Source organism: Ostrinia furnacalis, unplaced genomic scaffold (assembly GCF_004193835.3).
Source record: "Ostrinia furnacalis isolate ACB-3 unplaced genomic scaffold, ASM419383v2 OfSCF0635, whole genome shotgun sequence".
Classification (NCBI taxonomy): domain Eukaryota; kingdom Metazoa; phylum Arthropoda; class Insecta; order Lepidoptera; family Crambidae; genus Ostrinia; species Ostrinia furnacalis.
This window is the reverse complement of record NW_021130874.1, coordinates 241,953-452,240: the sequence shown is the minus strand read 5'-3', so window position 1 is coordinate 452,240 and position 210,288 is coordinate 241,953. Positions and strand designations below refer to the sequence as shown.

Below are 210,288 nucleotides of genomic sequence, written 5' to 3'. Positions count from 1 at the left end.
TGTCTCAAAGAAGAGGTGTTTGCTATGTAAGTTTCAACAGCCAACGCGGGACAAATACTGGGATTTTCACGGATATATGGCAATCTGATGAGTGGTTGGCAAGAACCGGGCCTCGATGTTTTTATCAAGTCGGTGATCTTAATAACAATGGCATTGTCTTGTTTTGATATATTATTCAGTTTGATTAAACTAATAGTTTGCATTCTTTGAGCGGAAGCAATAGCCAAAAGTGTGCAAGTTTTATGTGACAAATCAGCTAATGGGATATTATCGTAAGGATACATATTAGATAGATGATTCAACACTATGTTTGTGTCCCATGTTGAATTATATTTCGGATTTGGGGGAGCAAGTCTATAAACACCTTTAAGGAAACGGTTAATGTAATCATTAACAGTTACTTCTGTACCTAAAATTAGTGACAAAGCTGATCTATGAGTGTTTAAACTGCTGTAACTAGTATATTGCTCTTCAAATTTTGTGGTAAGGAATGATAATACTGTTGAACTATTAGCCTCGTAAACGTCTAAGTTATTCTCTTTGCAAAAATGCCACCAGGATTTTATGGAACTATTGTATTGATTCAATGTGTTTTTTGCAAGAGAAGCCATCATTATATTTAAGGATTCTTGAGGTACACCGCGTTTAATCATTGATTCCCTGATAATTTGGCTGCCACCAGGATAAGACTCGCGTGAAGAGGATGGTNGTACTATACGATAAACATGTCAGTCAATTTGACAACCTTTGTCGGAAACATTATTCAATGAAAATATTGTCCAAACCTTAGTATTTCTCTTCGACAAATACTTTAACACATTGTGAACCACTTTTCTTTCACCACTATAAAAAGATTTTAGCAATTTAATTCACAAAATCAATTGCGCATATATAAAATAAAGTTTGTTTACACTTTGACAGCAATAGACTGACATGCAAGGTGACATGTCAATGAAGTTTTCAGTTACTGTTGCCATTAAAATAAATTAGTACCATTAGTTTTCCGCAACATGGCGAGGGTTTTTATGTTCCTGGTCGGGCTATACAATTTATTATCTCAGACAAATGATTTTTATTTTTTCTCAGACTTACAGTTAACTCGATTGTATTGCACATACCACAGATATGGATAGATGCAGCATGTGTCAAAAATTGTATGAAGCCGAGCGTGCCACTTTTTAAACGTCATTAGTGTCATTTTAGCGAATTTTAGTGATTGCCGCAACGTAAAAGTAATCGTATCATCGTACTGCATTCGCAAAGTCATCGAATGATATCGTGTGACTCGATTCGAAAATTAATTAATTCCGATAAAACTGATAATTTGTTAAATACAAAACTAAAAGCATCTTTATTTACCTTTTTAAAATAAAGTAATTCTTACAATTCGTCAAATCTCGTTATTTTTTTTACCCTACCAGCGTTTCAAGACATAAAGTCAAGTGCATCAATACATGGATCAGTGTGTGTCTTATTGTTATGAGTAAGTACGGTTCCTTGGGATCGGTATGAGTGCACCACATACAGGGACCATGGTTTTAACTCTTAAGAGTACATCGCAGGATATGTATTAAAAACAATGCTACTTTATACTTCTTCTACTGCTACTTTATTCTAATTAATTATTTGCTACTTGTGCTGTTAATTACAATTCTCAATCCGTAAATAATATCTTCTTTCTACTGTGTTCGTACTACTGTTCTCGTAAAATCATCGTAACCGATTGTTGTAATCGGATTACATGAACATCACTCGACCATGTATGTCCATTTGGACATATCGGAATGGCACGCTTTGACGATCAACTTGCTGTATCTACTCTAATCCATATCTGTGGCACATACCTAGTAATGAACGAATGATGACATTTTCGTTGAACGAATGGTGTACTTCATTCTTTGGTACTTCCTGTTGACTGCTGACTCTGTCCCGCCAAAATAACAGGTGAGGATCAAAAGTATTTCAACTTGCTCGGCAGGATACCTATAAATGCCTATAAACTTGCATTTATTAACTACGGTTCCTCCTTCCCATGTATGTATGCCAATTTATTATAGTCCAATGATACGAATTTATATTATTATGCACTTGATTCAATATTCGTTTTCCAATGTCTTTTTTCAGATTTACTTAGCCCGTAAAGAATAATGGCCAAACGTAGTCAGGTGAATCGAGCTTGTAGCCAGGCTGGAAGGGCCAGTAGTGCTTGATACTGATCCTGTACTCTTGAGGAGAATTGCAGTCCACACAGTCCCTGTACAAGCTCAGGGCTTCGAGACAGCTCATCGAGTAGAACAGAAGGAATATTATTAATAGTCGCTGCATCTGAAAGGTAATTCATTAGTTATATTAAACAGATGGCGCTAGTGTACCTAATTAATGGTAGCTTTTTTTACTTTATCCTTTTTTATCGTTTTATTCTATTTCCTTGGTCTATTTCTAATATTTACCTAGTAATACACATATAAACATTTAATTCAGTGCATGAAATGTGAAATGCAAAATTGAAGATAAAACCTAAAATATCATGAGGTTTATGAATTTGGGTATTTTTTACTTTATAAGTTTAGGTATCAAAAGTCCTCAAACTAAGTTGTTTTCGTTATTTTATTTTTATTTAATGACTAATTTTTACTTACTATGCTAAGCAATGCTCCAAACTTTGACTATTAGTAGACCAACTATGGCAAATATGGCTATAAGACTGTTACAATCAGCGTTTATTCCTACGTTAACTTATATAACTTATGAGCCATTGTTTGTAATTATTCTACCACATTACTTAGGTAATACATCATGAGGCCAATGAGGCGCTCTGAAAAGAATGCCTAAGCAATCCTTTAAAAGGATCACCAATCCAATCTGTAACCATGTTCTTGCAAATAAATGATTTTATTATTATTTATTATTATTATAAAATAATACTGGACAACGTTACATCTACTATTTTTATTATTAAATATAAAAACCAAAATTATAAAATCAGTGATTATGATGACGTCGCTTCCTCTTAGAGAGCTTCTCCTTCCACAAATCTTGCTCTGTGAGGTCTTCGTCTCTAATTTCTTCAGCACCTCCGTTCGTTCGCAGCCAGTCTTTCGCTTTTTCGTTCTTTATCTTCTTCTGGTAAACCACGTAGCCGTTTTTCGTCATGTATGACACCACAGGAGTCAGCACCTGTCGACTCCTCCTCTGGGACGCTCTGAAGTCGATGTCTGAAGATGACGAGACATCCGTGTCAGAACTTTCGCAAGAAGAGCTCACATACTTCCTTCTGGGTCTTCTTTTTCTATAGCGTTTGGCAGGTCTTCTTTTCTTTGCTTTAGAGTAGTAGGGCATGACTACAACTGGCAGTCTCGGCTGGGGAATTGGCAGTGGCAGTGGCATTGGCATGGGCATGGGCATAGGTGCTGGCATTGGTCCCGCTGGCATGCCTAAAGGCATGGGTAGGGGCATAGGTGCTGGCACTGGCCCTGCTGGCATGCCCATAGGCATTGGGTACGGCATAGGAGGCATAAATTGTAACCGCGCTTGATGAAAAACTTGTACGCTTATAATAACATGGATAACGGATAGATGCATCTGAAACAAAAAAGAATTCGAATAAATTGAACCTGTAGACGACTTTTGATTTCGAATCGATGAAGATGCATAGCATAGCCTAGGTATCTAATAAGAGACGTTGTATGTAAGTAGGTCACGAAAATGAATTAAAAACGAATAATCCAACATTTTGTATGTACAGACAAGGTCTCTATAACAATTACTACGAGTACACCCTTTATTTTTCATGCCCTATTCTCGGAAATATTCTAGAGTAATTTTTCTCGGCAACTTTTCCTCAATTCCTAAGTCTCTTCCCAACCCACACGCCAGGAAATTACAAAATTAAGTTCCTTACCACAAAATCTTGACTTCTTCACTTCTAACATGGAGAAGGTAAATCAATAAGGCGCAGTAGCAACGTTTGTAAAAGGTTACGGGCGATTGATTGGAAAACAAGTTTCGTGGTCAATAAATAGGCCAGCGGGAGTGGTTACTCAATGCATCTCAAAGTATATTACATAAGTTTATTGTGCTGTAATTTCAGTTGTTTATTTTTAGGAAATACTGGATTAAGTATGGAAAAACATAAACTCATTCATTCATGTTAACTAAATGGATGTAATGGGCTACTATTGTTTATCAGTGTGTTCGTAAATTACTTATGTAGGTACATATCCAGGCTAAAATTGATTACATAAGGTATCAAATGTACTTACTCATGTAAGGCTCCACATGGCTCCCAACAATCGAGCCTATTGTAAGCTAATTATGTAAAGATTAGCATTGTGATTACATAAACCTATTGTTTCCTCCTGATTTCGGCCTGGAAAGTTTACAAAAAGGACAACAATAATGGCCAGTGCAGTATTAATTACCAAGAAACCGCTGATGGAGGACCTGCTGAGAATTAAACGGTAAGTTTATCTTTGAAACAATTTTACTTCCAAAATTATTTAAAGACATGAATTAAACCTATAATTTCTTTTGTTGCAGGTCAAGATGAACAGACGTTCGCTTTCTCTGTTTCTCCTCATAACTGTCGTTAAAATAAAAGCAAAGGAACCAGAACTACCACTATGTCCGACCAATATGCAGTTCTTCCCTCAACACCTACCGATGCACTGTCGCTTGCCGATCGGTGGAATCCCCACCATTCCACCAGATTACTTTCATAGTCCTCCTCCGGGTAAACTCCCGGCTCCTGTTCCGTTTCCCGTTCCTGCACTTCCTCCAGGTGTGCAAGGCCTTCCACCAGGTATGCCAGGATTTCCTCCAGGTTTGCCAGGCCTTCCTCCCGGCATCCCAGGTCTTCCACCCGGCATGCCACCTCTTCCTCCCGGTATGCCTGGTTTTCCTCCAGGTATTCCAGGACCCATGCCAATGCCCATGCCAGGCGGAGGTTCACCTCACAAACTCCCGGTCATCGTCATGCCGTTCTACTCACCCGACCCATCCTACAAAAAATTACGAGAAAAAAACAAAAGAATACTTGAATTCCATACTAGAAGACCACCAAGATATGACAATGACAGAAGCAGTGATACTGACACCTCATTTGACGAAGATTGCGACTTTTGTTCTGAAGAGCGCGGCGTGTGGAGAGGAAGTCGAGGGTTTCGAAGGAGAATGAACAGAATGGGTAGTCGAATGAACAGAAAACACAAGTCCAAAAGGCACAGACACAACAGAAGGGACCTCCTCACGCCTGTATTACAGTATGTGACCAAAGATGGGTATGTGATTTACGAGAAGAAGATTTCAAAAGATGAAGCAAAGGACTGGTTGAGTTTGAAAAAGGAGGCTGCTGAGCTTGAACCGGAAACTGCAGAATTACAAAATTTTAATAACAATATGAACAATGGTTTAGTTGAACGTCACGGAATGAATACAGATGTTGAAATTCTGAATGAGGGTAAAGTTAAAAGCCAAGAGCAAACAGAAGTTCAAAGTCACAGAGCGCCAAAAAGACATTTTCCTCATAAATTAAGAAGTCGGAACACAGATGATGAAAAAGACGAAACTCCAACAGATAATTTATAAAATACATCATTTTTTATTTTTATATAGTAGCTAATAAAGAGTAGGTATAATACTGATATTAAATGTTTTGAAAATTGTGAAACAAATAATTTTTATTTTTACGCAAATATATGTACGTTAATGCTTAAAACTTCTTGTTAATCTTTTATTAAATCCATTGTCAGCAGCAGGATATGACTTTTGACCTATTCTTTTTTATGTACATTGATTTTCTCAATATTTTATAGGAGTACCAAACTACTGTATTTCACGGTTCCTACAAAATACGAATCATTTTCATAAGAAGTAATTTAGGCATTTAAGTAAGTATCTTGTAAAAGTGATAGCTGGAAGCTCACATATCATTTGTTATTATCATGCATTACTGGCATTGTAATTCTCAAATCCGAAACATAAGTACTTTACAAAGAAGTTTTGGGACCAATTTTGGTGAAAACGAAAACTGTATCATCCCCCTGACCTGTAGTATCCTAACGAACAACATTTTTTTTTTGTGTAAAGTCGTTAGCCCGTCGCACTAAGCTAAATAAATATGCTTTTATCACGAGTTTGAATTTGAATTTGAATTTGAGTGAGCTCATTACAATAGTCGAGCAAAACGGCGGGGACCGAACCAGCGTTCCCCGGATCACGAGTCAGCCAGTTCGACCCCTTCAAATTACTAAATTATCATTAAATATGGTTGTAGGTTAGAATCTCAAGGTGGCTCAGTGTCACAAGGGATACAGGACAGAGATGAAGTTACAAAAAATACGTGCTTCAAGTGTAGGTACTCGTAATAATCTATACTTTATCTATACTAATATTATAAAGCTGAAGAGTTTGTTTGTTTACTTGAACGCGCTAATCTCAGGAACTACCGGCCCGATTTGAAAAATTATTTCAGTGTTAGATAGCCCATTTATCGAGGAAGGCTATAGGCTATATACCATCACGCTACGAGTAATAGGTGCAGAGCAAAAATGAAAAATGTTGCGAAAACGGGTTTTCACGCCTACGAAGTCGCGGGCACAGTAGTTTATAATAATATATAAATAAAAAAATAGGTAGGAAAAATTCGTTTTTAAAACAAGCTTTAAATGTATGAGCCCAGCCAGAATCATGGTTGCTGTAGTGTAGATCATTGAGGACTTGGGTGGTCTGCAGGTGGCTTTGGTGGCAGCATCAGGTCTATCTCAACATAATATGCATTGTCATCTGGTTTGTGGTAAATACATAGTATTTTATTAATACCACAGCGCAGTAAGATTTTCTATGTTGATATCCTTTTAAATAGTACTAAATCTCGTTATGTTAAAGAATAAATTAAATGGGACGAATCCGAAAAATATAGATTTTTTTGAATTCAGTGTTTCGTCCCAGTGCCAGTGGGACGAACCTGTTGTGGGACGAATCACTGAACTAGCCAGAGCACTCGCCACATTTTAGTACATTGGAGCTGCAGAAACTGGTAAAAGACCTAAACATCCTCACATACTGCAAGTATGATATTCAGTGCCGGATTAAGACAAGTACTTGATATCCTAAGCAATCCACACCTATGTGCCTCCCCCAATATAAATACTGGGTCTGGAACATTATATCGTGAACTGGGCTATTTACCGAAAGAGTTTAGTACTAGACGTAGAAGTAGAAGGCGTAGTGTGGACGCCCCACTAGGTTGACCGACGATCTGATGAAGGTCGCGGGAGGTAAGTACCTGGATGCGGGCTGTGCAGGACAGGTCGTTATAGGAAAGAGTTCAATCGAAAAAAACAATATAAAGTCCTACTTAAGTGATAGACTTGCTTCCTAGAGAATCAATGCAACACCCATCGCATCGCATCACATTGAAATAGGGGATGGAAGTTTGTATGAGTCCTGCAAATGTTGATACTGATATTAAAAAATTATATAGGGACTCCTTGTTAATAATAAAATATTTAAATTTAGGCATGAAAATTGGTAAGGGTTTTCCCAGCAACTTACAAAAAGAAGTGAAATCCCACCAAAAATATTTTCATGTAGAAGCTTGGCTCTCATCATCATCATTTTCAGCCATTGGACGTCCACTGCTGAACATAGGCCTCACCTAATGATTTCCACAATGGCCGGTTGGTGGCGGCCTGCATCCAGCGCCTTCCCGCTACCTTTAGCTTGATTCTACATGAAATCTAATAACCATTTCACAGTGCGAGCCACATGGCTCGTCTTGCCAACATTTTACACGGAATAAGTCTTAAAATTGTTATGCTATGCAAATGCTGGTAGGGCCCAAAAGATAAGGAGACATGTAAAGTGCCCCATAAGGGCTACCTTTTCTTTTTTTATTATTTTCTATTGACGTTCATAAGTGCCACTTGTGGTCTAAACTGAATAAATATTTTTGATTTTGATTTTTGATTTTGAAAGCTATGAAAACCAGATACTTAATGGTCTAAAAGTACTATTAACAGTAGGTACGTTTTTGCAGCTACCTACCTACTACATAGAGGTGGGCGCCGATATAAAATTGGTCGGCGGCGGCGCGCCGACTTTTTGACTTCGGCGGCGGCGGCGTCGGCGGCGTGACCTTGTTTGACCTTTATTTATTAGGTATTTTTAAAAAAATTGGCTTTTTTAGTATCTTTCGCCAAGACTTAATCAGGTGGATTGCAGTTAGTTGGGGTTTGACACGATAGAGCCACTGCCGCAAAGGTTTACTCTTGTAAATTAGCTCTTTTGATCATAGATACCTTGATATTTGATTAGCGGGCTTGGCTGAGATCAGGTTTTCGTGTATTTCCTAAAGGCCAGCGTATCAATGTGCCGATAAAAGTAACCTTAACATGTATTTTTGAACTCTTTGGAGGCACATAGTTAATGTTGGATTAGCTGACTGTGGGTCGAATATTATGTTCAGATCTGTTTTATTTATATTAATATGGTCTTTCCGTGTCATCCTACGGTCCAGGTTTTTAATGCAGGTTGATTGCAGTAATGTGTCGAGGTCTAGATTGGCCAGGGGATAAGTTTCACGTCTTAAATGATAACATGGTGAGACTTCGGGGCTTGATTACATACGCCACTTGCGTCAGTCAAGCATTAGTGGCATTTAGCTGACTTTGCAATAGTCTAGTCGCTTTAAGATCACAGTTACATTTGAGGAAGGCCGCAGCTTTCTGGTGTCTGGGCTACTTTACTAGTAAATGTTATCGAATACCGGACCAAGTATAGAGTCCTAGGGTGCTCCAGCTCTGCAGCTAAAAGAGAAAATTTTGTCNCAAATCCATAAAGTACAGTATAGGAGAGGAATAAATAAATTGCAAATAGTTGGTACAGTATCAGTATCGGCGCGCCGACAGCTGGTCGTCGGCGGCGGCGGCGTGAAAAAATTCGCGGCGGCGGCGGCGCGCCGGCGTGGCGCCCACCTCTACTACTACATAGTTAACTTACATAAACTTTTTGTGCGAGGCAATCCTAAGTTATTGCCCCGGCCCTTCTCAAACTAACCAATTCATTACTCGTATATTTGCAAAAAAAAAATGATAAAAATTAGTCTTAGACTGTATTTCTATTGAAAATTTTCAAGGAAACCATGAAGGCTTTACCAATGTTTTTATTTTACGTTGAATTTATATTCTAAAGTAATGTACCTGTGAATTATTTACTTGCAATCATATCAGCAGCATGGTTTTAGCTTGGTGGTTTTACGAGGGCAGTAAGTTACGAAATAGTCGACTCTGAAATAGTTTTCGTTTTGCTCACTACACAATAGTCGAGTTATGTAACAAATACGTCGGTATAAAACTCATTTTCCGCCATGAGAAGTACGATTTTTACGTACAAAATTTATTGAACGGCACAGTTATGGTTTATGTAAGAACTTTCTATACATAAAATTTACAAAAAATAATGCTTAATATTTCGAAACTTTATTTGTTATATTATTATTGCAGGACTCTCTCAGGTCACAGCAGATATGGGTGAAAATAGTCATCATTCAACTTCTGATTACGAGTACCTTTATGCAAATTCATGTACCAGTATATCCGCCCCCGGTAATGATACCACCACCTCCAATTCAGGTGGCAGTCGCAATGCCTATACCCATAGTAATCAAGACAACCACAACTACAACAACAGAGAGCCCTGTCGCTTTCGCCTACCCCGTTCCGGTTCCCATGCCGGTACAAATGGCAATACCAGCACATCCACCCCCACAGTTTTGTCAAGCTAAACCCAGGCCCAAAAACTGCCCTCCCTGCCCACCTTGTGTTTGTATGCCATCCTGCACTCCATCATTCTTTTCATACTGTTCACCATGTCACCAAAAATGTAGGTGCCGCAACGGTATGGATGCACCTATGCCCCAGCCCCTAGTCCCACCACAGCCAGTCCCAGGGCCCGCGTTTGCCATGCCCGCCCCAATGCTGCCGCCACCGCCTCCGCCGATTATGATGGTCCCCGTGCCACCGCTGATACGCCGGCGGCCGAGACCACGACCAGTAACATCAAGTGACTCAAGTGAGGGCTGTGGTAGTGATACTGACTCCGACAGCTCTGCAGGTTGGTATGTTCGCGCAAAGAGACGCCGCCGGCTAAGGAGGTGGAGGGGAAAGAAATGGATGAATAGACGCATGGGGCGCAATAGACAGCTAAGTGATTTTAGTGATGGCGAAGTCATTAAGCCAGTACTAACGTATCTTGCTAACAATGGAGACATAAAAATAAGAAAAAGGCTCAGTAATAATGAGGCGGAGCGACTGGTGGACGATAACGAGATAGACGATGGAAGAAGGAGACAAAAATACGACATCGTAACAGGTCGCGGAAGAAATCCAAAGTCAAACGTTTTATTGGTGTCTGCCGGTGAAGACGAGGAATTTAGTGGTGATAGAAAAAGACACGTTGTACTACGGAGTGGCATTATAAATCGGAAATTAAAGGCAGGCAGGAAAGAACTTATTTTTAAGCCTCCAGTGGATAAGAAAATCACAAATCTGTCAGTGTCCTTCCAAGTAGCCGATAGACGATAGCAGTTAATGTTCAGTAATATTGTGATACTTTTTTATGTGAACATAGATTAAACTATAAACCATTAAGCATTCTTCAATATTTCTTCGTTCGCTAAAACTTACATAATAAATGACTGTATGTTAACAATAGCTATTCATTAGCTGCTTACGTGGGCACAACGAGTACTGGTCATACAATCTCTATTGGCATTGAATTTGCGAATGCATTATTAGTTCTGAATTTGAGCAGCATGAACCCGTGGTCTGTTTGTTTCATGATACTTTTTTGGGAGGGCATCACCATGATAGATGGTGATGATGAATCGAAAAATGGCATAGAACCAGTGCCGATAAACTCGGTAGTGCCTGTAGCACCTCCGTATGCAATGCCGATGCCGTTCATGCCAGCTCAGCCGCCTGTGATAGTTCCTGTGCGGACTGTGTACGAGCCGGTGGTCCACGACCACCCGCCGCTACGAGAGTTCCGCGAGTTTCTCAAGAGGGACAGGCGGCGAAGGAAGAGGCCCTCATCCAGCAGTTGTGACGACGATAACACGAGCGTTAGCTCGGATTCCTCGGACGAAGACGCGTCGCTAGACTACTATGCAGATTTCTTCCGAGTCTAGGGTCCCATAAAATTGGGGAGGTATGAATGTGTTAAAATTTATTTATATTGTATTTTTTTATGATAATAATACATTTTTGTATCTTAAAATAAAGACATTTCAATACTTACTACCGTTTATTCATTTTTACAGAAGATACTAAGTAAGCGTAAAGGCAATTAATTCTTGTGCTAACTAACTATACCATCACAATTAATTTTATCAAGTAGATCTATCTAAACTTATTCCAAATTAATCTATTTTAACTAATGTTGTTTAACAACATAAATCACAGGAGACTTAGTTATATCCTAATTCGGGTCACTTATCTACACACAATAATCTTAATAAAATGTCTAATACTTATGTACCTACCAATCGTATACTAAACCAACTTATCAACAATATTTACAACTAGCGGCCGCCCACGACTTCGTAAGCGTGGATCCCGTTTTACCCCCTTATGGGTCGAATTTTGCAAAATCCCGTTTTAGTGCGCACCTACGTTTTAAAAGGAACCCCCATGCAAAATTTGAAACTCCTAGCGATTTCGTAATGAGTGAGTCAGTGACCTTTCGCTTTTATAGATATAGTTAGATATATTTGAACCATGAATGTACACCACTCCCTAAACAATTAAAAAACCTAATTAAAGACTAGTATTCCCAACCTAGGCTTTTTCTATCGTGACCCTAGCAGAGGTAGCTTAGTTGCTGGTGATTTATTATCTTTGGACGTCTGGAAGATGATGCCTTGGCCTGAACTCCTGACGAAGTGTGGCAATAATAGATAGACGCAATAGGCCAGGATCAGCAAGCCTAGGAGAACCAGGAATATTTGGAGACTTAACACTATGGCAGGGCCGATGACGTACATAAGATTTAGGTTGTACTTGTTAGCTTCCAGAAGCTCAGGTTGCACCTGAAACCAATAAAAATAGCCAAATATAAGGTCTTACAGAATTAATAGACAGCTGCGAAACAGCCAGGAAAAATAGTCAATTCTCACCATTTTGAAGTAGCAGATCGGTACGACGAATTCGGAGAAGCGTTCGACTTCTTTGTTGAAGTCAACTTTGTTCACCACCACATTAACTTGGACACTAAACTCGGACTTCAGTGCTATGCCGATTCTCTGAAATCAGAAAATCATTTTTATTACAATAACAAAACAATTCTTAAATTAATAGAATGTTAATGTTTTCTTACCGGTTCAATAAGAAAATTACTGCCATGTTGTTCTTCATTGGGACTCAAGCCTTCAACTCGTTCAAATAGTTTGGAATCACCGTATAAGAAGTGGGCGTTAGATAAAGCCAGGGGTAGACCTGTGAATAGAAAGATTTATCTTTGGGAAAACTTATTTTACACAAATAATGTATGCCGATCGATTTGTAAGTTGAGTAAGGCCCAGAACACACGGTGAAAAGCAACTACAACGAAACCCTTTTAAAATTATTGATTTGAAACCAGTTTCAACCATTTTCCACACACGCTGCAACCACAATCATTTCGGTTTTCTTTGAGAACAGACGTCTGCAAAATGAGTTCTTTGAGAGCGAGAGTAGCTTGATAGTGTGTTATTATACAAGCAAGGATACTTTTCCACTTCTAACACAAATGTAATGTTTTTTTGTTCGTCGTCAGCCAAAAGAAGCCAAATCCGATGAATGAAACGCAACGCGAGTTTCCTGCACGACGGTTTCAATTCGACTGATTTGCAACGTGTTTCAAACCGGTTTCAAACTGGTCGCGTCATGTGAGGTCTCTCAACAGACGCTATGGCAGAAACTTAGATGCAACTCAAAAGTAACTAGAAGTTGCAGTTTTGTTGCAGTTGCGTTTCACTGTGTGTTCTGGGCCTTAGAAGCTAGAGTTTGTTCCATCGTAATAATAATAATCATTTATTTGCAAGTAAACATGTTCGTAGGTAGGTCAGTGTTATAAATATTTTCAGTATTAAAGACTAAATTAAATACTTACTGTAATAACAAGGGGACAAGTCAGAGACTCCACTGATGCACATGCCTCTCCCGCAGAGGCACTCGGTTTCATTGTTGATGTCGTAAGTCGTCTTGCTGACCTTGTACTGCAAAGCGTCCACCCCAGTTTCCAGGGTCAGCTTCCCCTGGTAGTCTAGTGGGAGGAACCGGCATAATACATTCCTGAAGATCTTCAGTGAGGTTCCTGGCTTCATCTCGTTGGGATACATGATGCCTTCATAAGCGTCGGCAAAGGAGTTACATTTGGAGCTGGAAGAACAACAGTAATAAGTAACTGGCTTATCTTATTAGACACCCAGCTGCTTGAATTTCGAAATAATTAGGTGTCCTTTTCGGAGGTATAAGCTATACCCTTTTTTATGCATACCAAGACAGGTATTTGACCGCAATCGCACGTGGTGTCTTTGGGTCAAAAACCTTTTGCGTATTGAAATACTAGCATTCCGCCCGCGGCTTCGCCCGCGTGGTATTTTGTCTGTCACAGAAAAGCTTTATCGCGCTCGTCCCTGTTTCAAAAACCGGGATAAACACTATCCTATGTCCTTTCCCGGGACTCAAACTATCTGTATGCCAAATTTCATCAATTTCATAAGCGTGAAAGCAAGACAGACAGACAGACAGAGTTACTTTCGCATTTATGCTATTAGTATAGTATGCATAGATTATATGGTTAAACAGAGTCTGTTTATCGCTTGTGTTATCAAGAATTTCAGTTCTTTCTTCTATAGAAGATTGCTTTAACCATAGTGTTTATTTCAAAGTTGGTTTGTGCAGGGCGCAAATTATTTGTTTTTCAAAATATTGAATTACCGCTTCGTGGGGTCTTCAAAGTCCCATACCTTGAGCCCTTGGACCCCATTCATCTTCAAGATGTGGAATTTTTCGAACTGATCCATGGCAACTTCTAGACGGTACTCCGTTTTTGTATCGTACAACTGCAACAAACAGATTTGTAAAGTTTTCAGTCCTAACTAGACGCTGGGTGTAAGCAGTAGTCCATAACTTATTTTTTTGTTCAGTCTGACACAGAAAGTGTTATCAAGTTGTTGTTGATAGAAAAATTCTCACAACATTGTTTGTTGTATCGTAGAAAGCTGATTTTCAAATACCAAGGTTTGTCAACCCTGCTCTACATAAAATTTCTCAAAAAACTACTGAAAAAAAATGCATACTACTCATAAAAAAATCTATACTCATTATTGCAAATAGGCTTTTAAAAAGTACTTTTACACGTGCCTCTTGTTTGTTTGTATGAACCCTAGTGGAATAGGCCAGGTACTTACTCTATCCATAAGGCCAAGCTTCTCAAAGCTGATCCACCCCGGCAGGATGGTGTTCCCAAGCTTGATGAGAGGTTCGTCGTACCCCCAGAGGAACTCCTCGGCAGTCTGGTTCACTAAGGATTTTGTTTTCAGGTGGTTGAGGAGTAGCTTGAACGCCAATTGAGTGAAGTACGGCTCCTTACTGGTCATAGATGACATGGCCTGGAAAGTACGGAAGATTCAAAGCTTAGTTATTCACTGAAATAGTGTGGTAAAATAAAATGTGGTCATAATTTAAAAAGAATTGCAGCTTATCTCACCAGCGCAGCTGGCATGTGTGAAAAAATGTGTTTACATAGAGCTTCGTTATTAATATTAGCGATCACTCTTGCACGACGTAGTGCCTAAGTTTTTTAGTCTAATGTTTAGAACGTTAAAAATAGACTAAGAGTCTGACCAATAACAGGTATATCCCTAATTACTTATGGTACAATAATAAACAACACGTTTGAAAAAATGGGCCAAGTGCGAATCGCACACCGTGTTCCCTTCAAAATTGTAGGTAAATATGTAGTTGGTTCCATTCAATTAAGAAAGTTTTTTTTCACGGCGTCAAGGGATTAGCTTAGACATAAGTATTTTAAATTCAACTCGATACCTCCACGATTATGATCCTGATAAGATTTCCAATTTGCAGTTGTTCCCTGTAAGGAACCCTAAAAACAAGCTAAAATTAGAATAAGAATATTAAGACCATCAAGAATAACAAGCCCAAAAAACACTCCAAAGACTTCGTAAGTCATAAGTGATATTAGTTCATCCAAATTACCGCACGAATTGTTTACATAGTTTCGCCATATTTCGTCTCTATTACTTATTTTTTTAGTTAGTGAAGAATTTACTATAGCAAGCAATTAAGCTAGTAGAAGCAAATTTCACTTTTTTGATAGGTTATGGTTATCGGCTGCCAAGATAATAACAAAATAAGATACTAAGTACGCGTTGCTCAAGGCACCTCTTAACAGGGAGTAGATCCTAGTTAATTTAACATTAATTAGGAGTACGTCCACACAGGCCGCTACCAATCGATCAACATGGAAAGCATTGGGGGAGGCCTATGTTCAGCAGTGGACGTCCTATGGCTGAAATGATGATGATGATGATGAAGATAACGTCCACACAGCTTATGACCGCAGTCTGTGGAGGAACACTAATGTGGTCGCAATCCTCATCACTGAGGGACCGAGGAAGTAGAAGAAGATCCTAATTGAAAAACCAACTCACCAGCATAGCAATGTTCGGCATGGTGACCACCACGTCCCGAGGGTGCGCTATGGACTCGTCGGGCATGAACACCGGCTTGGCTAGAGGAGAGTACCGCACCACCCTCGCCTCCTCGTCGAACTCGATGTCCAAATTACTGCGGAGCTCCCTAAAGGATGGAAAAAAACTATTATATGTTGACCTTTCTTATTCCATGGAGCTAACTTTTAGTCTCGTCACGGCTGGGCAGCGTTCGGGAAACTACGCAACATCTTTTCGTCCAAAATAGCTCAGTGCCTGAAGACGAAAGTCTACAACCAATTTGTGTTACCAGTGATAACTTATGGCTCGGAAACGTGGCCTCTCACTATAGGCCTTATACAGAAGCTCAAAGTTTGACAGCGTGCTATGGAGAGGGCTATGCTTGTTGTTTCTTTGCGAGGATCGAATCAGAAATGAGGAAATCCGTAAACGAACTAAAGTCGCTGACATAGTCCGCTGAATAGCAAGCTGAAGTGGCAATTGGCAGGGCACATAGTACGCAGAACTGACGGCCGATGGGGCAGCAAGGTTCTGGAATGGAGGCCGCGTACCGGAAAACGCAGCGTGAGACGTCCACATACAAGGAGGACCGACGACATCGTAAAGGTAGCAGGGAAGCGCTGGACGCAGGCCGCTACTAATCGATCAACGTGGAAAGCAGTGGGGGAGGAGGCCTATGTTCAGCAGTGGACGTCCTATGGCTGAAATGATGATGATGATGATGATTCCATGGAGGTCGAATTCTGGCTTCCCTACAGATTGCTGTAGGGAAGCCAGAATTCGATAGGGAATTGTCCCTATTGAACAAGTAGTAAGTAATAGTGTCAAAAGGGAAATCTCCCTCCTTAGCCAAATCTTCCCCTCTCTCTAATAGCATAGTACGAGTATAATAATGAGTACTACCACTACGTACTAATAGCCTCATGGCCGAAATACATATAATGTATAATAGGAACAATGTGTAGGGTTTTATAGGTCTTGTAAACTTTCAGTATCGCTACGGTTATTTATTATTTATTTTATTAATTATTTTACAATTCTTCCGTGAACATGACAATGGTGCATGCAACTGTATCGCAATATCGAAAATTTTACGAGCATAATAAAAACAGGTATACGACTTTATTTTATTTTTTAATAAATAGGACACCTACAGCTATTTTATGAGCAAGGACGACCACATAAACAGAGGTTTATTTCGTATTTTTAAAAGTGTTGCACCAGGTGGAATTATTACTCTAATTAATATGTCTACTGCAAATTAACTAATATTTATGCAAAACAGAGCTATGAATATACATAGACCTTTGCAAGTGCAAGCGCCTCGAGATAATACTTGGTCATAAATAATAAATGACACATCTTAATATGACATAACAAGCACTTTGAGATATTTTCTCGATTTTATTAAAAGCCACGTAATGTTTGAGTAATCAATTGCTATAAAGTAGGACAAGAGACTGTAGTGAATAAATGAACTTCTAACCTGATCATAGAGTCGTGATTATTTTGGACCAAGTAGTAATTATGTGATAGAAGGTTAACCGCAAATCTCATAAATATGAGTTTACAGTTTATGGGGCAGTTAGTGCAAATAATAAAGGGTTAATGTGTGCCTTGGAAATAAGAATTATGTGAAAAGTTGTCCTGTAAGAGGTAAAATAGCTGTTTTTCTTCTTTATGATTGCGACTTTATGTGGTAGCCTAGTTCGGAATACCATTGAACATTTTATAGAACGTGTATTTAACTTATTGATGGAGTGGGTCCATAAATTACTGCTTCCTGCATTGGACTATGAAGGGAAGTTTCCTTAACTTAAAATGAATGTCTCCCCATCTGTAGCCTCAGCTTGCTGTATTTGCATTCAGACACTCGTCACGCCGTTGTCTTTGGAAAGGTTCTGGATCTCAGTCTTCAGAATCTGATCCTCAAAAGCTGGACCCACTCACCAGAAGTAAAATAAATCTTCGTTACAACTTAGATGTACTCGTATGCGAAAAAAAGCGATTTTCTTCATTTGCAGTTTTTTTTCGTCTGGCTCGCGGCATCGCCTATTCGGCGGTTGGATTAATTCTTTGGCTACCCTCCAGAATATACCTAAAATATGTATATGTAGAGTACCTACAAATCCCACATCCAGGCTAAACGTACCTACTAGAAGTCCAACTTACTTGTAAGTAAAGGGGCCGATTTCTTCCACCTTCATCTTGTCATCTTCTCCGCTCAGGAAGGCGTCTCCATTGGTCACGTTGAACAGGTAGGCCGACACGTGGATGCCGTGTGCTTCCAGGCTCAGCAGCTCGTGGATCTCGGAGCCGTACGTCAGGTGGGTCCGCTGGACACAACAAAACGTACAGTTGCATCAATGTGGACAATTAACGCGACATTTTTTATATGAGTTACATATTATGTTACACACGGCTTGACGTTTCGGCTGCTATGCTGCAGCCGTGGGGACAAGCAGACTGACTTGAGTCTGCTCTATAAAAAATGTAGCGTTGTCAACCCGTGTTTCTCTATTTGAAAAGGAACGCGAATGTTTAAAATCTTAAATTATGATCATCAGCCTATAGTAATCCACTGCTGGATAAGAGTCTTTCTTCCTTCTATTCGGCTCGTCGCAATCAGCTTCCAGCTTATTAAATAAAATAGAATAGAAATAATTTTATTTCACGCAAAGAAAAAACATTAACTACCTAAATACTTACTAAATCGAACATGACATGTGTTATCATATCATCATACTACACTCGCGAGCAAAACTATGGAATCACTTACATGAAGTTGTTTCCACGCGAACTTGTGTACTAACGAATTTGTCAGTAACAAAAAAAGTGGCACCATTTTAAAGATTAAACTTTTATCTTTAAATTGATACCAAATTCATTTAAATCACACTAGTATTTAAAAAGATATCCCGGCGGACATCTTTTTAAATACTAGTGTGATTTAGAAACCCAGGACTGGCTTATGTGGCGCTGACGTGCGACAGCCCGATGGCTGAGCCCTTCTTGCAATAGTGCAACGATTTGTGCTGATTCTGAAGGTGTAGAATCCCAGGTAAAATGTCAAAAGAAGCGGAGATGTGTATGAATCAACGTGTGAAAGCAAAAATCCGAAAACGCGTGCTTTTATAGGGGGTAAATAGGCCGCAACTCGCGACGTATCAAACAGTTCATACATGTCTTTTTCGTTACTTCTTCACATCAGCCGGGATATCTTTTTAAATACTGGTGTGATTTAAATGAATTTGGTATCAATTTAAAGATAAAAGTTTAATCTTTAAAATGGTGCCACTTTTTTTGTTCCTAACAAATTCGTTAGTACACAAGATCGCGTGGAAACAACTTCATGTAAGTGATTCCATACTTTTGCTCGCGAGTGTATTGCAAAAAAAATATGAATACGTCTTGGGCACAGACTTGGATGTACAATGTCTTGTTCATGGTCCACATTCCTTAATATCTTTCCAATACGAATCTGACCTTACACTTTAAAAATAAATTTATGTATTAGAATATATTTGTAAACATAACTTACATAATTAGCGATAATTTGAATTGCGTCGACGTATATGAGCAATATGGCAACAGCAACGCAGACCGCACTCAGTGGGAGAAATGTCATCAGTTTTCCTGAAAGTAAAAGTGTAGTCAATTGAGACATAAACAGACTGACGACATAATATGAATACATACGTTGTATGTATTAAGTACTAACGGCCGCCCGCGACTTCGTACGCGTGGATCCCGTTTTACCCTCTTAGGGATTGAATTTTGCAAAATCCCGTCTTAGTGAACACCTACGTTCTAAAGGAACCCCATGCAAAATTTGATACTCCTAGCACTTGCAGTTTCTGATATTTCTGTCAGTTGATGAGTGAGTCAGTTAGTGACCTTTCGTTTTTTGTATAAATATACTTTTCAAGCCTTTTCGAACGGTTAGCGCATATTATCTAAAAATATTATGATGATTGCAATTTTCACGTAACCACTTAAGTAGCATGTTTTTTTATCCACAACGAGGAACGAGAAAGCTCTTGGCCTGTATCTGTGCTCAAAAAATTCTGCGACAGAGGTCAATCAACTCATAATAATAATATCTAGCTGCCCGTTTGAAAAAAAACCAAGATATTAATTCGAAAAGCGACGTTGAATTCTATTCATCTATACCTACTTAGTAGGTTGCAAAATATTTTAGCAAGGTTGGAACTATGCCTACTCGTATTTAGCCTTCTCGTTAAAAATATTTTACCTATTACTTAACTTTATAAAAATTTTACATGTTACATTAACAACTTATTTATTTATCTATTTGTAATAAGTATACAAACAGTTTACAGTCTAGGCTTGATCGTAAAGATAAAGTGACAATGATTAGCGATCAATTGAAGTGGTGGACATAATTTCTAATAATTATCCGCGTGATTAAACGTAAGGTTTAATGGGCATCATTTCTTACTCGTTCTAATGTTTTCTCTTGAATCTTCCGATAATCTTCTGTTTGTTTCCTTAATAAAAAGAAAAAAAAGTCTAGCACTTCTAAAAATAGTGGTCTACTTATACATCGAAAAACACGTATCGCTGTACCTTTTAAATATTTCAACGTTCGTCGTAGACAGGTCTCTGCGTCCTAGCAAGATCTTTGATAAGCGAGAGCTATGTCGTAAGTTAAAAGTCTGTCTATTTGTAGTTAATTATTTGCCTCTCAACTAAACCCGACTTAGGATTAGGTCTATGAAGCATGACTTAAACCTTTTGACTAAAATCCATGGTGAAATGGGAACTAAACTCTTGGAATAATCTAGCGTTAAAAGATTTTTAAAATATTGATGTACCTACTACAAGTAGGTTCTTCTATTCTATGTATATTTACCTTCAACATAAACGTTATTTTTTAAGGCGTTTGCGTTCCATAATGTAGCGGATGTTGACTTACAAAATAATAGATTTAACGCAATAGATGTGTCAATTAATACTAATGTCAGTGGGTAATAATTAAATTAACACTTACTTTTGACGTGTTTTGTTGGAATTCGTACCCCATCTTTCCGTTTTGTTTTGCTATACTCCATTTTATGGACCTGCGAATTAAAAAGATTAACAAAATTCCATTAAGAATTTTCCAATATTGTTATTTTGGCTCTATGAATCGATGTCAATTAATATCTTTACCAAAGTGGACACTACAATGTATATAATATCTCTCTTGGCTCGATCTGGGAATCGTACTTCGGATCGCGAACTCTCAGACTCTCTGTGCTCTACATTTTACGAGATGTTGCAACTAACAACATCAAATTAATTTATATTTTGTCTTTTTGCATCAGAATTGAGGTCACAACCTTGTTGACATTAAGTTTGACAGCTTCACGTGCTGTTTGAAGGCTTATCTCCTGGTAATCAAACCCAGAACCTCCTGATAATTACTACTCTCTAACCACTTGGCCACATCGTGTTCGTGTGAGATCGCGGTCAAATAAGCGGGCATATACTCAGCCCAATTACGCCCGGCCCTGTCCGAATACCGGCTTTAACCGAATATAGAGAACCTAAACAGTATTAGCATAACCAGAATCGGCCTAAACTTTTCAAGGATAAATGCATAAACGACATTTTAGGGCTATGGAAAGTTTAAGGACCCCGTCCTTTAAAAAATATGATACTCATTTAATTTCAAGCATGGAGATTAAAAGGCTCGTAGGAGAGTAGACAATTGACGATTCACCTGTCTGATTTTGACGACAAATTTTTCGTGTAAATAACTATGTTCAAAATCAAAATCAAAAATATTTATTCAGTTTAAACCACAAGTGGCACTTATGAACGTCAAATATAAAAAAAGAAAATGTAGCCCTTATGGGGCACTTTACATGTCTCCTTATCTTTTGGGCCCTACCAGCGCTTCGAGACAAACATAATGGCAAGTGCTGAGAAGAAACGCCGGAACAAACTCAGTCACCACTTATTGTTAGTTAAGTTCGCAAATTAAAACAAATTCCCACCACGATATCATTAAAAAAAATAAGTCGTTAGTTCAATAAGTACTTACCTAAGTAGACCTATCAACCGCGGGTACTGCTTTCTTAACTTAAATTTTTGATAAAATATACATTTACATGCACATTAATGTTACAAATAAATTAATGTATCCAAAATAAAATATATTATAACGTGTTCCAAAAGTACTTTAGGTATTAATAAATTCATTTATAACAATCAAAATGGCATTTATAGTCCATTCAAATTATCATTAAAAAGGAGTCAACCTCGGAATGTCAGGTTTTAAGCTGAATTTTCGAATAAAATAAAATAAAAACAAACATTGACTAAAGTAAAGCCATTCACTTGGCAATGCCCGTAAATGATTTAAAACATACACGACAACTTTCAGAACATCAAAATAGAGGGTATACGGAAATTCAGGTTATTTTCTCACATTGCGATTCCCTAATTTGACTGGACTAATTAGGTATTTTCATTCTTATACCATACAAAATAATTCGCCATAAACAATAAAAAAACATCTGTATGTAAAAAATATTAGTTAACATCGCATTTTAGGGTTCCGTAAAATAGGGTAAAAACGGGACTCTATTACTACTAAGAGTCATGTTGTATCTCATGAACCGTGATAGTTAGAAGTTGAAATTTTCATAGATGATATTGTGTTTCTGTTGCCGTTATAACAACAAATAAAATATAATAAAGTAAATATTTAAAGGGGCCTCCCTATATTTTTAACTAATACTTATTATTAAGATTACATGATGACATCTTCGAAAATATGCATTTTTTAACATGTTCGACATTTTAACTTATTTTTAATAATCGCCAGGAACATGTTTTTATAGAGCTTTTTTGCATTTCAAATTAAATTATTTTATTCAATACTTTACTTTTAAATAGTCACAAAATCTTGTGTTTTAATGTTGTGAAATAAATACAATTCGTTTTTTAATGATATTTGGCTCAGAAAACTTTTGACAGCTACACATAAAAAAGAGAACTACCTACATAAAAATCAAGTTATTTAAAAATCTACTCCTATTTATCACCTACTCTCACAAAATTGGAAAATACACCTTAAAATTAACGTTAAAGAAAAATTAAAAAACACTAAACCATAAAAAAACTACATAAATATTATTAAAGCTTACCCCTCTTTGTGTCCAATAAATTGAAAAACTTCACCCCACACACTCACTTTATTTACTATTACTTCGGCGACTATTTACTTCGGCAAAGTTGACCTGCCCTAGCTAAGTGGCAAGGTTGATAAGCAGGCGTCGGCCGCGTTTAGGCACGAGTTGACAAATGAACCGCTTGCTGAATGTCCATCGAATACATCTCGTTTAACAATCACTGATAGCAGTGATTAATCTGCTGCAGCTTTGACCACAGCTTTGGTCGCGTGATGATAATAAACGATATTATTAATATTATTTGTATCTCCTGTGGATAAGCACGGCGCGGAGGCCGGTTCTTTTGGAAGGCGTTTATTATTATAATAATAAACATTATACTATCTCGAAGGGGCCTCTTTGTGTTGGATATGTATTCCACGTACGCCTTCCTTAAAGACCGGCCTCCGCGCTGAGATTATCGACAGGAGAGATGCAAATGTATATACTAATATTATAAATGCAAAAGTAACTCGTCTGTCTTGCTTTCACGCCTAAACCACTGAAGCTATTTTGATGAAATTTGGCATAGAGATAGTTTGAGTCCCGGGTTTTTATCCCGGTTTAAAAAGAGGAACGCGCGCGATAAAGTTTTTCTGTGACAGACAAAATTCCACGCGGGCGAAGCCGCGGGCGGAAAGCTGGTAATAAAAATAATAATTGTTTATTTAACAGACACACTTTTTGGGCACATTAAAGTAATAAAAATAGCAATTTTGCTCCGAGTGTGCGATCTAGATTCTGGAGCTTAAACTAGGGCCACCCTGAATTTCAGGCCTCCTCCTTCCTCCCCACAATAAACAGAACCAAAATGTTACGAGTAGAACTTCCAAACAATACAAATATTATCGAAATAAATTCACACTGAAAAGTAAGTACGTCGATTCCTTCAGGAAGAACTAAACTTGCAATTTCACCAGATATTATCAACAAGTAGGGTTTCTGATTTCTCGACTTATTTTTTTTCTCGAGTTTCGGGAATTCTCGAGGCCAAAGTCTCGAGTTTTCTCGGGTCTCGAGTCTTTTAATTAAAACTGTTGAAATCGGTTGAAATTTAATAAAAACACGGGTTTTTATTAATGTTATAATGTGTCTGGGTTATAATTAATGATACTGTAAAGTTTCAACAAAATCCGTTCACTAGTTTTTGCGTAAAAGAGTAACAAACATCCAGACATCCACACAAACTTTCGCATTTATAATATTAGTAGGATAATTATAACTTAGTAATTAACTAAAGGAACAAAAATCAAAAAGTCGCGTGTACTTTAAGGATTAATAACCATAAATATCTGGAGCTCCAATTGAATCACTTGTTTTCCAAAGAACACAAGTCCAAATTAATTGAAAAATTACGATAATAAACCTGCATTTACAAACAAAAAAAAAACCTTTAAATACATTTTTAAACTTAAACATAATGACTTGAATAAACGTATTTACGAGTACCTAAACTAACAGATATTAATAAAAAAAAACAGTCTTTAAATCAGTCAGTTATACAAACATAATAAAATATAGCATACTCGTAGGTGATCATTATTAGTTTCGGTTAAGATCATTAATTGCAAATCAAATTAGTTAAAAAAAGGAAAGACTAGGCAAGTATAAACGCAACGTTAACCAATTAAATAATTAAACACTTACTTTTGTCTAAGAAAATAGGTTTTCAAGAATATTAAAGCTTCAAAATCGAAACTCGAGAATTCTCGAGCTCCGGTAATTTTTTTCTCGTCTCGAATGAAGCCAAATTTCTCGAGTTTTCTCGAGTTCGAGAAAGCTCGAGCAGAAACCCTATCAACAAGTAGCTTTTGCCCGTGGCTTCGCCCGCGTGAAATTTTGTCTGTCATAGAAAAACTTTATTGCGCGCGTCCCTGTTTCAAAAACCGGGATAAATCTTAATGTTAAATATCTAACTATCCTAATCCTTTCCCCGGTCTCAAACTATCTCTATGCTTTTCATCAAAATCGGTTCAGTGGTTTATTAAGCGTGAAAGCGTACGTCAGCCAGATTTGATGAATATAAAAGAAATTAGAAAAATATCTAAGTAAAATAATTCACTTGGCAATGACCGTAAGATTCTAGCTCTCCATTCCATTCAAAATTTTTCAATGTCAACTGCCAGTAGCTAGTAGCGGGGGTTTACCCTGCACTCGTATTGCAATATCTGGCCTTGGTAAGTTGGTATTGGTGACAGTGGGGGATAGCATCAGTCCCCGCGGCCCTCATATAGTTCCAAAATACTGAACTGTCCTATCCATGACATTGACAGTGGGGCGCCACCGTCAATACCGGATCGCTGGTTCCGATTTTTGCCATGTTGGAAACCATATAGTTGAACCNACATTTCCAGTATGGGATGATGCATCTGTACTAGTATTATATTATCTGTGGTTGAACGATGGTAGCGCCCCCCTGTCATTGAGTTTGGTGGGACAGTTCAGCGTGGGTCATCTATAGCATCAGTCCCCGCGGCCCTCATATAGGACATGTACCTATGACGTCTTTAAAAAGGAGGTCACAAGCAAAAAAGAATTTAATTTCCTCGGTACAATAACCGCACAGATTACTTTTAAATATGTGCAGGTATGTTGTATGTGTTACCGGAAAAGTAAAAAATTACTATACAATTCCTAGTGAAAAATGTGTTCAATTGCTAAATAGCACAGTAGATATATGAGCTAAAGCAGTACGGAAACTTAGCCCTTTCGGCGAGTTAAATACCTACACTTCAACTGAGTGTTAGGGTTGGCACTCTTAATCTTTATAAAATTAATAAGGTTCTGACTTACTTATTTATTAAAACGTTTATTTAGGTTTTTTAATTATCAAATACCTAATGGAATAAATTAATTGACTAAGTAGTTAACAAAAAAATAAAACGTTAATTTGGTTCTATAATGATCGAATACATAATCGAATAAATTGATTAAGTACTATTAGAGGCCGGTAGAAGATATTCTATTCTCATAAATAAAATACCGGATACTTACTTTCACATAGCTATTGCCTCATTTTAAATACAGTTCATCACTTAGTACAAAAGCGCGCGGAGCAAATTACTTTATCAAATAGAACACATAAATTGTTAAAAAGCGTAATTACGTAATTTAAAAAGAACTATTACAAAATCAGATGTAAGCACTTTATTTAAAAAGTAATATTTAATCATTTTTACAATTCAGAATTATTACGAAGTTTAAAAAATGAAAGTTCTGGTTTTGAAGATGCCGAGTTCAAGCCGTATACTACGCAATACACTCGTGGCATGTTTTTTTAAAAATACAGCGGACAGTGCATGCAATAAAATTATTATTAAAAACACAACGCGCGCGACACTCGCGACGGATGGACTGCGAGGTTCGCTTAGAGCTCGTGTAAAGCGTGCGTCTGTGTGCGTGAGTCTGATTTCGAGCGTTTGTATGAAGCTTCCGTACTGTTTGATTTATCTACTGTGTAAATAGCGAACAGAAATTAGGAATGAATGTCAAATGGAGCGGGGAGAGCGTGAGGTTTTCTAGACTAGATGAAAGGCCTCACATGCAGTCGATCTGATTCTGATGTGACTTTGCTTCTTTGCATCGAATCGCCGTGATAAATTCTTCAAACGCAGCCTCATCCGAAACTTAAATCATACTCTATAGTGTAGAACGTAGAGTTTTTGCCTGTAGAGTCGACATGCAATAAAGAAACGAAGAAAATGAACCTGAACTGAGTGGTGACAAACAAAAGTATTTTTAAACTTGCGAAAAAGCCACAATAGTAAGGTAACTGACGTCAATAAGCTAAGAATTACTATACTACTTAGCTAGACGTTAAAATTAGAAGTATTTTTGTTTACTTAACACCTACTTTGATAGTAGGATGTGAACTTCCACATTATTACCTATGATTATTGGAATCTATAAAAGTTTCATATATTTTTCAGGATATTACTTTGCATAGGTACTTATTAGTTGTTTTAGCTGGGGATAAAAAAACTGGCCCTTAGTTATGACGTAGCTAGACTTAGTAAGGTGTTATAGGTAAAGCTTATTTAAGTGAATATTAAACTTCCTACTCCTGATATGATATAATTAACTGAACTTTATTGTAACTTTGCATTGTTATTGTTATCTTTTTATCGTTTAATTGCCCCTGTGTTGCTGTTTCAATTGATGAATTAGTTACTAATTAATTCTAAATTGTTTCTAATTAATACTTAGCGAAAGATCACGCTTGGGTTAAGATAATTCTCTTTTATATGTTACGGCTAAAGATAGGTGTGAACATAAACTCAAGTTTAACCGGCTAAACTTAAGTTCATCTTCAATGAGGTGTTAATGTTAGTTTCTTCTATCTTTAGCCGGCTGAACATAAGTGTAACCGCAGGCCCTTGGCTAAAAATGTAGAAGGAAATGGAATAGGAAACAATGTAATAATGTTTACTATTTTGACATGAAAACTTTATTAAAAAATAATCACTTTCATTACACATACTTTTATGTACCTATGTAGGTATTCAAAATTACAATAACAAAATATTAATTACTTCAAACAATATCTACCTAATCATTAAAATAAAATAATAAGGAACCATTTGGTCATTACAGAATCTTCTGTAGCTATTTAAAATTACAAAATAAAACAAAATAAATATGCGCGCGCGTTGTTCCCCACCGCCCCCTCAAGCCCTCCGCCGGCCTGGCGCGCCCATCGAATACATTTTTAGCCGTTTCGTTTTGGCTAATGTGCACATTAGCCGGCTAAAGAAGGAATATCACGACGCAAACTAACATGTTATCGAACTTTAGCTGCTTCTAGAAGATAAACTTAAGTTTAGCCGGCTAGTCTTAAGTTTATGTTCACAACTATCTTTAGCCGTAACATATACATTCAAAATGGCCTAGTCGGGGTGTTGTAATCTGTTTATTCAATCTTGAATAAGGACATGTCATTTAGCAAAGGACATATTATGTACTTGATAACTTCTCAATGTCTTTTAACTTGGTTTTGGAGAAAATGAATGAAACTCTTTTATTATGTACTAGCTGACCCGGCGAACTTCGTACCGCCTTAGTGTAGAGATTTTCTTAATATTTTTTTCCGTAAGAACCATCCTTGGACTTCCACAAACATTAAAAAAAAAGAATTATCGAAATCGGTTCAGCCGTTCACACGTGATGCCGTGACAACGCGAAACGGGTTTCATTTTTATATATATAGATTAAAGTTTTAATTATAAGTAAGTAAAGTATAAATAATTCAGGTAGTTGTTGATCAGTTCGTGTGTAAGTCCCCGGTGGGAAGGATCGCCGCCGCTAACGCGCCACCTTAAACAAACATTCTGTAATTAACATAGCAATAAAATAAATCAGACGTCTACAATCTACATCAAGTAAAAAACACCGTGGCATAAGCGACGATAGCCGAATTCTGTGTATTTACATCTATCTATACTTATAATAAATCTGTAGAGAGGTCAATTCTGTACATGAAATATATTTTCAAAATAACTATCAGGGGGTGATTAGTGATCGATACTGATGCCAAAAATGCAATCAGTAAAATTTTTGTCTGTCTGTCTGTCTGTATGTTCCTTATAGAAACAAAAACTACTCGACGGATTTTAACGAAACTTGGTACAATTATTCTTCATACTCCTGGGCAGGTTATAGGATACTTAGGAATTCCCACGGGAACGGGCATTAGCGGGAAAATCCTTTTGTATGAAAAATCTAAACCGCTTAAGTTAGACGCTTGAAATTTGGCAAGCAGATACCTTAGTAAACTTAAAGCTTAGTTACAACAGGATATTGCAAAATTCCCACGGGAACTGGAATTAGCGGGAAATCCCTTTTGTATGACTGACTCACTGACATACCCACGCACAGCCTAAACGGTTAAACGTAGGAACTTGAAATTTATAAGGGACGTAGCTTAGGTACCGTAGAGGTGCACTGAGAAAGAAATTCCCGAAATTCCCACAGGAACAGGAATTACCGGGAAAATCCTTTTGTATGAAAAATCTAAACCGCTTAAGTTAGACGCTTGAAATTTGGCATGCAGGTCCCTTAGTAAACTTAAAGCTTAGTTACAACAGGATATTGCGAAATTCCAACGGGAACGGGAGTTAGCGGGAAAAAACATTTGTATGAAAAAATCTAAACCGCGTAAGATAGATGAAGGGGGTAAAACGGGATCCACGCGTACGAAGTCGCGGGCGGCCGCTAGTTGCTAATATTTTTTTAAAAATAAAAATACTTGCAATAGGTATTATTTTGCGTCATTTATTGATGTAAACAGTACTAATCAAAATACCAAATGTCTACCAGCAGACAGGATGTGGATCATGATGTTAAATTAGATCTATAAAATAAAATTAATTACCTACTTAGTTATTTTCAAGCAATAATATTTAGGTAGATAGGTAGGTTAGACTTTTCGATCTTATCAATATTTCTTGTAAACAGTAACATTTAGGTAGGTACTACTACATAATTTACGCCTTAATTTTCATAAACTTATCATGTGTAGAGCAAAACATTTTATAGCTAAATTGGTAGCAGTATAGCAGCAGTTGATATGTATGTTAAAGATAATTATTAAAATACATTTTAAAGGACTAATGTCACACTTTACAACACGTGTAAAAAATTAACAAAGTCATAAATTAATTATCTCTAAACGATTTTTAATCGCAACTGCACTTCATTAAAGATAATGTCACAGATTACTAATAAGTTATACGTCACATATCCATAACTTCCGTTTCATTTAAATGCACATTTCAACATCAAGGGTACATTGGACTTACAAAGTTTGTATGAAAAAATCATGAGTTACTTGTGATTTTCACTGGTTTTTAGATTTAGGTATAACCCTGGCAACATGGACGGGATTTAGTTTGGGACGCTACATGTGTGAAGCTACAGTCATACTTTAGCCTCTTTCCACCTTAGAGAGTCAATTATTAAAGCTGGGACTGCAGCGGATGTGAAGCACTTGTTAATGATTAAGTACATTATTTGCGCCTTAAAGTGTCGAAACCTTCGGACCCTGGGGACTGAATGCGAAATTACTGTTTTGGACCATTTTGGAAAAATTCGGAAATTTTGAATGCTGGCTCTTTCCTTGCACAAAGGCTTAGTATTGCTATCCAGCGAGGAAATGCAGCCAGCATCCTCGCCTCTTTGTTGCGCGGACACGCTTTTATTTTTGAGTAAACAATAAGTTTTTTGTTTGTTTAGTTAAGTTGAGCTTGGTATACTTACTGACGAGCAGTCCCGCTGCGCCGTACAGTGCGCTAGAGCAGTGGTCTGTCATGGCGCGGCTCACCACATTGGTGCCCGCGAACGCGCTCAGTCGCGCCACCATCATGCCCACGCACGCCACCATGCCTCTGCAGCAAATATCTCAGTAAACATATAGAAAGAAATAAACATTTATTGCAATGGACATCACAAAAGACAAAAGAGGTGAATAAAAAACCCAAAAAAGACAGATATAACACATAAAACATATAATGGAAGAGAATGCAAACTGAGCAGTGCCACCTTGTCGCACAGCGATGCCCACCGCAATGGGACCCTACTCAATATGCTCACGATGAGGACGGCCACGTCGCTGGTTTCCCGTGTGCCCCATGCCGAGTGGAAGTCTCGGAAACCAACCTATTCTGCATCATATCTTAAAATTTCATGGACCCGGTGGAAAAAGAAGAACAGAGTTGTGAACCGTTGTTGGGAATAAGCCCCACCCTAACGCGTTTGGTCAGCGTTGATAGTGTGAGCTAAATCAACCATTTGCTTGGAAAAGTAAAGGGTCGAGCTCCAGCACTGATGATGATGATAGAAGTAACAATGTGACTGATTGTTCCCTAAAATAAACAAAAAAATGTATATGGAGTGGCTGCATCTGCGGATTCAATTGATACTGGTTGAATCTGTAATGGACTTTTAATTAATGCACATATTAATGACCCCATTCGAATTAAAATGTTAGTGATAAAGAGAGGACTCAAAACAGCGGAATTTTGTTTTTATGGTCTAGATTTGATATCGCCACAAGACCAGTTTGCTGGATGACGCACTTTTTACGTTTCATGTAAATTCTGGCTTATAAATAGTGGGTAAAAAAGGTGATGACCCCGCTCTCAAGCAGGTAACATTTTGAATAAAAACTGCTTCGGAGGAAATCCTACACACGACCTGGATTTAAAAAAACTACCATAGCTTTATGTCAAGCTTATGTACTTAATCAAAAATAATTAGCTAGTATCTACGAGCGATCTTTTTTCTAGTGTAATGATTTCTACAAATATTACATCGAGCAAGGATTTGAAAATGACAGTAATCAAGAAAATAACACAATAAGCCCAATTATTCCGTTGATGCAATAAACCGTAATTGCGAAGTGTTTTCACATCGTTTGTAGTAAAAAGTTGAAGACTAATTTCCCCCGGTCACGATCAATCTTTCTTGTAAATAGGTAGTATTAAATAGGTAGTAGGTACTTATTTAAACAATCGCTTATATCAAGACAATGCATTATTAATATTTTTTCCATCATCGTTGGTTTAAAAATAACCGAAATAACACACAAGCACAAGCATGCTAAACTATGGTTTTAACAGAATCTGCCATAAAAAAAACATTTGCAGGTCATATTATTTAGCAACCTTTAACCTTGAATTTCATCAAATTATTTATTTTTGTTTGTAGTGATGTCATCATGATCTATTGATATCAAACCAATAGACACCACAAGTACAAACAATGACATCAGGTAAAGTTAAACATACTTACCTGTTGAAATGCATCATGAAGTCTGAAACTAAGACCAAGTTGCACCATCACATCTTATACTTTAACTTTGTCAGACGTTAAAAATCTGACAAACTCCATACAAAAAGCACCGGTTTGTGATTGTTACTATAGCCTTAAAGGAGAAGAAGAAGAAGTGATTGTTACGGTTATAAGGTGGTGCAACTCAGCCTAAGCATTCTGCATAATATAATCCATTATACCCTGTAAAAAAGCTTATCGTAGAATATTAATAACAAACCTGTAAGAAGTGGGATACAAGTCGACGAAGTACGAGGACACGACTCCAAAGGCTATGGTGGTGGTCAGGAAGACGTAGAAGAGCACCAGCCCCGACATGGCCTCGCCGGTGTAGTTGATACTGACAAATTTCTAAATAAAACTGGTTTTTGTAGAGGCATGCCTTAGAATATTAATAACAAACCTGTACGAAGTGGGATACAGGTCGACGAAGTATGAGGACACGACTCCGAAGACCATGGCGGTGGTGAGGAAGACGTAGAACAGCACCAGCCCCGACAATGCCTCGCCGGTGTTGTCAATGCCGACCGCTGCGCACGCGGCTATCAGCATGATCACTATGGACAGCACCTATGTAAAAAAAACAATGATATCATCCTTAATTTTATTAAATTCTTTATGCGTCTTCTGTAATTAATTACCTACAAGTTTTTGGCTTATAAAAAGTTAATAAACGCATAAATTCTAATGCGTCAAAAAGCCACATAGACTAGTAATAATATTTATTTAATAGCTAGGTGTTTTGGTAGTGTCATTGCCACTCATTTTAATAATCTAGACACGCAGTAGCGTGTCAACATAGCTGGGCATTAACTCGTTAATCCGTTAATCGTTAATTAACGAAGTTAACATTTCTATTAACGGATTAACTTTTAAGTTAACTTTAAAAAATGTTAACGGACTCGTTAACTTCCGTTAAATTATCCTAAGTCCGTTAATTCGTTAATCCAGTACCTACTATTTACCAAAAGCACGCTGAAAAACGCGTTCTGACAAGTACGTTCGGGCTTCCAGAACTTCCAGAACCCAAAACAACAGTTTTTGTTACCAGATCACTAACGACACTTGTAAGTATGTGTGGGACAACTCTTGCAACTGAATTTAAGACCAGTTTTCCTCAACCGATTGAGCTGAAATTTGGTATACTTATGTAAGTACGATGACAATGCAATGTTATGGCACCATTGAGCTGGTCTGATGATGGAGTCATGAGGTGGCCATAGGAACTCCTAAATGAAACGGCGGCATCGCATCGAATTTGGGTTCGTTGGATTTGTCTTTTCGAGCACTTTAGTACTAGATGATGTTCAGGGTCCTGATGATGGAGTCAGGAGGTGGCCATAGGAATTCCTAAACGAAACGGTGGAAACTTATCGAGTTTGGGTTTGCTGGATTTGCCTTTTCGAGCACTTTGGTGCTAAATTGTATTGTAATTGAACCAAGGCTCTGAGATTGAGATACTACTAATAAGTGTAAAATAAAATTATAATAATTAAAAAACTTTTTTAAAAACAAGCTTTTATTCTGAAATGCAGTTGTACTAAAACGCAAAAAAATAATTGTACTTATGCAAGGTTCAAATAATTTCGAAAGCTTGTAGCGCAAACAAAAAAGCCGGCCAAGTGAGTGTCGGATTTTTTTTTATTTAAGTTATTTGTATGAAAGATTACGCGGTAATAAGCGGTTTACGATTTACAAGGTATTAAAAAAAACAACTTACTAGATCTCGTTCAAAACAATTTTCGTTGGTAGTTTTTATAGTATAGCCCGACCAGGAACATAAAAACCCTCGCCATGTTGCGGAAAACTAATGGTACTAATTTCTTTTAATTCTAAGTGAAAACTTCATTGACATGTCACCTTGCATGTCAGTCTATTGCTGTCAAAGTGTAAACAAACTGTATTTTAAATGTGCGCAATTGATTTTGTGAATTAAATTGCTAAAATCTTTTTATAGTCGTGAAAGAAAAGTGGTTCACAATGTGTTAAATGTTTGTCGAAGAGAAATACTAAGAGTTCGGACAATATTTTCATTGAATAATGTTTCCGAAAAAGGTTGTCAAATTGACTGACATGTTTATCGTACAGTACAGTCGACTATGAAAATTAGCTGTGGTTTGTTTCAACTACCTATTTTAAAAAATTTCCAGGAACATAAAAACCCTGGCATAGAGGCGCGTCAATTGCATTTGATAGTGCTACACTGAGTACGGTCGTACCTGTGTTAAATTAATAGGCTAACTTTATGTATCAGGATTCAGGATTACGGGCTAATTTGATATTTTCATAAATTAAAGAAAAAATATTATTATAGGTAACCTGGTTTAAATAAATTAAATGAAAACATCAATCGAGCTGGTAGGATTTATTATATTATTCATCAATAATCTAATTCAGATCTTGAATATTCAACTGCAATGTCTGCTCATGAACGCTTGAAACTCGGTACTTCTTTCCCAATTCCATAAAATTTAACACGAAAGTGACAAAATTTTTTAAAATAGGTAGTTGAAACAAACCACAGCTAATTTTCATAGTCGACTGTACTGTACGATAAACATGTCAGTCAATTTGACAACCTTTGTCGGAAACATTATTCAATGAAAATATTGTCCGAACCCTTAGTATTTCTCTTCGACAAATACTTTAACACATTGTGAACCACTTTTCTTTCACGACTATAAAAAGATTTTAGCAATTTAATTCACAAAATCAGTTGCGCACATTTAAAATAAAGTTTGTTTACACTTTGACAGCAATAGACTGACATGCAAGATGACATGTCTATGAAGTTTTCAGTTACTGTTGCCATTAAAAGAAATTAGTACCATTAGTTTTCCGCAACATGGCGAGGGTTTTTATGTTCCTGGTCAGGCTATAGAAACCTCGATATCATTTTTGAAGACCTATCCATAGATACCCCACACGTATGTTTGATGAAAAAAAAATTTTTGAGTTTCAGTTCTAAGTATGGGGAGCCCCCAATATTTATTATATTATGTTTTTTATTTTTGCATCAAAATCTTAATGCGGTTTACAGAATACATCTACCTACCAAGTTTCAACAGTATAACTCTTATAGTTTCGGAAAACAATGGCTGTGACATACGGACGGACAGACAGACATGACGAATCTATAACGGTTCCGTTTTTTGCCATTTGGCTACGGAACCCTAAAAAAGAGGAATAAATTCCATGCGCGATACAAGTTTTCGAAATTATTTGAACCTTGCATACAATGATTTTTTTCGTTTTATTATCATGTGTTAACGGATTAACGATTAACGTTAACTTGCGTTAAATCTTGTGAAATGTAACGTTTTAACGTTTAACGAAGTTAATTTTTTTATTAACGGTTTAACGATTAACGAAGTTAACTATTTGATTAACGGTGCCCAGCTATGCGTGTCAAGCCAAGTTCAAGCAAAGGAACTGGCTAGCCAGCGCCGAATGTAATATTACACGAAACACTTGGTGCCACTTTTGATGATTAAATAAATTATTATAACTAGATTACCTTTCTCTTGCCAGCGCACTGCGAGATGAGCGCGTTGAGCACGAAGAAAGAGAAGCCGTGTGCGCACCCCGCCCATATTGTATTATCGTTTATGGTGTTCACGCACTCCTTTGAGATTTCAGCATCCTGAAATTTTAAACTTGTTGTACCTAATTTTACAATAGTATTCTAACTTTATTTGATTTCAGATTTTAATTTTGCATATCTTTAAAAGACACAGCCTGAAATAAAATTCAAGATTGCCTCAGGTTTAGGTAACAATGTCTCCGTAACTTAGAGTTTACAGCAGTTGTCCAGTAAACAAAAGCTCGTAAGTTTAATTCCCATATTTTCGTTTACATGAATACTTTGAAGGATTTGCCTTCCTTCTTGACTAACAGCAAAAACAGTCTTTGGTAGTTAACTTAGGCTGAGTTGCACCATCTTATTTTAACTTTGACAAACGTCAAAAATCAGTCAAGTTCCATACAATAAGCATAGGTTATTGTTATTGTTACGGGTAAAATAAGGTGGTGCAACTCAGCTTTAGTCTTTCTCTATTATAGCTCTCCGAAATTTCAATGAGAGAGTCTTCCAAAAAGTACGGGTAGACGAACGAACTGAACGCCCTGCACTTTCTGGTGAAGATCGACTTTTGTTTACCTCAGCGGTCGCGTTGGCGCTGTTTCCAGCAGCGAAGAGATCGCAGAAGCCTGCGCCGGCGTCGCTCGATGCGTACGACGTGAAGAACACGTTGAATATCGTGGGCAGGATGATCGCGAAGCTGTTGTTGCTGTGCCAATGAGATTGAATTTAACTTTCATTTCTCATGTTAGACATATGAAAAAAGAAAATATCAACGGATTTTTTTCTTTTTCTTTTATCCACAACGAGGAAGCTCTTGGCCTGTATCTCACCTGATGGTAAGTGACGATTAGGCCGAAGTTGGAAGCGACCTTCACCCGGAATCCTAACCACGGAGGAACTGGCTATCTTACCTCTAACTGCCGGAACACAATAATGCAGTTAACATTGTTGTATGTTGTTGTTATGGCGACAGACTTAGGTAAGATGGTGGTAGCTAGCCTGGCGGACTTAGAACAAGCCCTACCACCGACCAATCCGAACAGAAAAATCTGCCCCACTGGGAATCGAACCCTGGACCTCTGCGTCTGAAGCAGGTGGTCTTACCACTAGACCACAGAGGCGGTTAAAAACTTCCTCCTTTTTAAAATCGATTAAAATAGTGTATTAACATAATCTGTTAAAAACCTTTTAGGGTGTTTTAATGTCGTACGGATTTCATCACGCACGACGCGGGATTGTCTCGCATGCGTGCATGCATCCCACGACCGTGATGAAATGTTCTATATTAAAAACACCCTCAATGTCAGAAATGATTCTTTATAAAAAATACGAAAGATTAATAATTAATTACAATTAACTTGGATAACAATCAGCAATAAAAATAAACTACCTAGTTGCATGAAGCAATTCAGTCTGGATTTTTATTACATAGCACTTAGCAGTGATTTGCGATTGTGAAACAATCTTTAAATAAAATTAATATGTAATTATTCAATATTAGGTAGGATCAGTGGTTTACTTGATAGCTATGTCAATCAAGAACATCATTTTACAAAGTAGGCATAATTAGAAAACAAAAGCTATACACAGGAAAGATAACATAAAATACTTATAAAAAATGTAAACCGTACTAAACCTACTATTAAAAAAATTACTTCTACAGACACACGTTCATACAATTAGCCCACTGCAACATTGTGGCGCTAATTGCAATGATTAATGCAAGCATTAGAGCATTCTTAAAAAACTTCATGGGTACCAAAGTATCTACTTTTGTAATAGCTACAAACTCAGTTACTTTTTATTGAAGGTGAACGTTTTATAATATATTTATAATATCGGAAAAAATGTGGCGACTTAGAAGTCCAGACTGGAATTACCAATCAGGTTTTTCAGGTTCACTACTTAGTTTGCCAAAAAAAACCGGCCAAGTTGGAGTAGGACTCGCGCACCGAATCCGAGAGTTCCGTACAAAGTACAAACCTGTAGGTGTAGGTAAGTGAGCATTCATGAGGGAAAGGGTAATAAGTTTATAATTATTGAAAATAATAAGTATGTGATGTTTGAAGGTTTTCGGAACTTTTCCTTTACCTAAGTAAGTATGTGTGCTATAAAACATTGCTTCGTCGTGTCAAATTTTAAGATTCTAGGTCGACTGGAAGTATCCAAGGTTCGATTCCCTTGCGAGTAGTTGCGAGTGTCAAAATATGCAGCTTAAATTGCCGTTTCTTTTGATTGCGTTGACACAGAAGTTTGATTTTGTTACACCGGACCTGTTTTGCTTTGCAAATAATTGTCCAGTGTTAATTTATTTATTACTTAATTAAGAATGACGATAAAATCTATCTACAAGGATACACTCTTTCTTAGCGTACCTACTAATTTTATTGTATCTTGCTTGCGTATGCCACGTGGCAATAGGTATATGAGATTGTGAATACACCTATTAATAGCTCTATTAAAAAATGAATTGAATGCATGAAGACTACTTTACATTAATAGCCTAGAAACTGGATAATTCATCGATTATCTAGTTTCTAAGCGATTAATCCAATGCAAAAAAAAAATACACTCGTCATCAAATAAATCGCACCTCCCGCAACAAGCACTTTTCAAAAGTATGCATCCTCACTTCCCACCAACATTGATACTATTTGAAAGCCTAGTTCTAAGCTTAATTTTAACATTAAAGGAAAGGCTTTTACCCCAAAAATGTGTCTTTAGAAGGATCCAGAGTCACTTCTTCAAAAAATAGGTAGTTACGCTTGAGCCAACTTTTATGGCTTAAAACTGTTAAGTTGGGATTAATTGCTATCCATCTGTTAAAGAGGACACGTGAGGTCATTATTTGGTTTTATAACCATAAAAATTGGTCTAATTGATCCCACAGGTGAGCCCAAAGTGAGGTCATTTTTCAAGTCACATTTTTATGGTATATGTTAATCGTTTATTAAGAAATTAAATGTGTTTTTCTTTAAGGATATTTATTGGGCTTTCAAATAACACCAATTCGATGGCTCCTACGTATACTGGCGTAAGTGAAAAAAGTAAATTTTACAGGAGAGCCATTTTAGTGGCCAGAACCATATTTTTGGGTCATATCTTCTGACCTACTAAAACGAATTTAATGAAATTTCACATTTAGCCTTAACATGTAATGCTTTTGCTACTGCTGTTATCAATTTTTATATTTTTCTTATATATTTTGAGATTTTACGCATTGCCCTTTTACGTCGTCACATTTCTATAATTTCATGTATATTGTTCAACGTAAAGAGACTTAAATGACAACGTAAATATAATATTTTAAGCGATTACTCTCTTTATTTATGCATGTAATTATTTTAATTGTTATCATGTGCTATATCAATAATAAATCAGTTAGAAAAAGTCGTTTAATGTACCGTTTTACGTTTTAACGCAAATACGCCCATATACTGTGCTCGAGATTTAGTTAGGTCTTTTAACATAATGTGTCATATTTTTAAAAAATATAAATAACTTGAAAAAATCGAATTGCCTAAGGCGGGAATTGAACCCACGATGCCTTAGGCAGTTCGATTTTTTCAAGTTATTTATAATTTTCAAATTAGTTTGAGAAGCGACTCTTAACGCTAAAAATTAAATAACTATATAATGTGTCATAATTTATAAATAAAACAATTTGCTAAATATTTTCATGGCTTTATTTAAGATTTGGATTATAAAAAATATATATTTATGTAAGCAACTACTCGTATAGATTGACGAATCGTATGATTGGGCTTTATACGTGGCGTAGTTTTGTACATACGCCTATTTGCCTAAAATTTTATTTTGTATCTAATGGAAAAAAAATATTTTTTCTTACTGACGTTATAGATTAGAGCAAAATGAAATCATTTCTTAAATAATTGGAAAAAGGCGTAAGCGGCAGTTTCGCCTTTATACGTAGGAGCCATCGCAATATTGTTGGTTACCATGATTATGTCAATTCCGCGACGCGAACTTTAAAGAAAATCTTTAAAGTTCGCGTCGCGGAAGGTGCGATTTAATTGACGTTGAGTATATTTTCGCTCTATAATTACATTTGTGTGTCTGTAATATTGTTGCTAAGAAGGTATTGCGTTTTTACGCCAAAATTGTTCAACTAACTTTGATATAGATTTTGGTGAGCTTTAAAGAAAGCTAAAAGCCTTATGTTGTAAAAGATGTCGAAAGTGTTAAGTTCGGGGAAGTATTTACCTTAGTTTTTAGGGCTTCTCTTATGTAAGAAATAATGAAATTACATTTATTATTTAACTATAACTAGCGGCCGCCCGCGACTTCGTACGCGTGGATCCCGTTTTACCCCCTTCCCGCTTTTCTGTTGAAATTTTTCCTGAATTTTCTTTGCTATAAACCTCACGGAGCCCGAGACCTTTCCAACGAATGCAAAACCGTGGAAATCGGTTCGTGCGTTCTGGAGTTATAGCGTCAGGGAGGAAAACCCGACTTATTTTTATATAGTAGAATATGTACTTTGCCTAAACAGTTTTTTTATTTACAGGTCTCGCAATAAAATCATCTGTCTCCGTCCAACAACGCGGGCGAAGCCGCGTGCATTAGTAGATGTCATAATTACGAGCCTGATGATAATAGGCTAAATCATCGACAGAAGACTATTAGAGCTATTGAGAAGTCATTAGCACATAAACATGACTTCTGATTAGTGTTAACATCAACACGGGAAAATGCAAAAAATGCTTTGTGGATAGAGCAGTTCAAGTTCAAACACACAGCTTGAAGCTATCTTTGCTCTACCGATCTGTTTTTACACAACCCACAGGATAAGTTAATGAAGATCAGCTATAAAAACCTGTACTTACTTACATGTAAAAATATCTACGAGCTTTTACGATGATGGTTCCATAAAAAATAAATTCCACTCTAAACAATTCCCTTTTCCTCGTTCTTTTTACATGTGGTGGTAATTAACTCTCTTAAATTGCCACATAAATGGATTACGCCTATAAAATAATGATCAATTATTCTATTGTGATTTTCTTTTTTGCTCGTACTTTTGTACCTGTGGTGGTACTTTAGTTGTCTCTTGAATTCCCACTTAAATGGATTACTTACGCCTTTACTCGTATAATGAACATGCGGCCGCCCGCTACTTCGTAGGTAGGCGTGGATACCGTTTTACCCACTTGGGGTGAAGTTTCATAAAATCCTTTCTTAGCGGATGCCTACGTAATAACATCTACCTGCATGCCAAATTTTAGCCCGATCCGTCCAGTGGTTGGGGCTGTGCGTTGATAAATCACTATGTCAGTCAGTCAGTCACTTTTGAGTTATATAATATATAATTTAGATTTAGATAGTTATATTCTGTTATTGTGATTTTACTCACGCAATATAAATGACGAAAGTCAAGTAATACAGCAGCAGAGTTCTCCAGAGGAGAGGCGGCTGGAACAGCGGCGCAATCTGAGTCCACAGCGATTTCAGCGAGAAAACCCCCACTTCCTCTTTGTTGCCATCTTCCAAGTAGATTTCTTTTACCTACAACAAATTATTTATTTTATGTTTGGCCTCAATATAAAAAATCCTCTAATAAATAATTAATATATTAATAGTGTTATGAGAAAACATCAGCAAAACGAATAACAATAAAAAATGTTATCGCTAACGCCATCTGGTGGGAAAGTGGATAGATAAGTATTGCCACTTATTTTATAATCGGCGTATTTTTCCTTGAAAGCCTTGCCTTGAATATATTATTGATGTAAATTGTGTGCGATAGATGGCGCTATGATAGTAAAAAAACATCTACCATTATAATAATACTTGATGATTCTCATGCTATTTTTTAAAATATTTAATTAAAAACCGTTTATGGTTTGTAGGTCCAATAATAAAAAAGTTTTTTTTATATTGCTCGCTTTGTACGATTATAGTTATCTTTCTTTCTATAAACTACGTTAAAATACTCGTTTCTAAAACATTTATTTTTCAGTATTTCCATTACATGCATTTCGCATACTGTTTCCTTCCTTCGTGCATTCGTTCGTTTCAGCCAAAGACGTCCACTGCTGGACAAAGGCCTCCTTATCCTAAGTTAATTAAATAACAAAAATATACCAAAAACAGTAGATAGACTTACAGGATACTCCCCAACTCCACCATTCTTCGTATACATCTCTCGCAGCACGTCCACAGCTTCGCTGGTGCGTCCCACATTGGCCAGGAACTTGGGGCTCTCGGCGTAGAAGTGTAGGCAGAGAGCACCCAGACCCAACGGGAGAGCCATGACGAGAGTCAGCAGCCGCCAGGGACGGTACACGATGAGCCAGAGGGGGGTGGAGAAGTTCAGCTTGGTGATAAGATAGCCTAGGACTGGAGAGAACATGATGGTTAGGTGGATTTTTCCTTTGTGCTGGACGCAAGTAGGCCTGCCTGAATACTTTTCGTTTTGGTAGAGTACAAAAAAATCATGAGACATTGAAAGAAAAGAAGATCTTGAGGTCTTAAAATTACCTAGTCTAGAAAATTGTTACATGACAGAATGAAGGAACATCGTTTGAGAAGGGTTTGATCGATTCAGTTTTGATTATGTTTGGGTCGATCCGCAGAAAAATCACACTTCGCTCGCGCAGACTACATTGGCACTTGGCAGGAGTTTGAGACAAGCAGAGAGCACCCAGACCCAACGGGAGAGCCATGACGAGGGTCAGCAACCGCCAGGGACGGTACACGATGAGCCAGAGGGGGGTGGAGAAGTTTAGCTTGGTGATAAGATAACCTAGGACTGGAGAGAACAGACTGAGTTGGTTTTTGTTTTGCACTGAACGGTTTTCGGTTCGTAAAGTTCCTAATATTTCGACTCGCGGAGTATTTAAGTAAAAGATCATGACAATAAAGTAAGATGCTTTGAGTCTGTGTCTTAAAATCACTGTGGTCTAGAAAAATTCTACATAAAGGAATAAGGGAACATGGTATGAGAACGGTTTTCTCGATTTATTGTTGGTTGTGTTCTCTCTGCTTAACTAAAAACTCAGTAGAAAACCTTCTTGGCTTCTCATGGCCCTTGTTGGTCGGGAACTTGGGGCTCTCCTTGTAGAAGATTAGACCCAGTGGGAGAGCCATCACCAGGGTCAGCAGCCGCCAGGGACGGTACACGATGAGCCAGAGGGGGTGGAGAAGTTCAGCTTGGTGATGAGATAGCCTAGGACTGGAGAGAACATGATGGTTAGGTGGATTTTTCCTTTGTGCTGGACGCAAGTAGGCCTGCCTGAATACTTTTCGTTTTGGTAGAGTACAAAAAAATCATGAGACATTGAAAGAAAAGAAGATCTTGAGGTCTTAAAATTACCTAGTCTAGAAAATTGTTACATGACAGAATGAAGGAACATCGTTTGAGAAGGGTTTGATCGATTCAGTTTTGGTTATGTTTGGGTCGATCCGCAGAAAAATCACACTTCGCTCGCGCAGACTACATTGGCACTTGGCAGGAGTTTGAGACAAGCAGAGAGCACCCAGACCCAACGGGAGAGCCATCACCAGGGTCAGCAGCCGCCAGGGACGGTACACGATGAGCCAGAGGGGGGTCGAGAAGTTCAGATTAGTGATGAGGTAGCCTAGGACTGGAGAGAACAGCCTGAGTTGGGTTTTGTTTTGCACTGAACGGTTTTCGGCTTCTCGCTGAGTAAAAAAAGGTCATGAGTTCATGACCAATAGAAGACATATTGATTCTATACTGTTTTAAAATCATTGCAGTCTAGAAAAACTTGCTACATTTACCTAACTTATGATAGAATTCGATTAATCTACGAAAAAGTCAGAAGTTTTGGTTATAAACTTGGGGCTCTCCTTGCGCTACTGTAGTATATAGTGGGCGTGAGCATGAGCGCGCTGGTCATGAGCAGCATGTACTTCGCGCGCACCCGCGCTGTGCACCACTCGCCAAGTAGCGCGCACGGGATGATGGATGATGGCTACCACAACGTAAAGGTAACGTACTGTAGTATATGGTGGGCGTGAGCATGAGCGCGCTGGTCATGAGCAGCATGTACTTCGCGCGCACCTGCGCCGTACAGCATTCGCCAAGTAGCGCATACGTCGCCGACTCCGCTGCGCTCGACCTGGTGACAAAGGCTCATACTTTAATATCTTTCACACTACCAGCTCGATAATAATAACATTATGCCATGTAAAGCATCTTTTCACATACTCTAAGCTCTTTCCCACAGAGACATCATGTTTTTTGTAGTATTCTATCCCGTTTAGTTGTAGATATTACGTGTTTTAATATTAACATTCACACGATTGCAAGTGTCCCGCAAAAAAACAATCCGTTCGAATTAGTAATTTAAACTTCAAACACACTTTTGTCTGTTCACACGATAGTACACTTTTGCGGAATCCTGCATTACTGGATCAAAATTGGGTTGTCGTGGGAAAGGGCCCTAATCTGTGCTCATAAAATCCTGGATAGTTGTTGCAAGTATTTCAAGCGCCAAGGACAACTTTGCGATTTGAATTTGGAATGCCAAAATTCGAATAAACAGTGAAAATAGTTGTTACCTTTTTTTTTAATCGACCGTCATCTTTTTTTTTACTTGAATTAAAGCAAAAAATAAATGTATTCTTATTCTTATTCTTATTCTTATTCTTAAAGGCGCGACAGCCAGTATCAGTGACCACAGACATTTTATCAAATCCTTTATTTTGTAGGATTTGAATTTGGAACCTATACGAAAAATAAATTATGCCTTTACAACCCACAGATAATAAAGAATTTACCATCTGGACTGGCGATATCACTGTGATCTTATTAAATCAGTGAAATCTCTATCAAAGTAGGTTATCAAATTGTTTCAGTTTAAGATTATCTTAAGAACAAAACAAATCTTACACAAACAAACCTCACACTTTATAACTAATCTGATTTAGATGTCGCATCATGATTGATTGAAGAGATGCTGAACTAATCGAAGATAATAAATATCATCATTGGTCAGTCAGTTATCAGTGTTTTATACAATCGTAAAAGTTTCGCCGAATATTAAAATATATTCGGGGATACAATAAATAACAACATTCTGTACCGGAGAAGCATACCTCTGTTAACTCCTGCATTTCATGTAGGATGTAGGATGATTCTCAGGTACAACATTAGGTACAGCTACGAGTACCTAAGTACTTCCAGAATATGCTAGGATAACAGTTCCATAGGTACTTTATTTATTTAGTATAGAACAATGATCATGGTATGAGAGCGTGGATTTCGTCCTTTCTCAAAAAATCTTTCTAGCTCGTCGCGCCATCAAAAATACGGTCATAAAATACAAACCTAGCGCCTTTATGCTGTAGTTGGTGACATTGTATACTATCGAGAGTGCCATTCTGTTGTGTACTCACAGAGCAGAGCCGATGAACCTCAGCGCCGCCAAGGTCTGCCAGTTGGGCGCGAAGCTGCTGAGCACGGCGCTGACGAAGCTGCCGCCCATGGCCCACATCAGCACCAGCTTGCGGCCCCGCGTGTCCGACAGGTAGCCCCAGGGGTACGACATCACGATTATACCTGGAATGTAGAAGATAAAATTGTATCAGGACATTGGATTTTCACCTTCAATTTGATGCTCTTTTCAGTAGGGCCTTCTCCTTCTATTTTATAAAAATATATAAATATGTATTATAATATATAAATTTTTAAAACTGTGCCAAAATGGGCTATCGTTTTTATATTTAGGTACACAGTTGGCAACACTGACGAATATCAGATACTTCAGTAGCGCCAGCTGGTGAGGGTGAATACGATAGCTAGCAAATCATTAGATCGTTCAATCAGGAAATAATGAGATAAAGTGAAATAACCAATTATTTGTCAAGTAGGTAGGTAACATAACTAAAAAGTCTGCAGTAAAAAGGTACAGGAATTCTTTCGAAATTGTCTGAGATCTATTAAATGTGTTGGAGAATCATCGATGTGGTGGACTTTGAAAATTCAGTAGAATCCAACGAGTCACTTTCATTCAGAATCCATGAGTTAACCTTGTGATTTTTCTTTCATAGCCTGTGTTTTAAACACGTACCTATGTGTTAAATCTTTCAACCTTTCTTTACTTAAACTCTGAACTCACCTGCAAACGGCATAGAGGACAGCACGCCGATCTGCTGCAGGTCCATGCCCAGGTCGCAGGTGGCGGCGGTGACGATGATGCCCAGCCCGAAGATGTCGATGCCCATGGCCGTGATCACCATGAAGCACGCCAGCAGCAGCCCCTTGTTGTACCAGCCGTGGCCTGGAATATTTAAGTCAAAGATCAAGAAAAATGGTGGGGGACTTCTTAATTATTAAAGTTCCTTTTCCTCTTCCTTAATATACTCGTACTTACAAAAGTTTGAATAATGATTTTAAAAATCTAACTTGTATACTTAAATCATTATTTTTTAGTGTTTATTTTGTTGTCGTACGAATTTAAACAAACTGGCAAGTCTTAATCAGATTCCATTTTTAATTTCTACATGGCATGGGTGGGACATAATTCTAGAAGAAAAGTAATAGGTATGTGTATTGTGTACAGTACCAACAGTACGGCCAATTCACGCCATTCCAAGCCAGAATTGTTACATAAAAAAAGTCAAGTTATTCAGAAAATTTATTTTAACAATGAGGGTGATTGAAAAATCTTCGACGTGGTCGTTTCGATCCGTTCGGGAAATGGAGGTAGTTCGGATATTTGCACATTCCATCTGTGTAGCTCAGCCATTTCTTTACGGTTAAGTACATGTCATGGTTAGGCGGTTTTATATTTATCAGTGTTAATATTGTTCTACAACTAGCATCTAAGTACGTAGTAAAATAATATTGTTTTTGTGCATAAAATTGAAAAAGTGTTGTGTTGGACCTCAAATCTATTTTGTGGCCAGTGAACTTGGTGAACATAGACTGGATCTTTTCGGACCTTTTGTGCTTCGGTGACCTGGAGTGGTGTGATGGAGTCTGCGAACCTATAAGATGAGGCCTTTGGATTTACTGAGGTGAGTTATTGTTTTTTTTATTTCAATAATGCAGGTAGGTAGGCAAGTAGTATTGTAATAATAATTACATGCTTTTGTAGCTGGAAGCTGGCTTTTCTGAGCTACCCTAAAACTGGCTTTCAGTGAGACTATGAACTCGGATTGGCGTATCTAGTGCTGTGTTTACACTGCGCGGAAATTAGCCAAGTCAAGTCAAAAAAACAGTGGAGTGGGGATGAAGAATGAATTTCATTCCCACTCCTCTGTTTTTTTAACTTGACTCGGCTAATTTCCGCATAGTGTAAAAGCAGCATAGGGTTATTTTTCGCCCTGAAATGCCATGGCCGATGGATAGGGGGGGTGCGATTAAATCATAGCTTTCGAGTATCGTAGCTCTTGAGTGAGTACTATCTTTCGAATCGTAGCCCAACATCCTGGGGTAATTTCATAATTTGTGCTCCTAGACTTGGGCAATTTTGAATATCATTGTAATTTGATTGCAAAGTAAAATAATGTTCAAATGTGTTGTGCTGAACCTCAAATCTTTTTGGCCAGCAGATTTGGAGTGGATTGGCGCGGGCGTTTTCGGACCTGTTGTGGCTGACGTGCTTGGTGGAGCCTTCGGATTTAGGTAAGTGATTTTTAATTGAACTGAATTGTGATTTATACATTAATGTCTTTTTATAAACGTCTGCAATAACTCTGATATATTATGGCTCGTGCTTAGCTTATTGATATTTGCTCTTATACTTATGTATACCTATTAGATAGTAAGACGAAACTAAAGGTCATAAAACCATGGAACTGGTTTTAAGTAGGACTACTCATATAAAATATGCGAGATAACTTCAATATAATTCGATAGTAATTTGCCGCAAAAAACGTGAGTCATTGCCGATCTAAGTTGTAAGTAGTACGTAGGAATATTAAGTATTTTTTGACTGTAGTAAGATCAGCTAACTGTAACCCAATAAGAACTATAATAAGTTGGTACCTACATTATCTATTACTTATCTTTATTTCCTTTATTCTTCAATCAAAATTCAATAATTTCACTTCGGTAGAAAGAGATGAAGCAGTATTACGACGGGGTATTATAGAGCTCTTTACGTTTTTATAAATTGACAAGGTGACTAGAGATTTTAAACCAGTCCGTGGCATTCTGGGCGTGTGGTGGCCCTACCTGTTGTTTGTCAACAAACCGCTTCACTTAGAAACTTACCTGTCAGGTCCAGAGCCTCCTCATAGCCGTAGGATCTGGTCTGCGCCTTATTGTTGACAGCTACATAACTAAGTTCTATGTCTCCAGCTCCTTTGGTGTACCCTTCGTTAATTGCCGCCATTTTTGTCTAATTATGAAGTTCGCAATTTACATCAACACAACTTAAATTAACTTTACTTAAACTTAACTTTTCACGACACTTAAAACTAACAAATGTAACTTAAAATACGTAAATGCAAATGTTTTCGGATATCACAGAAATTACTTTTCTAATAACAATTTTATCACATGACCAAGTATTTGACTAAGTGGTGTGTCCGCCGCGAGAAGCGAACCGCGACTGCGAAGGTCGTCCGCCGTCTTATCACTGAAGATGTCAATGGATCAGCGGATGAGTCCGTTTCTCGTTTTTGTATCGGTACGAGGATAAATTATATCGTATTGTTGATTTTTTGTTGTTGGTGTTTTGTAGAGTTATACGCAACTCGACCGTGTTTTATTTAGTTCCTAAAAACTTATTAAAATATTTCTTAACTTGGAAGAAGTTAATAGGTTTTTAGATTCCGTACCCGGACAGAGGTGCTAATGGGAAGCTTTTAATGCCTATGCTGTCTGTCCCATGAAGCACATAAATATTTTTTTACAAAATGTCGCTATAATAAAAACATTAAAAATAAATGGGACCCCACAAGAAACTTCTGACTCGCACTTTGCCAGTTTAGTTTAAACTGTATAATTAAGTACGCAATTGATTATCTTTTTAAACCTTCGTTTGACCATGAGTAGAGGCGAAAGAGTTTCGAATAAATAGGTCTACTTACCGTACGTACTATCCGTAAAAATAAATTTAAAATAAATCTTTGGACAATTTCACACAGCTTACATTAAATTTAGAAAGAGGTCCATTATTCAAAGCATGCCAAAACACCCGCCACTATCGCCTCCTAAAATTCTTACCGCAATAACTAGTGGCTGAAAATGTATTGTAAGATAACCAACCATTAGTATTCTGCAGTTTAACGTTCAAATGGCAAAACCATTAATTAACAGTAAACCGTACTACGATTCACAATAACAAATTTTCTGCCCCTTTAACATAGTGACTATAGGCTCTATATTATGAAATAGGTACTTTATTAGTTTAGCTTCTTGTATAGACTAGACTTTTTATAAAGTTTTTATGACAAATATACTTGTACCTACAGAAAATTTAAAACAGTACAGAAAATTAGGAAATTGGCCACAACAGTAGTCTAATTCAAATTCCACTTTATTAGACAACCAAGTTTTTAATCTCTACCTCTACATTGACTAGAAAAGTATAGAGTCAGCGATAAATATTCTAGTCTGTAATGTGTAATCTATTTGTCGATAAAATGAAGAAATATTATTTTTTATCTCAAGACCTCTTTGACCTTAACTATCTATTAATTTTTGACGTCAGCAAGTTACGCCCGTATTTACAAACATTATTATGAGGTCTCACATTGCCCGTCGACGCACAGGGTGACACACGAATCAATCACAGAGCTGTATTCAACGCTGTGCGTTCGATTTATTGCTTCACTTAAGCAAGCATCTTTTGTGAATACGGGCGATACTTAGTGTAAGTAGGTACCCAAAGTAGATACATTATTGTAAATTGTTCACTAACGATTACATTGGAACATGAGATCACAATAAATAAAGTTTCCTTTCATGTAAGTAGATCAGATCATTATCTGATCCCGATCAGTCAAAACTGCTGATAACTTACATGTGACTGTTTTAAACTAAAGCAAAGTGATATTCGATTTGTGATAATGTCATGTTAAAGTAGACGTTTGTTTGTTTATGTTTATCTAGACTAGGGTCACTGACCAGAACGTCCTAACAAGATCATGAATAAAACAATATTAATAGATAATACTTACCTACTTTCTGCCTAACTAATGCTAATATCGTAGCTAAGCATGAAACGTAAGTTTTTATTCAAGCCATCAAATTGATTTAAATGTCCAACAAACGCGGGTAACACAGGTAACTTTAACGGTAACTATGACGATAACCGGTGCTTTTTGTATGGAGTTTGACAGATTTTTGACGTTCGTTAAAGTTAATTAGGATGGTGCAACCCTGCCTAAGGCCGGTTAATTTTAACAAACGTCAAAAGTCTTTCAAACTCCATACAAAACACCGGTTAAGGTTATAGTCACTGTTAAAATAAGGTGGTGAAACTCATCCTAAGTCTATAAGATAGTGAGGCTTCCATTTCATTTCCTTTTATTCTATTGTATTTTTAGTAATAAATAAAAAGTCAGTAATAATACAATATAATTAGTTTAATAATATAAAAATAAACGGTCCGCGATCACAGCACCGGCCGCTCCGGCCGCGTGCTCTTCGGGAGTATTATACACAGCAGCCCGCTCGCTGAAACACGGAAACAATATGTTAGCAACTCTAAATTACTATAATTTAAGTACAATTTTGCTTAATCGACGGGACATAAGCCACTGCCAAGATTTTAAATAGCTTTGAAACCAAATAAATAGCCAGAATCTAATAAGAAAATGGCCTTGCAAAATGGTCATTTCAGCCTTTTACTCGTACAATGTGTAATTAGACATGCGTATTTCTTTCAAATCTAACTTGTTTGTGACACATTACTATACATTGTATAGGTTTGGGAATGAAAACATTGCGAAAGAAGGCAGGAATCTGACCAAATACCTACATTTAAATCTGAGGAAGAAAAGCAGGAAAATTTTCCAACTTGACCTTGGCATGGCATTATCAAACAAGAAAACATAAAAATGTCATTGCAATTTACTATTAAGGTCATCTTTATGGAAAAATAGGAAAATTGTTCAGGAAAACTGCGGAAATCTAATTCATTAGGCATCTATTTATTGATATTACGTTAAGCAGTCGGTAAACATTGTGCAGCTATGGCACTAGCTTTGATCCGGTCATAACATATTCCCACCTCTCGTTCCCACCGCTACAACTCCTGTGTAGCCAGGATGTACAGCTTGACCGCCAATAAAAACCTAACCAGTGAAGGGCAAGTTTGTCCCGGGGGGAAGTTAAATTGTCATTGGACCCGCAACGAAATCAATCAGAAGAACATAGGAGAATTTCGAATTGTAAACCGGATGACAGCAAACAAAGGTTTAGTAACCTTGGTGGTCGTAAGGAATCATTAAGACCTTTCTTTTTTTTATCCACAACGAGGAAGCTCTTGGCCTGTATCTCACCTGATGGTAAGTGACGATCAGGCCGAAGGTGGAAGCGAGCTTCACCCGGAATCCTCAACCACAGAGGAACTGGCTATCTTACCTCTAACTGCCGGAACACAACAATGCTGTTAACATTGTTGTTGTGGCGACAGACTTAGGTAAGATGGTGGTAACTAGCCAGGCAGACTTAGACCAAGCCCTACCACCAACCAAACCGAACAGAAAATTCTGCCCCCACTGGGAATCGAACCCGGGACCTCTTCGTCTGAAGCAGGTGGTCTTACCGAGATTACCTTAGGCCGTTTAATTTTCTACATTGTAGAGAATAATAATACCCCCCAGCATGAAAAAAATTTTTGCGGCCCCCCTGCTTCGGAGCTTCGCTTTTTTTCATGCCTTTTACAAAGATGTTGTAGGAAACAAATTCTTCAATCTATACAACATTTATGCATTTGCATCTCTGGTTTTATAACTGAGGTAGTTTTTACGACCTCTCGCGTCCCCTCTATAGAGGCTTCGCGACCCCCGGGGTCGCGACCCACAGGTTGAAAAACAGTGCTCTACAATAGTAAAGGAACACTTACTGATGAGGAAGGTGCCGAACATGTAGATGGGCACGACGCAGTGCTGGTCGACGAGCGCGCCGAACACCACGTTGCCCACGATGGCGCCGATGCGGCCGCACATCACCGTCACCGCCATGGCCGTCGCGCTGGGGACACATCAATCAAAATCAAAAATATTTATTCAGTTTAGATCACAAGTGGCACTTATGAACGTCAAAATATAGTAAACTAGCTTTCCGCCCGCGGCTTCGCCCGCGTGGAATTTTGTCTGTCACAGAAAAACTTTATCGCGCGCGTCCTTGTTTCAAAAACCGGGATAAAAACTATCCTATGTTCTTTCCCGGGACTCAAACTGTCTCTATGCCAAATTTCATCAAAATCGGTTCCGAGGTTTAAGCGGGAAAGCGTAACAGACAGACAGACAGACAGACAGAGTTACTTTCGCATTAATAATATTATATAGTTGGGATAATAAAAAAAAGAAAAGGTAGCCCTTATGGGCACTTTACATGTCTCCTTATCTTTTGGGCCCTACCAGCGCTTCGAGACAAACATATGGCAAGTGCTTAGAAAAAACGCCGGAACAAACTCAGTCACCACTAATTGCCAAGAATTATCTAACGGTAAGAATAACCAAATTCAAGTACATCAAATATGTGCAGACTAAACTGACCAAGCATCCTTGTCATCAATATGGTCTCGAACCTATGTATCAAGTTCTTATTATTTATGAGTATGAATATTTAACAGGACTACTAAGATATTTGACATAGCTTCATACATTTATGTCCTGCCTTATTTATGAAGCAATTCGTGGATAGAGTAGGGTTATAATTTAGGGCCGGAGGACACATTATGCTCAAAAATAGAACAAGCTTGGGTGCAAAAACTAATTCTATCAGATTCACACCCCCTTTTAACGTAATTAATCGTTCAGGAGACTAAGTGTTTTGGACATAAGCGGATCCTGGTGGTGTTCTTGGTCAACACGGCTAACTTTGTCGTCCTTAACGTAAAATCGGAAATCGTCATCAACATTTTAGTTACAGGGCAGCCACTGCTGTAAATAGGCGGTAGGTAGGTCTTCGCTACCTGCTACCTTTATGAAATTGTCTGTCCATCTTGTAAGTGGACGTCTCACGCTGCGTTTTCGGGTGCGTGGCCTCCACTCCAGAATCTGGCTGCCCCAAATCGACTTACCAAACGAACTCTGACATGTATGAGGTTCACTTATTTTGGTACTTTAGCTGTACTGCACAGTACAGTAGTGTATACGATAGCTGACTCAGAAGTGATACTCACGCGACTTTAGTAGGGAAGATCTCGCATATGACGCAGAAGAGAACAGCCTCCGTGCAGCTGACAATGGCTTCAAACACGCACGACAGGATCAGGTTCTCAGCTAACCTCGCACTTTAGTTACTAGTGTATGTCAAAAGATACTCACGCGACTTTAGTGGGGAAGATCTCGCATATGACGCAGAAGAGGACCGCATCCGTGCAGCTTACGATGGCTTCAAACACACATGAGAGGATCAGGTTCTCAGCTAACCTCGATCTTTAGTTACTAAAGCCTGGTCCGTGAGCAATATAATTACGCGCGAGCGATAAGGATGGGTAGCTTGGGGTCATTGGACGGGATTCTACGTGCTCATGGACCAGGCTTTAGTGTATGTCAACAGATACTCACGCCACTTTAGTAGGGAAGATCTCGCAAATGACGCAGAAGAGGACCGCCTCCGTGCAGCTTACGATGGCTTCAAACACGCACGACAGGATCAGGTTCTCCAGCGACGACCGCACCAGGTTCAGACCCAGTGCCGCCAGCCCGGAGCTTATTAACATAAATACTGGGAACAAATAACAATGACATTTTAAATATACTCATAAGGTGGATACATCCATAACATCAATAACAGTTGTTTACAGTCCACTGCTGGACGATGGATGTGCCTCCTTATATGAGCGGGTATTGTAAGAGGCGACTTAGGGGCTACCCAACAGAACGGGCAGCAGCGCTCTCTGATAAACACAAACCCCCTTACTAATAAAAAGTTGTTGATCACTGTTTTAAAATGTCATTTCCATACTAAACTTCACTTTAAAACACTGATCAACGAGCGTGTAAGTTTTATTAGTAAGGGGGTAATATTTTATCTGCGATCTCCGTGGAGCGTGGAGATTATGGCAAACCCCTCCACATCCATAACGACCACAAAGAAATTAACTATAACTCAAAGCCACGACAGCCGAACGGTGAAGTTGTCGGACTAGCCGACTCGACATCCAAGGAACGCGGATTCGATCCTCGTCACTACTAGACTCGTGAGCCCACTCGTAACACAAGCATTTTAGCTTAGTCCGAGGGGCTAACGGGAATACTCGAGTTAGTAATTAAATAAAACGTTGAAACGTGCCTTCAAAAAATAGATAAGTACTCTTTATTGTACCTACCGGACACAGAATATAGGAAGTATTATCGCCAGGAAGCGACCTCTCCAGGCAATATTATTATGTGGAAGTCGGTTGTTTAATAAGATGAATGATGTAAAAGATGTCTAAAAATAGTATTAGGTCACAAGCGCGAAGATCAAAATATGACTTGAATCTTTGATGAATATCTTCCGCGTTTTTTCACACACAAGGTGAAACCAAGCCAAGGTGTAGGGCATCTTTACGATAGGTATAATACATGCATATTATACTCGTATTCGAAAGATTTTTCTTATACACCAAAAGGCAGGTTCGTTCGTTCGTTCGTTTCAGCCAAATGACGTCCACTGCTGGACAAAGGCCTCCCCCAAGGTTTTCCACAATGAACGGTCCTACGCTGCCCGCATCCAGGCTCTTCCCGCGACCTTTACCAGATCGTCGGTCCACCTAGTAGGAGGCCTGCCCACGCTACGTCTTCCAGCCCGTGGTCGCCACTCGACAAAAGGCAGGTATTTGACTGCAATCACACTTATACTTAAGTGAGATGATTCACAACATCATTGTAGACGTGTCTGTCTGTCGCTCACCTAGCATAGGCTTCTTGCCGACGTAGTTGATGGTGATGCCGACGGTGAGCGCGGTGGGCAGGCAGCTCAGCGCGACCACCAGCGTGTGGATGTACACGTTGTCGTCCATCACCTCTTGTCTGGTTGCCGTCTGCGAATAAATAATTAAAATTAATTACACTAGTTACTGGATGGGAATGTTTTTCCTAACGAGTATCAGTGTTAAGTCTTATCGGTGTTGTGACTCGTTGGGAACAAGCGCTTTTAATTTGTAATTAACAAATTGTCATTTTTGTATTTGGTGAAAAAAATTGATGTGCGCTTACCTTTAGGCAAAACTTTACGTCACGATGCTATAGATTTATGAAAAATGCATATACAGGATGGAGTTTTGTAATGCCACCTAAAGGGAAAGTATTCATATAACTAACTGTAGAAAGAGGGTGCGCCAAAGTTCACCTAAATTTTCAACTCCGAAAATTGGAAGTCCGAAAATGTTCTTCCTAAAATTTTTCATCCTAACAATCACAATTCCTAACTACTCTGTCTCTAATGTTCATAATTCCGAATCATTCAACTTCATAATGTCATTAGCAATAAACATCTATTATACTTTTATTTGTTCTCCTAGATTTTCTAAACATAACCATATTTTACACTATTATTCAAAGTCATATCTTTTTTGTTTAGATTTCTTTCTTTGACGATATATTAAAGTTCAAGTTTGTTGTTGCACGTATACTTGAGTCCCGCTCCAATCATTCAGTCAAGTTCCAGAAACGAATCGGTCCTATTCATAATTATTGGTTTAGGTTAGGTTAGAACTGTGACCACAACGCACCAGCCGAGCGAGCGAAGCCAGAGTCCCGCTCCAGTCATTGGCGACGCGCAGCGAGACCTCGCACGAGCAAATCCCACCACCACCCATGGTTCTTCCTGCCTCACGGCGTACGAACCGAATCTCGGGAGAGCGCGCAGGTACTTGCTCTGGGCTCTTTCCCCGGGCGCTTTGCTTGACTCCCTACAAATTTCTCTTATCCTTGTCCCTTCTCATTGTCAATTCTCCCCCTTCTGGGGCTTGACACCACAAATACGGTACTTCGCGTCGGGCTGCTAACGTTGATGAATGTCATCACTTCTCGTAACTTCGCCTGATTGTGTGCCAGGAGTGCGCGAACTCGCGCAGCGCGATCCAATTACTACGACTACTCGTGAGGTCCTGGTGATAAACAGGTCCTTGCTCGGCTCTCCGTATCGCATCCAGCATCTTCTGTCGAGCTTCTTCATAAAGGTTATGCACGAGCAGTCCGGGACACATGGCGTGTGACGTCACACTCACCGCGATGACGTGCTCGACAACGGCGGCGGGGCTGGGCTCGTTGGCGACGCGCAGCGAGACCTCGCTCGAGCAGTCCGGGACACATGGCGTGTGACGTCACACTCACCGCGATGACGTGCTCGACGACGGCGGCGGGGCTGGTCTCGTTGGCGACGCGCAGCGAGACCTCGCACGAGCAGTCCGGGACACATGACACATGGCGTGTGACGTCACACTCACCGCGATGACGTGCTCGACGATGGTGGCGGGGCTGGTCTCGTTGGCGACGCGCAGCGAGACCTCGCACGAACAATACGGCTAGCACGAAAAACTTTAGAGTTCAAATCGTTTGCGTACTCGAATCGCCATCAAAAGATTTAGTACGAAAACTACAACAGCGCCCTTGTGAACGTGTCGTAAAGTGAACTTAGTGTATGAAATGGTTGCACAAAACTTATTTTGAGAATCAAAATTGTGACGTTATCGTTTAATTCGAAGGTTGAGTATCGAATTTTATCGAATACGCAAACGATTCGAAGACGAAAGTTGTTCATACTAGAAGTACAGTCCGGGACACATGGCGTGTGACGTCACACTCACCTCGATGACGTGCTCGACGAAATAAAATTTCCAATATTACAGACCTTCTAGAGCAGATGCCGCGAAAACTATACAATTTATAGAAAAACTTGTCTATCTCACCTGTAGCAAATTGAATATGCTTTTTTTGGTTCAAAATAGTCATGTCACTAGGACGCATAGTTTCCGAGGATTAAGCGAAAAACCGAAAAGTGACACCTTTAAACCCCCCTCACCCCGCCGGCTCAAGGGCTAAGGGCGGGGACTTTTGCTATGTTCACCTCCTAACTAGTCTAAATAAAGTCCTGAAGTCAGAAATTGTGTTCTACAGTTTTCCATCTATAATGCTTTATTGACTGGACTAAATGGATATCAATATGAACACACCTTTACTCAACACATTATCCTAGCTAAGCCTAAAGATGATTACTGACTGACAACTTAAATGGTCATTTTATATCTTAACTTGCTTTCCGCCCGCGGCTTCGCCCGCGTGGAATTTTGTCTGTCACAGAAAAACAATATCGCGCGCGTATTTGCTCACCGTTTAGACCTACCCTGGACTACGACAAACATTTTAAAACCAAAATCAGCTCAATCGGCCCAGCCGTTCTCAAGTTTTAATCAGACTAACGAACATCAATTCATTTTTATTTATATAGATAGATAGATAGATTACGGAGGCAGATTTATACAACGTTCAATGTAAATAGTGCAATAAATAGTAAATAGGCGTACGCAATTTATTTTAAATAAAACTTTAAACCAGGATGCAAATGCCTATCAGTAATTGAGATTCTAGAAATCTTACGAAATAGTTGCGATTAAGAATAATTAAAGTTAGTTTAAATAAATTAGTGTAAATGTTAATATGCGTCATCATCATCATCATCATATGAACAAAGGGATCCCCAATAATTTCTTTAATGATCGGTTGGTAGCAGCCTGCATCCAGCGCCTTTCTGCTACCTTTATGAGGTCGTCGATCCACCTTGTGGACGTCCTACGCTGTACTTTCCTGTACGTGGCCTCCCCTCCAGAACCTTGCTGCCCCATCGGCCGTCAGTTCTGCGTACTTTGTGCCCTGCCCATTGCCACTTCAGCTTGCTTATTGCAATATGTACCGTTAATTATGAAAAATCTAAAACGTTAAAATAACGGTATCGTTGTGGCCAATGAGATGCTGTCATTCATAGTGATATTGACGTAATGTTAATGTCACGCTAGAATCAAACGTTAGAATAGAGGGACGCGCGGTGACGACTCCGCGCGCTTTTGTGCTAAGTGAGTATCCAGTGTTTTATTTATGAGAATAGGTCGACCGACCTCTAAAAGTACTTATGTATAAATATGTACTAGATAAGCGGCTCAGAATAAAAATAACTCAAAATCACGCAAAAATACGCAAGTCAATAATGACAAAGTTTTATCAGTCTCATTCGTGATATGAGTGTTATCGACTACCACCTTTCTGGGCCTCGCGGCAACTGCACTTTTTAGGTAATCTACAGGGTGGAAACGATAAGTGATCTCACTCGATTATTTCTAAACTATACAAGATATCGAAAAACTGGTTATCCTGTAAGTGTTTCACAAGCTCTTTCAAACGGTACCAATAATAAGTTACAGAATAAACTGGAACTATCCTAAAATTCAATGTTTCCAGCTTCCATACTAAATGTATGCCGACAACACATTATTAGAAGTGTAATTTATTTCTTGTTAATTAATAAACTTAAAAAGTCGGTTAAATTAACTCGTAACTTGCATCTTATTTAAAATTATTTGTGAAAAACATTAGTTTTAGGTTTTACTTGCTATAAAATTATCAAGAGATGAGTGCCATGACTGTGATAGTACTAAATGTATGGAAGACGGAAACATTGAATTTTATGATAGATCCAGTTTATTCTGTAACTTGATATTGATACCGTTGGATAGAGCTCGTGAAGCACTTTTAGGATCAGTAACCAGTTTTACGATATCTTGTGTAGTTTTTAAAATTATGTAACTTTACCAAATGTATGGAAGCTGGAAACATTGAATTTTCGGATAGTTCCAGTTTAATCTGAAACTTGTTATTAGCACCGTTTGAAAAAGCTCGTGAAGCACTTTCAGGATCAGTAACCAGTTTTTCGATATCTTGTATAGTTTAGAAATAATCGGGTGAGATCACTTATCGTTTCCACCCTGTATATTTGCTTGCAATCGACTGAAAGTTTGTCGGTAGGCTATCTAGAACTTCATAGAAGTAAGAAAATTGAACTTAAGAACAGCTCTGTACGAAACATACGTAAATGGAAAATTATTTGAAGTCTATGCTATCAGCAGAATCTAACTATGTATAATGATGCAAGTATAGTTTTAATTTAAAACACATACTGTACAAAACTGCCTAATGATGGTCTATACTAAGTACGATGAAACTCCTTGTACGAAAAACTTGTTTCTAATTTTATCTTCTTTTTCCGTTGTCGCTTTTTTCTTTTTTTTACATTTATACCTATTTTTAAGACAATTTAAAAAGCGTTTCAATTAATATCTCTCGTAGTGTCGGTAACGTATTATTACTACTAGCTAGCTCGCTACATTTAGTTTGTCACAGGTCGTCATAAATTATAGCCTATTATGTTATTCTGGGTAATAAACAATAATATTGTAAAGTTTCTTCAAAATCCGTTCAGTAGTTTTTGCGTGAAAGAGTAACAAACATGTTAACATCCAGACATCCCGACATCCAGACATATACAAACTTTCGCGTTTATAATATTAGTAGAATAAGTTCATGCAACCCATTTCACTTCTAAGAATATTTTCAGTATCGTGAGAAAAACATATGTTTACGTCAAATGTCCTTATCGCTGGTGACATGCCTGCCCTTATATGGTATCCGCATTCTCAATAACTACAAAAAGGATGTGCGCACTTGAACACTATTATCACTGATATAATCTTGGAACAAGTGTTTTATTTAGAAATGCGATATCAAGGATTACCGTGAAAAACCGTGTTACACTAGACCGTCTGTTTATATACAGTCATAATAACGTGTATTAGGTATTTATTTACTTAAGTACACCAAGAATATTTAAGTGTCTACATGGATATATTTAAAACTGTGACTCTACATAAAATATGATGTACCTACCTATTATGATTTTGCAATGTTTGTTCCTTCGTTCGTTTCAGCCAAATGACGTCCAACTGCTGGACAAAGGCCTCCCCCAAGGTTTTTCACAATGCACGGTCCTGCGTTGCCCTAGAAACTATTTTTTGCTAAAATGGGGGCTTCTCAAGACTGTTCCAGAAAAAGCTCACTTTATGCAAAAATGGTTGGTCAGTTCATGAAAATTATTCATCGATGAAGAAATGATTCTTTGATGATGCGTTAAAAAATGGCTTGGATTAATAGCTTTTGAGGCTCAGTTCTAGAACTTAAAGAGGCACTAATTTAATATTTCTTATACCATTAAAAGCCATAAATTCATTGCATTGTTGAGTGACAGAACCCAGACTTGACTTTATTTGCTATACTATCTTATCGGGAAGGTCGCCCGCATGCCGATTTGTTAGTCAACTCCACGATAACGCGAGCAGACAATATGGCGGCATGATAAGTGACATTCTAAGGAATAACACGGTTCATTTGATAGAGGATTAGCTGATGTATTGCATGTCAAATGAAAGAAATGAAATAACCGTGTTTTGTTTTGTCACCAAAATAAAATTATCATATTTACTAAACTTTAATTTTATTTTTAGTGATAATATTTTATGCGATAGTAACTCTATCTGTTTGTGCTTTCACGCCTAAACCACTGAACAGATTTTGATGAAATTTGGCATAGAGATAGTGTGAGTCCCGGGAAAGGACATAGGATAGTTTTTATCCCGGTTTTTGAAACCTGTTTGTGTTTTTCTGTGACAAAAAAAAATCTATCAAAAAAAAAAAAAAAGCAGAAGAAGACTGTAATGGTTCCCAGTTTTGTAGACATATAAGAAATTTGAATTAATCTAATGGTCATAAGATTGACCCATTAATGACACATCTAGTGATACAACTGTAAGTCGAAACAACCCACGCAAAAAAGAAGAAAAGAAATGTAGAGTCAGATTAACAAGTTAAAATAATCCAAAATAGTCCCTTGTTTGTAATTTCAAAAATCACTAGTTAGCTCACCCTTTCAAATTTCATTAGATAGCAGTAATCTAAAGTCCCATCATCATTTCACTGCTGAACATAGGCCTCCCCCAATGACTTCCACATCGCACGGTTGGTAGCGGCCTGCATCCAGCGCCTTTCTGCTACCTTTATCAGGTCGTCGGTCCACCTTGTAGGTGGACATCCCACGCTGTCAATCCCATTATTTCTGTCAAAAGTGCAATTAAATAACTATTTATTGTGTTAATAAGTTATTTTAAAGTTTAATGCGGGCTTTAAAAATTTCCAGCGATTACTACCCAAAGGTTAACCATGTTTTTATAATCCTTCATCGAAGATAACACCGGTCAACAAAAAAAAATTTTTTTTTTGCGCATGGATTTTACTTATTATATTCTGATTATATAAGCAAATTTATATAAAAAAGTGCGATTACAAATCGGAAATATTTGCTTTTTAAAGAGTTATAGCGATTTGAATTTTCCATCTTCATAGTAAAATGTCTCTAAAGATGCACGTCTCATTCTCATTGGGATATATTTATAGATAATTATGGGGGCTTATTCGCAAGAACAAGGGGCACACTTTCATCAAAATATAGTGGGATTTGAGAGACGACGTCACCAAGGCCAGTAAACTGAAAGCATGACAGGGTTAGATTTTTATGAGAAAAATCTTGTATGAAACATGACATTAAATTAGAACTTTACATTTTTAATAAATATTTGGACTCTATTTTAAATTTTCACTTGTGAGAATGAATCTTAAATGAATGCTTGGTATGTTTTAATAATTAGAAAGAATGAAAGAAAGAAAGAAAAAAAAATATTTGGCAACAAATTAAATCATCTCCATGTTCATGTTTCATACATTCATTGATATGAATTTTTCTATTTTTTACAAATAAAAGCAAATTCAGAACAGTTTTTTGTTGTTATTCTTATTTCTAGGTATTAAAGCAATAAAAATAAGCTATGCATAACCCGTGCGCAAAAATGCTGTAGACAGTTGTAATCATTTACTCATCTTCAAAAAAAACGGTAACAAAACTAATAACAACGTCCAAAATTGGCGCGGGTTTCGTCGAATCCTCGCATGCGGTAACGGTAAACCGGTAAACGGCTGATTTCGTTTGAAAATCATCTTTATTTGAATGCAGTAAAGATGTAATACGAGTAACACGACACATTTTATCGGTTTCTGAGGATTTAATTAATTCTTACTCATTGGTAACGGGCATCGATGAGTCAGTACTGAACAGCAGCGTTGGAGCGGATATGGTGAAGTAACGCTTTGATTTTTTATATTAATTAAATATTGTTTATTGCATCATTTTAAACAGCAATTTTAGGATGTAAATCTACTACAGTGTATTACGAAACATTGTTGGAAAATTGTAAGCTTTAGTTTTAATTTGTTAATTGAGTTCGTGAACTGGTCGTGACTTGTCATACAAAACAATGGGAGAGTCGCGTTTTGACAGTTTATAAAAGGTATGTCAATTGAATACTCAGTAATAATGAGGAGATCCGCAGGAGAACCAAAGTAACCAACNCATCCGTATACAAGGACGTCACGTCCAGCAGCTTATGTAAATAATGTGAAAATGACAGAGAGGGTTTAAAAATAAAAATATTACATAAATTTAGTTTTTTAGGAAAAGTAAAAACAGAAACTAGCCTTTTCTTTTTGGTTTTAATGCTAGTAGTCCAGTCAAATTAGACATGAACCCTGCAATAATTCGCATACAGCTGAAAATTGGTACGAATGTTCGGAGCACCATTATAAATTAACTGTGAAAAGTCCCCATCGATCCGACATGTGCTAAAAAAAAATTCAAGGTCAAACTTAAAAAATACGGGTTTTTGAGATTTTCAGCCAAACGGTAAGTTTTATCACAAAAATATGTATGACAAGGTTTAAGACCATACAATTATCTATCAAAATTGTCTATACACTTTCTCCTAAGAGTCAGCGTTTCTGAGATTCGATGATCCGAAGAGTCAAAAAAGTGTTATCTTCATAACGGTCTTACACATAAATCCAATGTGATATCGCCTCGTGCGTCGACTCAGCATTGTATCATGATGTGTTGTCGACGTCGAATATAAAATGATCAACCTCAATGTCGTCTGTCATCTTTAATTATCGAAAAATGGGTGCAACTTTGACGAAGGACTGCACCGTGAGTTTCTACGATTCGTAGTTTTCGTGTCGATTATGTTTAAGAGCTCTTATATGCACACGTCATTATTCCACTTATAACTCTATGGTCACTCTTTTAGCCCGACCAAGTTAGACAGTCCAAGTTATAATAATTTACATAGAGCTGAAAATTTGTGTGAATCCCCGACACGGATCGTCGGTCCGGACAAAAAATGCAAAAAACTTGGACTTCGTAAAAATTTTTTTCAAATGACGGATCGTTGGGGCCTTTTGACATTTCATTAAGGATGGTGTTCTCAACATTCACACAAATTTTTAGCTCTATGCGAATTATTATAACCTGGATTTTCTGACTTGACCGGGCTAAAAGAGTGACCATAGAGTTACAAGTAGAGTATTGACGTGTGCATATAAGAGCTCTTAAACATAATAGACACGAAAACTTCGTATCTTAGAAACTCACGGTGCAGTCCTTCGTCTAAGTTGCAAACATTTTTCGACAATTAAAGATGACAAACGACTTAGATTTATGTGTAAGACCGTTATGAAGAAAACACTTTTTTGACTCTTCGGATCATCGAATCTCAGAAACGCTGACTCTTAGGAGAAAGTGTATAGACAATTTTGATAGATAATTGTATGGTCTTAAACCTTGTCATGCATATTTTTGTGATAAAACTTACCGTTTGGCTGAAAATCTCAAAAACCCGTATTTTTTCAAGTTTGACCTTGAATTTTTTTTAGCACATGTCGGATCGATGGGGACTTTTCACAGTTAATTCATAATGGTGCTCCGAACATTCGTACCAATTTTCAGCTGTATGCGAATTATTGCAGGGTTCATGTCTAATTTGACTGGACTATAGGGTCCAATTTTTCTAATGTACCTAATTAGATACCCTATTAAAATTTTGTCTGTCTTTTGGAGGTGACCTTATATATGAGCGAATTCCGCTTGCAGCTCAAGCTCATGCGCCACGGCTTCGGCAGTTTCTACCGCTTCCGCGCGCGGTCGTTAGATTACGAAGTGCTCTTTACGAATTTCAATTTCGCGACCTCGTATGGTTGCCGCTCGCGCCGCCCATATTGGAAAAATGCTGCCTAGTTGCAGTTTTTTTAAATTTTTCCTTTCGGATTAATTTTATGATAAAAAATTGTAAGAGAAACTAAACCTAGAAAAAATATTCTATTTTTGATGTCTATACAGGGTGGAAACGATAAGTGATCTCACTCGATTATTTCTAAACTACACAAGATATCGAAAAACTGGTTACTGATCCTGAAAGAGCTTCACGAGCTCTTTCTAACTGTATCAGTAACAGGTTACAGAATTAACTGGATCTATCCGAAAATTAAATGTTTTTAGCCTCCATACTAAATGTATGCCAGCCACACAATATGAAAAGTGTAATATTTTTTTATTAAATAATAAACACTTAAAATGAACTCGTAAATTGCATTCTTATTTAAAATTATTCATGGAAAACATTGGTTCTAGGCTTTACTTGATATAATATTAACAAGACATGAGTGCCATGACTGTGGCAGTACTGGATGTATGGAAGTTGGAAACATTGAATTTTCGGACAGATCCAGTTTATTTTGTAACGTATTGTTAGTACCGTTGGATAGAGCTCATGAAGCAGTTTCAGGATCAGTAACCAGTTTTTGGATAGCTTGTATAGTTTTTAATATTAAGTGGTTTTACTAAATGTATGGAAGCTGGAAACATTGAATTTTCGGATAGATCCAGTTCATTTTGTAACCTATTATTGGTACTGTTGGATAGAGCTCATGAAACACTTTCAGGATCAGTAACCAGATTTTCGATATCTTGCATAGTTTAGAAATAATCGAGTGAGATCACTTATCGTTTCCACCCTGTATACATAACTTTTTTGTGAAATCAATTTTCATTACTCCCGGAAAACTTTCCAGGTAAAGCCATTATTTTGTACCAAATGACTGGACTAAATAATCAAAAAACGATCCCCGATTTTATCGAATCTTGCAAAAATGAAATAACCATTAAAATAAAAAGATTTTTTTTCTAGTTTCAGGATTTAGGAAATTGTTAAAGAAAAATGATTTTTATGGATAAGATATATTAATAAAATATGGATAAGCGTAAAGAATCTATCTATATAAATAAAAATGAATTGATGTTCGTTAGTCTGATTAAAACTCGAGAACGGCTGGGCCGATTGAGCTGATTTTGGTGTTAAAATGTTTGTCGTAGTCCAGGGTAGGTCTAAACGGTGAGCAAATAAGGAAAAATTTGCTTATTTATTGCCTTTAAGGCGGAACAGAGTTCGCCGGGTCAGCTAGTAATAAATAAATTATTGAAAGGAAATAGAAGGACTTTTTGGCGGAAAAGTTAAGCGTGCCTAATGTTCAGCAAGTTTGTTTGTTGTTCGTACATGATGCGGCCTGCGTTCACTCTGACATTTTGTGCTTTGAGTGTGGAAAATCCTTTACTGTGCGAATGCAACGCGTTAGCAAATTAAGGATAGGTTTGCTAGTGTCGGCATATCCGGCACCACAAGACTAGGTCCCTCTCACCTCATCTCACCTAGGCACATATTCACATAGTAGAAGAATTTACAACCAACCGGCCTTTGTGGAAATCATTGGCGGAGGCCCATGTTCAGTGCAGCAGTCCTATGGCTGAAATGATGATGATGAGATATTTTTGTGGGTTTCAGTCATTTTTGTGGGTGGTAGGCAATGTAAAGCAAAAGGGGAGCATAAAAGATCCCAATGGGCCAATGTGCATGTATACATAAGCGACAGCGCACACTGTGCAACAATCGCAGTGACTAGACGCCGACTTGTCAATTTCATATTATTATAATAGCTTGTCGTCGCGTATATGAAATTGACAAGTCGCGGCGGCGTCTAGTCGTCGCGAAGTCGCGATTGTCGCCCAATGTGCGCTGTTGACAGGATAATATGATTAAGAAAAGGATGTTTTATTTTTAACCAACTTCAACAAAAGGAGGAGGTTCTCAATTCCGTTGGTATTTTTTTTATATATGTACACAGATTACGCCGAGTTTTCTGATCTGATTTACAAATTCTTTTTTTGATCAATGCGAAATAGTTGACGAAATATTGTTGCAAAAACGGGAAATATTATTCAAACTATTTTCACGCCACGCTACCAACCGGGCAGCATGGAAAGCATTGGGGCAGACCTATGTTCTGCAGTGGACATCTGATGGCTATGATGATGATGATATTTTCATGCGTAGGAAGTAGCGGACACAGCTAGTCACTAATAATTATAAGTACTCGGATGCATCACGAATTGCAATTTTATCAAAAAGTTATAATTTTTAATTAATTTTATGACGCTAACTGAAACAACTGAAGGTTTTAAAAGAAATAAATGAAAACAGACTTATTTTAAACAATTTTGTTATATTTCTTCAACTATAACCGTTTGTTAGCCGTTTAAATTTGATTAGCCGCCAACCAAGCTTGCAAGTAACCCTCCTGGGGCTGATCCAGGCCCTTGCTCTGCTGTATAATCTGTACGATTGTCCTTCGAAAGATCTGTCAGAGTATATGTGACGAGATACGTGTAGCCATCAGAGCCGTCGAGGTAGAATTCGCCGGTATATTCAACTGGATTTTGTAGCGATAACCTGCTGTTCTGTTTGGTAATTTCGGACAGTATGTAGCTGAAAACGATGCAGTATTAGTTTAATGTGAGTATAACAGCAACTTAAAAGAAAAAATCAAAGCCTAATAAAGACTACGATGGGAATCTAGGCTACAGACTGCCTTAGCCACATCTTCATTCCAGACTTCTTGGACATCTTTTTAAACTTTTCGAACTTATCAAACAATTTTGTTTGTACTTCTGAATAGCGAAAAGACCATGATACTGTAGATCCTGGTCCTGACAAAGAAAGTAAATCAACAAAAAACTGGAAAAAAACGATTCTTGATTTTATTGAGTTAAAAAAAATATAAAAATTTAAAAAAATATATCTCAGTTTTATTTTCATTTTTTCCGTCGATAAAAATAGGTCTAGTTTCACCTATTTCATATGTGCACTTTATCAAGACTCACACTGTATGTTTGGCATACTATTCTATGGCTTAGTCTTGTCAGCGGTGGTAAACTGAATGCACCACATCCACCTAGTAAGTAATGTACAAACCTCGAGACGTCGAGTTCTACTTTTGAAGCCTCGGGGCTTCAAATAAGCGCAAACCTATCAAAAGAGCTCACGCCTTCAAAAGAGCTCGAGTTTTAAAATAAACCTTCAATAAAATCTTAAAGTGTAACTCAACAATATAAATGCCTTAAGTGATAAAGAGCACCGTCTATGAGTATTCTATTGCTAAAAAGCTTTACTTCTACTGATTCATTAGCAGCTAGCAGCCCATCATAACTAGAGCAAAGAAAATGACTCCCGAGAGCTCCCGAGTCGTTGAGCTTCATACAAACGAAGTGAGCCCTGTAGACGTCACCGAGATCTAGACAACGAGACTCGGAGGCCTCGAACCTTGTATTACATCCACATTCTCCAACCAAAATCATTAATTATACCTACAGGGTGTCCCATCAGTCATATAAGGCCTTAACAATTCGCGCCAGTGACCAAAAGTGCCTATAAGCACAGAAATTTAAAGCAATCATAATCGAAAACTATCAAAAATCGTGGAACATAATATGATGAAATATTTATTCAGCGACACAAATAAAAGACAATATGGGGGTGATTCGGGTAGCCCTAGTGCGGTATGCTCTACCTCTGGGCTTCGGCTTGACATTATTTTTGGGACACCCTGTATAATAAGTACTCGGATGTATCACTAAATGCAATAAATATAACAAAAAGTTATAAATTATACATTTTTCCTCATTTTTATAACGCTAACTAGGCCAGTAGATTACAACACAAAAATAAATCAAATCGGAAATAATTCCTACAAAAGGTTTTATTGCAACACTATTTGAGCAACTTGAGCTGGAGTAATGGGCATTATTGCAATGGCAATTATGGAAACGAGAATAACCCTAAGATTAATTTAAAAACAAAAATCAAAACGCCAAACCCTTACAACATTTAGTAATATAGACTTTTAATTTACCCGTACTCTTTAGGTACGCTCCAACAACGAAATGCGTTTCTAGAGTCAAAAAAGTTAAACAGACGCATTTTTTATGATTATAGCCTCATAAGTTAACAAAAACAAATATTCTGTTAACATGTCACATGAAACTTAGGTATACAACACCTATTTGACTTCATATCTGCGTGTTTAAGCTTGGGCCAAATTCCGTGCCGCTGAGTAATATAAATGATTCCCTTAGGTACAATATAGGAGAAGTCCAACCTATTGAATGAGACTGGACTACTCCAATTGGAATATAGTGTTAGAGTGCATCGATTCGGAGTTTGGAAGCAGTTTTTGGGCTTAAGATTTTATAGATCTTTTCTGTATGTAATTAGCATTTCATGACAAATTAATCGGAGATTTGAATATGACAAGTTACTTTAATAAGCATGATATAGGTTGCGTTTTTAGCTTCCGAAGACCTTTTATTGGACAAGAAATGATCCTATTCCTAATCTGCCTACTCCAAAATAGAATGCGGATTCTAATTATTGTCTCAATTTTTGTTTACTTTCTCTCAAATGTAGTTCAGTCAATGAAAAGATTCGTTGTATGGAAACTTCCAAATATTTCTTCTGACTATGAAACTTGGCACACGATAAAAATAGGTAAGACAGATTAGAGATACAATAATCTAACAACTTTTATTACGAGAAGTTTGGTATTTTTACGTTCGTATTGCTACCCCAAAATCAAAAAATCAAAATCAAAAATATTTATTCAGTTTAGACCACAAGTGGCACTTATGAAAGGTTGTAAGGTTAACATTGTCATTAACATTTTGCACTATCTTCTACTGAAAAATTGCTCTGCAAATTTTACCCGACTGCGCCAGAAGGAGCGTCATACGGGGGTAGTATTAAGATCTTATCATGTTTTAAAAATATAAAAATAACAAACTCGTAATAAAAGTTGTTGGTAGAATATCTGTTACGGTAAATGTGATAAATGTGAAAATTATTCGGATTACTAATGTTTGGGCAAAAAACGTTTCCCAAATTAACACATCGCAAACAACGTTTCGCAAATTTTCATTTGGCAAATTCTCATTTGGCAAAACAACTTATTGCAAACTTTTAATTCGCAAATGTCGTTTTTGGCATATTATTGTTTAGCAAATTATTGTTTGGCAAAGTATGTTTTGCCAAATGTTTCATTTGGCAAAAATATTTCACGATAAACTATTTACAAAACAATTTGATTGGTACATAGAATGGAATACAAATTAGCTTGTGGTTATTATTTTGTTTAGTGGGTAGTTAATATAATTTTTTTTCTAAATAAATTTTCATATTTCATTCTTTTTATCGAAATTTCCAAATGATTCATTAACAATAGAGATGATTCTAGCGCTCGGCGGCCGCTGCCGCGGCACGCTTCGCTCGCCTTCGCGCATTAAGGGTCACTGTTCTAACCTAACCTAACCTAGTATTTTCTACAATACCTACTTTTTGCAACCATCCTATTTTCTGCAATCTCTCTGTTTTACATAAAATTATTGTGAAAACCATGACCATGTGCCTTATGCTTTGATTTGTGGGTAACGGTGGGTACTCGTAAGTATGTGAAGTGTAATTTGACCAAGAAAATTATTTGGGATATAATATTTGGCAAAATAAAACATTTGCTATATAAACATTTAACCGTGTGGAGTTGCTGGTCCTCCCATCGGTCGCGTCCCCAGGTGGTGGATAGGGGAATGCCTCCCAGATATGGGTGGTACTAGGGAAATGAAATACCTAGCGCGAACCAAAACCAGTAGGCATGGGCGTGCCTTGAGTCCAGGAAGATACGGCCTAAGGGATCTTACCCGATACAAAAGACGAAGCTGTGGATCAGTTAACCTTCAATGAAATGGCGGAAAGACAAAACAGAATACCCCAGGAGGGTACCGTAACATGCGGAGAATCCCTCCCTGAACAGTGTCGTGCCCAAAAGACAGGACAGTGTTCGGGCAGCCCCTCGGATTCTGGGGGGGGGCGATTTTCGCTTGACGACATCGACGGTAGAATCAGGTACTAAGGTAAAGGAAATCCCCAAGGCTTACATTCAACAAGTACTTAACAAGAGCGTATTTACGAACAGACAAAGATCAAGCTCTATCGGCAACTTACCCCAAACTAAAGATAAAATCGATCTATCATTAGAACAAGATCAACATGACATCACCCATATAGATGACAACTGTGAGAACACTCAGCATGAGAATTGGACGGTAATTACCAATAAAAAGCGTCTTAGATCAAGTCCTGAAACATCAAACAGATGCAAACAAACTAAATTGAACTCTTATTGGCTAAGTCAGACAATAGAAACTTCAAATCGCTATACCGAACTGGAAGTCGACCAGGAAACACCAGTAAAGGAGAGCCCTAGAGAGCCCAGACCTCCGCCTATATTTGTAGACAAAGTGGCTAACATACAGCCCCTAATAAACCTACTCAATGCGCACGTATGTGACAATTATACATTAAAGGTGCTACAAAATGATAAAATTAAGATCCAACCACATACATCACTAATTTATCCTAAAATAGTAAAACTGTTAGAAGACAAAGACACAGAATTCTATACTTACAAACCCAAAAACGAAAGAAATTTCAAGGTAGTCCTAAAAAATATGCACCCTACAATGGATATAGACGAGATAAAAATACAGTTACATGGACAAGGACACGTAGTTGCAAATATTTGGAACATAAAACAGAGATCCACTAAAAAACCCTTACCAATATTTATCGTGGAACTTGAGCCAAAAGCCAATAACAAACAAATCTATGACATTAAAAGGCTTATGAATTGTAATATCCACTTTGAACCACCACGACCAAAGCGTGAAATACCGCAATGTTCTAACTGCCAGCAATATGGCCACACCAGAAAATATTGTCGCAGAAAACCTAAATGCATCAAATGTGCTGGGGACCACTCTTCGTCTGCTTGTGCAATGAAAGGGAGGCTGTCTAATGTCAAGTGTGTTCTTTGCGAAGGAAACCATCCAGCCAATTATAAGGGCTGTAACGTATACAGAGAACTACAAAAAATAAAGTATCCACCTCCACGCGAAAGAAAGCCTCCAAAGGCTCCTCAAAAAGATACAGAGACAGCACCCAATCCAAGTAGTATACCAAACATGCCAAAAAAGACTTACGCCCGGGTAGTAGCCAGTAACGAAAATGCAAATTATAATAAGACAGAGACAAACTATGCTCAGGATCAGAATTTCGTCAAGGATATGATGGAGATGCTAAAACAAATGATGAACCAACTTACAACTATGAACAATCTGCTCCTAGCACTAACAAATCAAATTACACAAAAACGGAACTAAAATTAGTGATTTGGAATGCCAATGGGCTGTTACAANTCCGCCTATATGTATTTGTAGACAAAGTGGCTAACATACAGCCCCTAATAAACCTACTCAATGCGCACGTATGTGACAATTATACATTAAAGGTGCTACAAAATGATAAAATTAAGATCCAACCACATAAATAGTAAAACTGTTAGAAGAAAAAGACACAGAATTCTATACTTACAAACCCAAAAACGAAAGAAATTTCAAGGTAGTCCTAAAAAATATGCACCCTACAATGGATATAGACGAGATAAAAATACAGTTACATGGACAAGGACACGTAGTTGCAAATATTTGGAACATAAAACAGAGATCCACTAAAAAACCCTTACCAATATTTATCGTGGAACTTGAGCCAAAAGCCAATAACAAACAAATCTATGACATTAAAAGGCTTATGAATTGTAATATCCACTTTGAACCACCACGACCAAACCGTGAAATACCGCAATGTTCTAACTGCCAGCAATATGGCCACACCAGAAAATATTGTCGCAGAAAACCTAAATGCATCAAATGTGCTGGGGACCACTCTTCGTCTGCTTGTGCAATGAAAGGGAGGCTGTCTAATGTCAAGTGTGTTCTTTGTGAAGGAAACCATCCAGCCAATTATAAGGGCTGTAACGTATACAGAGAACTACAAAAAATAAAGTATCCACCTCCACGCGAAAGAAAGCCTCCAAAGGCTCCTCAAAAAGATACAGAGACAGCACCCAATCCAAGTAGTATACCAAACATGCCAAAAAAGACTTACGCCCGGGTAGTAGCCAGTAACGAAAATGCAAATTATAATAAGACAGAGACAAACTATGCTCAGGATCAGAATTTCGTCAAGGATATGATGGAGATGCTAAAACAAATGATGAACCAACTTACAACTATGAACAATCTGCTCCTAGCACTAACAAATCAAATTACACAAAAACGGAACTANAACAAAGGGTAATATTTTGGTGTTATACATAGATTTCGAATATAAAAAATATATAATTTAACTAATTAAGACATGACAAAAAAACTGAGGTATGTCTTGTTTCTGTCGGGTCTGGGTTTTTTTTGTATGGGGCGTGACCGTTCTTCTTTGGCGAAAAGTAATTTGGCCAAACGGAAGGATACCAAATTAATCACCTTAACCTATTTGACACTTTAAATCAAAACATTATGTTATGGGCATCATGGCAAAGTAATATTATGCAAGAAACATTCCAGACTCATTATGCCAAATTATATTAATATAATTATGATATTAAAACGTACAAAATGTGCGGTCGTACACGAGCACGTACACGAGCCGGTGTTCTCTTTTATGATGTTAATGTTAGTACTAAGGTTACATTATTAAATAATCATTTATTAATGTGATTAATTTATTACTTTTACCTCGACTGTCGGTAATTATTCATAATAACAGGTAATTATTAATATATTTCAATTTCTCACATTTACCGTAACATATCTATAAACCTATTTTCATCATTCGCCAAGATTAATAGGCAGAGAGAGAAACGAGGAGTTCCGTAAACGAACTAAAGTCAGCGACATAGCCCGATGGATTAGCAAGCTGAAGTGGCAATGGGCAGGGTACATAGTACGCAGAATTGACGGCCAACTGATGAGATGAACTGATGGAGCACCAAGGTTCTGGAGTGGAGGCCACGTACAAGAAAACGCAGCGTGTGACGTCCACCCACAAGGTGGACCGACAACCTGATAAAGGTAGCAGGAAGGCGCTGGATGCAGGCCGCTACCAACCGTGCGATGTGGAAGTCATTGGGGGAGGCCTATGTTCAGCAGTGGACGTCCTGTGGCTGAAATGATGATGATGAATAGGCAGAGGAATTATTTGTGATACAAAAGATTCGTTGATCGAACTAATGAGGCAGCGATGTTTAACTTACATGGAAGTCGGTTAAAAATAATTCAACTTACAAATTATTTAAACTATTTATCCCAGGTGATTTGATGCTTTCATCCCGTGGACCGCCGGCAGGCGCTGCCGCTCTCAGCGCCACTAAACTCAGTACGATTATCTGAAATTAAATAAGAATTTAGTTAAAATTTTATGGTATTTTCTATCGTCATTTAGGCTGGGTTGCACCATTTAACTTTAACTTTGACAAACGTCAAAAGTCTGTCAAACTCCATACAAAATGCACCGGTTATCGTCATAGTTACCGTTAAAGTTAGGTGGTGCAACTCAACCTTAGACTAACTTCTGTGTTAACAGAAATCACACCAAAAATATGTTCATGTAAAATGTTGCTAAGACGAACCGTAAGGCCTTCACACTTATTTATTTATTTATTTAAACTTTAATGCCAAAATAAATTTGTACATAAGGCGAACTTAATGCACTAACTAAAGCATTCTCGACCAGTTTACCTTTGGGTTGAGCAAAAAAGAAATTTGTAACACTTCACTGTGATAAAGTTATAAAATCATCTCATGTAGAGCTAAGCTTCTAACTCTACATCTTGGTCAAAATATGGCACGACCATTTGTAAGGGTGTTTGTTACTCTTTCTCGCAAAAACTACCGAACGGATTTTGGTGTAACTTTACAGTACATACGAATAACATAATACAATTTATAACAATCGAGAACAAACTGAATTTCACGCGGGCGTAGCCGCGCGCATAAGCTATTAAATATTTATTTATAAAAAATTAAGTTGTATTAGGTAATAAATAAATCCGTGACATTGACAGAGGGGCGCCACCGTCAATCCCGGATTGCTGGTTCCGATTTTTGCCACTTTGGAAACTATACATATAGTTGGACGATGGTGGCGCCCCCCTATCAATGTTTTGGTGGGACAGTTCAGTGTAGTTCATCTATATGTAGTTCATCTTAGCAATAAAACACTGACTAGACTTTGACGCTTGACGTTGAATATTTCTTACTTTTACTTTCTAAATAGTGTTAATCAGCAAATAATTAAGTACTACAACTTTACTTGGACATAGTGAAAGAGGCCCTATCTGTTAATACTATTTCACAATTTCAATATTTTTAAGTAATGTACTTAAATTGTGTTATTATTACTGTTTATTACATTATAAGAAACATAGTAACTAAGTATTAACTATGTAATAATGATACATAATGATTAGGTAATAAATGTGTATATTATTTTCTTTTCATTTTTAAGCTAGGGGGTGCCTTAAACACCCAACTATCTTTGTTTGCAATTTTCATGATAACCTTTAAATAACTTTGGGCGCACCAACTCTTGTATGACACCCATCCTGGAACCTTTAGCCTGGCTTGTTCCCACGGAGAGATCCCGTTTTTTGCAGGATCCCTGTGTTTTAATTTTAAATTACACACAAACAGCCCGTTTGCAATGTCCCGCAAAAAACCGATACGTTCGAATTTGTAATTCTAATTTCAAACACACATATTATGTGTTCACTTTTCACGCGACAGTCCATACTGCATTACTGGATCCCGCAAAACTAAATAGCCGTGGGAAAGAGCCCTAAGGTGTATGATCTTGTTGGTGGTCCAGATTTATAATACTCGTATATCAAATTCTTGTGTCACAGTGTTTGTAACAAAACTCCTCCGAAACGGCTTGACCGATTCTTTTGAAGTTTTGTGTGTACCTGTAATCAGTAGGTCTAACAACAGAACGATAAGTATTTTTCACACCCCTAGATGTAAAATTTTAATAACATTTACTGGGTCAGCTAATAAATAAACAAATACTTAAGATTCTGATTACTTACCAGCTTCATTTATATTTTTGAGGTTGTCTTTCGCTTAAATGTACAGTTTGAAATGATGGCTCAGTTTATAAGGCCACGTATTATAACCACCTGAGAATTCATTATAAAATATTCATAAAGCTATGAGCACACGATGGGGCCGCTTGAAGGCTGCATTTTGCAGCTCGGGCGCAGCCATCGCGTATATAAATAATATGCCTATCACTAACATCAGGTCTAAAAAAACTTCATACATTTTTTTTTCTTAGACCAGTTCTGAGGCTATCTCGATTCGTGACCTCGTGATCGCTTCGCTACATCACCAAGTGACTTACAAAACAGTCGATGTGAACAATTTTATCGAATCGAAATCATAGGCTAGTAGAGTCATGTTTTTAAATAACGGGGTTATACAGTGTGAGTCACGTTAAAGTGTACATATGAAAATAGATGAAACTAGACCTGTTTTTATCGACAAAAAAGAGGTCAAAAATTTTTTGAGTTTTTTTTTTAATTTTTTATAGAATTTTTTTTCTTCCAATTACTTATTGTAAAGAAAACGTAATAACTTTTAAACTAAGCGGTAGATCCTGATAAAATAAAAACAGTAATAATGCTAAATAACAGGCGATACTAAAAAAATACACAAAAAAGTACAACAAATAATAAAAAATGATACTTTTTGAAAAAAATCTGCTTTAAAATTCGTGTTTTTTTGGTTATTTGATAAATTTCTCCAAAAAATGTCCCTATAACCGGTGGTTTTTATTATTTTTTATTGTTCTCAACCGTATTATCTTTGTAGAACCAAAAATCGCATGTCTCTATCCCTATCACAACATTTGCTATGATCGTTTGAACAAAGGCCTGCCACAACATTATTCTCCGCTACAGGTAGAGACAATTTTAATTTTAACTAAAATGCTTATTTTACTTCGAAATCTTTTGTTTTTATTTGAAATCTAACTTGTCTTTATCAAAATTACAAATCTAGAGCCATTTTCAGTTTTGTTGTTAACGAAGCGTTGAATTTTTGGTGCTTGAAAGACCAAAAACTAATTAATTTTATGATTCATATAGGGCCCTGACCATATGAATCACGCACAGATAAATCAGTTTTTTGCCTAAAATCGAGCAAAACTTGTCATACATACAGACTTCAGTGTTGTCATTTTTCTACATGATTATATAACCCAAAAGCATCACAAGAAAGACAGATTAGATTTTTAATGCAATAATGTAATTTTATAAAGTAGGCATTGTAATCAGCATGCCACCTGAACCAAGCACAGATGAATCAAGTATTTGCCTTCGTCACACCGGGTTCTAAGCCAACCAGCTCCACGTCTGCCTTCTAGCTCATCCGTTGCAAGATGGGCTTGCCTCCACGCCAGAAACCAGACTCTCATGATTAAAACCTGACCAGTTATGGTCAAGAACAGCTCACGCCATATGAATCAGTATTTTATGCCGGACACTGCTTATTTATTTTTTTGCGAACAAACTAACTTAATTAAAATTATGACACATTTTTTTTGTAGAAGGACAACTCATTAGCTTTCGAAATAATTTTAATTTATATTGATATATCAAAAGGAAAATGCTACATCAACTATTTTGTTCCGGAAAATGGCTAACGGACACACCATATGAATCAGAGAATCACACTTCAAGTATTTTTATTTTGTATAAAGACAGCAATTTTGTCAAAAATGTTATTTGCGCCAGATAGGGCTATAGCTAAGCTATACGAAAAAAAATATTGCATACCATTTTGTTAGTTGGTTACAGAACTATACCCAAAGACATCGAAAATTTTGCCTCCGAAGAAATACCCATGTACACTTTAACGTGACTCACACTATATAGGTAGACGTAACATTTTGAACATCTTGTTGTTGGAACTTCTGTAACATTGAGAAGTGATTAAATGAATATCAATTAATAAACTTAAAAAGGTAAGCTAAGCTGTAGATAAATATAATATACTACTAGCTGTGCCCACGACTTTGTACGCGTGGAAATAAAATCGTAATTTTCCCATGTTTTCTCACCGCATAAACCTTCCCTGGACTACAACAATAATTTCAAAACCAAAATCAACCAAATCGGTCCAGCCATTCTCGAGTTTCAGCGAGACTAACGAACAGCAATTAATTTTTATTATACATATACATACATATAGATTGCTAAATAAAAATGTACTTAAATAAAATGCGACCATTTTACTATCAACACCGCAATGTACATTTTCTTTTTTTCTCTGTCGTTTTGCTCTTAGCAGAGGGCGTAGTGTGGGTTTATGTCAAACGAATTAGATATCGACTGCGTAAAAAATATAAAATAAGAAGGTTTTAGTTCTTGAAATTTTCCGCTAGGGCTGCTGTACAATCCGTCATACATTTAAATTGTCATTTTTTTACGCAGTCTCACACTAGTTCACACTACGCCCGCAGTTAAGGCAACAACGCGCTTATGTTCACAGCCTAATTCTAGTCTCATTCAAAAGTGTAAGGTTAAGGTCAACGACTCTAAATATACATTCATTAAATAAAATAAAAAAACAGTTGCATCATCATCATTCAGAAGGAGAAGGTTCTCAATTCGAGTGTATGTTTTTTTGTATGTATGTTACCGCAGAACTCCGTCAATTATGAACTGATTTCCAAAATTTTTAGTTCGATAGGGTATACTCCCCAGGTGGTCCCATTGTCACCAAGTCAGGGTCTGATGATGGGATCCTAGGGAAATCGAGGGCAACCCTCAAATCTTGTAGGCAAGTATATCATTTTTCATATTTTTTCTTAAGGTATTCAAGTATCTGCGCCTGGAAATCATCATCTTATATTGAGGAGCTAATGATAGAAGGTAAAACTCCTTATTGCTTAGGAGTTAGAGGTTAATTCTTTTATTTTTTTAGATACGTATAGTTTCTAAAGTTATTCAAGTGTTTGCATCAGGTAGTTATCAGCTCGTCATGATGTGATGATGGAAGGTACAACTCCTCAACGCTTAGGAGTTGGAGTATAATTCTTTAAACATTATAGGTACAAATAGACTGACAATTGTATACTTTCATGTTTTTAAAGTGAACTGACGGTTTAAGGTATTTTTAGGTTGCCGATATAGTAACCTGTATACAGTACCCGGCAATAAATATTGCACATCGACCTTTGGAAAGAGAATCGGTTAATTTCGGCTCGTAGAGCGTTATCTCTGTCGCACACTACCTATACGATTGACAAAACGTCATTGACAAAACATTATTCAATGAAAATATTGTCCGAACTCTTAGTATTTCTCTTCGACAAATATTTTGACACATTGTAAACCACTTTTCTTTCACGACTATCAAAAGTTTTTAGCAATTTAATTANCAGTTTAGATCTAGGTGTGCGATATGTTTGATATTTCGTCACCGCGCCCGCGCCCGCGCCCGCGAGTCAACGTGTGCAAGCACATACACTTCACCACCGGATACCCGGCGCCGGTTAGCCGGCAACCGGGACGTGTGAAAAGGGCCTAAAGGTCGATGTGCAATATTTATCGTCGGGTATTGTACATATAGGGTGTTAGATAAATGGGTATATGAGCCGACACTAGCCCATGTTAACATTTATGCATATAAATGGTATCATTTTATTTTTTGAAATGTTCATACATAATAAAGTCTTATAAAATCAGATTTTATTTTATTTAGGACTAGCGGCCGCCCGCGACTTCGTACGCGTGGATCTCGTTTTACCCCCCCTTCATCTATCTTACGCGGTTCAGATTTTTTCATACAATTTTTTTTCCCGCTAACTCCCGTTCCCGTGGGAATTTTGTAATATCCTGTTGTAACTAAGCTTTAAGTTTACTAAGGTACCTGCATGCCAAATTTCAAGCGTCTATCTTACGCGGTTTAGATTTTTTCATACAAATGTTTTTTCCCGCTAACTCCCGTTCCCATGAGAATTTTGCAATATCCTGTTGTAACTAAGCCTTAAGTTTACTAAGGTACCTGCATGCCAAATTTCAAGGGTCTATCTTACGCGGTTTAGATTTTTTCATACAAATGTTTTTTCCCGCTAACTCCCGTTCCCGTGGGAATTTTGCAATATCCTGTTGTAACTAAGCTTTAAGTTTACTAAGGTACCTGCAATCCCAATTTCCAGGCTTCTACTTTCGCCGGTTTAGATTTTTCATACAAATGTTTTTTCCCGCTAACTCCCGTTCCCGTGGGAATTTTGCAATATCCTGTTGTAACTAAGCTTTAAGTTTACTAAGGTANTTTAATTATTAAAATCAATTGCACACATTTAAAATAAAGTTTGTTTACACTTTGACAAAACGTCATTGTCAGTAATTGTAGTGCGACAGTGATATCGCTCTACGACACCGAAATTAGCCGATTGTCTCTTTCTAAGGCCCTTTTCACATGTTCCGGTTGCCGGCTAACCGGCACCGGGTACCCGGTGAAGTGTATGGGCATGCCGGATTAATTACGCCGGAACATGTGAAAGCTACGTACTCGTACCATGCCCATACACTTCACCACCGGATACCCGGCGCCGGTTAGCCGGCAACCGGGACGTGTGAAATGGACCTAAAGGTCGATGTGCAATATTTATCGCCGGGTATTGTACATATAGGGTGTTAGATAAATGGGTATATGAGCCGACACTAGCCCATGTTAACATTTATGCATATAAATGGTATCATTTTATTTTTTTAAATGTTCATACAAAATAAAGTTTTATAAAATCAGATTTTATTTTATTTAGGATAACAAACAATTGTACAATTCAGATATGCAGTAAAGTTATACATCGAGATTTAGTTATTGTACCGCTATCCCTACGTTTAATGTAATTTCATACGTTTCATAATCTTGGCACCGACTCCAAAAGTATCAATCATGGTATATAATATTAATTCGTCCCAAAAAATAAGTAATTAGTAATTATTTTCTACTTTTTAGTGCATGATTTTTGGAGTCGGTTTTATTTTTTTGTTAAAATTCATTTTTAGGTTGCCGATATAGTAACCTGTATTTTGTAGGGAATATTATTTTACACTTATCATGAAAAATATAGTCTCAATGTACAGCCCACCTTCAATGGTAACATCAAGGTAATAATTAGTAGGTACCTCATCATCATCATCATCATCTCAGCAATAGGACATCCACTGCTGAACATAGGCCTCCCCCAATGCTTTCCATGTTACCCGGTTGGTAGCGGCCTGCGTCCAGCGCTTTCCTGCTACCTTTATGATGTCGTCGGTCCACCTTGTGGGTGGACGTCCCACTCCAGAACCTTGCTGCCACATCGGCCGTCAGTTCTGCGTAGGTACTAGTAGTAGGTACCTACCTAACTAAAAAGCAAGAAGTATGATGCTCGATGTTAAGAATCATCGATCGGTGAAAGAATTTTTGAAATTGGTCCAGTAGCTTCGGTTAGAGCCTTTTCAATACAAACAAACATTCAAATCTTTCTTCTTTATAATATTAGTATAGAAGTAAAAGTTACTCGCTCCTGCTGTCTTACTGTTACTTGAAATAGGTACGTTTAAATATTTGAAACTGTGTAAATAATAAGTAATTGGCAATAGAGAGAGTGATTCAAAAATGAATCATGGTATTTGTCCCAATAAAAAAATATTTTTCTACTTTTTAGTGAACTTTGTTTGTGGCGTCGGTTTTAATTTTTTTGTTAAAATTAATTTTGTTCATGCTTTTTAGTAGGCTAGTCCTTGTTGCTGCCACTAGGGGTGTGGGTACAGTACCTACATTAGGACTATTGTTTTTCATGTTAAGTGTAAATATGGCTTACTTGAAATATCGACAACTAAAAAGCAAGTTCACCTAACCTAAGAAGTTTAACCTTCCATCATCAGCTCACCTTAATATCCTGAAAGAATACAACTTATGTCCATACGTACCTAAAATATTTTAAGAATTATTCTCCAACTCCTTAGTGTTAAGGAGTTCTACCTTCAAGAACCATCTCATCACCATGCGATAACGACTATCTGATGCAAACACTTAAATAACTTTAGAAACTATACGTATTTATTTATTACAGTCAAATCAAAACTAATAATCGGTCAAAACCTCTTTTGACTGCAAAATTCAGTCAAAAGTTATTAATTGACTGATGCCCTTGGTCAATATCACTTTTGACTGATTTTTCCAGTCAAAAAACCACTTTTGAGTGCCAAAATCAGTTAACGAATAAACTGTCGCAGAAAGAAGCTATCGCACTATGGAATAGTATATTAGTTAAGCCATAACACAATCATAATTGCTTACTTTGTGGCTAGATAGCGCTGTGTGAAATTGTCCAAAGATATTTATTTATTACTAGCTTTCCGCCCGCGGCTTCGCCCGCGTGGAATTTTGTCTGTCACAGAAAAACTTTATCGCGCGCGTCCCTGTTTCAAAAACCGGGATAAAAACTATCCTATGTTCTTTCCTGGGACTCAAACTATCTCTATGCCAAATTTCATCAAAATCGGTTGCGAGGTTTAAGCGGGAAAGCGTAACAGACAGACAGACAGACAGACAGACAGACAGAGTTACTTTCGCATTTATAATATTAGTTGGGATTGGGATTTATGGAGGATTCGGTGTAAAGTAGTCGATGCATCAATTTAGATACATGAAAACAGGCCAAGTGTGAGTTGTAAATGTAAAGTTGCTGTACCATCGCACACAAATGATGTCACACAAGAAACGAAGTATCCCAATAGGTAGGTACAAACCACCAGATTGTTTGTCAACAGTTTTCAAGATTTTGTAACTAATCATTTTTTTCCAGAATTGCCAATTGGAGGTTTTTTTTTCCATTTTGGATTTATTTATGACCATATGGAATCCTGTAGGGAATAAATGTAAGGCATAATAATTATCCTCCTTCAAATCTTTCCTTCTAAGGAAATAAAATACCTATAATGAAGTTTACGATTTATTCTCACATTCCCCTTCAACAATCTCTGTATTTAAAAATCTCTTGAAGAAAACAGTAACATCTTTTAATGAATACATCATGAATTGGTTTAGTTTGTTACCATCCTCGTCGCGTTCTTCATAGAGAAGACTTTCAATGTCCTTCTTCTTTTTAGGTTTTGAACGAAGTACTGTATCCCCATTTATTATTAGAACTGCTCGACGCTTTGATGTCAAAATATAATGTTTCGTGACATTTTCGAAAGAATTATTCGTAGTATTTAAAATTCTGTAAAATAAATATGGAGGTTTACTAATAGGAAGCACTACACACTACACGCATAATTTTCTTTGTTGTTCATCGTGACCAAAATTGCGTGAAATTATGCATTGTCTTCCATCACCCACTCGTCCTTATCTCGAACTGTTTTCGTGAAATTAATCGGTGCTATTTGCAAACTGTGTGCTTATCATGAGTTTACGTTAGGTGTGCTCGCTAGAGAGTTACGTCAAAAATCTATGAAGATTTTATTTCTTGAAAGTAGCCGCTAGGCGCGCTGCACAATATGTCANTTAAGGTTTAGGTACATTTTTTTACGCAGTCGCTAACGAGCACACCTAACGTAAACTCATGGTTAGCACACTGGTTCACCCTATAACTACTTTCTATGACTTTTGACAATATGTCAAAAGTCGACGACTCATGGCGGGTCGGCGGGTTTGGTGTGTAGTTTACATTACTTACCCATTCAAGTTCATTTCGTCCAATGAGGACGATAACACAGCTAAACACAGGCCATGTAGTATCTGGAAATAACTCAATCGTGGAAATAAAATTAAAAAATAAACATCAATTTTTAAAATGTAATCGTTTAATACTTACAATTAAAAGCCCAATATATTGCTTTGATAAAAACATTTTCCAAATAAAAACCAGCTTATGAAATTAGTACTCACTAAGTACCTTTTTCGGGAAATAAAACTTTTATAGGCAACAGAAATCATTTGCTTCAGTGAACCAAAACATCCTATTAAGATTATTAGCACTCACGTATAATGCAAATGGGTTCTAGTACAGTCAGCGTCAAATGCCCAAAATATGCAAAACGATAACAACACGTGAAGGTTGTGTTGTCAACTTTTTAGCCAACTTTGATGCTGACTGTACCAATACTCTGGCACCACATTTTAATTCCATCTGAAATTACCAATTAATAATACCAATTCCCATTATTGGTTTTTTGTTAGAATTTTAAGATTTTCATCTTAAAATTCTAACAAAAAATATTTTATACAGATAGAATGTAACTTTAGACGAATATTTTTGAAAGTTTAATAATGTAGGTAACATTATTAAACTTTCAAAAATATTCGTCTAAAGTTACATTCATAAATCCATAAATAAATATGATATTTTTTACTGATGCCAATATTTAGAACTTTTATGTATTTTAANTATTTTCATTTTGTTGTTATTAATTTTAAGACAAAAAAATACATTCGTTATCCTTGAAAAAACTTTATTTGGGACGTATTCCACTTAGAGCACCTATCGATATTTTGGGCAGGTGCTCTAAGTGAAGTTAAATTTATTTTTACGATGTATTCCACTTAGAGCACCTTTAACACAGCAGCCTAATAGAAACCTATCTTAAAAACTTTCTTACTTAGTTGACTAACTGCTGTGTCATACGTCTACATTTAGAGCTTCATATCAAAATTGAAGACTGGAATGGGAAGCAGCTAAAATTTAAAAATCCTTTAGTTTCTTCTAAGTAAGTAGTTTCCCACGGACATTTTATCTAGGCATAGCAATAAATCGACTTAAATAACGTTAATAAGTCATTTATTAACTACTTTAACTTAACATTTAATCTTCAAAATGACGACCGTTGGCTTCAATGAAAACAAGACATCTTCGAAAAAAAAATTAACAGTGCGACACGATTCCCCCTGATTCTCCAATGTTTACTTAATTTTATTCTGCTGATGAGTGGTAGGTATTACCATCAATATTAATTAATGGCAAACTCGACATCAAATCGATCCCTCATTAATATAGCAACATCTCGCAAGTTATACAGCCACTTGGAATAAATCACCTTACCTTTTTTGTTCACCTCACTATAATACAAGCTCTCAATATGTCGTGGTATTCTGTACCTTAAGGGCTCTAGCTTGGTGAATTTTATTTCGTGGTGATTTGGTGAATCTTGGTTCAGATATCGGTTGTTCAGATTTTTTTTTCACTAAAAATAGGTTAGGAATTTTCCATTCTTTTAAAATTGTAGAGTCAATTCTTAAAATGTCTGTATACTCGTCAGCAAACGTATAAGTTTTCATTGTGATTATTGCCAGTACTAAAAACTGTTTCACCTGTGAATAAAACCGTACGAGTAAACAATTTTCATTCTTGAGAATAAACAATAAAATATTGAAAAAATCTATTTTACATACCCAATTAAAAGTACAGTCAGCGTCAAATAGTTACGTAACACTTAAAGTAGCCAAAAGTTCGCAACAGGTCTTTGTTACAACTGGAATAAGGTTGTGTTGTAAACTTTTTGGCCACTTTGGGTGTTACGAACTATTTGACGCTGACTGTACCACGAGAATTAGAAACCCAAGACTATTAAAAAATCACTGATATTACATGCATTAATTATTTGTAAAGGAAAAGAGAAACATTTTGCTCATAAACGCTACACTTAAAACAACGTAGTAGGATCATAAGTTTTCTCTAATAAAAACACTATTAAAACAATACATTCTTACCATTTTTATTAACAGTCAAATCTACCACAAAAACCGTCCAAGTGATTTATAGGTAATTTTGTTTTATCCCATTAAACTCGATTAGACATAGTGCTACGCTTCGATGAATTTAAAATGACAATCAACTACTGCGTTAAGAATCAGAGGTAGTTCAGGCTACGTGTCCGTCAGACATTTTAATTTTTTTAGCGCATAAGAACTAATGTTGTTGATAAGCTATCTAGGTCCTGTGAGGTTGATCTCAGGTGACATTTGATCGAGGATGAATTGACTCCCTTTTAAATATGTAGGTGTCGAATCATCTCAATCATCATAAATCTTCGGATGAAACTTCGCCGTGAAACTGCGTCTTGGAAGTGTCAGTGTGCCTACCATGAGTTTACGTTTGGTGTGCTCGCTAGCGACTGCGTAAAAAAATGACATTAAATGTATGACATATTGTGCAGCGCCTCTAGCGGCTACTTTCAAGAAATAAAATGTTCATAGATTTTGTTGACGTATTCGCTAGCGAGCACACCTAACGTAAACTCATGGTAAGCACACTGATCATCCGAAATGCTATTTTGCTTTTGCTATGGTGCACCAGTTTGGGCTGACAGAGCTACTATAGGAGCCGCTCGACGGAAACTACTCCAAAGTCAACGCCTTGCATTGATTTTTCTTTGCAAAGCTTACAGAACTGTGAGCACGGAGGCTCTGCCAGTCCTGGCTGGTGTACTGCCGGTCGACTTAGAGGTACAAAAGCGTGCGGCTATGTACTTCGCATCNGCTGATTTCTGTCCTATTTTTTATGTGATTATTTGTCTGTATATGAAAATTGTTTGTTTCCCTAATATAAATAAATAAATAAAATAAATAAATAAATATACAATGTGGTAGTACAAAAACGAGTCACAGTAGTTGTTGTGCACAGATGTTTGCCTTATGATGAGAGCGTGAATTATTGAACTCTGCCCTTGTTTTGTTCTTAATTCTTCTACATCTCGGACTTGTCCTGCCAATATCAACAACTTTCCTTTAAATATGGTTTGTGGTTGGAATTTGATATTGTAACACACACAAACCCGGTCTTCAAAACAATACTCATTTCGATCTGAAAACGACATTTAATTTATTACTAGCGATACAGGAACATTTAAATATATTTACTGTTGTATAATGAAACCGTTAAAGTAGCTTTTTCTTTTTGTTTTACTGTAAAACTACAACTATAAATGAAGTAAACAAACCCTGACACAATCAAAATTAAACACACTTTTCGGACTTGCCTCATTTGATTTGAATGACCTAAATGATTTCAAAACCTTTTTTCCACCCAAATCGTGGTATCACAACAATTTATTAGTCGAAAATATTTGTTATTTTTTCATTTCGATATTTTTTCACAAATAAACGACCTAAATGTCAATGTGACAGAGCCCACAAAGTTGTGGACGCTAGTTGGCGCTGTAATCGTGCACGGAGCCAATACTCGTCAGCAAACGTATAAGTTTTCATTGTGATTATTGCCAGTACTAAAAACTGTTTCACCTGTGAATAAAACCGTACGAGTAAACAATTTTCATTCTTGAGAATAAACAATAAACTATTGAAAAAATCTATTTTACATACCCAATTAAAAGTACAGTCAGCGTCAAATAGTTACGTAACACTTAAGTAGCCAAAAGTTCGCAACAGGTCTTTGTTACAACTGGAATAAGGTTGTGTTGTAAACTTTTTGGCCACTTTGGGTGTTACGAACTACACTGGTCAGCACAAAAATCGACCCTCCCGCGACAAGCACTTTCAAACGTAATGCATTCCCACTTCCCACCAATATTGGCACCATTTAAAAGCCTAGTTCTAAACTTCATTTCATTAAAGGAAAGGTTTTTACCCCGAAAATGAGTCTGTAGAAGAATCCAGAGTGACTTCTTCAAAAAATAGGTAGTTACGCTTGAGCCAACTTTTATAGCTATAAACTGTTAAGTTGGGATTAATCGCTATCCATCTGTTAAAGAGGACACGTGAGATCATTATTTGGTTTTATAACCATAAAAATTGTTCTAATTGATCGCAGGGGTGCGCCCAAAGTGAGGTCTTTTTTCAAGTCACATTTATTGTATAGGTTAATTGTGTATAATCGTTTATTAAGTAATTAAATGTGTTTTTCTTTAAGGATATTTATTGGGCTTTCAAATAACACCAATATTATTGGGGCACCATTATTGTGTCAGTAGAAACAAGTTTTCCTGTAAAGCGTAGGTGGGCCGATTTTTGCGATGACCAGTATATTTGACGCTGACTGTACCACGAGAATTAGAAACCCAAGAATATTAAAAAATCACTGATATTACATGCATTAATTATTTGTAAAGGAAAAGAGAAACATTTTGCTCATAAACGCTACACTTAAAACAACGTAGTAGGATCATAAGTTTTCTCTAATAAAAACACTATTAAAACAATACATTCTTACCATTTTTATTAACAGTCAAATCTACCACAAAAACTTCGTCCAAGTGATTTATAATTTTGTTTTATCCCATGAAACTCGATTAGACATAGTGCTACGCTTCGATGAATTTAAAATGACAATCAACTACTGCGTTAAGAATCAGAGGTAGTTCAGGCTACGTGTCCGTCAGACATTTTTACCGATAAATTACATAAGAACTAATGTTGTTGATTAGCTATCTAGTCCTGTGAGGTTAAACTCAGGTGAATTGTGAATTTGTTGAATTGTCTCCCTTATAAATATGTAGGTGTCGAATCATCTCAATCATCATAAATCTTCGGATGAAACTTCGCCGTGAAACCGCGGCTTGGATGTGTCAGATCATCCGAAATACATATAATTAATTAAATTAAATTCTAATAATGAAAAGGACAACGGTAAGAATCAATTATTTTAAGAATTTTTCATGTCATATTTTGCGGATGATTCGACTCCTATTTTGAAAGAGAGACAATAAAGTTCATCCTATGAAATTTCCTCGGAGGAAACGTCACCTAAATCTGAGGTTGCTGGTGTTTTCAAATAACCCTATACAATGATTTAAGATATAAACCTACAGTTTTGCACAATGCATATTTAAAACTCTTTCATTGTGTAAAAAATATCACTAGCTTTGATATAATATTCCAATATAACTAAAAAAGTATTGAACAAACATCGATATTACAATTGTTATTTACGTTTTGTTTCCTGAATTTGTAAATAAATGACATTGTGACCTAATGCCTTATCCAGTAAACAAACGAGGTTGTGGTAAGATAAACGTTACCCGACTGTAAAGTACCTCTGTGATTACATATACGAGTATTTTCGATTACTCACACACACACCAACCTACTATTTTTGTAGTACGGTCAACGGCACTTGAAGCTTAACACTGCAGCATCTTATGTATTTTGTGATAGGTGTTATTTTGCAACATTTTTATGTAACTCTGACTTAGTAGAGACTGCATTTGCTTCCGTGAGACATTATTTCTGAAACGTTAGAATTTTAATTCGTAATAAGAATTTGCACAATTGGGTATTTGACTTGGTAACTAATATTATAAAGGCGAAAGTGGGTATGGTTTTTTATAACTATTTCACTCAAAAACGGCTGAACATATTGTGATGAAACTTTACAATATTATTTTTTATACATCAGCTTAACATAAATAGGCTATAATTTATAACGATTTGTGACAAACTGATTTAATGCAGGCGAAGTCACAACTTCAATCTAGCCCTGAAACTTTAGTTGGTTTTTGGATCAAAAAGTAAATTAATAGGCAATCTATTGAGTTGGCAGAAATCTCATACTTCATAAGTTCATAACACAGAATAGCCTACCCGAAAGTAACATACTTAATATTTCCATTAGGTGAGATATAAGTATTCCACGTTGTTGTAAAAAATACACGTAATATTTCGTGCCCGAATTCAAGATTCAATTCGATTGTTTCCAAAATAAGTCTTCATTATGTCTCAACCGCCAGCCATCCCATTTATGCACAATGATCGGTTAAACACAAACTCCGCATCTGAACGATCGCTCAAACGTGATAATCATGAGATAATTTGTATACTTAGTAATGTTTTCTTGAAATTTGGTCATTCCAAATGATTTCACTCAGTAGGTAACTGTTCAGTTTACAAAACCCATTAACGTCTCCATTGTTTCATTATAGGATGTCGCTTATTTGAGCTGTGATCTGTGACGTCACTTCTCGGTAATTCCATTCATGTGTCGATCTCTTAATGGGCAGGTGGAATTGGCTCAGTTTCAGATAAGACAGTGCACGCGCTCGCTCGTACGCGTACGGACCTTATATATAAAGAAGATCTTACGAAACCGTTAGCACATTCGGCCTACAAGTTGTCCAGGAAGTCGCCTGTTCCTTTGTCACCAAGAAAACAAAATGCTGCTGCCACTGGTAATTATTTTACAATTTTTAATTAACACCCGATAGAAAATTGGTGTCAGTATTTACATAATAACAACTTTGTGTTTTGATGCACATGAATGTTTCCAACGATGCATCTGTCGACCTTCTCTTTATTGCGATGTCGTCAATATGTGGTATTGCAAAAACTAAGCATCTCATGTACATGCATGTTTAGTTAGCCGGCTAATATCGTTGGAGTTAACCTTTACCTCAAGCATTTAGCAATACTAATGATTAAGTACAATCAGTACAATGTTAAAATCGAAAACTTACATGCATATTTTTGCTTTAAAATACGAGTGGCGTAGTATTATAGTTCAGGGTTTCTAAAAGTGGGATACGCGAACCCCTAAGAGTTCGCCATTCGAGGGCAGGGGGTTCGCGATAAGATTTACGTAATGGGGGCAGAAATAAAATTTTCCAAAATTAGGTACTCTATAATTAACTTTAAAAAAAAAAATAAAACCGACTTCAAATGCGTGAAAACAAAAAAAAAAACAAAAATTATTGCGTATAAAAAAGTTCATCCCCAATTTTCCACCCTTGGGGGTTGTTTTTTCTATTATTAAATTTAAATGGGACTAGCTAATTTAGGGGTTTGCTGTCACCTGGAAACTTTAACAGGGGTTCGTAGAACCGAAAGTTTGAGAAACCCTGCCATAGTTGATAGCACAAATAATTGATATTCTTATTTGTCAAAACGCAAACCTCTCATTGGTTATGTATGGCAAAGGGAACATGTGACATCACAAGTTCGTAAACGTAATGATTTACTTATTGATATCAAAATTAAAGGTTAATTTTGTTATGCACCACTCATAAAATACAAACAATGTGAATAGCGGAACATAGTGGTGCATAGCGGAACTAAACGAAAACTGAAAATGTAATTTTCAGTTGACTGAAAACTTACTCGGCTTTCAAGGCTAGGATGAGGTGCGATTATAGAAATTGTGTTATGGAATTGCTCAATTATTACTACACAATATATATACAATGTACTTATACTAGGTATACATATTATAAAAAAAACGTTTTGTATGCTTTTTTCAAAACTACGCAACGGTTTTTAAGTACTACCTGTGCAAAGCAGGGCGGGTTGTTACTTAGTTATAAATTGCAATTATTATGTATGCACTTAACATAAATTACGTATAGACTATTTTGTTCCACATAAACGTAATAATTATGAGATCATGGCTAAAGTAAAATATTAGTCTTATTAAGACAGTAACTTTTTCTTTTATTTGTACAAGAGCTGTTGTTTATGTAATAAGATTATTTTATATGAGTATTATTACCTAAAGACACCATAACAACATCAATATGGTGTTTAGATTTTTTTATTCATTTATTTCTTGTCTGTGCGATCATTTTGTTTCATATTATTTATATAATAACTTAAAATAGGTTATTCTATTCCACACATTGACATGGTATTTCTTATGTATGTAATACTTTCATCACCTGGGTGATCTAATTTAGATGATCAAAGTGGAATAGACCGACGTATCGTATGTATGTAACAGAATTCAAATCCTAAAATAATGTAAACATATGCGAACCAAAACAAAAAACTAGCTTCTATGTTAACCTTCTTCCCTAATATGTATAGGTGGAATGACATTTGACCAAGAATTTGGGAAATAAAGACTGCATAAATATTCATTCATTGAGACTGAACTAGGTATTCAGACCGAGATTTATTTCCTATTGAAACCAAATAGCCTTCGCCTCCAGCCAATCATTTGATACTGATGACTATTTTAAATTGAGACGTTTTTTAAACTTATAATTATCTAGCTGTGCCCGCGACTTCGTACGCTTGAATATCATTTCCCGTTATTGCAACATTTTTCTTTACTAAAATCTTTGAATGCAGTTCTCTTTCTTTTCAAAAATAAAGGATTGTTTTCTTTGAGTAAAATTTTCTTGCTTCATAATTATGTAGGTTTACCTACTTACATATTATTATAAGCAGGATAATACGAGAAGCACCACGACTGTACCTAATCATCAAATAGTTGTAGAAGTGCATCATTGTTATTTTTCCACACATTTAGATCCGCAATCTTTAAAAATAAAATCGATATTTAATGTTATTTAAACGATACATCCTTGTCTACATTACGTAAAAACAACCATGTCGTTTTTTTCTGCAACTCTCTTACATCAATATGGAAGTTAAAATAAACAACCGTGAAAGCTTTCGAAAGAAACAAAACAAAAGTACCTAAATGTTTTTAATGTTAAGAGCCACGATATCTTTCTTTCGATAATGTAATTTAAGTTATTTAAATGAACGCTGAAACACGAGATTAAGAGATGGACTTAATGAGGATTTACGGCCACGATACTCATTTGTTTTTGGTGTGTACATTTCCAGATCGTTGGTGTATTGTTGGTGCAAACATTGGCGGCCAGCCCGTACATTGACAGCCATCCTCAACCTCAAGTATTAAACTACCACATGGACACAAATAATATGCCTAATTCATATAATTTCCAGTAAGTGCTTTTAAGTTATAGTTGTTGCAACTCACGAAGGCGAGTGAGCTTTACATGTATGTCGCTACTGTTCGTTTTCCAAAAGTTTTGATAGACATTACACTAGTGCATGTACTTGTACGTACACGTACACACATAAGTAAAGCTCACTCGCCTTCGTGAGTTGCAAGAACCTATACTGTTTTATCTTTCTACTAGCGAACCCGACGAATTTCTTATAAAAATATATTTATAAGGAATTTTACAAATCGTTCCAGTAGTTTTGGAGTCTATTCAATTCAAAGAAACAATCAAATTAATATATTATAAATATTATAATATTAGTATCTTTCTATGTCATATTTCTATTATTTATTATTCAATAAACAATAATTTTATAATATATTTACATAAACTTAAAAATTACTTAAAAACTAAAATTTAAAAATTACTAATGATATATAAAAACTATTTACAAAATATAAAACATATTTCTTATTTAATGTTATTTTAGACGTTGTAATATATCCCAAATAAAGTCTTATACTTATCTACTTTTCTGTCGGTAACTTCGGAACGTATTGAAGACACCATAATTTCGAAATCGAATGTTACATTGACTAAAATAAAGGCAATAATTTTAATTTTATTGCTAACAGTGAATAGATATCACGTGCCATTCAAAACAAATCCTGCTTACATTAAATTCAATGTCGTACTTTACACACTGAGCACACATAATCGGAATCCTAAATGAAAAGGAAAGCAAACTTGTGTGAGTCATTTAATGCAAGTAGAGTCAACATTAAGTCTAGACATTTTTTGCAAAATAGCAGCTATTGCATTGACATAAGTGCCATACTACAGGTGCTGTGTCTGAACCTAAATTGCGGTTCAAAATATTTTCGGAACAAACAAGTGGGTTGTCATATTTATAATGGCTTTAATGCTTGGAGATCCATTTTCATACTAGATAACCTATTTTTACACTTGGGCTGGGTTGCACCATCTTACTTTAAAAACGTCAAGTCTGTCAAATTCCATACAAAAAACATCTCATATCGTCATATGTAGTTTCGGTTAAAGTTAGGTGGTGCAACTTAGCCTTACGTTGAGTATAATCAATAATTATAGTTAAAGTAATTTAATGCAAACCGATGACAGTATATCTGAAAGTAACTTTTTAAACTAAACACCTTTTATATAGTAAACTAGCAGCCGCCCGCGACTTCGTACGCGTGGATCCCGTTTTACCCGTCTTCATCTATCTTACGCGGTTTAGATTTTTTCATACAAATGTTTTTTCCCGCTAACTCCCGTAGGAATTTTGCAATATCCTGTTGTAACTAAGCTTTAAGTTTACTAAGGTACATGCATGCCCAAGCGTCTAACTTAAGCGGTTTAGATTTTTCATACAAAAGGATTTTTCCGCTAATTCCCGTTCCCGTGGAAATTTCGGGAATTCCTTTCTTAGTGCACCTCTACGGTACCTAAGCTATGTCCCTTCCAAATTTCAAGTGCCTACGTTTAGCCGTTTAGGCTGTGCGCTAATATATTAGTCAGTCAGTCAGTTTCTCCTTTTATATATTTAGATATAATAAACATATTATAAATTGTTAATTTTATTGTTAATGTTATAGACAAATTTATTTTAGTAAAAACCCAAATAATATCTCTCTTTACGTTCACGGAACTCTTTCACCTATTGCCTTTACATACACGTTCTAATTGATCGATGTGTGCTGTATGACATTGTTTTAAAAAGCAAATATTTTTAAGCTTCGACAGACAAAAGGTATTTCCCGGAGTACCTATTTTCGATAATGCTGTTAATTAATCATGTATGGAGGCCAGACTTGAATATTATGTGAACTAACTGAAATAGGTACTCCTCTAAAGAACATTNAAAGAACAAAAATAAAGCCAAAACATCTGAGTATGACTAAGACGATTACAGATTTAATATAAATATATATGCAATTCATTGCTGCCAAAATGGTCAGGAAAAGATGATTGGCTTTTTCGACTGATTTAATCACGGTTCTTTTATCATTCCCGTCTGCCAAACAAATTCAACGTCGATTGAACGAGATATCGATCTTTTCAAATCCTTTTTCATATTGAATATGTGTCCAGTTTATTTTGAAAAATATGTATTATTGTTACACGTGGAAAGTACATGGATCTAAAATTATAAAATATATCGAATCGGTGTAATGTGCGCTCTTCCATACATGCTCGACTAAACTATCGGCCGACGAAAAATCGATGGTCTGAGCCTAGGCTTAATGTCTGATATGTGTCAATGCGGAAAATGACAGAGTTATATAAAAACATTTATTCTACTTTTCATACGGATTTTTTTTTATTTTTTTTTTATTTACTCACCTCCTCCAATAAGTTTCGGAAAACTATAACAATAAAATCCTCTTTATGATATTACATTATATTTATTTTATGTTAACGTTTATCTATTGCTGAATCATATTTGGGTATCAAAGTATGATTCAGCAATAGATTCTAATTTTTTAGAAATCAGCAGAAATGTCATCAAANGAAGTTATATAAAATTTAAAATATTATTTTTGCTTACATGACATAAAATATTTTTTTAATAATTATAAACTTACTACCTACCCTTTTTCACATGAACGCGTAGAGATATTAAAGTTGAAATTCATATCAAACACTTCTTAAATCTAATTGCCTCTAAACTGTGAGAAATTCTAAATCAACGCAAAAATTCAAAACGCTGAGGTAGGTACCTACCTACCTACGAGTATAATGCAAATATAGGAAAAATAAATAAATAAAAAATAATCATACCGCATATTTTGAAATTCGCCACTACTCGCAACGGAATCAAGTAAGTAATTTGATTTAATACGTCATAAATTGTAAACCGCTACGTTTGTACGGCGGAACCCTCGGTGTGCGAGCCCGACTCGCACTTGGCCGGTTTTTTCATATTGAATATGTGTCCAGTTTATTTTGAAAAATACGTATTATTGTTACACGTGGAAAGTACCTACATGGATCTAAAATTATAAATATCGAATCGGTGTAATGTGCGCACTTCCATACATGCCCGTACTGATAAACTGCCCGACTAAACTATCGGCCGACGAAAAATCGATGGTCTGCGCCTAGGCTTAATGTCTGATATGTGTCAATGCGGAAAATGCGGAAATTCTACTTTTCATACGGATTTTTTTTATTTACTACTCACCTATGTTGATCTAGGATTAGGATTCTAATGATGAAAATATTTTGTAATAAGTCCAATAACTTTCGGAAAACTATAACAATAAAATCCTCTTTATGATATTACATTATATTTATTTTATGTTAACGTTTATCTATTGCTGAATCATATTTGGGTATCAAAGCATGATTCAGCAATAGATAAACTGTAACATAAAATATAATGTAAAGTTTTTTCACCAATCAATGAAACACATCATAAGACGACATGGACTTGGACAAGTACAATGGATACAATGATTAAAATACTTGTAAGTTGACCGTGTCACAAAAACTTGGCATGCCTGCCCTCCGCAGGTTGAACGTCCTACAAACATTTCTAAAGCCGTTATACGAACGTGCCCCCAAAACCGTGAAATATTAATAAATAGCTTGTCATTTTTTAATACTATCGCAAAATAGATATCTTTGTATTTCCCAAAATTTTTAAAAGATGGCAAAAGTGCGACGACCTTTGCTGAACACACTAATATCTTTTTAAAAAATCTGTCAAAAATCTGTCTTATTCCATACAAAACGCACCGGTTATTGTCATAGTTACCGTTAACGTTAGGTGGTGCAACTTAGGCTGAGTTGTACCATCTTACTTTAACTTAGACAAACGTCAAAAATCTTTCAAACTCCATACAAAAAGCACCGGTTATTATTGTTAATGCTACGGTTAAAATAAGGTGGTGTAACTCAGCCTTAATGTAAAATAGGTTAAAATTAAAAAAATAAGCCCGCTTCTTTTTATGCAGCTATGTGCCTGAGTCGTAATTTTTATTCCATAACTAGCCAATGCGCGACTTCGTACGCGTTAAAGACCTTTGTCACCTAGTGGTATGAAATTACTTCTTATTCTCAGACCTACTGAATACACACACAGCATAAGAATCGGTCAAGCCGTTTTGGAGGAGTGTTACAAACACTGTGACACGAGTATTTTAAATATTAGATTTATCCGAGATGTTAGTGTGTGTCAGGCACGGGTTTTATCACGTTAGGGCCATAAATCTTTTAAAAGAAGGACAGGGACATAGCTTTATGTAACGGTGTTTGAAATGCGAAACTTTCGATATTTATACCATCTGCGACGTGTTTAGCCTCCAAATTAAGTAACGTATGTTAATAATGTAAGCAGATGTTTGTTTTGGTTGGCATAAACTGGTATAGATCGTTCCATCCACGAAGATGCGCCCCACCAAAGGTCGAGGGAAGCGCGGGGTGCGGGGAGTTTGATCCTGGATAATTTAGCGTGTACCGATAACACTCAAATATTCTTCTAACGGAAATAACTTCACGTGGAGAATTTAAACATTTATTTATACCAATTTAGTTTGGACATTGGAAGCGCTTTTTTACGTCAGGAAATGCTTCACGCATACATAACCACTGGCCGATGGGGGCGACAAGTGGGTTATGTAGGATTCTCCCCGCAAGACTCTACCCACTAAACCCCAAACTGACGGTTTCCACCGAAATAGAGCCGCGAGTTATTGTCCTAGCTTGGACATTCGTCCGCAGCTCCGTCTCAAGCTATGGTGGTTTTAGAGGTTTTCTCTCAAATCGGCACTCAGAATTGTNAGAATTGTTAACGTAGTCCTATCCTTGCGCATTGAGCTAGGTATTATAAATGTAATTTTTAAGTTGTTTTTAATTTTTTTCAGTTACGATGCAAGCGATGGCTCTTCCCGCACCGAACAAGGCGCCATTTTGAATCAAGGGACAAACGATGCCGCACTCGACGTCCACGGAGCCGCCCGTTGGTACGACGACAAAGGTGATCTGTACGAGATGACGTACAAGGCTGGCAAGAGAGGTTACAGAACTGTTATAAAAAAGATCTCCTAACCGACCTAATTATACCGGACTACTACTTATTCCAGAGGTTTCGGCTTCAATCCCCGCAATATTTTTTTTAAAGATCATTATTAATTTTTATTGCACAAATTACTAATAATTATGTAGTACCGTTAGCCCCTCGTACTAAGTTAAATATGCTTGTGTCACGAGTGGGCTCACAACAATAATCGAGCAGCGGGATTCGAACCCACGTTCCTCGGATCACGAGCCGGTCAGTCCGACCCCTTCACCGTTCGGCTATTGTGGTTTCTAAATTATTATAATTATTAAAATTAATTCCATTAATCAGCTTGATTGTTGTACAGTCAACAGCATTATTATACTTTTTTCAACTGGATTTTGAGCCCCAGGATAAAATTTAAAATAAATTAAGCATTTTTTTGTTTCATAACAAGACGTGCATGATGCCTGTGCATGCGATTTGGTTGAAAGACTGCAACAGACTGAATGACTAATTAATTGTTTGAGATTTAAAGTATTCGAAATTACAGATGGTTATACAGAATGTCCCAAAAACAATGGATAACCTTGTAACTGTCGATAAGCCTCATGGTCTCTCTAACTAATATAAAATTTTGACCAGGTAAAAATATCACGGGTTTCGAGATTTTTAAGTTTTTTTGGATTTTAAAGTTTTTTTTTTTTTTTTTTTTTAAAGACTTTATTGCACACACAACAATGTTCTGTACAAAAAGGCGAGCTTAATGCCATACGTCATTCTCTCATATATCATTTTTTGGATTTTTAGAAAATTGACATGCGATGCGAGATTACGAATTAAACCTTTTCTTCTTTTATTTTTCTTTAATACTTTGGAACTACATAGATTGTTGAATTTTATGAGAAAAAATAATCACAGGTGGCAATTTCCTAAAAATAAAAATGAAAATCTTAAAAATATTCGATATTTTTACTACGGTCAAAATCAATCGATAGTTGAAAAGTTATCCATTGTTTATAGTTGTAAAATTGTCCATTGTTTATGGGACAACCTGTATGTAATAAATAAATTATAATTAGATATTAGATTACACTTTTACGTAATAAGACTTGATTAACTATTTATTTGTATTTATTAAAATGTTTATTTGTTAAGTATTCAAATTAAATTTTCATGAAATGCTCGAAAACTTAGAATTATAGAACATGTAGGTAAAAGCGCAAGAAATATTGGAATTGCATATACCTAAGTAATTTTATAAATTGTTGAACAGATCAGGGAGAATAATTGTTTAAAATTCTACTGAAATTAGTTTTAAGTTGTAATAAAATCATGTTCATTGATTGATTTGATTTTAGTACTAATTACTACTATTAAGTATTGATTTTTTAATAACTTTATGTATGAAAAGGAGGGTTGAAACTTTTATAAATGTATCATCTACATACAATCTGATTGTTTTTATTATAATTCATAACCCTTCTTCTTCTTCCTCGCTACACTCTTGCCAGAGTGGTCGTGGTCGTCACACCAGGTCCGGTGGCAAGCCTCACAATCCGTCGTCATTCCTCCCGCATTGCACACTTTTTTGTGCACTCAAGTGGACCATTGAGTGCGGTTTTGACCTGGTCAGTCCAGCGCATGGGCGACCTGCCCTGCGCTCTTGTGCCCTCAACCTTCCTCTGCACGACAAGTCGTTCAACAGAAGCGACGTCTCCACGTGTAATATGGCCAAAGAAAGTGAGAATACGACTTTGGACGATGGAAGAAACACGCTGTTTGACATCAAGCTCTTGGATGATCGAGGCGTTGGTCGGAACTGTGTCCAGGTTATGCCAAGAATCCTTCTCCAAGTGCCTTGACAAGTCGCATTTTAGTAGCCTTTGTGATGTTTCTGTTTCTTCATAACCCTTGGTTAATTTTAATATTTGTAAGGTTTTCGACAGTCAATAGTTGAGTTCATCTGCAGACTGTAAAATAAGTACCAAAATTACTATTATTTGAAATACATTACTCATGTTTATTACAATAAAAATCGTACCCATAATTATCCTATTTCAATGCAATTTATGCAATGTGCAGTGGTCGACAGAGTTTCCATTAAAAGCTGCTGTTTATTAAGATAAAAATTGTGGGATCTTATGTTAGTTATAATAGGAGCTAGTTTACAACAATAACTTGTACTATGATCTGCCTTTGACTGTCATTCGGTAACGTATGAGTAACACACGATCTTTGAAGGTCATGTGTAAGCAATATTTGACAATACAAATTTTTCGTATGTAGAGTCAATATTACTAGGTACCTATGATTTCCAGTTTCGTCAGTTGATAATGTATTATCACCTCAGTTACAAAGTATGTATGCATTTTACTAGTTGTTGCAACTTCAACAAACAAATGTGCCTATAAGAAGTTGTTTTGTAAATTGTAGAGTCACTATCAAAAGTGATACCAATCCACGATGCTCTCTTTGGTAAGTCCTTTATATTGGTTGCTACTATAGTATAGCGCCTGAGGTATGAGCGGCACGGGAGGGGTGACACAGATATTATGACGTGACAGAGCATACAAATCTAAAGTCTCGCTAACGTTTGACGTCACAAAAACACCCTCCCGTGCCGCTCCTATAACTCAGGCGCTTAGTTCAGCGCTAGACCTATACTTAATATTAACAAAATGCAATATTTGATAAATTCGCGATGTTCATAATAATAAAATGAAGTACTAAGTAAGTTATTTCTCCCCAGAAAGTGCTTGGTCTTGTTTTATTCGTCTCAGCCGCATTCGCCCAGTCTACAGATGCGCCTGCAGTTGAAATACTAACTGAAACATCATTAGTCAACGAAGATGGATATAATTTTGAGTAAGTTACTTGAATCGTGTTTTAAGTTTTAACCTCTATCGAATGTATGATGTAGGGAGACCGATGTTAGTTGTAACACTTATTTTATGGTAGCTCGAGACTTGGAACTAAAAAACGTGCACTGTTACGAGCTCGCTAGTAGTGAATAAGTTCCAAAATATCGACAATGTCACAACTTTCCTCTGTTACAACTCACCTTGGTCTCCCGTACAGATCTAAATGTCAAGAAACAATAATAAAGTATTATGTTGCAAAGCAAAAAACAATGCTATTAAAAATAATAAACGCGACTTAGGATGCTCTTTCAACATCATTCAAATAATAAGACCAAATCTTATGTAAGATCGGATTCGTGGAAATAGGTTTCGACCTCAGAGCTCTTCAGAGAGATGATCTTCATCACAAATCTATTTTAATAAATAGATCTTTATAGTAAAATCGATTATTTTATTGAGGATTTAATGAGGAAAAAACTGTCGGTTTTGAGATATAAGTACATTATTATCTCTAACTACATATTAACCATGCCCTGTACAGTTAGCGTCAAATAGTTCATGACACCCAAAGTGGCCAAAAAGTTGACAACACAAACTTAGGCTGGGTTGCACCATCTTACTTTGACTTTAACAAACGTCAAATTTCTATCAAACTCCATACAAAATACACCGGTTATCGTTATAGTTACGGTCAAAGTTAGGTGGTGCAACTCAGCCTTATTCTATTTGTTCCATTTGACAAAGAAATGTTGCGAAATTGTTTACTTTGGGTTTGACTAAACTACGAGTATTTGAAGCTGACTGTGCATAACCAATACATTTTTACGTCAGGTACAAAACGAGCGACGGTGTGTCCCGCCAAGAGGAAGCGCACTTGATCACGGTGGGAGAGACCCAAGGCATCGGCGTCAAGGGTTCGTACTCATACACCGCGCCCGATGGAGTGACCTACGAAGTGACCTTCACCGCTGACGATAAGGGCTACAAGCCCACGATACGTGTGCTGGGCAAAGAATAAATAGATACAATTATGGAATTATTTATTTGTTTTTTCCTAAACAACCTAAGGCATGCAACGCACCTGTAACTCTCCCAGCAGGGCTGCATGTCGACGGACGGTAATCACTTACCATGAGTGTGTTTACCATGAGTTTACGATAAGTGTGTTCGCTAGCGTCAAAAATCAATGAAAATTTTAGTTCTTCAAAGTAACCTCTAGGGGTGCTGTACAATCTGTCATACATTTAGGCTGGGTTGCACCATTTTAGTTTAACTTTGAGAAACGTCAAAAATCTGTCAAACTCCATACAAAATACACCGGATATCGTTGAAGTTACAGTTATAGTTAAGTGGTGCAACTCAACCTAAAATGTCATTTTTTACGAAGTCGCTAGCGAGCACATGTAACGTAAACTCATGGTAAGCACACAGGTGATATGCTCGTTTACCTCCTGTCCCATAAAAAAATCACCTTAACAAGATTCACTTAGCAAACAATTTAAANAATTAAAACTATCGCCTACCACCATCCTACGAGTAAAAAGTTGAATGCATGCTGAAACTGGTGGCATACGTCTTACATGAAAAAATACACACACACATAATTTAAATTAAATTAAGAAACTTTATAAAGCATGCCAAAAATTCAAGTTTGCCCAATTTTTGGTTTTAAATTAATATTAATTTAAACAAAAACTGACTTTACTAGTCCTTGAATTAATAAATAGACTTTTTATAGGTACATACTAATACCCTACCTACTCTGTCAAGAATATTAATTAATGTTACTTTGAGCAGTTTTGATACGTCTTCGACTATTTCTTAGTACATACCGCTTTGTGTAATTAAACTTGAAATAAACTTTTTTGCATGACACGTAATTACTTATGAATACAATTAATTTTTACTAAGATCATCGATCATAATTCTTTGATGTAATGGCAATGTCGTATTACGAGTAGATACATAGGTAGGTACCTATCCATCTGAGTTTCTAGGTATAGGTAGGGGAGACTGAGGTCAGTTGTAACATAGGAAAGATGTGACATTACAGCTTTTTTGGAACTTATTAACTACTAACGAGCTCGTAATGGTGCGCGTTTTTAGTTCAAGTCTCGAGCTGTTAGCGCTGTTGTGAGCTCGCTGTTAGTTATTAGGTTTATAAAAATCGACAATGTCACTATTATTCTCTGTTACAACTCACCTCGGTCTCCCCCCTACTTACTACACAAATACTTATTCAAACACACGCACAACACGATAAGAATGAAATGCTTTATTATTATTTAGGTACTGCTTTACATTTAGAATTAACTATCTAGATCTCAATAAAAAAAATCCATCAAATCAATATTGGGTATTTTTAAATATTTTTAATTTACTTNGCACGGGAGGGTGACACTGAGATATTATGACGTGACAGAGCATACAAATCTAAAGTCTCGCTAACGTTTGACGTCACAAAAACACCCTCCCGTGCCGCTCCTATAACTCAGGCGCTTAGTTCAGCCACGGTAATACTATCATACAGTATTGTAACTTCATATAAACGGACGAAACGCGAGCTTACCTTCGAAATTCAAATCTCGGTATGCGCTCGACATGCAAAAGTCGGGGGTGTCGCAATGTACCACGGTAATAAATTTTCATACAAAATAAAATTTATAAAATCGGATTTGTGTAAAAATTGAAATGATTAAAATTATGATATCAATTTTATGACTTATCATACCATTTATATGCATAATAACGCTTATAAACCCATTTACCTAACACCTAATATAATAATCAAGCATATTGTTCGCCTCAGTCGAGGGCTAATACATTTTATGGTTGCAAATTTACAAGATTTGTTACTAAATCTTAACACAAATATTTTTTTTATTAAATCACAAAACAACATGCATTTTTATCCTATTTCATTCACAAAGTATTTTGTTTGTCAAAATAAAATAAAAAATTACAATCACCAAATACATTCACAAAACTAGATAGTCTAAGTAGGCAGATGTAATGAAAATAGGGTCTGCAAGTGGGCAGCCCTATCGCATGTTGTCATACTGTGACGTACCGCGTGGCTGTTGACATTTATTTGAAAAATATGGCCGAGTTGGAATACTGTATAGATAGTATTACCGTGGTTCAGCGTAGACCTATACTTAATATTAACAAAATGCAATATTTGATAAATTCGCGATGTTCATAATAATGAAATGAAGTACTAAGTAAGTTATTACTCCCCAGAAAGTGNATTTACTTGTCCACTAAATATAGAAAGTCGGCGGGCTTGCTGTGTAGAGTCGAAGAATTCCAAATATCCCACGTCCATCAAAGTCGTGCACTCTTATTTATCATTTCTAGTTGGTCACGTCAGCACAAGCCTTTTAGGTAAACTATCGCCGCATACGTTCTCGTGATACATCTCTCTGGTTCAATTATCACTAGCAAGAAACATGACATCGACATTAAAATGTAGACTATTTAAAGTGTACAACTCCTATGAAACAGTCAGTGCGGCACTTTCTTTGTAGTGGAAACCTTAGATTTGGAGATGAAGTTATTCAGAAACATGGATTCAGTTAGTACTTTGCTAAACAATTCATTGAAAGTGACAAGACCTGAAAGATAAACTGTAAGTATCGAAGTAAAGAACTAATGTATTTTAAAATTGTATAAGCATTTATTACGAGTATCTTGCAGTGTACCTATGTGTTTGGGTCAAATCTAGCGAGCTGAATTAGACCAACTTCCTGGCAACATTGGGCTGAAATTTCGCAAACACAAGTAATTCAGATGACAATGCAATCTATTGATGTCGTGGAACTGGTCTCATGATGAAGCTGGAAGGTTGCCATAGGAAAAGCTTGTTTTTAATTGTTTTAATTACTTATCAAAGTGTTACCTCTAATATTTGCCGAGGCAACATTGCTCTGTCGTTTGCAACAGGTCATGCCAACCTGTGGCTTTTTGATTGGTGGTTTTTGAGTTTAGTGGATTTTTGCAAGCATAAAAGTTAGAATAAAAAATAAAAAACAAAAGGTAATAGGCTGAAGAATAAAAGTTTTTCCCTAGTGTGTGCCTACATTTGTTTCGAATATTGTTTACCATTTCCTGATAATATTACAGTAATAATAATAAGGCATTAATAGTTTCAGGCTTACAAATGCAAGCCAAAAAGAAGCGAATGAATTTGTTTACGATTTTCAAACTGATTTGAAATGATTGAATTTAAAAGTCCCTTATATTTGTCGTATTTCGAAATACATATTCGTTCGNTTTCGAAATACATATAATGTGCCTTTAAACTTAAGTGTATTTTTCATACTCTACTTATTAATTATAATTTAATGAGATTAGTAATATATAAAAACGTTTGTTGTGGACATCCTTTTATTATCATAATATTATACGGACAGTGACTTGAGACTTAAAATTAAATTTGGTTGAAGCACATTTCATTGGATTGTTTTAGGCACTCGCAGGCTCGCCAGTGGTCTCGGTGGGCTGGTAGCCATTCTTGTCCGCCACGTACGTGACCTGGATGTGCTGGCCGTCAGGAGCCACGTACTTGTAGCTGCCCTTGACTAACAGGCCCTGCTGGTCAGTGTCGTTCTTGTATTCGCCTTGCTCTTGCCTTGAAGTACCGTCACTTGTTTCAAACCTGGAAAGATTTTTTTTATATTTTATTGTTTTTTTTTCTAAAGTAAAAAGCTGCATGGTACAATCGAGTTCATAAATATATTGGCAGTGCCAATTTTTCAAAATATTGTAGCGCAGTAGCGCAATCAATACTACGCTACCGGTACTACGGTACTACGGTTGCTACGGTAGCAAAATACCAGTTAAAAAAACGCTACCGCCACAACATGTTAATGAACAGTTTATATTATGTTTACATTTTACTAATGTTTGAGTTTGTATTGAAATAATATGATCTGATACGCTAACAATATTTTGAAACATTGGAACTGCCAATATAATTTATGAACTAGCTGTTACAGCTCCATATTAGCACATTAGCTTCTTCTTATTATTAAAACTTTTAATGCAATTTTTAGGTAGGTACCTACGTAGCGTACATATTAATTTTATTTAGTCGCTACACTACTTTATAAGAGTCTTTGATATATTATTAGGTGTACAGCGACATAGTACTATACATTGGTTGTAAAATAGCACCTATTAGAACTCATGAGATGCCATAATACCTCCTTAGTTTGATGTGCAGTCGTCCGTAAAGCCATTACAATGAGAAGGATGTGCATTCCTGTGAGGATTATCACTTGATATTCTGATTAACTTGATCATCAGTTAATACCTCATGTTTTGACGTAAACAATGCACAAACGATGTAAATTATTGCAATAGCGTTTAATTGTGCACGACACATCTTCATAGATTTGCTTTACCTTTAACACACAGTCAGTAATGTGCTATACTGACAAGGACATCATGGTTATGTAATTTGATAACCTGCCTTGACGAAAATGAAGCTTACATAAATTATTTTATAATTATTAGGTTTGCAAATGAGATGATTATTGAAAAGACCTTTAGGTAGTTCTCAATAAAAACGTTGGGCAATTTCGTATTTGAAGATGAATTAAAAGTGATTGTGAAGAAGCCATCATTGCGCATTCTAAAGAAGGATGCTATTAGCGATTTATAAGTCAAAATAACAACAGATTATTTACGCTGAACAAAACTAATTGCTTAATTACTTGCTACGTTATTCACTGTGAATATGTAACTTTTTCTTTATGTAGGTAGGTATTTATGGCATAAGATTAATAAATATTTACGGATGAAATATTTAGAAGCCCACATAGTATAGTTGTAGGTATTCTGATAAGTATATGCTGTCGACTGTACTTTAAAAACCAACTATCAAATTAGTACTTAGGTATGTGCCGTTAATTTTATGAGGCATTGTAATTACTAGAGTAGAGAGATATTATAATGCACATTGTATGTATTCTTATATGGAGTCTAGAAGAAATCAATCCCAGCGCCCACTTTAATAGTGCCATTCCAGCATCTAAGAATTTTATTAACTTCTTTCTAGCCGTATAATTTGTACTAATGATTAAACAATCCAACGCTGATATTCATTGGCTGAAGAATTTAAAACTGATATGATGATTTTTAAAATGTATAAAATATAGAATAGAAGTTGCATTCTTTTTAGTGATTTCTGCGTTTGTTTTTGCAGTTGGATTAGAAACATGGGACAAATGGAAGGCAGACATGCTCGGGGCAGAGCACCGACGAGATGGTAGACGCGGTTGGGAAGGCAGTGGGCGGAAGTTTTCATTGTACGGTCCACACAGCTTATGACCGCAGTCTAATGGAGGAACACTATATGTGGTCGCGATCCTCATCAGTGAGGGACCGAGGAAGAAGAAGTAGAAACATCGATAAGATTGGACTCACTCAAAGTTGTAGCCGTTAACGTCCACTTCAGAGTCTTGCTTCACGATCTCTACAGGGGGCTGCGCTGGCTGCTGAGCTTGGGGACTGTCCTGGGGGAAAGCGCACACCAGGGCTAAGGCGGCTAGGGCGAAGATGGTCTGAAAGAAGAAACAATTTGTCTGATAATAAAATTCAAACAATAAAACAGTTTCCTTTGCTACTGCTACGACTTGCGATGCAGTGGTAGACTGAAATTCTGAGTAGAAAATGCTTTCGATAGTCTGCGTCAATAAAATTATGTCAATTTTTTAAATATAGCACAGGTATGATAAAGATTGACTTGTAGAGCGCTAACTGTCTTATTATCACACTTTGCAATCAAAAATAAGTTTAATCAAACTCGGTGTCAATGTAGTACAGTTTCTGTAACGAACTATAAAGTTTAATTTTAAAAAGGCACGTATAAAACCACTCACAAGTTTCATCATTTTGAAAAATTTTTTTTTTTTAAAAAGGAGGAATGTCTTGATTGCAGGACGAGTCCCGAACGTCTATGCACTGATGTGACAACTTCAGCTATAAATATCATTTGAAGGTATTGACAATACGCAGTTTCGAAGTTCCATTGGGGGGCAAGGTGTTAATCACAATAATGCAAACAGTTTATTTAAGGTGATTCAAGAACCTTACGGGGCTCTGTGAATTGTGTAAATTGTTTGCGCGCGCCTGACCTGTGTGCATCAGCTACATTGTGTAAAAATGTTCAAAACCTTCAAAATAGTTTTTAAAGAATATTTAAATAGATTTAACTTGATAGTCAAGGATAAGGAATTAAATACGAGGAATAAATCATCTTACGTATTCAAAGGTGAAATTGCCCCTTCACATTTAATTCTTTAAAGACATAACTACAGGACGAAATATCAGGAGACCTCTTACCTTATAATTCTTGCCATAATTATCATCATAAATGGTAAACATGGTATCGGTAACTCTTGCCCGAACTAAGCTTACCTAATAGCACAAAATTTATAATTCGCACTGCCAAGTGGAATTCTCTGCCAGCCTCTGATTTCGAAGTTTTACAACCCTAAATCTTCAAGTCATGAATGGGCATCTTCTTGGCAACGGGATTATTCCCACCTCTCGTTCCCACCGCTGCAGCTCCTGTGTAGCCAGGATCTACAGCTTGACCGCCAATAAAAAGTGAAGGTCAAGTTTGTCCCGGGGAAAGTTAAACTGTCATTGGACCCGCAACGAAATTAATCAGAAGACATAGGAGGAGTTCCAAGTCAAGGTTGACTTCCCTCCATTGCAGAGCTTCTGAGCAAGCTCGCACTATCATAGTTCGAATCTGGACCCCCTGCTGGTCTAGGATGCCGAGGTATTCCTAGAAGCGCACCCATTCTGAGGCGCACCTAATGAAGTGCACCTAAACTATTCCTCGAAGTGCACCTATGTTATGTTGCCCTGGTAAGAAGGTACTTTTTATTCATCTTAGTAAACATAAAGGTCATTATTACCACTATCTTATAGTCATTGAAGAAAATAATGACTAGGCTTCTAAAGCTACTTGTTCACATGGCTGACATTCATATCGCAGATACAGAATTATTGATTCATCATCATCATCCTTCATCATCATTTCAGCCACAGGACGTCCACTGCTGAACATAGGCCTCCCCTTCGAAATCATTGATTTAAACATCGCCCGGTTGGTAGCAGCCTGCATCCAGCGCCTTCCTGCTACCTTCATGAGATCGTCGGTCGACCTTATGGGTGGACGTCCCAAGCTGAGTTTTCCGGTATGTGGCCCTCCATAATTATAGATTAAAGAGTTTTTTTTATTTGTATGATAAATTGATACATATTAATTTAAAAGCTAAGAATACCTATAATATTTGTTATTTAGTCAAATCCTAATGTTATAAAGTTTTGTAACCTTACCGCTCGCACATAAAAAAATTATTCATTAACCATTTATATTTATGTGCAAATCGGTGCTTATTTTTATTGCCCAGTTATTTTTATCCTTGGATAAATGTGTAATTTGAAGCATGCCCTTTTGTTGTTTTCTTAATGATCTAAAAGTACTTGTGCCTCGTAAACGTCGTATGTATCAGTCGGTAACCGTAAGTAGCAAAGAGTTCAAACGGTAAAGTTCACCGTGCTAGACCAACAAATGTTATGTAACAGTAGTCGGCGGTATCAGAGTGCGTTTTGGGTGAATTGGTTACCTACATAGTTCGCATCTGTTCGCATGCGCCAATGAGGGCTATCGTTTTTATATTTAACAGTTGGCACTCCTGGTGATTGACAGGACCTTACTCTACAGTGGCGCCATCTTGATGAGTGCAAATGCGATAGTCCTCCTACCACTTTAGCGCTCACCAGTTGGTGCCACTGTCTTCGCTACTAGCAAGTGACAGGTCCTTACTCTACAGTGGCGCTAACTGGTGAGCGCTAAAACGATAGCCCTCATTGAAACTGGCTAAATACGAGTAGCAACAAAAGTGTGAATAATTTCAAGGAATTGTACTGTCCAATCAAAGACAAATCACATCTATATACCTACTGGGTGACTTTGCAAGATGTGAACTCCTAAAAATTTGGTTATTAATAAAAATAGCACGCGAGGATAATTTACTTTATCATAGAAAAATTTCACATTGTGTAGACAGCTCGGAGTCATAGTTTTTAGGATATACAATATAGGTACATACCTACGGCCTTTTTGGTGATTGAACCAAAGAGAAATTCGATTATGACAAAATACACAATAATTTTAATCATCAAACTCGATTAGATTCAGGTATGTGGTTGTTTAAAACTTTAGTAATCAACTATGTATTTAGGATTTATTCTTTAATATCTGATTGGATCTGGCTTTGATTGTTTCATAAATCGGAGGTAGAGTGTACTTCCTTGAAATTAAGAATTAACTCTGAAGTATTACTAGCTGTTATTCTTCAATTTAATGCCTCGAGTTCATGTCGCTTGACCCCAGTCCCTCAACACACCAGCGCAATTTACTTAAAGTAGTTTCTAATACAAGCACGCTAAGAAACATAATTGAATGAGACCCCAAAACAGCCAATTACATTCACAAAGTTCAATCATCTAAAGCTTAATTAAAATTGAATAAATGTTAACATTTTTATAGCTAAGTACCTATGCTTTAAACGACACCTGTGTAGCAATTATTGTCAACCGCCTTCCTCAAGCTTGCGACTGACCGGTCAAAATATTTCAATTCAATGTTAGCCTAGGCGCAGACTTTTAGTTGGCCGATAGTTGGCTGTTGAACAGTATGGAGATGTATGAAAGTGCGCACATTACACTGATTTGGTATCGCCCGATTCTTCATACAAATTCGAATCGGGCTCAACTATCGTCCAACTAAAAGTTGGTGGTCTGCGCCTAGTAGTCCAGCCAATAAAGCATTATAGATGGAAAACTGTAGAACACAATTTCTGACTTCAGGACTTTATTTAGACTAGTTAGGAGGTGAACATAGCGAAAGTCCCCCCCCTTAGCCCTTGAGCCGGCGGGGAGAGGGGGGTTTAAAGGTGCCACTTTTCGGTTTTTCGCTTAACCCTCGAAAACTATGCGAAATTGAATAAGCTTTTTTTGGTTCATAGTAGTCATGTCACTAGGACGCATAGTTTCCGAGGATTAAGCGAAAAACCGAAAAGTGGTACCTTTAAACCCCCCTCTCCCCGCCGGCTCAAGGGCTAAGGGCGGGGACTTTTGCTATGTTCACCACCTAACTAGGCTAAATAAAGTCCCGAGGTCAGAAATTGTGTTCCACGGATTTCTCTCTACACCGTCGTTAAGGCATTCATTGACTGGACTATAGGCTTACATAACATAAAGTAGTTAAGCATTTGCGTGCCAGCCCTGAAAAGTAGGGAATTTGAATAGCATAGCCATAGAACAACTGTATAGTAGTAGCGTAGGTACTAGTACGCCTGCTTATAACAAACGAATCAAAATACAAAGTGTGAGAAAAAAGTCTGAAAGAGAGTCTCAAATACAACTTCTTTTCGTATTTTTTATTTCAAAAAGCATAGTTAGAGGTATTTTTTCAGAACTGGACAAACCTGCAGAATAATAAACATTTGATGCAAATTGAAGACCCAGTCATTACGATTATTTGTATGGATACACAGGTAGAGGCATAGGTCAAGGCATGTTTACTTTTAATACATAATGTCAATGCTTTACGGCTTGATTCAATATTCCCATATACCTAGTAGCTGTAATTGTAGCTATAGCTACATACCTAATTGTAGGTAGGTTTGAAATAAATTAAAATGGTCATGGCTTATTGTTATTTAAACTTCCACCACCCACTTGGTGTCGTCGTGAGCTGGGCGTATACCTGGACGTAACAACACCATTGTCCATTTGTAAGGCAATTTGATTCAATTTGCTTTCAAACGATACATATTCATGCAATTTATAAAGCACATAATTATTAAAAGTCACACAGGCACCTAAAATCAAGTGGCAGTGGGCGGGGCACATAGCTCGTAGAGACGATGGCTGTTGGGGCAAAAAAGTTCTCGAGTAGCGACCACGGGCTGGAAGACGTAGCGTGGGCAGGCCTCCTACTAGGTGACCGACGATCTGGTAAAGGTCGCGGGAAGAGCCTGGATGCGGGCAGCGCAGGACCGTGCATTGTGGAAAACCTTGGAGGAGGCCTTTGTCCAGCAGTGGACGTCATTTAGCTGAAACGAACGAACGAACGAACGAAAATTATTAAAAGTACCTTTATGAAAAAGGGCTACTATGTATAAAGTTGAAGATTATAATATCATAGTTTTACCCACTCATAAGGGGGTAAAACGGGATCCACGCGTACGAAGTCGCGGGCGGCCGCTAGTACTACTGTAAACCCTTGAAAGAGAGGCTGACAATGGTGACTGAGTTTCTTGCGCTACATTCCCTCTAATATGGTCGAGTGAAGCGATGGCTGGTTCACTCGTCATGTTTGTGAACTTTCGGGGACTGGTATTGACCAGTATACATAAATTTGAATAACTTGGATTGCCAAGTTTCAATTCCAATTCATTTCTACTAGTATTTAAGTATCTTAATCAGTAAGTCTAGATCACGTCACTACCTTGTTTAATATACCACGCAATTTTGTATATCCATTCTTATAAGATACACCATACAAGAATGCGTGATAAATTCAGTGAATTGCTCCTGAATCAAATGTACCTACTACCTGTGCTACTGCTATTTCTATTTATTTATNTTATTTAAATTAACCGGCAGACAGTGGTGACTGAGTTTGTTGCGGCGCTTCTTCTCAGCACTTGCCAAATGTTGGTCTCGAAGCGCTGGTAGGGTAAAAAGATTATGAGACATATAGAGGCTCTTTAAGAGCAAAATATTTGACGATTTGTAAGTACTATTTATTAGTCTAAACAAATAAAGAAATTTTGACTTTGACTTTGTGCTGCTTCTTTTCAGCATTATCTCGAAGCAATGGCAGGTTAAAGTAATACTGGTACCTGCAAAAACACTTATTAAAACCTAGTTGCAGAAAATAAATGACTTCTATGACTTTTAGTGTCTCACCAAGACACTAGAAAATACGAGTATTTAGTAACATCCACAGTGAATGTCAAGTAAAATACAAGATCATTTAAAGGTTATCGCATGCCTTCTCATAATAAGTACCTATAAAAAGTAACTAAATTCGAGATCATTAATTGTGATGAACTTTAAATTTAAATCTTAACTACATCGGATCCGTCAAGAATAATAATGAAAACAAAACCTCCAATTAAAATAACCTACTCTAAGCTAAAGCTAAACATTATAAAAACTAGAAACGATTGTCTGTGAAGGACGTTTTTTTACCGATTCACCAATATTGGATACATGCTATTATTTACTTACAACGCGATCTTTATTCGTTACTCGTGTGATGCGCCATTACTATGTACAGTCGACAGCACATCAGAATGCACAGTTTTGTTGCAATAGCATACCTATTACAACTGCATTAAGATGCCATGGTGTTTAGCTGAACCTGCCGCCGCGTTGTCTGTATCTCGAACATAATTTCTCTTGTTATTGTTATTNTTGTTATTAAAGAAGTGTAATATCGAACGTGAACGTTTCCTTTTTTAAACATTGTAATAATGTTGGATGTTTTTGATTCTTTACTTTTACAAAGCATAAAAAATTTCTTCGCAGTGTAGGACTGTAGTAGGACGCCCACCTGGCTCGATAGGCAAGGGCTGGATGAAAAAGAAAGGCTTTGTGGTGTTCCTTAGCTAGCATTCGGCAATTGACGTACTACCTTTTTACCATTGACGACTCAGCCCAGCACTCAAGGTCCGTGCCGATATAGCCATTCGAAGATACCTAATTGCTATTAAGGATAGGTGCAGTGACGTATTCACGAATCTTAGACTTAGCAGTGGGCTGAGGCAACGCGATGATGATGTTGATGACGATAGACCCATCAAGTTATATGGGCTTATTCCCAAAGTTTCACGACTCTGTTCTTCTTTTCCCACTGGGTTCATTAAATTTTAAAATATAAGTATTAGGAAAATGCTTTTTTATTTTTAACTAGCTGACCTGGCGAACTTCGTACCGCCTTAGCGTAGAGATTTTCTTAATATTTTTTTCCGTAAGAACCATCCTTGGACTTCCACAAACATTTAAAAAAAAGAATTATCGAAATCGGTTCAGCCGTTCACACGTGATGCCGTGACAACGCGAAACGGGTTTCATTTTTATATATATAGATGTCGTGGAACTCGTTAGAGCCGTTGGGAATCAAAGTATGAACAATTTATTGAAAATAATATAGTTGTGGGCCTTTGAGATTAAGCCGTTATATCCTGTATTTGTCCAATACTAAACAATGTCAAGTTTACATGACATAAAGCAAACCTAACATTGCATTGTTTGTTATTGCGTAATTATTTTTACTGTCTGCTTTAAACATCTTTATTACCGACTGTTATGCTAACTTTAGATTTATTTCTATAAATACTTGGATATTATGGAAATCCTATCGTTAAATCTCAATCCGTCAATATTTTCGGTATCTTTGATGCCAGTAATAAAAATCCACTCATCAATTTGTGATGAGGCTATAATTGTCCATGAAATTTAATAGCATTGTTTATGATTTTTAGGATACGATAATAAATGCACATAAGCTATATAAGTTTAAATATAAACTAAGAAATACTTAATGAAGACTTTTTTAATAACATGAAATAACTACATAATGTTGTCACCACTTTGTTTAAGTTTACCAACGCACCTAACCTATGCAACCTACTGTTGATTGACGTATTGCGTAATGGACGAATAGGAGAAGTTATTTCAGATTTATCTAGGAAAAAATCCCAGTAAGAAACCCACGAAACATTGACAAAGCTTTTGCAAACGCATGTCAACATGATTACAATGATATGAAGCTTTCAAATGAGCTATTGTGTTTTCACTCACGTACTATTACTTAATATTGTCGCGAACTGTGTATGAAGTTGATATTATGCACTGCCAGTGCCTTATTTATTTTTAAAATAAGATGGGTTTTATTAGGTATAAACCTGTTTAGATGTTATCAGTGATATTTATTTTAGGATAGACACCTGAAGTTCATGATATCGTGATTATCGTTCACGATTATCGTTGTAAACATAATGTGACCACAAAATAAATACTTTACTTAATAACTTACTTCAACGCGATTACGCATAATGGCAAACATGGATCTATAGCGTAAAGAGATGAAAGGATGAACTACCTAGTTAGGAAATAGTAATTAACACATATATGGTAGCTTATTAGTCCTAATTGCATACCAGCCCTATAAATCGCGAACTGAACCAGCTACCATTTTACAAAATACTTGAACCTTCAATTGATTCACAAACACTTAATCTATCGCAACTTAAACTAACATCAGATAAGTATCTTTTAAACATCAAATCAACACTGCATTTATCAAAAGATGTCGTGATGGCTTATGTAATAATTACCTCTGATTCTTCAACCCAATAAGAATTTGAAAAGTGGACATGCCCAAAGTTGACAAAAAATCTTGAGGTCTTTAAAACTGTGAGTGGTGTGGAGCGCGTCGCGGCATCCCATCCTAACATGATGTCAGCATGCAAGAGCTGAATCTTGGGAATATATAAAATGAACGACCTACACTAGTTACTCATTCGTTAGTTTGTGCTCACCACGAATACTAAGCACCATGCTCAAATACGTGAGTTTCAAATAATTTTTGTTAAATAATAATTACAATAAGCATCGAAGGTCGCAGTTTGTGTGTTAATGTTTAAATTCATAATCACTGCTTACAACCTGTTGCGAAAGTGTGTCGTTACTCTTGTGATGTATTCTCCGAACTGTGAAATGACGAGGTTCCGATGGACAAGAACAATGGAAACCTGACCCATAACATCGGATTCGCTTTCATTTGGGACAAACTGCAATGGGTCAATGAAGCTTTAGAACTAATCGTACACTATTATTGATCGTTTTCGGCAATTAAATGACAAATATTATAGGTTTATTTATTTGTTACATTATATTTGCGTTTGTGGTAACTCTTTAATACTTAAAAATGTTTATTTTAAATATTTCTAAATTCGTCCATGGCAAAAACGGTTATTTACTACCTCCATGAACACATGGATTAAAGGGGTGAAAAATTTAAATTTGTTTAAAAATAACTTTCAAAAAATTAATAGCGCTGTTAAAACTACGTTCACATAAAAACATGTTTATTGCCCATTTAAAACGGAAAAGATAGAGAGAGAAGAGAGAAGGATTATCTTCCCCTTTCTCGCTGCTGCAAACTCGAATATTAACAACCCTATAAAGAAGAGCTTTTTACGTTTTTTCAATAGAAATATCCTTACAGGTGACAGTCCTGTGCCTGGTGGCAGCGCTGTGCGCTGGCGCACCCCAACAAAACCCCCAGGACGTTCAAATCCTGCGTTATGACAGCGACGTCCTTCCTGACGGTTACAGCTTTGCGTAAGTACCTAATTAAATAGATTATTAAAAATAGGTTGTCGAAAACACATAGCTGAAATTTTTTTTGGAGGAAAATCACTCTTATTGCAACGATGCAGAAAAGTTTTGCAGCAACTGCAAACATTTTCATAGAAATTTGAAAAAAAGATCATAGTTAATTTCTACTGCATCGTAAATCTTGCCACTGCGTTGGTGTTACAATCAAATCATGATAAACATAATGTTTTTTTCTTTAATAAAATTAGTTTGGATTATGCGAAGTTTAAACCTGCGGTTCTATAGTAACTACATAATGTTGTCACATAACCATAGCCAAAATTTAAAGCACTGCACCAAAATTTATTTTCTAACTTACCTAAAGTGTTAGCTTATTTTATTATATTCATTGTTTGATGACCGATGACCTGGTTAAGTTGCGGTAAGCCGCTGAATGCAAACGGCCCAGAGCCACTTACTGTGCTGCCTATTTAATAGTATTTACAAGCTGACGATGATGATAATGATAATGATGATGCTGTTTCTATTTAGGTACGAAACTAGCGACGGCACATCCCGCCAGGAAGAAGGCAAGCTTGACAACCCTCAGTCTGAGAACGCAGCCCTGACAGTTACTGGCCAGTATTCGTACGTCGCTCCCGATGGCAAGCACTACACCGTCACCTTCACCGCCGGTCCCAACGGCTTCCAACCCAAGACTTCCCTCGGCCAGAAGTAAACAATATATCCTCTGATCGCTGTAAATACTCCTTGTATAGTACACTATGGCCCTTTCCAGCCACTAGATAGAAAAGTTCATGTTCTTCAACGTTTAGCAGTGAACACGATCTCAGTTGTATTACCCATTGTGCTAGCAACGAGCGCAAAGAATGCGAGATCATAGCATCTAAATTCTTGTGCCATAAGAATAATCATTTGTACTTTTGTATTTTTTGTATTAAAACACTTGTGATGATGATAATAAATATTTTACTTTAATTTGTCTTTTATTACGATCTTGGAGACCGTTAACGTTTTTAAAACTTTTACTACACCTAAAGTTCCAGTTATTTTAGGTGTACTACACAAAACCGTCATTGTTTGTTTCCTCTGCTTGTTAAAATGTTTACTAATTCATATTAATTTTATATATGATTCAAAATTAATAAAAGGGTTTCAAAGGGGTCTTTGATAGCATAAGGTAATAAAGAAAACTAATAATAACTATAATGTTGCCCTAAAACAAAACAACCGACTGACAATTAAAGAAGAATTATCTACCCACTGCTGATCATCCAAGGACGACTGGTCCACACCAGGAACAAAATCTAATGGGGCTGAATCTCACAGCACCCACAATTATCACAGTCATTAGATAACAATTATCTTAACGATACCTGACAAAAAAGTCTTGCGTAACCAAACAACACCGTGCGATTTACTGTACTGCCATGAACCGATAACATTATGATTTTGTTTTCTTGGTGTGGCAAGAAGACGAACCTTAATGAATTATTGTGCGTGCCTCATAGAGACATGTCACTTTTGAACTAATACGAGTATTAATGCGGGTCTCTCCGCGAAGAAAGAACTGAAGATTCCATGCAACGGCTCGCGAATTACTAAATTAGCGATAAGTTAATATGTACACTTTTATTGTATCTGCTGAAAGCAAGTAGATGTGGTATGTATAAGTATAGGTACTAAAACACCCGGTAGTTTCGTCACTTGTAGTGAATGTATAGAGTACACATAAAATCAAAACGTCAAACAAGGTTTTTATGACGGTTCATGATTAATTTATAATGTGATCTTACTTAAATCCGTATACAGAATTTTAATGTGCAATATAATGTTAAATTACTTAACTGTTATTTCTTCTAAATCTAATAAGTATTTACGAAATTTAATATTACGAGAATGTTTAGGTACGATTTTGTTAAATTTCTTTTAATTAACCTTAAACAAATAGATGTACTCGTAATAATCGTTTTACTATAAAAGACAACCGACTGAAATGCAACAATAGAGATGCTTATGTAACTTGGTAGTAAACTGTGTTTTGCATATCCACACCTTCTGCAAGCCATTAAAACCATTTGCACTTAGGTGTAATACATTAAAGGCTTAGAAAATTTGCATTGCATGTGTTCGCAGATATTTCGTAAACCTAGCTAAATGCCACAGCACGTATGTCGTAGGTCATATAAAACTACACTTTTTGTAGACAGGACAGGATGAATGCGTTAAAAGTGAATTCAGTATCTTTCCATCCAAGATTATATTTAGAGTACATATTCATAATTTCTATGATTATAAGTAGAGTCCACGTTTGAACTTTGACCTCATCTTATCTGACGGTAAGTGATGATTACATCTCAGGTATAGCAAAATATCCACCCGAGTCTTAAAGCGAGCCAGTCGCAACAGCATTCTGAGGAACCTAGCGGACAGATACACATCGCCGCTATGGAAGTGTCTTGTGCAGAGACTGATCACGGGGCCTTATCCACCCCCATGATGGTCCGTCATGCACAGGGTACAATTTTTCGAATTTATTATTGGTTGTGTTTATGTTTATGTTTATTTCGAACCCACTTAATATGGACTTTTTAAATTGTCTGAAATAAAGAATTTTTATTTTTATTATTTATTATTTAAAGGCAGCCTGTGGAGAAGAGCAGAAAGACAGACACAGGAAGAGTAAAAAGTAGATGTAGTGAACTTTCTGAACTCATCAGAATCACATGACCATGAAAAATCTACATTTAATAATATTACAAAAGGACAGCAAACTGTAAATAAAAGAGACAAGAATTTAACCAATGAAACATTAATGATGAAGAGTGTCCTCCCCGTTTGATACGTGTATCTACTAAAAAAATTAATTGGAAGTTTTTTTATTTATACAACTACATTAAAGTAAGGTACCCAGGGTTAAATAGAGAAGAGCAGAAAGACAGGAACAGTCAAATGTAAGTGTAGAATAACATGACCATGAAAAATCTACTTTTAATAAGGTTACGATCAAACTGTATAATCCATCATTGAACACGCGAATTACCCAATAGACAAGAGGTATTGTAAAATTTTTAGATACCTACAACTGAGTAGGTAGAGTTTTGAGAGCGTCATGACAAATATATTTAAAATGGTTTCGAAACGCGTTGTTGTGGCGAAACATGTAACCTTTTGTGCATCAAACGTCAAGCGCCATCGTCACCAGCCTAACTAAATAATTTTAATTTACGGCCTTTTGTTACGAAAAATTACCTGCAAGCAATGGAAAGCGATTCATGTAAGCCGTTAGGTAAGTACATACATTTACTAAATGAAAATTTAATTTCATTTATTACGTTGCTATTCATCATCATCAACAGCCCTTTATAGTTCACTGCTGGACTATGCGCCTCCTCCACTATTAGCGGAGGGTTTTGCCATAATCCCCACGCTTGGCAGGCGGGTTAGAGATCGCAGTTTAATTTAGTCCAGCTTAACAGATTAAATACCGTCTCCGTTTCGTCGTAAGATAATAGCGATGTTTAGACCACTTGGGACCTTGCGCAGTCGGTAAACTTCCTCAGAATAATTGGAATACAGGTTAGAAAAAAAAGTTACTTTGTTTTTTTATTAATTTGATTTATTTTTTAAGTTACGCTATTACTGGAACCTCGGGTACAGGTTCAGGCTCCACTGGTTTGGGCAGATGGTCGCCTTCAGGTTGGTAGGCGCCAGCGATATCTGTCTTGTACTTGGTGACGTAGGTCTTGCCGTCGTCTCCGATGTAGCTGAACGAACCCTCGTGAATCAGGACTTGGTCTTTGCCGTCGGCTGTCGGCACCAGTCGGCCGCGCTCGGAAACGATCGTGCCATCGGGAGTCCTGTACTTCAGGGTGTACTGGCCGAGGTCGTCTTGCTCGTGGATGTGCTCCATGGCAGGCTGCGAGTGGTTCGACTCCTCAACTGGCGCTGCGAGGGCCACCGCCGCACACAGGCAAAGGACAGCGAACTGTAAATCAAACATGAAGAATTAACTTGTTCGTTTTTCCCCAAGTATGATATCGTCTCCGTTTGACACACATATCTATCTCCTATTAAAAAATAATGGAAAGATTGTTTATACAACTACATTCAAGTACGTAGTACATTAACATAATATTACTTCAATTTATGAATTAGGAATAACTTAGACATGTAAGTACTTGTATAAAGGTGATACTCGTAGATATTACACTTTCCATTCATCATTTATTTTAACTAATTAACAAAATCGAGTACTTTTTCTATGTTTAGTGACATGTGAAATGTATTAACTTTAAATAAATAAATAAGTACATAAATCCACATGTCACTCGCATTTATTAACTGTTAAATACTTTTTTAGTTGTATACAAATTAATTGAAATGGTATAGCTACTTACAGATTTCATTTTGATGAATTTGGTATCTATCTCTTCACTTGGAGGCGATGAGAACTTGTCTGTGATAACATAAGAAATTTTCTTTTTTATATAAGATACATAATTGTTTTATTAATTTTAAAGTACTTATATCGACTAGTTCCATAATCATTTTAGTTTATCTCAATAATTAGTCATTATTTTTAATTAGCTACTAATAATAGACATAATTAGCTCAATGTCATTATGATGAGTTACATGCCGTCTGTACCAATATCCCTGTTTCAAATCTACTCGTATATGTCTCAGATAGAGATATCTGACAGATAGAGCAAGGTTATGCAACAGCTTTGGCCTAATCAGTAACCTTACTTGTTAGATATCGTTATTACAGATAACTTTAAACTTTATCATAAGCCGGTGTAAGTGCCCCATATCATTTCAAGTAATTTTACAGGATTCATCCTGTTCATTAGAATTTCTTAGCGATTAGAGTCGCTTCTCAAACTAGTCATCCATTCATCCAGTGTAAGTAGCTCAGATAGATGAGCAGTCGCTCAGCAAGCGAAAGGTCGTGGGTTCGATTCCCGCCTTAGGCAGTTCGGTTTTACAAGTTGTTTATTTAAAGTAATTCATCCTGGTCAGTTCAGTGCTTTAATTATTACCTATTTCAGTTCAGTGCTTTAATCTGCATGTGTGTCCAAATCTATAATAAACTTCCTCAAGATATTAAAGAACTGTCCTTTAAACAGTTTAAGACCACATTGCAAAAGTGGCTTGTCGCGCGATTATTCTACTCTCTCCAAGAATTTTTAAGCTATAGGAAATAATCAGCAAAAAGTAATACCGTAATAATTATATGTAATATCAATATTTCTTCGATATATTTGCATGCTATTGTTGATGGCTGGATAGGTGATCATATTTTGTTATTTTCGACCTTCTGTACACCCTATTTAAAGACAAATAAATATTTCTATTTCTATTAACCACAAATAATGAAGGAATGAGTGAGAAGAGAAAAAAATTAAAACTACNGTAACTAAATAAGACGCAATATAAAAATTTCATCCGTTAAAAGCCCTCAAGTTGTTTCTAAACTTTAGTTTAGTAAAAGATTCAGAATCTCAAATCGTTTAGTTTAAAAATAAAACCATTATTAGAAAACGAATAGAGGTAACTTTGGGAATTTATTCTATCGAGTCAACTTCATCAAATCGTGTTTCCATCCGTTAATAGCCCTAGAAAATATCCTCAACTATGCCCAAAAAAAATCTTAGCCTTTTATTTTACTGTTTAGTACCTCAAAAATGAAAAATGAAAACCTCATTTTCGCCATTTTCTCTGTTACCCGGCCTTAAAATTACATTCGTGCGAAGGAAAATCGTGCGAAACTACTACTAACCCACCAAAAGACATAAACGCGTTAGAGAAAAATAATTTCAAAATCAAATATATCCGTAATCTGTTAGGATTAACTTTTTAGAGTAGTAGTAGTTTTTTTAGGTAGATTAAAAAATGATCAGAAAGGGGAAACAAAATCAAAGCATATTTGATTGCGTTATTATACTAATTCGTATTAGTATATAAAAAACATGGCATTTCTAAAATATGCATCTCTGGAAAATGCTTGTGCCTAGCTCTATTTTCAAAGCAATTTCTCATCTAAGAAACTATAGACATTGAATCGCCTAAGAGTTTTTCGTTTCCATAAAACATTTTTTTGTCGTGGAGGAAATGCTTTGCGCACCGTCACCTCCACTGCCGGGGGACAGGGTGGTGTGTCGGACTCCCGGTGCCCTGAAAAGGGCGCTGCTCCGTCCTGAAAAGGACGGGGTATACCTACTAAAACCTCCGCGGCGTTCCGTCATCGCCCGAGTGGGTGTCGCGAGTATCCGGCCGTAGCCTTAGACTTCCGCGACATGTTTGTTAAAGTTAATGTAAGTTACCATTCTCAAAACTATGTAATTGCTAAGAGAAATTCATGGACTAATAATAATTTTGCTTGTCGTTTTTATATAAAAGAAGCAAGCAGTAGTAGGTTGCACTAGTTAGGTAAGAAAGTAATTATTTCCAAACCTTTGTAAAATAAAAGCCCTACTTGCTTCGATAAATTATTATCTTTTTAATAAAATATTAATATATCTTTTATTTAAAAACGACAGGCGAAATTGTTACGAGTCCATGAATTTCTATTAGCAATTACATAGTTTTGAGAATGGTAAGTTACAAATAAATGCAGGTGTTGAGAGCTGTTTCACGTTCGTGTGTTCCAAACTTTGATTTGGTTTGAATGATGATTTTAGTGTTTCGTACTCAAAGGTAAAAACGGGACTCTACTAAGATTCCACTGTCGCTATTTTTGTGAAATCTTAATTTCAGGAACACATTACCTACAAGTTTGGACGGAAACCTCGCGCGTGTCCAATGGGTTAGTAGTAGTTTCGCACGATTTTCCTTCGCACGAATGTGCGAAACGTCCCCTTTCCTTAATATTTTTTTTTTAGTAGGATTTATCAAAAGTATTAAAAACGGGTGCGAATCGACCCCTTTGAGAACTAGTAATCGCATACTACTAGTTCAAAAAAGAGTCGATTCGCACGAGATTTTAATACTTTTAATACAACCGGGCGAAACGCCTACTAAAAAAATTTATTATTGAACATTCGTGCGAAGGAAAATCGTGCGAAACTACTACTAACCCTGTCCAACTCGCACATGGCCGACTTTTTTAATTCTATAGCAGCTTTTATTGTCAAGCATACAATGTGTAATCTAAATATACATATATAACTCAAAGGTGACTGACTGACTGACTGACATAGTGAACTCCACCCCTAAGGGGGTAAAACGGGATCTACGCGTACAAAGTCGTGGGCGGCCGCTAGTACCTACCTGTATAAAATATAATAAAGCTTCCCATTTACACAGTATACCGTAAGTTAGTGTCTAAGAAAACAAGCAATCTATTTATTCACAAATAATGTTCTACATACTCCTACTCCTGTCTCATTTTATAATAAATTCTGTACCTTACATGATAGGACTTGCTGAATAAAGAAGGTCTAAAGCATTAGCAACGAACGTCTTATTAAAAAAAAATATCTTAACAATTGATTTTAACATCAAAATCAGAATAAATTAAACATTATTTAAAGATATGACTGCTGTTAAAAGCTCCGTTCAATTTATAAGTATACTGCCATCCATAACTAACAAATTATGGATGATAAAGAATTTTCATGAATATCAATGTAATTAATTCCACGACATTTAAACACAATAGGTGTTTATTTGCTATAAGTTTGTCTCCCGTTGAATTTATTCGCGCTCGGGTGTCATCAATCGTGACCATTAAGTTCCTGAACTGCATCGATACGGTAGGTCATGCTATAATAAATCTACATTTGACAAAATAGACTCACATTATACAACTTTGTGATAATTCATAAGCATGGTTTACCCTTTTAAGGCGCATATATACATCTACTCAATAATTAGTATCGTTTAATATACAGGCTGCTTCAGAAAATAGCACCAAGCCACCAANAGCACCAAGCCAAACTTTTGAACCTCCAGTTTTTGAGTGTTGTTTTACCAGTATACTCCAAAATACATTCTGTAATTAATGCAAATTTAATTCAATTAGAGGCTTGATCTATGCGCTTTTGATTGAGTTTTTCACTGTATCATCTCCTACGGACCTTAGAGTTAATTATGAACTTTTTTTCGTCACTCTGAGCTTGTTATTATGACATTTGCGGCTACAACTTTTAGAGCAAGCATTATGTAAAGAAAAACAATCTCATTTATTTATAAGTACATTGTAAATTAAACTGCGAATCTGAAAAACATCACGATTAAATTAATATGTTTTAATAAAGGAGCCTTAACAATTTTATTTATGTTTCTCAGTATAAATAGATAGGTAGGTAATTCTTGCAAGAATAACACGGAAGAAGAATAATTTATCGAGTCTGCAAATCTCTAGCACTACCGCCTGCCCGCGGCTCCGCATAGTTATGGTATATGGGCTTGTCACTTAGTCTTTGTTTTTATTTTTTTATCAGCAGCAGGCATAATAATTTTATTACAAAATGTATGGGCCATCTAGCTCAATATCTACAAATGCTTGCGCTTTGGATATCAGATAAGATATAGGTATGCAGAATTGGTATCTCTAGGCAAAAGCATACCTATGTATATAAAACACCTAAAACCCATATTGAATTTCCTCACAAATATTTTGTAGTATTCGGGATCAAATCCACGACGTCTGTGTAGTAACCGTACATCAACTACTACATACTAACAAGAATAATGTTCAAAACATGATTGAATGTGTTTTTTGTGAAGCGCATTCTTGGTGTATAGTCCAGTCAATAAAGCATTATAGATGGAAATCCATGGAACACAATTTTTGACTTCCGGTCCCGAACTCCCGAGGTCAGAAATTGTGTTCCAGGGATTTCTCTCTACACCGTTGTTAAAGCATTCATTGACTGGACTAGTAGGCACATACGTTTGGCTTACTACCCTTTACTCGGAAAAAAGCGCAATCGAATTATGGAATAGGCCTGAATTTCCATCAATTCAAAATTCACTGTAAATATTTAGATTAAAATATTAATTATTTAATATTAATAATACAAGAAGGACACAATAATCTATTTGGCTGTGGAAAGAAAAAAATGATGTTCAGTCATCCATTCATCACGTTACCTTGATTGCTCTGTACGGTAATTGTAAGATAAACATTCAACACTCGTGTATGACCTTTGTCAATTAGTTAGACTGTACATTTGATTCAAATGTTAACCTTAACATTGAATTAGGGCGCCACAAATGGGCGGATCTTGGGTGGTTGGTAACATTAAAATAACTAATGATGATGATGATGAGTATATGATTAGTGATTTTACTGCTGGCAACTTTGAATTTTTGTCTGATATCGACACCTGACTGAATAAATAAGTGGCAATCCAATTTTAAGGCAGGTTGTTATGCCGTCCACTGAACATCATCATCATCTCAGCCATAGAACGTCCACTGCTGTACCTCTAGTACGAAAAACTTTCGAGTTCGTTTCGTTGCGTATTCAAAGTGTCATCGAAAAATTTTGTATGAAAAATTAAACAGCGCCCCCTAGGGCGGCTATAATATAGGGGGCGCTGTTTAATTTTTCATACAAAATTTTTCGATGACACTTTGAATACGCAACGAAACGAACTCGAAAGTTTTTCCTACTAGAGGTACTGAACATAGGCCACCCCCAATGCCATATGTTACCCGGTTGGTAGCGGCCTGCGTCCAGCGCCTTCCTGCTACCTTTACGATATATAGTACTCAGGTATATTTCATCTGATCACCATTATTGTACCTGTTTCATTAGTTTAATAGATAAGTCAAATTCAAATTCAAACGTTTATTGCATTAATTATATTATTAAGTCCTTAATTCCTTTCAAAATTATTGAATACACTTAAAAACAGACTGTGCAAATTATTAATGTAGGCTCAATTTTTAACTCAAACAATATAGATAAGATAGTTTTGTTAATCTCTATAATAAACTTAACATACCTAACACATACACGCGCTGTGCTGTCATAGCAATAAAAGTCAACTTCGCATAAATTGATATTTTTTTATTAAGTAAACGTGTTACTGAAGATACTCTTACGCCCGTATTCACAAACATTACTATGAGGTCTCACAGTGCGCGTGGACACACAGGGTCACACACGAACCAATCACAGAGCTCTATTCAACGTGTACGTTCGATTTACTACATTTCATAAGCAAGCATCGTTTGTGAATACGGTTGTTATATTCTCGTGTTTGGATATTTCGTAATCTACAGCGGCAAAATAGGAAATCCAAATTTTATGTATTTCTTGATCAAAATAAAAATACATTAGAAGATAATTTTATATCTTAAATAAACTGTAAAAAACAATTAACATGTCAAAGCGCAGATATTATTTTATGTGTTGATAGTCGTAAAACTGACTACTAATGCATAATCATTTATTCAAATTCAGTGTTATGTGATTGTTTAAAGTAAATACCGATGAACAACTTACTTTAGATGTTTACCCGAAAAAAATATACAGGGTGATCTCACTCGATTATTTCTAAACTATACATGGCATCGAAAAACTGGTTACCGACTCTAAAAGTGCTTCAAGAGCTCTTTTGAACGATACCAAGAATATGTTACAGAATAAACTAGAACTATCCGAAAATTCAATGTTTCCAGCTTCCATAGTCCATACTAAATATAATGTCAACAACACAATATTAGAAATTTCAAATTATTTATGGAAAACATTAAGTTTAGGCTTTACTTGCTTTAGTAATTATCAAGAGATGAGTGCCATGACTGTGGTAGTAGGTACTAAATAGGAATAGGAATAATAGGTTTAGGAGATGGAATCATAAAATTTTTGGATATATCCGGTTTATTCTGTAAGGCCCTTTTCACACGTCCTGGTTGCCACTTTTGCCGGCGCCGGTTAGCCGGCAACCGGGACGTGTAAAAAGGGCCTAACCCATTATTGATATAGTTGCAAAGAGCTTTTAGTAGCCAGTTTTACGAAATCTTGTGTAGTCTTTAATATTATGTTGCTGTACTAAATGTATGAAAGATGGAAACATTGAATTTTCGGATATATCAAGTTTATTCTGTAACCTTTTATGGATACCGTTTGATAGAGCTCATGAAGCACTTTCGGAATCAGTAACTAGTTTTTTGATATCTTGTATAGTTTAGAAATAATCGAGTGAGATCACTTATCGTTTCCACCCTGTATAATAACGAAAATCTTAGAATAATTACGATTCGTAGATTTTTTACTCGTAATTTTAGAGTATTAACTATAAAAGTAAATTGAGAACATAACATGTTCTTTACACACCATCATTACTATTCGTGGTAACTTGATAATAAAGTGGATTGAACTACTCGTATATTATGACTCACAGATACCTCTAAACTACAGGGTTAGGTGACCCTCTAGATTTTTAAACCAATTTACTACCCCTTTTAATGAAACAGCTAGTTCTCCTTTTTCACTGTACTGTAAATAGCTTAAGTTTCAAATGTTGTTAAATACTTAATTTATATTTGATTTGTATTTAGTAAAGGCCTAGTAAATTACATTTATAAGAGACCTTTACAAAATGTTAGTTACCATTGCTTAAACCAATAATTGTGGTAGGTATTTACAAAATTAGCAAGAATTCTCCAAAAGGATAAAACGGATTAGAATTTCTTAATCCATGACCCATGTCCACCGCCTTGACTAGAGAGAACGAGAACCTATTAGTGATTATAACATCTTAAATTAGTACCTGGAACAAGTTTTACCAAAAAAAGGACATAAATCTGTTAAATTATATTCTATCTAACGGTAATCAGTCATTAAAACAGGTTAACAAGTCGTGTTAATTTGATTTATGTGTTTTATAGACCCTCATTATACAATTTGATTGTCATTCAAGTGGATGTAAGATACTTGCGATCTATCAATTTCAATTCTTTCACCAGAATTGATATAAAATTAAAGATTATGATTAATAGGTAGACAGATAAAGAAAAAAAGAGAGACATGAATTTTTAGAAATGTAATTTTTGTAAGTGTTTTTTTATGTGACAGGAGGCAAACGAACAGACGGTTTACCTGATGATAAGTGATCTGTCTCAAAGTTATCAGGTTTTTTTATTGGTATTCTATGTTTGAACCTTAGAAGAATGGGTTGTAATATAGAACTAGAATGAATGCAAGCATGGGTTGGTCAGGATTTTTACTAACTTTAAGCTAACTGTGTAGTACCTACATATTTTGGGCAATTTAGAACAGTTCATGTTATAGGTACTGTCTGTTTCCTATGTTGAACAAACGTGAGCATCAATTATGCAGACATTATGATATTCCTTGACTTAGAGGCAGCACATCAAGTTTAAAACAAAGTGATATCTGATCTAGTTTAACTTAGTAATGCAGTTTTGCAACAAAAAGTAGTTTAAAATACGAGTATACTGGCGACTGTAGTCACTACCAAGAAACATTTTTTTAGAAATTGGTGTAGGTATACCTAACCTCTTTCCAACTATACCTACATAAATATTCTGCAAAGATATAGCTATCGATTACGATTATTTTCACAAGGATTTAAGTGAAGATAGAGCAAACATTTTAGCATACAAATACAGAGAGGTCACCCTATACATAATATGATTTCTTCAACATAGAACAAAACGGATTTATGGACGATTCATATTTACTGTATGTATTTATTTATGTATGCATCTTATATTTGTTTAACTAATGTTGCTTATTTTTACACCTAGGTAGTCAAGTGCTCTGTCTCTAAACCAAAGTCATTGGATAAGATAAAATAAACTTGAAAAAATACACTAAAACTTTTTCCATAATGATTCGTTTATTACGTAACATTTTATTAATTCCAAGGTAGTAAAAAGTACCTATAGTTTATAACCTACTCGAAAATCCCAGAGTCCGCACTCCAAGCACTTTTAATTCATCGCACGTTCGTTAGTACCTGATCCACTCGAGCACCAATGTGATAAACTTATTCTATGCTTACCAATAGGCAAAATGTGCGTCGTGAAGATGAGCTATTCTACGTACACATTTGTTCTGTGGATGTGCTTTAATAAATTACGTGAGTAGACCAAAGTGATGGCACAGTCTCGTGCGAACTCTTGCGAAACAGGCCGCACAGGCCACCGGAGTCCACGCCCTCGTGTCATCTGGATTTTTCAAAACATAAGGTACATTTTACATTTAATTGCAGGTGATATGTGATATTATTGATGATAGAGCGATAACTATTAAAAATGGACTAGGTATTCTGTTATTGTTTTTTCGTAATTTAATGTTTTTTTTAATATTCCCTAATATTTGGATTAGAATTAATACCAACATAAATAAACTAGCTCAATATATAAAATTAACGTGATTGGTAATCCATCTAAACTAATTAACGTGACATAAAATTAACAAGTAAAGCAGAGTGATAATTTAATAATCAAGTGAAAGAAAATTACTGACCTAATCAAAAATTTACCAAATAAAATATTTTATAAACACAAATTACTCGTATAATATATCAAAATACTTATTACACATACAACACTACTTGTTAATTAGTATGAATACGTTAATAGGTCACTTACCTAATAATAAAAATAAACTAACATTCAGCAATAATACCATTGGTATTAGATGTTGGTATTACTTCGGAATAGATCAATTAAAGCACAAATCGCAAAAAAAGTCTTTTCATTCTTTCGATAAGTCAAACTTTAACAGAAAGTCTGTAGGTATGTGAATAGTCTTTATTTATTTATATTTAAATTATAAAGTTTAATTAAACTGAAGACACATGTGCCTATGCCTATAGGAAAAATCACAAACAATAGAAAAATATTTTCTAAAGCTTTCATGGAAGTCAGCTAAGAAGAGCAGTTATACTCAAAATATTTATGTTGTGAAGGAAACCTTACCTTTAATGATAGGATATTAATCGTCTAGACACAGCATCATGCATGTAATTTATATAAAAATAAGCTTGTAAGCTTGAAAGTGGAGGTCAAGCTTCTTTCAATTTACCACCAATTCTTTTTTAAATTCAACATTTCCTAGGTGTTCATTAACAAAAACTTTACCTAACAAATGTAAGTACTTTGATAAATGTATAATAATTAAGTTTTAATAATTAAGGTCAAGGGTAATTTCAAATGGTCAATCTTTACATATTCATATCTTTAACTTGTACGTACTGTCTACTAAATAGTAATGGGGACGTTTCATATACCTGCCCCTGTTTATAATTACCTTATTTAACCCTACTTACTTTTGATTATACAAGTTTAGAAATTATCGATTTCTCTACCGAGCTCAAACTAGGCATCTGGAAGAGCATTAAGACCAGCGTTGCCAGACGTCCCGATTTTGGCGGGACGTCCCGATTTTTAAATCAAATTTATATGTCCCGCGCGGGACAGGCTCGGTCCCGCTTTTCGGAGAGAGACACGCACTTCACCAGACTATTGTTTGAAACGCCATATTATTCTAAATAATAAAATTTTTCTTTTTTTTTCTTTTTTTATTCTACAGACGAATTTAACGGTAGAGTAAATCTGATTTAAAATATTATTTTTTTGTTAAAATACATTTTCTATGGCTACTTTTGCTATCTATTGTCACGTAAACGTAATTTAAAGTCAAATAAAAAGATAAATATTTGAAAAACTTTGATTGTATAACTACGTTTTTTTACTATGTCCCGCTTCTGACGGAAGAATCCCGCTATTTTCACTCAAAAAGTACCTAAGTCCCGACTTGGCGGAAAAAAAAACTGGTAACGCTGATTAAGACCCAAAATTAATAAGATAAGATTTTTTAACAACAAGACCGCCTTTTGTGTTTCTTACACGAGAACTTAATTAACAGTTATTTAGTGTTCAATCAAATCAGATCGCTTCCACCTTCGGCCTGATCATTACTTACCATCTGGTGAGATGCAGGCCAAGAACTTCGTCGTGTAAAAACCAACATCTTAGCTATCTATCCCAGATTTTTGTAAATGTCACATTTCAAACAGTGAAGAGTATCTTTAGAGGTTCAATACCCAAAAGGCTTTCACGTTGAGATATTTTAAGAAAACCGGCTTCACAGGTGCTATGCTAAATTAACGGTGAGCAAACACCTAATTCATTCATAAATAAATCATTTTTCGCCACAATCCAAGCCCCATTATATACTTTTATTAAATTGTTTTAATGTCAATGCATCCAGACGCCATAAATCACCGCAATAAAAATTAATGAGAATTTAAAAGTTTTCACATTTATCTCTTAGATATTTTTCCGTCTAATACCGTTTACTACCGTGCCATCAATCAACCAAGCGTTTGTGTATTTAACAACCTTAGAATAATCAGATAAATGTAATAAGGCACTACTCACTAGTTAAATTTATAACAAAGTAAACGAATAGTTAAAGTTTGCCCAGTTTAAGATAGTTTTGAACTAACTGTAACATCAAATAATAATCAGTTTGAATAGGCCAGTCATTGAGCCATTGTCATTAAAATGATGTTTAATTTAACTCTACATTTTGTTAAATTTCGTGGCCTACCTTATTAAATTGGACTCATGTTAATTAATAAGGTTATTGCATATTTCAATTAATACTCATAGTAAAATCATAATAAAGTAACATAGACAATTCCACCACATTATATTCTTTTTCATATTTGCATGCTAACATAGTAATTAATTTAACTCAATTATTTTGATTAAATATTTGTTGATTTGTTAATTAGTTGCCCAAATGATGAACTTCGTGCACTTTTTTAGTTAGTTTGTTAGTCCTATAGACATTGACTATAGTCGTACTATAGTCGTAATTTACACTTCGCTAATTTAATTTACAATTATCTTTATGATATTACTTATTAATTAAAAAATTAACTATTCACACTTTATTTATCACCAAATAATAATTGCTTGTGTGGTAAAGCTCATAGTTGCTTAATTAACATTCTTAATTTTGGACATTCTTAATATTCATTCAAACATAATGTTTTATAAATAATAATCGCATCTAATTAATTATTTTTTATATCCGCCTTTGATACTCATCAATACAATTTGATTACATTATTTACTGTAATCGTAAAATCATTTACTACTCTATATTTCATCTTAACATCAACGCCATCAAGAAAATAAAATTTTAAGCTTGAATTAAATTAATTTTTACATAAAATTCATAGCCATAAAATACTGTTGAAACGTTATAAATAAATTTGAATGTTCAAAAAGTTATAAATATTTTTGAATCTTCCTTACCAGTTGATTTAATTACAAGTGCCGATGTTTCTCAAGACATCAAAATCAAATCAAGTAGTGCAATATCGATTTACCTTATGATAATATGTAGGGTTGTAGGCATGAGAATTAATTCTGAACGAAGTTGTACATTTTCGATTGTAGTTATTTACGAAGTTTTACAAGGTTATGGTTACATTGTACTTGCAGAACAATGCACACTCCAGCGAAAGTAACATAATTATTATAGAGCATGATGCTTTTCTTTCGTAATAATGTATAATGAATAAGTACATAAAAGTATAAAAGATAGACATCAAATTGAAAATATCCAAAATATTATCTACAAAAATCATTATGCTCATTTGTGTGTTTTGGATACAAAAAATATTTCTTTACTTTCAAATAGTTCTCACAAGTGTTTAATCATACGTAAGCTGCATTTATCTCAAAAGGTATGCAATGAGCCGATTTATAAGCAAATGTGCTATAACAAATAAATCTATTGTTTTTAATTTTCGCGAAGCAACCAATATTGTGTTATTATATGTTAATAGGTAGACAAGCAGCAAATATCATAAAATATTTTATTCATATTTAAAATTCCAGTTAGTAACTGTCTACTGGACTTAGTTACAATCGGATCATGTTAATAAAACGTGACTAAAACTTTTTAGTGACTAAGCTAGGCTAGGCCGCATGCCATTACTAAGGCAAACATCCAGTTACCAACGCGGCGACAGAATAAATAATAAATTATTACCTTTTAATGCTAAATACGTTTAGAAATCTCTAATTTGAGCTTGGGTTTTTCACTTTAAATAAAAATCAAATAAAATGAAATACGTTTATTTCGAACCAGGGTCCATATTATAGTGTTAGTAACAATGTAAGCTTAAACTCTATTAGTATTAAATGTTATGATATTACTTTTTGGGCGAGATATATTTATATTAGCTAAAATCTAAACTTTATAACACGTTATTGTTTAACAGGTTTATTGTTCGAACCATAGTTTTATTTGCCTATAAATAATAAAGAACAAGATTTTTTGAATTAGCACCAAAAAGTTTTAAAATACCTCAATACTTATTGCAACTTAAGAACAGAACTATTAAATATAAAAATTAGATTTTTGACGCAATAGTTACTTGCATATTAAGGACTATAAATATATATTTGTAGAATAGTGCTAAATTACGAGATTCTGCCTCAAGAAAGTTCAAAACACTTACTTACCTACCTTGAGTTTTACTTGCGAGCCCATATTAGTCATCTTTAAAATTCCGTAAAGTTTTTTTGTCCAGTGGCATAAATTACCATAAAAAATAAGTTAAGGTCTGATTCATTGTAATGTTGTATAGAATTGATGGTAATTATGGAATATTCTTATCAATTCAATCTATAGAAGAATATAGGTACCTACCTACTATTAGGAATAAAAATTAATCATATATTTTCTTTATGAGTTTCTTAGTTTCAAACCAATTCAGCCTTTTCTTTTCAAATAAATATAATACTTGGGCTGGGTTGCCCCATCTTACTTTAAATTTGACAAACGTCAAAAATCTGTCAAACTCCATACTAAAAACACCGGGTGTCGTTATAGTTACGGTCAAAGTTAGGTGGTGCAAATATTCTGCGGAAATTTTTATGAAGAGAAAAACTTTAAATGATTCCCAGAACAAATTGAAATTCAAGAAAACCTGAAATTTCTTATATCTGTGTAAATTTTTGATGAAAAAATTTTCTGGTGTTAAAAACAATACTATCAAAACAAGATATAACTATCGTATTAAAATTTGTCATTACAACATGAGTAAAGAAAAACCGTATAAGTACATTAAATATTTTATGTAACCTTTGTTATAAACCAATTGAAAAACACAGTACACAACATTTTTTATAAATAGTTTTCTACAGAACCCCAACTTAATATCGCAGAAGGTGTTCAAGCAATGTTTGCCTCCTCAACACGGTTCTGTAGATTTTACTAATTGGTCGTTAGTCGTTATTTGCTCGTTTCTTGATATTCATATCAATAAATAATATTGTCTAACTGATTTGAATCGAAATTATCAGACAAAATAGGTGTGGGTGAAAACTTAATATTTATAAGTTGATGAAAATTATTATCGATGACTTAGAATGAGTTGCACTAACTGTAACATTACTCTGTGTTTTTTGTATGGAGTTTGACAGATTTTTGACATTTTGTTAAAGTTACAGTGAGATGGTACAACTCAGCCTTGGAAAACTACTTACTTCGTTTCTATCGGATGTAAATTAAAAATAGCTTAAAATAAATGGTTTTGAAACAGTTTTCAGGCAGAACCAACTAAGTTGGGACCCATAATAAAAACTGAATATCTTGGATTTTCAGATGCTTCAACAAAGATGGCTGCTCGTGGCCGTTGCCATGGTAACGTGCGTCCTGCAGGCACAAGGAGCTGATAAATACACTGACGAGAATAGACCGTACGAATTCGGTTTCACTATCGACGGAGAACAACACAGACACGAGAAAAAAGGTGCTAACATGATTATTATCATTCTATCTATCAATATTTTATGAAGAATTCTACGATTACTTTAATATAAAATCATTTATCTCTGTTTTACAAATCAGACTAAGGCTGAGTTGCACCATCTTACTTAAACTTTGACAAACGTCAAAAATATGTCCAACTCCATACAAGAAGCACCGGTTAATGTTATTGTTACGGTTAAAATAAGGTGGTGCAACTCAACCTAAGTATTTATTTAGAACTTATATGTTCTTAAAAAAATACTAGGTTACTTACTAGGTACAATAGGTTAGTAGTATTGAAATTATAATATAAGACGACAAATCGAGGCTTCCGGCGACTGGGACCGCAATTAAATGGGACCGCGGTCCCAGTCGCCGGATCCGTAAAAAATAAATAATTTTCTTCCGGCAACTGAGACCACTCATAGATAACTTAGAAATATATATTATTTAGGCCAATACCAAATCAAATTAACAATCATTTTTCTAAGATTCAGTACCTCTAGTACGAAAAACTTTCGAGTTCGTTTCGTTTGCGTATTCAAAGTGTCATCGAAAATTTTTCGATGACACTTTGAATACGTAAAGTGTCATCGAAAATTTTTCGATGACACTTTGAATACGCAAACGAAACGAACTCGAAAGTTTTTCGTACTAGAGGTACAGGTTCTAGTAGCTTTTTAATAGATAACTTGTAATTTAATTTTGTATAATAATCCGGAGTACATTATCATTCAACAAAATCATTACATTATTATCAGTCGCGAAACATTTTTTCGCGACTGTACATAATGTACTCCGGATTATTATACAATTTGATTGTCATACACGGATGTGGACGGATGTCCAAGATGACACCGTAGTATAATTGAATATTCTTCCATCATCCATCATAGCAGTAGCGATGTACTCGCACGAGTATTTGCGTTGAGTGACATGTTAAACGTGTACTTGACTCTACATGAGAGTCGAATGACGTAATTACTTCATATTTTAATGATAAAAAACATTAAGTGATTTAATAATAAAGACTTTTTAGCGATACAACTAGATAATATTATTTATTCAGGAAGTAATAAGGTTACTTAAATTATTCTAATATAATATTTGCATTAATACACTAATCAATTTTGCGGCCAAATGTAAAGACTCATCATTAATTCTTTCGTAAATGTTCAATTCAAAATAGTATACGATATACGATTAAGTATATAATGTATTCAATAAAGTAAAATTAATTAATAATATAAATAAGTTCCAACTCATTAGGCACGTTCATCGCTTGGCGTCTACATGTCTCCTACCAGTAAATATATTCACAAGTGAATGTATTTCTATAGTAGAAATGCTGATATTGATCTAATTAATGATCGCAGTAATGTTTTATTTGATACTTTATTGGTAGGTACATCAATAAACCGACAGGATATGCTTAATTTAATTCGTGAAATGAGCATATCAAATGGCATTAACATAGAACAAGAAATATTATTAAAATATATAAAAACTAGTTTTTTGGCAATGGGTAATAAAAATATTTATATTCATAATACAAGTTCTACCATTGGAGTGTATAGGGAATTTTCTAGTTGACAAAATGAACAGCAGGTTACAGGTATTCTTTAATGAAAATGTGAAGATGTAGTTAAGCATCTTTCAATATCCAAATTGGTGATATAAGTTCTGGTTAAAAAGCAATCTTATGGTGTAAAAATTGAATTTGTAATTTGATAGTAGGTCGTAAAAATTACGTGGAATCAAAAAATAGCATGGGTACGTGAACAAATATGACACGCAAAGATGTGATGAAAATGTCAGCCTTTTATTGTCGAAGTTTCAAATTAACTCTTCGAAAATATTGTTCTTAGAGTCTACTCGTAACCTTTATGATAATGGCATTGCAGATTTAATTTTGGCCTTTAGAAGGATTTAGGAAGCTAATGTACAAACATTGAGTGCGTTACGTCATACCATGTTGTCATTTAATTCGCTTCATCAAACAAATTCATTCCCACTTAATAAAATTTATTCATAAAACACATAACTTGAATACATTATTTTTTTATTATTTGAATTGCTAAGGTTTTTAAACCACACCATTTTGTGTTTCAGACGAGAACGGGCTTATTATGGGAGAGTTCGGCTTCATCACAGCCGATGGTGTCTACCACGTTACGGTGTATGCTACAGATGAAAATGGAAATTTCAAAATTTTGTCAATGAAAAATATTAGAATGAGGCCATGTAAGTATAATTGTACTATTTGTTTTGACTGCATTGACAATGTACATATAAATGTAGCGTGTCTACTAATATACATCTATTTTTAAATTTTCAGTGACTGCGACTCCTGAAAAGAAAGGTCATTCATTGCCTTTCCCGCCATCTCAAAACCCACCAAAAATCGAAGGACCGTCCCCACAAAATCCAATAGCTGTATCAGGACCGTCCCCGCAGAATCCAATAGCCGTATCAGGTCCATCAGAAGCAGCACCGACTAGGACTTGTTCTAGTTGTAGCATACCAACTACTACTACCCGAAAACCCGAACTCACAGACTTCGCTGTAGTATCAAAAGATCGGGAAAATAATCAATTTGGAAATAATGGAGCTCCACAATATCCTCAAGGTGGTTCACAGAACTATCCAAACGGACAAGAAAATTACCCAAGCCAAAATAATTACCCACAGCAAGGTGCAAATTATCCTCAACAAGGGACAAATAACCCACAACAAGGGGCCAATTACCCTCAACGGGGATCAAATAATCCTCAACAAGGGGCAAACTACCCTCAACAAGGATTCAATAATCCACAAGGCGCCAATTACCCTCAACAAGAAGCAAATTACCCTCAACAAGGGACAAATAACCCACAAGGGGCCAATTACCCTCAACAAGGCGCAAATTATCCTCAACAGAACGAAAACTATCCTCAACAAGGTTCCAATGGGCCCCAACAATATCCTCAAGGCCCCGGTGATATCCAATCTCCTGGGCAAACTTTACAAGGCCCTCTAGGCAGCACATCAGGTGATAGAAGCCCTAAACAATTTACCGACTATCCACAAAGCTTTAACCCACAAAATAATCCTCAAGATAGTGGTAATCAATATGGACTACAAAATAATGATAGACCCAGTAAACCTACTCTTATTACAGCTCAAATGCAAATAGTCGATAAAAATACCGATATATACCACAAGAACCCCGGAGAAAAGGACGGTTTGCCAGATGGACTAAATAAAGATGATATGCTGCGTCTTTTATATACATTTAACTATACCGTGGGTTTCCATGGTCACTTTGAAGAAGGTTATACTAATGGAGCAAAACAGGGATATTATTATGTAACAGGCAGAAACGGAATACGCACTAGAGTCGACTATGTGGCAGATGAAAAAGGTTTCCGTCCCAAAATCACCCAAGAAGTGCTTGATTTGCTGTCCGACGACGTACCTAAGCCTGAAACAGAAAAAGATGAAAAGTATGGTCTCAAAGGCTATGAATTCAAGTGGCTATACTATCCAGTAGAATCGAAAAATCAACGATAAGATAACTACGTTTTTAATATACTCGTACATACCCAGTGTATAAAACCTTAGCCGTCTCACCTAATCATTAGATTTAAGATGTAGATCGTAGTAATCTAAAAGTATTAAATTTTAGAATAAACATAAGATGACCCAAAACTGCCTAACTACTGCCATGCACAATGTAAATACGTAGAAATTAATATTAGTATTTTAATGTAATAATTTAATATACAATTTATTATATTAAGCACTTTATCTACGATGAAAAATTAAACGATTTTTTTATTTCATAATGTTGATATTATTTGCGTGTAGACACAAATACTAATAAAGTTCAGAATGTTTAACCTGGAAAATAAAGGTTTTAAAGGAGTAGGCTACACTTACTTATGTATTTAATTGGGTAGAGATTAATTAATAGCAATTTTTCATCAAACATCATGTAATTTACGGGGATATGAAGGTGCTAGGAAAATCTAGGGATGAATGGAAATTGCTCAAACGACAAGAGTGAGGCTTTTCGTTATGAATGAATTAAAGGAAATACTATTTAATTACTTTTTAAAAGTTATTTTTATACAACACTAGAATAAAAACACAATTATTTTGCAATCGTTGAGCTTAAAGCGAAAAACATAGAAAGACATGGCCCATAAAAAATTACTACGTTGCTACTACGTTAACAAACGCAATTACTTATGGAACTTCTATTAGATTTTTTAGAAAAAGTCCAGGAGTAGATGTACGTATGAATGTAAAATGACATTCTAAGCATTTCAGCTCCTTTTCAGGGATTTCCTTTTTACTGAAAATGACTTTGGTTCTTTAAACTGTTTAAATAGTACTGGTAGTAGAACCACAGAATAATAATAAGTACTACGTAGTAGAACTAACAAAAACTTTTTACTTACGAGTATTTGACTTTTTCATAAACATCATATTCATATACCTATTCAATATTCCTCAACGACATCTATAATTTGTTAGTAAAACTACATAATAGTGTTACGGCATTATAACGAATCATCTCGTCTCGATCGATCTATACCAACGAATCAACAACCAAGTTTCTTTTTATGTTGTTTACTGACGGAGGTAGATGGCGCTACGTTTATCGAACATATAGTAGGGTGACCCCTATAAATAATGAGTCCGGGATTTGTTTGTTAAATAAATTTTATAAATATAACATGGAATCCACATTTTTTTATTTGTTATCTGATTATGCAGTGTAACAAAGGAACCTGAGGTGTCTGGAAAAAACTCTAGTCCATGGCTCTTCTTCGGTATGTTGTATTTATTTACACGATAATTTATCTTGCAACTAAAAATCATAATTACCTACAGTAACACAAAAAAATATTCACAGTCACTTCAGTTTAATCATGGTCTAACCTAGCTTTTGGGGGAGGTCTTTGTCCAGCAGTGAACGTCATTCGACTGAAACAAACGAACTTAGCGTTTGATTCAAGTAGGCCTAGGAATCAGTAAAGAACACCAATTAACAAATAACAGCGCGTCGTTTTTGCATCGGGGGTTAAAATCAAAATTAGTTAAAAACAGCGAAAGTAACATTGGTATTTAAACTTTACGCCTTTTCACTTAACACAATATAACTTACATTTTCAGGCGTTCTTGTTACAAAACAGATGGTCAGTTGACACCCATACTGACCATGCAAAATTACGGTTTTGTGTTAAATGGTCACGCCATTGAACACCTACAACCGAGGTCGTTTCAAAAAGGTTTGGTTTAAAGAGAGACAATATGCCATTCGAATTTAGAATGAAAACTTTCAGTGACTGAAAGTTTTCATTCTAAACTTTATGACTGAAATTCAGTCATAAAGTTAAGTGTCTTTTTGAATTTCCACCAACAAAAGAATTTCAGGATCATCGTTTAATCATTAACGATGGAAATAGATAAAATACAATTCATTGGCTCCATAGCATAGCTTCGTAGCATTATTAGAGCTATTTTTATCAAACTTAAGTATTAAATCAATTACTTACTTACTTACTCCATTGCATAAAAATAATAATACCCATCCATCAACGAGAGCATGACTCAATTAAAGCTGAAAGTGCTTCTTTGCTTTCCATCGTGATGAAGAGCAGTTATCGTGACCCGGGCGAAATAATAGAAATACTTGTCTGCAGTCAAGTGAATTGCATAATAATCGCATTTATGAATGAATAGCGAGCAAGAAGCAAAGATACTATCTCCGCGTGGTTCTGGCGGGAAACCCCTACCAGTTGAAACAGAGCCGGCGCGTGCGCAACACGCGTCCGTTATTCAAATCCCCAGTCCGATGCGATCGCGAACGCGACGTTTTGTCCCCTAGTCTTTTTTGTTTCTACATTTTGTTTAGATGGAAGTATTGAGGACACACCTCATTGTAACAATTCTCTCTAACATGGTGTGAATATGCATTGTTGTTATACAAAACGAGTGTTAGTTCTACTTTCTTAAATTCTACACGTAATCCCTTGTGAATGTTAAATTAAAAAGCAACTGTATATTTAATGACGGACTGAAAACTACACGAATTCGAAGTAAGTAGGATACCTAAGGGATCCTAATGATAACCCATCGACTAACAACAGGTTTTGTTTACAGTAAAAAAAGGAAAAAACGGGTGTTGAAAATGGCACATTAACCTTTAACATTGCATAAAGTCACTAATGCTGATGATAACAAACTAAAAGTCAACCCATAAATAAGAATGATGCACAAAATAATTTTATTAACATAACTAATAACACTGACTTTCAATCACAGATTATTCCTATTGAATACTTAGCTACTTACAAAATGTTACATTCTTCGATAATCCTTGGGGAACAAAACATCTAGGGCAATGTCAAAATTCAGAATCGTAAATGGAAAAAAGTCACGCCTAATCCTCATTTATTGTCACAATTAACATCAAAATCAGATGTTATGAAAATGATTACAATAATACACACTAGGTCTTACTGTGAATCAGATCTACAATAACATATTAATGACTAGATTAGTAAGACTTAATTCATTTTATCAAGAATAGGTCTCTCTCAATTGCCAATACCTATCGCGAATCACGGAACAGTCCGCGCTATATCAAACAGATATGCATCCAAAATCCGAAACACGAGCTCTACATTACAACAATGATTGCCAATCAGATGACAGACTGCAATATATTTCAAATCTTGTTTACAAGTTATACGATTAACAATCTAAACTTTTACACTCGCTAATAAGGTTGAGTTTCACAAAACGCTTCTATTTTAGGATTTTGACCGGGTTTCTAAACAATTTGATAAATAAAAAAGTTTTCTACACGAAGGTATCAGGATTTGTTGTTTTGTATTGCTCTTGCGGAATTTTAAAATATTCTTAGTTGGATTTTTAATTCATTTTGAGTATATTCATTTTTTAATTTTAAAAAATCGTATCGATAAATGTACGATAGCATTTGATTGCACTTTTATTCTTTAAACTGACGTATGTAAATTGAATAGAAACAAAATCAGCTAAAAACAATTGAAATCTATGTATTAAATACGAGTAAAGTTTAACCTAAAAAAAAGTTTCCTTTTATGAGACCACATGCATTTAATTTTATTGTGTGATATGTATTTAGTATTTCTACAATTTATGAAATGCAACCTGTTGACATAACAGAGAGATAAAAAGATAGCGGAAGCATATGATAGGACAGGTCAGCAAATTAACTGAAACTGTTACCTATTTACATAAAATTAGTTACAGTCCAACTGTCGACACTGTCACCATACAACCCAATGACATCATTTACATGTAGGCAGTTTCTGTTCCTATTTTCCTGAGTTTAGGCCACTTATTCATGACTACTCAGTCTGAAATTCTATGTCGGTGCGGTTAGCTGGCTTCAAAATTCAGTTCCTAAGGCCCGATTTAACCAAACTTTTAACTCCTGGTAATAACTGTCGATTTATTCCGAGATTAATATTTTACTCTTGTTTGGTCAAATCCACCCTAAATTGTTTAGTGAAAATACTCCTACATTTGTACCAAATATCCTGTACATATTGATACTTATATTCGTGTTTAATAAATGTGCGTTATTTGCACTTGAGTGAATCCGAGCCACGGGCGACCGCGTTACTCGACTCCCGCGCCTCGGAAGTATTGTTTTTCTTGGTTAATTATCTAACACTTGATTACCACGGTGAGTGATTAAGATTTATTGTTTGCTCTATATTAGTGCTTCACTCTTCCTTTCTTTGAAAAAGAACTTACTTAGCCACTTAAAAGATCTTTTAAAGTTTTATTGAAATTGAATTTCAAGTATTTAAATTATAGCATATAAGGATTGCATATTAAGCCTATTAACATACGTCGCGAGTTCATCGATCGAATCAAAATATAGTTTATGGTAAAACCGCTTCGGTCTAACAGCTACTTATTGCCAAATTCAAACTTATGTTTATAACCTGGGTCATCAACCCGTAACATGCATTAAAGTTGAAGAAATTCCACTGAATCTAAAATTCAATTTAATGAAGTGTATTTCGTAGGTAGTCCTATTTCGTATACATAAGTTTAGAAATTAACTAGGCTGGGTTGCACGGTGCACTATCTTACTTTAACTTTGACAAACGTCAAAAATCTGTCAAACTCCATACAAAAGACACCGGTTATCGTCATAGTTACGGTCAAAGTTAGGTGGTGCAACTCAGCCTAAGGTTCTTCTCGTGACAACAAACTAAGAAATGTCCATAATAACTTCACTCACGTCAAACTTCGAATTCTTTGTAAGTAGAGAATTTTGGAAACTCTTTTTTAGCAAGTCACCAAGGTAGGTCTACTTCATCACCAATTAATAGTTAACTACGAGTACAACCAAACTGACCAATTAAAACCAAACAGGATCCAAGAATCATTATGATTAACAAGAACTCCGAATGAGTTCGTTAGTCGGGACCATTTTCGGACAGTAAAAAATAACTTTTTTATCTTTTAAAATTTATGGCCCATTTTTTGAACCAATAAATTGTAATCTATTGAGAAAACACAATCAGAGCAGGTTTAGCTATGAGGAAATCCGCAATTTGCAAGCAAACGATTGACATCCCGACAATTGTTAATAACTTTGTTTGCAATAAAATTAATTCACTATCACGATTTTGAATAATCAGTCTGTCTGGATTTTTATCCTTTTTTGAGCAAGGTGTAATTTTTGCCTGCAACTTCGTCCGCGTGAAAATAGTTTTCAAAACAGTGTAGCATGCGCCAATTAAGGCGCCGATTTCATAACAATTTATTTCAAAAACAATTCACAAAATTGGTAAGTACAACCTTGCTAATTCGAGTCATCGATGTTCACCTGCCTACACGTATTGTCTACAAAACAGAGGAGACCTCTCAAGGGTAGTGTGTCCTTGGTCATTTCGTTTTATTTTTCATTTTCACTCTATTTGGCAAATAACTATTCTAAAAGTTAAGATCTTTGTTGATATATTTATTGAATTCTAAGACATACGAGTATTACCTACCTGGAAATATTTGGTTTCAAATGTGACTATGCCATTATTTTTTAAGTTATCTTTCTTCGTTCTTTTTTCTATTTTACATTTCACTATTATAGGTACTCATAGAAGCTGTATTTTGTTATAATTTGTTATAATTTATATCATCGAGGGGATGGATCCCCTCGATGATATAAATTATAAATACTTGAAAATTGGATTATAATACCCATGTAAATGATGTCTCCACGCCATAACATAATCTACCCATAAACTATATTGTATAATATGAATAATATTACATTGTTCCGATAAGGATTATGAATTACGACAGCCGACAATACGTTTATAGTTCCGAATTGGCTGCTTGAATTTTTAAGCTGTCATGATGTCAGTTTGTCATACTTGTATGCACGTCAACAAGGATCGATTGATATGCAAGGGGCAGCCGCATTTTCACTATCGTTCAATGTCCCATTGTATCCACACTTTCTATAAGAAGCCATCGCTTAATTTGCTGAATTCATAAGTGACGACATAAACGTTGTTTGGGAAGGACGTTTGACGATGTTTTTAATGCTATACCTACTTGTGTATATTTTGCTCCAAAACATAGTGTTGTAGCATAATATACAAAACATAGCACGATTTGATATTTCATAATATTATAAATAATTTCATTTATGGTTTACATCCAAAATTTTCCGATTTCGTAGATGTCATTTGTTTTGAGGAACCGTTCTATGCTATTTGACAACCATTAGTACCTTAAGAGGTTCTGACATCAACGAGATGAATAGTTGCCAATAAATTGATTTGAAATAGCAAAAACTCTATCTTAGCCACAATATTAGACATACGTATTTTTTTCTTAGTCGCAGCAACGGACACTGACCTTTGTATAATGTCCATAGTTAAGGCCATATTGAGTGTAATTTTCACTTAACTGCCCACGAGAGCAGGGTGGGTAGATTTCAAAGGTTACATATAACATTATGAAACCATTTACAGTTTTCACAAATATAGAGACACTACGCTTAGGCTGGGTTAATCCCTCTTACTTTAACGTGCTTTAACTATAACAAACGTCAGAAGTCTATCAAACTCATAAAAATAACGCCGGTCATGTATTAAAAAAAAAGTAAGACGGTGCAACTGCAACTATGCCTTAAAATTTTAAAAGATAACAATGTGGGTAAAACATAGGTACATTAGTAATAATAATAAGATAAAAATAGTGTGGTGCAAAACTTTTCAATGTCAACAGTATACATGTTTACGCATGCATTTAAAAACAGATGTGATCGCCCACTCTATATTCACAAAACAAAAATCATAACTAACAAAGAGACTGATTGCTCATTTGTTTTCGATAAACAAGTTTCGTAAAACATATGGGACGCCTACGTCACGAGCAGGTAATTAATTATTTTGCACAAGCCATAGACCGCATTCGAAGGTACCTGCGTTTCAATGTGTACCTGCGATTCAATGTGTACCTGCGTTTCAATGTCAGTGTTGAGCGCATGGGTTTGCGCCTGTGGCAGCACTTTTGACGCCCACCCGCAACCTTGTCAAAACTAGAGCATGAAATCTTCGCTACCACTTCGAAGTACGTACGACAGTTAACTTTTGCAATTTTAAGTCAAGATAATGCACTTGTGTTTTGGATAAAAAAGACCTTATTAGTCGATTATTTACCCAGTCGAAAATTATCTTTAAAGAAATCCCAAGTAAATTTGTTGATATGCTTCCGGACTAAATATTTCAGGGAATTGAAATGTAGAGTTAATTAATTAACAGGGTTTTGACATGATTTTCAACTTCTTTCAAATTTAAACTACTATAAATACTTGGTGACTAACTGGTACAATTAAATATACAAACCTTGAGTGCAGCATATACTATACTGTTACATACTTAATCGCTGCACTGGAATGCGCTACCAGCCGAGCTCTTCTATACGGAACCTTAGATTATAATCTACATCGGAACACAGTCAACTTTCAGCTTGGGAATGGTGGTGTATCGAGATACCATGGGTTTTTAAACATGGAATAATATTATAGTCTAGAATATTAATGAATAGGAGAATGAAAGAAAATAGAAATAAAAAATACGTTTATATTTATTTTACTTTAGACTTGCGTTTATGCCTATAATTCAGTGTTTTGTTGTCTCATTTTACTTGTTACTGAAAATATTTTTCTTTTTTTTTCAGTGACACTTCAACTGTGATGAAAAATGTATAAACAGAAGTTACTATTGTTGGTAAGTACTCTTGACTTTATTATCTCTAAGGATAATCCATTATGTATATCCACAGCCTATTTTATGGAGACAAATTGACCTTATCCCCCAATGTCATACTATAGTCATGTTTCATAGTCATACGCTGAAATCTTTGACAGATCAAGGCAAAAGTTAAGGTAGATCAAAATAATCTAGTGGTCATAATATTAGTCAAGTTTAAGATCAAGGCAGGTATGTATGATTAATTGATAAATGAACAAACATTATAATATTTAAACTGTACCTTTATATAAAATGCTACTGGGTAATAAGGTAGAATACTATTACTTAAATTAAATTTATTTTGAGATTACCATACATTTGACATTTTAAAACGTGGGAAAACCGATAATTTTTCCAAAGTCGATTATATTTGACAGGGTCACACCACAAATATCATCTACCTACTTCTAAACAAATTATAGGTACATATTCAGAAGTAGGTAAATATTATCAGACAAAAATGAGAATAGTTGTAGGCCATAATAGTCTGACCTCTTAATATCAAGAATAATGTAGACTCCACAATATTTCTGTGCAGACTTTCAGAATTTTCAATCAAATTCTCCATTAACTTTCAATGAAGCGATCACATGAAATTTACATTTTATTGCATTCAAGCACTTCCTTTTTCTTTTTAGCATTTTCAACACGTCCAGTGATGTAATTTCGTAGTCATGAATTTCACTTTTTTATGTTTAGTCATCACTCTATACCTTTTATTAGAAATACATGCGGTAAGTGAGTTATACTTACTTTGTTAAATGAAACGTTATTCAACGCAATTTGCACCTTTGAAAGTACTCAAGCGAAATGCCTATTGTTATGATGCCAAAAAGTTAGATAAAGTCATTATTAAATACCTAACATTTTCAGCAATTCAACAAAGACGTTGTATGTGTAAAGGACCAGGTAATTATTAAATTATTTATATTATAACATTTTCATCAGGGTTATCACAACTGAATTGTTTAACTGGATGTATCATTATCTGTACGTACATTAACAGCGCGGAAATGTACTTGTGCGTGTTAGGCTTAGGTACTGCAGATGTGATTAAACTCATAATGTCTTCACTTATTTACCATGGATCATTACGACCCTGGAAAATCATCGTCAAGACGTCCAAATTAATACAACATTACGTCACGGCTAATCACGATTCGCATTAAGGTCCGTGCAAAAACCTTTTGGTTCCTAGATGTGATAAAAACCCCATATTTGGATTTGAACGACAGCTCTACAAACCAAAGAACTCATTAAATCCGAACGTGACTGCCAAATTAAACCTACTCGACACCAAGCTGTCAATTCCAAGCCTTTAATAATGATAAAAAATATTTCAGGGCAAGGCTCCAGTATGCGATACAGTTCCGAAAACACGTCGAAGTAGTAATTTAGACGATAAGGTTCCACACTACGACCCGTACATACCTAGGGCGAGCTCAATTCTATACAATTGCTCGTCAACGGAGTGCGTACCTCTGAAACTATACTCCATTACGCAAGTAACTCCCCCCGAACTCCAACTCAAGTCATGCTACTCACAGTCAGAAGCATATCAATGCGAGACAATAAGGTACAACTATTTCAAAAACATTGACAAGTTATTGTTTTTAAGTAACAATGTAAGAAACAAGACGTTTTATTTGGTGGATTGTTTAGTATATTCAGACCGTGGGCGAGTGTGTCATAAGAAGGACGACGTTGATTCACACGCCAAATTGGTCGACACTGGAACCATAGTAAGGCCGAACGAGCCCAACGTTCTGTCACAAGACGAATTCTTGTGCGAGCAGGGCCAAGACGGCGAAGTGATTTGCGATCTCAACTCTTTCATACCATACAATGATGGACTAAAATTAAAAACCGCTATTGAATACAAAGACGATATCCTACTTAAGACTGGCGATTATGTCGTAACTTTGGGTAAAGGCTGCATCGGTTTATGGTGTGGCTATAGCGGATTCATAAAAAAGAATACGCGTCGTCAGAGATATGAGCCACCAGGTGGAAAAGTCTTTCGGTGTTATTACGCCAAAAAGCAACAGATTTGTAAGGAATTATATGCCAGTAGTAGGCCAGTTTATAACGAACGAGATTGGCTTAGTACGTAATTAGTTTAATATTATTTTCGCATATCATTACCGATAACATTTAACGAGGATGTCAATAATTTAGTATAATATTAATTATGTGAAATCGGTTATTGCTCATTTAATAAGGAATCAATAAGCTTACAATTGGCTTGTTTCGGTCAATAAAAAGTAATACACGTGCGTGTCGTAAGACGCAACAATAAAAAGCGCACGGAGCTGGTTTAGATGCGATGACACGGTAAGATCGAACACAGAACTACATAGTACAATGGAAAGGCTAAAAGCACGTGACGCGAACTTGTATAGTTCGTGATACATCAAATGGGCTGCAAAACGATGTGTTTAACCCACTTAATAAAACCACGTAGAAGAAATAACTGCGACACATCCAGTTAGCTTTACTTTCGTGACAGCACCCTGAGAGTGAAAGTGGGCAGTGTTCCAATGGCTACAATACTTGCAATTACGTACAGGACCTGATTTTTATGTTACAATGTTTATTTTGTCATCGTTATATCGATTTTACGTAATTCACTGACTACCCGCAACATGTATAGTTAACGAACTAATTTCATAATATGTATCACAAAAACTTCACAGTTTTAATTTAACCGTAAACATTTAATTGTAAATACATTTTTATGACTCCAATTAGTTGATTAAATAAAAAATGCTTAACGAACTCTATCTTGTGTTTTATCTGTGTAATTTCACTGTTTTATTCAAAAATATAGTCTAGTTCAACTTGCCCCTTAGTGAGTTGAACTGTCATTACAGAAACGCACTCGATGTACAAACATAGGTACTACATCAATACGCATCAACGTCAGAACAAGCTATGCAATACTCGGAATGTTACATAACACTCCGTCAGATGTATTTAAGATAAACCATGTACTAAGCGTAGGTAGGTACCTAATCTCGAAATTAGATCTGTTCTCTTCAAATTAGGTGCAGTTAGTTACTTGATCAGTTCAATAAATAATGTAACATTAGACACTTTATACGTAACGAAAGAAAGATTATTTATAATAAAAAGTTTCACTAAAGAATCATTTAATTAATCTGTCGTGACACAAAATAAAGTCAAACAAGGGAATTATGTCAAATCAAATTACCCATGACATAATTTAAAATTAATGACGCGTAGTGAAAACTAAACAACCTTCCGAATCATTAAGAATAAATCGGCAAATTGAATTTAGATTCATTACGGCCTCGGCCTCCAACCTCAATTAATCTTGGATTTATTCGAACAATCGTAAATATTTGCTGTAATTGGATCCAATTAATCGCACTTGTTTTGCAGCTTTACCAAACAATAGACGGTTAAAAACCTCGATCACATGGTGTACGACGACACATCAAGCTAGACACTGTGCATCCTATGTAGTTGTAATAGGTATTATTTTTCAATAAAATGTATAGTCTGGTGTGCTGTTCACTGTACACATTCTTGAATCGCTTTAATGCATTGTTGTCCAACTTCCTACCAAATAAGATCAGTTTAATTGAAGTTTATCAACCCTACTTATCATGTAATTTGAAAAATCATAGGAAAACAGTGCATACCTACATTTGAAAGCAAAACAACCCTTTATAAAAACATGGAAGCCAAAAGAGCTGCAATAGTCTAGTTTCCTAAAAAAAACTTTTAGTCCGTCAATTATATTATCAAAAAATATTGGAGACGTATTTTGTCAATCAAACAAGTAAGATTATGGAGAATGATATGTGGAAGTTCCGCGTGACGTCACTAAGTGCTACACTTTTATGCACTCCTTGACGTCACTATTGTCGCGTAAGTCAAGAATATGTCTTAATAGTGTTGGAAGTCCGAAAGGCCTAACACCTTGCAAAAACAATGCGCATTCTTGTACAAATTGTTAACAATGGGAGCGAGTTGCTTTCTGTGTAGAGTGCCTCTGTCGTTCCACACACGAGGATTTCCTTTATAGCCTTTCCACCATGGCATGGGTTAATACCCATGGAAATCCGTTAATTTCAAGAATAAATTGTGATTTGTTAAAGGTTGGATATATACGACATTTATTTTTCCCTCGCCGTAGATGACACTCGAAATCATCGACAAAATACTGAAAGACAACTTAGCCCTGCACTACTTAGTATAAGGTCTCTACTCTCTTCCTGTTCATTTCATGTGTATTTCGAAACAAATACTAATTAATGACTACCTTAAACTGTCCATTAAATCTAGCATTGAGCCATTTACCCAATATCCTTTAAAAGGAGCTTATTAGGTAATAAGAAAACTTGTCAAGAGATTCTACTTTCAATATTATGTGCGTGTGTCGTATTTCTCATTTATTTGGCCATTAATTGCGTAACTGTTTTATGATGGTTAAAAAAAATACATGATGACCAAGGAAAAAAGGTGGGCGAGCTTGCTAATCCATATATTAAAGACATGCAATTTAAAGTTAAATTGACAATATAGGTAAAACGTATGCTTGTAACAAGATTAAAAACTGTTAAAAACCTCTTATAAAAGTCCAAAAATCATTTTGTACCATATTTCGTAACCTGTTACTAAAATTGTTTTGTACCTATATTTCATAATGTTATGTAGCAAATTAATGTAGATAGTAGCTTATCATTTTGATAAGGGAAAGTGACTTCTTCAGTAGCATACTAATAACATTATGTTTCATTGATGCAACATTACTTACTATGTACCTACTATTTGTATCACTTTGTCACAACAGGTACTTACTCTCTACATTTTTAAAGCTCAGCTGAAAACCTGTCAAAAGCACAGTAAAGTTCGATGTACACGTTGTTACGTGACACAATCACGAGCCCAAACGATCGAGTCAGGTTTAATCGATTTCACTTGTGCCTATATCCGCAAGATTACACGATTGCGACAAATACCTATTAGGTAACCCGTAGGACTGTCTCCTAATCACATTCGACATGGCTATCGATTACTAAGGACAAGCGATGCTATTACTTTTCGTTTCGAATAGGTACAACTCTAACATCTAACTAACGTAGAAATAAAATAATACACTCAAATCGATAAATTATAACATAGTAGACATACACACATGTAGACATACACACATGTAGAGGTAGCGTAAACGTAAAATCTCATTATTGATGCAATGAAAGAATTAATTAGAATAAAAAGCTTTCACCCTAATTAACTTGATGTTATAGTAACAAAACTCACCTAGATCTTAATTTAACATTAAGAAATAATTACCAGTCATTGCTTTATATCCGTTTAAAAATCAATTAACGTCCAGCTATCATTTCCATTGTTTGTTAATCTAACCAAACTTAAAGACTTTTTCTTATTTTATTTCAGCTTTATAATATCGATCGTGTGCTGTAGCCTAACCCTACCTATCTACTAGAAACATTAACATATGAATTAAAGGTCTTGACTTGATAGACTAGGAAACTATTTCAACGCGTACGAAGTTAGAGGCCAGCTAGTTAAAATAAATAGGTAAGGAATACTGCGCTCAGAATTGAACTGGCAGCTCGTTGAGACAAAGGCGAATGTAGAGCAAGTTACTAGACTACCAGCTAAGGCTTGCATAACACTCGGCCGTTTCCTTAAGGGCTGTGAGTTTAAACTCAACGAAGTTCTAGAATAATTGCACTTTTCGTATCCTAACACTTTTTTTTTATTAATATCTGAGCATTTACCTACCAGTGGACTTTTCTTTGCATACTTTCCTGTATTTTACTTAAAATATTATGAAGAGAATTGCAAAGGACTTCCTAAAATAATACTTACTTTAAATCATTTTACATAACATTGTGTAATTTACTAACGTACTATATTTATTTATACATAACGTTTCTACCCACGGCTTTTCTTACGTAGTTTTCTAATTAGGTTTCTTCGAGTAGTTTTTCCCAATTTTCTCTTCATAAACCGCTTCTTATTTTCTTCTCGATAGCCTATTTAGTCCAGCTCACTTAGTATTGCACTATTTACACATAACACGATTTGTTTTTATTTAAAAATACAAATTTATTTATTTAGTATATTAAATTAAATGGTTTTTCAAGTCGCAGCCCTAGCAGTGCGGCGCGGGCGCACTGCCGACTCCGCTCTCACGTTGACCATTAGGATACACCTACTAATTTCACGTAAACTTGTATCCATGGGCGTCTATTGCACTGACCTAGTTGCAAAACACCATTTTATTAGAGTTCCGTAACTCAAAATTTTCAACGAAATAGTCCAGGAGCTAATGACACTTTTTTCTTAGTATTGTTTTGTTTTTCATGGTTTAGTGGACGTAACTAGTTGTCGCGTCGCTGCTTACTTTGAAACCTAAGGTCAATAAGTTCAAGGCTCTAACAGCAAACGAATTTTGACACAATGTAGAAGTTGCCTCTGTCATCTGTTAACGATATCGATTTTTCTCTTGAAAAATACAAACACAATCATCATCTTATTTATAATAATATCCTCAATGATTAATATTAATGTCCTTTCTCCTCCCAATGCAAAACGTCATCATTATTTTTGATAAATGTCATCTCAGTTACCTCATCTCTAAACCAGTTATCAATAGTTGATAACTGCATTTTAGTAATATCCTCGAAAAAAATACGTTCTTATGTTACTTCTAATAGGTGCGATATTACATCAAACTTTTTAAGTCTGATAAACATGAACTAAATGGACATTTAGCGATATTATAGGTAGCGAAATACGTCTGTACAAATCCAGTTAATGCAGTAGTTAATAATAAAGTTCTTTACATTTTTTTTTCGATTTTCCCTTGTTGTGTATGCCATTTTAAATAAATAATAGACAAATAAAGTGTGCGTAATGCCTAATTAAGCAAATACTTATGATATAAATGTAATAATATGTATAAACGTGTGAACACATGAACTCTCGCGCTTTCATTTCCTCTATGTTGAATGGCTGTCAGCGTTCATTTTGTTCATGGTATGAAATCTCACAAAAAGCAGCGACTTGAGTGAAACGTCTTGCAATGCAACAGGCAAATTTTCTCATGGCCACGACTTTTTTTAAATGAAATTCGTTAGAATGGGTACGCAGATTGTGAACGCATTGCGAAACTTTATTCACTTGTTGTTCCGTTACAAATTTTAAAGAAAATTGTAACTGGAATTAATATTTAAAAATATAGGTTATTTCTGGAAGGGTTTGAACGTTATTTATAAGTTAATTATTTTTAATTATTTGTTATCATAATAAATAAAACCAGTCGATTTCGTTTTAATTTCTGCTAAATAAACTTCATCGGCAAACTTCATTGGAACATAAAATCTATACTAATATTATAAATGCGAAAGTAACTCTCTCTGTCTGTCTGTCTCGCTTTCACGCCTAAACCACTGAACCGATTTTGATGAAATTTGGCATAGAGATAGTTCGAGTCCCGGGAAAGGACATAGGATAGTTTTATCCCGGTTTTTGAAACAGAGACGTGCGCGATAAAGTTTTTCTGTGACAGACAAAATTCCACGCGGGGGAAGCCGCGGGCGGAAAGCTAGTAAGAAATAAAGCCTTTCAAGTTTTTTCCGACCAAGACTTAGACCGAAAATACCAAGTATTTTCCCGGCCCATTACAATGGTGTGTACGTAATAATTATGTCGAATCGTTACCAGTCTTCCTTGTCCTCGTTTTATTTTTCACATAGAAGCATTAAAAACAAATGATCACCTGTAAAGCACATTTTGTTCACAGCAGCAATTACTTACTAGATATACTTGTAAACAATAGCCAATGGCTATTCATTAAGAATCAGCCGTGGGAAACAATCAGATATGTTGTCCGGCATGGAGCTTGCAATTAGTCGACAAATCCGATTTCCATGGCCTGATACTGATACCTAAAGACTCTACAGTAAAATAAAGCTTACACAGCGTGTACAGACATCTTTGAATTTTATTAATCAACATTGATTAATGTGTTCAAATTAAACGTTTAATTACTCACAGTTTTAACAAGATTGCACAATAAATCTTTAAAACAATTTTCCCCCGTTATTACTTACTGTAAAGAGGTTTATCAGTTGTTAATATTGTAGAAAGCATTGAGGGAGGCCTATGTTCAGCAGTGGACGTCCTATGGCTGAGATGATGATGATGATGAATATTGTAAGTTTAAAGGACTAAGTACTTACTGCGGTACTTTGCATTATTTGACGTTGCATATTATTTTTCTGTGTGATTTTCCCTATAACGATACTTAGTCCGCCAATATTCCGATGACACAAAACTCACCACACTAAATGTTGACTTGGTATTTCCATTCATAGTGTATTTAGGAAAACATATACAACTTCCTAAACACATTTGAAATCACAACCCTGCTAATAATTTACAAATTATGACATCGACAAAAGCACTTTTTCATTCATTCAAACTTAAGATTTACTTTATAGAGTTCAATTCCCATGCCTTTGATTGCATTTTGTTCTGTTTAAGTCATGGCTTAGATCGAAATCAACATTAAGGAGTGTTCTATCGCACCTTATCAATATAGTTAGTGACTCATTTTAATCTGGGTTGACTTCATAAATAATATTAAAAGCAGGGTCAAATCAGATCCGGCTGTCCAGAATGTTAAAACCAGACTTTTTGACATACAACCTTGTCAACAGACAAGTTGCATATGAATATATTATGGGTGCTAGCGTGTTACGGGAGTTGTAGGGGAGACCGAGAAGAGTTGTGACAATGTCGATTTTTGTTAACCTATTAACTTATCAGCGAGCTCGCAACAGCGCGTATTTGTTAACTAAAAAACGCGCACTGTTCGCTAGTTTATGTATTTCAGTATCATCGCGAAAGCTTTGAATGAAACGTGTTTTAATGAACTTACGTAAAAAAATACGAATGCATAAGTATAGATACTGATATTATATTAACAGATCTAGTTTATCATCAAATGGTAATTTAAAAACCTGTCGCATAAATTTATAACTTTATGTATTTTAAGTGTATCAGTTATATCAATTTACATTTAAGTGCATTGATCATGAATCACTCAGAAAATCAATAATAACAACACGTGTTGGAGTTGAACTACTACACAATATTATATGTCTTAGGTATCTTTATTACTTTCTTTCTTTGAACTCCTGTCTCAATTATATTATAAGGTCAGAATATTGCAAAGTAGACTTGGAATTTAACTGTCTACAGGTAGTGAATAAAATAAATAAATCTTATCTATTAAATGTCTTTGAATCAAAAACTTGGTTACTTAAAAGTGTGTCTGAATTCTCGAAAATAAACCAATGACATTGGCCTTGCCTATCTTTTAATCTTTGCACTATCTGCGTTTGCTACTCGTAGAAGCGCGACCTCTCATATGCATACGTAATCTTTGCCCGTAGGCATGTAGGTATAGCCTGACCAGGAACATAAAAACCCTGGCATAGAGGCGCTTCAATTGCATTTGATAGTGCAACACTGAGTACAGTCGTACATGTGTTACATTAATAGGCTAAATTTATGTATCAGGATTCAGGATTACGGGCTAATTTGATATTTTCATAAATGAACGAAAAATATTATTAAAGGTAACCAGGTTTAAATAAATTAAATGAAACCATCAATCGAGCTAGNAGTATTAACCCTTAACCACCTACCTGCGGTCTCGGAGACCGCAACGATTTTTCAAATTCAAATATTTTCGCGTGTGAGTAGTGTGCGACAAAGCGCGTTCATGTACCTTTTCTACACACCACTCGGTGTCGCGCTAGCGCTCGGCGAGTGTGTACGTGCGCGCGTTTGACCAGGGTAAGTAAAATAAATTCGCCAGCGGTCTCCGTGACCGCACGTAGGTGGTTGTGTGACTTTTTATTATTACTGTTTTAGAATCAAAATGAGTAAAAATTACGAAAATATTGTAAGATGGCTTCAGCAAAAAATCTCGGACGACGATGACCTTTCTGGCGGCGATTGCAGCGACGTCGAACCTGATGAAACCGATCAAGAGCAGGCTGAAGAGAGTGGATCTAAATCTGAAATTGAGGGTGACGACGACGAAAATGATGATGATGATGACTTGTACTTCGTAAAATATGCTTTACGTGTCATCCAAAAAAGAAACGCAAAACGGCTTACCCATGTGTCGTGTGTAAAGTACTTATTTGTTTGGAGTGTTCGCAAAAAATGTGTTGTTACTGCCGCGAAAAAATGCAAAAGTTGAGGCTTTGCAATTTTGTTATATTTTTTATTTTTTGTTTAGTTTTTTTATTTGATTTTATTTTTAGTTTATTTAAATTATTAGAAATAAGAAAAATAAGTGAAAAATTTAAGTATTTTAGAATAATGATCTCATTTTCTTAGTATAGTTATTTTTGGTGCCTTCTTCGGTAATTCATAGATATTATTCCATTTTTATAAAACTTTTGCTAATTTTTGACGCTTAAATCAAGCAAATAGGTATAGACATGCATTTTATTTAACCGAACTTTAATTTCTTATCATAGATCCCAAAATAATCGCAATAATTTATTAGCGGTCTCTGTGACCGCACGTAGGTGGTTAAAGGACAGAAATAGGTGCTAGGTGGTTAAGGGTTAAAGTTACATTCACTACTTTTAGTCTTGAACAGAGTAAAATTTGTCTTGACAAACACACAAATCTCGTAAATGTATATACACGGGATAGTTAACAAGTTCGATGCCTTGAAAATGGGTCTACATGACGTTAGACTGTCCACGTTGTAGATTGCCCTGATACATTGTTTTTGGGATTTGAAAACTTGATTTATATGACTCGATGTCTTAGGTATCTTTATTACTTGGAACTCCTGTATTAATATTATTATGAGGTCCGAATATTGCAAAGTAGACTTGGAATTTAACTGTCTACAGGTAGTGAATAAAATAAATAAATCTTATCTATTAAATGTCTTTGAATCAAAAACTTGGTTACTTAAAAGTGTGTCTGAATTCTCGAAAATAAACCAATGACATTGGCCTTGCCTATCTTTTAATCTTTGCACTATCTGCGTTTGCTACTCGTAGAAGCGCGACCTCTCATATGCATACGTAATGTTTGCCCGTAGGCATGTAGGTAATTTACACAAACGTTGCTCTTGAAAGCAAATTGTCATCCCTATATAAATTACATAAATTGAAAGCTATGACCGTCACACAGGTCTACATTAAGTCATGAGTAAGTACAATTTAAGTACAAAATTGCACAATTATTATTTAAATATTGGTGAATTTAAAACTATGCTAGGACTGAACAAATTACATCACCTCGAGGTTTATACCATTTTGTCATTTGTTTATTACTGATTTCCGATGTTTTAACCAGATCTAATTAAAACATGTTTAATTAAAAATATAGCTTCTATTTTAATTTATAGGTAGAAAAGCTAATTTTCACCGCTTATTTAATGTCTAATATCATTAAGCTGTGCTAATAGTCTGTCAGTCACTTATTAGGCAAAGTCTCTTAGATTGACCTCGTGTAAATGGACCATAAGACCCCAAGAGCACAAGAAACCATCTTAAACTGGTACTCTGACAACTTAGAGAGTAAAAGAATGTTCTGCAAGGTCGCCCACTTGCATTGCGATCATTGTTATACTAGATTAATGGTTTAGATAATCATTACAATACAATACATGACTCCCTTGAAATAATTATGCAGTGTGTAGCCCATTTTTATAGATTCATCAAACTATTAATTTAGTTGAATTTATTAAAAATAACGTTTCACAATAATTGCTAATGTTTATTACTTCAAATTAAAGTCTGTTTAAATGAATGATACAACTTTGTACATTGGCGATTAAAGATGGATGTCGCGAACATAACACATTTACGGATACTAGAGTAATTTAAAAACGTCGGTACATCAAATACAATTTCTTATGTAGTTATTTGTAATAGGTGCGATATTGTAACAAAAATGTTCAGTCTGATGTACAGTCGCGGAATGAAAAGGTTCGTCACCTTAGTGTCGGTTTTCGCTTGCACTAGGTACTGTAAGAGTCAAAGCTGCCAACATAACCGTGCATGAAACAGTGCTGCTAACATTTAAATAAATATGACGTTTGCTAACGAATAAGGTTTTGCTTGTTTATTTTTCTATCCCATCAGTGCAATGTCACAAAATGTAGTTTTTTTTTATTTAATAGATAATGGCAGGTTGAACCAACAAGAAGGTTTTAGTTTATCAATCATAATAATCTTCTTGACAAGTTAAATCGTCCAAACAACTTTGATCTGAATAATTTTGAACTTTACTGACGAACTGTTAAAGATTATTTTCTCTAACTCGAGATTATTCTGTAACATAGTTTCAAAAGGCAATATGTGCTCGCGATTCGTTGAAGGAATCAATTTGAAAACTGACGAACCTTTTCATTCTGTGACTGTACTATCGACTGTATTAAAAACATTCTTGTATATTTTCTAATAACAACGACGAACATCGAAATGACTGTATCCAAGGGTTACCTTATTACTCACGAAACCATAAAACAATAGGTTCTCCTTCAATTTATCTTTGCATGAAACCTCTATAATTATTAGGACAGCAACTTTTTTAATGGCGGCTGCCATGCCTGCCATAGACAAGCTGTCAAGGCCCGACTCCGGCGCATGATGACCACCGTGACGCGATGACGAATGGACGCTTAAGTGGTGGTAATAGACTGGTAGTTAAAATTGTCTTGCGCTATTAAAATAATGTCACCGGCAATTAAGGTTTGTTATAAATAGTTCGTGTTAAATAGGGCATGGTAAGACCTTGCCACAAGGTGCTCTGAAAAGAAGAAACTGCTTTTTAACTGCATTGGGATTCGGTCTTGCATTGCATGCAATGCTTGGTTTAATGTTATTTAATTATTTTTTGTTACATATGCTTCACTAACCTGTCTGACCAGGCAGCGTACCAATTCCTATTGTCGCTGCAAATTTTCGTCCATTTGCTACTAAATGACCTGTGAATAACTTTTGAAAATATACCTGAATAGTGTATTTTCGTGGCTTTTTGCACAAATAGATTATTTTCTACAATTTTCAGTCCGTCCTGCAGTTCTTGCGTAAAAAAGTAGCAAACTCTATCAATCTAAGCTTCGCGATAATAATAGATTTATTTTATTCCTATTAGGTAAATAAGTAGGTTTAAAGTTTCACCTCGATAGGTATTAATAAAAGCAAGCTAAGTTCAGCCAAGGATCGCACACAATGCATTATTTACTCAAGGTCTACGCCAAAATACCCACGTTCAATCAGAACGGCATGACAGATGCAATTTACTTGCGCCCACAAATGCGTTTGCTATACATGTACAGTCACGGAATGAAAAGGTTCGTCAGTTTTCAAATTGATTCCTTCAACGAATCGCGAGCTCATATTACCTTTTGAAACTATGTTACAGAATAATCTCGAGTAAGAGAAAATAATCTTTAACTGTTCGTCAGTAAAGTTCAAAATTATTCAGATCAAAGTTGTTTGACGATTTATCTTCTCAAGAAGATAAAACTAAAACCTTCTTGTTGGTTCAACCTGCCATTATTATTTCTATTAAATAAAAAAAACTATTGTCAATTGGTCAATGTCATCATTGCATTTCACTGATGGGATAGAAAAATAAACAAGCAAAACCTTATTCGTTAGCAAACGTCATATTTATTTAAATGTTAGCAGCACTGTTTCTTGCACTGGTATGTTGGCAGGTTTGACTCTTACAGTACCTAGTGCAAGCGAAAACCGACACTAAGGTGACGAACCTTTTCATTCCGCGACTGTACATGCCCATAGAACGTTGTTTATACCTACCTATATAAAATCGTACACACTACACACTTTCCCATTACAACTCTATGTATAAGTACTGTCCAGTTATTCCTTTTGCTTTACCATGAGTTTGCTCGTGAATTTTCTACATTTCATTTTAAAAATCTAATACGGACTGTAATTTATTCACAGGCAATTATTAATAGGTACTAAATAATCATAATTATCATTACATAAGCTATGAAAATTAAACTCATGGTATAAAAAGAGGATAATAAGCACCTACAAATACGTAAATGATGGTTCGATTGTTTGCAAATGTCTATAGCGTCTTCATTAGAGTATTGATTAATTAACGATTTGCATTCACAATCGTAGTTACGCGTTGCTAGCATTAACTTTTACTATGATATGATTTAGGTAACACATTAGGATATTAATCTACCAAATATCTAACAAACAAAACAATGTAGCATTTTTTACTATGTAAGTTGCTGGCGATAAAATCCAAAAGTATTTATTTCCGACGCTAAACAATGTCAGATGATAATGGTCGCGTAACGAATTCGCACATGTTTTGTTAGCACGCCCACTGCAACACATGGCGCTACGATAACAAACAATAAAGGTACATATACACAGTATACAGCACATCTGATCAAGCTAACTATGCCATTATATAGTTGTAGTAAGTGGGATTTTACAATAAAAACGTAAGTATCCTGCTGTTCACTGTACAATAATTTACAAATGGGACAATGTGTTGGTATCAATGCAACGATATTATCATGGTTATTTTAGGGTTTCGATATAATCTGAAACTAGTGTTTACAAAGAGCTTAAAGCTGTACCATTTATAATAAATTATAATAATAATATTGTATAGTTAGTGTCTGATAACTTTCCGTTTTAGTAAATTAGTAGGTACGAAAATATGCGCTTCCTAAATTACATGTTTTCAGCGTTTGATTTAAATGGGTTCGTGAGAAAACTAATTCATGAAGCATAAAAAGTTACACCTAGAATATTTAAGCAAGTTTTTTTTGTTTATGAGACTGATTTATTTATTAAAAACACCGTTGAAGATGACAATGTTATCACAGATTTACGAGTTAGAGGCCTTAAAACAGTCAACAATAGGTACAATAATTTAATAAGCACCTTACAGCTTCTCAACTCCAGCCATCTGCACTCAAGGCTCACGAGTGAGAAGTTCTCAGTGAGGCCGGTAACTGGCCTCAATGTCAATGCACAAAACTAATCGGTACATCACACATCACGATCAAGTCTTTAGCGAGACAAATAACACTAATTGTCAGTTAGCCTTGAATTTTATCAGGCACTTACTTTATTCATGATTCAGTGCTTTCACATTAACTTAAAGCTTTCATGTCATCATAATAATATGATAATGTAGAGTTGTAGAGTCAGAAATTCTTACTTAAAAGTTTTATGACATTACCATAAGCTTTTAGGCGTCCTAGGAGTAGAATAATGATGGTATTTTATGAGCATTTTTTTGTCTATATATATAAAAATGAAACCCGTTTCGCGTTGTCACGGCATCACGTGTGAACGGCTGAACCGATTTCGATAATTCTTTTTTTTAAATGTTTGTGGAAGTCCAAGGATGGTTCTTACGGAAAAAAATATTAAGAAAATCTCTACGCTAAGGCGGTACGAAGTTCGCCGGGTCAGCTAGTACTAAATAAGAAAACTTTTTATGTCAAATAAATTGATAAATAACCGACAATAATACAATAAAAATATCGGTCTATAAATACATCTAATTTTACGCCGTTGGTTCTATATTTTGATCATAACGATCTGTCATTTATCTCGAGTTATTTACAGCTCTAGTTTTATAACTATACTACGAGTATTTCTTCATTTTGTGATTTATTAACCAATAGTAAGTACCGCGGTTGCACACACTACGTCGCGGTGTTTCTAAATTGTAATGGCAGTAATATAATATCGTGGTCTAATTGGAGCAGGCAGTAATTTCGCCTTGCAATATTCGTATACTACTAAGTCGTGACTATCACTATTTAATACGACTAGATACTATCTGCAATATTTTATGTTATTGTTACAATCATTTCATTTGCTAACCCACTCTAGCGTAGAGAGTTATTCCGGTATAGATTTTGAAGCATGCGTGTAATTGGTTACACGCTTCCCCAATCATTAAGCGATAAATTATAATTTAATAGAATAGGTTACCCAAGAAACTCAAATGTACGCTTCATTTATCGATGTTTTGCAGTAGATTTAAATCTATCACAGGCCAGAGCATAAACATTAAGATACATGTTGTAGATACCTTTTGGTCGGCCGTTTGGTGTAGTGGTTCGAAACGGACTACTATTCCGGAGGTTGTGGGTTCGATTCCCGCACAGTACAAACATTTGTGTGCATGAACATATTTGTTTGTATTGGACTGGGTGTTTTCTATGTATAATATGTATGTATTTACAAAAAAAAAAAAGTATTTAAGTATGTTTATATCCGTTGTCTAGTACCCATAGTACAAGCTTTGCTTAGTTTGGGACTAGAAGCGCAGTGTAAAATGTCCAAGGATATTTATTATTATTATTATACCGATGTGTCATTCCACCTAATCCAGCAGACGTACAATGGTATTGCATGACGAATTTAGTTGCTATGATGGATTTTTAACGAGCGTCTAATTGAATTAGTAAACCGGTAACGTTCCGGCTCGTCTAGTAAAAGGTGGCGTGCAAAATGTCAGGTGTGGATCACCGTACAAGAAAGTACGGTCAGCACATCAAGATGAACTCTTAGGCATACTTATGTGCTTGTAATACGTGCGATTTTGCAATGAAAATATAGTCTGATACGTTGTGAATTGTACCATCGCGCATCGAGCAAGTTACCGAAACAGGCTGCGCAACCGGGATGTGAGGAAGGACCACTTTCACTCGAGTTCGGGATTCCTCAACAACCTCTTTTTATATCACTATTAATACTTTCGATTTCTACAAATCACTTATAAGGCTCTCGATTTCACTGGCTTAATCACTCTAAGTTTCCTAATCCCTTTTTTCATCAGCACTAGCTTATGTTTTAGTTAAATGTGGACCACAGAATCTTCTCGTATAACCTTGACAATTTTAAAGTAAAAAAATACACAGGAATAATCAGAAAACGAACAGCGTCCAAAAATAATAAATAATTAGCACATGATTTTAAAAATATAACCATTTTTCCAGTACATCTGTAAAAAATCGCCGGTTACACGATTATCCAACTTAAGTATTATCTTGTGACTGCGCTTGCGTGAATCCATCAGCAAGTAATTTGTTACATTTAATAAAGATGTAATGTAGAGACGAAATTATTTTGACCTCAATCAAACGTAATCGATCTACTTGAGGAACCGAAATCGATAAGAGGACGAGATAATTGCATTAGATAACGATTTATCGTTGTTTTGGCTACTTGTTTTTAGAGAAAGCGCATGGATTTTTCGGCACATGCCGATGTGTCGCAGTTCAGTTGTGTAACATGTTGTGTAACAGTTCACATGTATGGACTTCCGATAGGACATGTCGGCTTAACTAATGCTTTGTTTTGGTGCGGCTCGACCGCTCTGTGGCAGATTTGAATTGCCGCTAACCAGACCATAGAGAATTACGTGTGCTAGATGCATCTGATGGAAATACACGGTCATTTGAACAAAGTCCTGGATCCTACTTCCTAAGCTACGGGGCGAACATCGAAACAAAAAGCACTACTCCTTATAAAAAAAGTCGGTTTAATCTGTCTGGGGTATTGTCTACATAAATCACCCAGGAAATATTATTTAATAAGTATAGCATAATTATTAACCCTTTCATTTTAGTACTGTGCGTGGTGCAGGTGTGTTTATTTGGGATACCAGTTCAATTCTGCTGTATTAAAATATGCGGTGAGAAATCAATAAGAGCGTTACGAGTCTAATAGGCAAACTTATTACTTATAGCAGAGATATAACAACTCCAAATCGAGTTTGCAATCACACCGACCATAATACGATGATGAATAATCCCAATTATTTCCTCATCGCACTTTTAAGGCTTAATACTCTCGTTTAAAAACCTGTTACTGTTACCATTTTATTACGAAACGCAATTATTGTCCAAATAACTTAAGCGATCATGAGTCTTATACACAGGCACGTTCACATTTGTTACATAAAATAAGGCGAACCAGAAATTAGCAAATTGGAACGAACTGCAACAAAAACTATAGCTGGCAGGTGCACCAGGCCGGATATCAGTTTCTGTAGAATTAGGTTCAGGCATGTAACATGCTCTATAATTACAGTTTTCCTTGTGTATTTGAAAGTAAATTCTTTATTCTGGGTCTTATTTGAAAGTTCCCTAGGAGCTCTGACCATGAAGCAGGATTGTTTTGACTTTTAATAAACTATGATTAAATAGATAAACACTTATCTATATCTATACTAATATTATAAAGAGGAAAGATTTGTACCTATTTTTGTATGTTTGTAATGAAAAGGCTCAAAAACCACTGAACGGATTTTGATGAAACTTTACAGTATTATTGTTAATAATCCAGAATAACATATAGGCTATAATTTATGACGATCTGTGACAAACGAAATTTCACGCGTGCGAAGCCGCGGGCTAATAAAAATAAATTCCACCGATATTATGGAACTAGTTTACTAACTGTGCTAGAAATAAATCAAATAAAATGCAAGGAATTATTGCTGGAATATTTATTCACTTTCTAGTAATAACTATAACAAACGTTAGTACCTACACAGTGCACTTACATAGGTTAAATAATCAACAAACCGATTAATCAGCTACAGTATACAAGATGCACATTTTTCCAGTATACTTATAAATATTTATTTTGATATTAACGACTTAGTATTCACTTATTGACCTTATTGTAGCTTTAAGGCTTGGTATTTCTGCTAAAGTAGGTATTTCACGCTGTCAAAATCTGCGCGCGCAATTCTTCGCCGAAGACAGCGCGCCAAAGAGCTCTCGCGGCTACACAGTATAGAAATACGCAGTTTAGAAATACGCAGTTGGTTAGGTTAGGTTGACTTCNGCCTTAAACACAAAATCACTTTAAACTTTTAAATCCACAAAATAAAACTAATAATCACCTTCAAAAACATCTTGTTTACTTGTACAGATTCTATTGATTTACTATACTCGACCAACAATTTTAATAATAATTTACTTCAATATTAAGGACTTAAGTACTGCATATTATTCTATAAGCTCTGATTCTTCAGATTTAAAGTGTATCTTATTCATTAGCAGGTAATATTATTATTCTGTGGTAATACAGACGATTTTCCAAGACAAAGTTGTCCAATGGACTGTTGACTTTACCTTTATTTACATCAATATTGATGCGCTAATCTTAATATTTCATTAACGATTTTAATTTTAGCATACCTTCCGGAGAAATCTAATTTAAGTAGGTTTTGTATATTAACGTGTGACATGGCATAACGTAGTCTGGTAGTATCATCCGCCTATTGCGAATATCGCCATAAATATTAGCTTAACATTTCATTATATTAATTTCTAATTCATTAAAACTAGATTTTTATAAGTAACTTTACGACAGCCTAAGTAACTTTTTTTTTGCAAAAGCCCTGAAAATAAATTAACAACAGAGTTTTTCATAACTAAATAAGCAATCAATTATGAAATAGGGAAGTCGGCATTATATTTTTATAACTCTACAGACGAAATATAATTTTATGGTACAGTACAAAAAGTAAATAGAAATTATTATTATTTATTATGTGGGTACGGTCTTAATGATTGTTGAGACCACTTTTTTTAATTCTGCGATACGGTCAAAGTCCTTAGCCGGTAATAAATACGAACTTAATTACCAATTAAAATGTCCTCTCTGAGGCTTGCGGCGCCATTACGTCATGGCTTTCGTCGCGTGAGAACCTTCCCGCAGAACGCGCGCATCACTTTCATTGTTAACGGGGAATTTTAATGCTGCGAACACAATGCCATTATCAACACGCGCGAACTTTGATGCGAACATTCGTGCGAATGTTTATTTTTATTGCGAATTTCAGAAAAGCGTCGATTAAATCATAGGTCAAAATTATAATCATATTTTTACTGATTTTTACAATGTTATAGTTCTATAAAACTTTGTTCAAGGGTTTTTGTCAAAATTCTACATCATCTTTATTGCAATAGATTAACTTCATTTGTAGATCCATCTATCTGTACCATAAATCAAACAAGTTATTTAAACTTGATATTTAAACGATTAGAATTGATATATTAAGTTATAAAATTTAACTGTCAATAACTCTTCGTTTACTACAAGATACTCGTCTATTATATTATAGTCCGATTTTTAATTCGACGGAATTCTGACAGCTGTCATTTTTTGACAATTCAGATGTAATAAGCCTTTTTTGCTTTGAATTATTAATAAATAATATGAAATGAAATTTCATCAAGTACAACTTACAAGAATGAACTATTGTTTGTTGTGTCAATTCAATGTACATTAATTATTATTTACATTTTAGAGTTTAAATAGAAAAAAACGTGTTAACACAGTAAAACAACATATTATCATTTACGAAAATATGTATTGATCATCAATCATCATTATTGTCGTCATAATCAACTTGGATTATAAAATTGGCATCTTGTTAAATTGGTTATTTTATGAACCTAAGATTTTATTAACAAAAGGATTTTCATAAAAAAGGTTTGTAACCAGGGAGTCCAGTAATAGAAAAATAATTTCCCAATTTTTTTTGTAACTTCAAAAATATGATAATAAAAATTCAAATAACCATTTTGAAATGATCAGTACATTTTTAAGCCTTAGTTTTTCAAGTGAAACCTTAAATTCAAGAAAGGGTTATTTTTTAATTTGTGAAAATGCTCTCCATTCATAATGGGAATGTTTTAATGTTGACAACACTTCTGAAATGTCAAAATTCCGTCGAATTAAAAATCAGAGCTTTAATTAATTTATTATAGGCACGTAATGTGTCATGTAAAAAAGAATTAGTTGGAAGTATGATACAACCTACATCATGACATGTGGAATAATTACTGCGATTGTGGTAATATAACAATATAACGTGGATGGTTCATAAAAAGATCTGATCAATAAATTTAATCACGGCAAATGTAATAAAAATATTTATAGGCTACGTAACAACTTGATAAGAACATTTATTTAATTGAGTAAAATTAAAACGTTACAGATTTATTGGCAAAAATAATAGTAACACTAACTTTTATACGATAAGCACTCGGTTTAAAATTGCTATGCAATGCGAGCTCTATCTTGCGACTTGCTATGTCAGAAATGCATTTAAAATAAAGATAAACTCTAACAATACATTCAAAGTACTCCCGTGAACTGCATTCAAGTACAGTTATAATAAAGACATTAGTGCGGTACACATGGCAAGGAATGTCACCGGCGAACGCAAGCGTCTACACACCAATGCATCTAATGACCTCTCTTAAAGAATAACGCGAACTTATTGTTACACCAAAACAGCTTTTATACTTAGACAAAATGGACGGAATGTATAAAGCAGCTTTTAAGAAAAAAGCTTCCTAACAATGCCTAATAGTTTCGAAATTATCACTTTAGAAAATGCATCCAAAGTAAGTATCGGTAATATTTTTCAAAGATGACGGTATTTTCCAGATCTTGTTATTTAGATCATAAATATTATTTTGATAACAATATGACGCATAAATAAAATTTGTTTACATGAATGTTTTTAAAATAAAATAAAAATCTGGGCTTATTTACTTGAACAACTGGTTCTTAAAGGAATGTTGCATTAATACATATTGAATAATACGAAGAACACTTAATGTTGGAAGTGTTGGAACCTACTAACCTAGATCATTACGAAATTAATGTAAGATTCGTCGTTGCTTGCTCGTTCAGACTTATAGTTTTGTAAGCACACCAATAAGAATTAGGAATAGAGGCTAAACTAAAAATAGATCTAATTGAGTTCGTTCACTAGATTTAACTTACATGTCTTCGTTATTTAAAAGAAAAAAGTAATGAACTGGTCATGATCTACATCTGTAGGCGCCGAGTTTGGTTCTTATTAGGAACGTAAATTACTCTGATAAAGCTTGACATACAAGGACAGCATTAAACGCGCAATGCGGATTTGTCCCCTAGCCCACACACCTTGCCCACGCCCAGCTCAGGCTAACCAACTACTGTAGAACCCTACGTACAGCCACGATACCTTCAGTGCGAATATCCACCCAATTATCCATGGATAGAGTCATCGCCCACTCACATAAACCACTGCTGATCTCATATCTCGCTCGACAATCCTGTCACAATAACAATTATTCAATAGATTGATATTTTAATTGTACCTTGATATCCATGAGTTTTAATCAACCTTAAAAAATGGTGGCAAAAAATTTAGACATCATGCGGAAGTTTCATTTCCCATCTATAGCGCAAATCCTTTATGTGTGGGATTATTTCTTGTATGACTGATTGCCATTTTCGTGTTGGCAATTACAGCTAATTGCATATTTTTTCTGAAACCGTTTTTATTGATGCTGTTGCGTATATATCACACAATAATACAATATTTGTCTAGAAATGTGTTACGTACGCGATGTAGGGTCGTTGATGACAGTTTTGACCCTAATGCGTATTTCGCCAGGCGAGTCGGGTGTGGGCGTTGCTTGCACAAACGTGATACCATCGGTTCCAGGACTAATATGCGTCCATTTACGGTCAACGTCGCGCCACCATAGTCGCGAATGTGAATCACATAGCTGATAGCGTCACAGTTCGTGACTAAATCGGACTAAGGAAAATAAACATTGTTTTTGGGTTGGTCCACTCATGCTTTATCTTAGAAAAGTTAGAAGCCCATTAAGCCGCTTAGTTTTTTATGTAAAGTGATTCAGGGCCAATTAAGACGATTATTTAAGATCTACTACTTACCTAAATATGAATGAAAAAGGCACCCTTTTTCATACTTGAATACCTGGTAATGGTAATGGGAAGTAGGTACATTAGTAATAAATAAATAGAGATGTTACCAATGATGTTACAAATTTTTTACCACAGAATGAACTGACTTTGTGATCTTCAAATTAGATACATAGGACTTCACTTTGCAAGGCGATAAAAGATAGAGTCGCAAATCACTCATATCACACAAAATTCTATGTTAATGTCAGTTTACTTCATATTATTTTAAAAATTACAATTTCCACTGGCGTAGACTTGAAAACGTTTACAACATTCTATGAAAATAATGAAACATGTGTGTACAGTAACATGAATAAATAATTTATTTTTACAAAACGTTTCTCCTTGGCTGTTCGCGTTCACAACTTTTGCAGTAGTATATTGAGTTTGACATGATGCAATCAAGTTATATCTTATGCAGCTGTGTCCACTGGGAGGTGAGCGCCTTCTACGCGCATTCCATCAAGTCCTGCGCTGTACTTGGTGACGTATGTCTTGCCGTCATCGCCTATGAACGAGGTTTCTCCCTCGACCACAAGTACGTGCGCCCCATTCGAGGTTGGGACTAGGCGACCTCTCTCGGAGACGATGGTCCCCTCAGCGGTGACGTATCTCAGCGCATACTGGCCGAACTCGTCGTGCACTTCTTCGTGCTGGACCGCTGGTAAAGCTCGCCTCGCCGCAGTGGCTGTGGAGGTGCTGGGCGCGGCTGAGGCAGCTGCGATGAGGCATACGGCTACTATGAACTGGGAATAAAAAAGATCATTAGTATTTTGTCAGATTTACTTACATTCTTTTAATAAATTATTGAAAGTGAACCACCAGGCAGTTCTTCCCTAAATGACGCCGGTTGGATACCTTTATAACACTATTTCAATCTCTATAATCATTAATAACAGTAACTTCTTTGATGTGATCGGCTATGTAGGTATTTTGAACTTTATTTAAATTTTACTAAATAATTTAATTAAGAAAATTACACGATGTTAAAATTTAAAATACTTACCAGCTTCATTTTTATTTTTATAGCTACTAACGTTTTGTTCTCAATAATATAATAAATTGACTGAATTATTAGATCAAAAATCCAACGTTATATAGAACAATTCCCGGACGTTTATATTTAATGACAAAATAGTATAAGGTTACGTAGGTTCACTAATACTTACTCTGTAATGAAAAATTGCAACATTTATGAGTAAGTTACACCTAAGTGCTAATTAGATGCCTTGGATGCAATTGCACGTCATGACAATTACGATTAAATCCTCCAACCAGAGTGCAGCTGATGTACATAATTATAGGTATGCTTATGTCATGATTATCTAAACGTATGTATAGCACCTGAACAGATACTGCACAGATTTAACAATTTAAGTAAGTACATAATGTCTATTACCTAGGCACAGTAGTGGAAGCTCTACTAATCGTGGAGCTCCATAACTGATATGATAACATCATCATCATCATCAACAGCCCTTTACAGTCCACTGCTAGACTATGAGCCTCCTCCACTATAGTGGAGGGTTTTGCCATAATCCCCACGCTTGGCAGGCGAGTTGGAGATCGCAGTTTAAAAGATTGATGTTTTTCAGAAAGCGCTGCTGCCGGTTCTCTGTTTGATGTGAACTTAGTCCCTAGTTTTGCCTCTTACGACCCGTGGGAAGAATAGGGGTTGGTGACAAATGTTTTCTTTTTTGTTTATGCATAACAAGGCAGGTATTTGACCACATTGTNTTGGTGACAAATGTATTCTACTCTGCCGTCACCACACGGCTATATGATAACATAAACTTATTCTATTCTAATACATAGGTAGTAAAAGTTTATGTAACAGGATTGCTGATGATTAGTTGAAGTATAAAAGTAAATATTTACAGAAATCCAGTCACTTTTAAAGATAGTTGTACGTTTTCTTACCTTTCACTACTGATTACTCATAGAGTTTAGACAGACAGGAAAACAACATGTTACAGGAGAAAGTTACAGATACATTATTCAGAATCGTTTACATTAATATAATCGTTACGATTCTTTTCCTATATTATCTTATCTAACGCACAAACTATGAAGGAAATAGTGTTTGTATTGAGTATTAGATATCCTAATACCTAACCCAGAAAATTATGCAGAACCGGAATAATTAATATTAATTGCTCTCGGCGGGAGTCGACCCCGCAAGCAGCTGGCCCAGACAAGGTGGCCATAATTTCGTGTAAAATTAACAGATTTCTTAACGAGCTCCTGTTATACTTCTGGTGCATTTAGTCATTTCATAAGTTATAATGACATTTATGTAGGTACTTACGGCATTCCTAAGAACTAATCGCCTAATCGTTTAATTGAAAACAATAAGGTTAAATTGCATCACCTAACTTTGACCGTAACTATAACGATAACCGGTGTATTTTGTATGGAGTTTGATAGATTTTAGTAGTCACGGCTACAAAATGGTACTGATAAATCTAAATTACAAATGATGGTTAAATTTTAAACAAAGGACACTGAAAACATGGCAGACATTTTTACAGGTCACAATTTTATATTCTTTTGAAAATAATTCAGTTTAATTACAAATACGAGTGCATCGTTTGAGCCGTCGTCACGTCTTATTACATAACACAAGTTAATCAGGAATGACAAGGGTTGTTCAATGTATTCTAATTTCTAACATAGCAGTCATCAATCGCATGTCAACTTTCGCTGTAGGCACAACAATAATTAGAATACATTTAGCATGTAAAACGACAGCATATCAGACTACACATTGTTGTTGAAATATAGCACCTATTACAAGTATATAAAAGACCACAGTGTTAAACTTATTATGCCATCAACCAAGTAGTACCTACGTATCCTTTTAAGGATATATTATGCCACCGATACTCATGAATACCAAGGACGTTTACCATACTTTGGGGTATTACGTGCGTACTTTGTACTTGTAGATGTACCTATGTTTTTCTTTTTCAGTATACATTACCATATAATTTAAAAAACATTTTTTTAAGTAACATAAAGATTTATACGTATAAAATTTTATGGTTTAAGATCTTTATTCTCATTAAGAATTACAAAAATTCGCTTACTATGGGAACATAATACAAACATAATGGTATTCATAGAAAGTCTTCAAAAATACGTTCTGGATTTAGATAAAAATAGCAATTCGTTACTTGCATCCAGAAATATCAGTAGGTATTAGACACAATTTCAGCCCTCCCCAAAGTATTATCTTGAACACTTATTACAACAGAACGACTTAATTACGAGTGATTGTATAGAAGCGATACAGATTGTATGTAATTACAAGAAAAATTAAATGATGGCCCAACGTATTGTGAACCTCTCTCCGCGCTTTACTTCACTTCCTACAATTCCCTGGCATCTTGTGTCGTAATCCGTTAAATACTGAGGCTGGATTGCACCATATTACTTTACCTTTGACAAACGTCAAAAATCTGTCAAACTCCATGCAAAAAGCACCGGTTATTGTTAAAGTTACCGTTAACGTTAGGAGGTGCAACTCAGCCTGAGTCTTCTAAAATACGGAAAATGTGAAATAAATAAAGATATTTGGAGAGATTGAGAAAGCTTTCATAATTCCGACGTATCCATCTCGGTTTACAATAATTATGATGATGATAACAGAAAAGTAGGCTAGCAAACACCACTTACCTATTCCTTGCTGATTGTATAAATGTAGGTAACCGCTAACTAAGACTGCTTAGTTGTACGCTAGATTATTTTAATACCTATTTATAAAATCGTTTTGATTATAATCTACAAGATATTATTTATTACAACATGAAGCACTTGTCTTTTCATAAAAGGAAGGGTACTTTATTTGGATTTTATGCAATGGTAATGTTGACCTTAAATCCTAGAAAGATTGAAATGAAGTTATGCGGATCACTCAAGAACAAGTAGTTTTACAATTATGTGATAAGATATGGGCCACCTGGTACTGGACCGACCGCTGGTGGTAAATTACTGAACATTGATCTTTGAATCTTGATCAAAAAATTATAGTTGAGTCGGAGATAGGTACCACACTGTTGAACATAAATGGATATGAGCGAAACAAAGTACGATACTCAATCAGTCATATTTTATTTGTTACTATGAGTTTTTCAGGAAAACCAGTCACCTCCATAAAAAAACGGAAAAACCGAATCAGCAGTTGAAGGGTATTTGTATGCAAATATGTGTGTGCTCTACAGCTATTTCAATGTGATGGAAATCACATACTATTGTCTATCAGTTACTCATCAGCTGAGGACAATGAATATTTAAATACGTTTGCAAAACGGTATGAAAACATTATTTTCAGTGTCAGTATTAAATGTTTCCTTTTCAAATAAGTGAAGCTGAAAGATATGGAAAGTTTCCGTTATTCTCGAAAATGGTTCTTAAAATGATACAAATAAACCTAAAAACTAGTCTAAGGACAGTGAACACGCATACGCACTCGGTGCTTATGGTCACCTATGATGATGGTGATTGTTCATGTTTGTTCTTACACTAAAAGCATTTCAAGTAAGCACAACTAGTACACAAGCGCACTCTGAAGTATCAACAGAACATAATAGTTCACCTTACAAACGTTCTGCAGGCTTCATTTTGGCATTCGAACACGTCTACGCGTTTCTTTATTGTTACTGAATTACAATACCTAGCTACATACCTATTTAATTATGCTTATACTTACTTATCCGAATTAATATTTGTTTACTCATACATCCGATCTTTTTCATGATTGTCAGTCCGTATTACACACTGTAATTACGCCTAGTGTTTTTCTAAGCCCGTATTTTGTTTGACATTTCCGCGTAGTTCCTTTGCTGTCTGCCCACGTCCCGCTCCCGAGGTTGTGAAGCACCAACATGTAATGCTAATACGCCTATAATAATTGTTATTCCATGAGAACGCAATGACAGAATTCATTAAACAACTAAGGTTACCGCTGTCTGTCACTACATTTCCTCTTCGATTAGGTGATATCGTTTAACGAAGAAAACAGCTTGTAATCGTCTGTGAAATGAGTTACCTAAATAATGATCCAGTTCCAGTGTCTATACAAAACTTTATTCGCCAAGTTTTACGAACTCAAAATTATGTATCACTGGATATTTACATTATAAATAACAGCAATTTTTACATTACTCGTATAATCAATAAGGATTTCAGAAAATTAAAAGATCTTTAACCACTGCGAGGAAGCTGAAAAATCCTAAGGCTGAGTTGCACCATTTTAATTTAATTTTAACAAAAGTCAAGTCTGTCAAGCCCACAAAAAGTTAATTTTGAAGTTGGGGTAGTTACGGTGCGAAAACGGAGTAAGCTGTTTGTGAAAATTTTGTAAAGTCTAACACTGAAAAAATACCGTAATTTTAGGATCAGATGATGGCAGTCAACTTTTTTAAAAACTCTGCCAGAGTAATGTAACATATCGTAGGCCTACGCGCTTTGTTGCTAAATCACGGCCTTCGGGGCTCAGTTAACATCTATTGTTCAGCAAATTGGCGATTCTGCCTCTAATTCGTGGCAAATCTATTGTTTCACACACCAACCCCGTTTACGGTAATGCACATCGCGAGGCTGACATCTCGGTAAAAACAACACGTTCCGAGTTCATAAAACCACCAATGACATTTCTGACAAATCATGACAACATGCAAACACGCACACAAATCAATAGTTTTTACAGACATGCAAAGGACGTGGAACTTGCAATTGTTTACAAAATAACATGCTTCAATCCACACGAATGATGTCACTAATTTATTTTATTAACTTCGAGTGCCTACTTAAAATGAAATAAAATAAAAATATTATGTAGGTATTTTATATTCAATGTACCATTTAATTCGCAGTGACGTTTTGATTCGATTAACGTTTATTACGAGGATTCGGCTGCAGATCAGTGTATCTTTGTTTAAATTATTACTAAAGAGTATAATAGAGACATCAGCAATTAGGCTAACTGAAAAGCGACCTATAGTGATTCTAGAAACTTAATTTTAATTTGTCTGAATAAGTACCTACTTGTATTTTGTCCTGAAAAGCCGATCAATAACACTAACTACATAATGTAAAGATCTGTTCATATGATGGATTGTATAAAGCATTATCTCGAATAATCTTCGAATTAAGAAAATTAATTACGTAAGTACTTAAATAACTTAAGATCTAGTCACATTGAGTATTATATTATTACTACAATAAAGTCACTAATGCTTCTCATTTATTAGCGCCTTCGCGTATGTAATCCTTGAATCTACTACCAAAGGTACAGTCAAGAACAAAAATAAATAATTGAGATATTAGAAAAAGACACCTAGCTAGGTATAACAAACTACAAAACATTCAGCTGTCTAAAAGCTTTCGTTAGGGATCTCTATCCACCTGAAGATGTAAAATGACCTGATGATGATGAATTTTCATAAAGAAATGCAGAAAAATTGTACACTCTTTAACATCCACCTATTTTTGTCAGTATCTTCAAAGTTAAGTAACCAATAGTAAAAATACATAATGCAACTTGCAGCTTCCAATCGGTTAACCTGGAAATTATCGGGTCTATATTCAGCAGGGGACGTCCTGCTGACGATGAAAAATACATGTGATTCGGCGTCCTACGTTTTCCTACTCGTATTTTGAACAAAAGACTGTACTCATACTACCTAAATAGCTCTTTCAAACAATCCTGACTCCCACACATGAGTGTCATGCAATTCATGAATCTAACACACTAATCAACTACAGCAGACCTTGCATTAGGTGTACTTGTAAGTTTAATGATATAAGCCTAAGTTATGATAGCTTATTATTACTGTAATAATAGCTTGTCAATAGAAGAACCAGTCGCAATAGTTTATAATACATAAGTAAATAAATCAGTTCAAATTTCGGAAAATTAAGGCTTTAACACTGACAAAAATGTTGATAAGATCTAGATTTTTGACAGTGTTAAAGCGTTTATGTTTAATTCTAGATAGGAAGTTAGATTAGTTATTGTAGGTTTTGTTAATTATGTTGTTGTGTAAAATAAACATGGCCGGAAACATATGAGACTATAATTTTTGTTGCAATATCGTACTGGGTACAACTTAATTAGTTGCCACAGTGAAGCTCGATACGCCATCAAAATGAAGTAAATACCTAGGACTAGTTCTGTTTTGTTACCTCGATTCAAAACCAAATCTGTAAAGTCANTAATGATATAGTTTCGCTCACGTGAAACTATGTATCATTAAGTAGGTTTATTTATGTAAATCTAATAATTAAACAATACCTAATACTGTAAAAGTTCAGTAGTTTCCTCTTCAAAGAAAGCTCCATCCAACCTCGCAAACTTTCTCATTAATAAATATTAGTAGGATGCATTGTTTGCAACTTTACTTGACGAACTTCTTCGCAATTTTTACAGGTATGCGCGTGCGGCGCGTTGGCAGCACTCGACGGCTACAGTCCGCAGCAGGACCCCGACCAGTTCCACATTCAGACTGATGAAGACGATGAGCGGTACTTCCTCTACCAGACCCACAACGGACAGTACCGAAAGGAGAGGCGGCTGAAAGACGGCTCTGTAGTCGGTCAGTATAGTATACACTCTTCTCATTAATACAGTGAGAAGAAATTATATTATTTATAAATTAATTCGTTAGTATAAATAGTTTTCTTCTTTAAATGTGTAAGTATTTTTTATGACTGTAGGTAACGTAATGCACCGATATATAAATAGCACACTTATTTTCAAGAATTAGATTGATCAAAACCTACTCTCGTATCAAACCTCTCATGTTTGGTGCATGATTATAGACTGGTTACAGATAAAATTTGTAAAGCAGATACTTTTTCTGTTTTCAGGTACGACAGGCTGGGTCGGTGCCGATGGATACCTCCGCCTTCAAGATTACATAGCAGATAATCAGGGCTACAGGATATACAAATCTAAGACTGTTTTTGTTGGACAAAATCGACCAATTGGCGTAAGTTGTAGTAAATTGTTTATTGTAGAGATTAAGCTAATGTAATTTCGTCCACTTTAAGTTCAAAATTGCCTCTAACTTGATATAGGTACGAATCAATGATAAATTTTGTATTATAAATTAGATTCTAAGTTAATTTATGTTACTTTTCAGGAGTCACTAAAAATTGCAAAAACAGCACCAACGGACTCTGGTTTCGGCGTCACTCCTGCGCCTCCGCCCGCCGTGCAGCGCAACCGCGGACCTCCAATGGGAGTGACCCGAGCGCCCTACTCTCCCTCCCCCACCCTTGCGCCTCCTTCACCTTCGTTCCCTGCTGAAGTCTCTGTCACACCCCCACCGCCCTCATATCCCAGTTCCACTCCGTATCCAAGCTCCACTCCATACTCCACAGCCTACAACCCAACGTCGACGCCCAACGTCTACGTATCCCCCAACTCCATAGACTCATCTACTCCTAAATACGACTTCAGGCCCACAGTTCCACCGATCACGGCCAGTGAAGCTGCACCTTCATCAAGCCCTTACGACTACGATTCATCAAATACCAACACCCTTGACGATGGCTACTACGCTAGCGACAGCACCCCCTATAGACGCTATGACGTTTTCAATCCTAATTCGTACAGACATGCTGACGCCTGGCTTCAAAGACAGAGACAAAACGTCAGAATAGGAGATGGATACACGCCTCAATTCCCCGGTTACGACGGCGTAGCCTTTAGACGAAACGGGTTCCGGTACTACCTACCCAAACAATACCATGAAGAAGAAACAAATGAAGGAAATGAAAAAACTGGTAGCTTTGGCTACGTTGATCCCTTCGGAATACGCCGAGTTATATATTACAATACGGCACCAGGCGAAGGGTTCCAAATTCGCAAAAACAACAGATATGTTGGCCACGATGCAACCCCTTATGACCCTCGACCTGTGAACTGACAAGGTCACCCATACTTATTGTAGGAAACATTGAGTTACCTAATTAATTTATTTATTGATCAGTATTTCTAGTTCATTCAATTTGTGTAAGCATAGGAGACAAAACGACTTATTCTAATCGAACGAAGCGAACTTCTTAGCCATTATTTTGATCTAAGTATAGCGAATACGAGATATTGAATCCTTATTTAATATCAAATATTATTATTAAGTTAACTTAACATTGCATCAATCCCAGTGCCATTGCGCAGTTACATATGATTTAGTTAAAATAAAGATTAAAATTTAAGCCATAGACTTATTGTACATAAGCTCATGTATATGAATGATTATCCTGAAGTTTCTTTGGTGAATTGACAATAGTTCTAAAACTTTACCGTTAATTCATTCAACTATTATAAATCTTATTTTATGAGACTCAAATAAGGAAACTGGTTTTTACAAAGTTTTAAAACAAGGGGGAAGTCATTGAACTTTTCAATATCACTAAATGATCTCCTTAAAATGGTGCGCGTAGGTGCTAAGAACCACTAAAGCCTTTTCAGGTAGGAAACAAAATTGGATAAAATAACGAGTTACGGTTAAACATGAATAGTAATGATGACGTTTGTACATTTATGTAAAATGAATCAATAAGTATAGAGTGTTTTAAAATTTTAAAAATGTTTAACTTCTTAAATTATATTAACAGTTCGCCTTAAAAGAGTGCCTGGAAAACTGTCTACTTTATCTTCAGGTGCATTTTTCCTAACGTCACTGCGAATAACTTGCCATTTGAAATCGTCGTGATGACGATTGTGACTGTAATGTCAACTTGTTGCAGTGACTATTTCAATGAGTGCCCAAAACAGGCAACAGTGTCATTTAATATTACTTTTTAATTTATTTCACTATGTAACTTTATTACCAACTTAACTTTATTTGCACAGTGTATATTTTGATACTAATTGTTATTTAATTACCATATTCCTGTCCACATAAAGTAATTGTTAACCACTTAGCGTTTTATTTGCAAATCCACATTCTGACTAAAATAGTTATAGGTTTTGCTTTCTAGTGAGAAACTTACGCAAAATATTACCTATTCTAATTATTATACAGCAATTATCATTAGATTATTACAAATTACTAAACATGTTGTATTTCTTGTTTTATTTTGTTAAAATGTCGTTATATAAAACGAATGGTCCCCACAAACGATCTCAGTACACATCGACTTTTATAAAGGTAAAGACGACTTTCAATCATTTACAAATGCTTTTTTTCTTTATGTTTTTCAATTAATAAAATATATTTTTACCTAATTGCAGATGCTTCGCCTAACAGCGTGCTTGTTGTTGACGTCAGCAGCCCTCGCTCAACACTATGGCCCCTCCGGTGCATCAAGCAGCGTCCCGATGGACTTCAACGATGACATTTACAACAGAGATCTTCGGATCCAGCCATCTTCCAATTTCTTCTACAACTTCCAGCAAGCACGCATTGATCAACCCCCACAAGTAGAAGTACGAGAAGAAAACCTTGGCAAGTACATGGGACGGCCACGACCATCGACCACGGCCATGCCCATCCCGAAACTCGACCAAGAATATGTCCCAGACATGAACACCGTGCATCTTCATCGGCTTGCAGACAAAAACAGTGTTAGCACCATGACTCCTTATGTGCCCCTGGGCCCGTACAACGCTCATTTACCAGCGACGATGCCGCCTCCACCTACCACACCGAGATGGATGGATTTATCTGACGATAGTTTTAGAAACCATGCTCACCACAAACCTAGCAGGTATGCTGCTAAGCCCGTAAACACGTACCAGCCTGCCTCAACCCCGGCGCCTGTGCAGCCTACCTACCAGCCTGCGAGTATGCCTCTCTCGTACAACGATGGCATGTATAGCCAACAACAGCCAATGCCAATGGAGATGAGTTACCAGAACCAAATGCCTCAATACTACGACTCCACTACTGAGAACGTAATGCACGGTGATCGTTACGTTCGAGAGCCCGCAGCAGGGCGAGGTAGAGGAAGCCACAAGTTCAGCATGAATGACCTTCAGCTGGTGCCAACCGAGCCACCCCAAGTGATGAACACCATGCGGCCAGCCGGCCCTGCCTCTGTCCAGAAACGCCCTCCACCATCAATTCCTACGCTGACGCCTTGGTCTGGTGACTCTTTCGGAAAATGAACGGCAACATAATTACGGACAGTAGTAATAAATTAAGTAACAAGACTATTTTATAATTTTATTTATATTATTAGGTCCCTCTAAATTATACTACAAACATGTGAATAAACATATAATTAGTACAAATCGTATGTGGATACAATTGCTACGGAGATTATCGTAGTAGGTGGGTATTTCTTCGGAGGCAAAATTTTCGATGTCTTTGGGTATAGTTCTGTAACCAACTAACAAAATGGCATGCAATATTTTTTTTCGTATAGCTTAACTATAGCCCTATCTGGCGCAAATTACATTTTTTACATATTTGCTGTCTTTATACAAAATAAAAATATTTGAAGTGTGATTCTCTGATTCATATGGTGTGTCCGTTAGCCATTTTCCGGAACAAAATGGTTGATGTAGCATTTTCCTTTTGATATATCAATATAAATTAAAATTATCTCGAAAGGTAATGAGTTGTCTTTCTCCAAAAAAAATGCGTAATAATTTTAATTAAGTTAGTTTGTTTGCAAAAAAATAAATAAGCAGTGTCCGGCATAAAATACTGATTCATATGGCGTGAGCTGTTCTTGACCATAACTGGTCAGGTTTTAATCATGAGAGTCTGGTTTCTGGCGTGGAGGCAAGCCCATCTTGCAACGGATGAGCTAGAAGGCACACGTGGAGCTAGTTGGCTTAGAACCCGGTCTAACGAAGGCAAATACTTGATTCATCTGTGCTTGGTTCAGGTGGCATGCTGATTACAATGCCTACTTTATAAAATTATATTATTGCATTAAAAATCTAATCTGTCTCTCATGTGATGCTTTTCGGTTATAGATTCATGTAGAAAAATGACAACACTGTAGTCTGTATGTATGACGAGTTTTGCTCGATTTTAGGCAAAAAACTGATTCATCTGTGCGTGATTCATATGGTCAGGGCCCTATATGAATCATAAAATAAATTAGTTTTTGATCTATCAAGCACCTAAAAAGTGTTTGTTAGCTAAAAATGATATCCCAGACTGCATCTCACTTAAGATCAGGTGCGATTGCGGTCTTGTTATGAATAAAAAAATCATTATCATTTTTATACTATGATTAATGTATGTGTTTAAACAGTAAATAAGTAGTATATCCGTTAAGCAAGCAACCATAACACAAGCATATTTGTTGCTTATTTTGTGGCTAAATGGCGCTGTATGAAATTGCCCAACGATTATTTATTTTTATTATAATTTCAGCTACACTTATGGCGTCCATAGCACATAATAATATACTGCTGAGCATAGGCCTCCAATGATTTCGAGATTAACTGATTGCCATTGCCACAACCTCTATAAGCTCATCTCACCTTCTTCACCTTGTGGGTGGACGTCTTAACAACGATGGCTTGGATAAGTGATACATCATCCTATGATGATGTATCACTGATGTTGTTTTACTGACTCTATAGTCATCTAAAATACCTTAGTGCCATAAGATGAAAGTCTACATCCAGTGTGTGTTATCAGGGATGACATATTATACTGAAAAGTGGCCTCTCACTACTATGCAGTGGACTATGCTTGGTTTTTTTTATGCAATCGAATCTGAAATGAGGAGATCCATAAACGATCTAAAGTCGCATGGTGGCATAGTCCGATGTTTTAGCAAGCTGAAGTGTTAATGGGCAGGACACAGTATGCAGAACTGATGGCCGATGGGATAGCATGTTTCTGGAGTGGAAGCCACGTGCCGGAAAGCTCAGTGTAGAACGTTCATCCACAGGAAGGCGCTGGATGCAGGCCGCTACCAACCGGTGATTATGGAAATTATTGCTGGAGGCTTATGTTCAGTAGTGGATCCTATGGTTGAAATGATTATGATGATGACAAAATATTATGGATGTATACTAAAGTTTCAAAAAATGTTTTTCACGAATTTTGTGGAATTCGTTGCATTTTTTTCTCGTAATATTTTGATAACTGATATTTTTTTCATAACAACAGATCATTGTTTTTGTTATAATATGATTATTTTCTTAATTTAGAGCCAATTGTACATAAAGATTTTAAATTTTATTTCTATTTTTGATTAATATGTAACAAATTCTGATTTATATGGGCACAAAATATTTGAACGTCGATATCTTGAAAACTACTTTATAAAAACGAGTCCCTCATCCAAATATATGTTATTGGGTGTACCTATTTTCATATGAGTCTATGTTACAGACCCAAAATTGAATTTGAAATTTGTCCATATGAATCAGCCGAAGAATGCAATTTCGAAGAAGTGCGTAGGTACACAAAATAAGTTCTAGTCATTACGTTAAAGATTACTTAGTACCTATCTGTCTAAATACTCGTATAACTGGAACTATATCAATAAATTCTATTCTGATAATTCCTCAACACCGATACTGAAATGCAACTGACTATAGTTACCTACTTTAAAATGACACTGGTAAGTTTGGCCCATGCTATACAATGATTAGTAAGAAGTTTAAAACACCACCAAGATTCTTACTTTTATCCTAGGTAGTCTAGGATAAAAGTAACAAACTTATGTAGTTCCTGAGGGATATTCAATGAAATAAAAAGCTGGGTTGATTTTATTGTTTGAGGTTCCTAAACATTAAAAAAAAACAAATGCAATATGTGAAAATGTCTTTTATTGTTATCGATACATGATATCATAATTATTATAATAAATACATATTATTATATCATACCGACTTGTTATTTAGGTATGTATTCTGTTTCCCGAAGTGAAATATAACATTCATTTCATCTGCATTTATCAAAGACCACGGTTTTCAGTAATAATATTTATAAGAAATCGTAGTAATTCGGTGCTAGCCTAATCAGCTTAAGAGGCGGAGGAACCAATTTCACCAAAACTTTTTTATCTTCTTCAGATTCCTCTTTCTTTGGAGCCTCCTCTTTAAGCACTTCCTCCCTAAGTTCTTCAATACTTTCATGTTCAATCTCTTCTCTATCTTTCTTTTCCTCGGATTCTTCTTTAATGTCCTCTTTTTCTAGTACAACTGAATCGAGCATTGGAAGTGGATCCAGTACAGGACCCTCGGGGATCACTTCCGTGTCCTTCACGAGTACTTCTTTTGCCTCTTTATATTTAATAATTGCTATCTCTGGACTACTACGAAACGGAATTAAGGAAAAGGGGTCCCACCAAGTACCACGTGCAACGTAAAGAGTAGGTTGCGCCAGTGCGCTAGCTGCCAAAAACAAAACTCCGACTAGAAACATCTGTAAACAAAATTGTGTTTATTTTATAAAATTCATTAAAATACTGAAAACGAACATTTCTAAGATATCTTTGAAGGTATATGACCTATATCTTTGCGATACTTAGGTAGGTTCGTACCAATATTGCCAAAAACGCAAAGGAAGTGATTAATTAAACAAATAAAATGTTTATGATAAAGTAAGCCTACGAGTATAATTAGATAAAAGGTTAGAACCTAATAAATATTCCAATGAACATGTACATAAAACGTACCTTGAATTGTAGTGTTCTCGTGAGTTATTGTCTGAGATAAATCTCAGGACTTTATATATTGAAAAAATGCTCATTATAGTAATTGAGAGATCAATCTAAAAGAAATTAAAAGTACATTGCATCTGTGCCGTACCGTCTGCTTACGGTACTTTGTAATTTGTGGTTCTAGATTCTGGGCAGATCTTTACCCATTTTATCCTAATAAAAATAATATAGTTACCTACTAATGTGAAAGTTTGTAAAGATGGATGTTTGGATGTCTGTTACTCTTTCACGCAAAAACTACTGCAAATCCGTATTTTAATAAAACTTTACAGTATAAATTGCTTAATACATCAGAATAAGAAAGGCTATAATTTAAAAAGATCTGTGAAAAACTGAATTTGAGGCATGCGAAGTCGCTGATAAAGGCAAGTCATATACTTTTATCAACTAGAAGAATTTTATCTCCAAATAGTTTTTCCGTTAGGTATTTCATAAACAAATGCGCTTAGAAACATTTGTGAACCTATCAAATTCAATATCTAGTTCAATATTGTATTGCATGATCTTTTATAACAATAAACATTTTCTAATGAGGTATTTTCCACAAGTAGTTAGATAATTATTGTCAATTTCTAATAGCAAGCTTTAAACAACAACACGAATACAAACCAGTATTATTAATTAGTGATTTCCTGTATTTCTAGAAAGAAACTTGTATTTTCTAACATTAAATAAGTATACACTCATCATTGTTCGGTAAGTAAAGGTGCATAATACGAGTATAAAGGTTAATAAAGTACTTAACATAAATTAAAAATAAATAATTTTATTTACACTTAACAACAATAAGCGATTTCCAGTGACATTATGCCTTGGGGGCAACCGGGATGTGATCTCCCTCCATTATGCTTCCATCAAAACCAGCTGAGTACTTGGTGACGTAGTTCTTGCCGTCCTCCCCGATGTATGACACCTCTCCTTCTACCACGAGGGCGTGGTCCCTGCCATCAGGGTTGGGGACCAAGCGGCCTCGCTCCGAGACGATAATGCCTTCGGCTGTGACGTATCTCAGAGCATACTGCCCGAAGTCGTCGTGGATTTCCTCGTGGTGGACAGCGGGAAGGGTCCGAAGGGAAGATGGAGCCGCTATGCAGTAAGCGACCGCACACAGAAGCCAAATTGCGATGTACTGTAAAATGTTGGTAAGATGTTATTATTGGTAATCAAAACATTTACACTGCTAAAAATACAATATAGAAAGTAAATTTATTTCTTAGACATCGATAACTCGATAGGACAAGAATCATCCCCTTTCGGACAATGTTTTTATAGCTGCTTAGAGTGCTAGAGAGTAATGCTGCATTGAGTTTGAGTGCATTGGATATTAAAAATTCCCTTTCTCTCTCTTTCTGTTATACCTTAGAAGTCATATTACAAGGCCCTGCCCTGGAAACTCGAGTAGGATTACAAATGACATGGCAAACTATGGTTGCGGGTTCGGTTCGGTTTATTGTCGTGATGTAGGTACACACTAGGTAAGTAAATAGTACACTTTACATACAATGTTAATCATTATTATTTTATAAGACAACGAATTTCGGTAAAATTAATCTTGTAGGTAAACTTACCATGTTCATTTTGAAGATACAAGTAAATGCTTTGGTGGTTGATGTGTTGTGGTATTGTTCGTAATTTCCAATCAACTGTACCCATACAATAAATTATACACCTTAAATACAGAATAGTTTCGTCATAATACTATTATTGAGTTAATTAAATAACAATAATACTTACAATATTGACGGACATAGAAGCTACATAAACATTACAAATACAATAATTAGAACAAGTTCAAGTAATTGCTCTACTTTAATTCGATTAGCACCTAGATGAACCTGTTGTAGATATATTTTCAAAATCATATAAATTGGCCTTATCTTTTAATCTAATCATCATTGTTTTTTTACTCGTCCAGTAAGCTGCATCATGGTAAGCATTTGAATCTTATAAACATTTCTATATGAATGAAATTGGAATTAGAATCCAATATTTGATACAAAATAACACTTTATCTACCTAACTCATCCACTTGATAAGATTTTCTGTTGCATGATAAAAAATAACCAAAACATCGTTTTCTGTTCCAGATATCAACGGGGCTAGTTTTGTTCCTTTTCGGAACAGCAGTTTCTGCTGGACCTTACATACCCCGTGCGAAACCACCAACAGAAATTGTCATAACCAAGCACTCGTCACATGACAAGATTACAGAATACGAGCATTTACCTTCGTCGGGAGGATCTCCAGTTATTTCAAACTTCATCCAAAAAGGTACCAATGTTTTCTTCAAGCCACAATTTATGTTGGCTGCTGCACAAATGCCACCTCAAGTTCAATCAATGATTGCTGAAATTGAACAAGATGACTGTAAAACAAGGTTACCCATGGGACCCATTCCCATGTTGATGGAAGAACCACTGCGAGTCGTAGAGCAAGAAATTGTGGCATCATCAAAACCAATCATCAAAGAAACAATTGAAATTAATCCAGTAGCATATACTCAACATGTTGTACAACCGACTTTGGAACTGAAACCATTTGTGCCATCAGTGTCAGAAGGACATGTTATGGAATTGCACAGAATGCACAAAATACCCGTGGTAGTTGAAGAATCAATCAAACTAGAAGAACCTTGTCTTCATGAAGAAGAAGAACATGTAGTGATTCCTGAGGCACCTGTATTAACGCCTTACGTTCCTCATCTCGAAATTCCGAAACCTGTTATTATAGAGGCCCCTGAAACTGTTGCTGTGGTTGAAGTTCCTCCTGCACCAGTATTACCTCCACTAGAGTTACCCATGATTCCGAGAGAAGAAGTTGCTGAAATTATTGTGAAGGAGAATGTTCCTGAAGTAGTCGTGCCATCTTTTATTCCTGAAAGTTATGTCCGAGAAGTAGTAGTCACACCTCCAGAAGCCCCAGTACTACCTCCGTATATTCAAGTGGAAGTGCCTAAACCTGTGATTGAAGGAAACTTTATTGAAACCATTGAAATTCCAGCTGCCCCAGTACTGTCTGAATTTGAAATGCCAAAGTTACCAGTATTAGTAGAAGAACACAGTGTAGTGCCTTGTCTGCATGGAGAAGAACATCATGAAATAGAAATTAAGACCGTTGAAGTTCCCACTGCACCAGTTTTGCCTCCTTATGTTCCAGATCTCCCGGAAATAGTGGTAGAAGAAAAACCCTTAGTCGTGCCTGAGGCCCCTGTACTGCCACCATACGTTCCGGTGTCAAAACCAATTAGCGTAGTAGTTGAAAAAGAAATGTTTGAAGCCACTCCAGTACTACCTGCATTTGAAATGCCAGGATTAACTGTGGAGATCGAAAAAACAGACGTTATTCCCTGCCCACCAAATGAAGAACAGAACGAAGTCATTGTGGTTGAAGAAAAACATGTATACATTCCCGAAGCTCCAGTTTTACCCCCTCTTTCACTTCCTGAACTTCCAGTTAATGTTGAAATTCATGAGAATGTGCATTGTGATGATACCGTTGAAGTGGTAGAACCTGTTCTAATTCCATCTGCTCCAGTTCTCCCACCGTTGGAAATCCCCAAAGTGCCTATGGTAATAGAAGAGGCTCATGAAATTGTTGCTCCTTGTCCTCCTGAACTTGAAATGGAAAAAGTCGTCATAGAATCCAAACCGCAAATTGCCAGACCGGTTGCTTATATGTCCCAGGAAATATTAACAGACGCTTACGTACGTACTCCGATTGTTATGTCATCTGCCCCTGAATTTTTAGTCCCGTATTTCCCGGTCGTAACTGAAAATGTTTTGAAAGAGGATCCGACATCGTGCGTTCATGATATTGTTGTAGAACGTATTTTACCTAGGCTAGAAAAATCTATACAAATCAAAGATAAACGCCCGGTCTCTGCATATTTATCTCCCGTAAGATATGCTATGTTTTGATATGGAGTAGATAGCTAGGTCTTAAAAAATTGGTAGTAACTGAATTATAAATAAATAATAATAAATAAATATCCTTGGACATTTTACACTACGCCGCTAGCCCCAAACTAAGCAAAGCTTGTACTATGGGTACTAGACAACGGATATAAACATACTTAAAATACTTTTTTTTTTTTTTAAATACATACATATTATACATAGAAAACACCCAGTCCAATACAAACAAATATGTTCATGCACACAAATGTTTGTACTGTGCGGGAATCGAACCCGCAACCTCCGGAATAGTAGTCCGATTCGAACCACTACACCAAACGGCCGACAAATTGAAGTAGATATGCGGCTAGTTTTAGTTCGAACAAGCACTTGATAGCTGTTTGAAATAATTCTTAAGCATATTCCATGCTTTACCCGAGGGGCAGGTGGTGATAATAAATTATACTGAAAATAAATTAATTACTTTAATATTTTATTGTTTTATTTCCCTTTTTTTCAAAGTTGTCTTGATAAAAATGTCAATGAGACTGGCTTATCAGGCTTATTGATAAGGAATGTACGAATACCTAGGTTTCCTCCAGTCCATTTAAGTTCAAATTCTCGTAATAGCTGGAACAAAAAAGTACAATTTTTTTATTAATTCAAAAAACATTCAAAACTTCTGGGTTAAGTATAAAAAAGACATACTCGCATCAATGTAATACACATATTTTGCTCAGCCAATCTCCTAGCAATACAGGAACGAGGACCAAATCCAAATGGTAAACTTAAGAAGGGATGAATATTCTCGTAATCGGATGAACCTCTTATCCACCGTTCGGGCTTGAATGTCAGAGGCTCTTTAACATATTGAGGTAGACGTGAAGACACCATGTTCTGTGTAACTATTACCGTCTGAAAAAATATATTGCAAAATAAATGTCCTCGCTCAAAAAATTTACATTGACTACTTATCTTATAAACAAAATAAAAGAGGCATTACTTATTCTCACATTTTATGGCCTAATCGTCAATTTGGTCTTTTCGTACTATTTGCTTGGAAAGTTGTTAGCGTGTGTCATAATATTAGAAATTTAATAAGAGCCTATTTATCTTATCTAACTAATAAATTAAATGGTCCCAAACGAATACTCACACCTGCAGGTATTAAAAATCCCTTCAATATTATATCTTTCTGTAACAACCGGCCGACTCCAATCGCCACTGGATTTAATCTTAGACTTTCTTTTACACAGCTGCGTAAGTATACAGCCTTTGATATTATGTCAGGCGTTATTCCACAATCTTTGGTGGGCAGTAGAGTCACAATCTCTTGAAACAGTTTATCCTGAGCCTCTACATTGCGTGCCAAGTGGTATAGTACAAAACTCGTTGCGTACGAAGTCTGAAATTAGGGAATATCATGTTAGTCACTTTAGTCGCTTTTTGATAAGACTAAAACAAAACTTTCATCCTACATTTTGAAGAGATTAGTATAGTTACATTAAATATAAAATGTTTACTACACTCGCACATACCGTATCAATAGCAGCCATTAAAATGTCAACCATCATTCCAACAATATCCTTGAAATCCACATTCGTCTGTTGCAGAAATGAACATAGCAATGAGTTATCAGAGGTGCTCTCTGATTCATAAAAACTAACTCTATTTAGTAAAATATCTAAAGCAACCCTGTAAAAAAACGTAAAAAGTTTGACAAATAAAATTATGATGATTTAAGTACCTTACTTATTAAAATGCAGTTAATAAAAATATGCAAGTCCATAATACAGAATCATACTTCTCTAAATACTCTTGAGAATTCTCAAGTTGTCTGTACAAAGGCGTTTTGAAATATTTCCAAAGAAACCCCTTATCAAGTTTCATAATGCCACTATTAGATCCAAACGCTGCTGCTATAGTTCTACTGCTCCTAGACTGAGGTTCCTGCTCCTCTTCAGAAAAACTGTTGAAACGTTCATTGAACGCTATGAGACCGATAACTGAAACGCAAGAATGCTTTGTGATAAGTAACACAAACAAATTAAGAACGCGTAGTTAAATTTAACAATTACATAATTTACAAATATTCTTCTAGTATGAAGAAAGAGAAATTTTATTCTATACTCAGACATTTGTAGCTTATAAGGCTGTTACATTTGTATACGCCCGTATTCACAAACGACAAAATGAAGCAGCAAATCGAACACACGTAGCGTTGAATAGAGCTCTGTGTGCCGCCTACCATGAGTTTACGCTAGGTATGCTCGCTAGCGAGTACGCCAAAAAAATCTATGAAGTCATACATTGTTTTACGCTGTTGCTAGCGAGCACACCTAACGTAAACTCATGGTAATGTGATTGATTCGTGTGTCACTCTGTGCGTCCACGCGCACTGTGTCTGTGAGACCTCATAGTATTTTTTGTGAATCGCGTGTATTACTTTACTCACCTTCTAAGTTCAGCCTATTTAGATATGGTAGAAAGTCATTGCCTGGTGTAAAAGTTTTCTTAATACAATGAACTAATTCCTTCACGACACCGTCCGTGCTCTCGACATGAACTTTGACACTTTTGGGGCTAGTGAAATTCTTTTGGAACGTACTCCGAAGTTTCCACCACTCTGGACCATTCCTAAAAAAATAGTTAATGCTTCAATATGGGTTTTTGCAATGGGTTATTAGTAGTGGGATCAGACTTCAGCAGCTGTTAGGTTCGTCTGACTGTTAATCAGCAAGATCTCAAAAATCTATTCCTACTAGGTATTTTGAGAATCGAACCTAGTAGGCTAGGTTGCACCATCTTACTTTAACTTTAATAAACGTCAAAAATCTATCAAACTCCATATAAAAAGCACCAGTTATCTTTATAGTTACTGTTAAAGTAAGGTGGTGCAACTCAGTCTAAGGCTGGGTTGCACCATCTTACTTTAACTTTAACAAACATCAAAAATCTGTCAAACTCCATACAAAACACACCGGTTATCGTCATAGTTAGTGTTAAAGTTAGGTGGTGCAACTCAGCCTAAGGTGTTGTGTATGTACCTACAACATGTGGATACCTAGGTTTTACGCGTGAATATTTTTTGTACATTTTAATTTTTTAAAGTGGGTATTGCGGTTATCGCGCGATTGAGTTATCAGTGGGTCTAGACAAAGTGCATTTATAATCGCAAACCAGTCGAAAAGTGGTCGAAAAGCCCCTTTTTTGTATGGAGTTTTGACGGATTCGATTTTCGATTCGATCAAAAAGTGCTTTTTGTCTAGGGGGGCATTTTATCACCTATTTACGTCACAATATCGCAATAACCCAGACACTAAAAGCAGTCTCTAGCTTAGCGGGGCTGTTCTCTGTTCCTGGGGTCCCGGGTTCGATACAATACAACCACAGAATAATAATAAGTAATACAACGAACATTGTAGGCATAACCTTATTTTGTTTTGCTCTAGATTTGTTTTTGAATTTATTTCTGTATTTACAAAAAAAAAAGTATTTCAGTAATTTACTTATATCCGAGTGATAATAAACAATACAAGCTTTTCTTAGCTTGAGACTATACTTAGGTAAGTATTAATTTATTTCTTCAAAAGCTTCTTTCGCTATAATGCATAGTTTACTAGGTCAATAGAAAAATTAGTTTATTATACATACATGGAAAGAAGTCCTCCCGTGTTATAAACGTCAGTTTTCTTCAGACGATAGTCTCTCATGGCGACATGGCTCCTCCTTGCGGGATACCGGTCATCTTGGCGGAACACGTTTTCGATGTCGTCGGGGTCATAGACGTGGAGCAACCTCACTCCCGGGAACTCCCGCACCAAATCGCCATATTTACGATAGTTCAACCATGCATTTTTATCTAGAGCCTCAGCGTCGTAATCGCCTAAAAATTTAAATAAAGAAAGAAAGAAAGNACTTTAACAAACATCAAAAATCTGTCAAACTCCATACAAAACACACCGGTTATCGTCATAGTTAGTGTTAAAGTTAGGTGGTGCAACTCAGCCTAAGGTGTTGTGTATGTACCTACAACATGTGGATACCTAGGTTTTACGCGTGAATATTTTTTGTACATTTTAATTTTTTAAAGTGGGTATTGCGGTTATCGCGCGATTGAGTTATCAGTGGGTCTAGACAAAGTGCATTTATAATCGCAAACCAGTCGAAAAGTGGTCGAAAAGCCCCTTTTTTGTATGGAGTTTTGACGGATTCGATTTTCGATTCGATCAAAAAGTGCTTTTTGTCTAGGGGGGCAGTTTATCACCTATTTACGTCACAATATCGCAATAACCCAGACACTAAAAGCATTCTCTAGCTTAGCGGGGCTGTTCTCTGTTCCTGGGGTCCCGGGTTCGATACAATACAACCACAGAATAATAATAAGTAATACAACGAACATTGTAGGCATAACCTTATTTTGTTTTGCTCTAGATTTGTTTTTGAATTTATTTCTGTATTTACAAAATTAAAAGTATTTCAGTAATTTACTTATATCCGAGTGATAATAAACAATACAAGCTTTTCTTAGCTTGAGACTATACTTAGGTAAGTATTAATTTATTTCTTCAAAAGCTTCTTTCGCTATAATGCATAGTTTACTAGGTCAATAGAAAAATTAGTTTATTATACATACATGGAAAGAAGTCCTCCCGTGTTATAAACGTCAGTTTTCTTCAGACGATAGTCTCTCATGGCGACATGGCTCCTCCTTGCGGGATACCGGTCATCTTGGCGGAACACGTTTTCGATGTCGTCGGGGTCATAGACGTGGAGCAACCTCACTCCCGGGAACTCCCGCACCAAATCGCCATATTTACGATAGTTCAACCATGCATTTTTATCTAGAGCCTCAGCGTCGTAATCGCCTAAAAATTTAAATAAAGAAAGAAAGAAAGATACATTTATTACAATGGACATCACACAAATACAGGCAATTTACATAGACATGACAGTGGCACATAATATTGGAAGAAGAAAAAACATAAAAACAAGAGTAAACTGAGCAGTGCCACCCATTCACCAACAAGATGCCCACTGCAACGGGACCCCACTCAGCATAATATGCCGTGGCCCACGGTGACGAAGGCCACGGCGCTGGTTATCAGTGTGCCCCATGCCGAGTGAGGGTCACGGACCATTGGTAAAAATAAATAAAATAATAAGCTGCATAAAATTGTCTAGCTAAGCATACATAAATAGTAATATCACAGAATAATAATAAGTACTACGTACAGAAGTTTTACTTCGCGAAGGTATTTAAAAAAATGTATGCTCAATGTCATTAACAATATGGTGTAATTTAGCCTGTCTCAAGAGTCAAGCACCATTTTGTTGACAAACATCAGTGATCGGCACTGCGCCGAAGCTATAGGGCTGACTTCAGCAAAATGATGTGACGTGAGGTGCAAACTGCGGAAAATGGCGGAGGAAATACATGATTTAGCATGAATTATCATGAATAATATTAACTACTTATTTACCTCTCAGTGTCTTGAGGCAACTTAAAAAAGTACATTCTGTGTTTTTATTATTATTTAGGCAGCTAAATACTGCACAGTATTTAGTACACCATTTTCTTTATTTTCTTTCATCATACACAAGAATACGCGTGCGTGAGTCAATGTTCGCTCGTATGTGAGGCCTTGTCGAATAGTATCCTGTGGGTGGGCCATCGTGCGTGTTTTGTTTTCGATGTAAACTCGCGGAGATGAACAGAGCCCCGATTACGGTAATTTTTAACGTCAACAATCCAGACACGCTTCTCGATTCTGCGATACGATTGGTCGTTCAACAGCGTACGTCAGCTGTTTTGACCAATCGTATCGCAGAATCAGAAACGCGTCTGGATTGTAGACGTTATAAAAGTTACCGTAATCGGGGCTCAGGCCTGGTAATATTAGTACACAAATAAATACAAAAGGCGGGAAATCTGTAAGGATGATAAGACTACGAAAAGAATACTAATAAAAAGATAAAACTGTTTGTATAGGTGTGTGTGTAGTAATAGTAAAGTAATATTGTGTTAATGTGTAATATTCGAAAAGAGTGACATTGTTACGCGTTGTTGAGAAAATTTCATACATTTGCATACGATTATATTGTATTCGACACAATTAAATAATAATGTGAACAGCCAGTTCGAGCTAAAATTACATTTTCTTAATAAGTATAGTGATACCAATACCTTACCTATAATAGGCAAATACTTATGCAGAGTACCAACGATTGGATAGCACTTCGGCCCGGGAAGTTCGTCAAATTTTTTAGGAATCGGCACTTCTTGACTTAAGAACTTCAAACTGTTATCACTCACTGATTTTAGAAGCAACGTCTTGCTATTGAACTTTAAATACATTACAAGGTTTTGATATTGCGAACATTTGTACATTTTTGTGGAGAACACACTGAGTTTGAGACGCGCAAGCGAATTGTTATACGCCACTGAGCTCAGATTACAAGATATCGTCCGATGGAAATTATGCACATAACAAACTAAAGAAGTTGAAAAAAACATTCGGGTCAGATTTATACCTACCTGCGTAGGATCGTACGTATCCCTCTCTCGAAAGTTGAATTTAGTTTGTGTGATGTAATAAGTCTATGCTGATTTGTTTTAAATTCTTATTTTACCTTTACTGTACCTACATACACATAAGTTACTTAAGTTTATTGTAGTTGGAATCGTGCATTGGATCATTAATTAGTATTCGTGCATTGGATATCTAAGTTATTATTACCTACATTATAATAATAAATCCCACCAAAAACATCATGTAAAATGTTGCCAAGGCGAACCGATGGCTCGCACTGTGTAAAAGTTATTATCAGATCTCATGTAGAGTCATGTCATGCTTTTGAACCTAGACGCCCTAAGCCTAGGCGCAGACCACCGATTTTTTTCGGCCGATAGTTTACTCGGGCAGTTAGGTAAGTAATCAGTATGGGCATGTATGGAAGTGCGCACATTATGGTGCAGGGTGAGCAGGTGCTAAGAGCTGAGCCCCGATTACGGTAACTTTTAACGTTTCCAATCCAGACGCGCTTCTGATTCTGCGATACGATTGGTCGTTCAACAGCGTACGTCAGCTGTTTTGACCAATCGTATCGCAGAATCGAGAAGCGTGTCTGGATTGTTGACGTTAAAAATTACCGTAATCGGGGCTCAGGGTGAGCAGGATGACCAGCGTGCCGCGCGAACCCGTGCGCCCAGTCTGGATTAGAGATGGGTTTCCACCCGGGTAAAAACCCACATGAAACCCGTTTCATTCCACCCGTGGGTGTTTACACCGGGTGAAAACAAATAATTTTATAATTATTTCAATTGGTATCTTTTCTTTATTTTTATCGAATTTTTCTCATTTAGGTTTATTGATTAATAAGTAATAAGTTAAATTTAACACTAATATGCATTTATATCGTGGCCAAATCGTAAAATTGATCACGTTATGATGATGTGACCAATTATTTTATAAAATGGTGTTATTTCAAGAATCGTTGAACCGATTTAGAAGAAATTTAGTAGGAACACAATAATTTGTGATCATGGCAAGGACATGGGGGGGGGGATGCCAAAGATGCCAAACTCTCTCTTTGATGACATTACGGTATAAAGTTACAAATAACAACACCAACTACAAAGTACTTCTGCTTAAAAACTTGAAATCGAACCGCCCTTCCGCCACTGTAACGCATTGTAACGTTTTTCAAGACCTCCTCTCCCCCCAGATTGCATTACGTAACACTAGAACGCTCCCTTAGCAACAAATACCACTTCTCACTTTAAAAAAACGCTATTTTTGTTTTCACCCACCAGAATGGGTGATAATGGGTAAAAACCGGGTTTTTATCCCAAATCACCCAGTTTTAACCCAATCGGGTGAAATGCGTTTTTACCCACTACCCATCTCTAGTCTGGATGCACCATTACACCGATTGATTCTTCATACAAATTAAAATCGGGCCCAACTATCGGCCGACTAAAAATCGGTAGTCTAAAAACTAAAGACTTGGTGGCTGTATAATATTATGCCCTTGCCTATTTTTATAAAAGAAAAGCAAAGGACAATGACAGCTGTCGCCGTCTGTCAACTTGACAGAATGAAATGTCAGAAAAGTTTTCAATTTCTTCATCCAAGCCATGCGGATTACGGATACAAATAATGTTAATTGAGTAAATAAGCCGCAAAATCAATTCATTCTAAGACAAAGCCGTGATCAATCAATCAAACTTCATAAGTAGAGGGTTACTTATCAGGAAAATGATAAATTTTACAAAACATATGTGTTCATTACGATCCAAAAGCAATTTGTATTTTAGACCTCTCTCATTATATTACAAACAAAATAGATACAATTCAAATGGTACCATACTAGGAATTGAAACTTCATGTGATGACACCGGATGCGCTATTATAAACGGCGCAGGTGTATTATTATCAGAAACATTACATTCACAGAACTTAGTACACCTGCGAAATGGAGGAATAATTCCAGATGTTGCTCAAGATTTGCATCGTACTCATATAGAACCAATTGTATCCAAAACACTCCGAAACGCTTCATTAACCATGGAGGATATCTCAGCCATAGCAGTAACTCTCAAGCCTGGTTTACCCCTGAGCCTCGCAATCGGTATGAAGTACGCCAAGCACCTCGCGCGACGCTTCAAGAAACCTATCATACCAATTCATCATATGCAAGCACATGCACTAGCAGCAAGAATGCATCACAATATAGATTTTCCATTCTTAGTGCTTTTAATATCTGGAGGTCACTGTCTACTGGCTATTGCTGAAGATGTTAATGTTTTCAAACTTCTGGGCGAAAGCATGGATAGTGCACCAGGAGAAATGTTTGATAAAGTAGCTAGAAAAATGAAATTAAGGAATTTACCAGAATATGCTAAAATGTCTGGTGGTGAAGCGGTTGAAAGAGCTGCTGCCAAAGCTACCAATCCACATATTTTTAAACTACCACTACCTCTGGCTGACTATAAGGACTGTAACTTTAGTTTTAATGGATTAAAAACTTCGGTTTTTTTACACCTTAAAAAGAAAGAGTTAGAGCATGAAGTAGTGGCTCATAAATTGATCCCAGAAGTAAATGATTTGTGTGCTGCAATGTTAATGGCAACATCCAGACACCTGGTTCACAGAACACAGCGAGCCATTGAATTTTGTCATAGAAACAACTTATTGCCTGAGAAGAATAAGCAACTTGTTGTATCAGGGGGAGTAGCTTGTAATAATTATATTTTTAATTCGCTAACAATGTTGTGCAATGAATTTGACTATAGAATCTGTAGACCACTTCCAAAATTATGTACAGACAATGGAGTAATGATAGCTTGGAATGGATTAGAAAAGTGGAGAAAAAATATAGACATAATAAAAGACTTCAGCTCATTAGATATTGAAGCTATTAGTCCATTAGGTGAAAGCCTAATCCCAGAAATAAGTGAAGCCAAAATACCAATTAAATTAATTAAAATAAAAATGAATTCATAAAAATTAACATTGTTTAATTTTTTTATTCTAAGAAAACAGATTACACAGACTTTAGAAGTTTCCAATATTTTTCTTTTAATAAAACTTGGGTTGGAGTATAGGAAACGGGGCGCTATGGGGCACGAGACTAAGAAAAATTTTTATGAAAAAAATTTTTTTTTTTTAATTTTTGGCTTTTTTTGCCGGGAATGTTTAGAATAGATTAAAATAAGACTAATCTTCAGATAACTTTTTTTTCTAGGACCAACCGTTAACTTTCTAGAGCCAATTAAAAGTGCGCTATCAACACTTAGAATAATTTCGACGAGTTTTTTTTCTTCAATTATTCCTTGTTTTCTTGCAAGAATTGCATAGAAGACGTAAAACAAAGCACAAAAGCTTATATGGTCTACCTCTCTAAAACAAACGCTTTCAGATTTAGAGCCAATTAAAGGTGGCTTCCGACACTTAGAATAATTTCGATCAAAAAATTTTTTGATGCCATCATGTAGGGGACCTCAAACCAAGAAGAAAAGGTCATGTACTTCATCCCCGTAGGACCAACCCCCGACCCTCTAGAAGCGATTCAAGTTTTACGGTTTTTCCAAAAGTATGTTTAATTTATTTGTCTTATGTTAAAATAGGTATGAATGAAGACATTGTATTAAAATAAGTACTTTTTTATCCTAAGTAGGTATATTTAAAATGTTATTTTTACAAAGGTAAAGTAACACTAATACTTACCTACATACGTACCTCATTACAAATACCTAAGTAGATTAATTCTATTTTTTCACTAGACAGCATAGCAACCCTAGCAGCGTAAGAAGAGTTCAGAGGCACGCGATAGAAAGAGACAAAACTTGTAGGTGAATAAAATTGTAAGTACGTAGTGCTGTGCGAGCTGAATTCCACTGTATCGCGTCGTAGCAAGACTCGCATTTATTTAAATCGTCTTGCGGAGTAATCCTTCTGTACCTGTACTATTACTTATTCTGTGGTAATACATTAAAATTTGTTGATAAGTCAGTGATTGGTACGGTCACAGATATGGGTACGGTATAGTTCCAAAATACTGCGCTGTCCTATGCATGACATTGACAGTGGGGCGCCACCGTTAATACCGGATCGCTAGTTCCGATTTTTGCCATGTTGGAAACCATATAGTTGAACGATGGTAGCGCCCCCCTGTCATTGAGTTTGGTGGGACAGTTCAGCGTGGGTCATCTATACCACAGATTAGAGAGTATGTATGTAGTGACAGGACACTGACAGCACGTCATACTAGTACTATATCTGTGGGTCTAGACAAAGTGCAAATTATAATCGCAAACCAGTCGAAAAGTCCCTTTTTTGTATGGAGTTTTGACGGATTCGATTTTCGACTCGATCAAAAAGTGCATTTTGTCTAGGGGGGCTGTGCTAGTACTTATTATTATTCTGTGGTAGCACGCTCATTTTCTAGCGATAGCACTCATTGGCACGCTGAAAAAAGGATTTTATTAGAATTAACGTGGAATCGTTTTTACTCGACGAATGGCAACACACAAGCCGTGTAAAGCCAAAAAAGGGAAAAAAAAAAAAAAAACGTGGAATCGTGGATATTTTTGAAAAGTTGCATTTCAGAAACATGGTGACTTGTTCCGTGATTGATTGTGGCATAACGCAAAGAAATAATCCCGAAAAGTGTTCATTTCATAGGTAAATTAATTCTAATCGACACCTCTTAAATAAAGTTTTATTTTTGCCAATGGGCTTCGAATTTTAAGCACTAAGTGTGTTATTTCTTATCTGTAAACAATTATTTAATTTTATGTATTATGCAAAGATTGAATACACATTATTGCAGAATTTTCGAATATTTTGTGTAAAGAAATTATTTTCGTTGTACACTAGTGCTGCATCAAGCTATCGATATTATTTCGTGTCCCACTGTTTATCACTGTTGCTTACCTATTTAATGAGGATCATTTCGATTTTTAGCTGTGAATGCAGATTTATAGGGCTAAGAAATCCTTAATACACAGTCCAAAAATTTTTGTTCTACGACAAAAATTGACGAAGTTATGGCCAAATTACTAAAAAAGTTCACTGACCGCCCGGCGCGGGGACGATGACGTCACTATATCTGATCCGAACGCTGCCGGCTTACTGCGTGGATAGAAAATATTTTTTTCTAGCCAAACTATCAGTTTTAGAGAAAAACTTGTAATGACATTTATTCATCAGAATAAAGTAAGCTATCGATAGGTAATTTTTAAAAATAGAAATTGTGAAAAATAACGCAAAAAATCCATACGCTCATACGATTCAATGGAACGCAGAGACGCGATTGGGGTCTCCGCGGTGGTATATTTGGCGATTAATTCAAATAAAGTGTTCATAAGTGTTGTTAGAGTCATATCTTCTTAAAGTAAGTCCAAGTAAAATATAAAAATGTATAAGTATTAATTTATTTACTTCTAACAATAAGGTATAGCTGAGGTAGATACACTCTGCCTAGGCTACAAGACATTGCTATGAAGATCATTTCGATGTACACGCAATACCTACCTGTTATTTAGTTTTTCCGAGTTAAACTTATCTATTCGCCGTTCCCATGGGCGGGCCAGCTGCTGCTGTTTAAAAGACTATTATTTAAACAATATTAAGTGTAATCGCATTATAAAGTATGTAGGACATTAATCGAAATTTAAAGGACGATTTTGGATAAGAATTGACTATAGGAAACAGGCCTATACAGGGTGGCAGAAAAATTTAGATTCCTTACATCAAGGTGTACCTAAATCACCCCTATAAATATAAAACGATTGTGCTTAGTTTAGGAGATAGAGTTAATTTTGTGATATTTTAAAATTTTATGACCTAGTAGGCTTTAAACATTTTTATCTTTTTTTCGGCATTTGGAGGTAGGAAGCCATAGTTCCTCTGTGGTTGAAGTTCCCTTCCACCTTCAGCCTAATCATCAGTTTCCACCAGGTGTGATGAAGGGCAAGAGCTTCCTCGTTGAGAATAAAAACATGTTCTGTCCAGTTACTGCTCTAAATCTGTTCTACGTAATGTAAACTTAGAGGATTCCCAATATTAATTCAGTCTAAGAAAGTCAAAATCATGTAACGGAATCTTCGACTTACCACTTTAGTGGACCGATTACAGGAAATAGTGACCAATTAAGTACATGTTTTTTTGTATTATTATGAATGTTCAGGAAACGGCGCAGTTTTTAAAATAGTTTTGGACCTATGGAAGTTCTTTTTTTCATTTAAACTTTTAAGTTGAAAATTTCATAGTGTTCTGATAAAAGCATAATTTTAATGTTTCTAGCAAAACTTTTGTATATTGAATCAAAGATAGGAAGGTGATTATTTTTTTCAAACATCTGCAATTCATAACACATCTGTCTAAAAAAAGAAATCTAAAAAAAGTCAACCCAAAAAAAGATAAAAATGTTTAAAGCCTACTCGGTCATAAAATTTTAAAATATCACAAAATTAACTCTATCTCCTAAACTAAGCACAATCGTATTATACACATGGGGGTGATTTGAGGAACACCTTGATGTAAGGAATCTAAATTTTTCTTTTAGACCTCACTGTTTTGGCCACCCTGTATATGGCGTTTAGATATGAATCACCTAGGAATATAATCCCATTTAAGATACTGAGCCGATTCATTGGCATCAGTTTTTGAGTAAGAATAGATACAATAACATTAGTAACGTAACTTTCAGATTTCCTACTAGCGAGGATACAAAAAATGCATGGCTTAAATTAATTGATCGTCCAAACTGGATTCCGAAGAAATGGTCTAGTTTATGCAGTAAACATTTTGAAGACAAATATTTCCAGACACTAGGAGGGAGAAGAGTTTTGAAAAAATGTGCAATTCCAACTAAGTTTGTTCCGGTAATTTTTATTAAAATATGTAATGCTATTTCTTCTGCTGATGTTTCATTGGGTACTAACGTTCATTTAGTACTATGTGGCTAAATTTATCATTGTGTGTGTTAACATTATTTATTAATGCCCTAGATCTGGATGTTTTTAACTATGTTTTTATAAAAAATCTTATATAAGTATGTATGTTTATTCGTTTCATTATTTATTTCACACAGCGCCATCTAGCCCCAAAGTAAACAATTAATTAATGTGCTTGTGTTATGGATGCTAGCTTAACGAATACACTATCTATATATCTAATTAAATATATAAAAGGAGAAACTGACTGACTGACTGACATATCAACGCACAGCCTAAACGGCTAAACGTAGGCACTTGAAATTTGGAAGGGACGTAGCTTAAGTACTGTAGAGGTGCACTAAGAAAGGAATTCCCGAAATTCCTACGGGAACGGGAATTAGCGGGAAAATCCTTTTGTATGAAAAATCTGAACCGCTTAAGTTAGACGCTTAAAATTTGGCATGTACCTTACCTTATTAAACCTTATCTTATTATGGTACCTTAGTAAACTTAAAGCTTAGTTACAACAGGATCCCACGGGAACGGGAGTTAGCGGGAAAAAACATTTGTATGAAAAAATCTAAACCGCGTAAGATAGATGTAGGGGGTAAAACGAGATCCACGCGTACGAAGTCGTGGGCGGCCGCTAGTCTATCATACTGTAATAAAATTATGATTTAACATTTATGACTGTGATTTCTATAGTGATTTGTTTCTTTCTTTTTGACAGGTCAAAATAATACCTACACGCACAGTGCCATCCTACGTTATTCGAGACATCTTACCAGAGGCATCCACATATAAACCGTCTAGAACTACACCACCGCTTCCGTCCGCACCATCGACATCTTCCCAATTAGAAAAGCTTACATCTAAATGCTCTAAATTGCAAGAAAAATTAAAAAAGAAACGGCAACTCATTCGAAACCTAAGGGCGCAAAATAAACGAACTAAGAATAAAGTTATAACCTTAGCATCTTTGCTTGACGAAATTGAAAAACTTCCTGGGATTAAAGAGCATTTAAATTATATTGCAATAAACTGTAACAAAACGATTCGGGCCTTAAACGACCGAGCGAATGTTGAAACTCGAGGTGAATTAATAATACCAGATTTAATAGACGCTGATTCCAATGAAGACATACTATCCGAAACTTCAAATAGTGAATTGGAATCAGAATGAAGATATCTTTTATCAGTACTACCCGTTCGCGCTAAGTTTGCCGGTTCCGTGGAATGCGCGTTCCCACCCCCAACCGCGATTAAACGCAATTAATGTGTCTTATTTTACGCAAATGCGAACAGCTAGGGATTGGAATTCATTGCCTGCTGCTGTCTTTCCCGAAAACTATAATCCGGGCCTTTTCAAGGCAAGAGTGAATAGGCACTTACAGGGCAGATAATTATGTACCATTTTAGACTGCATCCCACTTAACATCAGGTGCGATTGTGGTCAAATACCTGCCTAATTCTGCATAAAAAAAAATACACATTTTTTATCAATAATAATAAATAAAAGATATTTTAAATTTAGTTTGATAAAGTTATAGACGCTTCCCTTAGGCCCTTTTCACACGTCCCGGTTGCCGGCTAACCGGCGCGCCGGGTATCCGGTGGTGAAGTGTATGGGCATGGCATGGTACGTAGCTTTCACATGTTCCGGCGTAGTTAATCCGGCATATCCATACACTTCACCACCGCGTACCCGGCGCCGGTTAGCCGGCAACCGGAACATGTGAAAAGGGTCTTAGAGTGACGTCATATCGCCAGCGGCAAACTTAAAGCGAACGGATAGTAATTCATTAATCATTTACCAAATATGTAAAAATATATAATTTACATTTGTTTTGTATAGAGGTTCTATTTTTAGTCTACGAATTGAAAACGACCCTGCTCTAAATTTTTGCATCTTTTTTTAAATGCATAGCTATTATTTTCATAGTCATACTTAGTATAGTACGTTCGTTACAAACCACACAACACTGAAACGGCCGACTGGTTATATAAATTATATGAAATATTTTCTGTTTTTCTTAAAAATATTCTTAGTCGTAGTTCACGCAATATAAAAATCTTACCATCCTATTTTAGTTGTAATATTACTGTTACGTAATTTATTTAATATTATCGATAAAGCGACATAAGGTACATCACTGTCACGCACTCATAAATAATTTAACACACACAAATGACATCCCCGACATCCATGAAGCTAAAGATAAAAATGGAGGCCACACTTGGAACAACAACTTGAGTCAAATACTTACTTATCTCTATCTCGCTCTCTGTGGTCCGACCTCTCTTTTTAGTGTGGACTGTAGTATTGTTATCTCCTTATTTAATAGGAGATTTAAATAAGGAGATAGCAAATAGGTTAGGTTAGGTTAGGTTATTAGGTACTCAATACACAAATCAGCCGGCTCCTAGTCTAAAATTCTTATAATCGAAATTAAATGATTTAAACTAAAAATAAAAATGATTCAAACATTACTAGTTTTTAGGTTCAAATTCGACTGCTCTAGTGGACGCACGGAACGGCAACGTCGCAGTCGACCCATATTATTTGAATTATTTGGCGGGAAAATAGTTTTTGGCTTTTAATTCTGAAACTAAGAGGCCTAGAGATTTGAAATTATGTCACGTGTGTACTTTAATTATAACGAATTATTTGATCTCTAAAACGCAACTCTAACTTATACGGTTTTAATAATCCACCGTGTGTTACGTGTCACCGGCTTACACATACATATCGGTTCGTAGTTCGAAAACGGTTCGAGATAAAGCTTTGAAAGATTTGAAGTCGGGTTTTTTTATTCGACTTTAATTTATGAGATATAAAACATTGATATAGCTTAAATATTTACGAAGATACAGTGTCAGCTGGAGACACGGTACTCCAGCTCGCACATAGTTTTTTGATCGTGGTTTTAACAGGTATAATACATTATCGTTTCATAAATATTTACGAAGATACAGATGTGTCAGCTGGGGACACGTGTCCTCAGCTTACTCACAGAAAACAACTCATAGTTATGAAGTTCTAATGGCTCTAAATGAATGACTGAGAGGTTTGATGACTCTAATTAGGCTTTTATTGATGGTATACTTGGAATTGCTCTAGGGCCAATGAGGAAGCTGTTGACATTCACGTATATAGCTTCATGCCGACTATAAGACATTTTGAAGTAGTATGACCATATTGAGGATATATCTGGGACTTTCTGTGGGACCTTACTTATCTAATTTTGCATAATGTTTTCTACGGCCGTTTACTGTAATCAATCCATATCCAAATCCGTCTGTCAACTGCCAAATTAAAATCTGTTTTCTATCAAATATCCACAGTTTTCGATGCCTTTACACTTTCTTAATGTTGTAATTCATCTTAAAACAAAAACATCGAAAACCTTTTTTCATAATCATATTAAGTGCACTTTATCAAGACACACTGTTTAAACGTAAATCAGTCTTTGTCATCCTGAGAAAAATAAATAAAAGGTTACCCTACTTAGAAAGAGAAAGCCTGCCCACAGAGAGCGAGATAGTGATACATAGGTTGTGCTTCAAGTAGGTATTCTAAGTCTGGCCTCCATTTTTATCTTTAGCTTCATGATGCCGACATCCCAATTTCGGCTTTGTTTGACACTGACAGCTCGTGGTTTTTTTAGCTGTGGCATCATCTCGTTTAAAAAACTCTATGGGCTTAGATGAGACCATGAAGCTATAGATAAAAATGGAGGCCACACTCCGAATACCTACTTGAAGCACAACCTATGTTTCACTATCTCGCTCTCTGTGGGCAGACTCTCTTTCTAAATAAACAAAAAATATAAATTTGCTCAAAGTCAATGAAACTCAATGTAAAATCTTTATTTCTTGACATAGGTATCATTAAATGATAAGTGTAAATACTGGTAAAACGTTTTAGGAAGAAATTACTGTGAAAAATGTTTACAATGATCCAATGTCGGAAATCACGAAATAAACACTTACGCGTGGATTGCGTGGAATCTTAAGTCATTTCCAGGACACCACGTACTACCGCAACCACGCACTACAAAATTTTGCACCATTTCTTGTGATAAAACAATGATTATGTCCTGTAAAAAATCTCAAACGAAATTAACTGCATAATAAACAAAATAGTAAACAACCGCCATGATGGGCCGGATTGGGCCGATGTTGCCACATGGTACCGATTCCCCATGAATTGGGATTGTAATTCCCTGATTCGCAAACACATTAAGCCTAAACGGCCGACAATTTTGTGATTTTTAATTTAACTAGGTAATCGTAGTTCAAATATTTCATTATTTATTTGTTTAACTTCTGATTTGGTTAGTGAATTGGCTATTTCGAAGAATTTACTAGCAGATCTAAATAAGGAGATAGCAATACTACAGTCCACACTAAAAAGAGAGGTCGGCCCACAGAGAGCGAGATAGGATAAGTAGGTATTTGACTCAAGTTGTTGTTCCAAGTGTGGCCTCCATTTTTATCTTTAGCTTCATGGATGAGATCACATGCACAGATTAGAGAGTAATTATGTCTATAACATGTGACCAGTGGGTCTAGACAAAGTGCAAATTATAATCGCAAACCAGTCGAAAAGCCCCTTTTTTGTATGGAGTTTTGACGGATTCAATTTTCGATTCGATCAAAAAGTGCGTTTTGTCTAAGGGGGCAGAGCCCCGATTACGGTAATTTTTAACGTCTCCAATCCAGACACGCTTCTCGATTCCAGTGTTGCCAGTCGGGTCTAGTCAGAAATTACCAGAAATATAAAAAAAAAGTCACCTTTTTGAATAAAAAGTAACCTTAATACGGGGGGGGGAGCGATGATTGTGTAAGGTTGTTCATTGATGGAAAATGAATACAATTGATCATCTAAATTCGAAAAGTGACCAGTCGTATAAAAACGTTTCATGGATTTGCGTTTTATTATCGAAAAACATTTGCTAAAACTCATTTTTTTTAACAAATAATAAATCAAATTCAAGTTTAAATGCACTTTATGACATAATTTTTAAATTGTTACTATTAATATTTTTTACTGAATAACCTGTAAAGTTAATTCTACAATTTCTGAAAAATCACCTAAAAGTAACCTTTTCATTAGTGTAACCTAAAAGTAACCACAGCAGTTCAAAAGTAACCTAAAAGGTTACAAAAGTAACCTTCTGGCAACACTGCTCGATTCTGCGATACGATTGGTCAAAACAGCTGACGTACGCTGTTGAACGACCAATCGTATCGCAGAATCGAGAAGCGTGAACAATTATACAGTGTGAGTCACGTTAAAGTGTACATATGTAAATAGATGAAACTAGACCTATTTTTATCGACAAAAAAGAGGTCAAAAAGGACAGTGCCAATCCATGTATGGAAGTTGGACCAAGTGCTGCCCAGAATGAAACTATAGTGCATTTCGTTCCTCAGGCCAATACTAATTTGTAAACTGGAGCGCACTAAAATCTATCCCTGAAGTTAAGAGAAAAAAAGAATTTTGTTTTTAATTATTTACATACAAAATATCATCGATGTATACCTACTACGGATAAGATTTCGCGATTTTGGCATTAAATAACACTCGCTATGTTAAACTTAACCATACTGCATCCGTACACCTTACTTTAGTACGACTTCGACATTATTTATAAGCGATCGAGCGCTGTTTCAGTAGTTTAGTTAGTTGACCGAAATTAATTATTTCCAAAATGGAGCAAGAAGTTTTAGCTTACAATAACTTCAATAATCAATTTTAATACACCAATAAATTGATTTTTCGCAAGGATAGAGAACTAAAACTTCTTGCTTCATTTTGGAAATAATGATTTCTGTCAACTAACTAAAATATTGCAACAGCGTTAGATCGCTTATAAAGAATGTCTAAGTCGCACTAAAGTAAGGTTCAAAAGAATCGCCACTTTCGGGAAAAAATTTTTTGATCGAAATTATTCTAAGTGTCGGAAGCCACCTTTAATTGGCTCTAAATCTGAAAGCGTTTGTTTTAGAGAGGTAGACCATATAAGCTTTTGTGCTTTGTTTTACGTCTTCTATGCGATTCTTGCAAGAAAACAAGGAACAATTGAAGAAAAAAAAACTCGTCGAAATTATTCTAAGTGTTGATAGCGCACTTTTAATTGGCTCTAGAAAGTTAACGGTTGGTCCTAGAAAAAAAAGTTATCTGAAGATTAGTCTTATTTTTATCTATTCTAAACATTCCCGGCAAAAAAAGCCAAAAATTCAAAAAAAAAATTTTTTTCATAAAAATTTTTCTAAGTCTCGTGCCCCATAGCGCCCCGTTTCCTATACACTGACCGAAGTTACAGTTCCCTAAAGTTGCGCATAACAAATATTCCCGCCATTTTGATCGGTGGGTGTAGTCACGACTACAGTCATTCGGAGTACCTACAAGCACAGTAGTAATAATAATAAAGTACTACGTACATACAGAAGGTTTTCTTCGCGAAAAAATTTATGCTCAATGTCGCTAACAATATTAAGGTGTAATCTCTAATCCTAGGGGTGTACTAATTATTTTAGGTTGTCTCAAGAGTCGAGCACCAACCAGCACCCATAGAGAAAAGTAATACCACAGAATAAGTAATAGTACAGGTACAGAAGGATTACTCCGCACGACGATTTAAATAAATGCGAGTCTTGCTGCGACGCGATACAGTGGAATTCAGCTCGCACAGCACTACGTACCTACAATTTTATTCACCTACAAGTTTTGTCTCTTTCTATCGCGTGCCTCTGAACTCTTCTTACGCTGTTAGGGTTGCTGTCTAGTGAAAAAATAATTAATCTACTTATTTGTAATGAGGTACGTATGTAGGTAAGTAAAAATAACATTTCAAATATACCTAATTAGGATTAAAAAAANNNGTTTTTTGATTACAAAATAGTGTAATAAACCAAACTTACTATGACATGTATACCTCTAAACTCAGTCTGAACTGAGTTACGAGCATTAGAAGTTTGATGATTTTCATACTAGATTTGCTTTTTTCGCGCAAAGTTTTGTAAGAAATTGCAACAAAATAGTGAGATTGTATGTGTAAACAAACAATACCATCCATTAAAGGCTCCAGACATCAGTATGGAGCAGAATCAGCGCAATAAAAAAATAGCGCAATATTTTGTTGCATTTTCTTACAAAACTTGCGCACAAAAAGCAAATCTAGTATGAAAATCATCAAACTTCTAATACTCGTAACTCAGTTCAGACTGAGTTTAGAGGTATACATGCCGTAGTAAGTTTGGTTTATTACACTATTTTGTAATCAAAAAACAAAGTTTGGTCGATGGCCGCGCGAAAAAAAAAAGACGCCACTTTCCATACAAAATCTGGCATTGCCATTTGGAAGGGACGTAGCTTAGGTACCGTAGAGATGCACTAAGAAAGGAATTCCTGAAATTCCCACGTGAACGGGAATTAGCGGGAAAAAACATTTGTATGAAAAAATTTAAACCGCGTAAGATACATGAAGAGGGTAAAACGAGATCCACGCGTACGAAGTCGCGGGCGGCCGCTAGTATTCTTCTAAAATTATTAATATTAAGTATGAAAGTTACATATTTTGATGCTTTTTTCAAAGTAGATAATTAATTTTAAGTTAGCGTTTATAAATGTTTAATACAATCATGTATTATACTATTGTTATTAATTATTTCAGGTTCAGCTTGCAAATAAACCCATCAAGCAGAGGCGGTACACACAAACAAAAGGTGGACTCTTTGGTTTTTTTAAAACGGAGCCCGAAAGCGTATGAGCTATTGCGCCACATATTTATTTTGCCTAGTCAACGATCAAGAAAATGAAGGTATTGAGTGAAAAAACTGCCGCAATGATACAGCCCCAAATTTGGTAGGTTTGACAAACGCTCAATAATATCATTTAAATGTAAATTATGTACAGTCGAGTTCATAATTATAAGTGCAGTGCCAATTTAAAAAAATATTGTAAGCGTTTTAACAATCATACAAATCTAAAACAAATTCAGACAAATGTAATCATAAGCTGTTCATAAATATGTTGCGGTAACGCAGTATTGACTACGCTACTGCTCTATAATCTGTTGATAATGCGCATGTGCATATATAGGTGTACCAGAATCTCATGGCAAATAGGGAAAATAAACTTTGTTGAGAGCAATACTGGGGAAATTGGAATAAACGATCTTGATACTATTTAATTTTTTACTTTTATGACTTTAATATTAATGAACATGAAGTACGAATATACATTTTAGGTAGGTATGAGTATGAAGAATGTTGTTATAAATATTATAAATAAATCGTATATTACTTAATCTTAAAGTAACTAATTTTATTATGCACCATACTTTTAATTAACTTATCACTTCATTCAGAACTAGAAAACGACTCTAAGAACTCCACTTGCATTTCTTGTATTTGAGGTATTGTAAATAAATTGCTCTTCCAGCATTTCAATGGAGAAGTTCCTGATGTTAAAAACACTATATTTCTCTGAATGGGATTAAAATATATACCAAAACTAAAAAGACGGTGAAGTTTTTTTTAAAATCGATCTAGAAATGTCTGGGAAATTAACTTTTTAAATTACCTACATACTTATTTTAGCGTGGAATTGGAACAGGCGGTGCCGTTCTTTTTGAATAAATGACCAGGTCTAGGATTTTAAAAAAAGGTTACAAAATTTTACTAAGAGAGAATCTTGAGTGACTTAAAAAAATAGAAATAGATTTAAAAAAATATGGAACTGTCAACAGCACTGGATCAGGGGTGATTTACTGTTTGTACCCCAAATGACTGTCGTGCGTGAATACACCGATCAAAACGGCGTGAATAGTTATGCGCAACTTTCTTTCACAATTATTATTAGTTTTACTTAATATATTTATTTCAAGTTTATTTAAAAGAAAAAAATTGGAAATTTCTCCATTATTCAATCTTGCTTGATGAAATCTTTTTCAATTTTCTTTACATGGTCATAACATTTTGACCATTCCTCTGCACCAATTTGTGAGATATACCTGAAAACATCGATAAAGCAGCTATTAAGTAAGAATAAAAAAACATAACCCTCCTTCTGACGCAGTTGGGTAATAAGCTAAATGTATCAAACATTTCAGTCCAACTCACTGTCAACTCGACGGCGTGTTTAGAATCAAAGATTGACTTTGAATTATGCCTTATTTTACAATTCACATTGAAAACAATATGACTTACTTGAACTTTTTCGACTTTTTCACAAAAATAACAAATAGTCAAGAAGAGATTACAAAATTTTTGCAGCGACTGACAGATTTCATAATTTTCTTTGACAGGTGACAATTAAACCATAGACAATTGCCATATGAAAAACACACTTTTCCAATATTTTTGTTTGCCATGAGATTCTGGTACACCTATACCTTAAGTTGTAAAGGCATTAAAGGTTTATTTTCGTGCGCCATAATGACTGTGATTTCATGGATAAGTCCACGCATGCTGTTTTTGATAATATTAAATTATGAAATAAATAAAAAAAATCTGCTCTTTACGTAAATTGATTAACTTACTAATAATTCTGAGTCGCTCATAAAAATTGGCAACACCTTAAAAAGTCACCCAGTATGTAGTAGTATTATCCTTAATAATATTGTAAATGTTACACCAAATTGAATCTGCTTTAATATGAAAGGAATAAGCGTCGACAAACATCACGTGCGGGTACAAGTCGCCAATTTGAGTTCTTTTTCTATTATTATAAACCGCTTATTCAGTCTGTTATTATTTGTAATAAGAATCATAATAATGTAATTCAAATTGTTTCAGATTCCGGCCCAGTGTATAGTTTTTTTAACTAAAGTTTTTTGTTATTTTTGCCTCAAGAATGTACTTATTGTGAATTTCTTTGTTAATGGCTGTATAGTTTTACTTGAGTCAAAGAAAATCGTAGTTATTGTATAAAAAAATAATTTATAAATCTATTAGGGTACATTTTACTGTCGTCTTTTTTTTTTCTTAGAAACTTGCAGTAGATTATTCACTTTTTTGGAAACTGATAATTACTTGTTAATACCATAATTTATTATGGAAAATTGTACTGTTAAGTAGGTATTTTTTTTTCATTACCTTATAGTAGATAATGTCTTTTGTTGATGGCTGTATAGTTTTACGCAAGTTAAAGAAAATCGTAGTATATTTTTTTCTACACAAATTTTAGTTATAAGATGACATATATGATTGTTTGTTTGTTTGTATTGAAGAGGCTCCGAAACTAAGTACTGGACCAATTTGAAAAATTATTTCACAATTAGAATCCTTTATTTTCCCTAATGAAGATAGGCTATAACCGGATTTTTACAGGCGGTACGAAGTTCGCCGGGTCAGCTAGTTTCTTATAAACATGCAAATACGGTAAAAATGATTCATTTTGTTAATGGCTGTCTAGTGTTACGCAATTACAGGTAATCATCATTTTGATTGTAAACAGAATTAGGTACCATTTATTTATAACTAGCTTTTGCCCGCGGCTTCACCCGCGTGAAATTTAGTGCCACAGATTGGCATAAATTATACCCTATATGTTAATCTAGATTACAAATAATAATACTGTAAAGGTTCA

At 35.8% G+C, this 210,288-nt stretch overlaps 23 protein-coding genes and 1 long non-coding RNA gene across 28 annotated transcripts; 13 read left to right on the top strand and 11 right to left on the bottom strand.

Annotated features, from left to right (window-relative positions):
• The first annotated feature begins 2,136 nt into the window (after window positions 1–2,136).
• Window positions 2,137–10,611, top strand: LOC114366481 (pollen-specific leucine-rich repeat extensin-like protein 1). The gene is made up of 2 exons (XM_028323365.1): window positions 2,137–2,332; window positions 9,504–10,611. The coding sequence occupies exon 2, from the start codon at window positions 9,573–9,575 to the stop codon at window positions 10,581–10,583; it is 1,011 nt and encodes a 336-aa protein (XP_028179166.1). The 5' UTR covers window positions 2,137–2,332; window positions 9,504–9,572; the 3' UTR covers window positions 10,584–10,611.
• Window positions 4,346–5,586, top strand: LOC114366435 (putative proline-rich receptor-like protein kinase PERK11). Its single transcript, XM_028323304.1, has 2 exons — window positions 4,346–4,460; window positions 4,540–5,586. Exon 2 carries the CDS (start codon window positions 4,546–4,548, stop codon window positions 5,584–5,586), a length of 1,041 nt encoding a protein of 346 aa, XP_028179105.1. The 5' UTR covers window positions 4,346–4,460; window positions 4,540–4,545.
• Window positions 10,612–11,704: 1,093 nt separating the features above from the next.
• LOC114366480 (scavenger receptor class B member 1) lies at window positions 11,705–23,097 on the bottom strand. Its single transcript, XM_028323364.1, has 11 exons — window positions 22,897–23,097; window positions 20,751–20,820; window positions 19,278–19,372; window positions 17,909–18,072; window positions 15,716–15,863; window positions 14,453–14,653; window positions 13,980–14,104; window positions 13,150–13,418; window positions 12,376–12,494; window positions 12,176–12,301; window positions 11,705–12,088 (listed from the first exon to the last, which is right to left on the bottom strand). The coding sequence occupies exons 2-11, from the start codon at window positions 20,809–20,811 to the stop codon at window positions 11,849–11,851; spliced, it is 1,548 nt and encodes a 515-aa protein (XP_028179165.1). The 5' UTR covers window positions 20,812–20,820; window positions 22,897–23,097; the 3' UTR covers window positions 11,705–11,848.
• A 5,035-nt stretch (window positions 23,098–28,132) lies between these two features.
• Window positions 28,133–47,887, bottom strand: LOC114366483 (synaptic vesicle 2-related protein). The gene is made up of 11 exons (XM_028323367.1): window positions 47,538–47,887; window positions 45,436–45,597; window positions 44,714–44,876; window positions 43,313–43,434; window positions 41,457–41,689; window positions 40,704–40,855; window positions 35,906–36,035; window positions 35,264–35,389; window positions 32,150–32,316; window positions 30,175–30,302; window positions 28,133–28,233 (listed from the first exon to the last, which is right to left on the bottom strand). Exons 1-11 carry the CDS (start codon window positions 47,656–47,658, stop codon window positions 28,181–28,183), a joined length of 1,557 nt encoding a protein of 518 aa, XP_028179168.1. The 5' UTR covers window positions 47,659–47,887; the 3' UTR covers window positions 28,133–28,180.
• Window positions 41,699–43,260, bottom strand: LOC114366484 (uncharacterized). 2 transcript variants are annotated; one of them, XM_028323368.1, is made up of 2 exons: window positions 43,173–43,254; window positions 41,699–42,101 (listed from the first exon to the last, which is right to left on the bottom strand). In XM_028323368.1, exons 1-2 carry the CDS (start codon window positions 43,219–43,221, stop codon window positions 41,836–41,838), a joined length of 315 nt encoding a protein of 104 aa, XP_028179169.1. In that variant the 5' UTR covers window positions 43,222–43,254; the 3' UTR covers window positions 41,699–41,835. The 2 variants fall into 2 exon arrangements, 1 of the variants encoding a protein (XP_028179169.1); XR_003657021.1 differs by lacking the exon at window positions 41,699–42,101 and adding an exon at window positions 42,484–42,524 and having other exon boundaries at window positions 43,173–43,260.
• A 1,953-nt stretch (window positions 47,888–49,840) lies between the features above and the next one.
• On the bottom strand, window positions 49,841–57,276 carry LOC114366434 (synaptic vesicle glycoprotein 2B-like). Its single transcript, XM_028323302.1, has 6 exons — window positions 57,228–57,276; window positions 55,769–55,959; window positions 54,345–54,474; window positions 53,015–53,174; window positions 51,343–51,470; window positions 49,841–49,949 (listed from the first exon to the last, which is right to left on the bottom strand). The coding sequence occupies exons 1-6, from the start codon at window positions 57,274–57,276 to the stop codon at window positions 49,888–49,890; spliced, it is 720 nt and encodes a 239-aa protein (XP_028179103.1). The 3' UTR covers window positions 49,841–49,887.
• Window positions 57,277–65,955: 8,679 nt separating this feature from the next.
• LOC114366462 (uncharacterized) lies at window positions 65,956–74,846 on the bottom strand. Its single transcript, XM_028323335.1, has 3 exons — window positions 74,777–74,846; window positions 72,975–73,075; window positions 65,956–66,234 (listed from the first exon to the last, which is right to left on the bottom strand). The coding sequence occupies exons 1-3, from the start codon at window positions 74,783–74,785 to the stop codon at window positions 66,015–66,017; spliced, it is 330 nt and encodes a 109-aa protein (XP_028179136.1). The 5' UTR covers window positions 74,786–74,846; the 3' UTR covers window positions 65,956–66,014.
• Window positions 74,847–88,709: 13,863 nt separating this feature from the next.
• Window positions 88,710–96,561, top strand: LOC114366463 (endocuticle structural glycoprotein ABD-5). The gene is made up of 3 exons (XM_028323336.1): window positions 88,710–88,873; window positions 91,272–91,393; window positions 96,286–96,561. Exons 1-3 carry the CDS (start codon window positions 88,859–88,861, stop codon window positions 96,467–96,469), a joined length of 321 nt encoding a protein of 106 aa, XP_028179137.1. The 5' UTR covers window positions 88,710–88,858; the 3' UTR covers window positions 96,470–96,561.
• A 2,284-nt stretch (window positions 96,562–98,845) lies between these two features.
• On the top strand, window positions 98,846–100,311 carry CPR25 (cuticular protein RR-1 motif 25). Its single transcript, XM_028323375.1, has 3 exons — window positions 98,846–98,897; window positions 99,172–99,287; window positions 100,115–100,311. The coding sequence occupies exons 1-3, from the start codon at window positions 98,886–98,888 to the stop codon at window positions 100,299–100,301; spliced, it is 315 nt and encodes a 104-aa protein (XP_028179176.1). The 5' UTR covers window positions 98,846–98,885; the 3' UTR covers window positions 100,302–100,311.
• Window positions 100,312–103,644: 3,333 nt separating this feature from the next.
• CPR24 (cuticular protein RR-1 motif 24) lies at window positions 103,645–106,255 on the bottom strand. The gene is made up of 3 exons (XM_028323341.1): window positions 106,171–106,255; window positions 105,716–105,852; window positions 103,645–103,943 (listed from the first exon to the last, which is right to left on the bottom strand). The coding sequence occupies exons 1-3, from the start codon at window positions 106,180–106,182 to the stop codon at window positions 103,751–103,753; spliced, it is 342 nt and encodes a 113-aa protein (XP_028179142.1). The 5' UTR covers window positions 106,183–106,255; the 3' UTR covers window positions 103,645–103,750.
• A 7,595-nt stretch (window positions 106,256–113,850) lies between these two features.
• LOC114366459 (endocuticle structural glycoprotein ABD-5-like) lies at window positions 113,851–115,659 on the top strand. The gene is made up of 3 exons (XM_028323330.1): window positions 113,851–113,954; window positions 114,615–114,730; window positions 115,259–115,659. Exons 1-3 carry the CDS (start codon window positions 113,943–113,945, stop codon window positions 115,443–115,445), a joined length of 315 nt encoding a protein of 104 aa, XP_028179131.1. The 5' UTR covers window positions 113,851–113,942; the 3' UTR covers window positions 115,446–115,659.
• Window positions 115,660–118,335: 2,676 nt separating this feature from the next.
• Window positions 118,336–119,209, bottom strand: LOC114366472 (endocuticle structural glycoprotein SgAbd-5-like). The gene is made up of 2 exons (XM_028323349.1): window positions 119,128–119,209; window positions 118,336–118,715 (listed from the first exon to the last, which is right to left on the bottom strand). The coding sequence occupies exons 1-2, from the start codon at window positions 119,134–119,136 to the stop codon at window positions 118,359–118,361; spliced, it is 366 nt and encodes a 121-aa protein (XP_028179150.1). The 5' UTR covers window positions 119,137–119,209; the 3' UTR covers window positions 118,336–118,358.
• An 8,595-nt stretch (window positions 119,210–127,804) lies between these two features.
• Window positions 127,805–137,216, top strand: l(3)mbn (lethal (3) malignant blood neoplasm). 2 transcript variants are annotated; one of them, XM_028323379.1, is made up of 4 exons: window positions 127,805–127,905; window positions 133,355–133,502; window positions 135,614–135,745; window positions 135,840–137,216. In XM_028323379.1, the coding sequence occupies exons 2-4, from the start codon at window positions 133,355–133,357 to the stop codon at window positions 137,051–137,053; spliced, it is 1,494 nt and encodes a 497-aa protein (XP_028179180.1). In that variant the 5' UTR covers window positions 127,805–127,905; the 3' UTR covers window positions 137,054–137,216. The 2 variants fall into 2 exon arrangements, with proteins under 2 accessions (XP_028179180.1, XP_028179181.1); XM_028323380.1 differs by lacking the exon at window positions 127,805–127,905 and having other exon boundaries at window positions 133,355–133,501; window positions 135,612–135,745.
• Window positions 137,217–139,298: 2,082 nt separating this feature from the next.
• LOC114366504 (DNA-directed RNA polymerase II subunit RPB1) lies at window positions 139,299–177,464 on the top strand. Of its 3 annotated transcripts, none has more exons than XM_028323392.1 (5): window positions 139,299–139,590; window positions 144,752–144,801; window positions 175,126–175,291; window positions 175,566–175,687; window positions 175,841–177,464. In XM_028323392.1, exons 2-5 carry the CDS (start codon window positions 144,775–144,777, stop codon window positions 176,627–176,629), a joined length of 1,104 nt encoding a protein of 367 aa, XP_028179193.1. In that variant the 5' UTR covers window positions 139,299–139,590; window positions 144,752–144,774; the 3' UTR covers window positions 176,630–177,464. The 3 variants fall into 3 exon arrangements, with proteins under 3 accessions (XP_028179193.1, XP_028179195.1, XP_028179194.1); XM_028323394.1 differs by lacking the exon at window positions 139,299–139,590 and adding an exon at window positions 140,900–140,978; XM_028323393.1 differs by lacking the exon at window positions 139,299–139,590 and adding an exon at window positions 141,065–141,230.
• On the top strand, window positions 145,500–147,595 carry LOC114366506 (uncharacterized). The gene is made up of 3 exons (XM_028323397.1): window positions 145,500–145,559; window positions 145,699–145,734; window positions 146,169–147,595. The coding sequence occupies exons 1-3, from the start codon at window positions 145,500–145,502 to the stop codon at window positions 146,937–146,939; spliced, it is 867 nt and encodes a 288-aa protein (XP_028179198.1). The 3' UTR covers window positions 146,940–147,595.
• Window positions 167,994–168,797, bottom strand: LOC114366509 (cuticle protein CP14.6-like). The gene is made up of 2 exons (XM_028323400.1): window positions 168,700–168,797; window positions 167,994–168,439 (listed from the first exon to the last, which is right to left on the bottom strand). The coding sequence occupies exons 1-2, from the start codon at window positions 168,706–168,708 to the stop codon at window positions 168,107–168,109; spliced, it is 342 nt and encodes a 113-aa protein (XP_028179201.1). The 5' UTR covers window positions 168,709–168,797; the 3' UTR covers window positions 167,994–168,106.
• A 287-nt stretch (window positions 177,465–177,751) lies between the features above and the next one.
• On the top strand, window positions 177,752–178,863 carry LOC114366505 (uncharacterized). The gene is made up of 2 exons (XM_028323396.1): window positions 177,752–177,856; window positions 177,940–178,863. The coding sequence occupies exons 1-2, from the start codon at window positions 177,764–177,766 to the stop codon at window positions 178,813–178,815; spliced, it is 969 nt and encodes a 322-aa protein (XP_028179197.1). The 5' UTR covers window positions 177,752–177,763; the 3' UTR covers window positions 178,816–178,863.
• A 2,739-nt stretch (window positions 178,864–181,602) lies between these two features.
• On the bottom strand, window positions 181,603–182,415 carry LOC114366508 (uncharacterized). Its single transcript, XM_028323399.1, has 2 exons — window positions 182,304–182,415; window positions 181,603–182,050 (listed from the first exon to the last, which is right to left on the bottom strand). The coding sequence occupies exon 2, from the start codon at window positions 182,048–182,050 to the stop codon at window positions 181,610–181,612; it is 441 nt and encodes a 146-aa protein (XP_028179200.1). The 5' UTR covers window positions 182,304–182,415; the 3' UTR covers window positions 181,603–181,609.
• Window positions 182,416–183,096: 681 nt separating this feature from the next.
• Window positions 183,097–184,027, bottom strand: LOC114366510 (flexible cuticle protein 12-like). Its single transcript, XM_028323401.1, has 2 exons — window positions 183,917–184,027; window positions 183,097–183,477 (listed from the first exon to the last, which is right to left on the bottom strand). The coding sequence occupies exons 1-2, from the start codon at window positions 183,923–183,925 to the stop codon at window positions 183,154–183,156; spliced, it is 333 nt and encodes a 110-aa protein (XP_028179202.1). The 5' UTR covers window positions 183,926–184,027; the 3' UTR covers window positions 183,097–183,153.
• Window positions 184,028–184,168: 141 nt separating this feature from the next.
• On the top strand, window positions 184,169–186,732 carry LOC114366501 (titin-like). The gene is made up of 3 exons (XM_028323390.1): window positions 184,169–184,277; window positions 184,436–186,308; window positions 186,591–186,732. Exons 1-2 carry the CDS (start codon window positions 184,275–184,277, stop codon window positions 186,263–186,265), a joined length of 1,833 nt encoding a protein of 610 aa, XP_028179191.1. The 5' UTR covers window positions 184,169–184,274; the 3' UTR covers window positions 186,266–186,308; window positions 186,591–186,732.
• A 7-nt stretch (window positions 186,733–186,739) lies between these two features.
• On the bottom strand, window positions 186,740–192,871 carry dib (Cytochrome P450 302a1, mitochondrial). The gene is made up of 8 exons (XM_028323391.1): window positions 192,434–192,871; window positions 190,878–191,109; window positions 188,697–188,878; window positions 188,046–188,247; window positions 187,780–187,936; window positions 187,398–187,646; window positions 186,950–187,156; window positions 186,740–186,871 (listed from the first exon to the last, which is right to left on the bottom strand). The coding sequence occupies exons 1-8, from the start codon at window positions 192,756–192,758 to the stop codon at window positions 186,758–186,760; spliced, it is 1,668 nt and encodes a 555-aa protein (XP_028179192.1). The 5' UTR covers window positions 192,759–192,871; the 3' UTR covers window positions 186,740–186,757.
• A 1,464-nt stretch (window positions 192,872–194,335) lies between these two features.
• On the top strand, window positions 194,336–196,004 carry LOC114366433 (probable tRNA N6-adenosine threonylcarbamoyltransferase, mitochondrial). The gene is made up of 2 exons (XM_028323301.1): window positions 194,336–195,746; window positions 195,992–196,004. The coding sequence occupies exons 1-2, from the start codon at window positions 194,503–194,505 to the stop codon at window positions 196,002–196,004; spliced, it is 1,257 nt and encodes a 418-aa protein (XP_028179102.1). The 5' UTR covers window positions 194,336–194,502.
• A 1,116-nt stretch (window positions 196,005–197,120) lies between these two features.
• On the top strand, window positions 197,121–200,983 carry LOC114366507 (THAP domain-containing protein 2-like). The gene is made up of 4 exons (XM_028323398.1): window positions 197,121–197,239; window positions 197,316–197,430; window positions 199,460–199,634; window positions 200,419–200,983. Exons 2-4 carry the CDS (start codon window positions 197,360–197,362, stop codon window positions 200,869–200,871), a joined length of 699 nt encoding a protein of 232 aa, XP_028179199.1. The 5' UTR covers window positions 197,121–197,239; window positions 197,316–197,359; the 3' UTR covers window positions 200,872–200,983.
• Window positions 200,984–207,374: 6,391 nt separating this feature from the next.
• LOC114366490 (uncharacterized) lies at window positions 207,375–209,665 on the top strand. The gene is made up of 2 exons (XR_003657022.1): window positions 207,375–207,561; window positions 209,496–209,665. It is a non-coding gene; the product is annotated as an uncharacterized LOC114366490 (long non-coding RNA).
• The last annotated feature ends 623 nt before the right edge of the window (window positions 209,666–210,288 follow it).

Bases quoted from the DNA above. Each gene is read 5' to 3' on its own strand.
- LOC114366435 (XM_028323304.1), top strand. From the start codon at position 4,546: ATGAACAGACGTTCGCTTTCTCTGTTTCTCCTCATAACTGTCGTTAAA.
- LOC114366481 (XM_028323365.1), top strand. From the start codon at position 9,573: ATGCAAATTCATGTACCAGTATATCCGCCCCCGGTAATGATACCACCA.
- LOC114366480 (XM_028323364.1), bottom strand. From the start codon at position 20,811: ATGGAGTATAGCAAAACAAAACGGAAAGATGGGGTACGAATTCCAACA. The intron at 14,105-14,452 runs GTAAGTACCTGG...TGTTTGTTGCAG, and splicing joins AGCTTGGCCTTATGGATAGA to TTGTACGATACAAAAACGGA. The intron at 12,302-12,375 runs GTAAGAAAACAT...TTCTGATTTCAG, and splicing joins GTAATTTTCTTATTGAACCG to AGAATCGGCATAGCACTGAA.
- LOC114366484 (XM_028323368.1), bottom strand. From the start codon at position 43,221: ATGCTGCTCATGACCAGCGCGCTCATGCTCACGCCCACTATATACTAC. The intron at 42,102-43,172 runs GTAGCGCAAGGA...TGTTCTCTCCAG, and splicing joins CACGCCCACTATATACTACA to TCCTAGGTTATCTTATCACC.
- LOC114366483 (XM_028323367.1), bottom strand. From the start codon at position 47,658: ATGGCGGCAATTAACGAAGGGTACACCAAAGGAGCTGGAGACATAGAA. The intron at 45,598-47,537 runs GTAAGTTTCTAA...TAAATATTCCAG, and splicing joins GGAGGCTCTGGACCTGACAG to GCCACGGCTGGTACAACAAG. The intron at 35,390-35,905 runs GTAAACAAAAGT...TTAAAATTTCAG, and splicing joins GCGCCAACGCGACCGCTGAG to GATGCTGAAATCTCAAAGGA.
- LOC114366434 (XM_028323302.1), bottom strand. From the start codon at position 57,276: ATGGGGCAGCAAGGTTCTGGAGGGGAGGCCACGTACAGGAAAGTACAG. The intron at 55,960-57,227 runs GTAGGACGTCCA...TTTTCGTGCTAG, and splicing joins CACGTACAGGAAAGTACAGC to CCGTATTGTTCGTGCGAGGT. The intron at 53,175-54,344 runs GTGAGCGACAGA...ATTTGTTCCCAG, and splicing joins CGGCAAGAAGCCTATGCTAG to TATTTATGTTAATAAGCTCC.
- LOC114366462 (XM_028323335.1), bottom strand. The intron at 66,235-72,974 runs GTAAGTTGAATT...CATCGTTTTCAG, and splicing joins ATAAATAGTTTAAATAATTT to CTACATACTGTCCGAAATTA.
- LOC114366463 (XM_028323336.1), top strand. The intron at 91,394-96,285 runs GTAAGTGCTTTT...AATTTTTTTCAG, and splicing joins CCTAATTCATATAATTTCCA to TTACGATGCAAGCGATGGCT.
- CPR25 (XM_028323375.1), top strand. The intron at 99,288-100,114 runs GTAAGTTACTTG...TTTTTACGTCAG, and splicing joins GAAGATGGATATAATTTTGA to GTACAAAACGAGCGACGGTG.
- CPR24 (XM_028323341.1), bottom strand. The intron at 103,944-105,715 runs GTGAGTCCAATC...AAATCTTTCCAG, and splicing joins GTTAACGGCTACAACTTTGA to GTTTGAAACAAGTGACGGTA.
- LOC114366459 (XM_028323330.1), top strand. The intron at 114,731-115,258 runs GTAAGTACCTAA...GTTTCTATTTAG, and splicing joins CCTGACGGTTACAGCTTTGC to GTACGAAACTAGCGACGGCA.
- LOC114366504 (XM_028323392.1), top strand. From the start codon at position 144,775: ATGTATAAACAGAAGTTACTATTGTTG. The intron at 144,802-175,125 runs GTAAGTACTCTT...CAATTTTTACAG, and splicing joins AACAGAAGTTACTATTGTTG to GTATGCGCGTGCGGCGCGTT. The intron at 175,688-175,840 runs GTAAGTTGTAGT...GTTACTTTTCAG, and splicing joins GACAAAATCGACCAATTGGC to GAGTCACTAAAAATTGCAAA.
- LOC114366506 (XM_028323397.1), top strand. From the start codon at position 145,500: ATGAATTTCACTTTTTTATGTTTAGTCATCACTCTATACCTTTTATTA. The intron at 145,560-145,698 runs GTAAGTGAGTTA...TAACATTTTCAG, and splicing joins TTTTATTAGAAATACATGCG to CAATTCAACAAAGACGTTGT. The intron at 145,735-146,168 runs GTAATTATTAAA...AAAATATTTCAG, and splicing joins TTGTATGTGTAAAGGACCAG to GGCAAGGCTCCAGTATGCGA.
- LOC114366505 (XM_028323396.1), top strand. From the start codon at position 177,764: ATGTTGTATTTCTTGTTTTATTTTGTTAAAATGTCGTTATATAAAACG. The intron at 177,857-177,939 runs GTAAAGACGACT...ACCTAATTGCAG, and splicing joins ACACATCGACTTTTATAAAG to ATGCTTCGCCTAACAGCGTG.
- LOC114366508 (XM_028323399.1), bottom strand. From the start codon at position 182,050: ATGTTTCTAGTCGGAGTTTTGTTTTTGGCAGCTAGCGCACTGGCGCAA.
- dib (XM_028323391.1), bottom strand. From the start codon at position 192,758: ATGTTTTTTTCAACTTCTTTAGTTTGTTATGTGCATAATTTCCATCGG. The intron at 188,248-188,696 runs GTGAGTAAAGTA...CTTGCGTTTCAG, and splicing joins AAATAGGCTGAACTTAGAAG to TTATCGGTCTCATAGCGTTC. The intron at 187,937-188,045 runs GTATGATTCTGT...GTTTTTTTACAG, and splicing joins TCTCAAGAGTATTTAGAGAA to GGTTGCTTTAGATATTTTAC.
- LOC114366433 (XM_028323301.1), top strand. From the start codon at position 194,503: ATGATAAATTTTACAAAACATATGTGTTCATTACGATCCAAAAGCAAT.
- LOC114366507 (XM_028323398.1), top strand. From the start codon at position 197,360: ATGGTGACTTGTTCCGTGATTGATTGTGGCATAACGCAAAGAAATAAT. The intron at 197,431-199,459 runs GTAAATTAATTC...CGTAACTTTCAG, and splicing joins GAAAAGTGTTCATTTCATAG to ATTTCCTACTAGCGAGGATA. The intron at 199,635-200,418 runs GTAATTTTTATT...TCTTTTTGACAG, and splicing joins TTCCAACTAAGTTTGTTCCG to GTCAAAATAATACCTACACG.